The sequence below is a fragment of the Chiloscyllium punctatum genome, chromosome 10 (assembly GCF_047496795.1).
Source record: "Chiloscyllium punctatum isolate Juve2018m chromosome 10, sChiPun1.3, whole genome shotgun sequence".
Classification (NCBI taxonomy): Eukaryota; Metazoa; Chordata; class Chondrichthyes; order Orectolobiformes; family Hemiscylliidae; genus Chiloscyllium; species Chiloscyllium punctatum.
In genome coordinates this window covers 64,474,539-64,762,896 of record NC_092748.1, presented here as the reverse complement: position 1 = coordinate 64,762,896, position 288,358 = coordinate 64,474,539, and the positions used below count along the sequence as shown (strand labels likewise).

Here is a 288,358-nt window from a genome sequence, read left to right as displayed (position 1 = left end):
GAAATGAAGAGGTCAAGGGCAGGTAATAGGCCAGCGCGGGGTGTCCAGGTGAATACAGTGTATTGGAGATGGACGAAGGGGTCCTCGGAAGGTGGGCGGGAGTCCTGATTGTGAAAGTAAGCTCGGAGGCGGAGGCGATGGAAGAATTGTTCGACATCACGGCGTGTATTATATTCATTGATGCGTGAACGGAGGGGGATGAAGGTGAGTCCATTGCTGAGGACTGATCGTTCGTCCTCAGTGAGGGGGAGGTCTGGGGGGATGGTGAAAACTCGGCAGGCTGGGAGCTGGGATCTGGTGTGGGTGTAGAGCTGGGAGTGGGGGCGGAACCTGTAACTGTAGTGGGTGTGATGGTGGGGGGAATGGGGGTGGACTCCACCCCCATTCCCCCCAAAAAAATCATTTCTTCATGATAGACAAGGAGTCAAGGAATTGGAAGGAGACCAGCTCCAACTTAACTTTGGTCATCTGTCACAGCTACCCCTCTCTATCGCGTCCACATCATTCCACTCTCCTGTGGATGTCTCAGAGGCACTTCAGGCTCCACACATGGGCAGACTTTGTGTGGATGGGTCATGAAATCCTCTGCTGTGAGCATGCAGCAACACTATCTGCCAGATCTAGCAACTCTCAACACCATCATCAAATACAGAGGTACCTCGATTACCTGGCATTCGATTATCCGAATATTGGATTATCCAGCAAGATTGCAAGTCCCAGTGCTCAGCTAAACTATGTTATCTGGCGTTCAATTATCTGGAATTCGATTAGCCAAACAAAATACTGTCCGCCCATGTCCTTCGGATAATCAAGGTTCCTCTGTATACTGTAAAATATACTCAGACAGTTTGCAATAAAATAAATTGTTCTAATTGACTTTATCTGACATCTGAGTCCCTCTGTCCCTCACCCATCTCCCCACTTACCTGAGCAGAACAATGAGGTTTGAGGGAGTTAATAGCTCACCCTTGATTTCTGGTAAGCAAAAAGTGAATTCAATATTCAGTGTGGTCCAACCTGGAAAAACTTTCCACTGGTTGGAGTCATAGTGGGCACAAAAGGTGATGTTCATAGAATCTCTACCGGAGAGGCCATTTGATCAATCCAGCCTGCGTAAACTCTGTGAAGAGCATGAAATCCAGAATCACCCACCCTATCCGATCACCATGATCCCGCTTTTAACCTGGCTAATGCACCGAACCTGTGCATCCCTAGACATTACAGAGCAATTTAGGAAGGCCAATCCACCTGACCTAAACAGCTTTGGACTGTGGAAGGGAACCGGGGCACTCGGCAAATCTCACAGAGAAGGGGAGAATATGCAAACTCCACACAAACCGTCACCCAGTTTAACCCGGGTCCCTGGTGCTAACCACTGTCCAATACCACTGACCATCTCCAATAAGAGAGAACCTAACCATCTCCCCACAACAGTCAATGGCATTACAATCACGAATCCCTCCCCTTTAAAATTCTGAGGTGTGTTGTAAAACCATGCATTTACTCTTATGATATCTACTGTGGTTATGCTTAATGACATCAGATCTCATGAAACCAGAACTTCAGTGTGTAGAGTTCCAGAGATGTCCTCTCTAACACCATCCTTTATATAATGCAAATACTTACAAATCTTATTGATGTTCACTGATAAAGGCGTAGACTACCTTTTATCAACAACAAAAACACAAGCTCACTTCATGGTGGCAAGTGATGGAAATAGACATAGAGCACTGGCAGTGAGTGGCACGAGAGTAATTGAAGTGGCGCCCAGCATCAGAATGGTGCAAAAGGTAAAGGGTGTGGCCAGCTCAGCAATGTAACTGCAGATAATGGGGAAAAGCCAGAAGAGAAGCCCAGCAACAGTAGCGAGCAGTGGGCGAAGCATTGCAAGATCAACCCAGTGATTGGACCTGTCGAGCAATTAAAACTAAACAGCAAAATGGAGGACACCAACTTCAATTCAAATGAACAATAAATTCTATTCCATTTCCACCCAAGAACATTCTGAATTCTGGAGCAATGTACAAAGGCTTAGGAAAGGCAGAGCCAGAATATGCCCTTCTAAGCCATTCGTGTAGTGGTTGCAGAACTAAAAATGCACCATGACAGCATCAGGAAAGTTATGTGGAAAAGGCACCAATGACAATTTGTCAAAGTCCATGCAGTTACACAAAGAAGATGCACAGATGAGAAAAAGGCACTGCTTACGTAATTCTACAATGCTCACTTAACCAAGCATGTATTCAAAAAAACGCAAGGTAAAGTATTTTAAAGACAACACAACATAAAAAAAAAATTCTTTGGCAGTTCACAGATAATGTCAGACAATGGTGCAATCCTAGCATCAAAGTCTGTAGTCATTGCATTTCTGCCTTTCATCAGAAACAGTGGTGAAAATCTACTAAATGGCCTTAAATAGCGATGAAAGATTACTAGTAGCCTTAGGTTTCATACCTCATTGGCAATGAGAGGCCAGTCTCAAAGTCAATGGTAAGGCTATGGTAATGTTAAGATACAGAGACAAAGTTAAAATCACACAGCACCAGGTTATAGTCCAAGAGCGTTATTTGGAAGTACGAGCCTTCAGAGCACTGTTCGTTTCGGAGCAGCGCACTGAAAGCTAGTGCTTCCACATAAACCTGTTGGACTATAACCTGGTGTTGTGTGATTTTTAACTTTGTACACCTCAGTCCAACACTGGTACTTCCAAATCATAGAGAGACAAGGAATTCTTAGAAACCTTAGAAACACTTCTCTTACCTATAATGAGCCATTGTTCATTGCTAAGCAGGAGAACCTGTGTATCTCTCAACTTCAATCTTAAGGTAAAAGAATTAACAAGTAGAAAACAAGGAAATAATTTAAACAGTAATTAAACAAACTTCCTAATTTCTTTCTAGGACTGGGACAATTGATCTCTGCATTCTGTATCATACTGAATGCGGATGCCAAGCTTAACTGATTCTCACGATTATGAAGATCCCCAACTTATTTCTACAAAGAATACAAACTGAGATTGAAGAGTTTCCACAAATGCAATAATGATACCCTTTTAAAATATACAGGTTAAAAGTATTTACAGAAATTGACACAACCTGGAAAGTGTTGTTCCACAGGGGTTTGTGTTGAAGCCGATGTTCAGCACTTGCATAAATCATTTGGGCCTGGGAATTGGGAATACATTTAAAAATTTTGCAACCAGTACCAATTTAGGGTATGTAGAGGAGGGCTGTGACAAAATATGTCATTAATAAACTGAAGAATGGGCATGTAATAAGCAAGTGAACTTTGCACCAGTAAAAAATAAGCGCTATATTTTGTTGGGAAGATTAAGTAGACCACACACTCTTTGGAGAAACAAGTTGCATGTTTTCTGTTAAAGCAGCAGTTGTGGCTGAGGCTACTTATGCGCAAGTTATTTGGAATAACAACAGCATTGATAAGGTTGTTTGGAACAATGAATTTCTGGAGGGATACAATTAAAACAAGGGGAAGCGATGTTAAAGTTGCATAAAATCACACTTTTACACATTTCTAGTTTCCATATTAAAAATGGAATATTAAGGCAGTGGAGAAAATGCAAAAAAAATTTACCAGAATGGATTCGGATCTGAAAGGTAATACCTAAGAGGGAATATTGAATAACCTGTGTCTTTTTCCTCTTTAAGCAAAACCTGAGGGACTACCTAATTGAGATCTTTTGGATTTTGAAAGGATTTGATAGATTACACAAAGAAAGGATGTTTCTAACAGTGGGTTAGACAAGAATTAGCCTAAAGACCATAAATATATAATCGTTATGAATGAATTAAATTGAGGATTTGAGTGAAATAACTTTAACCATAGAATAGTTAGAATATGAAAGATGCCATAGCAAAAAAGGTAACCAGTATCTATCCATTCAAGTGGAAGCAAGATAAACAATGGGGGAAAAGATGTTGATAAAGAAGAATAGAAGGATCACTGCTATGCATCTGAGGAGCCGAATGATTCATTTCCATTCTGTAAATCTTTTCTCTTATTTAGTATCCAGTTACTATTCAGATAGATCCCTGGGTATATGACTGAAGGCTTAATTTTCAACAGAACTTATAAAAGTCCTGTGCAGCTAGTAAAAACTTAATTACATAGAACATAGAACATAGAACATAGAAGAATACAGCGCAGTACAGGCCCTTCGGCCCTCGATGTTGCACCGATCAAAGCCCACCTAACCTACACTAACCCACTATCCTCCATATACCTATCCAATGCCCGCTTAAAAACCCATAAAGAGGGAGAGTCCACTACTGCTACTGGCAGGGCATTCCATGAACTTACGACTCGCTGAGTGAAGAACGTACCCCTAACATCAGTCCTATATCTACCCCCCTTAATTTAAAGCTATGCCCCCTTGTAATAGCTGACTCCATACGTGGAAAAAGGTTCTCACTGTCAACCCTATCTAACCCCCTAATCATCTTGTACACCTCTATCAAGTCACCCCTAAACCTTCTTTTCTCCAATGAAAACAACCCCAAGTGCCTCAGCCTTTCCTCATAGGATCTTCCTACCATACCAGGCAACATCCTGGTAAACTTGCTCTGCACCCGTTCCAGTGCCTCCACATCCTTCCTATAGTATGGCGACCAAAACTGCACACAATATTCCAGATGCGGCCGCACCAGAGTCTTATACAACTGCAGCATGACCTCAGGACTCCGGAACTCAATTCCTCTACCAATAAAAGCCAGTACGCCATATGCCTTCTTCACTGCACTATTTACCTGGGTGGCAACTTTCAGAGATCTGTGTACGTGGACACCAAGATCCCTCTGCTCTTCCACACTACCAAGTATCCGACCATTAGCCCAGTACCCCATCTTTTTATTACTCTTACCAAAGTGAATCACCTCACACTTAGCTACATTGAACTCCATTTGCCACCTTTCTGCCCAGCTCTGCAGCTTCTCTATATCCCGCTGTAACCTGCCACATCCTTCCTCATTGTCTACAACTCCTCTGACTTTCGTATCGTCCGCAAACTTGCTCACCCAACCTTCTAACCCTTCCTCCAGGTCATTTATAAAAATGACAAACAGCAATGGTCCCAAAACAGATCCTTGCGGAACACCGCTAGTGACGGCACTCCAAGATGAACCTTTGCCATCAACTACTACCCTCTGTCTTCTTCCAGAGAGCCAATTCCTAATCCAAACCTCCAACTCACCCTCAATGCCATATCTCTGTATTTTCTGCAGTAGCCTACCATGGGGGACCTTATCAAACGCCTTACTAAAATCCATATACACCACATCTACCGCTTTCCCCTCATCTACCTCCTTAGTCACCTTCTCAAAGAATTCAATAAGGTTTGTGAGGCACGACCTGCCCTTCACAAAACCATGCTGACTATCCTTGATCACATTATTCTTATCCAGATGTGCATAAATCCTATCCCTTACAATTCTCTCTAAGACTTTGCCCACAACAGAAGTGAGACTCACTGGCCTATAGTTACTAGGATTATCCCTACTCCCCTTCTTGAACAAGGGAACCACGTTTGCTAGCCTCCAGTCCTCTGGCACTACTCCTGTAGACAAAGAGGACACAAAAATCAAGGCCAATGGCTCTGCAATCTCCTCCCTTGCTTCCCAGAGAATCCTAGGATAAATGCCATCAGGCCCAGGGGACTTATATATTTTCACCCTTGCCAGAATTTCCAACACCTCTTCTCTACATACCTCAAAGCCATCCATTCTACTTATTCGTGCCTCAGTATTCATATCGACAACAATGTCCTGTTCCTGAGTGAATACTGACGAAAAGTATTCATTCAGTGCCTCCCCAATCTCTTCAGCCTCCACACGCAACTTCCCATTACTATCCTTGATTGGACCTATTCCTACCCTAGTCATTCTTTTATTCCTAAAATTGTTATTCTGATTCTTCATCTGTTCGATTACTGCACACCAACCTCACTTGTCCAACATGACTTATGCTTCATCCCTTCCCCTAAACTGACCTTCAATCCACTGCTAGCAGAAGCAGCTTCTAAATGAGCAAATGCTGAATAAAAAGGTTCACTCGGTCATCAAGAAGCATTTCATATGGACAGTATGGACTATTCATTCCCTTGAGCCTGTTATGATATTTAATTAGATCATGATTGATTTCCATTTACCCACCGTAATTTCAATACTGTTAATACCCTTAAACAATAAAAATAGATCTGAAGTGAAGTTTTAAAATTGCTTAACCTCAGCTGCTTTTTGGGGAAGAGAAAGCCAAACTTTCTCACCCTTTACGTGAAAACATCCTTCCCAACTACACATTGACTGGTCTATCTCAAATGTTAAAGATTATCTGCTCTTAATCTGGAATCCTCTAGTAAACAATATCCTGTAAAATCTTTTCATTATCTTAATCATCTCATTAAGAACACCCCTTAATTTAGGTCCATTGTGCTGCAAGCCTAGACTAAACAACCTACCCTCATAATTTAACACTATTAGCCTGGTGTTATTCTGATTTATCTGCACTACACTGTCTCAGAGATAAGTATATAAATATTACAAATCATCCTGCAGTGCAATGCCCAAAACTGATGGAAGGCTTATGCCTGAAATGTCAATTCTCCTGCTCCTCACATGCTGCCTGACCTGCTGCTGTGTTTTCCAGTGTCACACTTTTTGACACAATACTTCAGATGTCATACAACTAGAATGTTATACAACTATAGGATAACTTCTACCCTTTAGCATGTCAGCACTGTCTCAGTAAAGGCTAACTGGACATTATCGTTACTTCGTGATCTGTCCTCTAGTTTTTACTAATTTCTATTGTGCTAATATTGACTTTTCTCTAGTTTTAATTCACTTTTAGAATGTGTTGCTGCAGGTGAAGTTCAGCCTTCCTTTAAGGGCTGAACTCATGCTTACCTGTAGTAATTTGCCCCTTGCTCTGGTGTGCAAAACTCACCTAGCGCTGCCTGCAATCATTTCAAAGACCAAGTAGCACAATGTTCACATGCAGTCTGCATCAAAAGCAATGTGCATGGATTAATCCCACTTTGTGACTTTCATGCCCAGTTTTGGGCCTTACCAATTGCTTTTATGAAGAAAAAATTATCCAAGATTAAAAAAGACTAGGCAAAAATCTCCATGTGTTACATTTATCACGCAGTTAAAAATGTTAATCCAATTGTAATTCTATCCATGTTATTCATAGAAAGCGTAGAACATTTCAGGCCAAATTACATCAGGTAACATTAATACTCCATCTACACAAGCAAGTAATTTCTATGTTACATATTGGAAAGCTCAGTGGGGTGTTTTGCTAACATTTAAGTTTTCAGGCTCTCAGAGTGAGGTGTGAAAATAGTCAAAGCCCAAGACGATGAAGTTAATTTCAGAGTCTACATGACAACCGATGAGCACTTTCCTCTCATGCAGCTTAAATGACAGTTAATTAAATTGTATAATTAAACAGTGATATTGTATTACATTTAAAGTCTAAACATGGAAGAAAATGTGATATTTGATTAAAAATATGTTTTATTTTGATATTAATATGGCTAGAAATAAGTATGTGGGAATTGTAAATCCAGTTTGGAATTTCTTTTCTTCTCTATATGCAAACTAGTTTTACTAATCAGGAATATTTCCTTTGGAAATAATTAAGATTTTTGAAACAACCAGCAAATGCATTACATAAGCATTATGGAAAATTTTCAGGAGGCACTTTTAGCTAGATGATAACATTTCACAGCGTTTAGCAGAAATCTCAGATAAACTGCATAAACTGGGCTTCCACTTCGGTTCTGATCATCAACAATGAGAATGGTGAGGAATTGCCTGGCAGTTGAATCAATGGGTTAAGGGCAAACACAGTTTTTTTTTGTATGCCTTTGTCAAATTAGTACTGAGCATTATAATTAATAAGCACTACTCCTAATACTGTGAAAGGTGCTCTGTTTGTATTTGCTGATATTATTCGGGAAAAAGCTCTCTTGCACACAACATCATCACACTTGTGATGTATCATTTATTGTAATTTTGTGTTTGATTCTTGAATTAGTAACCTATGGGTTTTCTATCTTACTTAGCATGTAAGTATTTCTATAGCCATTGTGATTCCATTTAAAACAGTTCTTGAGGCCAGGCCTTAGACTAAATGATTTTGTGTCCACCATTAATGGAACTTTTATTCATCTTAGATGGTTTTACAATACAGCAAGGTAAATAATGGGGTATTATGGTTTGTTAAAGTCTTCTGGAATTGTTTTTTTTTAAGATTAATGAAAGCACTCATAGCTAAGAGAATAATACTTTTAATTTCTGTTTTGTTTTGAGTTTAGTGCAAATTTATGAAGTCCTTGGAGTAGAATGGCATACAGCTCGGAAACAGACCCTTCAGTCCAACTCTGTCTGTGCTGACAAGATATCCCAAACTGACCTGGTTGCATCTGCTAGCATTTAGCCCATATTCCTTTAAACATTTCCGATTCATGTGCCCATCCAGATGCCTTTTAAATATTGAAACATGCCTGCCTCTACTACGTCCTCTGGCAGCCCATTCCATACACACACCCTCTGGGTGAAAAAAATGCCCCTCAGGTCCCATTGAAATCTTTCTCCTCTCACCTTAAACCTATAGCGTCTAGATTTGGACTCCCACACTCCAGGAAAAAAAATGTAGGGAAAAGAGAAGGACTCAACTGACTAACAGTTCAAGGTTGGGACAAAGCAGGCTGATCACCTGCTTGGATTTGCTCTTCGGACAGGTCCACATAATCCAGGTCATTTGCGATTGTAAACATTGTACAGGTAAGCTTACGATTCATCATGCTTGTAACAGCATTTTTATTGTGTTCCTTGTTTCAATGAAGAACAATTGGGTATATTCTGTTCGGACTGTCTTGGGTTATTGATATCCAGTGTAAACCTAACAGACCAAGGAAGGTTGGAATAAAAGTCTACAGTTGGGATTCTAAAAAGTGGAAGCTCTTGGTAGGATATTTGAATTATGTGGATTTAAGGGGAATGTGTGCTTTCCTTGTTAAAGTGGTTTTGGGGTATAAAGTAACCATTTTTGATGAGGCTTATTGCATTAAATTTAAAGGTGTTTTTGCATGTTGCTGGGAGTTTTCTGGAAATGGAATGTATAACACTGGATTATTTAACATCTTTGACAAAAGCTAAATTGAGGGATTTAGAAGACACATTGAAGATAAAACATTGGAATCAGAATTGCTAGTATTCCATGCTCCTTTCAAGGTGTGATATTGTCCACATATATGGAAATCTTCAAAAACACTTGAACTAATGTAAATTTCCACTTTTATAATAGTCCTTGAAATAATTACCCCAATGTTTAATGCATTGTTCCTGAATTTTAATTGCATGCAAATGTTATAATTAGCCCCGAATATTTGTAGCCCTGAGAAACTAACTTTACATATGTGAAGTATCAACTTTCCCATGTTGATAAAAAAAATCAGAAGTTTTAAGAGCTTTTTTATGCTATTTGATTTCATTCCATTTTTTTGTAGCTTTTCTTTTTTTACTTTGCTGTCTGTAGAATTGTTAATATATGTAATTTGACCTTTCCTGGTTTGGTGTCCATCTTTTTATGCTGTGAATTGCTCTACAGCCAACTTAATTACATTGTTTTTTTCTACATCATAAATCCATTTGAGCTGATGATGGAATCAAAGTAACTTTCAGAAAAAGTAAACATAGACTACAGATGTTACATTATGTTTGTAAGCAGCTAAGGTCTGCATTGTGTTAAAATAATTTTCACTGAATAAATCACTAAAATAAGTAGCTGAATATTTCAGTGTCCAATTAATTGTCTATCCTATTTTGTCCATAGCATAAGTCTTTTGCTTTCATCCTTCTAACTCAATGTAGATTACCCATCAGCTGTGTTAGCTCTTCCCATTCGAATTAGATGGCATGCTGTTACTGAAACATATCATTGCAATTTATTAGTCTCTTTCAGATAGTAGTTGATCATATCCTTGTAACATGGGACCATCGTATCTGCTTTGCAAATTAATACTACCTTCAATAGTACATATACATTTCTAAATAACTGAAGAAAGCAGACAAATTGTCTGTGAATGCTTAAGAGATTGATACAATATATTAATTCTATCTCATGCTGTTTCCTACTCTTTTGCGTCAGAAAAGTCAGTGGAGGATGTTAAAGAGGAGGTGGTGTCGCATTATTAAATAAAGAGTCAGTTACTGCCATAAAGTGAGATGGTATCTTGGAAGGGTCTTCAAATGAGATTTTGTGGATTGAGCTTAGGTATAAAAACGGGACAGTCACACTGCTGGAAGTGTATTATAAGTTCCCAAATAGTCGGCAAGCAATGAAGGAGTAGATGTGAAGATAATTCACTGATAATAATAGGGTAATTATATCAGAGGATTTCAACTTCCTGAACATTAATTGGGAAACTCATAATGTAAAGGGCTTAGGGGGCAGATTTCTTAAAATGTATTCAGGATAGCTTGTTATGTCAGAAAGCAGAACGGCTAACTAAGTTAATTTAGCAAGGTGGATTTGCAAAGGGATGGTGCAGTTTTGAAACTATTCCTGGAGAATGAAGCAAGATAAGTGGCTGAGGTGGCAGTGGAGGGAGTATTTTTGTGACAGTAACCACAATACAGCACAATTTACATTTCTTCTGGAAAAGGAAAAAGATGGCATGTAAAAATGGGTTTTGGACTGGGGGAAGACAGTTTTTTATTATAATAAGACAGTATCTGGCCAAATTAGAGGGCGTGTACAACATAGAAATGGCGATAGTATAGGCCCAACATGTTTCTTTTAGAGTAACATGTAGGAGCAACAAGCCAGAAAACCTCGGAGGTTTGGGGATATTCGGGATACAATAAGAAGGAAAAGAGATGCTTATAGTCGTAGTAGAGGAAAGAAATCAATGGAGACTTTAATTGACTATAGAAAGTGCAGAGTAGAATTTAAGAAAGCAAAGATGGCATGTGCGAAAGAGATGCTGGTTTTCAGTGGCTATCCCCCTGAACATGGATTATTCTGGGAATATTACATGAGTGAGATGGTAAAAGTAACAGTAATACAGTGCAGAAATCAGGGCCAGAGTGACTCAGTGGGGAATGGTGGGTAATTAATGAGGTTAGTTTGGTAATATATGGCAAGACAGCTTGTTCAGCATCGCAGCAACAATGAATGAAAAATCTAGCACAGCTTAGATTTAGCCAAAAAAAAACAGGATTCAGCCCAAGATCCATTGTAGCTATTTATGATAGTTCTCATTTCTTTAACCAGGGCACACTTTGTTAAAATATACAAATCTCTTGGCTTGTCATCACTTTGATTTCCTAATTTAAAATGCATCAATATATATTGTGAGGGGGCTTGTGACACACAGGCAATGTCCCTATTTCTAAGGCAGGAGGCCTGGTTTCAAGCCATACTTTGGGCAGCGCGGTGGCTCAGCACTTAACACTGTTGCCTCACAGTGTTAGAGACCCAGGTTCAATTCCAGCCTCAGGCACCTGTGAGCGTGGAGTCTGCACATTCTCCCTGTGTCTGTGAGGGTTTCTTCCCGGTGTTCCAGTTTTCCTCTGCTGTCCAAAGATGGTCTGAGCATCAAGTACAGGAGCTGGAAGGTCATGTTGTGGCTGTACAGGACATTGGTTCGGCTACTTCTGGAATATTGTATGCAATTCTGGTCTCCTTCCTAAAGGAAGGATGTTCTAGAACTTGAAAGGGTTCAGAAAAGATTTACAAGGATATTGCCAGGGTTAGAGGATTTGAGTTATAGAGAGAGGCTGAACAGGCTGGGGCTGTTTTCCCTGGAAAGTCAGAGGCTGAGGGGTGACCTTACAGAGGTTGAAAAATCATGAGGGGCATGAATAGGGTAAATAGACAATGTCTTTTCCCTGGGGTGGGGGATCCAGAACGAGAGAGAATAGGTTGAGGGTGATGGGGGAAATGTTTAAAAGGGACCTCAGGCATGACGTTTTCACACAGAGGATGGTGCGTGTATGGAATGAGCTGCCAGAGGAAGTGGTGGAGGCTGGAACAATTACAACATTTAAAAGGCATTTAGATGGATACATGAATAGGAAGGGTTTAGAGGGATTTGGGAGAACTGCTGGCAAATGGGACTAGATTAGTTTAGGATATTTGGTCGACATGGGCGAGTTGGATCAAAGGTTCTGTTTCCATGCTGTACATCTCTGTGAATCTAGTGCTGTATGTGCAGGGTAGGTGGATTAGCCATGGAAAATGCAGCATTTCAGAGATAGGGTGGGGTGGTTGGGTCTGGGTGGGATGCTCTTCGGAGGTCAATGTAGACTTGATGGTCCAAATGGCCTGCTTCCACACTGTAGGGATTCTATGATGATACTTTGCCCCAGAGATGTTTCTGAACAGCCTGATTACAATGTCCTTATATCATTATGGGCCATTTTGTTCTGTGTAAAATCTATTCTCTCTGCCATTAGTTTCAAAGGACGTGATTCCACACCATATACCATGTTCAATTGCAGTTTCAAGTGGCATTGATAAAATATAAAATGTTTCCAAATAATCCAAAATTTAATGTTGGTAAAAGTATTTCAAAGGCATGACTTGCCTCTGTCCCAGCTTGCAGATACCCTGTAGAACTCACAGACAATGTCCTTTCTAAGTGCCATTTGTAATTTCAGCAGATGTGGTAGCTAATAGGTACACAGTTGGGGCTATCCAAGGGCAGATAGTCTGTTTCAGTTGGTTTTTGAATGTAGGCCATGTTTTGTACTCGATACCAGTTATTCTTTCAGCAGGGTCATTAACTCCTCAAAACGTAGCTCAGACTTCACACAGTGCCTTAGTTTAATGTCTTCCTCAAGAGACAGCATCTAACTGTGCTGTACTCCCTCATCACTGCATAGAAACAACGAGCTCTACGGCATGGTAAAAGGCCCTTTTGCCCAATAAATCTGCACTCATCAAAAGCAACCACTTAAGTATTCTATTCCAATCCCTTTTTGAATCCCATCCCAGATGAGTGTATCAGTTTCTGAAATAAAACTTGAACACCTAACAGCATGGGTTATAGATGAGAATATCACCACTGAGCAAAACCGATAGCAACAGTTGTAAACGAGGAAAAAGTCAACTATCCAAATTGCTCTTTGCCAATTAGGGACTATCCTGACTTTTAGATAGTCTAAGCAAACTTCTGTGCAGACCTCAGTGCAAACTTGGCAGAATGATGTAACAGTGCTGTAAAAGTGTCTGCAGGATGACACGTCTATATTATATTTCTTGTGATTAAACACACTTCCTGTTGTTACACCTTCTCAGTGTCTATGTCATACTGAGTCACACCTTGTGATGCTTAGTAAAACTTAAAAATCAACACTTCCTCACATTACTTTTTAACAGGTAATATTTACTTTAGGAGCATATACTTCAATGCTTTTACACTTGGTGGCGCTGCCACCATGATGGTTTCTCCATTTCTGCTCACTGCAAATCAAACAGTTTAGAACAAGCAGATTGCGTTAATGTTTATTCTACTCACTTAAAAATGTCCTGATCATATCTGAATTTTATTTATTCTTTTACATGTTCAATAAAAACTGAAAATATGTACATTATTTAAGAAGATTTCTTTTTACTTCTCAGCCAGTTCCTCAGGATCAAAGATGACTTTCTTCTACTCTGGTATTCTGACTCCTGAGATGACTGAAGCAGGTGAACGGAATGCTCAGGTTTACAAAATATGAACAAGGAACAAGAGTTGGCCACTTCGTCCTTCAAGTCTGCACCACCATTCATTAGGATCGTGGCTGATCTGTTTTTAACTTCAATTCTACATTCCTGCATAACCAGTCATTCCACTGCTTGTGCATTACTTCTCACTTGAAACCATCGGAACGCACAAAAAGATTAGCACCTTTGTCGATGCTGTTTCTCTAGTTTCGAACATCTTGAGCTACAGACTCCCAGGAGTTAGTGGTGATGTTGCATTTTTATCAGGGAATCTTTGATGTTGTTCTTGAAGCATTTCCTCTGTCCCTTAGTAACAACTTGCCATGATGAAGCTTGTTTTGAAAGTCTTGAGTCAGGCAAGCATACAATGTAGCCAACGCAACGCAGCTGATTGATTCTAACTGGTGCCTTGAAACTGGAGAAATTAGTCAATCCTGCCACTGGACTTACAGAATTTTCTGGAAACATCAATGCTGACATTTTTCAAGGAGTTTGATGTGCCTTCCATTGCCCATGTCTCCCAAACATACAGGGAGGCTGATAACACTGCCGTCTTGTAGACGATGAGCTTGATGTTGGGGTTGAGGTCTTTGTCAAACATACTGTTCCATAAATGGTCAAACACTGTACTTGCATATCAACTGTATGTGGAATTTCATCAAAATCTGGTCTCCAAGGAATTGGAATTAATCCAACTTGCTCAGTAGTTTGCTATGGAACCTGATAGCTGGGAGTCTGTTGACTGATTGGAGTAGGCTAATAGAGGACCTTTACAGTTTAGGAGTTTGGTCTAAGGCCTATTTTCCCCTACATCTCTGTGAATGCATCAGCAATAGGTCTGAATTTGCTCTGAAGAAAAGTAATTGGACCCGAAATATTAACTCTGCTTTCTCTCCAAAGATGCTGCCAGATATTCTGAGGTTTTCCACCTGATTCTGTTTTTGTCTATGATTTCCAGCATCCACAGTTCTTTGGACTTTGTTTTGTTTAGGATTGAAAATTAGGGTCTGCCGCACAATGAAATGTGTTAGTGCTGCCAATCCCCAGCATTCCATCTGTCTACAGTCTTTCTTGCATGTGGGTCAATCTCAAAGCAGAAATTTGTAGGGTCAGCAAAGACTTATTGCTGCCACAACATCAGGGTGCATGCTTCATAACTGGACAATAAACTTTTCCCTGTGCTTCCATGCACTTTTAAAATTCATATCACTCTGATCTCTGGATGTCCCTTACCTTGCTAACTAGCTCTGCCCTCTCTCATTGCTGCTCTTGACTCTGAAGCTGCTCTCCCTTCCCCAACTGGTTGAATTGCCCTATCCTTGCTCTGTTTCTCTGGGATGTCACACCTCTGATGGAGTGGGTGCTGCACCTTTCTCCCCACTGTGTTCCCATTGCCCTAGCACTGCTTTTAACCTCATTGCTGGTCTTGCTTATTTCCATCATTTGTCCATTGTCTTCCACTGTCTCTGCATTGCTTTAATCTTTGCTGCTCATCTAGCACAGTCCCGCTGCTCTCTGGCTGTGGTTTTGGCTCATCTGCACTACTTTTATCCTCACCGCTCAAATCAGTTAATAATAGGTTTAAATGTTATGTTTATAAATTGAAAAATGATGTTCCTCCACTTTATTCTCCTAATGGCAATAAAAATACAATTCACAAATTGTATTGGCCACTGAACTTGCAACTGCTGACTCCTAATAAGAAAGACATGCAATAGATTAGAAATACTTTCCAAACTCTGCTGGGAATTGATATATTTGGACTTGCAACTACTCAATCAATTTTTGTTCTGTCTAGTTCCAATAAAACAAAAGCCCCACAACTGACTCCTTAATGTGTTAATAATAAACATTATTTTGCAACATCAAAGATAGAAATTATCCTTTTTTGCTTCAGTGCTGTGTTAATTGTTGATGCAAGTGTTGTTGAATACTGACGTTTTAGGTATTGCTGATATTTTAAACACAATCCTTTTCCTTTGGTAACAGAGTTAACATAATTGAACTTGATATGCAATGGTTCTTCACGATCAGTTTTTTTTGTATTGAAGTAGTATAACAAAATTACAGATTCTGAAATTATTATGGTTCTTATTTATTGATTCTTTTCACATGCATTTTCTATTAGTGCATCATCCATTTAACAATAGCTGCATTTACACACTGTCATTGACATAACAAAACATCCCAAAACAATTAATATTGTTATAAAACAAAATTTGACACAGAAACACATGTAAAGATGTTGGAAGACATGCAAACAAAAGATGAATAGAAGAGGTATTTTTCACATATGTCTTAAAGGAGAGGAGATAGGTAGAGAAGAAGAAGGGATAAGCAGAAAATATTCAAGAGGATAGGATCCAGACAGCTGGAGAAAAGGCTACGAATAGTATAATGATCAAAGTTAGGTTTGCAAAACAACATTCGAACTGAAGGAATACAGGGGAGTTGGAGGGTTGTTTGTAACCAAGGGTGGAATCTTTAAATTAAGATGTTCCTTGTGATGGAGCCAATGCAGATCAGCAAGCATGGGTCTAATAGGGAATGGAACTTGGTGCAAGTTAGGATATGGGCAGCAAAGTTTTGGACCAACCAAAATTTCCAGAAGGTAGAAGGTATGAACATATGAATACACAAATCGGAAACAAGAGGAACATTCAATCCTTTTAGCTTGCTCCGCCATTCAAAAATACCATAGCTTATCTGGTTATGAACACAAACCTATCATGCCTATCCCCAATAATCTATCAACCTCTAGCTTAACAAGAATCTAACTACTTCTACCCCAAAAATACCCAAGGGCGATGCTTCCACTGCCTTCTCAGGAAAAGAGTTTCAAAGACATTCAGTCTCAGAAAGACAAAAAGAACAATTGGTTTTAAAAGGTTTCTCCTGATTTCTAAACAGTAACTCCTAGTTCAAGATTCTCCCTTAAGATAGAGCATCGTCTCCACATCTATCTTGTCAAGATCTCTCGGGATTTTGTGTTTCAATCAAGGTGCTTTTCTTTTCTAAACAGCATATACAAATCTTGCCTATCCAGACTTTCCTCATAAAACAATCAGCCCGTTCTAGCTATTAGTCTGGTAAATCTGCTCTGAGCTGCTTCCAATGCATTTACATTCTTCCTTCAATAACATGACCAGTAGTGTCCTCCTGATGCAATTTCACCAGTGTCCTATATAAATGAAACATAACTTCCCTATTTGTGAGTTCAATTTCCCTTGTGATAATAATGACATTCTATTAGCTTTCCTAATTACTTGCTGTACTTGAGTAATGTTTACTGTCTTCCAATCTAATGGGACTGCCCCTGAACTAAGAGAGTTTAGGAAAATTAAAGCAATGTATTAACTATCTCACGAGTAAGTTCTTTGAAGACTCTGGGATGAAATTCATCAGGGACACTTATCACCGGTAGGTCTAATAATTCAATAACACTTCTCTGGTGTATGTGATTTTCCTGATTTCCTCCTTCCCTTCCACTTACTGATCTATTACTGCTTCTGGAATGTTACTTGTGTCCTCTATAGTGAAGTCAAATGTCCCTTAAGATAGAGTCTCTTAAGTCTATTGTCTATTGTCTAAAATACCTGTTCAACTCATCTGCCATTTTCTTATTTTGTATTATTAATTCCCCAGGTTGACTTTCCGTAGAGCCAATATTAATATTGTTAATTCTTTTCTTATTTAAATACTCATAAAAAACAGATAACTAGAGTTTCCATGTTTTTGGCTAGCTTTCTCGCATTACTTTTTGGTCTCGCTTTGCCGTTCTTTATGTCTAATCTCCTGACATTCCTTAATGCTTCCCAAACTGCTTCCATATCTTCTATACCAAAGCTGTTCCAAAAAAGTTATTGGACTCAAAGGTTAACTTTATTTCTCCCTTCACGAATGCTGCCAGTTTCCCCAGCATTTTGGATTTTTTTTAAAACATTCAGATGTCCCATGTTATTCAAGTGTTTCCACTTTGTAATTTCCTGAACCTAGGTCATTCCTCTTTATTGTGCTAACAACATCATTCAATGATATAGCCACCCCTGACCCTTTCTTACTTACCTGTCATCCCTTACTTTAAAATGCAGGGCCCAATACATATCATCCAAGACACCGTAATAATTGCTTGATTGTACTCATTTATTTCTCTTTACACTCTCCATTCATCTGTTTTGCTTCAAATGTTACATGCATTCAGATACAGAACATTTAGTTTTATCCTTTTACTCTCTTTATAAATTCTAGCCTTGCTAGATTTATACTCTCTATCTCTTCCTGTCACATTTTGCATATAATAACTCTGTTTTTGGCCTTGACTCTGCACTTTGAAGAGCCAAAGAGTATTGGAATAGTCAAACCAAGAGTTACTGAGGTCAGGGATAAGATTTCTGACTTTCCTCAGCTGAAGCACAGATCAGGAAGGATGGGGTTATGGAGATGAGAGTTGACATTGAAGTGGGAGATGGCATGGGTGACACTAGGCATACGGGCACACAAGATGGCCACCAAACCACAATATGGAGAGAGACAGCAGAGCAAACACAGACACTGCCTGGGGCTACCAGAATGTCAGCACAATGCACTCACAACCTGGTTGATTAGTTTAAGGCAGGTGGGGGAGAGAATACACATGAGTAGTGTATACTGCCCGCCAAAGTGTCTGGGTCCAGCCAACACCTTTGATGGAAATGCTAACGGTTTGATACAGACTCAATACATAGTGCTAATACCCAGGGCTGCAGTAATCATCCTTCTCAGAAAGACTGATTAATGCCCATTACTACAGCAATGGACTTCCACACAGATATTGGAACTGACAATGTCTGCGCTGAAACTTACAATGACCATGCTGCAATTAACAAAGTCTGCGCTGGAACTGACAACGACTGCACTGAAACTATTAATGATTCTGCAATATTTACAACAAACAAACAATGTTACAGAGACAATAACCTCATCACTGACCTATTATATCACAAAATGTATATAAGTATTTTAACATGTGTTCTGGGGTTGAGAGAAGAATTGCAGCTGACCACTGTACTTTCTCTCCCCGGAGCTCCAATATTTCCTTGTACAATAAATTCTGTCGCTGAACCCCAACTCTGACTCTGAGACTAATGATTTTCCCCACAACAGCATTCTGCCTGAAGCGTACATGTGGGCAAAGGTTACTTTCTGGTTCAACACTGGGGTCACATTATTGTTAATTTTCAGAAGGTGACCAAGGAGAGAATTGGGACTGGGTTTTGCCAGCACTGTGGGTACAGACTAAGAGATAGAGAGGCTAGAGAATGCATGGGAAGGTACTAACCGTAAGATCTTAAAATGTGGGAGCTGAAATAGGTCATTCAGCCCATCAAGTTTGCTCTACCATTCAATGACATCGTGGCCAATACAATAATCCTCAACTCAACTTTGCCTCCCTCTAATCAAAACCCTTCATCCCCTTCCTTACTCATTAAACTCTGTTTATCTCAGCCTCGAATACATTTAATGACCCAGCCTTGACCATTCCGTCTGATAAAGAAGTTCAAAGATTCACTAACCTCTAAGAGAAAAAAAATCCTCCTCAGCTCTCTCTTCGATGGATGACCTTTCATTCTGAGATTATGTACTCTGGTCTTAAGAGTCTCTTGCAAGGGGAAACATGCTTTCCACATCTACCCTGACCAGACCCCTAAGAAGCATGTATGCTTTTCATTCTTCTCAACTCTAATGAGTACAAGCCTAACCCACTCAAGCTCTCTTGATAAGAAAATCCATCCTTATCCAGAATCAGTCTGTGAACTTTCCCTGAACTGAAGCAAATATTTCCTTAGATAAGTAGACCAAAACAGCTGACAGCATTCCAGGTGTGGTCTACCTCATTTTAGCAAAACCTCCTTATTTTTATAATCCATTCCCTTTCAAATAAAGGCCCTGGGGAACTTGCTTTCTCTATTAGCTACTGAACTTAGACACTAGTTTTTTTGTGTGATTAATACATGAAAGCTCCAAACTTCCTCAGTGCTGCAATTTTCTGCCAACTTTCAACATTTAAATTATGTTTGTTTCTTCTCTTCTTCCCGCCAAGTGCATACACTCACATTTTCTCATATTATGTTTCATCTGCCAAGTTTTCAACTATTCACTTAATATGTGCATATTTTGCTGTGTTATCCTCATTATTTACCTATCCACCATTTTTGTGTCATCCAATTACATTCACTTCTGTCATCCAAGCCATTAATATATAATTGTAGCTGCAACACTGATCCCACGGCACTCCATTGGTTAGAGTTTGCCATCCTGAAAATTCACATTTTATCACAATTTTCTGTCCTTTATTAGCCAATCCTTGATCCATGCTAATACACTACCATCAATACTATGGTCTCTTATCTTATCAAGTGGCTTTGTGCATGGTATATGTTTGAGTGTCTTTTGAAAATCCAAATATATTACATCTTTATCTATGTTACTTGATACGTCCTCAAAGAACTACTTTTTTTTATATTAGATTACTTAAATTGTCAGACACAATATCTCCTTCAAGAAGCCATACTGACTCTGCTTGATTATATTATGCAAATCTATACGCTTTGCAATTACATCTTTTGTAATAGACTTACGTTGTCCTAATGACAGATATTAAGTTAACTATAGTTAAGTTAAATCCTACAGTTACCTAAGTTTTATCCTTACCCCTTTTTGAATAAGGGCGTTGGCATTTCTTCAGTGCTCTGGGACTTGTCATGACCTCTGGCTTTCAGCTGGCTGTAGTACCACTTTTTGATACTTTTTGATCATCTACTTATTTCATGTTTCTTCTTGCTGTGTGTCTGGCTGGTAATAGTTGCAGCTTTAATGCTTGTTAGATACAACCTCTTATGATGTTGTCAACTATGATTGAGCACCCTGACCTGAGTATAGAAATTCCTGGAAAATCTCAACAAACTGGCAGTATCTGTGGAAAAGGGTAACTCAACCCGAAACTCTGATTTGTCTCTACAGATGTTGCCAGACCTGCTAAGCTTTTCCAGTGATGTCTATTTTTGTCTCTGATTCACAGCATCTGCAGTTCTTATCGATATTTACCTAATCTGAACAATTGGTTACTTAATGGAGATAGTCATCTTTTCCTGTCATCTCCAATTGGCTCCCTACGGAGTCAGTTATCTACCTGATAACACTCCCTCATTATGATCTTCCCTGTTATTTTATTGAAGTTTAGGTCTTTCTACTTGTGTGTCTGTTTTGGTAAGAGTGTATAATGTCAAGTATTCATGATTAATTTTTGGATTCGTCAACCCATATGCCCCAACTGATAAATGCTCAATATGGCAATTGCTTATCAGGGTGTACTTTTGTTGAAGGAAAAATTTGCAAATGCATGTTTTTAACAGTGGCTATTGGTGCTTGGAATGGGGTTAAAAATAACAAAAGAGTAATAATATTGTATACAGCTTTAAACTAAAACTGAAAATACAATGTTACATCTACATAAAGTCTACAAAATGTCCATACATTAGTGTGTTAATGCTGAGGTAGTGTCTTGTCCTTATAAAATACAGTTGCAGTGACAATAACTATTATAGAACTGCCACAGAACTAAACTTGAAGCAAAAGTGTATAAATTTGTCATGTAATTTAAAAGAAACTGATTATCTCACTTTAAGACATTACGCGTTTGCCTTCCCCTGATGTAGCAAAGCAATTTAGCAAATATACTCTGTTAGCAAATGTATGACCAGTTATCAAAAGTAAGGAGGTTATGCTGCAATTATACAAAGTACTGGTGAAACCATATCTGGAGTATTATGCCTTGCACTGGTCACTCATCTTAATTCAGGAAGATTCAATAATAGCGATACTTTTATAATGATATAAAAGCGTGTGAAATGTTGAGAATGTGAGTTCTCACCTGGAGCAGATTTTGGAAGCCTCTTGTGACACTGTGGTGGTATTATGCAGTGGTCATAGTATTCACCTGACACATAGTATTCACCAGCACCTGACAAATAAGTTCTTATTTTGGTGCAAATATTTTCACAGCTTACTCACTAAATATGAATGAAAAGTTGGAAGTGTGTTGGAGGTAGCTCACAGGAGGTTACTATCTACTACCTGGAATATGGGGAATGGTGAATGGGGAAAGGTTGGACAGGCTTGGCTAATATCCACTGGCATTTAGAAGAGCAAGATGACACTTGATCGAAACATTTAACATCCTGAGGGAACTTGGCAAAGTAAATATGGAGAAGAATCTGGAATTACACGTTATTGTCTAAATGTCTCGTGTTGCCCATTTAAAGCAAAGATGAGGTGTTTTAGTTTCCCTCAAATTGTCATGTGTCTTTGGAACACTTTTCCTGAAAAGTGGTGGAAGCAGAGCCCTTGAATATTTTGAAGCCTAGGTGGAGAAATGTTTCTGGGAGTAGATGGGTATATGGATTTGAGATAACAATCAGAACAGCAATGTATTACTGCTAATACATTAAAAGCTAACGTCAACATAGAAGGTAGTGCCAACATATTTTCACTACATACCCTGAAAGATATGTACCTCAGCCAGTGGCAATCCATGGGAGCAGTGACAAAAGATTGTCACACAGCATATATTCTTGTACATCAGAGGTATTATATTGCAATGCCAATTTGCAAGATAAACTTGGCTTCCTAAAATCTTCTACCTAATTAATATCAACAGTCCAAGAACGACCAATATATACAGACCTTGATAGTCATGATTCATACCACAGCCACTGCAGCAGAATAATTATATTATGGGAGTTAACTAAAGCATGAGTGCATCAAGAAAAAAACACCCTCCTGGAGGCAAAATCACAGCACTGGAAGACTCAAATCTGTTTGCATACTCTATACTGACTCTAATCTGACTTGCTTTGTTTTAGAAACCGAAGAAAAACTGCAGAGGCTGTAAATCAGGAACAAAAACAGAAGTTTTTGAAGTGGTCAGTAGTACTGGCAACATCTGGGAAGAAAAGTCAGAGTTAACGTTTAGGGGCCCATGATCTTTCCTCAGGACTGGACCTGAAACGTTAACTCTCATTTTGCCTCACAGATGCTGCCAGGCTTGCTGACCTTTTCCAGCAATGTCTGTTTTTGTTCGTCAATTTATTTTAAAGTCCGATGCATCTTCTTGATGACATGGGAGGTTGGACGACTTGCTTGATCCTATGCGTTAACTTATTGAGGCAAACATAAAGTTAAACTTTTTTTCTTTGTTCGAAATAGTGAAGTTAACTCCTAATATACACGTTAGTGCTGTACTTGTATGTGTTAACTGAAAAGTAATGTATGGAATCGCTGTGGTAAGAGTGGGAGTTTGACTTATAAACCACTTATATCATAGAATCCCCATTATGGAAACAGGCCATTTGGCCCAACAGGTCCACACTGACCGCCTCCTTGAGTATCCCACTTAGACCCACTCCCCTATCATATTACTTTTACATTTCCCTTGACTAATGCACCTGATCTACATATCCCTGAACACTATGGTCAATTTAGCATGGCTAATTCACCTAACCTGCACATAGAGTGATAGAGATTTACAGCATGGAAACAGACCCTTCAGTCCAACCTGTCCATGCCGACCAGATATCCCAACCAAATCTAGTCCTACCTGTCAGCACCCGGCCCATATCCCTCCAAATCCTTCCTATTCATATACCCATCCAAACGCCTCTTAAATGTTGCAATTGTACCAGCCTCCACCACATCCTCTGGCAGCTTATTCCATACACGTACCACCCTCTGATGTTTGGATTGTGGGAGGAAACCCATGCAGATACAGGGAGAATGTGTAAACTCCACACAGTCACCTAAGGCTAGAATTAAACCTGGGTCCCTGGCGCTGAGAGGTAGCAATGCTAACCACTGAGCCACCGTGTCACCCTTTTTTGTCTTTTTAAGAAGAATCCGCACAGTGTGGAAACAGGTCATTCAGCCCAACAAGTCCACACCGACTCTCTGAAAAGCATCCCACCCTCACTCACCCTCCTACCCTAATCCTGTAGGACTGCATTTCCCATGGCTAATCCACCTAATCTACACAGTCCTGAACACTGTGGGCAATTTAGCATGGCAAATCCACCTCACCCGCACATCTTTGGACTGTGGGAGGAAACCCACACAAGCACAAGGTGAATGGACAAACTCCACACAGTCACCAGAGGTTAGAATCAAACTTGGGATCCTGCTGCTGTAAAGTAGCAGTTCTAACCACTGAGCCACCATGCTGCCCTGAACGTGTGTCTGAACATGCATTTTGATACTGAGAAAATGGATTCTTATTTGCTGGGTTAACTTTTATATCACAGTCTGCAGTAAGTTTGAACACTGATAGCTCAGTGGACAAACAGTCCCAACTTTGTGGCTCTGAGTAGTCACATTAGGCAAGTCCTGAGTATGAAATGTTGACTAAGTTGATGGATGAAAGATGAATAATTACTTAGATAGACTAATTACAATCAGATCAAATTCAACCGATCGTAATCTTACTTAAAATGACCCTTTCACCAATTGCCAATATTTCTGGCCAAGATTCTGAGTCTAGCCTGTACCAAATGTGTCTATCAGAGGAAACCGGGAAGAAATCCACTCACTACACGAGCATGTTCCAGGCTAAGGAATGCCTCAGGGTTTACAGTACAGGTAGTTGCATTCCAGGGAAACATCACTTAATAGAAAATTGCTTAATAGAAATAATGGGGCCTTTGGGAAAGGTGGGATTAGAGCAGACCAGCAAAACATTTCACTCACGATCGCTCAAAAATCACCCAAAAGCTTAACACAAAGTATAGCACATCCTCAATGAAGGTTTAAATCTTATTTATTAATGAAACAAAAGTAAATTTAACACATGGCATTGAAAAAATATTGTTAATTGGGGGTTGGTTTAGATTGTGTGATGTGCAGGTACAAGAACAAATTAGAAAGGCAAATAGTATGTAGCAGTCCTGCAGGAATTATACAGGAATTATTCAAGAATGTTCTTGTCTCAGAGGGAGAGCAATGAATATTCATTAGTTTAATTTTGAGATGAAGCTGCTCAATGTATAATACTGTCCCTCCAAAATGCTCTGATGGCAGCTGACATCGGCGCTCGCACAGAATGAAGCACACAAAGCGATGGCCAATGCTATTGCGAATGGAGGTAAGCATTCTCAAAAATACTGTTACCTAATTCTTCAGCAATGTTATCGCAAAATCATGCTGCTGAAACACACTTTATAAAAGAATTACCTGTACTCAGTCCAGTCAAGAAGATTCTTCTGTCAGTCAAGAGGTGCCGATATTATCGGTCTGCACATAGTCAGAGTAATAGAAATGTACAGCTTGGAAGCAGACTCCTCGGTCCAACTCATCCATGCCGACCAGATATCCCAACCCAATCCAGTCCCACCTGCCAGCAGCCGGCCCATATCTCCCCAAGCCCTTCCTATTCATATACTCATCCTGATGCCTTTTAAATGTTGCAATTGTACTTGCCTCCACCACTTCCTCTGGCAGCTCATTCCATACATTTACCACCCTCTGCGTGAAAACGTCGTCCCTTAGGTCCCTTTTAAATCTTTCCCCTCTCACCCTAAATCTAAGCCCTCTAGTTCTGGACACCCCCACCCAAGAGAAAAATACTTTGTTTATCCTATCCGTGCCCCTCATGATTTTGTAAACCTCTTTAAGGTCACCCCTCAGCCTCCGACACTCCAGGGAAAACAGCCCCGGCCTATTCAACCTCTTCCTATAGCTCAAATCCTCCAACCTTGGTAACATCCTTGTAAACCTTTTCTGAACCCTTTCAAGTTTCACAATATCTTTCCAATAGGAAGGAGACCAGAATTGTATGCAATATTCCAACAGTGGCCTAACCAATGTCCTGTACAGCCACAACATGACCTCCCAAATCCTTTACTTAGTACTGTGACCAATATAGGAAAGCATACCAAATGCCTTCTTCACTTCCTATTGACCTGCAACTCTACTTTCAAGGAATTATGAACCTGCACTCCAAGGTCTCTTTGTTCAGCAATACTCCCTAGGACCTTACCATTTAATGTATAAGTCCTGCTAAGATTTACTTTCCCAAAATGCAGCACCTCACATTAATCTAAATTAAACTCCATCTGCTACTTCTCAGCCCATTGGCCCATCTGATCAAGATCCCATTGTAATCTGAGGTAACCCTATTTGCTGTCCACTACACCTCCAATTTTGGTGTCATCTGCAAACTTACCATCTATACCTCTTATGCTCACACAAAATCATTTATATAAATGACAAAAAGTAGAGGGCCCAGCACCGATCCTTGTGGCACTCCACTGGTCACAGGCCTCCAGTCTGAAAAACAACCCTCCACCACCATCCTCTGTCTTCTGTCCTTGAGCCAGTTCTCCCTGTATTCCATGTGACCTAACCTTGCCAACCAGTCTCCCACGGGGAATCTTGTTGAATGCCTTACTGAAGCCCATAGAGATCACATCTACCGCTCTGCCCTCATCCATCCTCTTTGTTACTTCTTCAAAAACTCAATCAAGTTTATGAGACATGATTTCCCAATCACAAAGCCATGTTGACTATCCCTAATCAGTCCTTGCCTTTCCAAATACATGTACATCCTGTCCCTCAGGATTCCCTGCAACAACTCGCCTAACACTGACTTCAGGCTCACTGGTCTATAGTTCCCTAGCAGACCCATAGTCTCGATACCTGGAACACCAACTTACAGATTGGCCAAGGAGCTACACCAAAGACTAAAACACTTAGTAGAAGGCTCACACCACTCCATTCACTCCACCCAAGAATTCCTGAAGACCATCAAAGACACCAAGATAGAAGAGGATTAAATAATGGTCTCCTTTGACATAACAGCCCTGTGCACATCCATGAACATCAACCTGGCCACAGGAACACTGACTACATTATTAGAAGAACCAAAGACACATACACCAAACACCACCAACTTCATCAGCAAGGACTGTATCATCAAACTAGTAGACCTATGCCTTACCACCCACTTCACTTCCAATAACAAAACCTACAGACAAACCAATGGAACACCCATCGGATCTTTGATATCAGGGTTCTTAGCAGAGGCAGTAATGCAGACACTCAAACAAACAGCTCTGTCAACAATCCAACCCAAACTTTGGGTATGACACTTTCGCTATTACTAAATGAAACAAATTAGAGGAAACCTTCAAGACCATCAGAAATACCCTTACTGGCATAAAATTCACTAAAGAGGAGGAAAACAACAACAAACTATCATTCCTAGATGTCGCAGCAGAGCAAACAGCCAATGGGAAGCTTCAAACCAACATCTACAGTAAAACAACACATTCTGACCAAATACTGAACGACAGAAGCAATCATCCCAACACCTGCAATCAAAGCTGCATTAGAACATTATTTCAATGAACCACCACACACTACAGCACAGAGGATCTATGCAGAGCAAAGGAAAATCACCTATACAGTGTATTCAAAAAGAACGGGTACCCAATGAACACAGTCCATCGATTTCTCAGCAACAAACCCCAACAAGCAGACAAAATTTGTCCAGAAATCCTAGCCACTCTCCCCCACATCAAAGACATCTCAGAAATGACTGCCAGACTACTCAGACCTCTTGGCATCACGCTAGCCCACAAATCCAACAACATACTAAAACATGAACTTGAAAGGCCCTATACAGACAACAAACAAAACTAATGTCATTTACAAAATACCTCACAAGAACTGTAACAAACATTACATTGGACAAACAGGCAGAAAACTAGCCACCAGGATACATGAACATCACCTAGCCACAAAAAGACATGACCCACACTCTCTAGTACCTTTACACACAGATGTGGAAGGACACCACTTTGACTGGGACAACACATCCATGTTAGGAAAAGCCAAAGAGAGACACACATGAGAATTCCTAGAAGCATGGCATTCCAACTGGAAGTCAACCAACAGACACATTGACTTGGATCCCATTTACACCCCCTGAGAAAAAGAACAGGAAATGGCATCGCCACAGGAAATGACATCACAACCCAAGGAAAACTAAACACTTAAATAGAAAGCCGGCCATGTCATCAACACTTCATCCGGAAGTTCACTGATGATGTTAATAGTTTGGTGATGAAACATCTGAAAACGAATCTTCCAGCTCAGCAAGCAAACCCACATCCATAATTTATTTCTGTATCAAAATTTAGTAAGTCAGCAAAGTTGACTCCGCATGATGAAAATTAATAAACATTGTGGATCAGCAGAATTAAAAAGTGCATGGAAACAATTTTGCCACATGAAACAAAGTATAAATAGTGCAAAAGCAACATTTTTGATCAAGAAAGTGTTAAAAGATTAAGGTGCACTTTTGCTGCAAAAAAAAGCCATTTTCTATTATGACAGCAATCACAAAAATAATTCAAAGTTGTCAGCTGCATCAGTTACCAAAATCAATTTGATGTCTGAATTATCCAACTGTTTTTGAAACCTGTTTAATACTAAAATTACATTTCAAGTGATTGATTTTTTTGCAGAAGGAACAAATAATCATCTGTGAAATTGAGGTCTGGAAGAATAGAGAATATATTAATGACTTGAAAAGAGTAGGACCTAATAGGATTTCCAGTTTCACCTTTTAATGGAAAACAGTGTTAATATCAAATACATTCTGTGAAAACCAGTGAGCTACTCTAAGAGAATTGTGTGAAGGGGCTAGAAAGTCAGTTATATGAAGAAAGGTTTTAAAAAAAAATTGTTGGAAATGCTATTAATAGAAAACATATACACATGAGTTAGGAGCAGGAGTAGGCCATTTGGCAACTTATTCTGCTATTTAACATGACCATAGCTTAACTATATGTATTTTGAACTCTACATTCTCATTCACCCACAATAACATTTGATTCTGTTGCCTAATAAGAATCTATTTATGGCTTAATATGGCGTAAGACAGTTCAATGACCTTTAGCACATTCTGAGTTTCGAAATTATACAATCCTCAGAGTGAAAGAAAAGTTCTACTCATCTCTGACCTAAAAGGGCAACCTCTAATCCATAGAATAAAATAGAATACAATAGAATAGAATATCCTTTATTGTCACGTGTGGCACAGGAGTACAGTGGAAAGATTTTATGATGGCTGCCTCTAATGCCACCATCTTAAGTACTACCAAGGTAGAAATCTTGGATTCAAAAGTGGAATAAAAGGAAAAGTAGTAACATTACTTAGTGTCTAAAAAATAAGTTGGAAATAAGATAGTGATAATATAGTTAAAAGATTGACACTATAGTTTGGTAAAACTTTTCAATTAGACATTAAATTGTAGGAGCATTGCAGAAGCTCAGCGAACACATGGTCTGACCACTCGCGCCAGGCCCGAGTCCATCAACTGTCCCGCTCTACTCCAAGCCTCCAGTCCACTCCACACTGGCACTCATCTGCACCAAGGTAAGTTGTGCTGCTCTAGGACTTGGATTTCCCCTCACACTGCTCCAGGGCTGCTTTCCTGCATGCTGCTCCAGGACTGTGAAAAAGAGAGAAGAAAGAAAAGAAAGGAAAATAACTGAATTCACCCACTAGAGGTCAAAACCTTCCATTTCAATATTGTCAAGACCAATCAGAACTTTAATTGACTTTAATCAAGTCACCGGTAGCAGTTTCAGGGCAATCCTCAGTTTTAAAAGGAAAAACTGAAAGAAAATGCCCTTTTGTGAAAAACTGGTCAACCTGGTCGACGTTTCTAACCTAAAGTGTTGGGGAGTTCATAAGCAAAGTGGATGTAGTATAAGACATTACAGTTAGGGGAATATATACTGTTCTCTGTATCTGATAATAAAAAAGGGATGATACGGTGGCTCAGTGGCTAGCACTGCTGCCTCACAGTGCCAGGCACCCAGGTTTGATTCCAGCATCGGGCAACTGTCTATGTGGAGATTGCACTTTCTCCCGGTGTCTGTGTGGGTTTCCTCCGGGTACTCTGGTTTCCTCCCACAGTCCAAAGATGTGCAGGTCAGGTGAATTGGCCATGCTAAATTGCCCAAAGTGTTAGGTGTATTAGTCAGAGGAAAATGGGTCTGGATAGGTTATTTTTCGGACGGTCAGTTGTGGACTTGTTGGGCCAAAGGGCCTATTTCCACACTGTAAGGAATCTAATCTAATTGGGCATCTGTGCAGGCAAGATTTCCCAGCAGGCGTGCCAGAATAAGGATATACCTTCTTCTGGGGATAGAGATCTTCAGAGGTATGAGACAACTTGACCAATAAAACGGCATCGGCCAGGCATTGTATCAAGGGTTAAGCATAGAAATGGTGGGCAGCATGGTGGCACAGTGGTTAGCATTGCTGCCTCACAGTGCCAGAGACCCAGGTTCAATTCCCGCCTCAGGCAACTGTCTGTGTGGAGTTTGCACATTCTCCCCAAGTCTGCGTGGGTTTCCTCCCACAATCCAAAGATGTGCAGGTTAGGTGAATTGGCCGCGCTAAATTGCCCGTAGTGTTAGGTGAAGGGGTAAATGTAGAGGAATGGGTCTGGGTGGGTTGTTCTTCGGAGGGTCGGTGTGGACCTGTTGGGCCGAAGGGCCTGTTTCCACACTGTAAGTAATTTAATCTAATTGTTACCAAAAAACCCTGAAACCGTGAACAATGGAGCCTATTTAGTTAATGGGATAACGATTTACTCTAATCTGAAAACAGTTTGGGAGGCTCCATGAATCATCAAAATTTCAGTAAAGCAAATTTGGGAAGGTATTAACCCTTTTGTTTTCACTAATGATGAGATTAAACCAGCCCCAGCAATCACCGGAGATGCTTTGTGAAATGGCATTACCTGAGGGGCGGAGCCAGTCGGCCCTTTGGAATCACAAGGGTAAAGGTGGGGGGGTGCAGAGGGCCAGCTATTGGGGCTCCTTTCCTTTTCACTTGCTCTGACCTCACTGCGCCTCTGGACACCTACCCTTTGAGGCTGAAGACATCCACCCTGTCTGCGACCTCGGACTTTGAAAATCTGCACCAACACTCGAGGCAGAGAGGGAACTCCACTGGACGAGCAACAAACCCCTCTGAGACTGTTAGAACCCTTTTCAGGCCTGGGATACTTGTACTCTGGAGTAGTTGGTTAGGCATTAAAGCAGGGTGGCTGTGTAATTCTTAAAATCTAAGTACCCTGTCAATTGTGTAAGGCTAAAGATTTATGTTCTGTCCACTCCAATTCTCTTATTTTTTATCATAGTTTAGAGTATAAGTTACATCGAAGTACTGTATGGATTGTGCAAGTTGATTTTTTTTGTTGTGGTTGTGTTTGCCGAGCTGGGAATTTGTGTTGCAGACGTTTCGTCCTCTGTCTAGGTGACATCCTCAGTGCTTGGGAGCCTCCTGTGAAGCGCTTCTGTGATCTTTCCTCTGGCATTTGTAGTGGTTTGATGTATGGTAGTGTGGCTAGTCCTTTGGGTTGCGGTATGTCCTCGTTCCATTGTCTTTCCCTTAGGCATCTGTTGATGAAATTGCGGGGCTATCCGTTTTTGGCGAATACATTGTATAGGTGTTCTTCTTCCTCTTTTTGCAGTTCTGGTGTGCTGCAGTGTATTGTGGCTCTTTTGAATAGTGTCTTGATGCAACTTCTTTTGTATGTGTTGGGGTGGTTGCTTTCGTAGTTTCGGACTTGGTCTGTGTGTGTGGCTTTCCTATATACCTTTGTGGTGAATTCTCCGTTCGGTGTTCTCTGTACCATCACGTCTGGGAATGGGAGTTGGTTGTCCTTTTCTTCCTCTCTAGTGAATCAGATTCCTGTGAGTGTGGCGTTGACGATCCTTTGTGTGTTCTCTATTTCTGTGTTTTTAATGATTACAAAGGTGTCATCTACATATCTGACCCAGAGTTTGGATTGATTTGCAGTAAGACTGTTTGTTCTAATCTTTGCATTACCACTTCTGCTATGAGTCCAGAGATGGGTGAGCCCATGGGTGTGCCGTTGATTTGTTCATATATTTGGTTGTTGAATGTGAAGTGTGTTGTGAGGCACAGATCCAGTAGTTTGAGTATGCCACCTTTATTGATAGGTTCAACGTCCTGTTGTCTGTTCTGTATGTCCAGCAGGTTGGCTATTGTTTCTCTGGCTAGGGTTTTGTCGAGAGAGGTGAACAGTGCCGTTACATCGAATGAAACCATAGTTTCTTCCTTATCTATGTGCATATTTCTGATGATGTCCAAGAATTCCTGTGTTGATTGTATAGAGTGTCTGGATCTGCTGATCAGGTGTTTCAGTTTCTGCTGTAGTTCTTTAGCCAGTTTGTGTGATGGTGTCCCTGGTAGTGATACTATGGGTCTGAGTGGGATGTCTGGTTTGTGCATTTTAGGGAGTCCATAGAATCTGGGGGTGTTGTTGCACAGAACACCGAACGGAGAATTCACCACAAAGGAAAGCCACACACACAACCAAGTCCTAAACTATGAAAGCAACCACCCCAACACACACAAAAGAAGTTGCATCAAGACACTGTTCAAAAGAGCCACAACACACTGCAGCACACCAGAATTACAAAAAGAGGAAGAAGAACACCTATACAATGTATTCGCCAAAAACGGATAGCCCCGCAATTTCATCAACAGATGCCTAAGGGAAAGACAATGGAACGAGGACATACCGCAACCCAAAGGACCTGCCACACTACCATACATCAAGAGCATTTCCGAACTGACAGCCAGATTACTGCGACCACTAGGACTCATAACAGCACACAAACCAACAGCCACACTCAGACAACAACTCACCAGAACAAAGGACCCGACACCCAGCCTGAGCAAAACTAATGTAGTGTACAAAGTTCCATGCAAGGACTGTACAAAACACTACATAGGACAAACAGGAAGACAGCTAACGATCCGCATCCATGAACACCAACTAGCCACGAAACGACACGACCAGCTATCCCTAGTAGCCACACACGCAGATGACAAGCAACATGAATTCGACTGGGACAACACTACAATTATAGGGCAAGGTAAAAACAATGACTGCAGATGTTGGAAACCAGATTCTGGAGAGAGTCTGACGTGTGGAGAGATAAGCTAGAGGAGGGTGGGGGTAGGGAGAAAGTAGCATAGAGTACAATAGGTGAGTGGAGAAGGGGATGAAGGTGATAGGTCAGGGAGGAGAGGGTGGAGTGGAGAGGTGGAAAATGAGATAGGCAGGTAGGACAAGTCCGGACAAGTCATGGGGACAGTCATGGGGAAGTTTGGAACTAGGATGAGGTGGGGGAAGGGGAAATGAGGAAACTGTTGAAGTCCACATTGATGCCCTGGGGTTGAAGTGTTTCAAGGCGGAAGATGAGGCATTCTTCCTCCAGGCGTCTGGTGGTGAGGGAATGGCAGTGAAGGAGGCCCAGGACCTCCATGTCCTTGGCAGAATGGGAGGGGGAGTTAAAATGTTGGGCCACGAGGCGGTGTGGTTGATTGGTGCGGGTGTCCCGGAGATGTTCCCTAAAGCACTCTGCTAGGAGGTGCCCAGTCTCCCCAATGTAGAGGAGACTGCATCGGGAGCAACGGTTACAATAAATGATATTGCTGGATGTGCAGGTAAAACTTTGATGGATGTGGAAGTCTCCTTTAGGGTCTTGGATAGAGGTGAGGGAGGAGGTGTGGGCGCAGGTTTTACAGTTCCTGCGGTGGCAGGGGAAGGTGCCAGGATGGGAGGGTGGGTTGTAGGGGGGGGCGTGGACCTGACCAGGTAGTCATAGAGGGAACGGTCTTTGCGGAAGGCGGAAAGGGGTGGGAAGGGAAATATATCCCTGGTAGTGGGTTCTGTTTGGAGGTGGCAGAAATGTCGGCGGATGATTTGGTTTATGCGACGGTTGGTGGGGTGGAAGGTGAGCACCAGGGGCGTTCTGTCCTTGTTACGGTTGGAGGGGTAGGGTCTGAGGGCGGAGGTGCGAGATGTGGATGAAATGCATTGGAGGGCATCTTTAACCACGTGGGAAGGGAAATTGCGGTCTCTAAAGAAGGAGGCCATCTGGTGTGTTCTATGGTGGAACTGGTCCTCCTGGGAGCAGATACAGCGGAGGCGGAGGAATTGGGATACGGGGTGGCATTTTTGCAAGAGGTAGGGTGGGAAAAGGTGTAATTCAGGTAGCTGTGGGAGTCGGTGGGTTTGTAAAAAATGTTGGTGTCAAATCGGTCGTCATTAATGGAGATGGAGAGGTCCAGGAAGGGGAGGGAGGTGTCAGAGATGGTCCAGGTAAATTTAAGGTCAGGGTGGAATGTGTTGGTGAAGTTGATGAATTGCTCAACCTCCTCGCGGGAGCACGAGGTGTCGCCAATGTAGCGGAGGAAGAGGTGGGGAGTGGTGCCGGTGTAATTACGGAAGATCAACTGTTCTACGTAGCCAACAAAGAGACAGGCATAGCTGGAGCCTATATGTGTGCCCATGGCTACCCCTTTGGTCTGGATGAAGTGGGAGGATTCGAAGGAGAAATTGTTATGGGTAAGGACCAGTTCGGCCAAACGAATGAGAGTGTCAGTGGAAGGGTACTGTTGGGGACGTTTGGAGGGGAAAAAACCGAGGGCTTGGAGGCCCTGGTCATAGCAGATGGAGGTGTAGAGGGATTGGATATCCATGGTGAAGATGAGGTTTTGGGGGCCGGGGAAACGGAAGGCTTGGAGGAGGTGGAGGGCGTGGGTGGTGTCTTGAATGTATGTGGGGAGCTCCTGGACTCGGGGGGAATAGGACAGTGTCGAGGTAGGTAGAGATGAGTTCAGTGGGGCAGGAGCATGCTGAGATAATGGGTCGGCCAGGGTGGTCAGGCTTGTGGATCATGGGAAGGAGGTAGAACCGGGCAGTGCGGGATTCCCGGACTATGAGGTTGGAAGCTGTGGGTGGGAGATCTCCTGAGGTGATGAGGTTCTGCATGGTCTGGGAGATGATGGTTTGGTGATGGGAGGTGGGGTCATGGTCGAGGGGGCAGTAGGAAGAGGTGTCCTCAAGTTGGCGTTTGACTTCAGCGGTGTAGAGGTCAGTGTGCCAGACTACCACTGCGCCCCCTTTATCCTCTGGCTTGATGGTGAGGTTGGGATTGGAGCAGAGGGTTTGGAGGGCTCCTCGTTGTGAGGGTGAGAGTTTGGAGTGGGGGAAGGGGGTAGACAGGTTGAGGCGGTTAATGTCCCGGCGGCAGTTGGAAATAAAGAGGTCGAGGGCAGGTAATAGGCCAGCGCGGGGTGTCCAGGTGGATGCAGTGTATTGGAGGTGGGCGAAGGGGTCCTCGGAAGGTGGGCGGGAGTCCTGATTGTGAAAGTAAGCTCGGAGGTGGAGGCGACGGAAGAATTGTTCGACGTCACGGCGTGTATTAAATTCATTGATGCGTTGGACAGAGGGGGATGAAGGAGAGTCCTTTGCTGAGGACTGATCATTCATCCTCAGTGAGGGGGAGGTCTGGAGGGATGTTGAAAACTCGGCAGGGCTGGGAGCTGGGATCTGGTGTGGGTGTGGAGCTGGGAGTGGGTGCGGAACCTGTAACTGGAGTGGGTGTGGTGGTGGGGGAATGGGGGTGGAGTCATGAGCAGGGGTAGTGTTCCCCTCGGGGTTCTCAGGGGTGGGGATAGTGATAGTGGAGTCTGTGGGGGGCGTGTCAACAGAATGCATGTGAGTGGCGCTTGTGGGGGCAGAAGTGATGGTGACCACGGCAGTATGGGTGGCGGAAGTCACTGAGCGTGTGGCATCAGCAATGATGTGAGGGGTGGAAGTGATGTCATGTGTGATGCATGAGGAATTGTGAGGGGCGGAAGTGGTTGTGGGAGTGCAAACAGAGAACAGCCAGGAAATTCCTACAGGCATGGCACTCATCCACAGATTCAATCAATAAGCACATCGATCTGGACCCAATATACCGACCACTGCAATGGACAGCTGGAACTGACAACCGGAAGCAGCAGATTCAAACCACTACAAATGCCCGAGGAAAGATCACAGAAGTGCTTCACAGGAGGCTCCCAAGCACTGAGGATGTCACCTAGACAGAGGACGAAACGTCTGGCAACACAAATTCCCAGCTCGGCGAACAGAACCACAACAACGAGCACCCGAGATACAAATCTTCTCACAAACTTTGATTTTTTTTTTCCGGAATACTATTCACTGGTAATTTCGAACTCATAATTGAGTCAGTTTGTGCTCCATCTGGGTACACCAATTCTGGCTGAATACACAGCAGATCCCAGACTATAATTCCAGTGTCAAGGACTGAAGGGTGATCAGGACGATTTAAACCGCCCACTCAAGGGGGATTGCTGGCCTGGATCTCTCTTTTTCTCTCTCTTGGGATTAATGCCTGAGTAGATAGGTACCAGGTAGCTATTGTCCCATCAACAAGAGAGGGAATCACTCAGGCATTGGTGGTGGTCACGATTACTGTGTGGAGATAAGTTCTGACTCGCCTCTAATGCTACCATCTTAAGTACAAGGACCAAGGTAGAAATCTTGGATACAAAAGAGGAATAAAAGGAAAAGTAGTAACACTACTTACAGTGCCTAAAAAATAAGTTGGAAATAAGATGGGGATAACATAGTTAAAAGATGACATTATAGTCAGGTAAAGAATTACAAATAAACATTATATTGTAGCAGCATTGCGGCAGCTCAGACAGCACATGGTCTGACCACCCGAGCCAGGCCCCAGTCCAATAATTGTCCCGCTCCACTCCAAGCTTCTAGTCAGTTCCACACTGGCACTCAGCTGCACCAAGGTAAGTTGTGCGGCTCTGGGACTCTGATCTTCCCTCACACTGCTCCAGGACTCTTTCCTGCACGCTGCTCCAGGACTGATAAGAAGAGAGAAAAAATGAAAAGAAAGAAAAAGAACTGCATTCACCCACAAGAGGACAAAACCTTCCATTCCAATATTATCAAGACTAATCAGAACTTCAATAGACTTTAATCAAGTTACCTCTTATCTCTTTCTAATTTATCCAAAAGTGCTTTCATACACAATCGAATGCTTATTTCTTCCTCAACACCTGTGACATTTGCACTTTTATCCATGTTTCTGAATAATAACCAATTTACAGAAAGACCCTCTTAAGAGCAGTACCCTTTATTTTTCTAAACTCTGGTGGAAATGAACCATATCTGTTCAATGCACTTACAAACTTCCTCAAAAAAGGAGGCCAAAAATATACAAAGTACTTGAGATGTAGGGCCGAATTTTCCGACTTTTTGCCCAAGTGTTTCTCTCTGTGTGATTCATGGTGGATGGTCCATTCTGGTCATGTTCACTTTTGCAATGCAATTTCATACAGCCACAGAATTTTAGAGTATAGGAGTCCATTTGACCCATCGCGTCTGTCCCAGTGTCTGAGTAGTCCTCCCTCCAGGCCTATTTCCTTAGCCCTCTAGCTTCGTCACTTTCAAATATATATCCAGTTCCCTTCTGAAACCTGCTAAAGGAATTTGCTTCCACCACTCTCCCAAGCAGCGCATTCAAAATCCTAACAAAGTTTTTTCCCATCTTATTCCTAGTTCTCTTGTTAACAGTCTTGAAATTGTGACCCCCCCCAGTCCTTCTTTACCCTCTCAAAATTGTTCTTAATTTTCAACACCTCAGTAAGGTCACCTTTTGATCTTCTCTGGTCCATAGAGATTAAACCCAAGGATCCTCTAAGTCTTCTTAACAACTTGCCTAACCACCTTCAGAGAATCATGCACGGGGACCTAGAGGTCCCTCTGTTCCTGTACTCCTCTCGCAGTTATACCATTGAGACATCCGTCTGCACTTCAGCTCACCAAATATTGGAACCAAGCACTTTGGTGCTTGGCTTGTCGAATCACACAGCCACTGCTGAGACTTTGCAACATTCACATTACTGGTGCCATATTTAAACACTTCAAATGCTGCAAGCTACATGTGGCTGCACAACAATGGAGACCAGCAATGGGTACAGAAAAGGAAACTGGCACTCCATTTTGCCAAGTGTGAAGGAAAGGTCCTGTTAACAATGTGGTCAAAGGAAGGACAGTGCCGTTTTCTCCATTCTGCCATAGGACAGAGCCGGACAGAGTCGGACAGAGCGGAAGAGTCGGACATCGCACAGAGCCGTGGTAATAGGGGACTCCATCGTGAGAGGAACTGACCGGGGTTTTTGTGGCAGCAGATGGGATTTAAGGATGGTGTGTTGCCTTCCTGGTGCTAGAGTGAAAGACATCACGGACAAAGTGCAGGACATCCTCAAGGACGAGGGTGAAGAGCCCGAAGTGGTGGTACACGTCGGCACAAATGATGTCGGGAAGAAGAGGAGGAACATACTACAGCGAGACTTCGGAGAACTAGGAAGAAGGCTAAAAAGCAGGACGTCCAAGGTGGTTATCTCCAGTTTGCTTCCAGTTCCTCGGGCTAGTGTGGCCAGAAACCGGGAGATAATGGACTTGAACGTGTGGTTGGGGAACTGGTGCAGGAAGCGAGGTTTCAAGTTCTTGGATCACTGGGGTATATTTTATGGTAACCATAATTCTACAAGAGAGACGGCTTACACCTTAATAGATCAGGGATCAGCATTCTGGCAGGCAGGTTTTCTGCTGCAACACCGCTACATTTAAACTAAGTAGCGGGGGGGAGGGGACAAGCTGGATGTTTAAAAAGGAAATTGAAGGGGTAGTTAGAACAAGAGAAGTTAAGAAAGACAACTGTATCAAGGAGGCAGAAAACTGGAAAAGGCATCATGCTGTAAAGTTGAGTGAAATAAGGGTTGAGGGGAAGGGTGAGAGCAGTAACAAATTTAAAATTCTATATATGAATGCACGAAGCATTAGACACAAGGTGGATGAGCTTGAGGCTCTTTTGGAAATTGGCAGATACGATATTGTGGGGATAACTGAGACGTGGCTTCATGGGGACAGGGCCTGGGAAATGAATATTCAAGGCTACACGTGCTATCGTAAGGACAGACTGACGGGCAGAGGGGGTGGGGTGGCCTTGTTGGTAAGGGAGGATATTCAGTCCCTTGCGCGGGGGGACCTAGAGTCAGGGGATGTAGAGTCAGTGTGGATAGAGCTTCGAAACACTAAGGGTAAAAAGACCCTCATGGGAGTCATCTACAGGCCCCCAAACAGTAGTCTGGATGTCGGATATAAGTTGAATCAGGATCTGAAATTGACTTGTCGCAAAGATGTTACTACAGTTGTTATGGGGGATTTTAACATGCAGGTAGACTGGGAGAATCAGGATGGTATCAGGCCTCAAGAAAGAGACTTTGTGGAGTGCCTCAGAGATGGATTTTTAGAGCAGCTGGTGCTGGAGCCGACCAGGGATAAGGCGATTCTGGATCTGGTGTTGTGTAACGAACCAGAATTGGTCAGTGACCTCGAAGTGAAGGAGCCATTGGGAAGTAGTGACCATAATACAATAAGCTTCAATCTGCAATTTGAGAGGGAATGGGTACAATCGGAAGTGACAATATTTCAGTTGAATAAAGGGAAATATGGAGCTATGAGGGAACAACTGGCCAAAGTTCAATGGTGCAATACCTTAACAGGGAAGACCGTGGAGGAACACTGGCGGATATTTCTGTGTATAATGCAGAAGTTGCAGGATCAGTTCATTCCTAAAAGGAAGAAAGATCCCAGGAGGAGACATGGGCGGCCATGGCTGATGAGGGAAGTAAAGAAACATATAAAGTTAAAAGAGAAAAAGTATAACTTAGCGAAGATAAGTGGGAAAACTGAGGACTGGGAAGCTTTTAAAGAACAACAGAGGATTAGTAAGAAGGAAATACGCAGAGAAAAAATGAGGTACGAAGGTAAACTGGCCAAGAATATAAAGGAGGATAGTAAAAGCTTTTTTAGGTATGTCCAAGGCAAAAAAATGTTTAGGACAAAAATTGGGCCCTTGAAGACAGAAACAGGGGAATATATTACTGGGAACAAAGAAATGGCAGAGGAATTAAATGGGTACTTCAGATCTGTGTTCACTGGGGAAGACACAAGCAATCTCCCTAAGGTAACAGTGGCTGAAGGACCTGAACTTAAGGGAATTTCTATTTGCCAGGATTTGGTGTTGGAGAGACTGTTAGGTCTGAAGGTTGATAAGTCTCCGGGACCTGATGGCCTGCATCCCAGGGTACTGAAGGAGGTGGCTCGGGAAATCGTGGATGCGCTGGTGATTATTTTCCAGAGTTCAATAGAATCGGAGTTGGTTCCTGAGGATTGGAGGGCGGCTAATGTTGTGCCACTTTTTTAAGAAGGGTGGGCGGGAGAAAACAGGAAATTATAGACCAGTTAGTCTGACCTCAGTGGTGGGAAAGATGCTGGAGTCTATTATAAAGGATGAAATTACGGCACATCTGGATAATAGTAACAGGATAGGACAGAGTCAGCATGGATTTATGAAGGGGAAATCATGCTTGACTAATCTTCTTGAATTTTTTGAGGATGTAACTCGGAAGATGGACGAGGGAGATCCAGTGGATGTAGTGTACCTGGACTTTCAGAAAGCTTTTGATAAAGTCCCACACAAGAGGTTAGTGAGTAAAATTAGGGCGCACGGTATTGGGGGCAAAGTACTAGATTGGATAGAGAATTGGTTGGCTAATAGGAAACAAAGGGTAGTGATTAACGGCTCCATTTTGGAATGGCAGGCAGTGACCAGTGGGGTACCGCAGGGATCTGTGCTGGGACCGCAGCTTTTTACAATATATGTAAATGATATAGAAGATGGTGTCAGCAATAACATTAGCAAATTTGCTGATGATACAAAGCTGGGTGGTAGGGTGAAATGCGATGAGGATGTTAGGAGATTACAGGGTGACCTGGACAAGTTAGGTGAGTGGGCAGATGCATGGCAGATGCAGTTTAATGTGGATAAATGTCTGGTTATCCACTTTGGTAGCAAGAACAGGAAGGCAGATTACTACCTCAATGGTATCAAATTAGGTAAAGGGGCTGTTCAGAGAGATCTGGGTGTTCTTGTCCACCAGTCAATGAAGGCAAGCATGCAGGTACAGCAGGTCGTGAAGAAGGCTAATAGCATGCTGGCCTTCATAACAAGAGGAATTGAGTATAGAAGCAAAGAGGTGCTTCTGCAGCTGTACAGGGCCCTGGTGAGACCACACCTGGAGTACTGTGTACAGTTCTGGTCTCCAAATTTGAGGAAAGACATTCTGGCTATTGAGGGAGTGCAGCGCAGGTTCACGAGATCAATTCCTGGAATGGCAGGATTGCCTTACACTGAAAGACTGAAGCGACTGGGCTTGTATACCCTTGAGTTTAGAAGACTGAGAGGGGATCTGATTGAAACGTATAGGATTATGAAAGGATTGGACACTCTGGCAGGAGGAAACATATTTCCGCTGATGGGGGAGTGCCGAACCAGAGGACACAACTTAAAAATACGGGGTAGACCATTTAGGACAGAGATGAGGAGAAACTACTTCACCCAGAGAGTGGTGGCTGTGTGGAATGCTCTGCCCCAGAGGGCAGTGGAGGCCCAGTCTCTGGATTCATTTAAGAAAGAATTGGATAGAGCTCTTAAAGATAGTGGAGTCAAGGGTTATGGAGATAAGGCTGGAACAGGATACTGATTGGGAATGATCAGCCATGATCATATTGAATGGCGGTGCAGGCTCGAAGGGCTGAATGGCCTACTCCTGCATCTATTGTCTATTGTCTATTGACACCATGCCACCAGATATAGGCAGACTGGATGGAGATAGCTACCCCAGAGTCCTGTCACATGTATCTCAATACAGTGAAAGGTTTTGTTTTGAACTCAGTACAGACAGATCATACCATACAAAATGCATAGGGCAATAAAACAGAGCAAGGAAGACAAAGTTACAGCTGCAGATAAGGTGCACAAAGAGTGAGATCAACATTAGATTTGAAATTTGAGAGGTCTATTCGGAAGTCTAATAACAGTGGGGAGGAAGCTGTTCTTGAACCTGTTGGTATGTGTATTTAAGCTTTTGTATCTTCCACATGATGGAAGTGTTTGCCGGAGATTATAACTGGGGTGGGAAGGGTCCTTGATGTTGATTGCCTTTCCAAGGCAGTGAGAAGTGTAGATGGAGTCCATGGATAGAAGGTTGGCTTCTGTAATGGACTAGGCTATGCTCACAACTTTCTGTAGATTCTTACATTCCTGGGCAGAGCAGTTGCCGTACCAAGCTGTGATGCACCCAGATAGAATGCTTTCTATGGTGCATCTGTAAACGTTGGTGAGAGTCCTTATGGACGTGCCAAATTTCCTGAGCCTCCTGAGGAAGAAAAGGTTTGGCTGTGCTTTTATGACCATCACATTAATGTGGTTGGTCCAGGACAGGTTGCTGTTGATCATTAATCCTAGAAACTTTATGCTCTCGACAGTCTCCACCTCACCTCCATTGATGTAGATAGGGTTGTGCCCTCCTCCATACTTCCTTATGTCAATGACCAGTTCCTTAGTTTTGCTGATGTTGAGGGAGAGATTGTTATCTTTACACCATGCCACAAAGCACTGTATCTCTTTCCTGTATTCTGTCTTGTCATTGTTTGATATCCAGCAACAAGGGTGGTGTTGTCAACGAACTTATAGATGGAGTTAGGATGAAATTTGGTCCCACAGTCATGAGTGTGCAGGGAATGCAGTAAGGGGCTGAGCATGCATCCTTGTGGGGCACTGGTGTTGAGGATTGTCATGGAAGAGGTGCTGTTGCCTATCCTCACCAATTGTGGTCTACGAGCCAGGAAGGGTGGCACGATGGCTCAGTAGTTAGGATTGCTGCCTCATCGCACCAGAGACCCGGGTTCGTTTCCAGCCTCGGGAGACTATCTGTGTGGAGTTTATACATTCTCCACATGTCTGCATGGGTTTCCTCCCACAGACTAAAGATGTTCAGGTTGGGTGAATTGGCCAAGTTAAATTGCCTATAGTGTTCAGGGATGTATAGGTGCATTAGTTAGGGGTAAATGTAGAGTAATAGATTGGGGAATTTGTCTGGATAAGTTACTCTTTGAAGAGTCGGTGTGGCCTTGTTAGGCCAAATAACCTGTTTCCACACTATTGGGATTCTATGAAAGTTGAGGTTCCAGTTCCAGAGGGCAGAGTAGAAACCTAGATCATGGATTTTGAAGATTAGTTTGGTTGGGGAAAGGAATGATCAGACAAGCAGAAATGAAGCCCATAAACAGAGAGAAAATAGGGTAGACAAATGAAAGAATTGTTGATAGTAAGCCAGGAAAGAAGAGACGCTCGCGAAGTGATAATGGGAGCAATGAGTAATTCAAAATGGATGGCTGAAATGAAAGCAACCCCAGTCAGGACAGGACCTGGGAATGTTGGGCTACATAACAAACATAGAGGATGGTGTATCATACAAACCATGACCACAACTAAAATGCATCTGACAGCATCAACAGATTGAAGTCCTGTACGGTCTGAAGTCTTTATTGAGGCACAGGCTACAGCAAGCGGGAACAGCCACTTCAAAATTGTGCGTTTCCCCGGTGATGAGCTTAAACTCCCTAGAGCCCAAAATTTCCAACCTAGCGAGCAGGGAGTAGAAGGTGGGTAGTGACAGTGCAAGGAACCCCAATGATAGGAAGCCTGATTAAAGGTTCTGTTTAAAACTACTGTTTAGCTTCTAATTCTGGATTCATTTAAGAAAGAGTTGGATAAAGCTCTCAAGGATAGTGGAATCAAGGGTAATGGAGATAAGGCAGGAATAGGATACTGATTAATGATGATCAGCCATGATCATATTGAATGGTGGTGCAGGCTTGAAGGGCAGAATGGCCTACTCCTGCACCTATTGTCTATTGTATGTTGTCTATAATAGTTTTTAGCCTGTATTTAATTTAATAGTGTATTTAATTACTGTCATTGGTATAGCTGATTGTGTCAATTTTTTATATTATACTTACCTTTTGCATTTGATAAATGCAGTGATTCTTTTGCCCTGAACACCTGTCTACTGCCTTCTTCATTTCACATTCCTGAATAAGTCGAGTGTCAGAACCATGGATCTGGGCATACTTTGAACCACCTAAAAATCAGCAAATTACTGTTCACAAACCAGAACCCTACAGAGTAACCCCTTGTCTTATTAGTTCTGCTAAATTTCTCAAATTTCAGTGTTGAATTCCATCTGCCACTGGCTAACCTGTTTACACCTCCCTATAGGCTAAGACCTTCATCCTCAATATTAACCACCTGGCTAATTTTCATGTCATTCGCAAACTTACTTAACATCTTAAATAAAAACCAAAAGCATTGTGGATGCTGTAAGTCAGAAACAAAAACAGAAATTGCTGGAAAAGCTCAGCGGGTCTGGCACCATCTGTAAAGAACATCAAAGTTCAGGTCTGGTGACCCTTCCTCAGAACTCAACATCTTATCTTGCATAGTCTCTCAACGGTGGTAGAAGCTTGAACATCTTAAGAATACTGTCACAATGGTAGTAATGGAAGATCAGCTCATCACAGCACAGTGAATCTTACTTGATTGCCTCAATCAAGAAGTCCTGGCACCATGAGTGCCACAACATCCTTCTGCCATTTGAAGTATCATCTCCTTATCTGATGAGAAAACAAATGTCGGTTATGTCGTCACCTGTCTTGGTCCTCTCAGCCCTGTTGTGTGACTTTTTTTTCCCGCTGTGAGACATAAGAAGGGATTGAGTGAAATGAAAATAGTTGGAAGAGTTGTTAGTGGTAGTGCAGGAACAGGAAAGGTGATGAAGAATCCCCAGTGAGTAAGCAGGAGGTACAAAGGGCAGGAAGAGTCAGTAATTTGGGAGGATGAGAGCTGTTAAGTGATGATGCTGCATGTAATGTTGAGAGCTGTCAGCATGGTAGGATTTGACTGAGCATGAGGAAAAAACTTAGCACTATGGAGTGCAGAAGATATTAATCTTCTTATCGCATTACTGGACTTTTCTATTCACTTCCCTTTGTTTTTTTTATAGTAGGACTATACCTATTCTGAACTATCATCCTTAATGTTGTCCACCAATTCTCTGTTTGATCTATCGCCTAGCTTAGTATTTTAATTCACTTCAGCTTGAATAGTATTCATGCCTGTACAATTCACCTTTCTTAATTTTAAGATTTTAGTTTTATATCCACTCTTCTCCCTTTCAAACTGGATATAAAATTCAATTGTATTGTGATCACTATTTCCTTGGGGCTCCTTTACTCTGAGGCCATTAATTAATTACACAACACTAAGTTAATTTATAACTTGGTCTCTTCTCAGTTCAAGAAGCTGACTCCAGAGTGTTCTATGAACTCTTCATCCAGTCTGCGACTGCTAATCTGACCTTTTCAGTTTATATATAAATTGAACTCACTCATGATTATTACCGTCCCTTTATCACAAGCACACAATATTTCTTCTTCTATACTTTGTCCCATGTTATGGTTACTGTTAGAAGAGATTGCAAACCACTGAAATAAATAATTTAGTTCCTTCACTATTATTCCTTAATTCCAACCAAACCAATTCTACATTCCAATGTCTTGAACATCGGTTACCTCTAAGTATTGTACCATCATTGATTAGGAGTTGATTAGAACTATGAGCAGGAGTAAGCTAATCAATCCCTCTAGTCTGCTCCAATATGTAATACAATGATGGCTGCTCTCATCTTGGCTTTAATTCCACTTTCCTGCCTGCTCGCCATAACACTTTAACCCATTATTCATTAAAAACCATCTCCTTTTGAATTTATCCAGCATTCCAGTGTCCAATGCACTCTATGTTAATGAATTCCACAAATTCATAATGCTTTGAGAGAACTAATTCCTCCTCATCTCTGTTTAATCTCCCACTTCTTAGTTTAAAATAACTAGCTTCTTATTCTTCTTGAATGTCATATGCCCTTCACATCCCTGGCCACACAGAGCAGTGTCTATTCTTCGACTACAATGTCTCCAATCACCATTGCATTCCCCTTTGCTCCATTTGAGTGGATCGCTGTACCATACATATACAGTTCAATAGCTATAATGGAACCAACACAGACAATGCTGGAGAAACTTAGCTGGTCCTACAGAATCTGTGGAGAGAAATAGAGACAATGTTTCAATTGTGATATGATTGTTCTTCAGAGCATGTCTTTATACTGGATTTGAAACATTAACTCTATGCCTCACCACAGATAAAGCCAGGCCTGGTGAGTTTCTCCAGAATTTTCTGTGTTTGTTTCAGATTTTCAGCATCCACAGTAATTTAATTTTAACTGCACTTTCATAGAGATTAAATATTCAGTGAGTTTGGCACATCTTTTCAATGACCATATATATTTTAAAAAGAAATTTATCAATACTAGCAAATCTCCCATGGTGTTGCATAGAGATTTATATGAATTGTTTTTACTGCTCACAGCTGCTGTTCACTATGCAGTCTTTGAACTTGGCTGACTGGACCAGGATATTGGAATTTTTAATGCACAGGTTGCTGTTGTGTGACTTTATCTGATATTGTTGAGTGCATATATTGTTCAGACACAAAATGTAAACAGATTGTTTCTCTCCCAAACTATACGAGGTTAGGAAGAATTGAAGAAAGCTGAACATAAAAACTAATATGGCTGATGAGTAAGATAAAACATGAGTTGTGCATGAATGATAACTGGCATTGATGTTGAATATATTCTTGCAGGAGTATTCCTACAAGTGAAGAAAAATGCTATGTGTGCATGCATGCAGAAGCAGGAATAATGATTGCACAGCAAAGAATTCTGAAAAATCATGTCCAGTATGGTGACAGAGTTGGGTTTGATGTGGTGCTGTTATGATTTTGATTTTCTATCAACATTTTTTATTTGCTTTCCCATTATTCATTCCCAATTGCAAACAATTTGCAAAGGAAAATCAAAGATGGGAAATGTTTAGATTAAGTCTTATGCCCTAAGAAACGGTCAAAGGTTCTGAAAACACTTTCCCTAGTATTTCTGTGGAGTTAGCAAGAGAAGGTATTTTCATCCTACCATCACATAAGTAACATTGGCTGTTGCCAGCATGTCCTTATTCACTCCAGAATTGTCTCTCCACATGCTGCCATCACCAAAATCCAGCAACCACGTCAATTTTGCAGCCTGCAGCTTCTTCCCCATGCTTCGAGATACTTGATTGACCAATGGCTTTCAAGTGTGTCTGAAAAACAGACCTCTGAACTGCTGTTGAGTAGCTTTTAAAATATTTTGAGTGACCTACTTGTACAAACTGCATGTCTTTTTTTATTTTTCTGTCAGTGGACCAAAATAAGAAACTGACTACTTGAAAACAAAGACTGTAGAAAGTGTGGCTGAACTGTTACTGAAACTCATTGTGAGTTGTGTTCACATTGTTACTGTGTACAAGCAGTGTGGAAAGATATCTAAGATGCCACAGCATTGTCGGTATATATACAGAGCGATCTTCATTCAGATTGCTAATTGATTTGTTCAGTCAAGACCAGTTGTGGAAGCCAGGAGTCATTCACCTGATGACAACTCTCTGATTGTCTCTGGGGCAGGTGATCAGAGAATGTGCGAACAATACGGAGGAAGAAGCCTTCACAAGGTAACAGGGAATGGTCTCACTCTCTCCCTCTCTGCAGTGAAATAACCAAAACCCTGAAGAAAATAGTGAGCTATTTTCTCCAACCATTTGATATAACTTGCTGCCTCTGACCAGTGACTGAAAGATGAACAATTAGTGTGCCATTTCTGTAGTACAGAACTGAAAGAATTTGGAAAACAGCAGTAGGTTGGAGATTAGAAAGAAAAAGGAACACTTAACTAATCTTGTGGATTGATATACTGACCTGAGTTGGGCCAGGTTACTGGCTCAGGAGCTTCTTCCACCCATGTTAGTTCATTTGTCATATATATATATGTATGTGTGCACACATGTGTAGAGGTTTAAGAAGGTGCTTAGGGTTTCAGCTTGTAGAGTTTTATGCTGCCAATTCATAGTTTTCTTTGCTTGTGGTTAGAGTTGATCTCTATACAATAAATAGTAGTTTCTTGTTAAGTACAAAAAGCTGATCAGTATTTTCTGTTAACCTAAGTTCATCAGACAAGAAAATTGGGTAATTTGAGTAATCTAAGTCTTAAACTTTTGTGACAGCATTGGGAGTAGTGAGGCTCAAATGTCAGCACATTTTCCCAAGTGGGCCACAACATACTGCAAATATCACAACACACCATGGTCTTGTTTCTCAGTCGGGTTCAAATGTAGCAACCATTGGAACATCCTCTGTGTATGTTACAATTTTCACTTATGTAACTCCAAGTTGTCAGCTTCAAGACATGGAACATGAACTGATTTTATCACAAAGCCATGATGTCTTAAATCTTCAAATACAATAAATTAACAAAATTAGTATGACTAATGTCATTAACCAATATTTTAAAAAAATCAGGAAAGAGTCCTTATTAGTATTTAATTATGATTGATAAGCCTTGGCTGCATGTATGTTGAGAGTGTGGTGCTGGAATAGCACAGCAGATCAGGCAGCATCCAAGGAGCAGGAAAATAGATGTTTCGGGTAAAAGTCCTTCATCAGGAAGCAGAGCTGCATATAAGCCTTACAGTGTACCATCTGCACAATAGTCAAAAGTCATTCTCAGCTGTCAGTGAGTTCATTTTGTCATATTTTATGGAATTATAATGTCTAGAATACATTAAAAATATTTCCCTCAATCTTCTCGGAATTCCAGTACCCAATATCCCTCACTCACCATGTCCTACCCTAAACAGTCCATCACGTACCTGACCCTATTCCCACTTTGCACCATAAAAGCAGACGTATTTGGCAGCCTGCTTGCATGGCACCTATTCACCTGGACGAGTTATCTGGAAGCCTACCAACCTGGTACCCTACCTTCAAATCTGACACCTACCTTGCCAACTTACTATTTCACAGGGGCTGTCAGTTAGCTGCTAAATATTTAAATCATAGATTTCAGTTATGCACACTGCCTATTTAAATTTATCAACTTTTCTTCCTTTTCTCTATTTTGTTTGGTATTATCCATTTTGAGGCACAAAACTTTAAAACCAATATTTAATATGCTGTATGTTTAATTTACTCATGGCCATCATGTATTTTATAATGGAATTGAGCTTGAACATATCCTTGTTTGGTGACTAATTTCTACTTAGAATGTTGATTATTGGCCGGAAGTTCTAAAGTTTTAATTTTAATTGCTGAACTTCAGTCTAAGTTTCTCAAGTTTCTTCATGTGCTTACTGTGCTCACTTTGATTCTCACCCAGGGGGGAAACGCTAGCAAAAAAATTTAATATTTTTAAATGAAGGTACTGCTAGCAACGGAGACTCAATTTGAAGTGTATAAGATGGGTCAGACCAGTGTGTCATTTGCAAGTTTTATTGATTTTTCCTCTGGGTTGCCAGTGTTTGTCAAATTGCTATCTGAATTTGGGCATTAGAAAACATTCATAGTGCAAAGCCCCCTAAGGCACTGGACTGTCAGCTGTTATATGTGCTTAAGTCTTTGGAGTGGATCTGGAACTCACAATCTTTTAACTCTGAGCCAAATTTGACATGAAATTGTTAGGTTTGGAGTTTCTCACCATCTAGAACTTCATTTTTCCTCTGACTCCTCTTTTAATCACAGACATGCACAAGCTGTTTATTTTTACTCCTTTCTCGCAGCAAATCTTGCTTTCATCGTGATTGAATATTTCAATGCCAACACTCAATATTTAACATTGTAAATTCATTTTGGCAGGTCAACAGAGAAAGGAACAAGGTAACTCATGCAGTGATTGTGTGTTGTTGACAATTTTAGACTATAATAATTATCACTTTGCAACTTCATATACCGACAGGTTGCACTTAGAGAGGGAATAGGCATATTCAAGGATAAGGATTGGAGTTTATAGTGACTTTTTCAGAAGTATTTATTGCAAACTGATACCTGTCAGGAATTTAAATTTTAGGCTGAACCAACAGTGAATACAACCATTAAAGTAAATGAGAGGTAGAGTTCATTCTAAAGATAAATTTTAATTCTGGTAAGACTTTTTTCAGATCTGAAGCATAATGTTGGCACCAAATTGGTTCAGAAATGTTGAGGAGTTGTTTTCCTTCTGATTCCTTTCAATTCTTTGCTGATGACATGACATTTTGGACATACCAATTCTCCATGCTGACCTGGACTTTGTGTGTGGACTGTTCACTATATCAGTTGCTCACATGTGCCTTTAATGGTTTTCTTCCTTAAGAATTAAATAGATTCTGATAATTTTCTGTGCCAAAATATATTCCCCTCTTAGGAGTGATTTTGTTGCTTCTGAACATTTGCTTCATTCATTTTCTAAATTGACTTGTTAGAGCTAGGTCTTCTTTGGATTGTAATAAATGGGACAAAGTCATCAATTATGCCTCTTATGAAATGACCTTAAATCGTGATTACATTTCCCCCCTAATCTGTAGAGTTTAATAATAAAATCATCTATGGATTCTCTTGGGTGCTGAACTCTTCTACTGATTCTTGCTTTTCCAAGAACGTTATTAGTTTTGATTAAAGTACTTGCCAAATGTTTTCAATACTTTTTAAAAGTATCTGTTGCTTAACAATACACCCAATTGTGCATAGAAGTATAGTTACTTGTTCAGCTTTTGATTTAATGTCCATTTTGGAAGCTTTTTTTGTGTATTGACATTTATTTTTGACAATGTGTTCAAGCGTCTCATCTCCGAAATTGAAATCTTTCTGGCAATATTTTTGCTGATATCATATCTTCCTCATGTGGTCATATATTTTGTTTACTTGAGAGAATTTTGTTTCAGATTTATAGGAGTTCTGGTGATCTTTCCTGGTGAAGGGTTTCCTGTGTTTTGCAGCCAAAATAGTGGATTCACATTGTTCACAGATAAAGTGAAGGAATTATATATGTTTTGTGACTTCATTGTATGAATTTCACTGTTCACAGTTTCAATGAAAGATTCTCACTTTAATCACAATTTTACTGAATGACCCCTCTCCACATGTTTTAAACTGAGGGCACCCATGCAACAAACTTTGGTTCAACTTACTAGTGACTTATGATGGTATACATTTTTTAACAATTTTTCACTTAGTTCGGATGATTGTTCATCTTCCTTGATAGTAGCTTTGACTGTTTCATACATCCATTGTTATTTTACGATTTAGGTTAATATAGTATGTGATCTCTTCATTTTAGATCTTCATCTTCAGGTATAATGTGGAAAAATATTTTTGATTTTGATTTATTTATTTATTGTCATTTGTACTGAAGTACAGTGAAAAACTTGTTTTACTATGATCTGCCTGTGCTACTCATAAGCAAGGATGTCCAGATCAAAGGTTGTAAAAAAATGTAGACAGAGACATACAAGTTACATTGCATAGGGCATGCGCTAGGTGAGATCAACATTAGCAGATCAGCATTACTTGAGGTTAGAGAGTCCATTCATCAGACTAATAACAGCTGGGAAGAAGCTGTTCCTTCATCTGCTGGTGCATGTGTTCAGGCTTCTGGATCTCTTGCCTGATGGAAGAAGTCGTAGGAGATTACTCACCAGGGTTCAATGCGTCTTTGATGATGTTGGCAGCCTTTCCATAGAAATGAACTGTGTAAATGGAGTCCATGGATGGAAGACTGGGTTCCAAGGTGCTGTGCATACAACCTTCTGCAGTTTCTCACAGTCCTGGGCAGAGCAGTTGCCATACCACAACATTATGTACCCAGACAGTATGCTTTTAATGGTGGATCTGTAGAAGTTGGTGAGGGTCTTTATGGATATGCCACATTTCTGAGTTGCCTGAGGAAGAGGCTTTCTTGGCTGTCACATTGATGTGGGAAGTCCAGGATAGATTGTCAGTTATCATTCTGAGGAACTTGACGCTCTCCACCCTCTCAATCTCAGTTCTGTTGATATAGGTGGGTGTGTCCTCCTCCTTTCTTTCTGGAGTCAATTATCAGTTCTTTAGTTTTGCTGACATTGCTGCACCAAATCCTCTATCTCCCTTCTGAATTTTGACTCATCATTGTTAGATATCTGTGCTGTTATGGTGGGCATCATCAGCAAATTTCTACATAGCATTCATTTGGAATTTGGCAACACAGTTGTGAGTGTACAGGGAGTTCAGTAGGGAGTTGAGGATGCATCCTTGGGGGCGGTGGGGGGGGGGGGTGCTCCAGTGTTGAGTGTTGTTGTGGAGGAGGTTCAGTTATTTACCTTCACTGATTGTGGTGTGTGGGTGTCGGAAAGCTGAGGATCCAGTTGCAGAGGGTGGAGCTGAGACTAAGGTCAAAGAGCGATAAAGATAAACATGTGATAAAGACAAAGTTTTAGCTTCAAATTTGCATTAAAAAAATAAAAGTTAATATTTTGAATGAAAATTGAATTCAAGAAACAAAACTTTTAGAAGATAGTTCAGAAACCAAGGTGGCACAGTGGCTCAGTGGTTAGCACCACAGCACGAGGGTCCCAGGTTCGATTCCAGCCTTGGGTGACTGTCTGTGTGGAGGTTGCACATTCTCCCCATGTCTGCATGGGTTTCCTTTGGTGCTCCAGTTTCTTCCCGCAAGTCCAAAGATTTGCAGGTCAGGTGAATTGTCATGCTAAATTGCCCATAGCATTAGGTGCATTAGCCAGAGGGAAAGGGGACTGGGTGGGTTACTCTTCGGAGGGTTGGTGTGGACTTGTTGGGCCGAAGGGCCTGTTTCCACACTGTAGGGAATCAAAAAAAACTGATCACAGTAATTTTTTAATGCTTTCCAGAAATCTATATCTCTAACAATACCAGCCTTTGCGGGTATTGTCATTTTTAGCAATTCACATGGTTTAGTCAATTAATTACCATAAAACCAAAGCCTAACAATGAGTCAGCATGTGTCACTCCAGCACAAAGATTTCATTTTATTAATTTACTCCTGTTGCGAAATTCATTGTGCCTGCCATCCATTGTGAAAACACCATGGTTTAAAATAGTTCCTGAGTTCTTTCTGATCAATAGAAAATCATTGTTAATGTCCCAATTGTGCTGTGGGAAAGCAGCTCACATCAATTGCTGCTGAGAGATGATGTGCAATATCAAGCCACACTGTACATTTTTAGGCACAGTAGGAATGGTTTCGCACCTCACTTAGCATGTCTTTATGGTACTCCGAATAGGTTAATTTATACAGAGTTAGTCATCGATATGAGTCGTTTTTTTGGCTCTCATTTACTTTTTTGTCATATCTGACAAATTTGCATGAATAAGGCAAATGTCATTGTTTACTTTATAAAGCAAATCTTATCTAGTCTGCTGGTAATTAAAGGTAAATAGTGACAATTCCCAAGGATTTAACAAAGTAAGGAATAGAGAATTTGATCATTATTATTGCTGTAAAATGTTAAAACTGCTTAACAAAGTTAAATTCCAAAGTGTATTTGACTAATTTTATGATAAACTCGGTCATTTGACAAGACCAAGGCCCAATGCATGTTACATTTCTGACACCACATTGTTATTGGTTAATCAAACTGAAGGGGTTAAATTAGCTAGGCATCAAAATTAGATGCTGGGATCATGATGTATATTTTCCGTCTGGCCACTCACAGTGATGCCAGCAGAAGAGAACTTGCTAATTATAATGATTGTGGTGTGCAGCCTGGTGCTGCATGCACTGCTGAAGGACTGCACAAATCAGCAGGGTGCTAGAGTTCATGCCAAGATGGAAGCACTTAAATTAGCCTGCACAACTTAAAAAAAAAGACTGCATTTATTTTAATTCTGTCTGTAATTCAGGTTGAAACTGGTTGCAGAAAAATGGAAGGCACTGGAATAAGCTATGAATTTGAGCAAACGATTATATAGCAGGCTGAAAACCCACATTGGAGGTGTAGGTGCAGTATTGGAATGGGAAGAGAAATCTCCCCTTCCCTCAGGTGACCCAGGAGGACTACCAGACACACACTTAGCCAGGTGCTCCGATTTCTTCCCACAGTCCAAAGATTAGATGGATTGGCCATGCTGAATTGTCCATAGCGTTCAGGGATAAGCAGACCGGTGGGTTAGCAGGTTTACAGGGATAAGGTAGGGGGTTGGTTCTGGGTGGGATGATCTTTGGAGGGTTGGTGTTGATTTGATGGGCTCAGTGGCCTGCTGCCACATTGTAGGGATTCCATGAATCTACTAGCATTTCTCCAAAAATATCTACTCCGAGTTGTTGCCATGGTTTTGTTGGTTGTGAAGTCAATTGTAGGAAGTACTGGAATATTTGAAGAGATTTTCTATTGAGTGTGCAATCTATTCAGTTTCTAATGAATTCTTCTATCCAGTGAGCTTTGCCAGCTGTCAGACTGTTTCATGAGACCTTAACAAAAGCCTCCGCTTAACAACACCTGGATGTCCTTCATGGCAAAATGTAATAAACAGCACTGGAGTTCTGCCTCTAATACAGGTATCGTGAAACAATGCCAGCTTATTGTATACACTGTAGAATGGGAGAAGTTGTTTCTCTATTTCATGAGGATATTCAGTTTTTTCACATGAGTTTGCTTTCTGCAATATGTTCTGTCACTAGTCTACCTTAAATCTTTTTTTCATAGTACAACTCATGATGAAAATTGACATAATTGCAGTTTTCAGTTTTGCAAATTGCTCTGTTATCATTAACGCTATCAGCGATAGCACTATGGCTAAGGATGTCAGCTACTCAACTGCATTAAACTTGCAAGAACCCAACCTTTAACTTATGCTGATGGATCTGTTCATCTGAAGATGTGTAGGAGTCATTTAGCTTGGATGGCTGGTTTGCAATGCAGAGTGATGCCTACAGCATGGGTTCAATGAAGGACTCTCCTTTGCAACCTCTCCCCTTACCTGTGACGTGATGACCCTCAGAATAAACCACTGCTAGTTGTGTCTCTTGCAAATCTGGAATTAGCACTTTGTGATCAGTGTGGAAAGAAAAGGTTCTACTTTGGAAATATCTGCACCAACATTTAACAAGCATTGATGCAAGCTAGTGTTTCATAATCTCTTGCAGAGTTTGCATGTTCAGTTGTGTGCACAATGGTTGTGCCAATATTCAAGAAGTGTACAGCCCCAGGCACATTCACATTTCTTGACATCTCTGTTGTGACATATAATTCCACACATAGGTTACAAAGTGAAAAGTCTTGCTGAAATGTTGAGCTCATCTTTGACAGGTTAAATGCCTTTTACTGTTCAATTGTTAATTTCTATTGTGAATTTTTGCACCTTAACTTCTGACAGGTTCCAAGATCTTTGCGCATTTGGGAATAACTTTGTAAAAAATGATGGGGCAATGAACAATGATGGCAACTTTTTCACATTAGATATACTTGGGAGTGTTTACATGGTTTTGTTATTATCAAATTGTCAGGCAGGCAGAAAGCTGTCCAGCAATAGTGGCACAGCCACAGTGCCAGCCTTTGTTGTTGACAGCACGCTCCTTGGGCATCCCTTTTGTTCATTACCAGCTACACGTAGAAGACCTCTCCATATCACAGAGGTCCAGACTGCTTCTGGTCAGTCGATAGGAGAGCCACTTCTGTTCCCACCTTCCAGGAACTCCTTGTCACCCAATCTACCACCTGGGGCTGTCAAATACTCATTCGCATTTTAGGTTTCTGAGATGATGCTTTCTTTCTGCATTCCATTTTGATCTGTATGTATAGCTCAGTCTTACCCTTTATTTTTCCTACTTCCTCTATTTCTCTTTCTAACCTTTGTGAAGACCTGCTATGCTTCTGCCATTTGAGCAGCTGCCTTTTTACTACAACTGACTGCTCCAATTTCCCACCCTTATGGTGTTGAAGGTTCAGTGAACAGTAGGAATCTGGTTGAAATCTCCTCCTGCATATCAAATGAGGTCTCCCCTCCCCACTTCCAAGGAAAATGCTGTACAGAAATAGGTAGAAATTCATATCTCACTACATCAATGCTAACAAGGAAACCCAGAATGTTAATTCTGAAATCAGCAGCAAATAATTGTTTCAATTTCCCTAGAATACATATTCTTTATAGCAAGAAAATTATTCCTTTGTTCCATAAGTTATAAAGATATCAGTTGTTGACTATGAATAATATTTTCATTGTTGTGGATACATCAAAAAGCAGGTGAAAAGGATTCAAACAGAGGTTCGCAGGGAAAATTAGTATGGAGCTGCTAACTGATGTCATCTCTAAGGATTTTAAATAAAGAGAATTAAGAAAAGCTTAAAAGTTATATTAATTCAGATTTCCCTGTAAACATAATATTATTTACTTTGTTTTTTCCAAATAGAGAGAGTGACTTTTAATTAGAAGCAGTTACATAGCATTGCAAACAGAGGAGGCATGGTGATCGGTTCCTCTGTTTTATCATTTGGCCACAGCAAATATTTTCATTCCTTTTTTAGCGTGTGGCTATCATAATAAATTTAGTTAACTAGATCAAAAATAAAAGAGAGACAATTCCTGAGTGTTCTTGAGTGAAAGAGAGTGGAGCTTTGTTATCATCGAAACCTGAGAAAACACAAAGATATGACAACTAAAGCATCCAATATTGGTAATGAACTTAAAAGGAAAATAGGGTGAGGTAAGGAATCTATATAGAAAGTACAGGCAGTTGCAGTTTAAACTTCTATGAATCTTTGTGTCATGAAAATGAAATTTGAGTTCCAGCGATTGAGGTGTTATTTTGTTTTTCCAGGAGAGGCAAAGTTTGCACATAGTTTTGAATTTGTGTTGAACTATTGAAAGAGAGAGAAAAGAGATGAAAAAAGGAAATAAAAGGAAAAGCTTTCAGTACCCTTGCTGTTATTAATCCATGTTGTTTTCTCTCTCTTGTTGCTCCAGGCAAACTACTAAAATATTGCTTGATTGTATATTTCAAATCTCGCTCCATTGTACTTTTCAAATTGAATAGTCATGGTAACCTTTCAAAACCACTGTGCAAACATATAATGCAAGGTGCTGGTGTAATGGTAATGTCGCTGAACATTAATCCAGTTGTTCTTGGGAGATGGGTTCATAATCCATGAAATCCATGCATATCATGAAATTTGTAAATAAAGTTTGAAATCAATTGTCATAAAACTCATTTGATTCATTATTGTCATTTAGAAAAGTTTACTATAAACTCACAGACTCTCACAACTAACTGCACTACACCTCCTCCCATCCAGCATCCTGCAAGGACTCCAGCCCATTCTCCCAAATCCACCCCTTCTGCTGCATCTGCCTGGATGAGGAGACATTCCACTCGCAAGCACCCCAAATGTCCACCTATTCAAAAAAACATGCTTTTCCTCCTCTGTCATCCAGACAGTCTACCACTACACCATTTCCATTCCCCGCTCTACTGCCCTAACCCCCCCTACCTGAATGCAAAGAAGACAGAGTCTTCCTTGTCCTCACCTACCACCCCACCAGTCTCCGCATCCAACACAACAGCCTTAAACACTTCCATCAACTCCAACTAGTTTGCTGTTCTCCCCGCCGACCCCCAAACCCCAAGTCCCTTTCCCTGCAGCCAGAAAAAAATGCAAAACCTGCCGGCACACCACCCCCTTACCTCCCACCCAGCGTGCCAAATAGTTCTTCCAGCTGAGACAGAGGTTCACCCGCCTCCCCTCCAATTTAGTTTACTGTATTCGGTGCTCTCGAAGTGATCTTCTCTACATCGGGGAGACCGAATGTAAACTCAGGGCACATTTCGCTAAGCATCTCAGCCAGGCCCACAGGGGCCAACCAGACCTGCCTGTCACTGCCCATTTTAATTCTCGTTCCCACTCATTTTCCAACATGATCATCCTTGGCCTCCTCCATTGCCACAATGAATCAAACTGCAAATTGGAGGAACAAGACCTCATTTTCCACCTGGGCAGTCTACAGCCTGGAGGACTCAACACTGAGTTCTCAAATTTCAAATAACCTCCCCTCCCATCCCCTGACTCCCTTCCCACCCCTTCGCCCTCCCTTTCATTCCTCCCAGCCATGTATCGGATTCATCCCTCCCATTGACCAACCCGGTCTTGCCCTCTACCTGTCTCTACCCATCCCTACCCTCACACCCTGCCCCCCCAATCACTTTATCGGCAGCTCTCCCTACACCCACCCCCCAGTCCTGAAGAAGGGACCCCAAAACAATGACTTTTTCACCTGCTGATGCTGCTTGGCTTGCTGTGTTCTTCCAAACTCCAGCTTGCCTACTGTAGAAATGTTTGGCCATCTAAACCTCATGTGACTTACATGTAATTTCAGACTCTCAGCAATGTGGTTGATTCTTAATTGCCAATTAGGGGAATAAATGCTGGCTTAGCCAACAACATCTACATCTTATGAATGAATAAAAATAGTGCAACTTTCTGAATATCTTGAGTTTCAATCTCTTGTGATTAAAATGGTCATTCTGATGCAGCAAGTTACATACGTTCCATGCGGCTTATCTGGAGACCATGAGAGTCATTTTACCTTAATAATGTCCATTTTAACTTATGAAAATCACAGGAATTAAACACAAATGATGAAAGATTAAGCAAAATATGTTCTAAGAAAGGGTCACTTGACTTGAAATGTTAACTCTGATTTCTCTCCACAGATGCTCAGACCTGTTGAGCTTTATCAGCAACTTCTGTTTTTGTTTCTGATTTACAGCATCTGCAGTTCTTTCAGTTTTCACACCCAAAAGTTAAGGCTAATTTCAACCATTCTATTGGCGTGATAAATGTAATTACTGCCTATCAGATTCCCTAGTTCAGAAAAAAAATGAAATACATGAAGAATAAATATTAACAGGGTATTTGAGCATAGGAAGTAATGACAATTATTAAATGCTCTGTTTTCCATAAAATTAACATGCTTACAATAAAGTATATTACACGAGAGCCAGAGTAGAATAAAAATGGGAAAGACAACCTTCTGTTTGACAGAATACAAACTTTCAAATTGAGAACAAATAATGCTGTTACTTTACTTTCATTATTAATGGTCAAGAAGCACTGCGGTGCAGTTCATATTTCTGCCATTGAGTCTCAAGGTTGTAAACTTAAGTTCCACTGCAGACTTCCGCATGTAATCGAAAAGGCCGCATTGATGCAAACAAAGGAAATCCTGCAGCAAGCTGATTTTGGCCTTCCGAAGCAGAAGAACTCCTCTCCTGCCAGTGTTTAAAGATGAACAAATTTGTATCCTGTCTGACATTCCTTACTCAAATTGGATGAACAGCAAATAGATGATTCTGTTATTGTTCACTGAACATTATTTGATGGAAAATTCATTGCTTCTACTTTCTGACATGAAACCATGCCAATAATTTATTCATATTCCAATGGCTCAAGCGTCTCAAGTCTCTTCTACTAATTTATTATGGTTTGGTGACCTATTTCATAATTCTATTCACATTGGTTCTATTTCTTTGAATACAAAACGAAGCAAATATCCAACAATCGAAGTTTACATTTTCTTGTCTTTAATGACAGGTCAAGAAGTCAGTTCTAGATTTCCACAACCTTTCTGTAAAGGAATAGAGTCATAGAGATGTACAGCATGGAAACAGACCCTTCAGTCCAACCCGTCCACGCCGACCAGATATCCCAACCCAATCTAGTCCCACCTGCCAGCACCTGGCCCTAAATGGTTTATTTCTAAGTCAAGGAAAGAACCCTTTGTTGTGGACTTTCCCACCAGCACACACAGTCATAATGTCATAGGGTCATACAGCATGGAAACAATCTCTCCAGTCCAAATGGTTCATGCCAAACAGAAACCTAGTCCCATTTGCCAACATTTTGCTTATATCCCTCTAAATCATTCCAAGTTATACATCTATCCAAGTGTCTTTCAAATGTTATAATTGTACCAGTCTCCACCATTTCTTCTGGCAGCTTATTCCATACATGCACCAACCTCTGCATGCAAAAATTACACCTTAGGTCCGTTTTAAATCTTTCCCCTCTTACTTTAAACCTATGCCCTCTAGTTTTGGACTCCTGCCCTAGGAAAAAGACCTTGGTTACTTCCCCTATCCATGCCTCTCATGATTTTATAAGGTCACCCCGCAGCCTCCACACTCCAGGGAAAAAAAGCCCCAGCTCATTCAGCCTCTCCCTGTAGCCCAAACCCTCCAATCCTGGCAAAATCTTTGTAAGCCTATTTTGAACCCTCTCAAGTTTAACAACATCCTTCTTATAGAAGGGCAATCAGAATTGTACTTAGCATTCTAAAAGTAACCTCATCAATATCCAGTGCAGCCATCCAATGACATCCCAACTCCTATACTCAATGCTCTGACCAATGAAGACAAGCGTGTCAAACGCTTTCTTCACTACCCTGCCCATCTGCGACTCCTCTTTCAAGGATCTATGCACCTGCACTCCTAGGTCTCTTTGTTCAGCAATGCTCCCCAAAGCCCTACCATGAACTACCTAAGTCCTTGTCTGATTTGCTTTACCAAAATGTGACACCTCACATTTATCTAAATTACATTCCAACAGCCACTCCTTGGCCCATTGGCCCATCTGATCATTAGTGTGGGAAGAGACTGCTGTATAACAGGTAGCCTTTGACTTATAGTGAATATGTCACCTACAGTGTAGCAGGAATTGTAGGCAAACACCACAGTACATCAAGCATTACATTTGTGAACTGAGCCACTGCCCTCAAGTGCCTTTACATAAAATTTGTTCCAAATTTTAACAAAAAACATCAAAAACAACCATATTGCTACCCTGTAACTGACAGGTGTTTTCACATAGAGGCAGTAAAACAAAATGTAAGGTTGAATTGAAGGGGAGAGGCATAATTAATTAGAAAAACAAAAACAATATGAACACAGAGAATAATCTGAGATTTACCTAAATATAAACTCTCTTCACAATATGACTGTCAAGGATATCTCAGGACTGATGAACTTGCAGCTGAAGGAAGCTGTCTAGCTGTTATGGTCCATGACAGTACTATTATCACAAATGGAATTATGTAAGAATTTCAGCTAAGGAAATTTCAACTAAGGTCTAAATAATAAAGCGGAACAACAAGGTTAATAATTTTTTTGTTATGACCCAAACCATGAGAAATTGTCATTCAGTGACTGATGTGAGAGAAATAGGTTTTGAATTTTGGAGCACTGGCACCAGTACTGGAGAAAAAATCATGTTAGTTTGAGTGACCTAGCAGATGGAGTAAAAAGAATTATATCTTTAGGATAACTATTAAACACGTGTGAAGGGAGCTAGGCTATAACTTCAAATCACATCAAACTGGAGCCTGATCTGTGCGGGTCCAGAGAAAATTTCCTCTTCAGTCATTTTCTGTAAATAGTTGTTACATTCAATTAATCTGTTGCTGTTCATTCATAAGAATGTAGTTACAACCTTAATACAGACATGGCAACAATGTAGAGTAGCAATATGGGTACTGATAAATGAAGCGACAGATGGATGCAGCATTTGTAACATTATAGATAAATTGATTGCATGAATAAATGGATATGTAGTAATAGTAATTCGAGAGATAGTTGGAAATGGATCAAGGCTGGAAAGTAATTATTCTAAGATTTTTAAAAATTCACTCATGGGACTTGACTTTTGCTGGCTTGCCAGGATAAATTGCCCATCCTGGTTGCCCTTAAGAAGATGGTGATGAGCTGCCTTCTTGAACCGCTGTAGTCAATGTGCTGGAGGTGGACCCCAATGCCCTTAGGGAGGCAAATCCAGAATTTTGACCCAGCAACTGTGAGGAATGGTGATATATTTCGAATCAGGATGGTGAGTTGCTTGGAGGGGAACTTGCAGGTGGTGGTGTTCCCATGTATCTGCTGCCCTTACCCTTCTCGATAAAAATGGTCATGGATTTGGAAAGTGCTATCTAAGGATCTTTGGTGAATTTCTGCACTGCATCTTATGGATAGTACACACTGCTGCTACTGAGCATCTGTGGTTGGGGGGCGGTGGGGGTGCGAATGGATGCTTGTGGATGCGATGTTCATCACACAGGCTGTTTTGCCCTGGATGGTTCAAGCTTCTTGAGTGCTGTTCGAGTTGAACCTTCCAAGCAATAGAAAGTATTCTCTCACTCACCTGACTTGTGCCTTGTAAATGATGGACAGGCTCTGGGGAGACAGGAGGTTCATTACTCAACACAATATTCCTAGTCTCAGACCTGCTCTAGTGGCCATTGTCTTTATATGGTGAGTTTCTGGTCAGTGGTAATCCCCAGGATGTTGATAGTTGGGGATTCAGTGATGGTAACACCATTGACTATCAAGGGATGGTGGTTTGATTATCTCTTATTGATGATGGTCATAGCCTGGCATTTGTGTGGCGCAAATGTTACTTGCCACTAGTCAGCCCAAGCCTGGATATTGTCAAGATCGAGCTGCATGTGAACATGGACTGTTTCAGTTTTGGAGGAGTTGCAAATGGAACTGAACATTGATTGCAACCATTGGCCAACATCCCCAGTTCTGACCTTATGATGGAGGAGAGGTCACTGATGAAGCAGCTGAAGATGGTTGGGCCTAGGGCACTCCACTGAGGAGCTCCTGCAGAGGTATCCTGAAGCTGAGATGACTGACATCCAACAACCACAACCATCTTCCTATGTGCCAGGTAGGACTCTAGCCACTGAACAGTTTGATACCTGATTCCCATTGAGGGCTCCTTGATGCCACAAGCACTTGAATGTGATGTTTATGTCAAAGGCTGTCACTCCCACCTCATCTCTGGAATTTAGCTCTTTTATCCACGCTTGAACCAAGGCTGTAAAGAGGTCAGGAGCTGAGTGGCCCTGCTGGAATCTAAACTGTGCATCACTGAGCATGTTATTGCTGAGAAGGTACTGTTTGATAGCATTGCTGATGACACCATCCATCACTTTACTGATGATTGAGAAAAATCTGATTGGACAGTAATTGGTTGAATTGGTTTTATCCTGCTTTTTATGTTCCTGCACAATTTTCCATATTGTCGGATAGATGCCAGTGCTGTAACTATACTGGAACAGCTTGGCTCAGGGAGCAGCAAGATCTGGAGAACAAGTCTTCAGTACTATTGCTGGAATGATGTCAAGGCCCATAGTCTTTGCTGTATCCATTGAAACTGACCACTTCTTGTTTTCATGTCGAGTGAATCGAATTGGCTGAAGACTCACATTAGTGATGCTGGTGCTATTGGAGGAGGTCAAGGTGTATCAACCAATTGGCACATCTGCTGAAGATTGCTGAGAATGCTTCAACTTTTTCTTTTACACTGATATATTGGGTTCTTTCATCATTGAGGATGATGATATTTGTGGAGCCTTCTCCTCCATTGAGTTGCTTAATTGTCCATCCCTATTCATGGCTCAATGTGTCATGACTGCAGAGCTTAGATATGATCTGTTGGTTGTGGGATCACTTAGCACTGTCTATCACTTGCTACTAAAGCTTTATGGCATGTAAGTAGTCCTGTTTGGTAGTTGCACCAGGTTGACACCTCATTTTTAGATATGCCTGGTGCTGCTCCTGGCATGTTCTCCAGCACTTTTCATTGAACCAGGGTTGATCCCCAGGCTTAATGGTAATGCTTGAGTGGGGGATATGCTGGGCTATGAGGTTAAGGATTTTGCTTGAGTAAAATTCTGCTGTTGTTGATGGCCCACAGTGCCTCATGGCTGCGTCGTCTGATCCAAGATGGGGAAAACTGATCCAAGATGGCGGCGGAGTAGGACTCCTGAGCTGAAGCTCATCGGTTCTGTCCTTTTCTTTTCTTTTTCTCTCTCTTGTCGTATTTTCTTTTGTTCTTCGTTCTTCTTGCCTCCCATCCTCAGGCAGCATCATCGATGTCCGGATGAAGCCAGAACAGACTCCTGGCTTCAAGAGCCTCAAGGTAAGATGAGGCATGGATTGTAGGCAAGGCCGAGTGTGGACCCATCTGCTCCGTCTTCTCTGCTTGGAAAGACTGTAATTCTGAGCTTTTTATTTTTTTATTCTTGTAATTTGTTCCAAAGACTATGTACTAAATATCTTTTTTGCCTGAGACAAAGTGAGTGTCTTTAATGCTGGACTTTTTATTTCTTAATTTTTCTAATTTATTTCTAAGAAGCTGTACCTTTGTAGGTACTTTGTACCTAACTTAGTGCCATCAGTAATGACTGTGTAAAGCAGTAATTTCTTACTGTACTCATGTGAGAGCATATGTGACAATAAACCTAATTCTAATGAAGTCTTGATTTGCTTAATCTATTTGAAGTCTAACCCATTTAGCACAGTGATAATGCCATACAACAGAATGGAGATTATTCTCAATGTGAAATTGGTCCTTTGTCTCCTCACAAACTGTGCTGTGGTCACTCTTACTGATACTATTATGGACAGATGTATCTGCAGCCAGCAGATTGGTAAGGATGAGGTTAAGTATGTTTTTCCTTCTTATTGGTTCCCTCACCATCTGCTGCAGACCCAGTCTAGTAGCTATGGACTGGACCAGCTTGATCAGTAGTGCTGCTGCTGAGCTATTCTTTGTGGTGGACATTGAAATCCTCTACCAAGAGTACATTTTGCATTCATGCCACCTTCAGTGCTTTCTCGAACTGTTGTTTAACATGGAGAAGCACCGATTCATCAGCAGAGGGAGGATGATACATGGTAATCAGCAAGAGCTTTTCTTTGCTCATGTTTAAAGTGAAGCCATGACTCTTCATGAAGTCCAGAAACAATGGTGAAGACTCACAGGGCAAATCTCGCCTGACTATATATCACTGTGCTGCCACCTCTGCTGGGTCTGTCCTGCCAGTATGTTAGAATATATCCAGGAATGATGGTGGTGTCTGGGACATTGCCTGTAAAGTATGATTCTATGAGAATAACTATGTCAAGCAATAGTCTATGAGACCGCTGTCCCAATGTTGGTGCTGGCTCCCAGATGTTAGTGAGGACTTTGCTGCTGCCCAGGTTGATGCCAAGTGGTCCATCCAAATTCATTTCTTTGTTTAGACTTCATAGCAATTCATACAATTGAATGGCTTACTAGTCCATTTCAGAGGGTAGTTGAGGATTAACCACATTGCTATTGGTCAGGAATCACAGTAGGCCAGACCAAGTGAGAATGACAGATTTTCTTCCCTGAAGGATGTTAGAGAGCCAGATAGGTTTTTCCAACAATTGGCAATGGATTTGTGGTCATGATTATAAATTCCAGATTTTTTTGATTGAGCTCAAACCAGGGTCCACGGAACATTAGCTGAGTTTCTGGATAATAATCTAGCAATAATATCACTGGGTCATTGCCTCCTCTTGCGTGACATTTCAAAATGATAGTGAGAAAGGAAATAGAGGTGATGTAGCTCTGCCAATAAAGTGTGATCATAGTTAAAGAAAATTGGCTTGCAAGATCAAAACGTAGATTTAACTTGGAGATAAGAAATTGCAAGGAAAATAAGTCACTGGTGGGAATATTTTATAGTCTCATAACACTAACTAAATTCTGGAGTATGATATAATTCAAAAACTAACACCAGTCCAATTATCCCACAACTACATACCAATATCCAATTATTCCAGACATCTCATCATAACCCACACTGTTCAAACCCCATAAGATTCTGCCCTCATCGTTCATTGTTATTACATTGTATATCGAACTGCAATGTTTGGAATCCATACATGCACACTTCAATCTGGAAATCTAGAGTTTGCAGTTAGTTGATTAATTGCCTTGTCACTGGACTAGTTTTGGGACAAGCTCTGCACACATGCATTAGAATCCTGGTGTAGTAGAAGGTTGAACTTTAACTGATAAAATTCTGAAATGAGATATTCAGTCATGGCAACCAAAGCAGCTAGGATTGATTATCTTTTTGGTTAAAAAAAGTTGCATTGGTTTCATTATTGTCCTTCAGGGAAGGAATCTGTCATCCTCACTCAGTCTAATCTATACATATCTCTAACCCACAGCAATGTGGTAAAACTTGAACTGCACCCACTCAGTTGAAATGTTGGCTTTGACAACAACAGCAACATCCCATTCAAGTAAAATAGAAAGTCAGGGCAGTTTAGGCAGAAAATCCCTGTTTTCTGTATTTATTCCTGTACATATAGCTGGCCAGGCTATGTCTGATTGTATTATACTTTTAAAAATTGAGTAGCGAATAATAATAGTGAATACAGCCTCACTGTAATTGTTGTGTGTTAATTCAATCAATCATGCCACCATGTTCTTCTACCATTTAATTAATTTGTAGATCAACAGTGTAAAATTATTCCACCTCCCTCCAATATTTCCAAATATTTTATTTTAGTTTCTCCCTTTAGGCATTTAAAAGATCTGGACACCAATAACAACAAATTCTCATTTCCTAAAACATTTGCCTGAACTTGTTTTATTTCCCATGAGGTATCCACTTGTTTAATTTCCCATGACATGTGCATGAAAGCAAAATATATTATTTGTCCTTGAGTAATGTATGACTTCCTCAATACTCCCTTTAGGAAACACTAATATTGCATCACTAGCTTCTGTTGCCTTACTCATTGAAGCAGGTACTGAATGGAGACTGAATGGTTTTGTGACATTGTGGGCACTGATTTGTTACATCAACAAAGAATGTCTGAAAATTGAATCCTTTATTATTGCCAGTGAATTTGTGCATAGTAAAAAGTTCAGTGTGTCAGTTTATCCATAAAATTATAAAGGCATTTTTCACCTGAAAGTCTTTAGATGCCAAAGGGCATTAGAAATTATTCCTCAAGGAAGATAATATTTATTTTTATTGTTACAACACAGGCAGTGAACCCTTCTGCTAATTAACCCAAACACCCAGAAGAGCTCACCTCACCTCATCATCTGTTAAAGTATAAGTAACAGAGGACTCCCAAATTCCACTATTTAAAGAATAAATTGATATTTTGTCTTTAACGCTAAAAGTGAACATTAAACAACAACAATTTACAACTGAAGGCCTCATTTCTCTTAACTGCTTGCTATCTGCCTCCAACTCTATGAACAAGAAACTATTCCAATAACCACCCATATTAAAATTACATCAATTTAATTTCAAAACCATACAGCAGATGTCATCTCTGGTGTCCTCCTTCTTTCGGTTGAATGTCTCCCTAGGTTGTCTTCTATCTTTTCCTCCAAAGAAGTTTCATATGGAAAGGCACTTTTGATAGAGAATGTTTTGAATGACAGTCTCTCTCCAGATGGCAGTTACTCTCACTGGCTAACTTTCAAAATGTCTGCTTCTTTACACTCCCTAACATCAGATCATCTCATTGGTTTGAGGTTGACAAAGCAATAAATTCAAATTCGATTGGGTTGTGGTATCCTTGGGCATAATATAAACTGTTTGAATTTAACCAAACAGTTGCAAAAAAAACAGCAACCAAAACTCAGGTCTTTATTTCACAGCCAAATGTTACATATTTTCAACTTTCCAGTACATCTGAGACCCCTAGTCAGTCACATGACAGGTGCCTGCAAGCTCTCAGTGCAAAACAGCTTTCACTCTCTCTTAAACGTATAGGACACACCTTCAACTTCATAACACCGCCACTCTTAAGAAAAATAAAGAACCATCATAATGAAAAGATGGCACCTTTTTTTTCTAGTTCTTATCTCCCTTTACGAGGAAATACAGAGGACATTAATCTAAGTTCATATTAATTTCTGCACACATATATAACATTGGTATCTATTCAATCTCATCTGCACTTTATCTGTTAAATCTGCATGAGAACCAACACAAATGCTCCCGACCCCATAAAACGCCTGCCTGACATGAAATCTGTCAGAAAGCACCTGGAGAATAGCCCAAATACTTGTGCAAAAAACATGGCTGGACCTGGAACAGCAAATTGGCAGCAAATGAAACCAGGAATTTCTCCACTGGGTCCTAAGCAAACTTCCTCCAGTAAAAAAAACAGCAAATTACCTGCTATACTGGGTCCAAGGCAGACCCTCTGCAAAAATACACTAAACTGCAACCTACCTGCTCCACAGGGTCCTAGGAAGGATCACTTAACTGAAAGCAGTCACATTCCACTCCACCAGACCACCGGACCACTCAAATGTAAGAAATCTGTGAGGAAGCGTGCTGGTCTGCTAGTAAGACTGAGACTAGGTGGTTTCAAGATCCCCCTTCCTAGCTTACTCTAAGCAAATGTACAATCTCTGGAGAACAAGATGGATGAACTCAGATCATGGCTAAGCTTCCGGCATGAACTGTGGGACTATTGCACACTCTTCTTCACAGAATCTTGGCTCAATCAATCCATTCTCGACTGCACACTTCAGGCTGATAGTTTTTCTATCCATCGTATGGATCATACAGCATCCTCGGGTAAGACAAAGGGTGGAGGGGTTTGCTTTTTAATCAACAACTTCTGGTGCACGGACATTGCAACCCTGAGCAGCCATTGCTCCCCAAACCTTGAATTCCTCACCATCAAATGCTGCCCCTTCTATCTACCGCAGGAATTTACCGCTGCTATACTAACTATTGTGAACATACTGCCACAAGCAAAAGTTGAGGAAGCTCTGGATGTGCTGCACCACCACTAACACCCTGGAGATGGAACACCCCGATGCCCTGTTTATTGTAACTGGCAACTTCGATCAAGCCAGTCTAAGGAAGGTGTTGCCCAAGTACCACCAGAACTTTACCTGCCCCACCAGAGGCTTGAACATCTTAGATCATTGCTACACTACTGTGAAAGCTGCTTACTGCTCTATCCCCTGCTCTCATTTTGGGAATTCTGATCACAATACCGTGTTTCTTCGCCCGGCTTACAGGCAAAAGCTCAAGCAGGAGACCCCCTCGCGGATACCGGTCCAGTGCTGGTCGAAGGAGGCAGAGGATCAACTCTGGTGCTGTCTGGAATCGGCTGATCAGGGCCATGTTCAAACAATCCACAGGTATCTTGGACAAGTACACCACCACCATCACAGATTTTATCAGCAATTATGTGGAGGACTGCAGACTGAGGAAGTCAATCCGTGTGTTCCCCAACAGGAAACCCTGGATGAATCAGGACATACAGAACCTGCTAAAAACCAGACATGAGGCCTTCAGATAAGGATCCAAGTATGCCCTTCGCAGAGCCATTAAGACAGCCAAGGACAAATACTGATCCAAACTAGGGGCCCAGACAGACACCCAGCGACTATAGCAAGGACTGAATGACATCACAGGTTCTAAAAAGAGACAGTGCAAGATAGCAGATGATGGCATATCCCTCCCAGATTGTCTCAACGTCTTCTATGCTCACTTTGAGCAGAATTTCGGTGGAGAGGTAATAGCTATTTCGACAAATCAATATAAACCTAACCCAATAGTCACCACATCAGAGGTCAGATCAGTTTTCCTTCATGTGAATCCAAGGAAAGCGATGGGACCAGACGGAGTACCAGGCCGTGCACTCAGAGAATGCACAGATCGACTGGCAGAGGTCAGGCCCCTTTCCCAGCCTGTTTGAAGAGGGTCAACATCATCCCTGTGCCTAAGAAGACTCATGCAGCATGTCTCATAGACTACCGCTCAGTGGACCTAACTTTGGTGGTCACGAAGTGCTTTGAAAGACTGGTCATGGCATTAATCAACTCCAGCCTCCCCACTACCTTTGACCCATTCACCAACAGATCCGCATCAGATGCCATATCACTTGCCCTTCACTCCTCCCTAGAACATCTTGACACCAAGAACAGCGATGTAAGAATCCTACCATTGACAACAGTTCAGCCTTCAACACTATTATCCCCTTGAGACTGATTACTAAACCTAGTGATCTCGGACTAAGCCCCACTCAGTTTCCTGACCCACAGGCAACACTCAATTAAAATTGGGGACCATATTTCATCCTCACTAACACTCAACATTGGAGTCCCCCAGGGAGTGCGTAGTCAGCCTCCTACTGTACTCACTGTCTACCCATGACTGCGTCGTTAAATACCAGATGAATGGCATTTACAAGCTTGCTGATGACACCACCATAGTCAATCAAATCTTAGATGGCAATGAAACAGACTATAGATGGGAGGTGGAAGACCTGGAAAAATGGTGCATTGAGAACAACCTAGCTCTCAATGCCGGCATTATTGACTTTCAGCGGGATGTTACTCATGCTCCCCCAATACATTAACAGCACAGAGGAATGAGTGGAGAGTGTCAAACTCCTGGGAGTGGTCATCCACAACAAGCTTTCTTTGATTCTTCATGTGGATGCACTAATTACAAAGGCCCACCAACATCTCTTCTTCCTCTGGCAGCTGAGGAAATTTGGCATGACAGCAAATACCCTTGCCAATTTTTTAGGTAAGCCATCAAGAGCATTCTGTCTGGATGTATCACTATCTGATATGGCAACTGTACCATTCAAGATCAGAGACAGTTACAGAGAGTGGTGAACTTGGTCTGGACAATCACAAAGGCCAACCTCCCATCTAGAGAATCCATCTACCAGGCCCGCTGTCAAGGAAAGACTGCCAACATTCTCAAAGATCCATCCACCCTGGCAATGTTTTTCTGCAGCCTTTGCCATTGGGGAGAAGGTACAGAAGCCTGAACACATGCACCAGCCTGTTTCAAAACAGTTTCTACCCTACTATTGTTAGAATACTGAATGGACTCACAAACTCTTAACATTCGCCTGTATCTGTGTTTTTGTTTTTGCCACTGTTTACCTATTGTTTACTTATCTGTGATACTTAACTATATGATCTGTCTGTATTGCTTGCAAGACAAAGCTTTTCACTGTGCCTTGGTACACATGACAACAAATTCAATTCAATTCAATTCAATTCTGCTATCACATTCTTCTGACGCGTAACATGTACAATTTGTATATTAAAGTTCTGTAACATAAGATTGCAATGAAACAGTCTCATATTCTTGTCTTTAAGTCATTCCAAGAATGTAAGAGGATTGTGATCTGTGTATACAACTGTCTCCAAAACATTGTTCATCACAAACATTAAAATATTATCAGGCCAGTACCAAACTCAATAATTCCTTTTCAATTGTAGAGTATTTTCTCTGGTGGGTGTTGAACTTCTTTCAAAAGTAGTCAGTTGGCCATTCAATTCCATTGTCATCTGCCTGTAGCAGTATAACTCCAACTCCTGTGTCGCTAGCATCGATTGCAACTTTGAAGGATTTCAAAACATTTGGTGTAGGTAAAACTGGTGTGGTGGTTAATACTGCTTTTAAATTGTCAAATGCCTCCTGGCACTGTTCTGTCCACTGAAATTTTGTATTCTTCTTCAGCAATTCTGTTTGCGGTATCACGACGCTGCTAAAGATGTGAACAAACTTCCAGTAGAATCCACTTGGTCCCAAAAATCGAAACACCTCTTCTTTGAAATTGGTCATGGAAATTCCTCAATGGCCTTTGTCTTTACATTCCTTGGGGTCAATCTTCCATGACAGATATTATGTCCTAAGAACATCACCTCTGACTGTGTGAATTCTGTTTGCTTTGAGTATATTACCAGTTTTGCTTCTCTTAATCATTCAAAGAGCTCTACCAACTGTACCATGTGATCATTCCATGATTCACTAAAGATTACTACATTGTCCAGATAGATTGCGCAGTTTGTTAACCCAGCCACAATTCTGTTCATGAGTCTTTAGAATGTGGCTGGTGCGTTTTTCATTCCAAAAGGCATCACTTTGAATTGATATAGCCCATTTGGAATTACAAACACATAAACTTCTTTCACTTTCTTTAATAAAGGTATCTGCCAATAACCACGAAGTAAGACCCACTTTATGATGTAACTGGCTTGTCCAACTTTCTCTGTACAGTCCTCCAATGCTGGTATTGGGTATGAGTCTGATTTTATTATGATGTTGACCTTCCAGTAGTCCACAAAAAATAATTGAGTCCCGTCAGGTTTGGGAACTAACACGATCGGCAAGCTCCAGTTGTTCTGTCTCAGTTTGATGATGTCTCCATTGAGCATTGCATCCACTTCCTTCTGGACCTGTGTAGCTTTGAAAGGATTAAGTCTGTAGTGGTGTTGTTTTATCAAAACAGCATTCCCTACTTCTACCTAATGCACAATGGCATTAGTCCTCCCCATCTTAGTCCTGCATATGTCCTTATACTGCTGCAACAAATCTTTCAACCGTGTTCTTTGCTCCTGAGATAGTTCACTAACCTAACCGACTCCTCACTGACTTCCTCATTGTTTAACATATTTTGAGGCACATCAAACTCTACAACATCTGGATTTGATTCCTCACTCTGCAGGGCATTAACTAACAACTGTTTCTCGAGTGCTCTCTCTCTATTACGATAAGGTTTCAACATATTCAATGACATACCCGATACACTTTTTTTCTATCTGGCATCCTTACCAGATTGTTTACCTGACTCAACTTTTTCTCAATTTGATAGGGACAACTAAATCTGGCTTTGAAGGGATATCCTACCACTGGTAACAATAGTAATACAGTCAAAATTAAAGTGGTGCTGGAAAAGTTCAACAGGTCAGGCAGCATCCAAGGAGCAGGAAAATCAACCTTCAGGGCAAAAGCCCTTCATCAGGAATTTCCTGAAACATCAATTTTCCTGCTCCTCAGATGATGTCTGACCTGCTGTGTTTTTCCAGCACCACTCTAATCTTGACGCTAATCTCCAGCATCTGCGGTACCCACTTCTACCGAACAATACTAATACATCATCCCCATGGGAAAGCATCCAAAGTTTAGAGTCTTTATCTGCCACTTGCTCCATTCTATGCTGTGCCCTCTTCAGGTGCTGTTTAGCTCACTCACCTACCTGATTTAATCTGTCCTTCACCTCAGCTACATAATCCAAGTGTGAGATTTCAGACTTTGACTCTGGCAATTTCTCTTTAATTAATTTCAAAGGCCTTCTCACTTCATGTCCGAATATTAACTCAAAGGGAGTAAACTGGATGGATTCATTTGGGGCATCCCTAATGGCAAAGAATATGAATGGGATACCTTTATCCCAATAACTCTGGTAATCCTGACAGTACACTCTTAACAAGGTTTCCAGGGTGTGATGCCACCTTTCCAAAGCTCCATGGGATTCAGGATGATATGCACTTGATTTTTAAAGTGCTGTATACCTAAGCTATCCATGACTTCTTAAAAAGCCTAGCAGTAAAATTAGACCCTTGGTCTGTTTGAATCTGTGTATGTAGCCCATACTGTGTGAAGAAAGCAACTAAATCCTCTCCCGCCCTTTTTGCCTTAATATTCCATAATGGAATTGCCTCCAGAAATCTGGTAGACACATCCATTTCGGTTAGCAAGTACTGGTTCTAACTTTTAGTTCTCGGGAGGGGACCTACACAGTCAATCATAATGCATGTGAAAGGTTCTTCAAAATGTGGAATTGGTAACAAAGGTGCTAGTTTTATTACTACCTGTGGCCTACCCAATATTTGGCTTGCATGACATGTACGGCAAACGTTAACCACATCCTTGAGCATTCTAGGCCAATGAAAATGCTTTTGTACCTTAGGCCAAATCTTCCTAATCTCGGTGGCCTCCTACTGTTAATTCATGTGCTACCCATAGCATTCCCTGTCTGTATGCTACCGGCAACACAATCTGGTGCACTTCTGCCCATTTCTCCTCTGCATTAACCTGCCGTGGTCTCCATTTTTGTCTTAGGATGCTATGTTTAAGATAATAACCCACAGGAATATTCTCTGACTCCTTTTCTGAGTATGCATCAACACATATATCTTTTATTGTCTCATCTTTCTGTTGTAAGTCCATTAGCCTTTCAGGACTAAACACTTTGGCCTGACCCTCTGTTTATTCAGGATTTTCCTGCCCCATTACATCAAAAAGGGTATCCGCTAACTGAACCTCAACTCCTTCATCTTTCTCTTTAATTTTTGCTTCATGTTGTGACTTATGACAGTGCAATCTTGTTACACATAATCTGGAAAAATTCCAGAGTATTTTTGTTTTAACACCTCAGTTCCCTGGTCTTCCTTTGGCCTCCCTGCCTCGGCTGTGCACTTCCCTGCAGCTCCTCAACTTTTCTTGGAGTTTCCTTTACTACTTTCATGAATGCCATTGGCTTAGCTTCTTTTACCACATCTTTTCTTACAGTGCATTTCTTTAACAACCAGCACTGTGATTTGATACGTCCCACCTCCTGGCAGTGAAAATATCTTTCACCAGTGTTCTTCTTAAACCACCAGCACTGTAATTTTCTATGTCTCACTACATTACAGTGAGAATACCTGAGGCCTTTCACCTCCTTTTCATCCTCCTGGGCTTCTTTTTTAAGCTGTCATAAACTATTACCAGTATGCTCTTTGTTTTGTAATGTAGGATTTCCCCTTCTCCGAACTTCTATCCCTCACAGGACAAAATTCTTTCCAGAAGCTAAACTTTGCCTTATGCACCAATGCATACCCATCTGCCATCTCTGGTTGTCTTCTCACTTCTTGAACTTTCTGTTCATCTACATGCACTCTTATCATCTCTGGAAGTGAGTTTTTAAACTCCTCCAGCAGAATACTCTTCTTAGAGCCTCATAGGTCTTATCTATTTTTAAGGTCCGCACCCATCTATCAAAATTACTATGTTTAATTCTTTTGAACTCAACAGAAGTCTGACCCAGTTCCTTCTTTATGTTTCTGAACCGCTGTCTATCTGCTTCTGGCACCAATTCATAAGCACTCAAAATAGCCTGTTGACCTCTTCATAATCTCTGGACCTCACATCTGACAGCATGGCAAATACCTCACGAGCTCTGCCTACCAGCTTAGTCTGAAATAGTATTACCCCCAAGTACTCTAAACACTCCATCTGCTTCGTCAATTTTTCAAATGAAATAAAGAAGGCTTTGAATCTTTCTCATTAAAATGTGACTGTGTTTTAGCACATTTGTATCTATTACTACCTTCACTTTTCATCTCTATCCTATTAACTTGACTGTCTTGACGAAGTCACAACTTCTGAAGTTCAAATTCTCTCTCTTTTACTTTTTATTTACTCTCTTTCTCTCTACCTTTCTTTTATCCGTCTCTTTCTCTTTCTTTTCTCTTTCTTTGCTCAGCTAAGAACCTTCTCTCTCTTTCTCTCTCCCTTTCATTTTCCTCTGTCTCTCTTTCTTCTCTCTCTCTGTTTCTCGTTCTCTCTCCCATTCTTTATTTTCTAACTCCATTTGCCTCAATTGTAATTTAAGTTTTTCTAACTCTACTGCACTTGTCTGTTTCACTGCCACACCTCAGTGCTCGACTAACTCCCTTACAATTTCAGCTTTCCTTCATCCCTGGTTAGACCCGGTTCTAACTTATTTGCTAATTCTAAAAGTATGTCCTTCTTCTGTCTTTCTAAACTTTCTTGGCAAATTTGGGAATTATCTTCAACCCCCAGAACCTCTTTAGCAATCTTAAGAGCCATTTCTCTCACTTTTAATTTCACCAGCCACAAGTAGCCCAAATTAAAGAAATTGTCTCACCTACAGTTAATTAAAAACCTAGGACACTATTTGGCAAGTGTTTATATCTATTGGGATCTTTCGTACCCCAAAACAATTCAAATCTGTCCAAATCTCCGATTGGATCTGCTTAAACCTGTCCAAATCATGGACCTGAGCCCCCAAACTGTTCCAACATGGCAGCGAACCTTTCTGTTAATTAAACCAAACACTCAGAAAAGCTCACCTTGCCTCATAATCAGTTAAAGTATGAGCAACAGAGAACTCCCAAATTCCACTGCTTAAAGAAAAGTATCAATTTATTCTTTACTGCCAAAAGTGAACATTAAACAACAACTATTTACAACTCTAAGCCTCCTTCCCCTTAACTGTTTGGTATCTGCCTCCAACTCTATGAACAAGAAACTGGTCCAATAACCACCCATTTTAAATTACATGAATTTAATCACCAGGTCACAGCAAATGCCATTGCCATTTCTACTGAAATTTAATCCATATTTAGTAAGAGTGGTAACAAATAGTGATCTTTGGGTCTCCTCCAACTCCATCTTTGTAATGAAGTTAGAAATGTCTCCTCCAGTCTGTCCATGGTGGTCGCAAGTTTAAGGCCACCAGTGGGCATTCGTGAATATAGGTAAGCATCTTTGCTTTTGACTATGGCAATTTGTACAGGTACCCTAACTCTTTCTCTAGAGTGACAAAGCTAGCTCCCAGATTTGTACCAAGTGGAAGTTGTACTACATGTGACATGTGATAATCTAGCAAAGTCTGATACCAAACAGTTGACGGCAACTGGCACAAGCCTTCAAGGACAGTAATGGTATAGGTAGGCAGAAGAACAACCCACTTTACTGGTTTGATCTTCTGATGTGTGGTTTATAGCATATACGGTTCCAAGGGCTGTTGGTTATCTGCTAATCCATTCAATCTCAATGCCACAAGTTTTCTTAGTGCGAATCCCATCAAATTTAATGTCTAGTGTAAAGGTTGAACCGTTGCTCTGGATCAAGTTTCAAAGACAACAGTGATGTAGTTGTTGAGGACATTATTGTTTGAAATGTCCAGTCAATTCAGATTTACAGCAACTCTTTGGAGACTCCTCTGGCAGGATTGGCCATAAGATTTATCATGCAGCTAGGATAGCAAGGAGAAGATCTGCATCAATCAGTTAGTACGACACTTTGTGCAGACAGACACACTCTGATGGTAGCTTCTTCCTTGGTCTTAGGATTCCAATCTTCCCCCACAACATGGATGTTGTGAGCCCATCCATCAATGAAAGACAATTCGTTTGTCACTGTTAATAGCCTGATATTCCCATCTCTGACTGGATCACTAGGGCAGTCCTTCAGCAGCCTGTCCTTTGGCTGAAGTTGGGATCCAGGAAGTAGTTGCAATCAAATAATTGAAATAGCCCCAGGGGCATGAAAACCTTTCCCTTCATCCTCCTTTTTCTCAAATAAACTTCTGCTGCAGCTGTGACAGGCTACAGCTGTCCACAAAAAGAAACGTCAGTATCTCAAAGATCCACTCCAGACTTCTTCAAACAACAGTTTCCCAGCATTTCCGAACAGACTACCTGATCTCATGATGCAGTAGCTGCTTAGACCTATTACCAGCCTTGTTAATTATCATTTCATGTCCCCAGTTTTCTCAATTTTTGGGAGCAGTTCTGGCTTGTGGACAACTAGAAGCAGGCTAGACAGCCTGTATTGTATATGAGTCTGAAAGGATTCAACCTTGATTGAATGCAATAAGCACATCCATGGTGGTGACATCAAGGAGACTTGATCAGAGTAAAGGAGGAGATTGGAGCAGACAAGGCTAACTTTCTTGAACTGTAAGATCATAAGGTCTTTAAAAAAAAAGACTAAAACCAAGTCCTTGAACTGTAAATGATAAAGAACCAAACTTCAAGCCAGAGGTGACCATGACAGTGTAAAGGCGTTAATTGTAACTTCGCAGAAGGATGAGTCAGGCAAAACTCTGGTTCATTGAAATACTACTGAAACTAGGATTAAGACAAATTGTAGTCCAACGTAACTGTCATTCTCTAATGCAGTTAAGAAAAGGGAAGAGACATCATCATAAACAACAGTACAGGACAGCAGCCATTAAAACATTATAAATGTTATTATCATAAACAAATGGCCCTGGACAACAAAACAATTAGCTGAAGCCAGGAAGGGAAGGAGCATTCACATCCATGAATCATTGAGCTCGGTATTTTCCACCACAGATTAAGGATTGTATTTCTTTTCTGTTTTGGAAAGAACATTATGGCTGTCCAGTCCTGTTTATACCAGACTATGGAATAAATTAAACATATAAGTGGCATGACACACTGCACAATTCAGCAGGATGATAACAGCAAATGTATCTGTGATATTTGTTTTATGAACCATCAGACAACCCCAGAGCACGGTTCCTGCAGTTGGGAGAAGGAGGGCCAAGACTGCTCACATCTAGACCCAGCCTACAATCGACATCAAAAACAAACAGCTGGGTGACAGTAGGAGTTACTCAGTAATTTTCTGTTGATTTAGTCAGAAGAAATGATTCAGCTAGAGGAAAGATGGCAGTTTTTTTTTCACAATCTCAGAGATTCAGAGTGATGTTAAAGAGATGGAACTGTTACAAAAATAATTTCCAGGTATTTTTCTATGATCTGCTGAGATCAAAACAATTTTCAACATCAGAGTTCAAAGTGGTACCACAGGCAGCTGTTAGAGTAACTGAAACTTTCTTTTAAGATGAGGATACTTCAAACGAAGGATTTAGTAAGTATTCTTTAAGTGGTACTCAGAAGACAGATCCAGAGCTAAGCAAGTTAAATCAGTCAACCACACAGAAGCTGAAGATGAATGAGTTCCAGAATGTTAAAAATGGAATTTTGATGAGCAAGCGGACTCATCAATGCAGACTTGCAGTGGAAAGATTGTGTAATTATTCATCAGGTAGCGGTACAGATATCGTTGAGATATTAAGAGTAGCACATGAAACCCCTATGACAAAATATGTAGAAAACCCAACTTCTAGGCCAGGTTTTCATAATAATACAATGCAGTGACACAAAATGTGACACAAAATATGTATCAGGTGATATAAAAACTTTAACAAAAATATTAAACTAGCACCAATAATAATCATTCCAGGTTTTGAAGAATCATTTAGTATAATATTAATATACTTGCAGGGTCATCACTGGAAATGGAACAATTGTCAGGTTATCTTTACAATTGTGGATAAGACAACTCAATTTTTGTAGCTATTCCTTTGACAATCATCTCTGAAGTAGTTGTGGAAAACAAACTTTGGTCTTTTACTCATTATTGACTATCATTAGAAATACAGTTGGATCAAGGTTCCAAATTTACATCTCTTCAAAGCCAAAATAAATAATTTGTATATAAAGCAGTTGAAGTCTCCAACATTTCATCAAAAAATCTTTCTCTCTCTCAAAATGATTGTTTGCTCCCAACAGCTTACTCTCTGATTTAGAAGTTAAAAAAAGACTATCAAGAGACTTCTTACATGATTAAAAGTTGAAGAAACAGCAGTAAAATAATCCACTCCATTTATATGCAGAAACCTTTTGAACAAACATTTGAACGTACAACATTTAAAGGACTAAAAAACACACTTCTAAACTATTAAAGCTTACCTTTATGCAAAGGTTCTTTGATTCTGCCATTTTCTCTCCAATTTAGTAAAAAGGTACAGAAAAGCCAACATGATGTAATTACTCCTTAGTTAGTTTGACCACCATCTACAGGCTGAAATATACTACTAGAAGCCTTGATTTCTTAAAAGTTCATAGAAAATAAAGCCCAGTAAAGGAGCAGCATTAATGCAAAATTAAAGAAGAGAGAAAAGTAAAAACAAAGCACGGCATAACAACTAAAAGAAAGAAACAAACAAACTCTGTAATCTACATAGATTAAAAATGTCTACTACCTTTGACAAAAAAAATGCAAGGCAAGCAGTTAATGGTGAGTAGATATAGAGTCATAGAGTCATAGAGAGGTACAGCATGGAAACAGACCCTTCGATCCAACCCGTCCATGCCGATCAGATTTCCCAACCCAATCTAGTCCCACCTGCCAGCACCCGGTCCATATCCCTCCAAGCCCTTCCTATTCATATACCCATCCAAATGCCTCTTAAATGTTGTAACTGTACCAGCCTCCACCACATCTTCTGGCAGCTCATTCCATACATGTACCACCCTCTGTGTGAAAAAGTTGCCCCATAGCTCTCTTTCATATCTTTTCCCTCTCACCCTAAACCTATGCCCTCTAGTTCTGGACTCCCCAACCCCAGGGAAAAGACTTTGCCTATTTACCCTATCCATGCCCCTCATAATTTTGTAAATCTCTATAACGTCACCCCTCATCCTCCGACGCTCCAGAGAAAACAGCCCCAGCCTGTTCAGCCTCTCCCTATAGCTCAAATCTTCTAACCCTGGCAAAATCCTTGTAAATGTTTTCTGAACCCTTTCAAGTTTCACAACATCTTTCTGATAGGAAGGAGACCAGAATTGCACGCAATATTCCAACAGTGGCCTAACCAATGTCCTGTACAGCTGCAATATGATCTCCCAACTACTGTACTCAACACTCTGACCAATAAAGGAAAGCATACCAATTGCCTTCTTCACTATCCTATCTACTTGTGACTCCACTTTCAACCTGCACTCCAAGGTCTCTTTGTTCAGCAACACTCCCTAGGACCTTACCATTAAGTGTATACGTACTGCTAAGATTTGCTTTCCCAAAATGCAGCACCTCACATTTATCTCCATCTGCCACTTCTCAGCCCATTAGCCCATCTGGTCCAGATCCTGTTGTAATCTGAGGTAACGCTCTTCGCTGTCCACTACACCTCCAATTTTGGTGTCATCTGCAAACCTACTAACTTGTACCTCTTATGCTCGCATCCAAATCATTTATGTAAATGACAAAAAGTAGAGGGCCCTGCACCAATCCTTGTGACACTCCATTGGTCACAGTCCTCCAGTCTGAAAAACAACCCTACACCACCACCCTCTGTCTTCTACCTTTGAGCCAGTTCTGTATCCAAATGGTTAGTTCTCCTTGTATTCCATGAATTCTAACCTTGCTAGTCAGTCTCCCTTACTGAAGTCCATATAAATCACATCTACCACTCTGCCCTCATCAATCCACTTTGTTACTTCCTCAAAAAACTCAATCAAATTTGTGAGACATGATTTCCCACACACAAAACCATCCCTAATCAGTCCTTGCCTTTCCAAAACATGTCCATTATCTTGTCCATCAGGATTCCCTCTAACAACTTGCCGACCACTGACTTCAGGCTCACTGGTCTATAGTTCTATATTATTGAATTGTAACTATTCAAATAACGCATGCAGCTTTATTTTGCAGATCAAGTGATAAATAATCCTGGGAAGAGATCTCTGAAAATCTTACTTGTTATTTTGCTTTGCAGAAATAATACATCTGATCTTTCCATTGAAGATCAAAAAAGGCCAGAGAAGATCTGGTGGAGACCTAGAGAGCAGCTCAAAGTAGAGATTAACTTCAGGATTAACAGAGTCCAATTTATGTCATAAAAGTTTTTTGGGCACCTTCGTTGCAAGGTGTTCCCGCAATGCGCATCAGGGCAATTTCTCAAAGAAGAATTAATCACATTATCAATTGTATCTGCACCAGTTAAAGCATCTTCTGGGCAAGGAAAAGAACAATATTATTGATGCATTATTGAAGATAGATGCCATTGCGGCACTGCTGAGTTGTTGCTGCATTCAGCAAAGCTCACCAAAGAAACAATATCAGTTAGAGATACAGTTTGATACAACTATCAAACATTTCTCCAAAACATGTGGCATCAAAGTGCATTGTGTATGTATGTTCAGGAAATTTAGAAACAATACCAGTTAGAGATACAGTTCGACGTTCCTACCAAAGGCTTTTGTTCATATCTCCAAAGCATGTGGCATCAAAGTGCATTGGATATGTATGTTCAGGAAATTTAGTTCCAAAGGCCAAGCTAGGTTCTGGACAGAACACAGCTGACTGTCAAGATGTTATAGTACCACAACACTGGCTGCAAACCAATCTTAAAGTTCACAAATGCAAACAAACACATTGGTAAGTGGTACAGTAAAGCGGGTGAAAAACAATTTTTGTATTGTTAATCTAACCCACCATATGTCCTGAAAAAACAGAATTTCACACCCTGAATGCTAAAATTGACACAGAATTAACAACATTATGCCATTATGCATTCTGAGGCAATCTCTTATAGGTTGCTATATGGCACAACCTATGAGAGATTGCCTCACCAATTCCTCATGTGTCAGAATCACACCACTGTGACAATGCAGAAGTTCATCTTGACTTTCCAAAATCTTCTATCTGGCCAATGGTTCATGAGTGGCGGACATAACAGTATGCAAAAATCTTTATGTTGTCACAATTCAGATTATTCAAACTACATCTATTATGGTAAAACCGACAATGTATAATGTAATAGAGATGAACATGGTTTATCATGACATTTTATTTTCAAGAGCAAACAAATTCTAAAACTGAAAGGACCCATGCGAAGATAAGATGACAACATTATTTCCAGGGATAAATGAGTATTCAATATTTAAGAAGACCAGCAAGCAAATCTATGTACTGGTGAGTGACAAATCAGAATATTAAACAACTCATGATTCCTGATTAAGGGCTTATGCCAGAAACATCAATTCTCCTGCTCCTCGCATGCTGCCTGACCTGCCGTGCTTTTCCAGCACCACACTCTCGAACTCATGAATGTATGCGAGGCAAGCCAAACGTATCAAGAACATGCTGAGGGAGGATATTGCCGGAAATACAACCAGGGAAGTTATTTGGGTGGAACTGAGAAATAAGAAAGGGATGATCACCTTATTGGGATTGCATTATAGACCCCCCCAATAGTCAGAGGGAAATTGAGAAACAAACTTGTAAGGAGATCTCAACTATCTGTAAGAATAATAGGGTAGTTATGGTTGGGGATTTTAACTTTCCAAACATCGACTGGGACGACCATAGTGTTAAAGGTTTAGATGGAGAGGAATTTCTTAAATGTGTACAAGACAATTTTCTGATTCAGTATGTGGATGTACCTACTAGAGAAGGTGCAAAACTTGACCTACTCTTGGGAAATAAGGCAGGGCAGGTGACTGAGATGTCAGTGGGGGAGCACTTTGGGGCCAGCGACTATAATTCTAGTCATTTTAAAATAGTGATGGAAAAGGATAGACCAGATCTAAAAGTTGAAGTTCTAAATTGGAGAAAGGCCAATTTTGACAGTATTAGGCAAGAAATTTTGAAAGCTGATTGGAGGCAGATGTTCGCAGGTAAATTGACGGCTGGAAAATGGGAAGCCCTCAGAAATGAGATAACGAGATTCCAGAGAAACTGTATTCCTGTCAGGGTGAAATGGAAGGCTGGTAGGAATAGGGAATGCTGGATGACTAAAGAACTTGTGGGTTTGGTTAAGAAAAAGAAGGATGCATATGGTATAGACAGGATAGATCGAGTGATTCCTTAGAAGAGTATAAAGAAAGTAGGAGTATACTTAGGAGGGAAATCAGGAGAGCAAAACGGGAACATGAGATAGCTTTGGCAAATAGAATTCAGGAGAATCCAAAGGGTTTATACAAATATATTAATGACAAAAGTGTAACTCGGGAAAGAATAGGACCCCTCAAAGATCAGAAAGGCGGCCTTTGTGTGGAGCCACAGAAAATGGGGGAGATACTAAATTAACACTTTGCATCAGTTTTTTCTGTGGAAAAGGATATAGAAGATATAGACTGTAGGGAAATAGATGGTGACATCTTGCAAAATGTCCAGATTACAGAGGAGGAAGTGCTGAATGTCTTGAAACGGTTAAAAGTGGATAAATCCCCAGGTGTACCCGAGAACTCTGTGGGAAGCTAGAGAAATGATTGCTGTGCCTCTTGCTGAGGTATTTGTATCATCGATAGTCACAGGTGAGGTGGCAGAAGACTGGAGGTTGGCAAACGTGGTGCCACTGTTTAAGAAGGGCGGTAAAGACAAGCCAGGGAATGATAGACAGGTGAGTCTAACCTCGGTGGTGGGCAAGTTGTTGGAGGGAATCTTGAGGGACAGAATGTACATGTATTTGGAAAGGCAAGGGCTGATTTGGGATAGTCAACATGGTTTGGGCATGGGAAATCATGTCTCACAAACTTGATTGAGTTTTTTGAAGAAATAACAAAGAAGATTGATGAGGGCAGAGCAGTAGATGTGATCTATATGGACTTCAGTAAGGCGTTCGACAAGGTTCCCCATGGGAGACTGATTAGCAAGGTTAGATCTCATGGAATACAGGGAGAACTAGCCATTTGGATACAGAACTGGCTCAAAAGTAGAAGACAGAGGGTGGTGGTGGAGGGTTGTTTTTCAGACTGGAGGCCTGTGATCAGTGGAGTGCAACAAGGATCGGTGCTGGGTCCTCTACTTGTTGTCATTTACATAAATGATTTGGATGCTAACATAAGAGGTACAGTTAGTAAGTTTGCAGATGACACCAAAATTGGAGGTGTAGTGGATAGTGAAGAGGGTTACCTCTGATTACAACAGGATCTGGACCAGATGGGCTAATGGGCTGAGAAGTGGCAGATGGAGTTTAATTCAGATAAATGTGAGGTGCTGCATTTTGGGAAAGCAAATCTTAGCAGGATGTATACACTTAATGGTAAGGTCCTAGGGAGTGTTGCTGAACAAAGAGACCTTGGAGTGTAGGATCATAGCTCCTTGAAAGTGGAGTCGTAGGTAGATAGGATAGTGAAGAAGGTGTTTGGTATGCTTTCCTTTATTGGTCAGAGTATTGAGTACAGGAGTTGGGAGGTCATGTTGCGGCTGTACAGGACATTGGTTAGGCCACTGTTGGAATATTGCGTGCAATTCTGGTCTCCTTCCTATCGGAAAGATGTTGTGAAACTTGAACGGGTTCAGAAAAGATTTACAAGGTTGTTGCCAGGATTGGAGGATCTGAGCTACAGGGAGAGGCTAAACAGGCTGGGGCTGTTTTCCCTGGAGCGTCGGAGGCTGAGGGGTGACCTTATAGAAGTTTACAAAATTATGAGGGGCATGGATAGGATAAATAGACAAAGTCTTTTCCCTGAGGCCAGGGAGTCCAGAACTAGAGGGCATAGGTTTAGGGTGAGAGGAGAAAGATATAAAAGAGACCTAAGGGGCAACTTTTGTAGGCAGAGGGTGGTACGTGTATGGAATGAGCTGCCAGAGGATGTGGTGGAGGCTGGTACAACTGCAACAGTTAAGAGGTGTTTGGATGTGTCTATGAATAGGAAGGGTTTGGAGGGATGTGGGCTGGGTGCTGGCAGGTGGGACTAGATTGGGTTGGGATATCTGGTCGGCACGGACGGCTTGGACTAAAGAATCTGTTTCCATGCTTTGACTCTATGGTGAAGATTACATTATTATAATGGATTACTTCTCCAAATTTTCCATTGTTCGATGGCATAGCACAACAAGTACAAGCATCACTGAAATGGTAACTGCTTTTTTCAGTTGATTCCACATTCCAGAACTGATAATGTCTAACAATGGACAATACTTTCCTGGAAAACCATTTCAAGACATGTATATTAAGTGGGGAATGAACCATACAACATTATCACTCCACTATCCACAGTTAAATGGTCTAGCAGAATGTATGGTGCATATTATCAGATCAATTGTCATTAAATGTCAAGCAACAAATCAAGATTTTTGCATTATTCAATTGCTTTGTCTTTGTGCATTTTCATGCAATAGCAATGAAGAAAGGATTACAATTCCTTGCACAATCAATGCTCAGAAGACAAGTCACATAGTCATACCCAGTAACTCAACCATTCTAAGACACAGGGCCTTCTTCTTCAAGAACAGAGGAAAACAAAAGAGATACGCAACCAGTGAGGTCTCAGAGGAATACTACAACTATGCAGATAGTGTACATCAGAAATCCAAATGTTAATACAGAGGAACTTCGAATATCCAGCATTCAATAATCCAAATTTCGGATTATCTAGCAAGATTGCAAGGTCCCTATACTTGTCTAAACTATGTTATCTGGCATTCGCTTATCTTAAATTCAATTAATCAAAAGAAATACTTCCCGCCCATGTACTTCGGATAATTGAGGTTCCTCTGTATTTGGAGAAAAGCAAAGATTTCCAAAATATAGAACCAGCCCAGTCCAGTGCCCTTAAAAGACAAAATATCAATATCAAGGCATGTAACCTGAGGGTATAAATATTTCAGTCTCTGTCTCAACTGGAACCATTTGAAGCATGACATACTGCTGGAAGCATGTAACAGTTTGTAACTGAGTAGCTTCACATTAGCTCAGACATTGAAATGCTTTTGATGATTTTATATGCAGATTTCAATGCTTTCTCTAATTTGTGTGGCCATTCTGAGGTTCTGCCAAGGTTCCATACATGCCAATTGACAGGTCAACACACTGATTTCCTGTTTCAGAAGTCACTGCAATGTACCCACCTTAGAGGTCTGTGCACTGCACTGAAACAAAATTAGAGGAACTGTTGGTAGACATATGTGATATAAAGTGTAAATATGCCATAGTCTTACCAGACAATACAGCTGTTGTCTCATTGGAGAGAGAGATAACTGGTGGTGGTTTAATGTGAAAATCAATATATTGGGCAAGGAGAGGTTGAGAAGTAGAGTCGTCCATGTTAATCTTGGCTGGCTTGATATATAGGATCTATAATAAACATCTGTTAAACCTTTCAAAACTACGTTACACATGTCTGGTTGTAACGTTACAGGAGTTAACACAAGTATTATTTCATCCAGTACAAATATCCTGCCGGAGGCAAAAACCCACAACACAGTGAACGAACAGAACTCGTTCTACAACATGTGCAAGAAGCTAAACTTCTTCTTCCCTGGTCTAAAACATTTTTACGCTATTGCAAGAAATTTTGGTCTTTGGCTACTACTTCTTTTGATACTTTGGAGCAATTCGCTTTAAATGGAATTCAATAAAACCTATGTACAAAAGCACAAGGCTGTCTTTAGAAGCAGCAAATTGTTTGTGATTACATTATATTAACAATAGTTTCACCCACACTGTACTGATGCATGGCCTTAATTTTTCATTTCTTTGTTTACATTACTCACACAGCTGTTTAGTACTGATTTAGGAGTCGATATAAGATATTCTGCCTAAAAAGCCTTCTTTATGATCTGCAGCCATGTTTCTATTTGAATTTCCAAAATTTCTCATCAAGAATAACATCTTTTACATCACCACTGTAGTATTAGATAAAGCTGCCAGATACCAAGTCCAAACCAGCATGTTATGTTTGGTCTTTTCGTTTCCTGAAAGGATTCTCTGGAATTGGTAACTTTGTGATATTGTTATTTATGCACTAATCAGTGATGTCTCTGCTCAAGTAATTTTGAGTCAATGAAGCTACAAAAAATCCTTTGTTTTTTGAAATTAAATAGGACAAAGGTTAGGAAAAGATTATTTAGTGGCCGTTGTTTACTTTCAGCATTATTCATTCAGCCCACATTCTCTGCTGGGTACTGATGTCTGAAATATCAGTGAATTGTTAGTTATTCACTGGTAGTAGTGCTTGCTTCAACAGCGCATACACTAAAATTGGAACAAATCTGAGATGAGCATGGCCCCTGCACAAGGGTGATGCAAACTCATGAAGTGCTCCATATTTAAGGCCTCTTGTAGTGCAGTGGTAAAATCCCTTGTTTCATCCAGGAGGCAAGGGTTCAAGTCCCACCTATTCCAGATGTAATTCCCTGAACAGTTGATTTGAAAGTAGTTTTTCACTGGTAATACATGCATATACTGTGGATGTTTCCTGCAGTCACTAAAATGTTTCTTTTCCTTTTTTAGCTTATTTCTACTTCATAACTGCATTATTCTTTTTTCCATTTTAATAAAGAGTAATACAAATATAAAAAGGCAAGAAAGCAGCTTATATGCAAATATCATGCAATATGGAGAAAAATACCAACATCACAATTGTAGTACATAGTGGCACAAATAGTGGCATGGAAAGTGAAAGACATACATAAGGATGGAAAATGACAAGAAAAGGGCATAGGAACAAGGGCCATACCAGTATTATGTTTGCAAGAGCAGGTGAAAAGCTAAGAACCCTGCAGTGTGTAACTCACCTGATAACTCCCCAAAGCCACCAAGTTAGGAGTGCGATGGAATACGCACAAGTTAGGAGTGTGATGGAATACGCCTCATTTGCCTGCAACTCCAATAACACTCCATATACTTATTGTCATCCTGGACAAAGCAATACTGTAATTGGTACCAACAAACATACAGTCCCTCCATTAATGGCACTCAGCAGCAGCAACATGCACCATCTAAAAAAGTATCATAGAAATTCATGCAAGTTCTTTAGACAGAACCCTCAAAACCTACAACCGTTACCATCTAGAAAGATAAAGGCAGCAGATACAGTGGAACACAATCAACTGCAAGTTTTCTGCCAAACCATTCACCATCCTTACTTGGAAATATATTGCCATTTCTTCACTGTTGATTTGTCAAAATCCTGAAAATCCCATCCTCACGACATTGTGCGTCTACCTACAACAAATAGGCTTCAGCAATTCAAAATGGCAGTTCACCGAACCTACTCAAGGACGACTAGGGCTATGCAATTAATGTTGAACCAGCCAGCACTGCCCACATTCCATGAATTAATTAAAAAAGAAGAAACAAGGGAGAATTTCTGGATCTGCTTTTCTCATGCTTGGGGAGGAGACTCAGGAAACAATGGAACACCACTCTAATTAACATTTTCTTTAGCTGCAATTTCTGATGATCACAATTGGATAACAATAGAATCACGCTAATAATACAGCATTTTATGATAGCAATATTTCAATCTTCAACACTACCTACCACAAATCAATTGTATATTATGACTTTATGGCTCCTAGGAGCATAAGTGGGCAATTTGTCTGCTGTGTTGGAAGCTGAGGTGCTCTAACAGTGTTTTTGTATTCTTGTATCTGTCCCCTTGTGGCTGTTTAATTTTTGCTTTCAGAATATTAAGATCTGATGCATAAATTACTTTTCTAAAAGGAAAGGCAAATGAGTGGACTTATTCATATGATAATGTCATATTAAGTTTCTTGTCAGGGCCATTTCAAATTTAATTCTTTGGTTTTAGCAAATGCCATCAATTATATGTTTGTGAGTGAGTTACAATGCAAACTTGAAGAATCTTTGTTTACTTATCTAATTTCTTTGGAATGACTGTTTGATATCTCCCAGCGATTAATACCTGAAGATTTGATTTCTTCCAGCAACATAGATTTTCATCTGAGATATTTAAGCTTTGATCATCTGTGACTTAATTCTTTTGGTTTTCTATTCATTGTAAATTTGTGAAATTCATTGCAAGATTGACCAATATTTCCAGGTTTAAACAGCAAGTACCGAATTAAGAGATCACAGAATGTTTTCGCAGTGAATTTAGCAGACTATCTTCAACAGAAATAGCCCATTAATGCTGTGAACACAAGTACCTATGCACTCACAAGTGTCTATTTTCAAATCCCTGGTAAGGTCATTGCACTATGCTTTCTGGCAGCTTTTAGCAAATTGCAGTAATTTGTGGAGATGAAAAAATGATAACATGCTGAAAGGTATTGTGTTACTGACAAAATGGCTCTTCCAGTAGCTATTAAAAATTCTCTTAAGCTTACATTTACCTCTAGAAAGCCTATAATACTGGGTTGCTAGTTAATTATCCCCCTTTATGCATGTCATAAATGCCCAGCAGTGACATGAAAATGTTTTTCAACAACACACCAGTAGGGGAAAGGAAAGCAAGAGATATGCTCGTGGCCAATAGCAAAGGCCAGAGAGTCGAAGGTAAAAAAAAACAAAATTGCTCACAGACTAATTACTTTATGAAGAGGTACAGGTTTATGTAATAACCGTTTAGCAGGAACAAAAGTAGACCTGTGATATTTTTCAGAATGTCAAAACTAAGACACAAAGGCGCAAGCTCTATAACTCTCACTATTACTTACAACATCTTCCGTCATTCACTGTCGCCACCTCAACACTCCACAGCTTTAACATAACATGGTCTCTGTGTTTCTAATCAGTCACCCAAAATGACTCCCCACTTGCACCAAAAGTAACAGTTGTGCCACTTGCTTCCATTGCTCTTAGCACCCACCTCTTGCTTGGTCCAAGAGGAAAGTAGCCCCCTCGCATTGATAGAATATTTCAAGATGGGTGGTGGGCTGCCTGATATTCGGCTCCTCATGCCTTATGCAGAAAACGTCCTTGCTCAAGTTGCCCAGAGCTTCTAACTGGCTGTATCCCAGTCTCTGGATTGATGTTGAAAATTGCCCTTCATTTATTGTATTCCTGAGCAAGGCTATCTCCCTTGTCTTGATTGAGGCCTGAAGACAATTATGACACATTTCCCATCTTTATGGCTGTGTACTAAATTCACAGCAAGATTGGACTATATGAACCTCTACTTCGAGGGAAGTGGGCAGAGTGCAAAACTGCATGGCAAGGCAAAGATGCTGTGAGTATCCAGGTAGGCTCAGAATGAGTGAGCAATATGATAGCAAACAAAGAGCTCAGGGATGCAGCCTGGTCTAGTCCATGATGCTCCCACAAATAGAAGTGGGGATCATGATATATGATTAATCATAACCGTTGATAATTTTTTACAGTGTGCCAACTTCACAGTAAACTCTGGCAGAAGGGGACTCATTATGTTGTCTTCTTAGAATGTCTTTTTCCTTCCTCTTCACTTCTTCTGTTCCACTGCTGTTTCCTTCAGACTGACAAGATCTGTCCTATCACATTGTAAGGTTATCCACCATGCCACTGAGTATAAATTGTTAACTACAGTAGAGCTGACTGGGAGGGCCTGATGTCGTTTCTTGGTTGAGTTGCATTGCTGGTATGATATGACTGAGTACTCTCCTATATGTTAACTCATTGAACATGTGATACAAAGATCTTTTGAAGTAGATGTCTTAAAGTCTATGAATAATCCACGAATTACATTGCTATAATGTCACAGGCTCATTCATAATGCAGAACTCCAGCAGGATAATCCAGGTAATGAAAGTATTGTTTCAACATGTCAATTGCCTCTTCAGTTGCATTTTGTTTAACAGCATGGCTTTCTTTGCACGCACGACATGCAAATGTATGCATTGTACCCCAAGGTTATCAGCAAAGTCATGAACTACTATACCTTGTTGCGCAGTAACCACTCTTGGTTTTCCTTGGTAGTTCTACTATAACTCTCATGGTGAATTGCTGCACAATGATGACAACATGACCACTGCCAGGATATCAATTTGAATGATTTACTACCTACTGTCACTTACCAGTTAGGTATTTTGCAAGGGGATTATGAGCTTTATTCAAAAATTCCAGGTCAGGTGGCCAAATATACCCTCAAGACAGTTAAATGATATAATGACATGTGACATTCCCTTATGAATGTGCCCATCTCATCTTCAGTCACATGATCAGTGCAATGGAGTCAGTATTGTGTGTTCAGTCAGTCAGTTGTGTATACTTAATGTACAGGAACATCAGTGAGAAAAGAAAACAGATTATGAATGAGCCTGTGAAATTATAGCAATGCAAATAGTAGTATTATTCATAAACTTCAAGACATCTACTTCAAAAGATCTTTGTGTCACATGTTGTACAAGTTAACATATAAGACAACACTCAGGCATATCATGCCAGCAGTGCTGTTTAATCAAGAAACTACATCAACTTCTCCCGTCAGTTCTACCACAGTTGACACATGGCATCCATAAAGCAATGGGCTTCAAAATGCTTTCAATATCCCCCTAACCATGGCAAGATCTAAGCTCTTTGTGAAGGTGTATACTCACTCTCCTTGCTGATCTCGAGCAAGAAAGAATGAAATATAGTTAGTTTTCTGAACAGAAAAACTCAATGATCTCTTTTTTGATGGAACAGTGGATGTTAAACAGCGAGCTGTTATATTTAGCCAGCTCCAATCTGGATGAAGCAATATTGAGAAAAGTTCATAACTGTAAAGTACTGTCAATGCTGGAAGTCTGGAACATAAAGTGGAAAGTGATGTGGAAAATCAGTATGCAGCATATGTGGAGAGAGAAATAGGGCAAACATTTTGCAATCAAATAATGCTACTTTGGAACAAAAGTTCATTCTATCATTGCGAGTAGCTGTTGGGGAGGTGATGGTGCAATGGCATTATTGCTACACTGTTAATCCAAAGACCCAAGTAATGTACTGAGATCTCAGGTTCAAATCTTGTCATGACAGTTAGTGGAATTTAAATTCAATAAACAACAAAATCTGGAGTTAAGAATCTAATGATGACATGAAACCATTGCCAATTGTTGGAAAAGCCCAACTGTTTCAAACATGTTCTTCAGAGAAGGTAACTGCCATCCTTACCTGGTCTGGCTTACATGTGACTCCAGGCCCATAGCAATGAGATTAACTCTTTACTGTCCTCTGGGATGGGCAATAAATGCTGCATAGCCAATATTGCCCACATCCTGCAACTGAACTTTTAAAAAAGGCAATGTGATCCTTGCACCATCCTGAGGTTTCTGATGTGATTACAACAGGGGGATGACAGGTTTCAATTGGGATGTACTTTCTGATTTACAAAACTTTCATACGCTTGTTTCTTGCTGAGGTTCAGTGAAGAGAATTGCTCCCTCATGATATGACCTCTTGCTGGCAACTTGGCAACACTCCTTTGGCCTTTTCCAACAAATTAAATTGCTCAATGGCACCTGTTCCTTCTTCAGCTGGCCTTTATGTCATGGAACAATTGATTTGTGCAGAAACCTGAAGTCAGCAAATGCCACATACTCCCCACGGACTTCTGTAACTAAAGAGAGCAATTACCAAAGATAGAGATATATGACAACTAAAAAAACATGAAAGCAGTTGACAATACCTCACTCCCAGTGTTTGGCGTATTCTACGGCCTGTGTTAAACACATGTTCTGCTATGCAAAATTGAGATTGAGATTTGTTGGATTATTGAGTTTGAATGGCACCAGTGACATCAGATTAGTATCAAGTGTTGATTCGAAATCGCAATCTGCCTGTTCTGCTTAGTGTGGATTAATGTTCTTGTCATTGCATGTAGTTTGCCCATAACCACACTCACGCTATTGACACCATTTTGAACCTCTTGGGACATTCATAGCACACAAAAGCTAGGTGCTAATGAGCCCAGTTTCTCCTCCAATAAATGTTTGTCACCTTGATGTCTCTGCATTAAACTGAGGAAAGAACTGATTCAATGCAGAAGATTAAAAAATTGCAGTTGGCATAAATTTGGTTCTCACATACACAAAACTCAGATGAAGCTTGTTCAAAATAGCAACCAATATTTAAAATTATGAGAAATTTTGGCAATCCATACTTTACATAATCATCAATAATTTAATTTTGCAACCAGATGTCATAAATATTCAACTGAAATGACATTAGCTTGCTTGGAAACAAAACACATAATCCTAATTCAACTGTAGAGCAGAATATTTTAAAGAGTTTGTGTTTTTTCTTATTCGGCTCAAATACTGAAATTTAAATGAAGTTCAATCCTGTAGTAATCAGATGTCTCTACAAAAAAAATAGAAAGAGCAGATTGCTAATAAAATCAAAAGAAATACAGATGCTATAAATTAGAAACAAAAAGTTGTTGGCAAAACATGTTAATAATGTTTCACTACAAGTGTAAGTTGATTTACCAGAAACATATAAATCAATATAGATGATAAAACATGTTTTGAATTTTGAATTCATTCAGATACCTAAGCAGAGAAGTTTCAAAACTAAGCAACACCAAAGTTTATCTGCAGTCAATGTCATTTAATTATCCTAGGACTTCTCTGTATCTTAAGGTTTACATTATGATCCTATTTCTGTTGTAACATTGTATTACAAAATTCAATGTTGACAACAACTGAATAATTTAGAATTGCCACAATGCAATGGGACCCTTTTTGATATTTATTAATCTGGACATAATGTTCTTCACAACGGGTTTTCCATAAATATGGTATGAATGCTTGGTTGCAATTTGTAAAAGATTGTGCATGGCACTACAGTACATCTAAAATAACAAGCAAAAAGGTTACAAGATCTGCAAGAGATCATGGAAAGAGCAAAGACTGTTCAGAGTATCAAATCCACTTGTTCAAATAACCATGTACAATATATTTACCATGCAGTGTCAGATACATTCCAGTGGTTCCCTGGTAGAACTGCACATGTTATTTACTACTCTTGAATAACTTGCTGAGACTCCTGTATAAGCCCCATATGAATTATTACTTTCCAAAAACACAAAGGGCAACTAGCATAGCAAATTATCATTTTTTTAAAAAAATGTCAAACTAAAATTAACAGCTATTAAAAGTATTTTTAAAATTCTTTTCTCATAGACTCATAAAGTTATACAGCAGGAAAACAGACCCTTCTGTCCAACTCCTCCATGCTGACCTGATCTCCTAAACTGATCTAATCCCAAATGCCAGCATTTGGCCCATGTCTGTCTAAACCCTTCATTTCATGCACGCATCCAAATGCTTTTTAAATGCTGTAATCCTGCAATACTAAGCTTCTCAAGAATATTTTTCAAGTGTGACATTGTTATGATCAGTGGAGGAGGAAATGCTGCTTTCCTCTTTCATTAATTCCCTCTTGGTCAGTTATAACATTTTGATCTAACATTTATCTCTATATTAACATGCAACAAATGTGCTTCAATTAAGCAATTATGTAACTTATTTAACAAATGAAAGGGAATCAATTCCAATACATTTTTAGTGAAAGGGAATGGAATTTGATTACCTTAAAAAATAATAAAATGCAACAACACAAAACACAGCTTACAAATGAGGTGGGGATAGGAGTGGAATGTGAAGATGAATTCACTTGCAGCTACAATTTTTAGAGAGCCTCTTGAGTTATGAAAGTGAAAGATTAGTCCGAACAGCTTACCTGCCTTACTATTTCTTCAGGAATGGGAAGCTTGCACATTCCCTTGGTTTTACAATTTGTTGATGTTAAATTAAGAGAGATAAAGAAAGGTGAATTTCTATCATTGCTGTCTTTAGTACAAGCTTATGATTCATTTATATATTTCCAGTTTAATTTCATTGTCTTTGACCAATTAAACCTTCTGTGGGTAACCTTTTATCTTCAATATGTGAAGCTATCATTTAAATGTGAGTAAAACAAGAGATGCAAATTCCTTAACATCTCTGAGTTTCAGGTATTGATTAAAATAGTAATTCCAAGGATACTGGATTTGGATATACATCAGTTGGGCTTCCTGCGCTGGTCAGGTAATCACAGTAGTCATGTAGGTTGGTAGTGTTTTTAATTTTAAAACCATTTTTAGTCCATGGATGTTTAAGGTATTAAGGTTAAATGATGAAAGTTGAATATTGCTAGTCCATTTTGGCTATGATCATAGCAATGTCCAAGGGAGGTGGTTTGAGAGTTCCTTCCAACCCTGTCCTGTGTATTGTAGCCTCCACATTTTTGACTGGAAAATAATATGTGTGTAATTCTTCATCTCATACTTATGGTAATTGAAGTATTTGAAAACCAAACTCTAACAAGTCTGCAACTTGTCTGTCTGTTTCACATCTTCATGCATCCTTATTTCCTTTGGATATAATAGAAAAGTCTTGGAAAGGTTAACAGACTGATTGACCCTAATCCATCCCATTGAACCACATCATTGGCATCACTTCCACGACCAACCTGGAGTGGAATTTGAACCCAGAAAGTCTGGCTCAAAGCCAAAGCTATTACTAACTGAAAAGCAACCATTCTTCACGATTATGCTGGTGAGATGTAAGACAGTGCTATACCCTCTATCGTTTTCTTAGGTACTTACTACAGAAAGTTCTTTGAACTGTACATCTGGGAATTTTCCACTCTAACATCACCCACTTCTCTTCATCTTTGTAAGAGAAGATGCTAATACTATATGCTTCACGCTATTAATGAAGTCAGCAAAGACAGCCTAATTAATTTTTCTTAAAGTCATTTCATCTGTTACTGACAGACTCAAACATAGGTCAGAGAGTCAAAGTTCTCCCCAGGCAGATTTTTTTTCAATTTCGGTTCCTATCCAAATTTGCATAATATTTTAAAATACGTAATAAATGACACAATTTTCTCCTGGTAATGGACTGGTTTAGTATTCTATTTCATTTCAGCTGAATTATGTTTGACAAAGCCGAGATAAAGATCCCACCCTCCGATTGAATGTGTTTTTCAACGTTACTATTTTAGGATCTATCCTATGGGGTTTGGATCCCTCTCAGTATAGAGGCCACTGGAAGACATGCCTGTGAATAGACAATCCCCAAAGGACAACAGCAGGAAATATATTTCTCAGGTGTGTAGAATCACAGAATCCCTACAGTGTGGAAGCAGGCCATTTGGCCCATCGAGTCCACACCATCTCTCTGAAGAGCATCATATCCAGAACCAACCAACTATCCTATACCTGTAATATTGCATTTCCCATGGCTAATCCACCTAACTTGCACATCTTTGGACTATCTTTTTACCTGGAGTAAACCCACACAGACACAAGGGAGAATGTGCAAATTCCATACATACAGTTGCCCAAAGTCCCCCGTGCTAACCATTGAGACACAATGCTGCCCTTCTTGAATATTGTAGCAGTCTGTCAGAGACACACATGTGTTCTTATTTACTATCCATAATCAGAATTACATGAAATTAAAATCAGATGATGGAAGTTAAATGTTAATCATGCACATTTACAAAAATAATACCATTTCACCATATTACAGAATCACAGAATTTTTATGGTACAGAAAGAAGTCATTCAGCCCATTATAACTGCGCTGGTTCTATTACCTCGTGCCAATCTCCTGCCTTTTATCATGTCCGTGCACTCACCTGTATCCCAATAATCAGTCTCTCTCTACTTGAATTCCTCAATTGAGCCTGCTTCGACCATATTTCCAGCCGGTGCATTCCATAGCCTAACAACTCACTGAGTGAAAAGGTTTTTTTTTACTCACAGCACCCTTGTTTTTTGATGAGACATTTACACTCTCTGAGAGGTCTTGATTTTTTATAAAGCAGACAGTCAATTAAAGTGGGAAAAGAGGTAATGAAAAATGTTGGCATTTCTTTTGTTAGAAAGTTGTTTCTATTATACCTTTAACATTAAATGCAATGTTCCCTGGACAACATCTTTGATTTCCTGTCATCATTCAGCCAAGGATTGTTATCTGATAATATTCTCACACTTGCTCATTTACTTGAAATTTGTAAGATGTACTTGACATCAGTATCAAAATATTGGATAGTAATCACTGAATTCTCCTAGTAAAAAGATTATCTTCTACTGGAGATTGTTCTACCTCAGTTATCTATTCACATGGGTAGTATACTGGTATTCTTTTTGACTATGTCCTGTTTTGGCTCTTACAATAAAACCTTCTTCTAAGAAATATCTGGACATCATCGATGCCTGTGAGATTCTTCTTCCTTATTGGCAAGAACTTTAAATATCTAGTGTCTGTCCTATCTGTGTATTTCTTACTGTGTATCTTTCTTGTAATTCTTTGCCTTATGGATTGAATAAGTTCTGAAGATCTCCAGTGCCAAGTTTACTGCCCTCTCTTTAGAATTAATCAGTGTTTCCTTTGGACCTCTGCTTCATTCACCACCTGAAAAGCATTCACTCAAGTTTAGATTTTCTTTGAACTATAGTAGTTCTGACTTGAGAATCATCAGTGATTTCTAGGTAAATTCATTCCCTTATCAATTCTGACCTTAATGAATCATGGTTGCATCTATCCTCTACAAATAGAGATATTAAAGAATGCTTTCAGTATCTCTTCAAATTTGTCTAACATTTCTCACTCTTAGTGAGAAATAACATCATCTCCCATATTCCCCATCATGCAGAGAAGTAAATTTACTTGTTCAGCTTCTTATTTAATAATAAATTTAGAAGTTATTCTATACCTAAATAATTATTATCTCCTAAATGTTCAATTGAGTATTCTATTAGGCACATATCTGGAATTAAATCTTGCTGGCAAATCTGCTCTGATTCTACATCTAACTAATGTGTTTCAATGTTTGAGCTTAATCAAAAAGTTTTTTTGTCTTGCGTTGATGGCTATTCATTACTTACATGCTTTATTTCTGTCTTGTTGCTTGGAATGCTCTTAAAGTGGTAAATCCATTTATTTATTTATTTTATCATATGGATCTTCTGGAATTTATGGCCTTGTGCTGGATGTCAGATCTGCATTATTACAGCTATGGGACATTTTCTCAAATGACTGCTACTGGTACCTTATGATACCTGTCACCTCTAACATGATATGGTACAGGTTAAGGATTGTCTAAGGTGGTTCAATGCCATCAATCCTCCATTGTTCTTGCTGTGTCTTGTGTATAATTCCTTATCATGGGGCAGCACAGTGACTCAGTGTTTCGCACTGCTGCCTCACAGCGTCAGGGACCCTGATTTAATTCCACTCTCAGACGATTGTTTTTGTGAAGTTTGCATGTCTTCCCCGTGTCTGTGTGGGTTTCCTCTGGGTGAAAACAAGGACTGCAGATGCTGGAGATCAGTGTCTAGATTAGAGTGGTGCTGGAAAAGCACAGCAGGTCAGGCAGCATCCGAGGAGCAGTAAAATCGACGTTTGGGGCAAAAGCCCTTCATCAGGAATTTCCCAAAAAGTCAATTTTCCAGTTCCTCAGATGCTGTCTGACCTGCTATGCTTTTCCAGCACCACTCTAACCTTGAAAGTTTCCTCTGGGTGTTCCAGTTTCCTCCCACAGTCCAAAGATGTGCAAGTTGCATCGGTCATACTAACTTACCCATAGTGTTCAGGTATGTGTGGGTTAGGTGCATTAGCCATGGGAAAATTATGATTGGAATACTTAAGACAGAAGTAGAAAGGATCTTTCCACTGGTGGGTGAAACTAGAACAAGGGGACGTAGCCTCAAAATCAGAGGGAGCAGATTTAAGACTGAATTGAGAAGGAACTTCTTCACCCAGAAGGTTGTGAATCTATGGAACTACCTGCCTAATGAGGTGGTTCAGGCTTCCTCAGTAAATGTTTTTAAAGCTAAGATAGATTTTTTTTGAACATTAAAGGAATTAAGGTTTATGCTGAGAGGGCGAGTAAGTGGAGCTGAGGCCACAAAAAGATCAGCCATGATCTTATTGAATGGTGGAGCAGGCTTGAAGGGCCAGATGGCCTACTCCTGGCTCCTGCTCCTATTTCTTATGTTTTTATGTTCTTATGAAATGCAGGTTTATAGGGTAGAGGGATGGGTCTGGGTGGGATGCTGTTTGGAGGGTCAGTATGGACTTGTTGGGCCAAATGGTCTGTTTCCACACTTCAGGGATTGTATTAACAAAAAAATCACTCTGCACAGATTGTGTGTGACATCAATAGTATGGGTGCAACTAATGTTACATGAAAATTAACTCCCTTCAAAAAATCTTCCCTCATGCAGCAAAATCTACACCAGAACATTGGCTGATGATTCTACTCCTTTCATTAAACTTTTCAATGGTGATGATTATGCATGAGATTTTTTCCTTCACGTTAAAAATATGCAAGTTGCACAGAGATTTCCCTTGTTACTACATATTATATAGGGGTGACAATTCAATGCATATCTGTTTTAAAGCATTTGAAGTCCAGCTGAGCCCATTGAGGCTCACAATATAAATGTGACTGAATAGATTTTTAGAAGTATTCGTTTGAATGTTTTCATTACAGGATGGAAAGAGATTTACGTTATATTTGTCCAAGGGCAAAAGAGGCAACTTTGCAGTTGTGTTTGCTAATGGATACAAATTAGCACCACATGGTTGAATTACCCACAATTGTGAGGTCATTTAGCATGCACAACAGAATCTGAAGTGCTGGAGATTATTCTGGTTCCCTCTGTTTTTCTGCTTTACACTTCTTAAACCTTTCCTATCCAACTGTCGCAACTCTCATTAATAATATCATGATTACTTCCTCCTCTGTATCTATAGGATTACAAATTCAATTTCATTATCTTGGTAAAGATAATGCCATTTGTTTGAAGAAAACATATTCCAACAAAGAATTAGAATGTTGTGATATTTATAGCAAATACTAATGTGCATCATATGCAGTAATATTATTTCTGAAGCTAAAATAGACAGAGCTCCTTTAACAAAGAGTCAGCTGCTTATTACAAATTGATGGATAGCAAACTATTTAAAATTGAGAGGTTTGGATGGGATCATAAACTGCAAATTCAGTCATTTCTGAATGTATTTTACTAATTTGGTCTTGGTGCATGTTTCATTAAATATGTAAAGAGAAAAGTGTATAATGATCACAATGAAGTCATTTTTACACCATTTTTCTATCTAAAGTTTTTGATTTCTTCCTTTTCAGAGTAACTTTGGATATCAACAGACAGGCTGTTTAAAGATTCAACATTCAGACATGAGCACAGACAGCAATATAGCTGTTTCTCTAAATGTTAGGTAGGAAGGTTCAGGATGAGGCTTGTACTATTTGTAAATGTTAAAATATTGTGAGATAAGAAAAACAGACATTTAGGCATGGATACATCCATAACTTCTCAGTGGCTTGCATAATTGCAGAGAATTGTATTTCACAGAACATTCTATGAAATTCCATGAAATCAGGCAGACATAATCCCTGTTTTCATGAGCAATATGATTCTTGTTGAATGTTCATGTGTGGAAGATTGCTTGACAGGACTTATTTCGTATACCGTGCTTGATTTTCTCTCGCCAATTATTTTCTTAACTGACAGCCAGCCTAATAGAGAAGCTCTTAGAAGAGTTGGATCAAATCCTTTTGGCTAATTGTACAAGACTCTTCTTATCACTACCATGCACTGGTGAACATTATGACTGATGGTTGTTGTATCAAGCTGAGATGTAGTGAAGTGGCTGACTTCAGCTTCTAATGTTCCAAATACTATTAATTTATTTATGGAACACATAAATAATGATTGTGTTGAAGAACTCTTCCCCTAGAAGCAACATTTAGGCTGTGAGAGATTAAAAGAGCGTTCTTGCATTTGCAAGTTATGTAAATCTTTTTCATCCTCTCATATGGATCCTGCATTATAAGCTTTTTTAGGAGACACTGCATGCATATTTCAAATCTATGAACAGATAGGATTAAAAAGCCATATGGGAAGATCATCAAAAGCCTTTGATTGCCTTATTTCCACATAGTTTTCCCACTTAGACTGTGGTACTCTTGTCAGTCACATTGATTTAATCCTGAAGTATTGGCAGTTATAGCATTTTAATTAGATGGAAAAATATGATGTTAATGGGTTTAACCACAAGGCACTGAAACAGCATTTAATCCAATGCACCTGGGACACTGAGTTACCTCGCAGCTTGCAATCAATGTCTGTAACACAGACTCCTGCAGAAAATGGTTAAATTCAGAGTAAAATTAGAACAAATAATTATGGTTACCAAGCACCTTCTGACTATTGTATAAATATACTCCATGGCAGGAAAATCTTTTAGAACTTTATTACAAATTTCTAATTAGTATGTTGGATAATGAGTAGGATATTGTACTATCAAAGTCAAGAGTTCACAGAATTTCATATTCCGAATCTCATTATTATACACATCTCTTGAAACACTGAACCACATTATTGTCTTTCTCTATCTTCTGCCAAGTATAATTTGAATGTTACAAGACCAATCTGTATTTATAAATATAGTAATATTACTTTGATTTCCCAGTAATGATAGGTGTGTTAAATTTGCTCCTTGTAACCTTACAGTCGACCTGTCAAGGTCTGTTATGAAATAAACAATCATATGTTTATTTTGATGTAACTGTTATTTTACTTGTGGATGATTGATGATTTTTTGGCTGAACTGCTAGATTCTTTTATATGGTTTTATAATTACATATGTATCTACAATCAGAGAGTAACATCAACGTCCTAATGGTGTGGCAACTCTAGATGATAACGAGTGTAATTTATACTATTAATGTACTATAACATTTACGTTATGGATGCAAGCTCACTTTGCTGCCCTTAATATTGATCATTTATTGTTGGATAAAGATTGTTGAAGGTAAGGAGGGACATTTCCAATGAAATTTCCTGGAGGCCCACAAAAGTTATATTTAATTCTTCCACTCAGCCCCTGCTTCAACCCTTGATTTTACGGTTCAGCATGAATTCTAATCCTGGAGCCTCCTTATTTATCAGTGACAATGATGTGATTGTCATTACTGTTATATTGCTTTGCCTACATTTTTAAAATGGTCACCCTGGCTATTTGTCCCACAGCTACCTGGATTACATCTCCTCCCACCCTGCCTCCTGTAAAAACGCTGTTCCTTATTCTAAATTCCTCTGCCTCCACTACATCTACTCCCAAGAGGACCAATTCCACCATAGAACATCCCAGATGGCCTCCCTTCTACAAAGACCACAACTGCCCCTCCCACGTGGCACCATCCCCCACATTTTCCTCTGTTACATTGATGACTGTGTCAGTGCTACCTTGTGCTCCCATGAGGAGGTTGAACACTTCATCAACTTCACAAACACCTTCCACGCTGACCTTAAGTTCACCTGGACCATCTCGGACCACTGCTTCCCCTTCCTGGACCTTTTCATCTCCATTTCTGGTGACCGACTCAACATAGACATCTACTTCAAATCCAACTCCCATAGCAACCCAGACTACACCTCCTCCCACACTGCCTTCTGTTAAAACATTACCCTTATTCCCAATGCCTCCACCTCTGCTGCATCTGCTCCCAGGAGGACCAATTCCCAGATGGCATCCTTCTTCAAAGACCGCAATTTGCCCTCCCATGTGGTCGATGATGCCCTTCAGAGCATCTCCTCCACTTCTCACATGTCCGCCCTTGAACTGGACCAAGAATGCCTTATCTTCTGCCTTGGAACCCTCCAGCTGCACAGGATCAACTTCCCATTTCCCCATCTCCCACCTTATCCCAGATCTAACCTACCAACTTGGCACCATCCTCTTGAACTGTCCTACCTGTCCATGTTCCTTCCCACCTACCTGATCCACCCTCCTCTCTGACCTATCACCTTCACCCCCACCGCCGTTTACCTAAAGCATTCCCACTTACCTTACCCCCAGCCCTACCCCCTTCCCATTTATCTCTCAGCCCCTTGGGCCAGCCCCACTCCCCACCCCCCATTCCTGATGAAGGGCTTATGCTTGAAATATCAGCTGTCCTGCACCTCGGATGCTGCCTGACTGGCTGTGCTTTTCCAGCACCACACTCTTTGACTCTAATCTCCAGCATCTGTGGTCCTCACTTTCTCCTATTTGTCGAATCTGCTGCTATGACTAGTTTGATTGTTACCAGATCATGCACCCACTTTGCTGGTGCACTCACCTACCCTTCTTGCCTTGTTAGTTCAAACCTGCCAAATACCCCATGACCTGCATGCCTCACTAGCTTACCTACATGGCTGCTTATAAACTTATAAGTTTATGGCTTATAAGCAGTCATGTCTTTTGTACATAACTAAGCCTGTGCATTTGCACAGCAATTTTGATTTTCCCTTATCTCTGGTGTTCCACTAAAGTGGCCCTGTACATTCTGACAAGTTTCATTCTCCACTCCCCCATAGGCTTCTCGTGACCAGAGGAAAAGATGGTGCCCATCCAGCATCTACACAGCTCCACGACTCATCCCCCTAATCTTTATTTATTTAATTAATTTCCCTTAGTAAAGCCTTATTCTTTACTCAATGCTATGGAGTAAAATTCAGGCTTTACTATTTGATGTTTGTAAAGCATAAATCTATCAATCTTCTATAACCATAACTTGTAAACTGAGTAAACTTTTTTTCAAAATACTTTATTTTACATTGGTGATACCTTTAATTACTTATGCACGTTTACACCCAGGCCCCTCTGCTCTTTCAACACCTTTAGAATTGTACAGTTCTTCCTTCCAAAGTGTATCATCTCACACTTTCGTATCTGTACACTTTCCAACCTGGATGTGTAATTTTAAAGTTCCAGGCTATCATCAGTTTACACTGCTTCCGAGTTTATATTGTTCATAATATTAGCCAGGTTGCTGCACAGAGAGAGAGAGAGAGAGAGAGAGGGGGGGACCATTCAGAGACATACTTCAACGAATGAGATGTTAGCCAGGAGCCTGCAGAGAGACATAGAGGTACTAGTCACTGACAGGAGCTAGGAATGCTCAGTATAAAAACACCTACTGACACACAGGGGAAAACAGCTTGTGTACTGTGAATGACTGGAGTCCACGTACTGCTTGTTACCAACCATATTCTTCAGAAAAAAGTACGAAATATGACGAAATGTGGAAGCCTTATTTGGATGACGGGCAATGAGGTAATGCTCCTTGGTCTGGAGCCAATAAGGTAAAGAGATGTAATTAACAGATGAGCCTCAGCCAATGGGAAAAAGACACTATGGATTGAGAAAGATAAGAAAAGAGGATAAAGAAGACCCTCAAGACATACAGGCAGCGATAACTCCAGAGAGCAACACTTGCGAATCAGACCCTATGTCACGGCCGTGGAGAGGGAGAGAGAGAGAGAGAGAGAGAGAGAGAGAGAGAAAGAGAGAGATAGAGAAATAGCAGTGTGTGGCAACATTAGCTGTCCTCATCAGCAACAAAAAAAATTATCCAGACTGAGTATCATCTCTTATATTCTGTGACTACTCAGCGAGTGTCAAAGGTCTCAAGTGGGTGCATAAATATGTTGTTAGTTCAATTTGTGGGAAATATATAAGCTCTAGTTTGTAATAGGACATAATAAGAAATAAGTGCATGGTTTAATACATTAATAAAGTAACTTGTAAAGTTCTAAGAATTGACTCTCCTCCTGTCTGCATATACCAGCAGCTGCAGCTGGCAATTGCTGGGCACAGACAGTGGCTGGTGGTTGCCGGACTCAAACAGGCATCAACAGCAAATTTTGAAATTGCACCCTGTGCCTAAAGATTTAGATCATTAACTTATATAGGAAAGGCAAGGCTTCCAACATTGACCCCTGAGAAATTCCACCACAACTTTCCTCCAGAGTTATTTAAAAAAAAGTCAATTAACTGTTGCTCTCTGAAATTAACTTACAATTATCCATGTGACTATTAATCCAATCATGAATTATTGATTCTAGAAGCTTCCCAATAACTCTGTCATTGCAGAGCTTACCCTAACACCCTTTTTGAACAAGAATGCAATATTTTCAATTTTCCAATTTTCTGCGATGGCTCCTGGTCAAAGGAAGTCTAAAACATTATTGCCAGTGCTTCTGTGCTTTCAATTTTCAATTCCCTTTGTAGTTTTGGATGCATCTCATTCATTCCTGGTGCCTTGTTAACATTAAGTAGAAACAGCCTATCCAATATCTCCTCCAGTTCAATTTTAATTTCTTCTAAAGACTGAATTTCTTCCTCTTTTCCAATGGCCTGGGTAACTCTTCTCCCTTAGTTAAAAATATATTAATTAATTAATTAAATGCCTCCACCATGTCCTTTGCCTCCATGTGCAATTCATCTTTTTGGACCCTAATCGTCTTTAAACTCCACTTTTAGTTTTGATTTGTTTATGGATAAATTTAGAATTCCCTTTTAGTTAGCTGCCAGTCTCTGTACATGCACCCTCTTAGATAGTTTGTTTGCTTTTTCTCTATTTGTCTGAACTTTCTGTATTAAGCCTCGTTCTCAATTGTATTTTCTAATTGACTTCTGTCTTAAGTGCAGTTCTTCTTCTTTATCATAATTTCTATTTCTTATCTCATCTTGGGACCTCTGGATTTATTTGGCTCACCTTTCCCTTTTGAAGGACTATGCCTTGAGTGTACCCAATCCATTTCTTTGGTGAAGGCAGCCAATTGTTCAGCTAGACTTTTTCCTGACAACCTTTGACTGTAATTTATTCAACCTAGATTGATTCTCATCCCACTTAAATTTGCTTTCCTTCACTTATTTTTCCTTACTCTGTATTGTTCTGTATCCTTCTCTATAGTTATTCTAAACCTTGTAGTTCTAGATTATCCTCACAATGATCTCAGCTCCTCAGGATTCTCTCTGAGAATTTAAACTATTTGTCCCACCTCATTCCCGAGAACCAGATCTATTATACTTCCTTTCCCAATGGAGTGAACACAGTGTATCATGAAAAATTCTCCTGAACACACTCCAGCAGTTCTTTGTCCCTTATTAGAACTGCACTTACATTACACTTTGTGTAATACTCACTCATCAGAGCATGGGCGAATCATTCATTGCTCAGGAAGTCTTTGCTTTTATAGAATGATTGCTTATGATATTCTTTAATGGAAACCCAACAAGCAAAACATTTAAAATGTATGGAACAGATCAGTTAATAAAACATCTATTTGATTCAAGATATCCCAGGTAATTGATATCATAGCCTTGTGACTTGGATTGACAACTGCATCTGGGATAAAACTATAGTTCTGGCTTGTTGTCAAGGCAGGATCAATAATTCTTTGTACTCCCTTTAATGGACAACTCTACTGCCAGAAGGCCCCAGCTGTGAACTTATATTGGTTGACAGGTAGTCAGACTGAAGCCAGCAAAAAAAATTCTGTATAAATCAATATCTCAGCAGTAGTGCTACATAATTTTGAGCAATGGTGTTTCAACGATCAATTTTAGTCTGAGAGTTAATGTGGGTAATACGTTTTTGCTATGACATATTAAGAAGACAGTAGTTTATCGTTACTATAAATACTTGTTTGCACTATATGTTGTTCGATTATGTGACTGCTATTAAATTAATTTACCTGCTGATTATATAGTCTCAACTCTCATCTGAGCTCATCTAAGTGAGTGTCAATTCAGTTAGCCTTTCAAAATGTGAGTTCATATGATGATATGTTGAAAAAGGCAAAGCAAGGCAAAGGCTGTTTTATTTTTCAGGCCTTGTTTCATTTATGTAGAAGCTGAACAGGTAAAGACACTTTCCAACTCACAGCAGATGCCAGATCCATTAATGAAAGTTGGGACTAATACTGAATCCAAAGGAATTACACAATACAGAGTTTAATTAAAAATATAATACCAACAGGGTTGGACAAGTATCACAATGTAGTTGTGAACTGACTGCAATCCTGTATGGTTAATGCAATAATTATTCTTCTTCCTGAAGACATTGGATAAACTTTGTGATGGAAAAACATACTTGTATTTAAATATTTATACGTTCAGCAAGATCCATTATTTGATATCTGGACAGCATATAAAGATCTGAACATCATTTAAAATCCTCTATTAAAGACACTGGTTTCAGACCTCCTATTCATTTGCTAATGTCTAATATTGTGAGCATCATAACACTTTCACTTACAAACATTAGTCTGATACTTCTATCCCACTCATAGATATCATTTGGAGTGTATTCAAAGTGTCCTCCATCTGACATAGTCTGAACCTGGCTGGAATTCTACATGATATTCTGTCAGAAGCTTCAATAGCTATCAAAGCTTATTACCATGTGATGTTAGTTACTGTTTCATAGCCTAATGCATTTTCTATAATGGTCATTAAGACGTGTATTGCATTGATACTATAGTGTGACAATCCAAAAATATAAAATGTACCATCAGATAGATAACAATATATTTATTCAGTGACATTAAATGTCAGAACTCGAAAAGTAATAATATCCACACGTCTTTTGCTCTAATCAGAGGGTGTTTGCCATGTGAGCAGAATATTAAACAATTAAACAAAATCCAAACCCAGCTCTTTTAACCTGGAAATAGGTTTCATCTCTGGCCTCTTGGGCTCTGTCAAGTTTGTAGTGATTGTAATGAGGTCAGCCAACTGGACATCATAGAATATGAATTCTGAGGAAGGGTTACTGGACCCAAAAAGTTAACACTGATTTCTCATCACAGATTCTGCCACACCTGCTGAGCTTTCCCAGAAATTTCTGTTTTTGTTTCTGATTTACAGCATCCTCAGTTCTTTCAGTTTTTATAAATAATATGAGTTCCTGATTGGGGAAATTAATCTGGTCCAGTCAGGAAACTCTGGCTGACAGATAAAAGAGCAATGTTCATAAACAGGTCCAGGCAGCGGGCCGTGGAGGGGGTCATTAGGGCCGACTGCCTGCCCCTCTTCCGCGGTTACGTTAGAGCCCGGGTGTCTCTGGAAAAGGAGCACGCGGTGTCCACTGACACCCTGGAGTTGTTCAGGGAGAGGTGGGCACCGCAGGGAGTGGAGTGCATTATTTCCCCCTCCAACTCTATTTTGATTTAATCCCTGCCCTCTCCTTCACTGTTTGATCACACAGCATTGCCCTTTGTGAAGGGCACTGCTTGTCACTGGCTACTCGGGTGTTTCCTTTCTTCCTGGTGGTGGAAATTTGAATAAAGATTCATGTGCCTTGTGTCTCTCACTGTGTCTCACACCTGCCCACACACAACATGGGTGCTGGGGAAAAAGTAAGCACTACCGAGAGAAAAAAAATAAACAGGAATGGCAAACATCCTGTTCACTCTGAGAGCTGGCTCTGAGGGAGCTGGATCCTTATCAAGGACTCTCAACATGTAAATAAAGGGTGACTTGGTGATAGGAAAAAAAAACACAGGAAAAAAAAGAGCAGTGTTAGAGCTTCTGGCACTCTGATAGCTGATTCTAAAGAGGCAATACTAGAGTTAAGGACTCTCCATGTGCATATAAAGGGTGGCTTGGTGATGGTAAACGAGCCTCTGTAGAGTTATTTCCATGGTGATGAGAGTATTGCACTTTCCTAAAGAAACTCACTCACAACAGTCATCTTTGAGTTGGGGTAAGCATTTGTTACATCATGCTTTTGTTTGGGAAGCTTGACTCGTTCAACCGTGCCATCGCAGACTGGACACAGTATGTGAAAAGAATGTGTTACTTTTTCCGGGCAAACAGCATTGTGGAAGATGAAAAGAAACAAGTTATTCTCCTGACAGACTTTGGAGCCATAGATTTTTTTCTGTTATTAGGAGCCTGACTTTCCCTCAGGCACCACATACTAAAACTTTTCAAGAATTGACAGACACATTACAACTCCAGCCTCGTTTAATTCTGAGATGCTATCGTTTTGTCATGGTGACTTGAGAACCGGGAAATCTATATCAGGATTTTTGACCAGATTAAGATGACTGGCAGAGACATATACCTTTAGTTTAATCCTTAATGAGGTGTTTAGAGACCATTTGATATTCATGTGGGATTAATGATGTAACTATGCAAAAACATTGAATCGTTAAAGCCCACTGGACTTCAAACAGGTATGCAACTGGCTTTATCATTGGAAAATGTAGCAAATGAAGCATATGCATTGCAGAGTATTCTGATGGAAGTGGACACCCTTGCCAATCCATCTGAGTTTGGGGGCCAACACTTGTGTGCAGGTCCTATGAGACCTAAATTAAGATAACTCTTAGACTGGTACCCAGGAGAGGTCATACTCTGGAAATTCCACTTATATCTGGTTGGAGCACTGATATTGCTTAGCAATGTACAAATCAGTATGAATCAAAATAAACATCTGGTTGAATAGTCATCTGTTCTCATGGAGGTCAATACGGGTGTGGCTGTATCAGTGATCACAGAACCAATTTTTAACAAACTTTGCTCTACACTCCAGCCCTTAAGTTTGTTCAAGACCTCAGCTGGTCTGAGGACCTACACTGGGGAGCCATTTACAGATTAAGGGAATACCTTTGGTTCCAGTCTCTTGTGAAAGCAGCTGATTCAGTTATATTGATTGGAGTAAAAAACGTACGCCCAAGATTGATGGAACTAAATTGGTTGCGAGAGATTCATCTAAACCGATTCAACATTTTTCAATTAGAAAATGGCTGCCTGAGTGAAGTCCTAATTAAATACTCAGAAGTCTTCCAGGAAGGACTAGGAACTATCAAGGGAGCAAAGGCCACCTTGCATGTTTACCGGAAAGCAATTCCAAGTTTCTGCAAGGCCAGGTCAGTGTCATTTACCTTACAGGCAAAAGTAGAAGTAGAAATTAGAAGCTGGAATTTGAAGGAATCATTAGCCAGTCTAGTTTGCGGATTGGGTAGTACTGGTTGAACCAATTGTGAAACCCGATGGGCTAGTTCGCCTTTGTGAGGATTTTAAACAAATAGCAAACTGCTTCTCGTAGCTGGATAAATACCTTGCTGAGAGGATTTTTTTTATTCGCAGGATGATGGTATCATTGGCCAAACCAGCATTTATTCCCCAACTCTAATTGCCCAGAGGGCAGTTAAGAATCAACCACATTGCTATGGGTCTGGAGTCACACATAGGCCAGACCAGGTAAGGGTGGCAGATTCCTTCCCTAAAGGACATTAGTGAACTAGATGGATTCTTCCAACAATCGACAATGGATTCACAGTCATCATTAGACTCTTACTGCCAGATTTTACCTGGGTCTCTGAATTAACAGTCTAGTGATAATACCACTAGGCCATCAACTTCCCATTTATACACAAAGCTGGTGAAGGTGCTGTCCTTCATGAAGCTGGACAAGAGCTATGTGTACTTGCAATTGCATTCAGACAAGGATTCTCAGAATAATGCTGCCATTAATACCATAAATGCTTGTACCAATCTATGAGACTGCCATTTGGTATATCATCAATATAGTGATCGCAATGAGGTCAGCCAGGTAGATCTCATAGAACATGAGTTCCCAACTGGGGTTGTTAACCTGGTCCAATCAGGGAGGCCTGGCTGACAGATATAAACAGGAGTTTATTCACTCTGAGAGCTGACCATGAGGAAGCTGGAGCAGCGTGAAGAGTCACGCATGTAACTAAAGGGTCACTTTGTGATGAGATATTTTATTGGGGACAAGAGTAGGGTTATGATGTAAACATGCAAAAGCACCTACTACCGAAGCCCAACTGGACTTTAAACAGGCACAATAATTGGTTTTATTAATGGAAAATGCAGCAAGTGGAGCATATGAGTTAGAGGGTATGCCAATGGAAGTGGTCATCTCACCAGGCCAACTGAGTTTGGGTAGGGATAAAATCAATGAGGAGAAATGGAGGACTGCAGATGCTGGAGATCAGAGTTCAGAGTGTGATGCTGGAAAAGCACAGCAGGTCAGGCAGCATTCATGAAGTAGGAGAATCAACGTTTCGGGCATAATCCCTTCATCAGGAATGAGGTTTGTGAGCCGAGGGGGTGGAGAGATAAATGGGAGGGGGGTGGGGTTAGGGGGAAGGTAGCTGAGAGTGAGATAGATAGATGGAGGTGGGGGTAATGGTGGTAGGCTGGACTGGAGTGTGGAGCGGATAGATGGGGAGGAAGATGGACAAGTAGGACAGGTCATGAGGATGGTGCCAAGTTGGAAGGTTGGATCTGAGATATGGTAGGGGAAGGGGAAATGAGGAAATTGGTGAAGTCTACATTGATGCCATGTGTTGGAGGGTCCCAAGACAGAAGATGAGGTGTTCTTCCTCCAGGCGTTGGGTGGTTAGGGTGTGGCGATGGAGGAGGCGCAGGACCTGTATGTCCATGACGGAGTGAGATGGGGAGTTTAAGTGTTCGGCCATGGGGCGGTGGAGTTGGTTGGTGTCTCAGAGATGTTCTCTGAAGTGCTCTGCAAGTAAGCATCCTGTCTCCCCGGTGTAGAGGAGACCACTACAGAGTCGGGCTAGACCCATTGCAAGATACAGCAAGGGTGATCAAAGGTGCTCCTGCTCCCATGTCTGTACTGGAGCTTTTGCCTTTCCTTGGTTTGGTGAGTTATTATTGAAAGATCATATATAACCTGGGTTCCATCCTGGCAACTTTACATCTGCTATCGAGAAAAGGTCAGCCTTGGAAATGGTCTTGTAGTCGAGACTTAGCCTTTAGTGAAATAAAGCAATACCTATCATCCTCTTAGGTGTTGGCACACTATAATTCCAATTGAGATCTGGTACTGATGTGCAATACCTCCCCACAAAGTATTGGGGTAGTTTTAGCTCACAGATGACCCAATGGAGATGAAAGCCCAACAGCTAACGCTTCCCGGACTTTGGCTGATGCCAAATGCAAATATACTCGATAGAGAAGGAATGTTTAGTGATCATCTTCAGTGTGAAAAAGTTCCACCAATACCTTATGGATGTAAATTTGTAATAGTAATATATCATAAACCCCTGCTAGGTCTACTGAAAGAGGACAAGGCCATGCTGCCCATAGCTTCAGGTCAAGTTCAGCTGTGGGCTCCAATTCTATGTGCATACAATTCCAAGTTGGAACACCGTCTGGGAGGCCAGGTTGCCCAAATATAGATATCTTGAGCCCCCTCTTGCTGGCAGATACACCACCGGTGACGCCACTACTGCAAGAGTTCATTCTATTTTAAACTCTCTGGACACTCTTTCAATCACGGCTGATAATATCGGACTGTGGACACAAAAAGATTCAGTCCTGGCAAAACTAAAACAACTGATGGTGATGGGGAAAGCAAAAGGGCCATCACAACCAGAATTGAACCCAGTGAGACCAGATCACTGCAAAGGAGAGCATTTTATTATAGGGAACAAGAGTGATTGTCCCGAGCAAAAGTCATCACCAGATACTGGCTAAACTTCATCAGGGTTATCCAGGGCTTTCCAAAATGCAGACGTTGACGAGATCTTATGTCTGGTGGCCAGGATTAGATGCAGACATAGCTGCATTGGTGGGGCCATGCCCAGAATGCCAACAGGACAAAGATTACTGCCAGCATTACTTCCACATTTGTGGAAATGGCCAGATAAACTAAGGACTCAGTTACACATTGAATGCGCCTGCCCCTTCATGTGCTCAACATTCTTAGTCATTGTGGAAGCATATTCAAAGTACTTGGATATACATAGAGTTAATTCATCAAACATGGGGATGACAATGGCATCTTTTGCAATACAAGTCTCCACCAAGCAAGACAGACAGTTTGATACAGGGGATGAAGTTTGGTGTAAGAATCACAGATATAGCCCCGAATGGTAAGAGGCATATTCGACACAAGGTCAGGACCAGTAACATATGCAGTTTGGGTCAGTGTCATGGTCATTACCAAACATGTGGACCATACAAAAGCTGCAAATTCGCAAACGGTGTGACAGCAAACTGGCCTGCCCCTCAGAACAGTCAGAAAGGTTGCTGGTTCATGCCCGCCGTCAAGTATTAACAGTTCCTCTGAATCAGAGACGTACATGATAAATGTAGCTGCCTCAATGCCTTTGCTGCTGGAGGAAGAGAGTGAAGTTCTACTGGAGTGCTCCTGTCACAAGAGGCGAGCTCCTGTGCATTTTATGGCGCTCATATTGAACAGCAAGTCGACAGAACCTGACTCAGTGCTGAAACACCCCAAGACGCTGTCTCAGGAAAAGGACCAGCCTATGTCCTCACACTCAGAGGAATGTCAGAGCTTCTGGCATTGAGAACTGACTCTGAAGAGGCAGTCAAGGACTCTTCATGAGTAGACAAATGTGACTTGGTAGTGGGATACTGGCCTCTGTGGAGTTATTTCAATGTTTATTTCAGATAGCCCACTTGATAAATGTCTAGGTTTTCATTCTTTGAAGATTGCTGTCTTGTCTGCAGGGCCAGAATAGCTTTATATCTTTGTTCTGGGTAAATCTGAGAGTTTTATATAAGTGTTATCAGTCCTTCGTGGAGAAGGTAGTCCTTGCAGCCATTCCTGTGTGCACAAAGTCAGAAGACAGGCGACATTAGCTTTTAGTCCAACAGGTTTGTTTGAAATCACAAGCTTTCATAGTGCTGCTCTTTCATCAGGCAAAGTGGACTCTATCTTGATTTCAAGGTTGCGGTGTCTGCTGTAGGACTGGTGTACGAGATGATTGAGGAGTTTGTGAGAGGTGTAACAGTAGAGTCTCTCAGTGTAGTCTGTTATAGGTTGACTTGAGTGGGTTCATAATCTGTAGTCCTTTTGGAATTTTCTCTACTTTTGCATCTCTGCACAAATGTGATGTCTGTGTCGGTATGTGCGATCTTCTTGGAGATCCTCTCCACTTTGAGCTGACAGTTTGCGGTGTCGATGATAGCCATGGTGTGGACATGTCGGAGTTGGACTGCGGTGGACAAAGTCAGAAGTCACCCAGCATCAAGCTATAGTCCAACAGGTTTATTTGAAATTACAAGCTTTTGGAGCGCTGCTCCTTTGTCAGGTGAAATGGTTTCAAATTAACCTGTTGGAATATAACCTGGTGTCACATAAATTCTGATTTTGTAAAAACAAGGACTGCAGATGCTGGAAACCAGAGTTTAGATTAGAGTGGTGCTGGAAAAGCACAGCAGATCAGGCAGCTTCCCAGGAGCAGGAAAATCGACGGTTCAGGCAAAAGCCCTTCATCAGGAATGTTTGTACTGTTTGTCCTTTTCGGTTCCGAACTCTGCTGGCTTAAAGGTGGTCCGGAGTCCGTGTGGCATGAGTTGGTTATGGAGGTAGGCGCTGAGAAAGCAAATGTGGCTGTGGTAGCGAGTCTGTTTTCAGTACATGGTTGAAGAGCTTCAGGGCAGAGGAGATGACCTGGGGGTTGCAGTGAGAGAGAGACTCACTGAGATTCTTGTAGAGAGAGGAGGAAAATTTCTTCAAGGCAAGCATCCTTGCAAGACGATTTGCAGTAGGATTAAAATCAACAAGGTAAAAACAAGGACTGCAGGTGCTGGAAACCAGAGTTTAGATTAGAGTGGTGCTGGAAAAGCACAGCAGGTCAGGCAGCATCCAAGGAGCAGGAAAATCGACGTTTCGGGCAAAGGCCCTTCATCAGGCTTCTGACTTTGTCCATCCCAGCCGAACACCAGCAACTCCACATCATTCCTACGTGGTTCAAGAATCTTGGGAGATTGTAGGAATGTGTGTGCACTTGCGACTTAGTTAAGCTCATTTGTCTGGATGGCTGGTTTGTGATATAGAGTTGATACCAGCAATGGGGGGTTCAGTTCCTGCATTGACTAAGGTTATAATGAAGGACTTGTTCGCAACCTCTTCCCTTCACCTGAGCTGTGGTCATCCTCAGGTTAAAGCAGCACTGATCATTTCCCTGTAGTGAGGGAGCAGCCCTGTGGTCTGGTAAGTCTATGGCAAACCTATCTTTACCTTTTACTCCACTGAGAGAATAGACTTTGGAAGTAAGCCACCAAGGTAATATCTGAGACTCCTGAGAAAAGGCTACTCTACACATTTCTTGTACAGTTCAGTGTGTGAATAATTTGATGTCGCATTATGGGTGTTTATTACTTTTTGAAGGGTTTTGTTCTTTTGCAGACTGTGAGGTCAAAGAATCCTCACAGAGCTGTGACCTTATTTAGAATGCATCAAAGAACAGATGACTCTGTGACTTTAATGGAAGGATTTTATAATGCTGGATTTGTAATCTCTAGTGGAAATGAAAGCATAGTGATATTATCACTGGACTAATGACTTAGAGCCCCAGTCAGGTGTCCTTGGAATATGGGTTTGAATTCCAGCACATTAGATGATGAAAGTTGAATTCAAAAGAAATCTGCACAGATAAAAGCTAAACTAATGGCAACCATTATCATAGAAATACCGTAAGACCATAAGATATAGAAGCAGAAATTAGGCCATTCAGCCCATTGAGTCTGCTCTGCCACTCAATTATGGCAGATAAGTTTCTCGACCTCATTCTCCCACTTTCTCCCTGTAACCCTTGTTCCCTTTGCTAGTCACGAAACTATCTATACTGGATTAGTGGTGCTGGAAGAGCACAGCAGTTCAGGCAGCATCCAACGAGCAGCGAAATCGACGTTTCGGGCAAAAGCCCTTCATCAGGAAACTATCTATCTCAGCCTTAAATATACTGAATGACTTGACCTCCACAGCCTTCTGTGACAATGAATTTTATCGATTCTCCACACTCTGGTTGAAGAAATTTCTCCTTATCTCCATTCTAAAAGGTATTTCTTTTCGTCCAAGGCTATGGTCTCAGCTCCGAGTCTATCGTCCCAAAGGAAACACCTTCCCAACATCTACTCTGTCCAGGCCTATTAAGTATTCTGTATGTTACAATTAGATCACCTCTCATCCTTCTGAACTCCATCGTGTAAAAACCCAGAGTCCTGAAATGTTTCTCATATGTTAAGCTTTTTATCCCTGGGACCATTCTCGTGAGCCTCCTCTGAACATGCTCCAGGGTCAAGTACATCCTTCCTGAGATATGGGGACCAAATCAGTGTACAATACTCCAAACGTGGTCTGACCAGAAAATACATCAAGAGCCTATTGGGAAGGCAATCCGCCATCCTTACCTAGTCTGACTTACATATAAAGCCAGATCTTCAGCTTCGAGTAAGGATTGACTATAATTACTGGCTGAGCCAGTGGTGCCCATGAATGGATTACAAAAAAAAAACAGAGGGTGTATGAAGCTCATAATGCCATTACCTTTGTTTTCAGTTCAGAAGAACAGATGAGCATTCTTAAAAGTTCAGAAGTAGGTTTTTCAGTTCCGTTCACAAGCCATGATGATTTTAGAAGCCATCCTCTCTGAAAAGAAGGATTCAGGATAGTTCAGAGAATGAGTTACCGCAGCAAAAGGGTTTAGTTAGTGAAACTTCCAAAGCAGGAGAGTTTGATTAGTAATCTGCAGGTTATTAAACCTGAGAATTTGTGAAAATGTTTGTGTCAGCAGTTTTAGAAAAGATTAATTGAATTGTCTTCACAGTCCATGGCAAAGAATCTGCCAGGAGAGAATTATTTAGAACCATAAAATGTTGAGATATGGATTTTAATTTCTCCAGACTTGAATCTCTGTACCAAATAATGTCAGGAAACAAGTTGAAACTTTATGTCTTATAACTTGCCATCTGTCTTCCATATTTAGATAGTTTGGTTTGTTTTATTATCTCTTCTTTTGAGTCCCCTGTTCTGGCATAAAAGAAAATTTATAGCCTAATATGGATATGTTTCATGATGAACCACTATGATGTCTAACTAAACAAAAAAAAACGAAGAGCTAGATTTCATTCTGAGATCTAACTTGTCCAGTTGTACTATCGACTGGGATCATAACAATATGGTAGCTGTGAAGCATTGTCTTCCAGTGTTAGCTGTGAAATGCGTTTCGGAAATTCCAAATTCTAGTCATGTATGAAGTTAACGTCTGAATACGTTTGTCATGGCAAAGTGGAAATTAGTCTAAACAATGTAATGGTCATGATTTCTCAAGGCCATAATTTAAAATATTTATTCATGGACAATGCCAACAAAATACATTTTGATGCGGGATGGATGGCAGAACTGATTCATGCAATTGTCCCTCGCGAGATATTAAATTCAAACAATTTTACACCAGCCACAAGTAAAAAATAATGAACAACCACTCCAAGCACTCTGCATGTGATGGTAATAGTTTTGTATTATTACAACAGAGTTAACTCTGGATTGAATATGACTAAGTTTCAGCTTTGTGTCCTTTAGGAATGATTTGGATGCTCCATCCGAGATGTTGGTTAATTTCCCATCCTTCTTGTTCCCTTTCGTGTTCCTTCACTGTGTTGCTGATGATCTTTCAGCCTCTCAAGTTTTCCATTCAGACCCTTTATATAACCATTAATACCTCCAATGTAGCTCCTGAGACCATAGCTTTGTGGATTACAGTGCCTTGCTGACCACAGAGTGATAGTGACTTGTAAAAAAACATCCCTCACAGAGGTCCCCTTCCCCTCAATGTTCCAGGACATCCCACCCTCATGTCTTGAATTGTCCCCTTTTACGGTGATCATTCTCTCAGCAACAGAATTCAAGGAACTCCAATCTCAATAGTTGAAATTCCCACTTACCGCAGGAGTCCATGGATTGCCCTCTGAGAAACCCACTGACCACAGACTGACTTGCAGGGCATCCCCTACTACACAGGACCCAGCCTCTCCCAAAATGGATTGATGTATCCACAGCATCCCAACTGACCAACTGTAATCCCTAACTGACTGCTCTTAATTTGCAGGACTGATAGGGTCCAATCCTACAAGACTACAAGGATATGGTTCTCCAAAATTGGATAGGACCACACTCCGGAATGACTACAGCCAGCCCCCTTATACACTAATTGGATAAACCTCTTGTGGTGTTATCCCCATAAGTGACAGTAGTTCTTGACCCCACTGTCAGACATGGCCATTTAGTTGAAACAAAAGCAGTGTTTATTTTGTAAGAGGCTGGCACATTACTGGAGATCTGATATTGATGTGATACATTCCAATGCCTCTTTGCCTGTTCAGTGCTTCATACTATGACAGAATGCCTGCCTTTCCTTCTGCACTAAAACACCTAAGTCACAGAGGTGCATGCAGGTCACAGAGACTGGTACTTGCAGTTGAGCACTGAAGACCCTGTGTACTAAGGAAACAATGGAAACTGCAGAGGCTGCTGTCTTTAGGTGAGTGCTATGAAGTGAGGCATAGGATATACTTGGTCATATGATATATTCGTAATCAATGCACAAGATATGTGAATGTCCTTGTGGTGTAAAGTAGATGCACGCGAGCCATATTTGGGCTCTAAAGGTAGGTTCTGAAGCCTTAGTGTGGTGTGAGAGTTGGACTGACAACAAGCATAATAATGTGCTAAGGTTGGTGGTTTGCCAATACAGACTTGCATGGGCAAAGAGTGGAGAGGGTTGGTGTTCGAGGAGCATGCAGGGATGTTGTGCTGAAGACAGAATTGGAGAAAAACTGGGCAAAGCAATTTGTGAGTTGCAGCGTGCAGCTACCTCCTTGAGTTTTCACGATGGAATTTGTCCTACCTAGCTTTTTCAGGAAGGAAAGAAGAATTGGAAGTGACATATAAATGAGGGCGAGTTGGGATAATAATGAATTACAAATGGATGGAAATAAAGTTGTTTCTATTTAGTACCAAGATTCTGAAGTCATTGCTCACAGCTCAAGAGAAAGTCAGGAATATTTTTCTCAATGTCAAGGTGACAATTTTTCCATTCTCACCACATTTTTGCAAATTTCTAGCCATTGCCTATGCTGGTCCAGGGAGAGGAAATTTGATCCAATGTTACTGACAATGGAAGTATATCAGAAGTGAAGCATTTCACAAGTGGTGAAAACTGACGTGTTCTTCATTATTTTGCTCTCAGCTCAGCTCCCTCTAAGTGGAAGTATGTACTTATATTAATTGGCTTTGAATATAACTGTAACTGTGTTATTGGCACCTTGGATAAATAGCACCTGGGAATTAAATTCATCATAGTTAAAGCTGGCTTTACAGTTCTTAATCGTACAATCCAAATTGCTCTCCACTTATTTGTGATATGTTTGATTAGTTCCAGCATTAATGAGATGAAGCATCATATTTGTGTTAAGCATTCCACAGGAGAAGATAAAAATGGCATTGTTTGACACACTGTTTATAATTAGGGAGTGACTCTGATAACTGTTATGGACAGACTGAAAGGCTAAATATTGATAATAGCAACTCAGAATGAAATAAGTGCAGACACCAGAGCAAAAAAATTTAAATTGTATGAATTGATGCAATGTGATTGATTTATTCCCATTCCAAATAGTTATTACTTACAGCTTTCTTCCCATTGCTTTACAAATGGTAACAAATTTAAAAATGCTCCTAAACTAAATCAAAAGATTTTCTGAGGTGAGTTGTGTGTGTATGCATGTTTGGGGATGGCTAGCGAAGCATTTTTGTATCCCATAATTGGTGTCTGGTTTGAAATTTCAAAACACTTAAGTTTGAACTAGCCCTGAGCACCTTGCTTTAACAAAAACAACCACCTAAAGATAGGTGGGGTCTGATAATCATAGGCAGATTTGAAGTCATTTACTCATTGCTAATATATTGTTTCAGAACACCCCATAACCTTGAGAAGCTATATGGGAAGAAGCGTTTCATAGCAGGGAGAAGAACTGATTAGTTTTTTATGACTTTGCTCTCATCTCATGACCACATCAGTGGAAAAAAAATTCATATTAATTGGCTTTAAACATGATTACAATGCTACAGTTGGCACTTTGGTAATTGGAAATATCTTTGGAAGCAGGACAGGGTGGGTGCCTTTGACTGGACAGGAGGCTGTCTCCTGGGGATCCCTCTACCTTTCAAACTCCTGTTTATCAAGTTCAGGGTGAAGAGAATGAGGGACATCCTTCAAACCTGGAAACCAACTGAGGCCCTGAACATGAAGCACTTTATAGACACCTAAAGATCTCATCTTGTTGCCATTCGTATTTAACCAGTGGTAACCAGGTTATCATCAAAGAGGGGACTACCCAAAACAGCCCTCTGGGGTTTGCCTGTGGCAGGGAAGAAGAGAAGGTTCTTGTTCTTAAGCACATTTTTTCCCCAATCAAGGGACCAGCATCCAGACAAGGGGGTCTCACCGAACGTCAGCCTCATACACTTGTTTTCGACTTCCTTGCCCCTTGCCAGCAATCATCCAACCCACATTCATTTCAACTGGGGTTTCAACAGTGATCCTCAAAGTAATTTTATATTCTCTTCAACGTTAACATAATAGTAACACAACAAGGAGTGTTGAAAGAGTGGTGCCTGTTCTCGAGTTGAAGGTGAGACTGGACATAGTCAGAGTTATCTTGGAGGCTAAGAATAGCAAATCTGATCCCTACTGCTGCTGGTGCAGACTGACACCCAGCCATTTGGGCAATACAACATATGAGGTGGAGGTGATAGTAATTAACAACAGTTTCAGATACGCTTCCTTCAAAGACCATGTACTTCCTATGGACCAGTCGAGCCAGGAACATTCCTCACTAGACACCTGAAGGTGCTGAAGGACACCCTCATAAGAATGGAATATGATGCTCAACTCATCAATTGCCAGTTCCGATGTGTCACAGAGAGAAACTGTAATGACCTCTTCAGGAAACAGATATGGGATATGACTGATAGGGTATCCTTTGTTGTCCAGTACTTCCTGGGAGTGAAGAAACTACACCATGTTCTTTGCAGCCTGCAACACATTATCGAAGAGGATGAGCGCTTTGCCAAGATCTTCCCTACACCTCTATTTATCTCCTTTAAACAACCAACAAACATCAAACAGACTATTGTTCGCAGCAAACTGCCCAGCCTTCAGGACAACATTGAAAACAATACTGTACAACCCTGTCCTGGCAACTTCTGCAAAATATGTCAGAGTATTGACATGCATATTACCATTACAAGTGGAAACACCACCCACCATCTACATGGCAGGTACTCATGTGACTTGGCCAACATTGTTTATCTCATACACTGCAGGCATGAATGCCCTGAGGCATGCTATGTTGGCGAGACCAAGCTGGCTCTACAACAATGGATGAATTGTCACTGTGCAACAATCACTAGACAGGGTGTTCCCTCCTAGTCGGGAACACTTTAGTGATCAGGGATATTCGGCCTTGAATCTTCAAGTGACTATCATCCAAGGTGAACTATGGGATACGCAATAATGCAGAATGGCTGAGCAGAGGCTGTACCCATGAGGATGGCCTCAACCGGGACCTTGGGTTCATGTCACACTACAGGTGACCCCACTACACTATACATTCTTTCACACACACTCACACACAAGCACACTTACACATATACAAACACTCTTACACACAATCACACTCACACACGCACACAGACCCTCTCTCATACACAGGCTCTCTCTTACATGTGTACACACACACACACACTTTCACAAGCATTTACTTTGTCACCCTTACACACACATTCTATCAAACACACTGTGACACACTCTCTCACATGCACACATCCATACACAGACTCTCCTACATGCACACACACACATAAGTTTATAGGGTGAATTTGCATTTGCAGATTTGTATTTGCAGATACATTCTATTTTGTTCAAAAAACACACAATCTGTAGGCAGTCAGTCAATGTGACATTTTAAAAATTTCCTACTTTCAAAATAAAACCAGTCTGACTGGTTAGCACTCTGCCTCATGGTGCCAGGGACACGGGTTTGATTCCAGCCTTGGGTGACTGCCTTTATGGAGTTTGCACATTCTCTGTGTGGGTTTCCTCCTGGTGCTCCGGTTTCCTCCCACAATCCGAAGATATGCAGGTTAGGTGAACTGGCTGTGCTAAATTGCCCATAGTGTTCAGGGATGTGTAGGTTAGGTACATTAGGCAGGGATAAATATAGGGGGAGCGGGTCTGGGTGGGTTAGTCTTTGGAGGGTCAGTGTGGACTTGTTGGGCTGAAGGGCCTGTTTCCACACTGGAGAGATTCTAAGTTCTAGCAATTCCAGGTTAGGATACAGACAGATTCTAACCTTGCCCATTTAATGCATTGGCTGAGCTGAGATGTCACTTTTTGTATATACTGATAAATCCTGAAGTTATTTCAGGGCAGCGACTTGAAAGAAATTCTGGAATTTACAAAATAATCAGTCTGCATGCCCCTTCTAATTGATTAAAGACTTAACAGCAATCTAGGCTTGTCTAACATGTCACATCATTTGTATGATGCTTTGATCTTTTACTATAAGCTCTGTGTCTATGTATATTGCCCCACTAGCTATCTGATGAAGGAGCAGCACTCCAAAAGCTTGCACTTTTTAATAAACCTGTTGGACTATCACCTGGTGTCATGTCATTCTTTTTATTTCATCCAGGAAAAAAGCAATGCAAGGTTCTGCAATCAACCAGTGAGATTCCTTCCATATGATGAATTCTGCCTATTGTAATGAAAGTGCTATGTAAATATAAGGACTCCTACACAAGTTCCATGGGGTTTAGGAAAGTTGCAATTAAAACGTAGATGATCTTGCACAAGTTAAGACGCTGAGAGTTGAAAATAATTTAGTTGAAATGAGCTCACAGTTAGGTTTGGAAAACCTTTTGGCAAGACTAGATTCCCTACAGTGTGGAAACAGGCCCTTCAGCCCAACAAGTCCACACCAACCCCCTGGAGAGCAACTCACCCAGACCCATTCCCTTACATTTACCCATGCACCTAACACTACGGGTAATTTAGCATGGCCAATTCACCTAACCTGCACATCTTTGGATTATGGGAGGAAACACACACAGACATGGGGAGAATGTGCAAACTCCACACAGACAGCTACCCGAGGCGGGAATTGAACCTAGGTCCCTGGTGCTGTGAGGCAGCAGGGCTAACCACTGAGCCACCGTGCCGCCCCTACTTAAGCAAAATTTTGTTTCAGTAATTTGAAAAAAATTTCCATGCGGGACATTAAAGTTTAGACTGAGTTTCATTTGAAAAAGTCATTCAGCAATCGAAAACAACCAAGTCCTGTTTTGGAGGAAATTGCAGCTGGAAGGGTGAGCAACAAGGAGATTGATGTCCCACGTGCCACTATCCACACAACATAATGTACAGACATAAGGTCAGTTTCTTCCAGCGGTGCACAGACTCATCAAAAAGATGTTTTACAGCATAGAGTAAGAGTTAACAAGCACAATTATGCCTTCCAGTTTTTGGTCTTTCACCTTGTGGGCTATGGTACCCACATCTTGTCTTTCTTAAATGTGATGGAGCTTCTGTTTCTGCCACTTTTTCAAAGTGAATTTAAAATGACCATCATCCTCCACATGAAAGAATCATTCCTCAACTCCCTCATCTACCAAATATATACTGGCTGGTTACTTAACTGTTGTAACAGAAATATTTCCTTTCTATCATTCCTTTCTAAATCCCTCATAATTTAATATTCCCCAAGTAATTCTCCAGAGAACAAAAACCCAAGCTTATCCAATCTTCCCTCTAAGATAAATTACTTCAGCCCTGGCAACATCCACTTTTTTCCATACCCTTTCTAATGTGATCCCATTATTCCTTTATTGCAGTTTGCAAAGCTCTTTGCAGTACTCAAATTGTCATTCCAATACCACTCTCAGTTTTCACTTGTACACTAAAGACCTCAGTCAACAAAGGAAAGCATCTTCATGTCTCCTTGACCATCTTTACTCTGTGTTCTAATATTTTTAATTATCATTTCCATCTACTGCAAAGCTCCTGATCTGCTACATTTTAAGAACCCAATCATTTATTGTGTAGTGCCTTACAATAGCTAATAACTTTGGGGCACTTGGCCGAGAATTGGATGAATTGAATGATGGGATTTATGTGAAGTTGGCTAAGAAGCTGTCAGATATACTCTCTGCACAACCCATACAGGATGCCGGTTTGATTAAGTCACACTGCAAGATGATAATGACTGTCTCCTTAATCAAGCAAGTGCTAATGGACACAAATGGCGCATGGTATCAATAGAGACAAAGGGTGTGTTTGTGTTTGACTGCATCCCCAGGACAAAACGACACCCAGCCTTAGTCATGTACACCATGAACAGAGGAAGGAATACAAATGATCCAAGACCCCAGAATGAAACATGAAACTATCTCCAAATATTAAGGGCTACATCCTTACTGGGTGGGGGTGTCTAGAATCATAGAATCCCTACAGTGTGAAAACAGGCCCTTTGGCCCAACAGGTCCACACCGATCCTCCGAAGAGTAACCCACCCATGCCCATTTCCATATCCTATTTACCCCTGACTAATGCACCACACCTACACATTCCTAAACACTCGGGGACAAGTTATCTTAGCTAATTTACTTGCACATCCTTGGACTGTGGGAGGAAACTGGAGCTCCCAGAGGAAATCCACGCAAATACTCTGGGAGAAAGTGCAAACTCCACGCAGTCACCCGAGGGTGGAATCGAACCTGGGTCCCTGGTGCTGTGAGGCAGTGTGTCTAACCACTGAGTCACCGTACTGCCCATGAGCCAACGTGGGGTTGGGGGTTTAGGGGAGGGTGGGGTGCAGCCCAGCAGAAAACAAAAACAAGTCCACTGACTCTCCCACTGAAACTACTGTTAGAACGGGTAGGAGGTTCAGTCCTGGGGGTGACCCACAGCAGCGTCACCGATGGGATCCGAGTGTTGGGAGCGCTGGTGCACTCACTTTCTGGGAATGTATATTAAAAAAGGTTTTATTACCCTGGATATAGAGTCATAGAGATGTATAGCATGGAAACAGACCCTTCGGTCCAACTTGTCCCTACCGACCAGATATCCCAACCGAATCTAGTCCCACCTGCCAGCACCCAGCCCATATCCCTCCAAACCCTTCCTATTCATATACCCAACCAAATGACTTTTAAATGTTGCAATTGTACCAGCCTCCACCACTTCCTCTGGCAGCTCATTCCATATACGTACCACCCTCTGCATGAAAAGGTTGCCCCTTAGGTCTTTTCCCCTCTCACTCTAAACCTATGCCCTCTAGTTCTGGACTTCCCTACCCCAAGGAAAAGCCTTTGTCTATTTATCCTATCCATGCTCCTCATAATTTTGTAAACCTCTATAAGGTCACCCTCAGCCTTCGACACTCCAGGGAAAACAGCCCCAGCCTGTTCAGCCTCTCCTAATAGCTCAAATCCTCCAACTCTGACAACATCCTTGTAAATCTTTTCTGAACCCTTTCAAGTTTCACAACATCTTTCCGATAAGAAGGAGACCAGAATTGCACACAATATTCTAACAGTGGCCTAACCAATGACCTGTACAACCACAACATGACCATCCAACTCCTGTACTCAATACTCTGACCAATAAAGGAAAGCATACCAAATGCCTTCGTCACTATCCTATCTACCTGCGACTCCACTTTCAAGGAACTATGAACCTGCACTCCAAGGTCCATGGCCTTGGGAAAACAACTGTAATTCCATGAACTAACTGCACCAAGCATGGTATCCTGTCACCAAGCCACCGTTTATTTACTTGTGCACAGTACCCTGGGCAGTCAGCTCAGACTCAGTCACCTGAACTGAGGAGATCTGATCTCCTGGTTATACTTGGCAGCCAGAGCTCCTCTGATTAGCCCGAGTTAACAACCCCAAAAAAATGACTTCATAGTCAATGAGATCAACCTGGTTCCAAATTACTACACCCCAACAACAGAAACGCTACACCCAAAATGAAAGCACACTCTACCTACAGAGTTCGGCTGTGTTGCAAGATTCACTTCTGCAGAGAGAAAAAGAGAAACTGAAAGATACAGAGAGACTATTGAACCTTGAAAACTTCACCAGCCCATCACGAGTTCATATATGCATGGGAAATAAATCTGGGGAGAGATTTCCTGTAAATCTCTTGTTACTAAATGTTGGGTAGTTTGCTTAGTTTAACTATTTATTTAATAAAAGTTGTGACTGTTTTCCTGATTATTCAAGTTATGTCTGTTTGTTGGCCTTGAGACTACAAGGAGCCCTGGTTAAATAGGTTTAGTGTGGCATATTGGTCAACGTGTTTAGATTTATGCATTGTGCCACAGACAACATTATCAAGTTTGTCCTTGCAAAGAACATTACTTGCATCTCTCTGGATGGAATTCATTTGCCATATTTCTGCCCATCTGACAAGCCTACTGATATTGTCCTGAAGTCTAAAGATTTCTTCCTTCGAATCAAATATACATAGCCTGTTTTTGTACTGTCTGCAAACTTATTAAACATACCTTATACAAATCAATCCAAATTATTGATATAAACACAAACAGCAAAGAGAATTGTACAGAAGTGAGGGATAATGAACAAACAGAATGATTATCCAAGTCAAAAATATGCCAGGAATAGAAACTATTGTGTAAAAAAAATCTATTTTCAGTTAAAGTGTTTGTTGAGGATTGTCAAGGTGCTGGTCCACCAGTGCTTGGAGTAACTTTGCTCATGCAATATTCTGTTCTTCTCCTCATTACTTTTACAACGTGGCTCTTGCATGCCTTTCCCAGGTAATCACATGGTCAGAGAGGAAAAAATCCTCAGCTTTTCTGCAAGCCACTAGCATCACATTTAAAACCCAGCTGCATAAGACTTCATCACTTTTAAAAGTCAGGGACTGTATGCAACAATGTGGTATGTGAGCCTCTATATTCAGGAATATACAATACTATTCTTTGCTCTAAAAGTTCTGGCTTTTTAAATACACCACTATCCTGTTCAAAGCTATCACCATGAGTTTTCTTTGGATGCCTTCTTCCAGGCCGTATTTGAATAAACACAGCCAGTCATCTAAAGTATTAGCTCCAATATGAATTTAAATGGTGGGATATGGGAGCCTGTTTTATACTTACAGAAACAATATCCTAAAGCACAGCTCAAGCACAGTTTCAGACTTTTAGGAAAATCTGTAGCTCTTCCCATCATGTTTTTCTGTTCTCATATCCAAATTCATGAGAATACCAATTTTATCTTCAATGCCTATCCCACCAATATGAGACAAAAATCAGCAAACAGAACTTCACCACAACCAGTTTAGTTAGCCAATACAAAGAAACAAAACACTGTTATATAAATCAAAGTGGTTAATACAATGCATAAGTAAATAATGCATTGGCTTACAGAGATTTTGAGTTAATGTGTCTATATGCATGTACACAAGTGTATGAATGTTGGATCATACAAGAACAATTGGCTCAACTGACAAATGCAGGGTGGTGGTGATGTTGCAGACACCAGTTCACTCACTTCCTACAAGAAGTAAATTTTGGATTTTGCCAGAGAAAATCGCTGCTGCTCATGCGAAAGTGAGGAAACCTCAATGGACAGCAAATGCAGTCAGCTTCATTGTGCTGTGCTGCACCACTCTCCCGTTAACACTGGCACTAATTCATTCTTAATCTATACAAGCTTTTATCCATCTCAGGCAGCTATTTTTGTTTCTCTTTTGCAAGCATGAGCATACTGTCAATTTGACCATTAAAACATACTAGGTCAGTAATGCCTGAGAACAGAGGATTATCTGCTGCCTGACGCTGTGCAATACCTTTGTCTCTGGTTTTCCTCTGACTTTCTGTGACTGGATATGTTTCTTCCTTGACCAACTGCAAGGATGAGTCAGTGATGTGCTCACCAGATAATGTATCCAAGTCTTATCTCAGTTAAATACCCACTAAGGTGAAAGTCTCTGAGATGTTGGAGGGTGAAAATTAGAAGCCTACATGCAACCTGAAAGATTGAAGAGATGTCAGTGATGAAAGAATCAAAAGGAAATTCATCAGGATTCCAGTCACCCTTCTGTCTATCCCGAGAGACATCATGCACAATTCTCAATTGTAATCTCTTCACAGAAACCCGAAGGGCCACCTCACCTTAATACTATATGGTGTTCATGTACTGTCTCACTAACTGATGCTTATTCCCTAATTGTCAGTAGGATGTGGTACATGTAGAAACTTTAAACTTTAATGTCAAGGACTTCAAAAGTAACAAGGTCTATATGTCTTTTCTATGAATCAGAGTCTGCTAGCCAAGTTGCTAGCAGACAATTTAACAATGAAATGAAGTCCAAAACCAGCTTATTCAGCAGGAAAATGGGTTTCAATGAGATTCTCTCTGGCCCCTGGGTTTCAATGATGCATTGTTCTGTCATACTTTCTTGGATGTTTTTCCAGGTCAATGTCCAGCTCCCCATCTTCATCCTCAGAAGGCTGTTGTCACTTACCAATTCAACTTGTTTCCAGGACATCCCTCGTTTGTCAGCTCCAGTTGTGAAAAGATCAGCATTGCACAATGATGTGGCACACCCTTTCTGGGTCATATTGTAAGGCTCTGCCAGAATACAGGCAGCAAAACTTCAACTTAAGAAGGCCTGTGGCCTGTTCCACGATGGTCCTGGTAGAGTTGTGAGCAGTATTGTTACTTTGTCTGTGTCAGTTTGTGAGTTTTGTAAAGGTGTCATCAGCCATGTTTGTCTTTGGTAGTTATTGTCTCCCAGCAGCCATTCTTTTATGGCTCAAAGACCTGGGAAAGAGTCAGAAACCTATGAGCTCTTTAATATGTAAGAGTCATGGCAGCTCTTCAGTAACCTGCATGCAGACTACAGACATTTGGCATCAATGATGGCATATAATGCCTTCTGTTGAAAACTCTGCAGGTTGGTGATGGGAAAGCAAAGTGGGTGCAGTCTACAGCCCCTGTACCTGGTGAATGGCAATGATGGTAGGGAATCACACCTCCCAAGCTGTTTGACCCTTTTCATTATGGGAGAAGGATATGAATTTTCTCAAAAGAAAATGTCATCAGCTACACCTTGGGTGCGGGTATGAATCGAAGATTGGAAGATTTCACACCAGTGTCTAATTATTTTTTGAAATAAGTTACTGTCAGTAAAATTTAAGCCATCTGTGACCTTGATAATCACTGGGATAAGATTGATAACCAGTCCGAAGCAGAGGTCCTGCTCAAGCAGATGACACAGCTTGGTGATGATGGTTTGAGACATTCTTAATTGGTGCTTGCACTATCTTTGAGACAATTGAAGAAAATGATAATAACACCTTTAGAAGCATAGCTTCAACATACACTTCCAACTCTTTGGTGGATCTTCACCTACTACTTCTTGTGCTGAAGAGTACAGCATCTCCTCCATGAAACACTCAACACTGGAGCCCCCTTAAGATGCATTCGTAGCCTCCTATTGTACTCCCTGTACACTGTGTAGCCAAATTACAAATGAACATCTACAATATTGCTGACAATACCACAATAGTAGGACAGATATCAAAAAATGATGTCAGAATACAGAAAGGAGATAGAGGTTCTGGGGATGTGGTGTAATAATAACAACCTTTCGCTCAATGTCGGCAAAACTAAAGAACTGATCATTGACTTCAGACAAAAAGAAGGAGAACATGCCTCCATCTACATCAATGAAGCAGACATTGAGAGGTTGAGAGGGTTGAGAGCGTCAAGTACCAAAGAGTGAGGATAACCAACAACTGGACTTCCCACGCAGATGTGATGGTCAAGAAGGCACAACCACGCCTCTTCTTCCTCAGGCGGCTCAGGAAATTCAGCATGTCCATTAGGACCCTCACCAACTTCGACAGATACACCAAAGAAAGCATTCTGTCAGGGTCCATAATGGCCTTGTATGGTAATTGCTCTGCCAAGGACCGTAAGAAACTACAGAAGGTTGTGTGCACAGCCCAGACCATCACAGGACTCTTCTGGTGGCCGTGGAAAAGCTGTCAACAGCATCAAAGACTCCTCCCACGCTGGTAATATTGTTCTACACCTCTTCCATCAGGCAGAAGATACAGAAGCTTGAACATGCACCGGCAGGTTCAAGAACACCTTCTTCCCTCCTGTTATTAGACTAAAGAGTAGACTCTCTAACTTCAAATAATATTGAACTTGTTAATGTTGTTCTTGTCTCATGCAGTGCAATCTGTATGCCTCACTCTGTCCAAGTTTTTTCACCCTATGATCTGTATATCCTCACCTATACTCTGGAGAAATTATTATGATCTGCCTGTACCGCTCACAAACAATGATTTCCACTGTACTTAGGTACATATGATGATAAATCAAATCAAATCAAATCAATCAATCAATAAAACATAGAAAATCAGAGTAGGATTAGGCCTTTCAGACCATCAAACCCACTCTGCTATTTAATATGATCATGGATGAATTTTTATTTCAACAATGTACTCCAGTTTTCTCCCAGTAACCCTTGACACTTTTAGCCGAAAGAAATCTATTCCCTTTATCCTTAAATATATTCAGTGACTTGACTTCCAAAGACTTCCATGATGAAGAATTCCGCAGGTTAACCAGTTTCTGATGAAGAAATTTCCCCTCTCCTATTGTGTATTCTGAGTCTGTAATCCCTTGGCTGAAGAGCCCAGCCAGGGAAGTCTAGATCAGAGTGGTGCTGGAAAAGCACACCAGGTCAGACAGCATCCATGGAGCAGGAAAATCGACATTTGGGGGCAAAAGCCCTTCATTAGGCAGTACCCACTTCTAGCCAGGGGAGTCATCATCCCTGCATCCCATCTGTTGAGCCCTGTTAGAATTTCATATTTCAATGAGATCCCCTCCCTTTCTTTTAAAGTCCAATGAATACAGGCCCAGACAACCCAGTCTCTTCTCATCCAACAGACTATCCCAGGGATCAGTCTGGTAAAGCTTCGCTGAACTCTCTCTATGGCAAATATATATTTTCTTAAATAAGAAGACATAAAATACACAAAATATTACATGTTTGGTCTCACCAAGGCCGTGCACAGCTATAGTAAAACCTCCTTGTTCTTGTATTCAAATTATCCTGCAATGAAGGCCAATATACTGTTTATCCTGGTAACTACTCGCTGCACTGCATGCTATCAATTGCTGGTGTCCAATGACACCATGTCCTTTTCTACATGAACATTTCCCAAGCTATCACTGCTACAAAAACAGAAATTGTTGGAAAAGATCAGCAGGTTTGGCAGCATCTGTGGAGAGAAATCAGAGTTAACGTTTTTGGTCGAGTGACCTGCTGTCCTTTTCCAGCACCACTCTGATCTAGACTTTGATTTCCAGCATTTGCAGTACCCACTTCTGCCTTCATCTGCCATGAATTTGCCTGTTTATTTAACTTGTCCAAACTGTTTGAAGCTTCTTTATGTCTTCATCACTACCCACAATCTCACTCTTTTAACTTGGAAACATTTGATTCCATCAACAAAAGCTGAAGTTTGTTGTTCATGTTGAACTTACTGAAAAAAAAATCCATGTCCCTTTCTACATTGTCTTTGTGGTTATACAAAGGCCCCAAGAGCTCCAGTCACAGCAATGTTAGTGTGAGATTGATGAGATGTTAATCTGTGGAAAATGTCAAAAAGATAACACACCTTTTCAGAGTTACCAATCACTATAAGGTATCAGCCTATTATCTCCAATTGCCCTGATCATTGCCCTCAACAGACCAGTACAGTGAAGCATATTGCCTGAATTGAATTACCTACTCTCCCAGGATTAGATTAGATTAGATTACTTACAGTGTGGATGCCATGGATAGTCCCTGGAAAATCCCACTGAGAAAGCCCCCAGGATGGGCCATAGCCCAACCCATCTGACTGATGTCTCTGCAGCAAACTAACAGACTGCCTGTAATCACTGAACGATTGCACTTACTTTCAAGACTAACCATGGCCCAATTCCCAGACTGCAGGAACATGGGTCTGTAAACTAATTGCCATCTTCAAAGTTAGGGAAATCAGCACATCAGTGCAAAAGGATAAAGCTTTAGCATTTACAAAAATCTTTATGCAGAAGTGCCAAGTTAATTATCTATCCTCCTCCAAAGGTCATCAGTATCACAGATGCCAGCATTTAGCCAAACTGATTGACTCCACATGATATCAAGAAACATGTGAAGGCACAGATACTGCAAAGGCTAAGGGCCTCGGCAAAGATGCTGTAGATGTGTGTTTCAGAGCTTGCCATATACCTAGCTAAGCCATTCCAGTCCAGCTACAACCTGATAAGGTCAAAAGGTGGCCAGGCATGTCCATTACCCAAAACATCAAACACATTCAAACTGGCCGATTACTTGCCCATCAGTCTATTCCCTATCTTTGGTAAAGTGATGGAAGATGTCATCAACAATAACCTGCTTATTCATATCCGGTATGGGTTCGGTCAAGGCCACTCAGTTCCTAACCTCATTACAAATTTAGTTCAAACATGGGCAAAAGCTGAATTCTAGATGTGGAATGAAAGTGTCTTTGACATCAATGCTACATGTGATCAATGCGATATCAAGAGCACTAGCTAACCTGGAGCCCAAAGGAATTAGGACAAAGCTCTGCACTGGATGGAGTCACACCAGGCATATAGGAGGATAGGTTGGTTCTTGGAGGTCAGTCATCTCAGTTAAATGACGTCTCTGCAAGAGTTCCTCAGGCTAGTGCCCTCGGCCCAAGCATCATTAGCTGCTTCATTAAAGACCTACCCTCCAACATATAATCAGAAGTGGGGACATTTGTTCATGATTTGACAAACTTCAGCTTCATTCACAACTCCCCAGATATTGAAGCAGTCCGTGCCCAAATGCAGCACGATCTGAATTATATCGAGGTTTGAGCTGACAAGTGGCAAGTAACAGTTGCAGCACAGATGTATCAGGCAATGATCATTTCCAAGAAGACAGAATCTAACCATCAACCTCTGACATACAATTGTATTACCATTGCTACATTTCCTAATATCAACATGCTTTAACTAGAAACTAAACTGGATTTGCTAAATAAATACTGAGCTGCATTCTTGAACCATTTCAGTCCGTATGCTCTAGATAGACACACAATACTCATAGAGAGGGAGTAACAGGATTGACCCAATGTGTCTGAATAAATGGTAATATATTTCCAAGTCACGATAGTGAGTGGCTTAGTGGGGGCTGGGGATTTTGCAGGTGTTGTTGTTCTCATATATCGACTGTCTTTGTCCTTCCACCTGGGAATGGTCATGGGTTTGGAAGGTGTTATCTGAGGAGCTTTCGATGAATGGCTACAGTGTATCTTGTCAATAGTACACATTGCTATTACTAAGCATTGGTAAAGGGATTGAAAGTTTGTGGGTCTGGTGCCAGGATTCCTAGCCTCTGACTTGTTCTTATAGCCATTATATTTATATAGCTAGTTCAGTTTCTGATCAATAGCAAACCTCAGAATGCTAGTCATGAGAGAATCAGTGATGGCAACGCTGTTGAATAAGAAGGTGTAATAGTTGGATTGTCTCTGATTAGAGATGGTTTATGCCCAGTATTTGTATGGTGGGACTGTTGCTTTCAAAGTTGATGTCAAGACCTTTCAATCAAATAAATCAGCCACCAAGTCAGCAGTTAGAGATTGAAGGAGGTCAGCTGCTCAAGCCAACAACCCACTGCAATCCTTACCAAATGACAAAAAATGTGTTCAATCTGGAGGAGCCTGCAAAGCTAAAGCCAGTTTCCTATGTCATCTATGAATCAACAAACAAAACTGACATCTGACTTCCAGCCAGCAATCTACAAGAAAGAATCGTACTGAGCATGAGGAATTGCCAATTATCTCCAGATCACTTAAATTAAAAGTTCCATAGCATTTGCTTTCCTTATGGTTTGCTAATTCTGTACCTTCTATAATTTGTGCTCAAGGGCACATTGGTCCCCTGATTTCCGCCATTTGCCAGACACTCACTATTTTTAAAAAATCCTGCTTTTCTATTTTCCCATTGTTTGGCAAAGTTGACAACTTCATAGTTCACCGACTTAAATCAGTGTATTCGCATTTGACAATGTTTGAAACACGGCACAGTAGCTGTTCCATGTATAAGCATCAATAATTTAGTTTTACTAATTTTATTTTATTTCTCTAATCATCTATTCTTTGCAACACTACTAATCCTACTCATGTAGTCAGCCAACCTTCACATGCACAAACTTCCAGCAGGAGTGACTGAATATTAACGAGCCAATGTCAGTATTTTTCAATGTTTTAAGGACTTAGGCAGCACAGCAGAACACTTCTAAATTTTAGTTTTAGAAGTGGTTGTCAATTTAATCAACTTGCTTCTAACTTTAACATTCAAATGACAGGTAGAGACAACTAAGTGAATACTCATATATGTGTTCAGATATAGATGCATGAAGCTAACTTAAGTACATAGCAATCCTACTGTCAGTGCCACTGTCTATAATACATCACTTGGTGCATTCTAACAGATATCATGAATCTCTCAAAAGCCCCAATCGTGCATTTCATAAAGCTGGAGATATTGCATAACTATTCTGCAATTGTTCGCTTCACGTGGCAACTCCACTTAGAACGGAGTAAGCATCTTTAGCTTGAAATTATATGAGAAATCTATTTGCATTTCTATTCATCATTGAAACTTATTACGAAGAGTAATTGATGGAACATTTCTTCCTTGTACAATGCATCCTTAAGCACCATAATGAAGCAAAGGTTAATTGGTGTAGAGGAAATAAAGAAGAAAAAAAACTCTTTAATTTATCCTAAGCCTTTCATGACTTCCAGATACTTCAAATCACTTTACAGTCAATGACGCACTATGGAATTATAGCTATTGTTGTAATGTAGGAAACTTGGTTGCCAGTTTGTGCACAGGAGTTCCCATAAACAGTAATTTTCAGCATTATTCTTTCCTCTATATCTGTACTGAACGCAGTACACATGTAATCAAATAAACATAGGACAGCATGAGCTCACTTCCTTGTGCAGGTAATGCACTATTGTTGTTCATAGCACGGTGTCAGCTGTGGCTCAGTAGGTTATATTCTCGCCTCTGATTCATACAGTTCTGAATTCAAGTTGCATTCCAGGACTTTAGCATAAAATAAAGGCTGACATTCCACTACAAGTGTGATAGACTGTGGGACTGTTATGAAATGCTAAACTGAAGCTCTGCTTGCCAATTCAGATATATAGGAAACATCTCACAGAAACATCTTGAAGATGAGGAGGAAAGTTATCCTCAGTGTCCTGGCTAATATGATCCATCTGTTCACAAATCATGTTTCCTAGATTACAAGTGCAACAACACCTTGACAATTCTTAGATGGCTGAGAAGTCTTTTGGTGTTATATAAATGCAATTGTTCCTATTATTTTCTTTTAACAGTATGGGGTTAAAGGTAATTACTAGCGGGTCATCTTATTCAAATATCTTTCAATGATGCATGCTGGGAGCCAAAACCTTGGCCTAGATTTTCTATGTTTTATTAAAATTATATTGGGTTTACAAATACCATAGACAGAAATATAGATGAGCGCTCAAAATGTCATAACGTGCAAGGCTATGGGCCAAGTGCTGGAAAGTGAGATTAGATGTAGATTGTGATGGGTATTATTTGTCAGTGCAGACTCAATGGGCTGATCGGGCTATCCTGTACTGTGTGAGTCTATGCACCAAAAATGCTAAACTTACTCTCTCGGTTTGTACAAAAAACTTTCACGGATACATCATACATTTCCTAATTCAATAACATAGAGACTAACTATCTCACTTCCACCAAAATTGTCATGGGCCAATCAACTAACCAGCTCAAATATTCAACATTTTGCAACTGTTCACATAGCCACCGTGGACATGTTCATGCAGAAAGGTTGGCATTTCTAATGTACTCCTATCAAAAGACACTATCAAGCGAATATTTCTAAACAACTGTCTGTACATTGTGTCGTTGAGGAAACTAACACAGTTCCTGAGGGAAATCATGCAACATTTATAATCGCATGTTTTGAGGGAAATATTGGATCTCAATGAATTTATTCTGCCTGAAAGATGAGCATTGCTGTGTCTCTTGGATCACAAGGTGAATCCAAGTGGTTCTTCGGGGTCGGTTAAATGTAGTTAAGCAAAGACTCCACACATAGATTTACTTAGATATGATCATTTATTACATAATAATAAAAAAAGTAAAAGAAAGGGGAAAAAGCCTGAAATATGAACATGTATTAAGTAATACAAAAGACAAAAAAGCAAAGAAAAGAAAGCAATGAGCCTCACACCCACCTGCCCATCGGGAACCCCTCAATCAAGGGCTGGTCTGGAGACTTAGGATTGTTCCAGGCACCGTTCGCAATTCCGGTCCAAGGTGATATCTAAAGGCTTGAAACGAAACTCTGTGTCTTACACATTGTAACAAGCAGCCAGCACAGAAAAAACAGATGAAGAAAACAAGCCTCTTGCAGGTTTTGATTATGCTGTCTTGGCATGTACAAAGGACTTTAACCCCTCCAAATTCACAGGACTCATTCAAGGTCATGGGGATGTCGAATACCATCAAGAAGGTTAGCCCTTCAGCCCATCCTATACAATCCACGCCTGATGATAATTGACAGCGCATGCTACAGTGACAAATTGCAAATTGCAGTTGCAAATCAGCAACAGCCGCATGAGAATATAAGAGTACGTAACTTACACTAGAAGATTAAACCTACAATGAAAGTAATGATCACCAGTACGAGTAGCATATCAATAGAGTATGTCAACAAGTTAATGATCGTGGTGGCCTTTGGGGACCAACCTTTAAATATACATCCCATCCCTGATGTATGGTCAAAGCCGTGATGGAACTAGCAAGTTGTACCACCTGCCTGTCTGCCTCCAATGGGATCAAAATTGAAAGGAGAGAATTAGCATTTTCAAGCTTCCGCTAATAGCAGTAATATCTTTAATTACAGTCTCGGCACAACTGGGTCACATATATACATGCAAATCAATCTATTCCAGCTTCCGTCTTGGGTTCCAGGATCCTGTTCCTGCTGAGGACCCTCAGAACCTGCAAGAGGGAGACAGCAAAAAAAAGAGTGCCAGACTAACTGGCTGTTAGTCCATTCCTTTCTATTCTTCAATTTTAATTATTGCTGCCACTGGGTACATGATTAGGGTCTCATGTTGAATTGTAACACCTTTAGAGGTAAGATAAGCATGGCTTGTCCATGTAACCAAAGCCATTAAATCTTTGTCCCATTCCTAGCTGGAGGGCAGCAGTAAGTGCTTTTAGCCCCATGCTTTTAATTCAACTACCTGGGTCGATACCATCTTTCTCTTCTCTCTCCTGCCAAATGTTCTCATTTTAAATTAATCATGCTCTCCCCCCCATCCAAGCCTCACCATCATACTACTACTGCACTCCATCTACAAACATGCATTTCACATCTGGCCCCTCTAAAGGCTCTTCCTTAACTTGACCCTGTCTCCCTTCTTGCTGCTCCATGAGGAGAATACAATCATATGTCTCTCCTTTTTGATTCCTGTGGCACACTGGGTTCTCTCTATTGTCTTTAACCCTTCCACGTGCTTGTCTTCTGACAACAGAGTGGTTTCCAATTTGGTTTGCCAACTGTCTGTAACATCTCCAAGTTTGCCACCTTCCAATAGCAAGACTATACTATGTGGGGAATGGGCATCCTCTCCCGGTTGTGTCAAGATGGGGAGGATGTCATTTGTGCCCAGGTAGCACATTAGATGGCTCAACCACACAAGTTTGTCCCATCATGACCAGAATCAGTTTGCCTGAGTAGTACCCCACAGACTGGAACTTGTCCATGTGTCTCTGAAACATAACTGCAGACTGGTTGCCCTTTGTTTTCACTGCAAAATAGGTGAAAGGGCTTTTTTTTAGATCAGGGAGCCTTAGTGCTGGTGCGGATGTCAATGTCTGTTTTATTTTGACAAAGGTCGTCTCTTGCTCAGGTCCCCAATCAATTGCCTCTGAGCTAGCCCGCACCCATTTAGTAAGGTCTTATAAGGGTCCGACTGGTTCACTGTAGTTTTCCAGAAAGTTCCTGCAACAGTTAAATAGTCCTGAGACTTGCCTTATCCCTTTAACAGTAGCTGTTTTTCTCACTCCGATAATGCCATGTGACTGAGGCAACCAGAATATCGTCTATATATTTTTTTCAGTTCATCTATTTACATAACTTGCTCTAAACTTCAGTATAGTCTAGATTCAGGTTCTTTAATTTATGTTTTTTTATTCTCCAGTTTGCTATCCACAGATCACTCCCACCCAATGATAGTAAAGTAACACCATACATGGACTCAAAATTTCTCCAGCTCTCTTCATCTGTATCTGTCTTGAGGATACTTCTTCAATATGTTTCCTTCCTTACCAATTTTATGAATAATTGTACCATTGAGTGGTAACTACCTCCATATACAAGTATCCACTTTGAGCTACAATAAACATGATATGAAACAATACAGTTCCAATGTTCAATGCTTATACTTCCCACCATTTATTTTCCCGAGAGTTCCCTTACCACAGATTCCTACACCATCTGAGTCTGAGCTCAGCTTTCTTTCGTACACACTAACTGTAACTGTACAATTTTGCCTATTGGTTTAGTCTACAAACGCTCAAGGTGGGGGATCTGTATGCTATCCGATGGGCCCTTTCAGTGAGTTCAACATTACTCCTCCCAGAATCCATATTCTTTCATTTCTGTAACATTTTGTCAGAATCATCAATCACACTTTGTATTTTGATTGCAATTTTTCTTGCATCCCTTTCATTAACACTACATTTAAAGTCAGTTCCTCTGTGGGCTTTTGTTGGTGTCTTATAGTTTAAGCTATGTTTTTGCGCTCTTCCAAGCCATACTTTTGTCAAGTAGGTATACATGTACATATCCAGTCTTCAGTGCATGTTTTTGCGCCACGTCATGTTTGCTACCTCTGAGGTAGCGTTCACTTTTGCACAGTTATATCAGTGCCCCAAGACCATATCACATATTCTTGACTCCCACATAATCTTATCAAATGATCTATGAGTTTTACTTATCACTCCATGTCTGATACCGATACCTTGGGTAGTGGCTTGATCACCAATTCAATCTGTCTTAAAAAGAAGGTAAAAGACACAAACATCACCAAGAGAAAACTATCAGTTTGGTGCTCTCATCTGAACTCCCTTTTCACAAAAATGCATTTTAAACTCAATTGTGATTTCAACCCATTATTCTATTTTTTTTTGTTTTCTGCCACCAGTCTCCACTCTTAATTACTTCTTCTCATCCAATTTTGCAACTTAATTATTATCACCATACCTAATTCCAGAGATCTTTAGAGATTTGTAGTCAGTGGAACATAATCTTACAATATTTTAAAACAGAAGTCAAATATTTCTGTTTGATTCAGGCACAACATACTTTGTTTGTTCTTTATCTAATATGACCTACATTTGTTTTAAAATTACTCAATAACTCATTCTACATAGTTGATACAGGTAGTTTTTCTATAACGCAATGGTTGTGTTCCTGTGTAATGTCCCATTATAGAAAAATCTCGCTTTTGAAGCAGTGCTTAAAGTGTTGGCAATGTGATCGCATTACAGTCAATGCAGGTTTTAAAAGTACACGCTTTACAAACAGTGTCCCTAATTTGCCAATCATGTTACAATAAATCGGTGTTAACAAAATGTGCGTTATTAGATTAGTTTACCTAAGGATAGAAACAGGCCCTTCGGCCCAACAAGTTCATACCGACCCTCCGAAGAGTAACCCACCCAGATCCATTCCCCTATAGTTACCCCTGACTAATACACCTAACACTATGGGCAATTTAGCATGGCCAATTCACCTGACTTGCACAGCTTTGGGAGGAAATTGTGGGAGGAAAACCACTGAGCTATAGTAGAATGACCTATATATCTCTATATAAATTGTCCAAGTTCAATATTCTGTTTACTCCCATAAAGTCACTAACCATTTTCACACATGGAAACCAGTGAGACTATGTACATGCACTTTATCATTTCCCAGACATACAGTGGCACGGTGGTTAGCACTGCTGCCTCACAGCACCAGAGACCTGGGTTCGATTCAAACCTCAAGTGACTGCTTGTGTGGAGTTTGCACATTCTCACCATGTCTGTATGGGTTTCCTCCCACAATCCAATATATGTGCATGTCAGGTGAATTGCTCATGCTAAATTGCCCATAGTGTTAGGTGCGTTAGTCAGGGGTAAGTGTAGGGGAATGGGTCTGGGTAGGTTACCCTTTGAAGGGTCGGTGTGGACTTGTTGGGCCGAAGGGCTAGTTTCCACACTGTAGGTAATCTAAATCTCAGAATCCCTTTAAATTTTCAGGTAACTATTCCCATTAAAATGTTTTAGAAGACAAGGGCATTATACGCTTAAGTGTACCCAGGCTCAGCGGTTTCGAGATTCCTGGCATTCACTGCATTTAATGTTTCCACAGTACTTCCCCATCATTGAAATGGCTTGATGGGTTGAGGGTGCCTTATCCATTACAATGTTGCAACTTTGAAATTCCACAAATGAGCTCATCCTTCAGTGTCTCCAATTACTAAAAAATAACAAACTGGCTTAATCTATTTCATGTGAAGCAGAATGGGCAAATTAGTATTAATCTACTCCAAAAGAAAGGGGCAGTGCATAAACTCCTGCACGTAATTATATCTTCCATCTCCCCTCCTCCATGAAGGAAGGAAAAGCCCACCCCTTTGTTAAATTTGCCTTTCCTAAACTCCTTGTACACAGGGAGTTGCATTTTCAACATTCCAATGTCCCTATCACTTGGATATTAATAATAAGTCAATCTTGTCATCTGGAATTGAAGATTCACTCATGTGTTAAAACAATATTTGGAAATTCACTCTGGCCAGAAAATAAAATTCCAAACATGGTAATTTCTGGAATTAAAATTTACCCAAATCCAAACACAACACAAGCTTTACCAAGCTTTACAAACCAAATTTTTGGATCAACATTTCACAGAGTTTTGCTTTACACAATCATTGATGGTTTCTTAAAAAGTCGTGATATTAACCATACATGCTCCACACAGGTACAAGTACACAACATACTTTCAAATCACTGCATGTTCCCAAAATGTAAACTAACTTCAAGCATCCCCAGATTTCGAGCTCCAGGGAAATAAAATACAGAAATGATACAAGACAACATTTAACAATGAACAAACAAAGGTGCATTCAAACTAGACCACAAAGACTGGATTAGTGGTGCTGGAAGAGCACAGCAGTTCGGGCAGCATCAAACGAGCAGCTGCTCATTGGATGCTGCCTGAACTGCTGTGCTCTTCCAGTACCACGAATCCAGTATTTGGTTTTCAGCATCTGCAGTCATTGTTTTTACCTTGTTGGTTTTAGACCACAAAGAGTTAACTGATCTGTAAAGTTCATTGTGCTTGCACAGTGCAGAAACCTAGACTCCAGTTCTCCCTTTTTCCGGTTATAACCATTCCCCATCTTTTCGGGGGCCCTAACGTGTGAACATATTAGCTATGGTCCTGAATCCAGAGCTTGCCGCAGTCCAACCTGGAATACAGAATGTCTCCAGAGCATCAAGTTGCTTTTCCCTCCTCTTACACATTTTCCCGAATCCCATCCTTGTCACTAAACACGTTTTGGATTACAGAGTTAAAAATCACATAACACCAGTTCTTGTCCAACAGGTTTATTTGGAACCACTAGCTTTCAAATCACTGCTCCTTCATCAGTGGTTGTGGAGTGTAGGATCATAAGACACAGAATTTATAGCAAAAGGGTTATAGTGTTATGGAGTTGTAATGATATATTAAACAAATTTAGATTAAGTCTTTCATCTTTTAGAATGGAATATGCTAGTTTCAGTTCTTTAATATGTAAATCCCAGAATTCTTATTAAGTTACCCTTTCAAGATAGCTTTAGCTTTTCTAACAATAAGTGCCATCTCAGCTCAGACAATGCCTTAAAGGTGTGAGGTTAAAGTCTTTCTGTGTCCCAATGTTGAGTCAGACTGATTCTATTTCTAAAGTGGGACTTGCAGAATCTTACATTGATTTATGCAGTTTTTGAGCAAAATAAAATGTAATTCTGCAAATACAAATTCACCCCATAAACTTATATTAGTGTGCATGCAGGAGAGACAAAGTGAGTGTGTGCATGTGAGTGCATGCATGTGGGTGTGTGTGAAAGTGTGTTTGTTTGTGTGTATGCAAGTTGATCAATTATGTGTGTGAGTCTGAAGGGGTATAAGCCTGTGTGAGGGTGCGTGCGTGGTGTGAGTGCAGGGGGGTACTTGTGTGTGCATATGAGAGAGGGTCTATGTTAGTGTGTGAGTATGTAGGAGTGTGTGTGTGTGTCCGTGCCTGTGTGTGTGTGAGAGAGAGTGTATAGTGCAGTGGAGTCAATCATGGTGTGATGTGAACCCACATGAACCCAACTTCCTGGTTGAGGCCTTCCCCATGGATACTGAACTTGGCTATCAGCCTCTGCTTGGTTACTTTGCATTGTTGCCCATCCCGAAGTGTACCTTGGAGGATGGTCACCCGGAGGTATGAGGCTGAATGTCCTGGACTGCTGAAATGTTCCCTGACTAGGAGGGAGCACTCCTGCTTGGTGATTGTCATGCGGTGTCCATTCATCTGTTATCATAGCTTGGCCTCACCAATGTACCATGCCTCAGGGCATCCTTGCCTGCAGCGCATGGGATAGACAAAGTTGGCTGAGTCACATGAATACCTGTCGCATACATGGTGGGAAGTGTCCCCATGTATAATGTTGGTATCCATGTCGACACTCTTATTGGATCACAGAGTATTTCCAAGCAATTCTTTGGATTTGGTTAAATGAAGTTAAGCGAAGACTCAATAACATAAATTTACTGAGATATGAACACTTGTTTAGTAATAATAAAAGGGAAAGAAAGGGGAAAAGGTACTGAAATATGAACATCTATTTTATAATAAAGATGAAATAGGAAGAAGAAAGCAACGAGCCTCATGCTCTCCTGCTCATTGGGGAATCCCTCAATCGATGGCTGGCTGGAGGCCTGAGGATTGTTCCTGGCACCGTTCATGAGCCCGGTCTGATGTGAAGTCCAAAAACTCGAAACGAAACTCTCTCTCTTCTACAGTGTAACAAACAGCCAGCACAGAAAAGTAGATAAAGAAAACAAATTATTTTAAACTACAGAAAACAAGTTTTGTTAATGCCGTCTTCAGCACAGACAGGACTGGTCACAGAACTCATTCAAGGTCATGCAGCTGTCAAATATCATCAACAAGTTTAGCCCATCGTAAACAGTGTGATAAAAGGTAAGATGCTACTGGAAGCCCAATGGTTGCTCTTACATATAGGATTCAACAAATAAAGGCTGATCTATTCACATATTAGTTTTTTGCATATATCCATCTTAACTCATTAATGTCATTTATGAACACATAATATTGCTTTCATCATTAAAATTAAAAATATTTTTGTTTCTTTTCAATAATAACAAATAACACATGCTTTGAGTAGGACTTTTTGTTGTTACATGCTTAAAAAGTTATGATTTCTGTGTAAAATAGATTCATTATTTGCTGAAATATATGTCAACCACATGTAAAGTTTACAGTTTTGCTCCCATTAAATGCTGCAAACCATATTGTAAACTATTAACACACTCCTAACTCTTAACGTGACAAAATAAAAATGAATAAGGCACATGATACTTGGACAGCATTCCAGAAACTTGATAGAAAGTGAAATTATCTTAATAAACTTAAAATAATGAATTTACAACACGCTTGGTAGCTCATGCTGATCAGGTTTTAGTTCAGTTAACATTGTAAAGACCTTTTTTTTCTGCATTTACAATTGTAGACTGAAGTGGAGAAAGAGCAATATTAAAAAGCCAGGGCTGTTAAAAGTTTGCTGCAATTTTTAAAAACAAATAACCTGACACACATTGTTAATACTGCTACTTGCTACAAAGCTGATGGTTCAAATAGTACTGGAAGCTTAGTTTTTTTTTGCTTATTTTTTCCCCAGCACCCATGGTGTGTGTGTGCAGGTGTGAGACACAGTGAAAGACACAAGGTGCACAAATCTTTATTCAAATTTCCGCCACCAGGAAGAAAGGAAAATCCCGAGTGGCTAGTGACAAGCAGTGCCCTTCACATCAAAGGGCAATGCTGAGTGATCAAACAGTGAAGGGGAGGGCAGGGATTAAATCAAAATAGAGTTAGAGGGGGAAATAATGCACTCCACTCCCTGCGGCACCCACCTCTCCCTGAACAACTCCAGGGTGTCGGTCGACACTGCGTGCTCCTTTTCCAGAGACACCCGGGCTCTAACATAACTACAGAAGAGGGGCAGGCAGTCAGCTCTAACGACCCCCTCCACGGCACGCTGTCTGTACCTATTAATGGCCAGTTTGGCCAGGCCCAGGAGCAGATCCAGGAAGAGGTCTTCAGACTGGAAGCTTAGTTTGTGTGTGTACAAATTGAGCTTTGGCTGGCAACAAGTAGTTGATTGGTTCACAAAGTTATCAATGACAAAGGCACACTGCCTATCATTAACTATGTGAATTGCTTCCAAATAATTGAACAGCTTGGGGTGTGAATGTTTTGAGAGAAACCATCAGACAGAAGGAAAGAAATAGCTGTCTCTTTTCTTTATAGTAAAAAGCATCTCAAGCCTGAAGATTTCCTATTTTTTTCACCAATCTAGTTGCTGTAAGCTGTGAATTTTAACTGATATGTCAAAATAATTTATAAATAGGAATCAGTCACCCAGTGCCTTTTGCAAACAACTTAAAGTATCTGAGGAAAGAAGGTCAAGGAGTAGCATTCTGATCAGCACGTCTCATACCAACAAACCCCTGAACGTGGACCATGCACCTGCCTTCCTTTCTGTTGTATCGGCTCATAAGACAGATGAGATCATTGCTGCTGCTCCTCATAAGGCTGCACCTATTACTGCTGATGTTGCTGCTCCTCTTGATGCTGCACCTATAACTGCTGATGTTGATTATCCTCTTGATTCTGCACCTATTACTTCTGATGTTGCTGGTCCTCCTGATGCTGCTCTTGTCACTACTGATATTCATGCTCCTCTTGATGCTGCACACTAATTGCTGATGTTGCTGCTCATCTTGATGCTGCACCTATTACTGCTCATATTACTGCTCCAACTGATGCTGCACCTATTACTGCTGATATTACTGCTCCTCCTGATACTTCAACTGCTACTGCTGATGTTGATGTGCCTCTTCATGCTGCACCTATTACTGCTGACATTGCTGCTGCTCTTGATGCTGCACCTGTTACTCCTGATGTTGATAGTCCTCTTGATGCTGCACCTATTACTGTTGATGTTGGTGTTCGTCCTGATGCTGCTCCTATTACTGCTGATGTTGATAGTCCTCTTGATGCTGCACCTATTACTGTTGATGTTGGTGTTCCTCTTCATGCTGCATCTATTACTGCTGATAGTGATATTCCTCTTGATGCTGCACCTATTATGCTAATATCTGCTCCTCCTGATGGTGCACCTATTACTGCTGATGTTGCTGCAACTCTTGATGCTGCACCTATTATTTCTGACGTTGCTGCTCCTACTGATGCTGCACTTGTTACTACTGACATTGCTGCTACTCCTGATGCTGCACCTGGTGCTCCTGATATTCATGCTCCGCTTGATGCTGCACCTTTTACTGTTGATAGTGATATTCCTCTTGATGCTGCACCCATTTCTGCTGATGTTGCTCCATCTCTTGATGCTGCACTTACTATTGCTGCTGATGTTGCTGCTCCTCTTGATGCGGCACCTATACTGCTGATGTTGCTGCTTCTCTTGATGCTGCACCTATTTCTTCTGATATTGATGCTCCTCTTCATGCTACACCTAGTATCGCTGATGACGATTATCTGCTTGGTGCTGCACCTATTACTGCTGATATTACTGCTCCTCCTGATGCTGAACCTATTACTGCTGATGTTGGTTTTCCTCTTCATGCTACACCCATTTCTGCTGATGTTGCTCCATCTCTTGATGCTGCACCCATTTCTGTTGATGTTGGTGCTCCTGTTGATGCTGCACCTATTACTGCTGATGTTGGTGCTCCTCCTGATGCTGCACCTATTCCTGCTGATGTTGGTGCTCCTCTTCATACTGCACCTCTTATTGCTGGTGTTGGTGCTCCTCTTCATACTGCACCTATTATTGCTGATGTTGGTGCTCCTCTTCATGCTGCACCTATTACTGCTGATGTTGGTGCTCCTCTTCATACTTCACCTATTACCACTGATGTTGGTGCTCCTCTTGATGCTACACCCATTTCTGCTGATATTCGTGCTAGCACCCGGGAGGCAACAAACCATCCGAGAGTCTCGCCCATGTCCACAGAACCGCCTGTCCGTCCCTCTAACTAGAGAGTCCCCAATAACTAGCGCTCTTCTCCTCTCCCCCTTTCCCTTCTGAGTCTCAGAGCCAGACCTCACACCACAGACCCCTTCACTGCAGCTTACACCTGCAAGGCTGTCCCCCCCAACAGTTTCCAAAGCTGTATACTTATTTTTTAGGGGAACGACCACAGGGGAACCCTGCACTGCCTGCTTCTTCCCCTTCCCACCTCTAACTGTTACCCAGCTACCTCTGTTCTCCGGCGTAACTATGTCCCTGTAGCTTCTATCAATCACCCTCTCAGCCTCTCGAATAATCCTCAGTTCATCCAACTCCAGTTCCAGTTCCCTAACTCGTTCGGTGAGGATCAGGATCTGACTGCATTTCCTGCAGACGAAGTCGGCAGGAGTATCGGTGGTCACCCCTACCTCAAACATCCTGCAGGAGGAACATTCCACCGCCTGTGCTGCCATGACTATACACTTTGTCTCCAAAAACAAGAACACTGAGTCAATAACACTGAGTCACTTACCTGTGGACTTTAAAGTTAGGTTAGAGGAGGAGGGTGGGAGGGAGGCCCTACGAAAGTAGGACCTGGGGTCTCGAACACACCCACTCAAATACTAATCACTACCTTCCCGCCCAGCTATGCGCTCCAACCTCACTTCCGCTGCCCGCTACAGGTAAGTAATTTTGAAACAAACTGTCTTACCTTAGCTGTAGTCTCCCGGGTTCGCTTTTACTCGGCCGCTGCTCCCACTCAAATGACCGTTGGTGATTAAAGGGTGAGTATTTATACTCACTGTTCTCCTTCCCGGCTGCCCCTCTGTTTGCCGTCACTTCCTCTGCTGCTCCCGCTCTTTTTGTGAAGAGAGAGAAAAAAAACACCGCTGCCCGCTACAGGTAAGTAATTTTGAAACAAACTGTCTTACCTTAGCTGTAGTCTCCCGGGTTCGCTTTTACTCGGCCGCTGCTCCCACTCAAATGACCGTTGGTGATTAAAGGGTGAGTATTTATACTCACTGTTCTCCTTCCCGGCTGCCCCTCTGTTTGCCGTCACTTCCTCTGCTGCTCCCGCTCTTTTTGTGAAGAGAGAGAAAAAAAACACCGCTGCCCGCTACAGGTAAGTAATTTTGAAACAAACTGTCTTACCTTAGCTGTAGTCTCCCGGGTTCGCTTTTACTCGGCCGCTGCTCCCACTCAAATGTTGCTGCTCCTACTGATGCTGCACCTAGTACTGTTGATAGATATTCCTCTTGATGCTGCACCTATCACTGCTGATGTTGGTGCTCCTCTTGATGCTGCTGCTATTGCTGCTGACGTTGATGCTCCTCTTCATCCTGCACCTATTGCTGCTCATGTTGATGTTCCCCCTGGTGCTGCACCTATTACTGCTGATTTTACTGATCCTACTGATGCTGCAACTATTACTGCTGAAGTTGCTGCTCCTCTTCATGCTGCACCTATTACTGCTGACATTACTGCTCCTCCGGATGCTGCAACTATTATTGCTAATATTACTGCTCCTATTGATTCTGCACCTATTACTGCTGACTTTGATGCTCCTCTTGATGCTGCTCCTATTACTGCTGATATTGATATTCCTCTTGATGCTGCACCTATTTCTGCTGATGTTGACTCTCCTCTTGATGCTGTTCCTATTACTGCTAATGTTGTTGCTCCTATTGATACTGCACCTATTGCTGCTGATGTTAATTCTCCTCTTGATGCTACTCCTATTACTGCTGATGTTGATGTGCCTCTATATGCAGCACCTATTACTGCTTTTATTACTGCTCCTCCTGATGCTGCACCTATAATTGCTGATGTTGATGCTCCTCTTCATGCTGCACCTATTACTGCAGATAATATTGCTTCTCCTGATGCTGCACCTATTACTGCTGATATTACTGCTCCTGCTGATGCTGCACCTATTACTGCTGATGTTGATGTTCCTCCTGATGCAACATGTATTACTGCTGTTATTACTGCTCCTACTGATGCTGCACCTATTATTGCTGATGTTGCTACTCCTCCTGATGCAGCACCTATTACTGCTGATATTGATGCTCCTCTTCATACTGCATCTATTACTGCTGATGTTGGTGCTCCTCCTGATGCTGCACCTATTCCTGCTGATGTTGGTGCTCCTCTTCATACTGCACCTCTTATTGCTGGTGTTGGTGCTCCTCTTCATACTGCACCTATTATTGCTGGTGTTGGTGCTCCTCTTCATACTGCACCTATTATTGCTGATGTTGGTGCTCCTCTTCATGCTGCACCTATTACTGCTGATGTTGGTGCTCCTCTTCATGCTGCACCTATTACTGCTGATATTCATGCTACTCTTGATGCTGCACATTTATTGCTGATGTTGCTACTCATCTTGAAGCTGCACCTATTACTGCTGATGTTGCTGCTCCTCCTGATGCAGCACCTATTACTGCTGATATTTCTGCTCCTCTTGATACTGTATCTATTACTGCTGGAGTTGGTGATCCTCCTGATGCTGCACCTATTACTGCTGATGATGCTGCTCCTCTTGATGCTGCACCTATAACTGCTGATGTTGATGTGCCTCTTGATGCTGCACCTATTACTGCTGATATTACTGCTCCTCGTGATGCTGCACCTAGGACTGCTGATATTCATGCTCCTCTTGATGCTGCACCTATTACTGCTGATATTCATGCTACTCTTGATGCTGCACATTTATTGCTGATGTTGCTACTCATCTTGAAGCTGCACATATTACTGCTGATGTTGCTGCTCCTCTTGTTGCTGCACTTATTACTGCTGATATTACTGTTCCTCTCGATTCTGCACCCAGTACTGCTGATGTTGCTGCCGCTGCTTCTCTCATTTCTCAGTTGAGGTGCAAGGTAAAACTGCACTGCCAGAACACATTTTGATCTGAAAGTTGACATCCAGGAAGTGCAGATCTAAATTATGAAACCAACTTCATGGTTTTATGGAAATGACCTCCAAAGTATTGGAAATGACATCTATAGAATTGAAAACACTCTCAGATTGTGCATTATGTGCAAAGTTCTTTCATTTCCGCAATGAAGCAACTATCATTTGCTATGTTGAAAGGGAACCTTGCTTTTCAGTGTTTGGTCTTGTTAATTCCAACTGTCTTCTCACCTTGGTTCACCTGGAAAGATGAAATAAGCTAGGAAACCTATATGTTTGAAATTAGAGGCAGTTTTGTGAGTTAATGTTGTGAAGATCAGAAATTTTTACTTTCGTTTCATTTTGGATTGGGGACCAGAATCGGAAATGGAAACAAATGGAAACAGCGGAAGAAGAGTTTATGGTTTTAAAAAGAATTGCTAGAGAATTATAAGTTGATTATTTATATTTTGTTTGCCTGTAATTGGAAACATAACTTGTAATAAATGCTGGTTTCTTGTTAAGTAAAGAATCCTAGTCAGTATTTTCTATTAATCTGAGTTCATCAGACTGGAAAATGACAGACCTGCACAATTTGATTAAATCTTTAACTTTTGTGACGGTCCCTAGGCCAGTGGGGCTTAAGTATCAGGACTCTTTTTCCAAGTAGATTGTGATATGGTCCATTTAACATGTTTGACTGAAAGATGCAGATACCCCCAAATGACTTTGCTATGTGCTATAGTGTGTGCACGTCATAACAATGGAAGTTGTTGGATTCCTGCCAGCTTTCTGACACACTAGAAGTTTTGCATTGAAGCCCACCCACCTTTGCAGTTTAAAAGTCCCTGATACTTTTATTCATCGGACTAGTTGCTCCTACATTGTTGTACCATTTTCTAAAATCCTGCAGATCGGTATTTCAGGTACTGAATGGGAAGGAGGAGTGTTGCTACAGCTCTCTTTGTTTGCTCCAAATTTAGAATTACAAAATTTCTGACATTCTTGCCCTTTTAACCTTTTGGTGACACCACTACAATTTACAACATGCTGCCTTATAATTTTGCATGAGAAAGAATACAATGTTCATTTCTGAAACAGTTTAACCATCCACCATCTGGAATGTTCGTAAGTTACAACCATTTATAGAAATAAAACAGTTCATTTCAGTTATAATGATTAAAACAAGGTTAATGTTCTGAAGGTGCATGAAGAGACCTGGGTTCAAGTCCCACCTTTTTCATGGTGTGTTATAATATCACTGAACAGGTTGATTCGGAAATACTTTTGTGTGATGGTAATTAACAAATAGGGTGGCACTAGAAAACAAAATTAGGTGTCATTTAGGATTGGCTGCTCATGCACAATCAATCATCTTGCTCCATTGATTTCACCCCATAATATTACACCCCATAATGTTGTATTATTGCATGTTCTCCTAGGGTCGGACAATGAACATGGCCCAGCCAACAATGCCCACATTCCAATGAATGAATAAAAAAACATCAATTTTATTTTGCATAGAATTAGAGTGTTCATTGAATAAAGTCAGGTTAGAAATAGGAATTCTGTTGTTGTAAATTAACGTAATACAAAAGAGTAAGCAGCATTCACAGAATAAATAAAACTCGCACCATAAAACCAAACTGAAGAAAATTGACAAGTCAGTAGAGTTAAGTTATGTTATATTCATATATTTTACTTAATATTTCTCAAACTCTAGTTTTACATGAAACAGAAAAGATTGTATTGAGAGTTGGGCAAGCAAAGAGGGAAAAGCAAATGAAAATCATTTGGAGGGACCACATTAAATCACTGGGTGAAAATCCTGGAATTCCCTCCCTAATAGCATTGTTGGTCTATCTTTAGAAAGTGGACTGCAGCAAGAAGGTGGCTAACCATGCACCATCTGGAATGTTCATATATTACAACCTTCTCAAGGCAACTAGGGATGGGCAATAAATATTGGCCCAGCCAATGATGCCCAGATCTCATGAATGAATTTTAAAAATATATCAAAGCCACAGACTTTCAGTTGATCAATGATAAGCGGTTGTCATTTAGCATCAGATGAATTGGTTGAGAGCAGGTTGGAGAGGTGAAAATTTTAAACTCTTGATTCCCAATGCATCAACTATAGGGGTTACTGAAGTGTGTGTGTGTGTGTGTTTTGCAGCCCACTCCAAGGAGATAATTTCAATCAAAACATTCATTGAGTTTTATTTGAACAGTGTAAAGAGGTTAAGACAACAAGATCAGAAATGGAGTTGGGTGTAGAATTAAAATGACAGGCACAGTAGGCTTGAGTTCACACTTCCGGACTTAACAAGTCTCAATCTGCATTTAGTCTCCTCATTGAACAGAAGACCACACAGTGAGGAGTGAATACAGAATGCTAAAATAAAAGAAGCACAAATCAAACACTGCCATTTTCAGGCAGTGTTTGTGATCTGGGCAGTAAGAAGGGAGGATGTTTAAAAATATGTATTAGAATGCCAGTGCCATTGGAGGGAAGGAGTTTTTGGGGTTGATTGCAAAACATAAGAAAAGGAGAAATAGGAGCAGAATAGACCATAATACCCTTCAAGTTTACTCCACCATTCAATATGATCATAGTTGGTTTTCTGCTCTAATTCCACTTTCCTAACTGTTTCTTTTATCCTTTGATTCTCTGAAGGATGAAAAATCTAACTATCATAGCCTTAAGTATATTCAACAATGAGGTTGCATAACTCTCTGGGGTACAGAAATCCAAAGGGTCAAAATATTTCATCTCATTTTACTTCCAATGAGGTGTTATCACTTTATCATAAACCTGTGAGCCATGGTCTAGATTCACTAGCCAAGGCACAAGAACCTCTCTGTGTGTATTTTGTTAAACCCTTCAGAATCTGCGTGATTAAATGAATTAATCTCTCATTCATCTAAATTCTAGAGAATATAAACTGAATTTACTTAGCCTCTCATCATGACAACCTTTTAATTCCAGTTTGTAATCTTGTGAAACTTTACTAAAGCAACTCCATGCCAAGTATATTGTTCCTTAAACATGGAGATGAAAATTACACATAATATTCCATGTGTTGTCTCAGCAAAACTTAATAGAATGATAGCAAGATTTGTTTGCTCTTGTACTCTAGTATCCTTGTGATAAGAACTATCCTGTTCTTACCACAAAATGAATAACCTTGCATTTCCTCATATTGTGTTCTCTTTGCCATCTTGTTTAACACTTAAGTAACATGGTATTTCTCTTTGCACTGTCCTTCTCAGAGTATCCATTCTGTAACTTCCTAAAATAATACATTTTGTTAGCTAATATCTGCCTTTCCAGTTCAGAGCCTTTCTCTGGTTGAAACTAACCCAAGACTCCCAAGTTATTAATCGCACACAACTGATTTATTCTTGGAAAGATTAAGACTATGGAAGTGATCAGTTATCTCCTCTGATGTACAAGTGTCCTACCTGCCTATCTTCTTTTCCACCTATCCACTCCACCCTCTCCTCCCTGACCTATCACCTTCATCCCCTCCCCCACTCACCCATTGTACTCTATGCTACTTTCTCCCCACCCCCACCCTCCTCTAGCTTATCTCTCCACGCTTCAGGCTCACTGCCTTTATTCCTGATGAAGGGCTTTTGCCCGAAACGTCGATTTCGAAGCTACTTGGATGCTGCCTGAACTGCTGTGCTCTTCCAGCACCACTTATCCAGAAAGTGGTTGATCAGCCTGCTTCATCCTGAGTTACCTAGTGTAATCTGCTGTCGATATGTGTAAAGTTGTCTGTGCTCGACAGGGGTCAGAAAGAAGCGAATCATCTGTTCTCCCCTTCTGGTTTGCAAGAAGTTGATCATTTTATTTTGTCCTGAGCTAGCTAGTTATCACCTGGGGTACAATTCCTTATACCCAGTTCAGTACTTGTTACTGCATGATTGGCTCAAGATTGGCCAAACATGTCTTCACAGGGCTCAGAAATTAGCTGCTTTTCTCTTGGCATCCTCATTGTGCTTTTCATCAAGTTTTATAGCTAGGTCTCTGTTCTTCAAACCTTACATGATAAGACAATGACCTCATCTCCATCAACTGCTTTGGTTTCTCAGTAACCAGCCCATATGATACATTTATAGAGACCATGCCGACCATGTTTCCAGACTAAACTTGTTCCACTCGCCAGCAATTGTCCCATATTCCTCCAAACTTTTCCTATTCCTGTACTTATCCAAATGTCTGTTAAGTGTTGTAACCTTACCTACATCCATCATTTCCTCTGGCAGTTCATTCCATGCACAAAACACTCTGTGAAAAGAAGTTGCACCTCCTGTCCTTTTTAAAACTTTCTCTTCTCATCTTAAAAATATGTTTTGAACTTGCCCCTGCCAAGGAAAAAAACTCTTGCTATTGCCGCTATCTGTGCCCTTCATTATTTTATAAATCTCTATAAGGTTGCCTATCACACTCCTACACTCCAGCGAAGAAAGACCCAGCCTATCCAACAGATACTTTAATAACTCAAACCCTCCATTCCCAGCAACATCCCAGTAAGCTTTTTCTGAAACCTCTCCAATTTAATAACATCCTTTCTATAGCAAGGCTACCAGAACTGCACACAGTACACCAGAAGAGGCCTCATCAAGGTTCTGTACAAAATTAACATGATGCCCTAACTCCTATACTCAAAGGCCTGAACAATGAAGGTTAAATGTCTTCTTAACCACCCTGTCTACCTGTGACACAAATTTCAAAGAATTATGTACCTGTACCCTTAGGTCTCTCTGTTCTACAACATTATTCAGGGTCCTACCATTAATTGCCCTTATTTGTCTTGCCTAAATGCAATACTTTGCATTTATCTAAACTAAAATCCGTCAGCCACTCCTCAGTCCATTTACTTAATTGATCAAAATCTCTTTGTAATCTTAGTAACCTTCTTCACTGTCCACTATACCACAATATCGGTGTCATCCACAAACTTACTAACCATGCCTCCTATATTCTCATCGCAATCATTTATATAAATGACAAACAAACGTGGACCCAGAACCAATCCCTGTGGAATACTGCTGGTCACAGGCCTCCAGTCTGAAAAACAACCCTCCACCACCACCCTCTGTCTCCTACATAAAGCCAATTTTATATCCAATTGGCAAGCTCACCCTGAATTCCATGTGACCTAACTTTACTAATTAGTCTTTCATGTAGAACTTTGTCGAAGACTTTAACTAAAGTTCTTGTGAACAACATCAACCATTTTGCACTCATCAATCTTTTTGGTTACTACCTCAAAAAGCTCAATCACGTTTGTGAGACATGATTTCCCTTACACAAAACTATGCTGGCTATTCCTAATCAGTTTTTGCTTCCCTAAATGCATATAAATCCTATCTTTCAGAGTTATCTCCGACAACTCACTCACTACCGTTGACAGCACTGTTCTGAAGTCATTCAACTTGAAATATTCACTATAGTTTCTCTACACAGATGCTGCCAAACCTGCTTAGTTTTCCAGCAACTTAGGAATTAAAGATTACCTAAACTTTGATTATTGCAACTTCACAGGAGTCCTTAAATGTTTGCAAGTTTAGTTGAACTCCACGTAATAGATTTGGCATTTTACACCACTCCATATCCTCTCATCTTCAGCTCTTTGCTTTATGTCTCAGTTATTTCTTACTTAATCTCATCACTTCTGCCTTCAACAGCTTTCCTACTGTTCCCTGGGGCACTGGGAAAAAGCTGGTGGGGTGTTCGTTTACAATTCCCATTTAATTTCCACAGAACCATAAAATTGTTATGGGGTATAAATGGTGAGCGTTTAAATCATTAACAAATTTGGATAGAATTCTCAGTCTCTTTATCTAAGGAATGAATATAGAGCTTAAATATAGAGCTGATGCCCTAGCTCCAAATCCTTGAAGCACTCTATTAGTCATAACCCACTCAACATAAAAATGGCTTAGTTATTCCTATTCAATGCTTCTTATGTATGAACAAATTCTTTATTCATGTTAATATGATACCCTGATATTATTAGTCCTTATTTTGCATATTAAGATTTTGTGTGACACCTCATCAAATGACTGTCGAAAATCTAAGTATACTGGTTCCCCTGTATCTACTCAAATAATCAAGGTCTCGGTGGAAATCAGTGAGCTTATAATTGGTGTCAGCCAATACTTGATTACTGAGAAAGGAAACTGAGAAAGGAAACAAAGAATTGTAGGTAGATCACCTGAAAGATCATTTGGGATATTGTGAATAGTTTTGGGCCCCGTACCTAAGGAAGGATCTGCTGGGCTTGGAAGGGGCCAAGAGGAGTTTCAGAAGAATGATACTGGGAATGAAGACCTTTCATATAACGAATGGTTGAGGATGTTGGATTCATACTTCGGTGGAGTTTAGAAGGATGAGGGGGGATCTCATTGAAACTATCCAGAGGCCTGGATCGAGTAGAATCGGAGAAGATGTTTCCACTAGTAGGAGAGACTAGGACTCGAGGGTACAGCCTCAGAGTGAAAGTACGACCCTTTACAACTGAGGTGAGAAGGACAGTGGTGAATCTGTGGAACTCATTGGCACAGGGGACTGTGGAGGCCAGGTTATTGAGTGGTGTTAAGGCAGAGATAGATAGGTTCTTGATTAGGAAGGGAATCGAGGATTATGGGATGAAAGCCAAGAGAAGAGGTTTCAGAAACTTATTGACCATGACTGACTAGAGGAGCAGGCGTGATGGGTAATTAGCTATTTCAGCTCCTATATCTTATGGTCTAAGTGAAACTTTAATACAAATTTGAAAATAGAAATCAGTTTGGTGAAAGAACAAACAGAGGCATTAATACAGGAATTAGCGATTCAGAGTGAGTTGAGGAAGGGAAACTCAGTAGGGACTGGAACAATCCATTTTTACATATCCTGCAAAAAGGTAGGAAAATTAAGACCGAAATAGATTCATAGAAACATAATTAAAAAGGAGCAAGAATAGGCCATTCAGCCCTTCAAGCCTGCTCCACAATTCATTATGATCACTAGCAATTTTTAAGAATGATCATGTCTGACCATTGAACTCAATAGCACGTTCCTCAATATCCGTTGATCACTTTAATGCAGGTGCAATATCAAACACCTTCTTGAAATCATATAATATTTAGTTGTCAACTGCACTCTGTGATAGTGAATTCCACAGAGTCACCACTCTCTCGGTGAAGAAACTTGTCAGCATCTCAGTCCTAAATCGTTTCCCTATATCCTCAGTCTGTGCTCTCTGGGTCTGCTCTCCACTGTCAACAGGACCATCTTTACTCTATCTACATTTTTCTAGTTCTGATGGAATTTTATTGGTTGCTATGAGATCCTCCTCATTAGTTTGAACTCCAGTGAATGTAATCCTTACCAATTCAACCTATTCTATACATAAGTCATGCTATCTCAGGAATCAGTATGATAAGTCTTCACTGAACATCCTTTATAGCAAGAACAACCTTGCTCAGGTGAGGAAAACAACACCGTACGCAATAGTCCAGATGCGGTCTCATCAAGCTCTAGGACAACGGTAGCAAGACATCCTACTCCTGTATTCAGCACCCCTCACGATAAAAGCTAACATACTATTTGCCTTCTTTACCCCCTGCCGCTGCTACATACTTACCTTCAGTGACTGGTGTGCGACGACTCATTGCAAATTCCCCTCTTTCAATTTATAGCAATTCAGGTAATAATCAGCCTTCCTGTTTTTGCTATCAAAATAAATAACCTCACATTTATCTGCATTACATTGCATCTGCCATGCATTTACTCACCCACTTAACTTGTCCAAATCACACTGTTCCTGTTAAGGCATCTTTGTTTTTGCAGGAAGTGAATGAGGTTGAAGGAAAGGTTGTTCATTGTGAGCCTGGTAGAGGAGGAGAGTATGGATGGTGCCTGGTAAGGGATTGTAGCAGCATCGATCTGAAGTTGGCAAAGTGACAAAAAACAGAGAGGTGGGCTGAATGATTTGGAACTGCAAGATATGTACAGTGGTGTGACCAAGAGATTGCTCTGAGGACCACTACTTGATCAATATTCAGAGTTCTGAAGCAGAATCATAGTGGACTCAAAACGGTAACTCTGTTTCTTTCTCCACAGATGTTGTCAGACCTACAGAGTTTCTCCAGCATTCTGTATCTGTTTCAGATTTCCTGCAGGATTTTTCTTTCATTATCTCTGTGCTGTTGGCTATTTTACAGCCAGTATCTGTAAAAGATCATGTGATAAAAAATCTTCATAAACTTCCTGTTTATCCACTGCCTGATTAGGTTATACTTCTGAATGTTGAAAGAACCATAGTAGGATTGTGATGTGGGGAAATGGGGACATAAGATGCAAATGCTATCTGTACTTTATAAATCCAAATGGATTGTGGTATGAAGGATAATTGTTTTATTTCAAAAATGTACATTATTCATTAAAGATTATCTTTAAGTACCTAAATCAGTTCTGTAAAGTCTCTGCAGAGAGAAAACATACAAAAACATGAGAATTTTGACATCTGAGTGTCTTTGCAGTTGCAAAAACAAACACATTTTCTTCGTATGCAGGACCATATTTACATACATTGAGGAACAATAGGGTCCAATAACTGAACAGACTCTCATTATACCTTGGTTGTGGGATCTTAGATGATGGTCTTTCCCCACTCCACCTTGGTAGCTGCTCCCTGAGCTTCAGTGCATCCTTCAGTAGTCCTGGACCTTGGAATGCACCAATCTTCAACAGTCGATCGAAGTTGACTCTTTGCATTGGACGACCAACTGAATGCTGAAAGGTTTGAGTAAACCAAAGAGCGCCTTTCACCAAGTTAATGGTTCTCCAGGCCTAGTTGATGTTTGTCTCGGGAACAGACCATACAGAACAGAATCCTGTGTCACAGAGCGGCTCGGGAAGAAACTCGACAAAAACCACTGCATTTCTCTCTGGACCTTCTTTGCAAAGGCACATTGTCGAAGGAAATGTGTGACGGTCTCTGCACCAGCACGTCGATTCAAGGGTGGCATGTTGTGACACAGAGAGTCTGGGTATATATAAAGGATCTCACAGATAGTGCCCTTCTCAATACCAGCCAAGCGATGTCTTGTTAGAAAGGTGAGGTATTCTGCCAAATGACTTTGGCAGTCTGCTCAGGGAACACCTGACAGGATATCTTTTTTTTCCCCTAAGGTCCCGGGAATGCTGTATGCTCGAATGGTCCAACTAGTTGGAATGTTCCATGGTGCTGAGGCCAGACCCATTCTTCACAACACCAGGGAACAGGTCAAACCTCGGTACATAGTGACACGTACCTAGGGTCAATGCACATCTTGATACAGCCATACAGAAAGGTAGCCATCAAAATGAAGGCAATATTGGGTTTCTCTTTACCTCATTTTCCAGAGCTTTGTATATGCTGTCCCTGTGGACACAGTCCATCTTTGACCTTCAGATGAAGTGGAAGATGGCTAGGATGACTGCATTGACACAGGTGTGGGAAATGGGCTAGACCTGCATCACATACAATACATAAGAGTGCTTCACACCTGATGACCAGGATATTACCTGCAATAGAGAGGGAGCAGTGTTTCTAAAAGCCCAATCTCGACCTTACCTTGGTAATACACTTCTCCCAAGTTTTTGCACACTGACCCCTTTGAACTACGTCCCCAGCACCTTCAGAAAATCTTACTTGACAGAGAAGGGGATAAAGAACCAGTTGGCCTGGTTCCCAAAGAACATGGCATTGTTCTTGTCTCAATTTACCTTGGCTCCTGAGGCCAATTCAAACTGGTCACAGATACTCATGAGTCTATACAATGACAGCAGATCCCAGTAGAAAATATTGACATCATCCATGTACATGGAGGTTTTAACCTGATATCTTCTTCCTGGAATAGTCACCTATCTCAGGCTCAGATCTTTCCTGACAGGCTTGCTGATGGCCCTATATAACACACAAACAAGGCAACAGAGGGAGACAGAGCAGTCTTGTCTGACTCCAGATCTGATCGGGAATTTTTGGATTCCTTCCCATTGATTGAGACTGCACTAACAATTTTGGTGTAATGGAATTAGATCTAATCGCAGATTCCCTTCACAGAGCACATTTTGGAGAGCATATCCCAGATGTATGTGTGTGATATCCTGTCAAAGGCCTCCTCTTGGTCAGGCTGGTGAGATAGACATCCATCCCCCTATCCTACACATCAGTGAACAAATCCCCAAAGAGTGCAAGGCTCTCAGAGATCTTCCTGCCGATACAGTGCAGGTTCTGTTGCAGTGAATCACTGATCCCACAGCAGACCTGACCTGGATGGCGATGACCTTTTGCAATCAGTGTTGGACTGGTGTGGACAAGGTCAGAAGTCATTCAACACTGAGATTGATCACCAATTTCTAATTTCCTCTTTCTCGCTTTCTGCTTGTAGATGAGGGTGATGATATGTTTCTTCATGGATTCACACATGCTACCTGCCATGCTACCTTCAGTGGATCATGGCCAATCAGGTGCCACAGAGCTTAATGCAACTCAGCCAGTAAGCTATCACTTCCGGAGATTTATTATTTTCAAAGGACTTGAGGGTCTTGATCAGCGATTCCAACAATAATGGCTGGCTGGTCCAGCCTCTCCCACCTTTTGTCGTCGTAGACACCCGTGACTGGAAACAATTGGGAGGCCATGCTGTCTGTGGGCTTCATGCCATATAATCTGGCATCAAAGGATTGGCTGATTCTCAGGATGTCACACTGAGATGACGTTTACCAAGTCATCTTCTTCTTTCAGGCTGTTGATTGCAGAGTTCTTCCAGTGCACCTTTTGGAAGAAGAAATGTCTTATCCTGTTCCATGGAGCAGACCCTGGACCATAAGATTATCTTGGAGGCCTCCAAGGCAAACAGTGAGGCTTGCTGGCTCTTCACCTCCTGGAGATCCTCCATGGTATCAACCCCCTATCATCTGCAGCAGGAGCAAGTTTTACAAGTTTTTCTGCTGTTTTGCTCATTTTCCTCTTCTATTTCTTGCCTTTTGAACAGCTGTGAAGATGAAGAATCGCTTGATGTTTCCATTGACTATTTCCTACCAGTCAGTTGGAGACTCATTGATGGGCTTCATGGTTCTCCAACCTGTGTAATCCTTTTCGATCTTTTAATGTATTCTGGGATCAACAGTTTCATGTTAAGCTTCCACTCTCCCTTGCCAGCACACTGTCATCCTGTAGGTGACAGTTAGCGAGGAGGAGGAAGTGGTCAGAGATGAATACCAGTTTGACTTCGGTAGATCAGACTGAGAACGCTTGGGACAGAAGCTCTAACTTTGAGTGGATCGATCCATCTGACTGCAACCTGGTGTACCTTAATTGAATGTGAGAAGGAGAATTAGCTGTGATAACCCCATGGTCTCAATGATAACTACTTACTGATGGTGACTGTCATCTCCTTTGTGGGTAGAAGGGGTTTGGAGGGAAATGGTGGTATCACGTTAGTTGGAAATGTGAAACAATGTGATCAGCCATGATCCTGTATGGCAGAGCAGGTTTGAGGAGTGAAGTGGTCTACTCCTGCTTCGAATTTGCATGTCCATATGTTTGTAAGTCCATCACAGAAAGGACATCAGTGTTCCCTATTGGTTATCTCCTGTCACCTCTGGTTGTTTGCCACCAGGGTTAAAGGAAACATAGTATCAAGTGTCTTTCAATCTGTTTATGTGATGTAATTGCCTTGACTGTGAGCAAAGTGTCTAAGCTGTACAATGTGAGTGTGTGGTTTGCACTAATACTATCTGTGTGGGGGTCCACTGCATCATTTTAATGTCAGGCATACATCGTAATTGATAGAGAATTTTGGTAATGAGAAATGGATGTATGGTGAATTTAGCAGTTTCTAAGGCTACTGGTGTAACTGGTGGAACATGGCATTTGAAGATACTTTCTCTATCCCTCTTCATTTTTGTGAAGTGACCGAACTTCTTTCCACACTGCATTTGGATCCTCTGTGTTAGATGCCTAGCATTACCTTCCACAGTTGTTTACTGTCACTGTCTTCTGAGAGCATGTCTAGAGAACCTCTGGGCACTTGCAAATATAGGACATCAGTCTACATTTTCATCTTTTAGGCCTGCAATTCAGGTTCTGGAAAGCTTGAAATCCACAATCTCTGATATTATGTGATTATTTAATGTTTCCTAGGTCAGATTCACTGTCACAACTGCCTAAACCTGTCCAATCTCAACACATTCACTTCAAGGATTTTAGGCCAGCTTTAAAAAGTGAAGACTAGTTTTGACTGGCACTAGTCACTCATGACATTGGACCCCAGCTCAGGCATCTAACAAATTAGCAACACAGTTAACAACTGGCTGGATGCTGAAATAATTGCAAACAGCAGGTAGCACCAACTTGGCAAGTTGCCTGCATTGCAGTCAACAGGCTGCAGGAGGACTTGGCAGTTGCGTAGGAAGTGAATCTGACCTGGAAAATAAATAATCATATAACATGGGAGAGTTCCAGCACAATGGCTTTTGGACTCCAGACTAGAGACCTTGTTGGAAGCTGGGAGAGAGGAAAGTGGACAGATGGCAAACAGACAAGTTAATTATACACTGCAATTCCTTCACTTGCTTTCAGGGCTGTTCAATGTATTCCCCATCATTCCCTTAGGTATATATGCGACTTCGATCTCATACTATGGAGCTTGCCCTTACTGACAACAAAGATTTTTTTAACCTTTCAGTTGTAAATCATTGCTCTGCAGTTCAGAATTCAACTAGAAATCAGTGCAAATGTTTATTGTCTCCCAGCATAACTAGTTGAGTCCATTACTGTTCCAATTAACGTAGAACATACCACTATATGTGGTGGCAAAATCATGACTTATAAGTGGTAGAGGAGATCACTTCTCAGAAAAAGGGGAAGTAATGTGAGAGAGTGCCGAAAAACTTTAGGTGATAGTGCAGTGGAAGTGTCACTGAACTAGAATCCTCAAACTCCCACCTGAGATTGTGGGGCCATGGGGTTGAATCCCACTGTAGCAAACAGTGAAATTTGAACTCACTACAAATCTTTATGGTGATTGCTGTAAAAACCTCATCTGGTTCACTAATGTTCTAAATGCTTGCAATAGGAACAAGATGGCTTAGATTTAAGATGATGTCAAAAGATGCAAGTATGAAGTGAGGAAAACCCTTTTCACTCATTGAGAAATTAAGATAAGGAAGGAATTGCCTGGAAATGTGGTGGAGGCAGATTCCATTGAGGCATTCAAGCGGACTTTGGATGATTATTTGGATCAGAATATTGTGCAACGGTCTGGAAACTCAAATTAGGAGATTGGCACTAGGCAATGATGCTCACTTAACAAGCTGGTGCAGGCATAATGAGCCAAATAAACCCCTTATGTGCCATAACACTTCTGCGATTCATGAGAATTGATCCAAAGATGAGGAACTTCAGTTTCATATATTGCAGAAATTGGGACTGTTTTCCTTGGACAGGGGAGACTGAGAGGAAATTTGATATTGGTATTCAGAATCATGAAGGTTGTGGACAGAGTAGATAAGTACAAAGTGTCAGAATCAAAGGGCACGGGTTTAAGATAATTGGCTGAAACCATTCTGCGGTTCTGTGAAATGACTATTACCTTTCCATCATGTGAAACAGCACTTCAAGTCAGTAATGTCACTGATTATTCTACTACACTGCTAATTGTTAATTCACATTCATAAATACCAATCCAATGGGAAATGAAATTACATTTTACTCCACAAAATATATATGCCTTACAAGAAAGAAAAGAGCTCTGCAACATTCAATATAACATTGTTAGCATAAAAATTACAAAAGCAATAAAATTACCCAGTTTATCTGATTTCTTCTAATGATCAATTTTGCTAATGTATGAATTGATACTATAATAAACAAATGATTCAGAAACAACTCTGACTAAAGATCTAACAGTAATATGTCTCCTCTACCAAATTACTCAAAAATCATGAGATTTGTACATTTTGTATTTACAAATTTTGAGATTTGTGACCAATTTCTTGTTGAGTAGTTTCCTCTGGAAAAGATTTGGGATGTTTCCAAGTGAAGAGGAGGATGCAGAGAATAGAGATGACAGCAGAGACTGAAGGCACATGAAAGCTAAGCAAGGAGTGTGGGCGTAGCTGGCTGTATGTATAGATTCAAGGATTACGGGTTGGATTTTATTTTAATATACAACAAAAGATTCAAAATTTACCTTGAGAGGACCTGAATAATTGCTGTAATTAAGAATTTTAAAAGCCTCTTAAGATCATAAGATGAATATACTTCTGCTGTCAAACATTCAAGAAGGTGCATAACGAGGAGAAAAAAACAGATCATTGAAAATTGGGGTCAAAAGGTCAATGCTGCAATAAGACCACAGAATATGTTTTGCATTTTAGCTGTGAAACATACTAATAAACATGAAATTACTAACAGTTAATTTAATATTGCTGGCAGTTTAGATAAATGAACATATTACCATTTTATTGGTAATATTGACTGAAGAGTTTTCAATATTTTTGCATCCTGCTTGTTTGGTACAAAAGGTAGTCTTCTGCCATTGTTTCAATGAAAAAAGTAGTTTTGTATTGTGTACAGGAAACTCTTTCTTAAAAATTGCATCTGCTGATATTTTCTTGAGAAACATCCCTATAAAGATTTGCAGTTGCTAATTGTTAACCACATTGGTAGTGCCTTTCATGAAGATGACTTAACCTGTTTTAGGTAGCTCACCCCTGATGTAAACTGAGTAATGAAACATCTACACACTTGCAGTATTTGCAGTCATTTAATCCTGTGCTATCTGGAATGTGCATAATCAAGCAGGTGGCTGGATAATTTAGGCATAAGGAAATTAATTGATATGTATAAGCTTTAGGGGTCTTAATTCTAACATTGAAATGTGCTGACATTTATACAGGTCAAGACAAAAAGTGCATATGCTGGAACATTCTCAAAGCAATATGCAGGAAGCTTGAAATGTTCTGAAAAAGATCCTTTGAAATTTTAAAACACCTCAGAACTTAGCCAACATTCAGCTTTGTCAGGTTGTATCTCAACTTTTTAATTAGCATGTTACAATTATACTCTTGTATCTTAACATTTCAGCAACTACCCAATAGAGCTTTTTGCCTTTTGGAAAAAATTTCTTCAAGTTTCTTTGGGCAAAGGATTGGACTTTAGACAGATAACTAATTTTGTTATTCTTAAATTAGATTCTCTGTAGACATTGAAAGACATTACGAGAGCAATGAGGAATGAATAAACACTGTCATTTAGCCCCTGATCAAATATAAATTTAAAAAGAACAAATGAAGAAATGTGTTCTAGAATTTCCAGATAAGCCATAACCTAATCGATTGGTGGAGCAGACTCAATGGGTGGAATGGTCTACTTATGCTCTTATGTCTTACATCTTATGGACTGGCATCAAAGTGTGGGATATAGGTAAAGCAGTGTTACTTCTGCAACCATAATTGCTTATGCAAGGTAAGTGAACTCACACCAGTGTATAATTGTTTCAGCCAAGAGCTGAGTTAACAAGAATGAAAACTATGTGAAGGAAATATATAATTGCTTTTGCATTAGCTAAAATGTGCATACAAGAATGAAATGTGCCTGCAAACAATGGTAGATGTTACAGACAAATAGATAAAGTGCTGTGAGGGGAGAGGGTGTAGGTTAAGCTAGATATGCTTGTACAAACAGTTATAAGCATCTGTTTCCCGCTTCTGCAAAAACAAAAAAAGCCACAATCAAGATGTCATAAGGCTCAGTGTGGATGACGAATGGGAGGAAATGTTGCTTTAGCAAGCAAGGAAGCAGATGGCAGTGAAGGAGAATATACGCTAATAATGGGCCACAGAGGGATGTGGTGAAACGGCCAGGCAAGTGCCTGTACTTTGTTACGCACAAGGCCGGATAAGGCAAGAGATAAACAAGAGTAATGGGCGCGCCGGGCTTAGAGAAGTGGGAGATGTAAAGGGGGAGGAGCAATGGAATAAGTGGGGGAGGAGTAAAGGAGAAATAAATTATATAAAAGTTGTGTGCTCGTTGGACTTGGTGTGCCTACCTTGCAGACACCACTCTAAACGATACTGCTGTTTCAGATCTTGTCTCGGACTGAAATTATTGAAATGAGTTGGTTCTATTTCCCATAAAAGTATCGGCAATAATAATCCGTACAAACTGGCATCAATGACTTTTTCAAATCCATCTTCCATCCTTCCATGCTCGTGAAGTTCACCACCAGTATAACACATTTGGCTACATTGGAAAAACTGAGTGAATAAAGTGATTTCAACATCATCCTTAGATTTGTAGATGTGAAACACATCCTGCTACTATATCATGCTGGTTAACAGCCGTAGAATAATTTAGACATTGTTATGCTATACAGAACATGACTAAATGGAATTAGTATTTATAAATGATTTCTGCCATAAAAGATCTGTAATTTAAAATCTATAAATTTAGGCAGACACAGAACAGAATACAAACATGTAAGAGAGTAACACAAGGCTATGCGAAATGGCAGCTAGTTGGGGGAATATAACCATGGTGGGAGGCTTCTTGCGGTGCCTTCCCTTTGAGCCAGGAATCCTTGGTTTAAGTTCCACTTGCTCCAGAGGTGAGTAAAACCATCTCTGAATAGATTGATTAGAAAGAATCTATAAATATAATTTCATTAGGATTTAAGAAGAGTACATAACAGAAAATCCACAGACGGATGTCTGACAGAAGCTCAAAATGATTTTATAACTACCTTAAAGCCTATAAAATATGAATATCAAAACTCAGGAAGTTGGTATGTATCAAGTGGAACATAAACAAGCCCAGATATATTGATTCACTGTTAATGGCGAATTGTAAACCATGCACTTGAAATGTGGCAGTGATTAGTTACACGCTACTCTGCCAGAGTTATAGTTTATCAATGTTTAGGAAACTATGTATTCAATAGTAATCAATCATAGAAACATATGATTGACTTAACACAGTCTAGACCTCTGTAAATCAGGTCTCGTCTGGAAACCAGAAAGAAATTTTGGACTGCAGATTCTGCTGCTTCTTGCTGATTCACAAAACCCTCCACAATCGTGTAATGATTTGCCTGAGGAGTCTCAGCTTGTCAGAATTTGCTGATCTGCTTTTGGACGTCTGTTTCTGGATGGTGTGCTCACCTGCTGCACATCAACATATCAAGTGTCTCACAGCAACTGCTAGGTGCATGGCCATTTCACTGTCTTTCTACCGAGAAGCGAAAATTCTCCTTTGTGTTTCTGTAACATATACATTTCGCAAAGACCTTACAGTATGTAAGCAACACGTCTATTTAAGGCAATCCAACTGAAGGAAGACAATAGACATTTGCAATTAAATTACTTCTGTGACTAAAGTTATGTTACTCTTAGAAAAAAGCAAATGACTAAGTAACTGCAAAATTCAAAAGTACACATTCTTCGTAGCTTTTGCTGAGTTTTTCCAGCAATTTCTGATAGTTTCTGATTTTCAGAATCTGCAATTCTTTGTTGTCTTTTACATGTTATTTGCATTTAGTTCTTAGTTTCTCATTAACTGTCTCAAAATAATTCTGAAATTTGTTTCAATGTCTTAGACGAGTCATAGCCATTGCTTCACCAAAGGCATATTGAAACTATAATTTGTCAAAATGTTTTATTTGGAAATATGTTGGAAACATATCATTGTCTGAGGCTGATCACCTCTTCAATTCAAAAAGCAATCATAATTTACAGAAAAGCTGTTTACCACAGTCAAAAGACACAGCTATCTACAAATTCCTTGAGCACTGATTTTTTTTTAAGATCTACTATCGACGTAAGTTGGCTCTCAAATGAACAGCTGAATAAAGTTCCAACTGGGTAGGGGGTAGGGTACAAAAGGATTGGATGCCAGGTGGATATGATGCCAGGGCACAAGGTGGCAAGTGAACCAGGTGAGTGATGGATTTTAGAGGATAGATCAGAGTGAGAGGGAGATATTGGATCCACTAGGATGTACAGGATGGTGAGTTAAGTTGTAAGTTTCACAATTTATATAATGCATTTCAAACTCTTGTCATCTTGACAAGGTCCAATAGCTATTCACTTCACACCATGGATTATGACATGTCCCAACTACTTTCTGATATATAATGACACCTTTCTTGTGCAATGTGAGGAGGCTTATTGGGGAAAGGGAGAAAAGTTCTCATTCTTCTGACTATATTTAAACTATCCCATTATATGTGTGCTAAATAGCTTGCACAGCAAACACCTGAAACATGCCTATGTTGTGTAAGATTTATGTGTGGAGGCCTCCCATTACTGTTCTTGTCAAAGGCCTCCATTTTGGAAGGCAATAAATGTGATTTATAGTTTTGTTAATGCTGAATGATAATTTTACTTAAGAACTCTTTTGCCCATATCCACAATTTCCAGATGAGAAATACATACATCTGGAAACCCAGAATAAGGAAAAACCACCAGTGGATGTGGAGCAGCCTCCCAATGTCAAGCTAACGGTGATCTGGTAAGAGAGCAGAAGACCACAGCCATTCATCTTCCATGGAATGTCATGCAAATGAGAGAGGGACAAATGGTGCTATACTCAGTGCAGAGATGTCCATTGTGGCCAATAAGGGCAAAATTATGTCTCCACAACATGATATTCCCTTGCTTCTTCAGGCATTGGGGCTTTGCTGCAGTACAGAACAGCTTTGTGCCAGACTACTGAAAGATATCAGGATTTGCAATGGATGGTAAGGATTTGTGTGAACTGAAGTATTGTACTAAGTGAGAAAACAGGGGCGGTTATCAGAAACAGCATCGCATTCACCATCCTAAAGCACAGCACCAATGACCACACCAACTTAGCAGTATTTCTTTATCAACCACTTTCAATGGAACTGAGTTACGTTAAGTCATCATTCACTGACTGTAACTGCATTGATACCACAGTGGCCAGCATTTCCTGTTCATTTCTGACTGCAAATGCGGATACTATTTTGTTTTTTATTCACTTTTCCTGTTGTTTAATAAAATTTAGTGTGCAAACTAATGGAGGCCATCATAATATATGATGCTCCCTCATTCAATCTTGACAAAGTTGCATGTTTGTGTTGCCTGTGAAATATTCTATAAAGGTATTTCAACCAGCTTATTACTCATAAAACGTGTCTAGCCAGGTCCTCCTACTGCATGATGCAAACAAAGCACTATGGTTCAATCTTATTTTTACTAAAACACTTGCAAGTTAAAGAAAGCAACTTATATTTAAACAAATAGTTACCGAAATTAAGTTAAGATTAGATTAGATTAGATTACTTACAGTGTGGAAACAGGCCCTTCGGCCCAACAAGTCCACACCGCCCCGCCGAAGCGTAACCCACCCATACCCCTACATCTACATCTACCCCTTACCTAACACTACGGGCAATTTAGCATGGCCAATTCACCTGACCTGCACATCTTTGGAGTGTGGGAGGAAACCGGAGCACCCGGAGGAAACCCACGCAGACACGGGGAGAACGTGCAAACTCCACACAGTCAGTCGCCTGAGGCGGGAATTGAACCCGGGTCTCTGGCGCTGTGAGGCAGCAGTGCTAACCACTGTGCCACCGTGCCGCCCACTTTTCTCAAACTGTGCTGACTGCCCAAAAAGCTCAGATAATATGAGCACTTGTGCACTTGATTGGGCTACTGATCCAATTTGCTGAGCTCTGTCGACAGGGCACTCAGAGTCTTCATAGTTTGAGGGCAAGTCTTGCATGGGATCTTCGCTGCCTGGGTCTTTGCTGAGGGAATGGCCATCAGGTGTCACTTCTTATCCACATCCTGCTTCTCTCAGTCCTCTGGAATGTTCTCTGACCTCAGCCAATGGGGTCACAAGACAGGAGTCACAGCACCCAATGAGGTTAGACCAGGTCATCCTGGGTGTAGCCATCTACTTTTCAAGATACGATTACTCCATGGTGCCAAGGGGTCTAGCCAGAACTGGGGAATGCACATACATAATGTTTTTCCCCACCCTCCATATTGTTCAGGCTGAGTAAGTCTTAACAAGTTTCACTTTGTAATAATTCTCCTATTGTTCAATATGCAATACAGGTCTGGGTCAATTCTTGCTTGCATTTGAAGATTACCTGTGGTAACCTTGGTCTCTCTGCATTCCATCATTCCTCGCTTGCAGAAATTGTTTAGCCTATTTAATTTTGGGCCTAGTTGCTTAGATTGCCTTGACCACACTTGTATAGGTGTTATTGAAAGACTATTGTTCAGACAGGATTAGAACATGCAACTACACCTACAATGACAGACAGTCACATTAGCTGTTAAAAAAAACATATTTACTAACATAATAATATATTTCTAATGAGATTTTATTTGCACTACAAATTTGCACATCATGTTTTCTTTTTCCTACCTTGCCACTCCATCAATCTTCATTCCTGGGGTCCACAGCTCACGTGGATGCAGCCTGCCCTAACATGGAATCTGCAGCCACAGTGGTTTTGGCAGGTGACCCTGTGGGCATTTGTGACCAGAGGTTCCTGACATATGGAGAGAATCCCGGCCTGATGCAGATTCACTCTCTTCAGGTTTGACAAGGTTGATGATTGTAGACAGAGTGGAACTGCAGAGTCATTTACTGAAATCACCACAATAGCTCTTTGTGAGGAAGGGGGTACTTAGAATGGGATCAAGGGTCCTCACCCCACTGTTGCCTTGCCATTGGGGCTGAACACAGATGGCAACAGCAATGGAGTGTAGGTCTGTGTGCATTTCTAGCAGACTCCAGTGGACTGGACTTGCTTCTGTATGACAGCTTCCAACCTATCTGTGTAGACACATGGAGGCAGGCAGATGCACACTTTCCGGAGCCAGCATGGTACAGATGGTATTGATGGACTCCTCAAATCTTCAATCTAGTTTGCCAAGTTTCCCCTGCTGAGTGAGAAATCTGCCTGCTGCTCCTGAGTCAGTCTGCATGTTTTGACAAATGCATTAATGGCTGACAGCACAGGGCCCTTGCCTGCCTGGAACTGAGCAGGTGCCTGGTCTTTGGCAGTCCTCCAAAGGCCAGTGATACGTTTCTTCCTAGGCCAGCTGCAGAGACATGGTCGCGATGTGCTGACCAGAATTTATTGCCTGTCCCTTGATGCCCTTGAAAAGATGGTGTTGAGCTACCTTCTTGAGCCTTTGCAGTCCATGTGCTGCCAGTGCCATAAGGGAGAGAATTCCAGAGTTTTGACCCAGTGACAGCGAAGGAACGGTGATATGTTTTCAAGTCAGGATGGTGAGTGGTTTGGAGGTGGTGGTGTTCCCACGTAAATTATGCCTTTGTTGTTCTAGATTGAAGTGGTCATGGAAGGTTCTGTCCAAGGATCTGAGGTGAAGTCCTACAGTGCATCTTATAGATACTGGATTAGTGGTGCTGGAAGAGCACAGCAGTTCAGGCAGCATCCAAGTAGCTTCGAAATTGATGTTTCGGGCAAAAGCCCTTCATAGATAGTACACAATGCTGCAATGAGCATCAATGATGAGGGAATGGATGATTGTGGATGTGGAGACAATCGAGCAGGTTGTTTTGTCCTGGATGGTGTCGAGCTTCTTAAGTGTTGTTGGATCTGTACTCGTCCAGAGAAATGGGAAGTATTTCATCACACTCCTGACCTATGCCTTGTAGATGGTGGAGAGCCTTTGAGGAGTCTGGAGGTGAGTTACTCGCTGTAGTATTACTAGCCACTTTGACAGATTTATGATTATTGAAATATAAATTGATTGCAATTAAATGAAATGTATCAGATCTGAGATTAGTATCCAAACACCATATCCAACATCACTAAGGAAGTTGGAGTCCTTTAAACTCAGTTAACAATGCCTACTATTTTTGGAGCTTGGCTTGAACGGTCTGTCAGGCTGGGAAGGGCTAACGCTTGGGTGCGCTATGTACGTGTGGTAGCTTCCTCCTTGGAAATTTTATAATGTCAAGCGGCTGTACTAGCTGCAGGGAGACACTAGGGTAGCGGTGCTATCATGGTGCTAGTAACCCAGAGCCTCAGCTCACTGCTCTTGGGACGAAAACTGAAGTTGATGTCAAATTGATTTACATAGCTTGTGTTGTGTAAGTTGGAGACATTGAGAGTTAAATGTGTCGGAATGTGTAAGGGTTAGGTGGAGCATTTGGATGTTTAGGTCTGAGTCCTGAGGTGAAGCGAATCGCCAGGCTTAAAATATTAACTCTGTTGTCTTCCCACAGATGCTGGCAGACCTGCTGAGTTACTCTAGCAATTTCTGTTTTTGTTTTAGATCTTCAGCATCTGCAGTTCTTTGTTTTACCTTAATGCTTTTGAGAAATTCAAATCCCATCATGGGAGCTGAAATAAATCTTGAATATTAAGCTAGTCTTGGTAATATTGATCATGATAACTATTATTGATTGCTGTTTTTTAAAAATACATTTATTAATGCTTTAACAGCCTAGTAGAAATTCTAAACAGCCCAATAGAATTAGGTTTATTGTCATGTGTACTAAAATTTCAATAGAACAGGAATACAGTGAGAAGTGTACAATGTCACCAATACATGGCACCATCATAGATACAAAATACCTAGGTACAATCTTAGATACAAAAAGAAGAGATAAAAAAGAAAAAAAAAAGTTACACTGCATTACTGATATATAGAGTAAAGGTGTAAGTTAGGAAAATGAAAAATAAGCTAAAAGATAGGCATTACAGTCTTTCTATAGGGCTTCCATTTGGTCTGATTGGGCCCATTCCTGATGAAGGGCTCCTGCCCGAAACATCAATTTTCCTGCTCCTCAGATGCTGCCTGACCTGCTGTGATTTTCCAGCACCACTCTAATCTCCACTGGTTCACAAACAATCGCCATCTTCACTCTGGGAGGTTGGCTGCTGTCCCCACTCCAGCCCAGTGTGCTCTGCACCTCCACTCTGCCCCGGCCACTCTCCACACCCCACCTTGCCCGGGGCTGCTCTCCACCCCCTCTCTGCCCCGGCCACTCTCCACACCCCACCCTGCCTGGGGCTGCTCTCCACCCCCAGCTCTGCCCCTGGCCACTCTCCACACCCCGCCCTGCCCCAGTCTGCACCAGGCACCTGGCCGTCCCCAGTCTGCTCCAGGCACCTGGCCGTCCCCAGTCTGCTCCAGGCACCTGGCCGTCCCCAGTCTGCTCCAGGCACCTGGCCGTCCCCAGTCTGCTCCAGGCCCCTGGCTGTCCCCAGTCTGCTCCAGGCCCCTGGCTGTCCACAGTCTGCTCCAGGCCCCTGGCCGTCCCCAGTCTGCTCCAGGCCCCTGGCCGTTCCCAGTCTGCTCCAGGCCGCAGGCCGTCCCCAGTCTGCTCCAGGCCGCTGGCCGTCCCCAGTCTGCTCCAGGCCCCTGGCCATCCCCAGTCTGCTCCAGGCACCTGGCCGTTCCCAGTCTGCTCCAGGCCGCTGGCCGTCCCCAGTCTGCTCCAGGTCGCTGGCCGTCCCAGTCTGCTCCAGGCACCTGGCCGTCCCCAGTCTGCTCCAGGTCGCTGGCCGTCCCCAGTCTGCTCCAGGTCGCTGGCTGTCCCCAGTCTGCTCTAGGCCGCTGGCTGTCCCCAGTCTGCTCCAGGCACCTGGCTGTCCCCAGTCTGCTCCAGGTCGCTGGCTGTCCCCAGTCTGCTCTAGGCCGCTGGCTGTCCCTAGTCTGCTCCAGGCCCCTGGCCGTCCCAGTCTGCTCCAGGCCTCTGGCCATCCCCAGTCTGCTCCAGCCTGCTCGCTGTGCCCAGTCTGCTCCAGGCCCCTGGCTGTCCCCAGTCTGCTCCAGGCCCCTGGCTGTCCCCAGTCTGCTTTGAGCCTCTGGTAGAAGAGGAAAAGGCAGAAGAGAAAAAAAAACCGAGAGAAAAGAAACCCAAAGAAAATGTATAAAAACAGGTGGAGAGGACATGCTCCAACTGGAGTGTCCTACTCCACTGCCATCTTGATCAAGAACTCCAGTATTGTAGTTGATTCCAATTGGCCTTGAAGAGACTATGTTGGCCAATCACTTCAAGGAGACTAGTAATACGCAAGAAATATTGGTATGGTCAGTGTTAATGACATTTCATGAGAAGGGAAAAAAAAGTCATGATGCATGTTTTATATATTTGATCCATTTAATGTTTTTGTATGCCACTCACTAAAGAACATTTCTGAAGCTGTAATAGGGACTCCCTACGAACACTATTTAAAACAGCAGATATCCAAATTGATGGTAAGTTGATTTACATAACTTCTGTTGTTAAAATTTGGAGACAGTGAGAGTTAGACATGTGGCTGACATTATTGGAATGTGTGAGGATGAGGTGGAGCATCTGGATGTTAGGCCTGAGTTCTGAATATTAAGGACAGGTGATAGAGAAATGCTATGAGGTCTGGTGTATTCAGTAGTATGAGAACCTGGTATTGTGATGGTAGGAAGTAATGCTCACTAACAACTCATGGTCATTTAAGGTCTCTTCCCATGCTATGTGGTATTTTACGGCTGTTGGAGGTCAGATTATGACCTGGAGAGGCCATCAGCTGTATCCTGGTGGCTTTGTTTTGAGCTTGGGTGGAAGAAAAACATCCTGATCAAATACCCTATGGTACATAGAAGGCACTCCTGGTGGCAAAGTTTGCCCCTGCTGAAAGATCTCCCTCTGGCTTCATGGACAACTCTCAGTTAGCTAAGGTCAGTAAGGGAAGCTGGCTTCAGCAAGCACTATAAATCTACCTGCATTCCGGGGTGTCCTCCATAGTGCCTGGTCCAGATGTGCTGCAGTCCCAGTTGTGGTTACTATGCTCAGTGGGGCCACTAGAACTGAAGAGCAGCTGATTATCTGAGGACTTTGCAGTGGAGATGGAGGTAGATCATACATGGGGTTTGTAAGGTTCAACCAGAGCTTGCATGATTGGCTAAACTGGGATTACACTTTACTCTCCGGCCAATGGATGGGTCCATCACTAGCCTGTAAAATGTTGTCCAATCACTGAACTTCTCAATTGCTCAACAGCATAAGTAAGTCATGGTATGGGAAAACAATTTGTCTGAAAGCTGTATGCTGATTGCCCAACTCCCAGAGGAAACATCCAGAAAGATCTGTACAATATAATTAATTAATGTTGTTGGAACTGAGCCAAGATTAGTTAATCTACAAATGAAACTGACAGGGTGCAATTCAGGTCACTTTGTGTCTGTCACTTAATTTAATTTCTTTTAACTTAATATGGCACCTTATTTCTGTTTAATCAAGTATGCAGGTTGTGCAGGTTATATCTAAATAAAACATGAATTTATCAGTTTAGCAAAACATTAAGGAAAGCTTTTAGACCTGAAGCACTGTATTTTCTAATCGTACTAAGGAGGTTATTATCCATTGCTCTTAGCAAATACATGATGGGAATTTCATCATCTCTTCTCTCTTAATGTAATTGTACCTTTGGCACCTTTAGCATTAATAATGGCTATGCATACAAATAGGGTGATGTGGAGGTGCTGATGTTGGACTAGGGTGGACAAAGTTAAAATCACACAACACCAGGTTATAGTCAATAGGTTTATTTGGAAACACTAGCTTTAGGACCGCTGCTCCTTCGCTCCAAAGGTTAGTACTTCCAAATAAACCTATTGGATTATAACCTGGTGTTATATGATTTTTAACTTACTGGTGCAGAATAAGGTAAAGCCCTGAAGAAGTACCACCTACGGTTTTCTGTACAACTTTTGTTATTCAAGATCCACATTGTGCAACAATGGTAATAACAACTTTCATTTACGTAGCACCTTTAACATTATAAAACATCCCAAAATGCTTCACAGGAACACTGGAGAAACAAAATATGAAACTGAGCCACATGGGAAGATATAATGTCAGATGACCAAAACCTTGGTGAAAGAGGTGTTTTCTTAAGGAGTGTTTTGTTTTTAAAAAATGTAAGTGAAGGAGAGAGTTGGAGAGGACTAAGATCAGTGTTCCTGATCTTACAGCCTAGACAACTGAAGGTCTGATCACCAATCTGGTAGTGGTTAAAATTGGAATGTTCAAGAAGCCAGAATTAGAGGAATGAAGATATTCAGAAGATTGTGGAGGTGACAGAGTTTAAAAAGGTAATTGGTTGTTTGGGGGGATAGGGGGGTTATACTACAGAGGAACTTGAAAACAAAGCGACAATTTTGAAGCCAAGGTGTTGCTTAACTGGAAACCAACACTGGTCAGCATGCACAGGGGAGGTACGTTTATGCAAGTGTAGACAGAGTTTTAGATGATATTGAATGTATGGAGGATAGAAAGTGGGAGATTAGCTGGGACAATATTGGAACAGATACATGCAATCGTATAGGGGCCTGAATGATGTGGACTATGGTGAGATTTGGCAGAATCGTGAAAGAAACCAAAAAGACATATCTCAACTTTGGGATCAACTCGTTGGAAATTTTCGGTATTTGCTGAGAGGCAAGGCAAGTTTCTCATGAGGCAGTGACAAGTGGCCAATTAAGGGTGATTGTAGTTTATTCAATACCTGATTAATGGTACAACTCACCTCACTAATATTGAGCATCTTAGCTTACCAAACACACCAAATAAGTTAGACTCAGAGAATTATCAACATGGTAGTCAGAGCGGGTACTTGGCTATTTCAACTCACCACTTGTCCCAAAAGACTTCCATGTTGGATACTGGGCACCAACATCTCAGGGCACACTCCACGAGCACAGGCCACACATACCCAATTTTCACAGACTCTGGCAACTGCCAGCTTCAGTGAACTATTCCTGCACATCTTCGATCCATTTACAGGATGCTTCTGCACGTCAATGCTGCACCTCAGACTGAACTGGTAACTATCATTGTAATACTTCAGCAAGGACCCTGAACTCAGGGATATGCACCCAGCCCATGGACTGGACCAAGTTGCATTTCAAGCTTGTTTGTTTGCTCTCAATCCATTTATTGACTTTGAGCTTTCCCACAGCATCCTTGTCTTGCTTTACCTTGCTTTAGCTTTTTTGCACTTTATCCCCTCAGCTTGTTTTCTTACTGTATAATGTTCCATTTAGTGTAGACAAAACAACAGGAAGCTTGTCATGGTTGTCAGCAGTGCTACTTCAAGTCAAGGGAAATATTCTTTTGACAGAAAGTCCTAACACAGTAAGTCAAGGCAACCTCCAATCTTAGCCCAGGTACTCGCACACAGTCAATCATCGACTCGGAACAGTCAGAGTCAGGATGATCTCCACATAAGAGGTGATGAGGTGAATGGTGGGCTCACCATTTGCCTTAATCTTTGCTACGTGTTGTCTGTTAATCTCCTTCAAGAAAAAGGATGCAGGTATTAAGGGAGATGAAATTGGGTGACAAAGTGGGAAAAGTATCCCAATTGAGTGTGTAGGCAGTGCAGAGGAAATGCAGGGTTATAGCGGTGTCAGGTGCATGATAGTGAATGAGGGAAAGGTATTGCAAGCAATTGTGAGAATGATAGAGCATGAGCTTTGGACAGTGATGGGTACAGCAGCAGAGGAAAAGTAAGTACCAGGTATTAGAGAGAAGGTGGTGGCACTTAAACTGGCGAGGTGGAATAAGTCATTGATGTTCTTCCTACAGTAATGGACCTTTCTTCACATGGCTAAGACTGTATTGACCTAGGTGGCAACCTTGAACCAAGCTGCTATGGTATGGTGTCATGGTCTCTACTGCTAGTCCTCAGGGAAGAGGATATCCTAACTCTGCAGCATCCCACCTACCATGATTTGCAGGTCTCTACTTACAAAGCAGGGTATTAAATTTCCCTTGCATGTTATGTCTGGACTGCTGTCAGGAATTATGCAAGGCAGCTCCAGACTCATATGCTTGCCTGGTAAACAACTGTTTTTTTTTAAATTGCATTGGAGTCAGGGAAGCCGATAGTTTTGAGGTGGTGAGTTGTTCCAAAAATGGCATAAGGTAAGATGGGATTAGAATCAACTGACAGGGATACCATGGGGCAGGGTAGGTAATTAATGCCGTCAGATATAGCGAGAAATATCACTGGGCCTCTTGGCTAAAAACCCTTCAAAAACCTGAATGCAACTAGCACTTAGCCAAAAAGACATAAGATTCAGCATTTTGCTTTAACAAAGACACAAATGCAGTTACAATAGTAAATGAGCTGAGATGGGGTAGAGTTTGGACAACATTACTGAAATGGAGATATATACATTCTTTGTGATGGCACAAATATGTCATCAGAAGCTCACTTTGGAGTCAAATTGCACATCAAGGCTCAAAAGGACAGGTTTAATCCCAGTCATTTATTGGCTCTAGTCTTTTCAATTTTCAATTGAAAGAAATTTTACTTGGTGGTGGACTTGGTGGACTGAGAGTATTGTAGATCCTGCAGCTGCTCCTGAGACTGCAGATTTACTTTTACATTTACTTCTAGATTTCTGACAGTTATTACATTTCAGTCATGTAAGATTTTTACTTTTGTTCATTTTTTGTTCTTCTATAAGCCAAAACACAAAAAAAAACCCAAAAATCAAAAGAAATAAAAAAACCCAGAAAAAAAATAAGACTTTTTCAATCTGAGTTCTGTTAATGGACCTTTTGGGGATGCATACAAGTGGATGGCTTGGTTTCATTTTCTCTAAAATTATGCATGTAGAAAAATATTATTTTTTAACATAGCTAAATAGGGTTTTATTTTATTAATGCAGGACAGGTGTTTTTCAATGGAGTTGTGTTTACGGAGTTTTTGGAGAGGCCAATATGTGGATGCTTTGGAATGAGTTGTTTTTTGTGTCTGAAGATTGAAATCTGTCTGCTGGACCAACTGAGGAGGATTCATTTTTTAATTCAATTGTTGATGCTGCAGTCGTCAATTTTATTTAAGATTTATATGTTTGTTTTTTTTTATTTCTTATTTTTTTCATGCATAATATTAATTCTTTGGGCAAGGAAAGATAGTTTATCATATATATAAGGTGCTATTGTAAGCTGCTTCTTTTTAGGCTGATTGTCACTGGAGGCATACAAAAGATGTAGTGTTAGATAGGAGAAAGTGAGGACTGCAGATGCTGGAGATCAGAGTGGAGGGTGTGGTGCTGGAAAAGCACAGCAGGTCAGGCAGCATCCGAGAAGCAGAAGAATCGACGTTTCGGGCAAAAGCCCTTCATCAAAACATCGATTCTCCTGCTCGTCAGATGCTGCCTGACTTGTGTTTTTCCAGCACCACACTCTTGACATAGAGTTAGATGCCTAGTAGATTTAGAAAAGTGATTAAACAGCAGGATCAGTCAGATAGGTGTGTGATTGTCAGGAAAGGTAAGAAGGTAGTTCAGAAGTCTCCTGTGGCTATTTCTTTCTCAAACATATTCTCAATTTTGGGTCCTGTTAAAATAGATAGTGTCTCAGAGGAAAATAGAAGAGGCAGTCAGATCTTGGGTACTAAGAATGAATTTTATGTTAGACAGGGTTTGACAAAATTTAAAAGAATAATTCTTATAGGAGACTATCCTGTCAAGGGCACAGACGATTTTGTGGCAGCAATTGTGAACCTAGGATAGTGTGTTGCTTTCCTGATACCAGAACTAAGGACATCTTAAAACATTTGAAGCATATTATTTGCCATTTTTACAAAGGATACAGATGAGGAAATAGAAGGTATGGTTAGTAAGTTTATGTTGACACCAAAATTGATAGTATAGTGGACAGTGAAAAAGGTTTTGATCTTGATCAATTGGATCAATGGGCTGAGGCGCGGCAGGTGGAGTTTAATTTGGATAAATGCAAGATATTGCAATATGGTAAAATAAGAAAAGGCAGGACTGACACAATTAAAAGTAGGGCCTTGAGTAGTATTGTAGAACAGAGATAGGGGTTCAAGTACCTAATTCTTTGAAGTTTGTATCGCATATAGAAAGGGAGGTTAAGAAAGCTATCAACCTGCTTGCATTCATTGCTCAAACCTTTGAGTATAAGAGTCGGGATCTTATGTTGAGGTTGTCTAAGATATTGGTGAGGCCTCTTCTGGTCTCTTGCTAAGGGAAGGATATTATTAAGCAGGAGAGGGTTCAGAAGAGATTTACCAGGATGTTGCCAGGAATGGAGGGTTTCAGTTACAAGGAGAGGCTCGATAGGCTGGGACCTTTTTCACTATAGTGTAGGAGAATGAGAGGTAGAGCTGAAAATGTGTTGCTGGAAAAGCACAGCAGGTCAGGCAGCATCCAAGGAGCAGGAGAATCGACGTTTCGGGCATGAGCACTTCGGGCATGCACGAAACGTCGATTCTCTTGCTCCTTGGATGCTGCCTGACCTGCTGCGCTTTTCCAGCAACACATTTTCAGCTCTGATCTCCAGCATATGCAGTCCTCACTTTCTCCGAGAATGAGAGGTAACCTTATAGAGGTTTATAAAACCTTGGAGGGGAGAGTGTCTAAATAAGCTGAATATCAGGTGCCTTTCCCACAGGGTGGAGGATTTCAAAACTAGAAGGAATATTTTTAAGGTGAGAGGTAAAAGATTTTAAAAAAAGACATGAAGGGCATTTTTTATACACAGAAAGTGATTAATGTGTGGAATTAACTTCCAGAAAAAGTGGTGGATGCGTTTACAGTTACAATGTTTAAAAGACATTTAGATGTGTGCATGAATCAGAAATATTGTCAGGATAGATGCCAAGCACAGAAAGGTGGAAATAGTTTAGTTTGGGATTATGGTCAGCATAGAAGTTAGACCGAAGGTTCTGTTTCCATACTGTAAAACTCTCTAACTCTATAACAGTGGAGGTGTCAAGAGATAGGATTGTGGGAAATAACTGGGCATTATCAGCATACATGTAAAAACTAATGCTCTGCATTTGGATAATGGAGCAAAGGGACATCCTGTCGAAAAGAAATAAAAAGGGAATCAAGAATAGACCCTTGAGAACTTAAGAACTTAAGAAGTAGGAGCAGAAGTAGGCCATCTCATCCCTCCAGCCTGCTGTGCGATTCAGTAAGATCCTGGCTGATCTTTTCATGGACTCAGTTCACTTACCTGCCTGCTCATCATAGCCATCAATTCATTTACTGTTCAAAACTTTATCTTTGCCATAAAAACATTCAAAGAGATAGCCTTAACTGCTTCACTGGGCCAGGAACTCCATAGATTCACAAGCCTTTGGGTGACGAAGTTCCTCCTCAACTTAGTCCTAAATCTGCTTCCCCTTATTTTAAGGCTATTTCCCCTAGTTCTAGTTTCACTAACCAGTCCAAACAGGTGGTGGGGGAGTGGAATGACTGATAGGTGAACATGGAGCTCAAAGAGAGAGAAACATGGCTCAGCAGACAAAATAATGGATAAAGGTCAGTCTGGGGGAACGAATAGCTGGTAATGGGGACCATAAATATCTGGCAATGAGTTGTTTGTGATAGCAGCCCAGAGGTTTGGGGGCAGGTGGGGGTGGCGGGTTAGAATTATTGAACGCAACAATATGTTCAGAGGCTGTAGGGTGCCCAAGCAGAAAATCAGATGCTGTTCTTCGAGCGTATGCTGAGCTTTGCTGGAGCATTGCAGCAAGCCAGAGACAGAGATGTTGGCCAAGGAACAGGGTGGTGTGTTTAAGTGGCAGGCAACAGGAAGCTCAGGGTCGTGTTTGCAGACAGAACATAGCTGTTCTGCAAATCAGTCACATAGTCTACATTTCATCTTCCCCAGTGTAGTGGAGACAATGACATCATCAGTGCTGCTTCCATCCCTCATTGGGAATTGGAAAAGGTTTATCAATTTTGCTTCCAATTTCCTATCCACTCTTACCTTAACCCTCTTGCTTTCTTCAAGTCAAAGGTGTGACCATGGGTACCAAAATGAGCCCCACTTATACCTGTCTATTTTTGGGGAATGTGAAACATTCCTTGTTCCAATCCTACTTGAGTTCCTCCCCACAACTTTTTCTCCAGTAATCACTGTCATCATCAGTGCTGTTTCCTTCTTTCATCCAGAATTGGAAAAGTTTATCAATTTTCCTACCAATTTGCTCTCACCTTCACTTGGTCCATCTCAATCTCCTCCCTTCCATTCCTTGGCATCTCTGTTTCCATTTCTGGGGAAAAGCTGGGCACCAATATCCACTACCAACCCACTGATTCCCAGGATTACCTGGACGATGCATTCTTACACCTTGATTCATGTACAGACTCCTTTCCGTTCTCTCAGTTTCTCCATCCCTGTCACATCTATTTCAATGATTCCAACTTCTTTTTTGTCTCTAACTTCTTCAAGGTGGTCTGTGAAATGTCCATCTTCTTCCTCAATTGAAGGTTTCCTACTTTTTACACCAAGGATGGTTCATGTGTCGAATGAACTTCCTGAGGAAGTGATGGATATAGGTACAATTAAACGTTTAAATGACATTTGGATAAGCACACGAAGAGGAAAAATCTGGAGGGATATGGGCCAGGAGCAGGTAGGTGGGACTAGTTTAGTTTCAGATTATGTTTCGCATGTTTCCGTGCTGTAAGACTCTGTGACTATGACTCTATGACAGGAACCTCAGCCATGTCTGATCCACCTCCTGCAATTCAGTGTTAATCATTTCCTTTCCCTCCTAGATTAGAATGGTGCTGGAAAAGCACAGCAGTTCAGGCAATATCCGGGGAGCAGTAAAATCAACATTTCGGGCAAAAGCCCTTCATCAGGAATACAGGCAGAGAGCCTGAAGGGTGGAGAGATAAATGAGAGGAGGGTGGGGGCCTAATAAGACTCTGGTTTCCAGCATTGTTTTTACCTATTTCCTTTCCCTCCCACAACAGTAATAGGAACCCCCGTCCTCCCTTACCACCTCACCAGCATCCAAATCCAGAGGATAATTACTGCCAATTCTGCCACCTCTAGTGGGATGCCACCACCAGACACATATTCCCCTCCCCTTCCTTGTCAGTCTTCCACAGGAACCGTTCCTTACCAAACATCCTGGTCCACTCCTTCTTCACTCCCAGCAACTCAGTACACCCTCACAGCACCTTCTCATGCCATCGGAGAAGGTGTAACACCTGCCAGTCTACTTCCTCCCTCATAGAGTCATAGAGCTGAACACATGGAAATATACCCCTTCAGTCCAACCCATCCATGCCAACCAGATACCCTCAATTAATCTAGTCCCATTTGCCAGCATCACTATCCAAGGCCCCAGATACATCTCCCAGATGAAGCAGCAATTTACCTGAACTGTTCTGAAGAAGGTCACTGGACCCAAAATGTTAATTCTGCTTTCTCTCCACAGCTGCTATCAGGGCTGCTTAGTTTTTCCAGCAATTTCCATTTTTGTTTCTGATTTCCAAAATCCACAGTTCTTTTTTTTTATAATTGGTATGTTTACGTCACTGTCTCACAGTTTTAAGCGCTGTGCAACTATAGAACATTGCTATAATTTCAAGGATTTTAGTACCATTCTCTCTCATAAAGATCTTACAGTGTCTCATACAATCTGGAAATATTTCTTTGGTCTCGCTTTCTCTCTTTCTCGCTCTCTCTCTTTCTCTCTCTCTCTCTCCCCCCACAAGAATGAGTACGGTGTAGGTGTCAGCTAGATTTCAAATGTCACAATGGCTTACACTGGACAATGAAATTAACTACTGCAAGGCAGAAGTTCACTTTTGTGAATGTTCAGTTCATCTGCAATGCAAACTAAGGTCATGTATTCACTCTTCATTTTAAGAAATATCAAACAGCAGACTTGAACTGCAACTCCTCAGACAGTGCAACTGTGGTCTGCACATGCTGAGGAAGTTCTACAAGACTGGTTATTCCGTTGTGCTTAACCTCTCTGCCTGGTTCTCCTGACATGTGCACATTAATGCTGCCATTCTCTGAGGCTATCCTGAAATTGAAAACAGGATTTATGATTGGATAAGAATCATTCCCAACAGTTTCCTTTTCATAGAAAAAAAGGAAACCACGATTGTAAAGTGGTGTACAAGGATTTGATAAGGTATTTGGCAAAGGTCTTCTGTAGATATGTTTAATAAAGCAAAGATTCTATGGGAATAATTTGTAATTGCTATGTTACAGCAAACCATAAATACATTATTAGAACCAAAAGAAAAAAATGTGTTTCTTTGTAAAACTCATCCAGCATATTTTGTTCTTTTCAGAATAAAAGCCAAATTTTAGCCACATTGAAATTTATTAATATCAATTTTAATACTTCTATCAACCACTGAAGACCAACATTCAAACCTTATTTAGTATTATGAACATTATTAAGTATTAGGCAAAAACTTTCAAAAGTTGATTGTGGGAGAGCTTTCACAGGTAAAGGGATGGCTTGGAAGTGGGAAACCTTCAAAAATGAGATAACAAGAGTCCAGAGACAGTATGTTCCTGTTAGGGTGAAGGGCAAAGCTGGTAGGTGTAGGGAATGCTGGATGACTAGAGAAATTGAGGTTTCAGTTAAGAAAAAGAAGGAAGCATATGTCAATTATAGACAACAGAGATCAAGTGAATCTCTAGAAGATATAAAGACAGTAGAAGTATACTTAAGAAGGAAATCAGGAGGGCGAAAAGAGGACATCAGATTGCTTTAGCAAATAGGGTTAAGGGGAATCAAAAGAGATTCTACAAATACATTAAAGACAAAAGAGTAACGAGAGAGAGAATGGGGCACCTGAAAGATCAGCAAGACTGCCTGTGTGTGGAACTACATAAGATGGAGGAGATATTAAATGAGTATTCTGTATTGTTGTTTACTATAGACAAAGATATGGATGCCAGAGAACTTGAGTAAATGAAAAACAACATCTTGAAAAATGTCCATATTACAGAGGAGGACGTGCTGGACATCTTATAATGCATAAAGTTGGATAAATTCTGAGGACATGCTCAGGTGTACCCTAGAATTCTGTGGGAAATTAGGGAAGTGAGTCCTGGGCCCCTTGCTGACCTATTTGTATCATCAATAGCCACAGGTGAGGAACTGGAAGAATGGAGGTTGGCTAATGTGGTGGGACTATTTAAGAAAGTTGGTAAGGGAAAGCCAAGGTACTATAGACTGGTGAGACTGACATCAGTGGTGGGCAAGTTGTTGGAAGGGATCCTTCCGAGAAGGATTTATATGTATTTGGAAAGGCAAAAGCTGATTAGGGATAGTCAACATGGCTTTGTGTGTACGAAATTGTGTCTCATTAACTTAATTGAGTTTTTTGAAGGAGTAACAAAGAGATTTGAAGAAGGAAGAGCAGTAGATGTGATCTATATGGACTTCAGTAAGGCGTTCGACAAGTTTCCTCATGGTAGACTCATTAACAAGGTTAGATCACATGGAATACAGAGAGAACTAGACAGTTGGATACAGAACTGGCTCAAAGGTGGGAGACTGAGGGTGGTGGTGGATGATTGCTTTTCAGACTGGAGGCCTGTGACCAGAGGTGTGCCACAAGGATCGGTGCTGGGTCCACTGTTTTTTGTTATTTATATAAATTATTTAGATGTGAACATAGGAGATTTGGTTAGTAAATTTGCAGACGACACCAAGATTGGAGGTGTAGTGGATAGTTAAGAAGGTTAACTCAGAGTACAATGGGATCTTGATCAGATGGGCCAATGACCGAGGAGTGTCAGATGGAGTTTAATTTAGATTAATGTGAGGTGCTGCATTTTGGAATTGCAAATCAAGGCAGGCTTTATAAACTTTATGGTAAGGTCCTGGAGAGTGTTGCTGAAGAAAGAGACCTTGGAGTGTAGGTTCATAGTTTTTGAAAAGTAGAGTCCCAGGTAGATAGGATAGTAAAGAAGATATTTAATATTCTTTCCTTTGTTGGACAGAGCATTGAATATAAGAGTTGGGAAGTCATGCTGTAGCTGCACAGGACATTGGTAAGGCCACTTTCGGAATTCTTCATTGAGTTCTGGTCTCCATGCTATAGGAAGGATTTTGTAAAACTTGAAAGAGTTCAGAAAACATTTACAAGGATGTTGCCAGGTTTGGAGGGTTTGAGCTATAGGGAGAGATTGAATAGGGTGAGGCTATTTTTCCTGGAGCATCAGAAGCTGAGGGATGACCTTATTGAGGTTTATAAAATCATATGGGTCATGGATAGGGTAAATAGACAAGGTCTTTTCCCTGGGTTGGGGGGAGTCCAGAACAAGAGGGCATAGGTTTAGGCTGAGAGGAAGAAGATTTAAAAGGGACCGAAGAGGCAACTTTTTCACACAGAGGGTGGTGCATGTATGGAATAAGATTTCGGAGGAAGTGGTAGAGTTTGGTACAATTACAACGTTTAAAAGAATAGGAAGGGTTTAGAGGGATGTAGTCCAAATGCTGGCAAATGGGACTAGATTAATATCGGATATCTGGTCAGCATGGATGCGTTGGACCAAGGGTCTGTTTCTGTGCTGTACAACTCTATGACTCTGTTAATAAAATTCCCTCCCTCTCCATGAACTGTGCTCAGATCCAGCCATCATTTGTCACTCTCTAAATGATCTATCATAAGATCAAAGGTGGGGACACTTATTGAGGTTTGAACAATGATCAACACCATTAGCAACTCCACAGATACTGAAGAGGCCTGGGTCTATACGCAGCAAACTGAGAAAACTAACGTGGAGCTGAGAAGAGGCAAGTAACACTTGTGCCAGTAAAGTGCAACTGTCCAACAATTTCTTGACCAACAAGGAAAACATTTAACAGTTATCCCCTGACAATCTTTGTTCAAGGATAATTAAAAATAGGAAATACAAATTGGTCTAGCCAGCCCACATGCCAGCCAGTCTCCCGTGAATAAAAGAAAATAAGTCCATCATTTCTCAAACATTCATTAAAATAACAATCTCCAGATTCTCAGTAAGGTATTGGATGCATTCAACTTTTGGAATCTAAAGGGAATGAAATCATTCATTGTTCATTACAGTAGAGTGTACAGATAACCAGGATCAAAAATGATATGCTTAGTCTTTAAAAAATTGTGGCATTATTTTATACATCTTAATATTTTTCAGTGTTTAGTGACAGCAAGAAATTTGTGAAGCACGTTTCATTTAGATCCTCTCATTTTAAGGCAAGAAATTCTTTCTCTGTCAATTTGCCAACTACATTCCCTGAGGAGAATATTTGACAATAAATTAACACAAATTATGTCAGTAAGTTGTTTCAATATATTGAGCTAACAACTTTACTTGACTTCTCTTCATTGTGGTTAGGCTTGGCTGTATTTACACTGTAGATTTTAAATTGAATAGACTCACTCTCAGGATATCCTTAAAGCATTAAAATGATGACCACTAGAATTTTCCATTAAGTTAACTATTAACGAGAAAATAATGACAATCTAGGACATTGAAGATGCTGTTTATAGTAAATGCAATTCCAGATATCAAAAAAGCCTGGGAGAAGATAATGGTTGTTCCACATGTATTCTGGAGTTGGACTGTTTATGAAAAAAAGCTTTATTTTCCTACTCAAGTTAAATACATTCTGTTCAAGTGAGATCTTTCAACCCTTAGCAGGTTTCCATGGCCTCAAGACATTGATATTTATTAACTGATAGCATAGGCACATACTTCTAACATGAATGGTGGACCAAAATTGATATAACTACATCAGTCATGTACAGAGATGAAAGACAGCATTTTCGATGGAAGCTGCATTTGTTTTGTATCTCCTCATCAAGGGTACTTATGCATGCATATACAAGAGTGCATACACCAAACATGAATAATTTTAAAGTGTAATTATCTTCCATAGCTTAAATTTATGGGTTCTTCCTATTAAGACTAAATCATTGCAAAGCTGAAATGATTTATCATCACACAGCATGTATGTAATTTCTTTTACAGCTCTATAATAAGGATAAATAAAAGATACTTCTTCAACAGCTGACTCATTACAAGTTTTTTTTAGGCTTGATATAATGATTCCTATTTCAGACTTAAAAATACACACAAAAGCTTTAAAAGTGTTGAGCACAATGTGTCATCCAACAAAGGTCTGTTGTTAATTTGCTGTTTTGAATACTAATCTGGACTACCAATGTAAAACTTTGGCACTAGCTTAAATAATTTATCTTTAATAATTATTTTGCTCCCTAATTCCCTGTGTATTTTCTCATTTGTGGAGCTATTTATTATGTAACTGCCTTCTTCTGGGCTTTTTAATGCTATCCAGTAACTGTTTGGCAATCAGTTGACAGGAAAGGTTTTTGAAGCGAACATCAGATTTTTCTTTCCCTGGTGATGTTTCTTGCCATGTGCTCAAACTCCACATTTAGTGGTTCAGCTGTAGAAAACAAAGTGATTCTTCAAGTTGAGTGATGAGCATCCCAGAGAATCAAACCTAACCCAATTATCATAACTTAAAAGAATTTCCTCGGCTGGATACCCAATTAGGCTTCAATCAAATTGAACTTTTTAACTCCATTTATCTTCATACATACTGACATAGAAGACTAGCAAAACATTGAACAAGCTGACAAGATAGGTCCAAATATAAGCCTGTAGGACATATGTTATTATTTCAGACTGGCTGCGTAAGATAGTTTCCTCATTTTAACTGTGATTTTTTTTTGCCAATCATCATAAATCTGTGATCTTTTGTTATTGACACTTTTACCACTGGAAACAGTTTTTCCTTATTTACTCTGACAAAACTGTTTATGATTTTGACTACCTCTATCAAATCTCCTATTAATCTTCTCTGTGGTAAGGGGAACTATCCCAGCGTCTCCATCCCCTTCGCATAACTGATCTCACATCGCTGACACAACCTTTGAGGCCTTGAAAACCTTCCTCAGGTGTGGTGCTCAAATACAACAATAATTTACCTAAGGCCTAACCCATGTTTTGTACACTGATCAAACAATAATTAGCACACATTCATTCAAAGTTACTAATCACTATATGATATATGCCCATACAACTTGAGGAGTATCAGCTATGTTTAGATGCCTCTATTTAAATAACCAAAAGTGATACATTGGGTAATTTCCATCTTACCCATTCAGACAGAATTAGAAAATCCATCCATTTTAGATATCATCCCATTTCAATGACTCCAATTTAAAGTAAAAATAGGATGGAGTGTAAAATGAGAGGCTGCTGAGATTCTTATAGTTCAGACTGTTTGGATGTGTTTAAAATTTGCTCCATTACATCAGCATTGTGTAGATAATAATAAACCCAAATAATGTAATAGTATAAGTAATGGTGTTGACAAATTAGAAAATTCTTCGAAATTATAGATACATAATGACATTGGTGACTCTTTAAACTGAAAAATTGCGAATTTATTTTAATTTTGAGGTCAATAGTTTAATTTCAATCATTAAAACAGTTTAGTTGAATATAAAACTTGTTATATGAGCATAGTTTCCTTTTACCTTCATGAGCACTTCTAAATATTTCTCCTATTTTCACGTTAAGAGTACATGTGGATTCCTTCAATATATTCTGAATTTATTTCTTTCATTTTACAATGGCCTTCTCTATAAATATCTAATATGTTCATCTAATTTGCATCTTGAACATTTACATATGATCTCTATTAAGTAACCAAAATATCTCACAGCATGTTTATCTTGCCAGAAGCAATAATCTTAACCCATATTCTGGATGCTAGAACATTGAATTACAATTATAGTCTGCTGCTAATTTTAAGCATCAGTCTAAATAGAGGGAAGAGAAATTAAAGAAAACCCATGGCCTGATCTGAGGTACGCATGTCCACATGTTCTGGCACTGACCCAATCCAAATGTGCAACATTGAGAGGAGATTCCTTAATTTAAATACCATTACTTGTCATTGGATTTTGAAACGAAAATCATCACTACGTGATCAAACTCTTACAAACCTCAGTTCAGATACTGACATTGAACAAAACTTAGAAGTGAATCACTGAGCCTGAGTGGGCTGCAGCAGTGACAGGTACATAGGAGAATTTACCTGCTGGCTCATCGGAGGGTGAGGCTGGAAATGGATTATGCTGCAGGGCACTCAGAGGACCTTGATGGGGAGGGATACAAGAGAAGACTGATGCACATGCAAACTAAGTATATGGATGGCAGACAGTCTCCTGTGTACTAGCATGAAACACTTCAGTTCCATTACAATTCTCACAGGGAAAAACCAGGTAAAACAACAGTAATAATCAGAAACCTATGTGCTGTTCAGACTAGTTCTCCATTTTGAAATATACAAGTCAGACCAATATGTCACATTTGCCAGCTTTACTTCTGTTATTTTTCTCTTCTGGAAAACATTGCATGGAGTTTAAAGCCCATCCATCCTTTTTCAGCATGGATCTAAGTGGCAACACTAGCAGACCAACCTGTGACACAGTGCCATGTGGTTACAATCTCAGTTCTCACTGCAGCAAAGGCACACACCAATTGGCAGCCCAACTTTCCAGTGGAGGATGAAGCAGAGTTCATGAATTGTATGCTTGCTGTAAGCTCAGATTGCTGTCATCATGGGGGCAAGTGCCAGTGTTTTAAGGCTCATGCACCGTCTTGCAATAGTTCAACAATCTGTCTCCTTACAAATTATTAGGATTGATGAAGTGCTGTTCAGAACAATGGCAGTGCCTCCATGGTCCATACGTTTGTGTTTCACTAAGATAACAACATTCATGCATTTGTCAATGTAAATCCACCATTGCTGCTGCTGTTGCCTCACAGCCAGACTGTTCCTCTTGATGAAGTGATGGATACATGTTAGTAATTAATTCCATGGAAACAGGAGCTTGAAAAGGTGTTCTCAGACATCCTGTCCAAAGTGAAGGGGTGCAGGCTACATCTTCCCTAACTGCTCCTCCCTCTTATCCTGTGCTCTCTTCCTCCCTCCCGAGGTGGCTTCTTGATTCCTTGTTGCAATAACTTCCCAGTCGTGATGGAGGGTTCAGGACATACAGTACGGGTCTGAAGAAAGGTCACTGAACCTGAAACGCAAACTCTACTTTCTCTGCACAGATGCTGCAGGATCTGCTGTGTTTTTCCAGCAATTTCTGTTTTTGTTCCAGCATATACCATAGGGTTCTTCATAATTGGTCTTGACAATGGAATGTTTGATGATATGATGTGCTCTGGGATGTTTCTGACACTTCATAGCTCTCATTGTATGCTCATTATCTACATGTATTCCCTTGGCATGTTGTAAAGGGGTATCCCTGTGAGTAGTTAGCCTAGGCAGTCAGTAGACATGCACAATAGAAATTAGTTAAACAATCACAAAAATCAGAAGGACTGTATACTTTTCTTCACTTAATTTCTCTGTCTTTTATTCTATCACAGAGTTGAATTTTAACAGAAATCAGCAAAGTGTCAATTTTGGTGAGTTTCATGAAAGCTTCATGAGCCCCAGTGAGTTTTCTGAGGCTATTTTTTGAAACTCATTCCATTACCAATGCCCCACACCTCTTTGATGCCGTTCCTGACCTTTCTTTCATTTTTCCAGAGACAGGACTGCTTTCCCAAACTATCATTGCCAAGGATTACTGGCATTGTTCCAAATTTTAAAACCCAGATATGTGCCAGCTCGGAGTTGCCTTTCATTGTGCACATAATGGGAGGTGAATCAAAAAGAAATTCTTCTCAGGTATGTAGGCGGCATTGCTGTTTCTTCATTCAAGAGCTCAACCGTAAATTAGTAATCAAGCAATACAGGTTACCTCTCCTTGCCTCATCCCATTTTAGAACCCTGTTTAAGGGAGTGCTATTCTTCACCCAGTGATCCATGTAGGCTATTGTGCTGCACTGGCTCTCTGTCAAAGCAAAGGTGATTGCAATTGTCAATGATCCCCCCACCCGTCCCATAGTAGCCCATTTCCTCCACTTCCCTACAATAGGTCAGGCGACATCCGAGGAGCAGGAGAATCGACGTATCAGGCAAGAGCACTTCACCGGGATTCCTGATGAAGGGCTCTTGCCGGATAAGTCGATTCTTCTGCTCCTCAGATGTTGCCTGACCTGCTGTGCTTTTCCAGCACTACACTCTCGACATTGATCTCTAGCATCTGCAGTCCTCATTTTTTCCCTGCAATAGCACTTTTCCCTGGTGACCTCCCTTGAGTTTCATTGAACTGACCTCTAAGACTGACCATGACCCAACCCTCTGCCTGACTTAGATGGTTACCCCTGAATGATGAGTGGCCAATCCCTGACTAATCTATGTACAGCTCTCTGACTGACATAACACAAATCCTTGGACAGGTTGTACTAGACCTGAAGGACTGACAGAAATCCACTCCCAGACTGTCGAGGTACAGACCCCTGATCCTGACTGCCCCAAGCAACTGATGGACCATGTCCAAGTCCCTGTTCTGAAAGTGGGCAATGCCCTTGACTTACAATTCTGGGAGCCCTTGACTGATGGCTGTTACTTGGCCTGACTGAGGGCTATTCCCGTAAGAATTTGAATCAGGGCCATTTGGTTGAAGTACTTGCCATGTGTTTGCCATATAGACTGCTGGCACATGGTGCAAGTGTGAGATTAGTGTAGCCTGATGCCATACAGCAATGTGTCCACCCCTTTGATTTATCACGCTGAAAAACAGGACCAATAGCCTTACCTTGCCAAACAACAAGCCAAGACAAAAATACTGTGAGCCTTTAAATTCTTGCTGAGGTGGGAAAGGTGTAAAAAGTGAATGTAAAATAATAATGCTGTGAGCATCTAAGTAGATGTAAACTGAGTGAGCACTGAGAGCAAGCAAAGTGTCCTGAGATGCACCCTAATCCAATCAATGAGTTGGGTTACTGTCTCTGTGTATAAACTGTCCTGGCAGCAGCATTAAATAGAAAGGTGCTGGGTGCACCCTAAAGCTCACAATTAAAATGCACAATGTGTTGTCTGTAGGTCACAATTGTGCTGAGCTGGAGCAGCTTGGCAAGGAGCATGTCATGTTTTGGAGAAAGCATCTTCAGATTATTGCTTGAATTTCATCATTGACCCACAGACTTTGCAATATCCAATATTTTCAGTGGTGAATCGAACTGGCTGAAGACTATGTTTGAGATGCTGGAGATCTCTGGAAGAGGCTGAGACGGTTGTTGCAGCTGCTTCAATCATAGCTTTTACACTGATGAGCAGGGCTCTCCCATCATTGACAATAGATACAGCTATGGAGCCACTTCCTTCAGTGAGTTGTTTATTTGTAGACAACCATTCACAACTGGATGTGGCAGAACTGCAGGATTTGATCTTACCTATCAGTTATGAACTTACCCTGGTCATCACTTGCTGCTGCTGTCGTTGAGCACAGAAATAATCCTGTGTTGATGCTTCACCAGACTGACAGATCATTTACAGGTATGTCTGGTGCTGCTCCTGGCATAGAAGAACATTCCTGATGAAAGACTTATGCCCAAAACATCGACTCTCCTGCTTCTCGGATGCTGCCTGACCTGTTGTGCTTATCCAGTGCCATACCTTTCGTCGTCCTGCACTCTTCATTGAACCAGGATTGATTCCCTGACTTAATGGTAATAAGAGATATGCTGAGCCATGGGATTTACACACAGAAAACAGAGTGTAAGAATAAACAGGTTATTTTCAGCTAACAATAGCAGTGGAGTTCTGCAAAAGATTAGTGCTGGCGCCACAACTATTTGCATATTGATACACAGTTACAACAATCTGCAGCCAGAAGTCAATCTTAGCCCCTTGTAAAGGTTCCCAGCATCACATGTGTCAGCCTTCAGACAAATCGATTCACTAAATATGATATTTAAAAAAGGCTGAAGACACTTGAATAGTGCAAAGGCAATGAGCTCTGACAACGTTCCGGCAATAGAATTGAAAATGTGTTCTAAAGTTTGTTTATCCTCCAGTCAAGCTTCCAGTACAGTTACAAAACGGACATCTACCTGAATGTGGAAAATTGCTGAGGTATATGTTACACAAGACAAAAATACAGGACAAATCCACACAGGCCAATTACTAACCATCATTCCACTCTCAATCATCATAAAGTGATGCAAGGGTGCCATCAAGAATGCTGTCAAGCAACACTTCTTTTGTTCAGTATGGGCTCTGCCAGGGCCACTCAACTTACTGAAGCCTTGGCTCAAACATTTACAAAAGAGCTAAATTCCAGAGAAGATTTCACAAAAGATGTCAAGGCCACATTTGAACAAGTGTGGCATCAAGGAGCAATAGGAAGCTTAGAGTCAATAGGAGGCAGAGGATAAAGTTGGAGTCGTAACTGACACAAAAGGGAAGATGGATATAGTTGTTGAACATCAGTCATCTCAGGTCCAAGACATCTCTGCAGGAGTTTCTCAGGGTAGTGTCCTAAACTTGACCATATTCAGCTGTTTCATCAATGACCTTCCGTCCACAATAAGGCCAGAAGTGCGAATATTTGCTGATGATTGCATAATGTTCAATATAATTTGCGAATCCTCCAGGATTGGACTAACAAGTGGCAAGTAACATTATGTTGCATGCCAGGCAATGACATCTCCAATCTGAGAGAATCTAACCATTATCCTTTGACATTCAATGGTAATACCATCACTAAATCCCTACTATCAACAATGTGGAGGTTGCCATTGACCAGAAATTGAACTAAAATAGCCATATAAGTTGTATAGCTGCATAAACGTGTCAGCGACTCAGAATGCTTCAACAAATAACTCATTTCCTGAGTCCCAAAGCATGTGCCCAAGTCAACAGTGTAATGGAATATTTCCCGCTTGCCTGCATGAATACAACTCCAAAACCTCTTAGGGAATTCAACACTATCCAACAGCAAGTCGTCCGCTTGGTTGGCATCACATCCACAAACATCCGTTACCAAGCTCAATTGCAACAATGTGAAGCATCTTCGAAAAGCACTGCAGAAATTCATTAAACTTCTTTCAACATCATCTTCTGAATCCAGTTACATTGGGTTAGCATTGGGAAATAAAGATATAACTAATCAATTCATGTGATGACACAACTCTGGAGCAAGTGAGTCTTGAACCCAGACTTTCTGGGAGAAAGTGAGGATTGCAGATGCTGGAGATCAGAGTCGAGAGTGTGGTGCTGGAAAAGCACAGCAGGTCAAGCAGCATCCCAGGAGCAGGAGAAATGACATCTTGTGCAGAAGCCATTCAAAGAGCTTATGTCCAAAATATTAATTCTCCTGCTCCTCGGATGCTACCTGACCTGCTGTGCTTTTCCAGCACCACACTCTTGACCCAGGACTTCTGGCTCAAGGTATGGCAATTATCATTTCAACTTAAGAGCCCTTTACTGTAAAATACATAATTCTTCAAATTGTTGATGTTGCTGATTTAACATCCTATTTTAAATCTATCATTTTAATCTGCCTTCAGCATCACACTCTCCACACTTAGAACAGTGTCCTTACTTAAGTCAGCAGTTTGAGTTTGGAATGACAACATGTCATTCTTGATTTGACTTAAGACCCCGTCAAAACTGTTTCGGAATCAAAAGTTTATTAAAATAGCAAGAAACTGGAAGGTTGGGATCATTCCTACTGACAGAGCAGAGGTCAATTTGGCCCTATTCAATTAAAAGTAACATACTGTAGATGCTGGAAATCTGAAGCATGCACAGAAAATGATGAAGAAACTCAGCATGTCTGGCAGCCCCTTGGGAAGGGAAAAACAGTTAACATTTGAGTCTGATAGATGTCTCTACACACAACAATTGCAGTAGTTCAAGGAGGTAACTCACCAACACATTCTCTGGGACAATTAAGGATAGGTAATAATTTTTGGCCTTACCAATGATGCCAATAACCTATGACAATGAAAAATACTACTGATCAATTTTCCTGTATGCTTATTAAACTGACTGAGATTGCTACATAATGAGGTTGAGTGTTAATGACTGGACTTAAAAATATCAAAATGCATATATTTTACAAAAGACAAATAAAGCTACACAGTTCAGTAGAAAATATTAAAGTAGCAAGTTTACAGACTTGCTGAAATGACTTTGGAGTGATAGCAGAACAAGCAGGTTGTAATCAGAATGTATTATACACATTCTGCATTCATTTCAAAGTGCTTATGAATTACTCACAGTACTGTTAATTTTAATTGCACTGCTAAAAGACACTTTTCAGATCTCGGTTGTAAGGATGGATGTGCTTTTGATTATTTCTTAGTATCAATTAATCTCCAGAAAAATTACAAGTATGTAAATAATTGTAAATTACAACAATAACAATTTACATTTATATAGCACTTTATAAACAACACAATATGAGTTCTGCTCCAATTTCATATGTTCATATGAAGACAGCGCGTAACACCACGGAACAAACAAAGAATGGTGAAGGGATACCACTTCTACTCAAGTTGAATCCAATTTGTTCTAATAGTTTTCTCAGTAACCTTTCCATTTGCAATTTTCCAAAATTTCACAGATAAAATATTCATCCCATCAAGTTGGAAAGTAGCTAATTTAACTGCTTTATTAAGACAGAAATCAGGAAACCGGATGTCAATTAACTTAACATCTATCAAAGGGAAAATGGTAGAATCTACCAGTAAGTACATTTCATAAGGCAAAGATATGGACTTTGGAGTTTTCTTCCCAAGAGAACAGCAGAGACTAGGTAAGTGAATATATTCAAGGCTGAAGTGAACAGATTTTTGTTGAACAACAGGGTTAAGAGTTATGAGGAGCAGGCAGCAAGGTGAATTTGAGGCCACAGTCAGATCAATAGAGTGATGAAACGTGAATAAAGAATGATACGGCAAACTCTGAAGGGCCCAAAAAGTGAACTAATTGCTCAAGAGGTTGCTCTAGTGGACTGCAGGTATTTCAGAGGGTATAAGGCTGGAAGAGATTACTGTGATGGGGAAAGTGAGTCATGGAGGATTTGAAAACAAGATGGAGAACTTTTAAAATTATGACATTGCTTGACTGGAAGCCAACTGAAATCAGCATGCATGGAATTGATAAATCAACAGCATTCGCAGTGAGTTAAGTGAGGTTTTTGATCATCTCAAGTTTACATTGGGTAGAATATTGGAGTTTACCCAGGTGTGTGTTGGCTTCATCAGTTCCGGAGGTAGGAAAAGTGGATGAGGATTTCAGTAGCAGATGAGCTAAGACACAGGTGAAGTCGGGTGATGATACAGAGGTGGAAATTGGTTGTCTTCTTGAGGAGTCATAAATGAAATCAGAAGCTCGTCTCAGAATCAAATGTAGCATGAATATTGTGAGCAGACTGGCTTAAACCCAGCCGTTACCAGGGAGAGCAATAGAATCACTGGCTAAGGAGTAGAGTTTGAGATAGCAATCTAAAATGACAGCTTCAGGTTTTTGAATATTAAATTGAATGAAACTTCTGCTCATCTAATACTGGATTTCAGCCACGAAGTTTGATAATTTACCACAGTGGATGAGTTGAGACTGGTAATGGTAAGGTATAACTGGATGTCACCAGGAAATATGTAAAGACCTAGTAATGTGCTGTGTTTTCAGATGACATAGTGAGTTTTTTGGGGGGACCGAGAAATCCCACCTTGGGAGCTGAAAGCTGGAGAAAACACTACTTTATCAGATGGTTGTTCCCTTGTGTCGCATATCATCAGTAACACTCATTACAAGCCTGCTGCCAGGGGCTAATCAGAGAGCTGGCAATTCAACAGCCACAGCAACACTTGTATTGGCATGGCCATTGTTGAGCCTAAAGCTCCAGGAAGAGGTCACATCAATGGCTGAACTCTTGCTCGGTAGGTTTCAGAGATCAGTTCAGCAGGAGGAGTTGGGTTTGGGGGTTAGGGTAGGGATAAGGTTTATTGAATAGAACATGAGGCACAGTGGCATTGTTCAGGGCAGCCATTACCACCAGTGTGCTCTTTTGTGGGCCTTGGACAATTTAATAAAGAGTTCCCCGAACTAACCTGCAACCCCAGAACTGTCTTGAAGATGCCAGAAATTACCTGGCAAGCTCTTCCTTCAACTTCCTTTGCAAAGCTTTTCCTTGTCAGCAGTCCCTACTCTGATGGGCAGAGAATTTTCAACCCAATCTCACAAAAGGTCAGTCTGTGAATCTGAAATTGAAGCAGACTGAGGATAGGGTGCAGCAGAGCTAATAGTTCAGGAGTGAGAAGAGAAACCATTATATAAGATTTGCTGATTATAATTAGATAAATGAGGATGGAATCAAGGGAGACCAATCCTGCCCACCGGATGACATGGAAAGGCATTAGAGGACAATGGTGTAGTCAACCATGTTAAATTATGCTGACAGACCAAGGAGAATAAGGAGGGAACATTCACCTTTGGCACAAACGTATCATACATCATTTGTGGTTTTAATTAAAGCTGTTTCAGAGTGGCAAGTTTGCAACCTGGAGCAATTTAGGAAACACATCTGAGTTGCACTGTAGTGGAGCATGACTTAAGACTAGGACATCATCAAAAGTCAACATTTTATTCGCTGCTTTGATTAACAATTTGCATTGTGGAAATTAGGAGAATCTAGTGGAATCACTGAATGTTCTTGAGGCATTACAACATATAGATAAAAGGAAATGGTGGGGAAAATTCAATGCATAATTTGTGTAATGAACTAACCCATGCATTTTGTATGAAAATCTGTGTGAAGAATGATCTATACCTTGAAGCAAAATTTAAGTGCAATAGATGTATTCATCTCATACACAGTAAATTTAATAAGTAAATCTAAAATTAATTTTGTATGCTTTGAAATACTGTTCCAAAAATTATATGACTACATATGCTTTGTGAATGAGACATTTTGCTGAACAACATAACAGATAATTAGCAGAACTACAATAGCTGTTGTCAGTATGATCTTTTTTGCAATCTTGAAGAGTGTTTCATTGCAACAACTAGAATGCAATATTCTGCTCCATTGCTTACCCGGTGGTAAGGTTTCATAGCAACAATCTCTCATCGTTCTGTACCATTATGCCTCCTGAGAATCTTAAACAGTCTTTCCTGCAACCATTAGATACGGTTGTATTAAAGATTTATAATGTAGCTAAAAATAAGCAACTAAAGTGGAAATCTTCAGCACTTCATAAATCAATTAATATATCATCAAATGGACATGTAAAGTTAGTTCTTGGTTTGCAATATGTAATGTATGATAGTTAATAAAACATGACTTGTGCTTCTTAAAGGAGTGAGATCAGTACTACACAATTGCCATAGAAGAAGAAACACTTTGTAGTCTGATCATAAAATAAAAATATTTTCAATTAAAATAAGAATGTGAGAGTTATATCTAGATAATTTGAATCATTGAGATATAACTTTGAATATTGCTGAAAAAAGAATTATATTGCTGAGTCTTTTCATTTTGTGCTCATCATGCTAATGCAAGAATGGCAAATTTCAAATGAACATGAAAATATAGACAGTGGCAGGATTGACTTTTACACTAGAAAGTATGGATTTATATTTCGAAAGTGTTTTCTAGATATTGGGAAGAAAATAACAGAGACAAAATTAAACTGAATGGTGTACATTTTTAATCAAGATTTGATAAACTCAGGCTCGTGTTCAAGATATGCAGATACTCCATTGTCAGGAAGTATCTGATGGCTGATCTGAAGAAGGGTCACTGGATCTGAAATGTTAACCCTACTTTCTCTCTACATATGCTGCCAGACCTGCTGAGTTTTTCCAGTAATTTACATTTTTGTGCCAATTTTATATTGCCAGTTTACATACTCAAACCTAGCAACCTCTGAAAACATGCAGAACAGGCAGATTACAATGTGAATAAGAGGGAAACACTGATTTAATGCCAAGACTGTCATTTCTGAACTCAATGCTCAAACTTACGTGTTATCTTCACACATATTAAGTGAAATGAAGGACTCCTCACCAATGCTCTTTGAAAGTATCATGAAGTATTCACTGGTTAGTTACTGAATTATTGCCTCTGGCTGCTAAAGCAACATGATGCATTTCCTATATGTGCATAAAGCTTAAATGCAGGGAGCAATTTGACTGGTGCTAATGTACTATTTGATTGATTTGAAGGCTTTTGCTAATACAAATTGATTTCAGCATAGATTGCTTAGTTTTAAGAAGAGAACGGTGTATGGCTGGGAGAATGAAGGGAGATTGTACAAAGCAGAACAAGCTACTAAGAAAGAGAGCAGGTGAGAACAGGCAGAAAGATTCTCAGCTGGTGACCATATACAGGCATGATCTTTCGCAAATAATTCTCTTATTCCAACTTCAACAAGGGCTAATGTTTGAGGCTATTTTATTGCACAAAAGATGTTGCAATTCATGTATGCCAATTGTTGCAGGCCTTAGGACAATTCAGTCCATAAAACAAATCATTCTAGACAAGATACTTACCGACAAGTCATGAACTGAAGTTTATAAGCTACATCTTGAAACTGTACCGGCTAATTATGGAAGCTTTTGAAAAAATAATAAATTAAATAGCCAGCTCCACAGTTACCTAAGTGAATATCATAGAATCATAGAGTAGAATTGTAGAGTGGTTACAGTAGAGAAGAATGCCATTCTACTTCTGACAGCTGTGCCAGCTCTCTGCACAGCAGGTCACCCAATGCCACAACCCCTCTACCCTTTCTCTGTAGCCCTGACTTTTCTTACCTTTTCAAATAATGATGCATTTCTCTTTTGAAAGTCACAATTGAAATTTCCTCTACATTACTTGACGCAGTATTAGCAACTGTATGCAGTTTTAGTCACCACACTATTGGAATGACTTCATTGCACTAGAGAGGGTGCTCTACATCACTTGTCAGAGGTGTTATAATAAACAAGATAACCTGCTAGATTTGTAATCCCAAGGCACAGGTGAATGTTCTGACAACATGAGTTCAAATTGCATCACAGCAGCTGGTGGAATTTAAATTCAGTTGATAAATTTGGAAAATAAAGATGGCCCAAATATTGTTGGCCAAGACAACTAGCATAAAAAAACATCTGGTTGACTAAACCCCTTTAGGGAAGGAAGTCTGCTTTTTTAAACCTGGTCTAGCCTGTATGTGACTCCAGACCTACAGCTATTTTGTTAACTGCCCTCTGAATTGGTCTAGGAAACCAAAGAGTTCAAAGTCAGTTAGAGTTTGTAGGAAAAGACGTTCTTGCCAGTGACGCCCACATCCTGTGAAAGAATAAATAACTCCTTGGCAATGCATTCCAAATCCTAATCACTTGCTAAATAAAAATGATTTTACATATGCCATCATTGGTTTCTTTGAAAGTTATCTTAAACTGGTGTTCTTTTGTCCTCCATCCATCTAATAATGTGAACTATTTCGTCTTATCACCTCTGCAGATTCCTCATGATTTTGAATGGCTGTATGAAACCTCCTGTCAAGAAGAACAGCCCCAGTTTGTTGAATCTATCTATGTGATTGAAGTTCCTCATCCCAGCAACCTTCTTTTCTCTCTTTTAAAGTCATAAAGTCATACAGTAGAGAAATAGATTCTTCAGCCCACCATGTCTACGCCAAACAACAAATACCAAAAACACTAATCCCATTTATCTGCACTTGATCCATAGCCTAATATGCCCTGGTATTTTAAGTAATCATTCAGATGCTTCTTAACTGTTGTGAGAGTTCCTGCCCTTAACACCTTCTCAGGCAGAATGTCCCAGGTATCTATCACTCTTTGAAGTGATTTGTTTTTCAGATCTCCTTTAAACCACTTGCTCATCATCCTAAACTTATGCTCTCTGATCTTAGACATGTCTGCCATGGGGAATGGATTTTTACAATCTACTCTGTTTCATAATTTTGTACACCTAAACCAGATTCCTTCCCAATCCCCATCCCCAGCCTCCTCTGCTCCAGGGAAATCAAACCCAACCTATCCAGGCTCTCCTCATAGCTGAGACTTTCATCCCAAGCAACATCCTGGTGAATCCTCTGTGCACTTTCTTCAATGAATCACACCCTTCCAACAGTGTAGTGACCAGAATTCCATTTGTGGCCTAAGCAACATTTTATAAAATTATAACAAAACACCCTTCCTCCTATATTCTATGTACCTACTAATAAAGACAAGGATTCTGTCAACCAGTGCTGACATCTTCTGGATAATGGACTTATACACCATGATTGCTCAGTACTCCCTAGGGGCTTACTATTCATTGTTTATGTCCTTCCCTTGTTTGACCTCCCAAAATGCATCACCTTGAACTTATCAGGATTAAATTCCATCTGCCATTGCTCTGCTCAATTTATCAGCTGGTCAATATCAGACTGTAACTGAGACCATCCTCCTCACTATCAACAATATCATCAATTTTTGTGTCATTTGAAAACTTATTAATTATATATTCTGCATTCACATCTAAGTGAAACAGCAAAGGTTCCAACTACAAAACCAATCCCCCACTATCACTCTTTGCCTCGTATTTATAAGCCAACTTTGAATCCAGTTTGCCAACTTGCCTTTGATTCCTTGTACTCTTACCTTATTCACCAGCTTTCCATGTGGACCTTGTTGTAGGCCTTACTGAAGTCTGTGTAAATCACATCAACTGCATTCACCTCATCAATATATTTAGTTACCTTTTAAAGAAACACAACTTAATTAGTTAGACATGAATTTTCTCTAACAAATCCATGTTTACTATTTCTGATCAATCCTTGCCTTTTTAAGCATTAATTAATCTTGTCCCTTAGAACTTTTTCCAATAATTGTCCTGCCATTGCCAACAAGTTAATTGATCTGTAATTTTACCACATGGCAGTGCACTCTTCTGTTAATTAAACAAAACACTCAGGAAAGTTCACCTTGTCCCATAATCTGTTAAAATATGAGTGACAGAGAACTCCCAAATTCCACTATTTAAAGAAAGTAAACAACTATTCACAACTCTAAGCCTCCCTTTCTCTTAACTGTTTATTATCTGCCTCCAACTCTATAACAATATACTGTTCCAATAAAACAATTATTAAAATTACATCAACTTAATTTCAAAGCCATACAGCGGCTGCCATTTTCTGTGTCTTTCTTCTTGCAGCTGAAGATCTCCCTGGGTCATCTTCTTTATTTTTACTGTGAAGATGTTTCATTTGAAAAGATACCTTTGATAGGGATTGTTCCTAATTTCTTGGTTCTCAATGGCAGTTGCTCTGTCTGATTTTCAAAATGCTTGCCTTTTTTATATCCCCAACATCAGATCGTCTCATTGGTTCAAGTTGGCAAAACAATAAATTCAAACGTGATTGGGCTTTAGATTAGATTACTTACAGTGTGGAAACAGGCCCTTCAGCCCACACCAACCCTCCGAAGAGCAACCCACCCATATCCATTCCTCTACATTTACCCCTTCACCTAACACTACAGGCAATTTAGCATGGCCAATTCACCTAACCTGCACATTTTTAGACTATGGGAGGAAAGTGGAGCACCTGGAGGAAACCCACGCAGACACGGGAAGAATGTGCAAACTCCACACAGACAGTTGCCTGAGGCAGGAATTGAACCCAGGTCTCTGGCACTATGAAGCAGCAGTGCTAACCACTTCACCACCGTGTCACCCTGGGGCCTAGTTTAAACTGATTGGTTAAATTTGAATTGTTGTCAAAACAGCAAGCAACTTAGGTATCTATTTCACAGCCACATGTTACATATTTTCAATTTTCCAGTACACTATGAGACTGCTCTTGTAAGCTTTTAGTGCAGACCAGCATTCATAGAGTCATAGAGATGTACAGCATGGAAACAGACCCTTCAGTCCAACCCGTCCATGCCGACCAGATATCCCAACCCAATCTAGTCCCACCTGTCAGCATCCGGCCCATATCCCTCCAAACCCTTCCTATTTATACACTCTCTCTTAAAGATACAATACACACATTCAACTTCATAACAATAATTACCTTGCCTATCCCTGCTACCCTTGTTGAACAAAGGAACCATATTATCTATCCTACAGTCACCTATGCCCAATCAGGTATAAAATATCTAGGTAAAAACAATGATTGTAGTTGCTGCAAAACAGAGTCTAGATTAGAGTGGTGCTGGAAAAGCACAGCAGTTCAGGCAGCATCCGAGGAGCAGTAAAATCGACATTTTGGGCAAAAGCCCTTCATCAGGAATACAGGTATAAAATATCTGCCAGGGCTCCAGCAATCTCCTCCCTGACCTGTCAAAGCAAACCTTCATATCAAGCTTTCATATCCTTCTCCAAACCAGCTCTTTTGTACAGATTTAATATCGGTTCCTGCATGTCCTATTGACCATGTTCTTAACCACACAGGGAGAACGGATTACACTTGGACAGCCCATTCTCTTGGCTTTTGCGCTATATGTTTCTGGTGACTTAATAAGTCAAAATTGATAAATATTTGTATTTTTTAAGCTAGTTGCTGACGTATGTTGTGGTTATGTCTACTGGAATCATCTGAGGTAATGTGAATAAGATTACTGCTTCTTGGTATTAGCCTTAGTTATTAATACCAATTGGCAGAATATACCCGCACATTTCTTTGGCAAAACTGAGGCTCTATCTTGTTGCAGGTAATAAATTTATTGCACAGTAATGAACAATTAGTTGCATTACATGTGAGTTGCATAATAGATCACTGTGAAACCTTAAGCTAGACTTAAAACTAAGTACACATTACTGTTTAGCTCCGTGGAACGTAGCATTAGAATAATAACAACCAAATTGATTAACTTCTCCCAGGAACAGTTCTTTATAGTCTAACAGGTGGGTTTATCTTGTTATTCCGTGAACCTTTTTAGGTACTATCTAAGAGATCCAGTCTTTATCTTTTCAAGGAACACAAATATTTTATTTCATCAATTTTTTTTTCAAATGATAGATGCTTCACCAAATTTAATTTTATTAAGAATACAATGTTTCACATGTTTTTAAGTATATTTAATGATGCAGTGCTTTTTTTTTACAGTGACAGATGAAAGGCTACATTGGTAATAAAATTATAATCTCCTACAGCAATGCCTTTAAATTTTCAACTACATTGTACCTTAAACTTGTCGCTTAGAATTCAACAGTCATTACCATCTCTGAAACGGTGTGAAAATTCAATAATCCAATTAAATTCTCAATTACAATGTCTATGATCAAAATTAAAGCCAAACCAACTGATTAGAGCATTTAGAAACAAAGAATCTAGATTAATAAAGTGTTTGATAAAATAATCTTAAGCAAAAAATACAAATTTAAACTGTTTTTATACAGTAGAATTCTGATCGTAATGAATCACAGAAGGCTAATCATTGTGCCAAATAACCCTGTGGGTCTTTGTGTTACTTTTCTAATTCATTGCACTATTAATTGGCAGGATGCAGATTCCCCCATGCTTCCAAATATGGTGAGTTTTCAATCTCATTTTCACCATCTGGTTGAAGACACTAAGCAACGACAAGGTACCTTCAAACCAAAACAAAGAATAATCAAAGAATTCGTTATCCAAATCATTTCTGGCTAACTCCTTGGTTTTGCAGTTTTTACATGGGAATTATGATGACTTTGGAGGCTCCAGAAGAATAATTAATTTATTGTCATTTTGAGTTGAACTGACTTTGAATAAATTCTGTTTGACTGGTAAGGAAGGAACTAAAGCTGAAGTACACAACGACGGTCATGTTAGAGATTTTATGAACCATCAAACAGTCCAGAAAACTATCATGGTGGTTATGCGCTGGGATTGAAGCTGTTGTCTTTTATAAAGTACAGTTCATAAGTTCCCACAATTTAAGTATATTCTCATTTTTCTTCTTTTTTATGGTGTGTGGGTGAGTGTTAAAGGAATGGATTTTAAGACATAATATGATCTGTGTAAAGGAGTTAGGTATGACAGGCAAACAAAAAATAACTGCACATCTGTTAGTACAGTGAGATGGATTGTGTTTAGATAACTTTCAGCACTGCACATCTGTTCATATCGGCCCTGCAAGTGAAGTGGAATAGAGATGTGGTTAACTGATCTCCAACACCATGTTTTCCAGTGCTGATAAGCTTTACATCTATTCATATAGCTGCACTGCGGTGCTTTCAGTACCAGTAAAGCATTGCATTAGTCAAGGCAGTTATTTTTGTGCACTTGATAAAAGGTGGTGAGAGATGAGCATTCTCCAACTCACACATGGACATCAGCCAACATGCTACGTTCATAGTTTGAAGGAATTCAGGAAGTAAGGAAGAAGTCAGCTTTGATGATTGCCTACCTTTGACTTTCAGAATCATATACTCAGGATGCTTTCTGAAACATCAATTTCACGGGGCAAGAGCAGAAGCTTGTTTTAATTCTGTAAACAGTGTTTCCAGCACTCTTAGAATCAGGAAGCAAGTTCCACCCGAAGGAAATTGTGGGCCACAGTTGCAGTACAGTTATCAATGTTTTCAATCTATTTCAATGTTTTCAACACCTAAATGAAGGTGATCATTTTGATGTTTCAATACCTTGCAATATACAGTTGATTGTAAAGTATTTATTATGGAACTTGCTTCAACAATAACTTATGATAGACAATTCCTTTCTCTACGAATAAACATCATCCTTCAGTTCTGCCCACCATTTAAATGATTTATATATGACTCCCACCCATTTTAATTGTTTGGTGATTAATTTAAATTTGTACCCAGTTAGTTCTGTATTGTTGACTATTAAAAAGACTATTAAATCTATTATCATTCATGCTGTCATAAGAGTTTATAATCTTCAGGAGTATAACATAAGCTTTTTGGGTCTAATGAAAGAAGATTGAGATTCTATGGTATCTCTTAGTAACTGTAACCCTGGTGACACCCAACAAAAATCTGTGCTGCACATTTTCCAATTTTATTTTGTTGGGATGTCCAAAATTGTACAGGTATATTTCATCTAATTAAATTCTTGGACATTTTCAATATAGCATTTTAACTATTTCATGCCGCCAGATATAGGGTTTTATTTTAATTTTTATAACATTATTTGCACTATTACCTTTAATAACCCAACTATCTGCATATCTAGGCCCTTTTGTTTAGTTATTTCAATTTAAATCTTTCACTACAAAACAAATTTATTTCTCTAAACATTACCTCTCTCCACATCTCCCTCCTGAATGTAAGTTCATGTGCACAAGATCCTTGTCATGCTGGATGATTGCTTTGACGCTGTGTTTGCTTCGCTAATAGGTCATGACAAATTCCCCTGTAATGAAACCTAGTCCAGACTGTTGCATAGCTGGTGGTAGTATAGTTGTAATTACAAAATCACACCAACTCGGCGTGTGACCTCTATTTAAAATATCATTGTGTCCCATCCCTCTTTTATAATCCTTATTCTCTATTACACTTGCCGTACCACATCAAGTTTTCGCTCATGTATTTTCACTTCTTTTGATGTTTTCTTCTCTATCTTTGTAATCTCCTCTAGATCTATAACCACCTAAGATGTCTTTCCTCTTCTATTGTGACTTATTGCACATTCCTTAGTCCATCACTTCACCACTGGCTATAATGCCTTCGGTTGTTGGGGCCCTAAATTCTGGAATTCATTTCACAACACTTTATGCCCATCTATTTCTCTCTCCTCCATTTCAACATCCTTTAAACGCTTACATCTTGACTGTGTTTTTGGTCACCTGTCATAATATTTAGTTGTGTGGCTTTGTATTAAACTTTATAAACTTGACTATGAAGCCTCCATGTTGTTTGTCACCTGAAACAGTTACTTTTCCTCATTCTTACTTCCAAAAAAATTACTTCACTTTGTTTAACATCATGCTGCATCTAACACCAAGGACACCTGGTATTTTGTTATTTATCAATTTCCGCAAAAACATTAACATCAGCAGATGATACTGTTTACAGTTGGGTAATCTGAGTCATTATGCTTTCTGCATTTTTAACATGCATTGTAAGTGCTTTGTTAAAGCAACTCACTTTTTTCATCTCATGAACAACATAATTATCTCCAAAACAATCTCTATTCTTAATAATGTTGGCTTCAGATGCATTTTAGATGTTCTGTATTTCTGCAAAAAATTTTGTTTCTCTTCAATCTTGACTTTTAGGCATATGAGTTCACAAAAAGTCCATGTAGCAAATTGCCAAAATGCATCGCCAAAAAGCTTTTGAATTATCCCAACAGACTAGAAATTGGTGCATAACATCGAGAGCAAATGCACCAACATTCCTAAAACTAATATCATCCCCACACAGCAGGAAGAGAGATCCTAATTTGTGGTTTCTTTTTGAAAAACAATATTCTCCATTTTAATATTCAAAATGGAGTCTTGATTAATTTTAAATTGCTGCTGTCAAACAAAGAATAGGCAAGTTGACTGTTTCTAGAAATTTCCAGCAGTTACCAGTACAAAGCTAACTCTTCATCTCTCTTGAATGCCATAGCTTTCAATTGTAGGAAGGTTCTGGTGGAATCTTACAGACATTTGAACAACATGGGCTGTGCTGAGAAATCTGGGAGAATTGCACAAGAGGCCCAGTGGGGATGAGATCAATGTTAAGAATAATTAGCTATGTTTTCTAACTAAATTCCATTGAGCTGAGATTGTCGCTAGGCAAGATAACTTAACAAGATAACTTCATATTTCTTGTCAACAGTCTCATTAACACCAAATCTTGCCTCATTAACATGCAGCTTCTTCCCCTTACCACACACCACAAGGAAACTAGATGATGAATTCTCTGAAGAAAGTCATTCCATGATGAATAAAGAATTACCAGTCAATCATCAAAATTAGTAGATCCTCAATGATAGAGAATTTCTGTCTTTGTTCAAAGTAAGTCTTCATAGCACATTCTCTGGATCGAGATTCAGGCCATGCTTGGGTGCAGTACTTTGACACAATGATGCACTCAGGATGCTTCTTTTCTTTCTCCCTGATGAGATAAAACTTGTTTTAGGAAAATGGTAATATAGTAACAGGTATAGACCAGAGTCAAAAGGTGTGGCACTGGAAAAGCACAGCAGGTCAGGCAGCATCCAAGGAGCAGGAGAGTTGATTTTTGGGCATAAGCCCTTCATCAGGAATGTGGAAGGGGAAGGGAGCTGAGAGATAAATATGGGAGTGGGGGTGGGGCTGTGGAAAAGCACAGCAGGTCAGGCATCATCCGAGGAGCAGAAGGGACCATTCACCCCCTCAAGCATGTTCTGCCATTCAGTGAGATCATAGTTGATCTGCAGCCTAATTGCACATATTTGCAATTGACCCATATGTCTTTACTTACCAAAAAAATCTATTTCAGAATTCAAATTAGCGATTAATGTACCATCAACTATAATTTGTGGAAGCATTCCAAAACACTACCATGTTTTGTGTGTAAAAAGGCTTTTGCAAAGTTGACCATGGTAACGTTGATGCCTGGGTACAATAATGTACTCAAAATGTTCATGCCAGACATGAGTATGTCAACTGTGGACCTGATAAAAGCAAAAGCAAATGTCTGATATTTGCTTTGGCCATAGTTAAGTGTCTATTGAGAATCTCATACATCTGAAAAAAAAAACATTTGCACACAGAGGCATTTCTATTACCTCTGTTTTTGACTCAGCTTACCAAGGGTCTTTATATATGATGCGTTGCCGATTCATAATCGTCCTTTTAAAGTGGTGGTGAGGTAACTGCTGCAATCATTATGGTTTTTGATTAAACTCAAACATGATTTTGAGGCCAAAAACGTATGCAGAACATGTTTTGCATGTCCATGTAACCGAAAACCTCTATCTCAATGATGGTATATTGGGTTTTGATGTCTGATAATACCGCTGAAGCTTAATATATGAATTTTTGACATCCATCCAGCTGTTCTTGGAAAAGAACTGTTGCAATACCTGTGGCTGAGCCATTTTCACCATAAATTATGCAATATGATGGACTGTAACAGGCTAAGATATCAGTGGAGGTCAACACATCTGAAAAGCTTGCTGTATATCCTAATACTATGCTTAAAACTTAAGACATTTTTCAGCTGAGTAACAGAGGAAAGTAATAATTAAACTCAATGAACTGATTTACTGTACCCAGAACACATTGGCAGATCATGCACCAACTTTGGACTTGGAACATTTTTGACCACTTTTATTTATCAGCAAGGATATCCCATCCTTGCTGATGATATGACTTAGAAAATGAATAGAATACCTAGAACATTCACATTTGACATTCAGTGTAAGGCCAGCTGTTGTAAACATTTAAGAACATTGCATCATGGGTATTTTCAGCATGTCTCATCAGAGTGACATATGACATAATTTAGTCCCTGTAAAGTGTTGGACATGGGCAGATCCGGAAAATCTCGGGTGTAGAATTGATACCAAAGGATAGTCTATTGAAATGTTAGCAACTGAACTGAGTGATGATGGTTGTGAGACATAGAACATAGAACAGTACAGCACAGAACAGGCCCTTCAGCCCACAATGTTGTCTCACCCATGGAAACCCAACAAAGCTGACTTTGGCTTTGAGCTTTGTAAATTGTCTACTGCTGGAAAGCTTAGCCAAACTTTCTTTGAACACAGATATAGAATGATTTCTCTGACATGACCTTTATTGAGATTGGATTGAGTTATTTGATGTGGGAAGAGTAATCATATCTGAGCATCATTCTGTCTCTATCTTTCAGTTTTCTATTAATCTTCTAATCTTAAGCCAATCTTCTAACCATGTTAAGATATGGCCCCCACCAATATTTTATTAAGTAACCTTATGTGTGGTACCTTAACGAATGCTTTTGGAAATCCAAATATATTAATTAGATCTACTTGTTCACCATTATCTATCCTGTGTATTACATCTCAAAGATTTCTAATAGATTTGTCAGGAATAATTATCTCTTCATGAAGCCATGCTGACTTCCTTGATTATTCAAGTATTTCTAAATGTTCTTTTGATATGTCCTTATACTATTACATACTATGTAATGAAGATTTAACAAATTTCACTGTTAGCACTCCCAAAATCTGAATTCCATTTAATGACTTTTATATTTAATATTTTCAATCATTTAAGCTTGTTTGTGTGTTTTCTTAACTTAGTTGTTTTTAACTTTGTAATGTATAAATAGTTTAGAAATTGTTAAATTGCTATAGATGCCTTGATTGTTTCCCAACCTAGTTTCTCACGTGGAACTGAAACTTATGTTTTTTTTTTCCCTTTTAGGGATCAAATCTGCATTGGGTGTTTCGTACCTCTATCCTTTTTATTGGTGATCAATCAGTTTATTTCCTTGGTGCTCGTGGGTTTTTACTGTTCTCATTGCTTTTGTTTAAAACAAAACTGTGTTTCTCATATTGCTGACTGTAAAAGGTTTTAATGCTGTTTTTGGTGGTTTCTCTGCAGGAGTGTTCTGTTCAGAGATTTTCTCTCCGCAGCAACTGTTCCGTTTGTGGCTTTATTGACTGCTCGCTGCTCTTAAAAGTGGTGTGTGTGTGTGTGTGTGTGTGTGTGTGTGTGTGTGTGTGTGTCCGTCCATCCGTCCTCCACATGATCTCAAGTCTGTTTCTTGATCTTCACTGTTGCCGTCATATCCTCGTCAATTTCTGCCAGCACCTTTTCTTGTGTGGTATTTTGCCCACATGACAAAGTTTGCATTGAAGACAGATTGATTGAGGAGAAGGCAAGGCCGAGTGTCACCTTTAGGCTTGAACCCCTTTATAACAATGTTTATTGCATATTAAAATTGCATACTATGATACACTACTGGTCATAGGGGAATCCTGCACTGTTTGTCTACACCTGCTAGCCTTCCTGGTGCTCACTGATGTTTCTTTGCCCGTGTAGCCCTTACTTTAGGCATGACCAGCTCGCTAAATGTACTATCCACAACATCCTCAACATCATGAATGCTCCATAGTGAGTCCATCTTCAACTCCAGCTACTCCTTGTGGTCAATCAAGAGCTGAAGATGAACATACTTACAGGGATGTGCAGGCTAAGTCGATTAGCCATGGTAAATGTGAGATTATGGGGTTAGGTTAGGGGGCTAGGTTTGGCTGGGATGCTCTTTGGAGGGTTGGTGAGGACTTGATGGGCTGAATGGCCTTTTTTCTGTGCTATAGGGATTCTATCATCTTGCAGAAGGAACATTCCAAGGGGCCAAGGTCTCCTGCCACTCTGAACCTTGCCAAAAACAATCAGTAAACTAGGAAACAATTACTTAACCTCACTCATTGCTCACCAACTCAGAATTCTCTCTCTAAACAACAAAAAAAATCAAAATTGCAGGAAAAAGACTGAGGTCTCCTACCACTCTGAACCTGGGATCTCTGGATTAACTGTTCATGATAACACCACTAGACCAATGTCTCCCCCTACGAATGTCAAGTGTCTAAATTGGAGGAAGGCTAATTTCAATATTATTTGACAGGATATGGCAAATATAGAGTGGATGCAACTACTTACAGTTAAGTTTACATTTGGAAAGTAAGTGTCTTTTAAAAGTAGTGGAGTAAGAGTTCAGGGCCAATGCATTTCCCTAAGAGTGAAGGGTAAGGGCAGCAATTCCAGCAAACCCAGGATGTCAAAGGATACTGAGAGCTCGGTGAGGCATGTATCAAGCACAGCACATTAAAAACAGGACAGGCCCTTCAGAAGTATAGAGAGTGTAGAAAGTTGATAAAAAAGGAAATTAGGAAGGCAAAGAGGGGCCAATAAATACTTTTGCAGATGAAATCAAGGAAAAGGGTCACTAAACCTGAAACATTAACTCTGCTTTCTCTCCAAAGATGCTGCATATCTGCTGTGTTTCATTACAGACCAATTAGTCTTACGTCAGTGGTAGGGAAATTATTGGAAAAAATTCTGAAGGACATAATTAATCAATACTTGGTAAGGCAGGGATTGGTCAGGGATAGTCAGCATAGATTTGTTAGAAGGAGATCCTGTCTGACTAATTTAAATGAGTTTTTTGAAAAGGTAATCAAATATAACGGTAATGCAGTTGATGTGGTTTACATAGACTTCAGTAAGGCCTTTGACAAGGTCCCATATGGAAGGCTGGTCCAAAAAGTAACAGCCCATTGGACACAAAGAAAGTTGGCAAACCGGATCCAAAATTGGCTTACAAATATGAGGTGAAGAGAGGGGAGAAGGGTTGTTTTTGTGATCAAAAGCCTGTGACCAGTGATGTACCACAGGGATCAGTATTATTTGTTATGTATATGTGTGAATGTAGAATGTACAATTAGTCAGTTTGCAAATGACACAAAAATTGGATTGTAGACAAAAAAAAAGCAAATACTGGAATCCAAGGTAGACATGCAGGAGCCAGGCAGCATCAAGAGGTAGAGAAGTCAATGTTTTGGGTGTAACCCTCCTTTGGCATTTGGAGAGGTTATTGATAGGAGGATACAGTCTGATATTGATTCGCTGGTTTGGACAGAGCAATGGCATCTGGAATTTAATCCCAACAAGTGTGAGGTGATGCACTTTAGAAGATCCAATAAGAGAAGGGTGTGTACTATGGATAGTAGGTCCTGAGAGAGCATAGACAAACAAAAGGACCTTGGTGTTCAACTCCACAGATCTCTGAAGGTATCAGCACAGGTAGACAGAGTGGTGAAGAAGGCATATGGGAGGCTTGTCTTCATTAGCTGGGACGTAGGATATAGGAGCAACAAAGTCTTGTTACAACTTTTTAAGACTTTGGATAGGCCACAGATTGAATACTGTGTGCAGTTCTGGTCACTACACTGTTGGAAGCATGTGATAGTACCTGGGAGAGTGCAAAGGGGATTCACCAAGATGTTGCCTGGGATGAAATAGTTGTGAGGAGAGACAGAATTGATTGGGTTTGTTTTTCATGGAGCAGAAGAGACTGAGGAAGTATTTGATTGAGGTATACAAAATTAGGGGAGGCATAGACAGAGTAGCTTGTGAAAATCTCTTCCCATGGCAGACTTGTCTAAGATTAGAGGATAGAAGTTTAAGGTGAAGAGAAAGTGGTTTACAGGAAATCTGAAAAAAGCATCCCCTGGAAGGTGTAGATATATGGAATGTACTGGTTAGGACAATGATGGAGGCAGGCATTCTCACAACATTTAAGAAGGTTCTGGATGAGCACTTAAAATACCAGGACATAGTAAGCTATGGACCAAGTGCAGGTAAATGGGATTAGTGTATTTGGTGTTTGTTGGTCAGCATAGGCATTGTAAGCTGAAGGGTCTGTTTCTACGCTGCATGACTTTTTAACTGCACACACCAAATGTGAACATTCTGAACAAGAAATGTTTATCAGATGCTGATTTTCTGGACTCAGACAAAAATCACATTAATTATTGCTTATATGTTTCAGTTCTAAATTATTGTTAATTGCCAACTCTTTCATTCTTCTTACCTTTATTCCTTGTGTATTTGTTGTGACAATCATCCATGGGTTTGAATGCATGAATATAGCATTTGTATTAATACTAACTCCAATAGTTGTTGCAGATTTTGTTGTCAGTTGAAATTCACAAACACAGGGACTGAAGGGAGCAAACAATAGTCTGTTTTGAAAGGGGAAATAAATTAGAAAAATAAAACAAAAAGAGAAAATTACCCTCTGCCTGTGTAGAGAAAAAAAAGAAAAAATTAAAAATCAATTCACTTCTCCATCTTGTCTGTAACAAGGTCAAAAATAAGTTATTTTGGTTGTAAGTATAGCACTGAAAACCAAGATGAGTTTGTCTTTTATGTAAATTGCTCTCTGTATTCAAGACATGATAGTATATGGGATTTTGTTGTGTTGTCTGGAGAAAGGAGAATCCTCAAAGCTTTACAAGATATTATTTCAGTGGATTCTTTGTCGTTTACTTTGTAAAATGATCATATTCCTGAGATTTCATTGTGCTGCAAGAAATAGCCTCAGACTGTTGAAGATAATCTGAACAGATTTAAAGGGATTTTTTTTCAGCAAAAATGCTCCAAACGATCATTGGCATCACATTCAATTTCCAAGGAGAGAAAGTGGTCTATGCTTTGAAAGCTGAACATGCCTCAGTTGAAAATGCTGATGACACCAAAATTGGAGGTGTAAAGGACACCGAAGAAGGCTACCTCAGAGTACAACGGGATCTTGATCAGATGGGCCAATGGGCTGAGACGTGGCCGATGGAGTTTAATTTAGATAAACATGAGGTGCTGCATTTTGGGGAAGCAAATCTTAGCAGGGCTTATACACTTAATGGTGAGATCCTAGGGAGTGTTGCTAAACAAGGAGACCTCGGAGTGCAGGTTCATAGCTCCTTGAAAGTGGAGTCGCAGGTAGATAGGATAGTGAAGAAGGCGTTTGCTATGCTTTTCTTTATTAGTCAGAGTATTGAGTACAGGAGTTGGGAGGTTATGTTGTGGCTGTACAGGCCATTGGTTAGGCCACTGTTGGAATATTGCATGCAATTCTGGTCTCCTTCCTGTTGGAAAGATGTTGTGAAACTTGAAAGGGTTCAGAAAAGATTTACAAGGATGTTGCCAGTGTTGGAGGATTTGAGCTATAGGGAGAGACTGGAGCTGTTTTCCCTGGACCATCGGAGGCAGAGGGGTAACCTTATAGAGGTTTACAAAACCATGAGGGGCATGGATAGGATAAAAAGACAAAGTCTTTTCCCTAGGGTGCGGGAATCCAGAACTAGAGGGCATAGATTTAGGGTGACGGGGAAAGATATAAAAGAGATCCAAGGGGCAATGTTTTCACTCAGAGGGTGGTGTATGTATGGAATGAGCTGCCAGAGGAAGTAATGAAGGCTATACAATTGCAACAGTTAAAAAGCATCTGGATGGGCATGTGAATAGGAAGGGTTTGGAGGGATATGGGCCCGATGCTGGAAGGTGGGACTAGATTGGGTTGGGATATCTGGACGAGTTGGACCGAAGGGTCTGTTTCCGTGCTGTACATCTCTATAGCTCTATGACTCTAATTTTCTACATGATCTTCCAAAGCCCATTTAACTCATTATGGTCGGGTCTCTCAATTGTTTACCCGTCAGGATGTAATGTTGGGACAAAATGTCATGAAAGATGAATGTCACCATCCAAAGTACTCAGAGGAAGTGAGAAAATGTAGGAATGGGATAGGAATGATGACGTGCTGGAAGAAACTGGCAGGAATACTTGCATTAAATTCCTGAGTTCAGGAAACAAAAAAGTAGAGAAAAGAAGTGCCCTTTGAGGGAATCCTGCCCCTTGATGCAGAAAGGCAATTACGTTAATTGATGACCCACTTCAAGCCAATTATCCTTAGGCTCACAAAAATGTTACTGTGGCTTAAAGATTTAAAGGAATTTACACAGCTTTCCCAAGACAGCCGAAAGCTTTCCAACAATCTCTTCAAGACCCCCATGAATAAGGAAGTAGGAGAGAGGACATGACAGGAAGGCAGCAAAAAGGCACTACCCAGACCTCTCTTCTAGGAACATGGGAACAGGAGTTCCTCAGCCCCTTGAATCTGTTCCACCATTCAAATGAGATCATGCTGCTCTGTGGCCTCATGTCTTTGGGCCATATCTCCTAATGCCTTTTGCTTAATAAACTGCTCTCTATCTCACATTTAAAATTAACAACTGATCCAGCATCCACTGCCATTTATGGAAAGGAGTTTCAAACCTTTACCCCTCCCCACCTCCTTTTGTGTGTGTAAGTGCTTCCCAACATCCCTCCTGAATGGTCTGGCCCTAAATTTTTAGGCAATGTGTTTATTATAAGATACCTAGTAGAGAAATAGTTTATCTTTATCTACTCTGTCTTTTCCCGTTAATGTCTTGAAGAATTCAATCAGATGACCTCTTAAATTCTAGAGAAGACAAGCCTAATTTGCATAATCTCTTCTCATAACTTAACATCTGAAGTCCAGATATCATTGTTCTCTGGTAACAACCTCACTACGACACCCAGCTTGCTTTTCCTCACCTCTGTCCTGGGATCCAGCATCAATCTTTGGACTATGCTGTGCTTTCTTTGGAGTTACCTGGAATGGAGTACTGCTGACCCCTTCCATTACTTCTCAGGGTTGAGATTTTCACCCCACTGGGGTTTGATCATGCAAGGGGACCAATGCTGGGCAGTGACGTATCTACTGGACATTTAATTACACTGCATTATCTTTATGGAAGTGATGCTGAATTCCAGTCAGTTCTCCAATTTGTAGTTGGAGAGGATGGTGATGATTAGCTATATTTGTGAAACAATGTCAATCCTATGGTTACAGCTTTTCTAAGCATACTTTGCTACATTGCAACATTGAATAATGAAATAAAAGTAATACTCAGGAGGTCTGGCAGCATCTGTAGAAAGGAAAACAATTTAGAGGGGAGAAGTAAATTGAGCCATAAGAATGGATGTAAAAAGGTTCTGGGAGATTGGAATGGGTAATCACATCAGATTTCTAGTATGGAAGAGACTTCCCCAAATTAAGGTCGTGAAATCATAGAATCCCTGCAGTGTGGAAGTAAGCCATTCAGCCCATCACGTTCACACTGATCCTCTGACGAGCATCCTACCCAGACCAATCCTCCTACCCTATCCCTGCAACTCTGCATTTCCCATGGCTAAACCATCCAACCTGCACATTTGTGGAAATAAAGGGTCAGACATGGAATCCCAGTTGCTGGAAATATATTTATGTTGGAGTCAAAAATGGACATTGCTGGAAAAGCTCAGCAGGCCTGGCAGCATCTGTGGAGACAAATCAGAGTTAATGTTTAAGATCAAGCAGGTCACTCTACCCAAAACATTAATTCTGATTTCTCTCCACAGATGCTGCCAGATCTGCTGAGCTTTTCCAATAATGTCTATTTTTGCCTCTGAATTACAGCATCCACATTTCTTTTGGTTTTTATATATTTATGTCAGTTAGGGTCTTCAATGAGGCAACCGTTACTAACTACCAACTGAAGCCACTGCAATTTAATGGTCACTCAGGAATTAATTAGGAGACAAATTACTTTTCTGTGTTTCCAAGAGACTGCCCAACAAACCCTGTTGTGTTTGCTTGTGACCTCCTAAGAGGCTTCCAATTGTCCTTAACTGAGGGACTTAGCAGATTTCCTGAAAATTAATGGCCAGCATCAGTAATGGAACTGACAGCAGTACCCCACTAGTTCTCCAACTGATGGAAAGGACCTCCTCTGGGCTCATTAAACCCTGCCCACCATTTCAAGTTGATGACCTTTTGCAGATGTAAGGAAGCCATCTTGTAAACCAAATCTTTCTTATTAGAATAACTCTATATGTAGCATCATAGTACATACTTTAACATGTATGTAAAGAGATACTCTGTCAGTTAAAAATTCAGAAGGAGGCCACTTGTCAATAATGAATTAGTTTTGCTATAGCAGTCCATTCTTCACTGTAAGTGATTATTATGACTCTAGTACTATCTATGAGTGTTTCATAATGTGTAGACACCATTCCTCCTCTTACTATATATTCACCATTGTTCTCGAACATTAACAACATATTTACTCATTTCAAAATACATGAATGTGATTTTGGTTCAAGCAATCCAAAAATTCAAGTGTTTTCAGTGCTGAAGCCTAACCTTGATAAAAATGATTTAAATCATGGTGGGATATGAATACGTTGTTTTAAATCATAAAAACACACCAATCCACATACTAACTAGTTTACAACAATTGTGATATCATCTTCTATTTCCAAAACACAATAACTGCTGGACAACATGGACAAAAACATTTTACTTGGTTCAAATGCAATTTTGCTGTGCTTTTTAAAACAGTTTTTCAAATTTATAGCATCTTCCACTTACCAACAAACATGAATGGTGATCCTCATGTGAGAGGAGATATCTCCATGTACTTTATGGTACATTTTAGCTTTCTGACCCCTGCATGATTTTATGTGTTTGTCTATCACTCATTAGCCTTCCACTTGCAATGATTATACCAACTTTATACGTAGTTCCCAATCCTCACTGTGTATCCAATGTTCTTGCAGAAGAGCATCACATATAATTTCTATATTAGTGAGGCCACTGGTTGGGTCAGGGATATGGTTTTAGCCTCAGAAAATGTCTGAGGAGGAAATGGTAGAATCCTGAGGAATTTGCGCAGCTGTGGCAGTTGAGGATAAAGAAGGGTCAGTTCCAATTGTAGGTTCATGTTGACAATGTTATTTTATCTTGTCATGCTTTGGCACTTCATACAAACGTTTTGCAAACGTATTTACAACTAGTGTTAAACTAACTTGATTTTTGCTAACTTGTGTAACTTTAACCCCCTTTTTGACAGAAGTGTTACTCAGTCTTCATTTTTGTGGTGCAATTTGCAGAATTGTCAATGTATGATCAGAATTCTGCTTTTACTATTCTTTCCTGTTTCCTTTACACTATCTGCTAGCCACGTTCACAACCTTTTGAGTCTCCCTTGTCTTCTTTTCTACTGTCCATAATTGAACATCAGAGACCCAGTACATTATCAGCTAATGTTGAAATGCAAGATTTAATAAGATGTACAAATGTTTTTGTTTATTTTCAGATTTTATAAACAGAACCATGTTTATCTAACAATCATATAAGAACAATTTTAAAAAATAAATTTGCAGAGTGCAGCTTCAACAGAACAAAATGGTATTTCTCATCAGAAATAGTTGTTCAATCTCTGGTTCTCAGGATACTCAAGAAAAAAATATTGGAATGCCAGATTGTCTACAGAACTTCTCTCACTTTTGAGTACCAGCTTGTAGTGTTGTATATGCCGTTGAAGTATCAGAATATATTTTATGTTGGTTCATACATTTAGAAATTTACGCAAATTATGGAAAATAAGGAATACACTACCATTATTGATCACTAATGTCATTTATAAATGATTGAAATTTTGAGGATTTTAATAGAATTGCCTTTGTGTTTTCAACTTCTGGCATTGTACCCATCATTACTCCTTTCATAAGTTGTTCAAATCCACTCTCTGAGGTTTTCTCTGATTTTCAGCAAGGACTGCCTGTTGTTATATAATCTATTTCAACATAAGGCAAACTTTTTTTTTCCCAAGAGATAGCTGCTGTCAGCAGTATTCTGATGTCCACTTTAGAGAATCAGGAAATAATTTCAAAGTAAGAAAGGATCAATAGAGCTGAAGGAGATGTTACCATAGCAATAAAACCATTTAGGTGACATGAAAAATGACATGGTGAGTGCAAGTTATTTTGATATAATTATTTTAGGGAGATATTGAAAACATATGTCTTGATATTACAAGCTAATAAAAAAAATGCGTATAAAGCTTTCAAAACCCTCTTGATTTTGGAAGAAGAAAACACAACATATATATAACACTTTGCACTCTCATCTTTGGAATTCCATATAGATACTGTATGTTTACACATGGTAAATTTTGTGCTGACTCCTGAAATTCACAAATCTCAGAGATTTGTCAATTGATTTGTGATTATCTTACCTTAAGCCTGATAGACCTACCTAATTTAACTGGCTTAGTTTTAGGAGACTTGAAGCATTTGGGAGATGGATGTTGTAGTAATTGTAATGAGGTAAGCCAGGTTGACATCATAGAATATGAGTTCCCTGATGGGGTACCAGCCTCTGTGGAGTTATTTCAGATGTGGTGCTACCAGAGTAATTGGAAAGACTTGGATTGAAATGGAGTTTGAGTGAAATAAACTGGCTTCTTATAATTTGAACTTCCAAATTCTGTGCTTTGGAATGGAAGCTTGCATTTGGATAGTTCACTAGATAATTTTAACAACTTTTAACATAATTTAATATTATATTCAGAACTCTGAATCTGGAGATGTGTTAATATTTGACATTTGTTTCTTATGGTACCATCCAAAGCCCTGAGCAGAAATATTGTTGATTTTATGGCACTCCTTCAGATAACAAGGATATCTGTATGGATTAGGTTAGTTGAAGAAAGGCTACTTTGGAAAGTTCAGTAATCACTCCCAACCTGCTATTGAATGGCAAATATTCAACTTGAGTATTCAACTTGATCTATGCCTTGTTGATGATGGGCAGCATTTAGGAGACCGGGTGATTTACTTCCCACAGAATTCCTAGCTTCTGATTGTTCTTACAAGTGCAGTTTTTATATTGTCTGGTTGGCCCGGTTCAACTTCTGTCCAATGGTAATTCCCAGGATGTAGATAGTGGGGAATTCAGTGATGTTTTACCTGTGCTACCTTTGTGCATATTGGAGCATATTGCTTTCTTTTTTGTATCCATAAGACTATAAGATACAGGAGCAGAATGATACCAGTCAGCCCATCAAGTCCTCTGTCCTCTACTGAAGTGCTCCAAAGTTCAATGGAATCATTGCTGTTCTGATAATCCTCAAGTCTACTTTTCTGATTTTTTTTTTCTATGTCCCTCGAGCCCTTCACTGATTAAAATTACCCCAGACTTGAATATTCTTAACATTCCAGCCACTACAAGCCTTTGCAGTAAGGAATCCTACAGACTCACTACCCTCTGAGAGAAGAAGTTCTCCTCATCTCTGTCATAACTGGGTGATTACTTGCTCTGTGATTATGCCCTCTGGTTTGAGACTCCCCAACAAGGGGAGACAACCTCTTTGCATTGACCCTGTCAAGTCCCGAAGAACCTTGTATAGTTTAATAAGGTTGTTTCTCATTTTCTAAACTCCAATGAATATAACCCAACCTACTCATTCTCTCCTCATAACACAATCCCTCCATACCAACATCAATCTAGTGATCCTTCCCAGGACTGCCTCCAATGCCTAGACATCTTTCTTTTGATGTGGACCAAAAATGTTTCCAATATTTTACGTGTGTTCAGCTAGTGTCTTTTCTAATTTTAGCAAGACTTTCCTCTTTGCTCATTCTATTTCCTTTGAAATAAAGGTCACAGTCCATTTACCTTCCTTATTATCTGCTTGTATGCTTGTTTTATGTGATTAATGCACAAGTGTTCTAAATCCCTCATGCTCAGCTTTCATTGTGAGAGAATTTAAATTTGGTTGCAGTTGTACAGGCCTTAGGGAGGTCACTTCTGGAGTGATGTGCAGTTTTGGTTTGCCTATCAGAGGAAGTATTTTCTACCTATGGAAGGAGTGCGACCAATGTTTACCAGGCTGAGTCCTGGGATGGAAGGACTGACAAATGGAGAGAGACTGTATCAGTCAGTACTGGCTTTTAGAAGAATGACAAGTGATCTCAAAGAAACCTAAAAGTCCTAACAGGACTCAATGGAGTAAATGCAAATAGGATGTCCCTGATGACTGGGTAGGTCCAGAGACAGGGGTCACTGTTTAAGGATATGCGGTAAAACATTTAGATTAATATAATTTAGAACATAGAACATAGATCATAGAACATTACAGTGCAGTACAGGCCCTTCAGCCCTCGATGTTGCACTGCCCTGCGAAACCAGTCTGAAACCCATCTAACCTTCACTATTCCATTCTCATCCATATGCTTATCTAATGACCACTTAAATGCCCGTAAAGTTGGCGAGTCTACAACTGTTGCAGGCAGTGCATTCCAAACACTTACTACTCTCACAATAAAGAAACTACCTCTGACATCTGTCCTGTATCTATCACCTCTCAGTTTGAAGCTATGCCCCCTCATGCTAGCCATCACCATCCTAGGTAATAGGCTCTCACAGTCCACCTGATCGAACACTCTGATTATCTTATATGTCTCAATTAAGTCATGTCTCAACCTTCTTCTCTCTAATGAAAACTGCCTCAAATCCCTCAACTTTTCCTCATAAGACCTTCTCTGCATACCAGGCAACATCCTAGAAAATCTCCTCTGAACTCTTTCCAAAGCTTCCACATCCTTCCTATAATGCAGTGAACAAAACTGCAAGCAATATTCCAAGTGTGGCTGCACTAGTGTTTTGTACAGCTGCAGTATGACCTCATGGTTCCAAAACTCGATCCCTCTACTAATAAAAGCTAACACACTGTATGCCTTCTTAACAGCCCTATCAACCTGGCCTGATGATGAGAAGAAACATTTCCACCCATAGAGTATTGAGCCTATGGAATTCTCTGCCACAAAAGTGGTTAAGACTAACCGTTAAATGTTCTCAAGAAGTTACATATAGTCCTTAAGGCCAAAGGGAGAAAGTGGGGACAGGGTATTGAGTTGGATGATCAGCCATTATCAGACTGAAAGACGAAGCAGGCCCGAAGAGCTGAATGGTTGATGTGTGCCCCTGTTAGTTTGTTTCCATTTTCTATGCAGCTTCCTGCAGTCTTTCACCATTTAGGTATTATTCCATGTGTCGATTCTTTCTGCCAAAGAGCATAACCTCATATTTTTCCACTTTATATTCCATCTAGCAAGTTTTTGCATGCTTGCTTAACCTGTCTATGTCTCTCTGAGGACACTTCATGTCGTTCTAACCATTTGCCTTCCATTTGTTGTGACATCCACAAACATGGCTACAGTACATTTACTTTCCTCACCTAAATCATTAATACAAATTATAAATAATTGCAGCCCAGCACTGATCTCTTGGTACTTTGATTTAATTTGATTTATTGTTGTCACATGTACCTTAGTACAATGAAAAGTTTTATTTTGTGAGCAGTACTGGCAGATCATGACATACAAGGATGTAGAGGTCACGTGGTATTTAGACAGAACAATGCATGCAAGATTACTGCTGCACAGGTAGTGCACAAAATCATGATCAACATTAGGTTTGAAATTAGAGAGGTCTGTTCAGCAGATTAATAACAGCAAGGAAGAACTTATTCTCAAAAATATTGGTACATGTGTTTAAACTTCTGTGTCTTCTGCCTGACAGAAGAGGGTAGAAGAGAGTATTACTAGGGAAGGAGGGGTCTTTGAAGATGTTGACAGAAGCAGTGAGAAGTGCAAAAGGAGTTCATGGATTGGAGATTGGCTTTCACGATGGTCTGGGCTGTCCACAGGTCTGGGCAGACCAGATGACATACAAAGCCATTATGCATCTGGATAGTATGCTTTCTATAGTACATTTGTAAATGTTGGTGAGGCTCTTTATGGACATATCAAACTTCCTAAGCCTCCTGAGGAACAAGAGGCATTGTTGTGCCTTCATTCATCACTGGTTGCCATCCGGATGATCCTTACTTTATCCCAACTCTGTTTCTTCTATTAGTGAGTCAATCTTCCATCAATGCTAATATACCAGTTCTAATACCACGGATTTCTATCTTATTAAGTAGCCTATTGAGTGGATTCTATTAAAAGCTTTGTAAAGATCCAAATTCTATCACATTCAGTGCTTTCCCTTTATCCTGTTTGTCACGTCTTCAAAGAATTCTAATAACCCCATCAGATATGATTCCCCCTTTATGAAGTCCTGCTGACTCATCTTGATTATGTTTTGTATCTCTAATGCTATGCTGTCAAATCCTGCATAATACACTCGAACATTTTCCCAATTACAGATGTTAAGTTAATTGGCTTATAGTTACATGTGTTTGGCTCCTGTTCCTTTTGAATAAAAGGATTTGAGTGATAATTTTCCAATCCTCGAGGCAGTTTTCCAAAATTTACAGGACTTCAGAAGATTATTACTATGCATCTTTTAGTGTAATGTGTAAAATACAAGTTTCTGCTAACAATGTTTTCTGAGTGAATCATATATGTGTTTATGCTCTTCCACCTTATGTAAGTGATGTCTTGAGAGTTCCCTTAGCATTGGTGTCTTGTCAGAAAAGTTTGGTATAGATGGTGGTAGAAAATTGAAAAATCCAAGTCATTTTTGCACGTCTTCTTTGTCTTGGGGACCCACCATGAGTTGTCCATCTTTGACTTTGATTGGACCCACATAATGTGAGTAGGTTGATCCAGTCTCTTTCTTCTCCTGGTAGAGCCAGTATTGTTTCCTTAAAGTGGTTTGGGAGAGAGGTATCATCTGTCCTATGTCTTTTTGATGGTGGCTAATGAGTGTAAGTAAGGGAAGGTATTTCATGGAATGCAAGGTGCAAGTTTCAGAACATAAGAATTGCTGGGAGATGGATGTGGTAGCACAGTTCAGCATAGGTAGCAGAGACCAAAACATTGCTGTTAGCCTTGCATGATGTCAGCCTACCTTTCTCTGCTAGGATTCCTCACTCCTGCCACAGCCATGCAGCACAGCTTCCAGTTGGCAGCATTCTGGAAAATACACAACATGCTTTGGAGAATGACATGCCCACAAGCGATACTGGTGTCTTAGGGAGAACCTCCACTGAGCAGTGAGTTGCTCCAGGAATAGTGCATGGTGAAATTCTCACCGCAAGGGCTCAAACACGAATTAACACTGTGACTTTGATAAGATAACTGAGAAAACTTGCTCAGCCGTGAGGTGAAAATGACTCCACAAAACTCAACATGACTTATGCTTTGCCAAAAAATGATTAAGATTCTCCCCCACCTGGGACTGCAGTGGTTCAAGAAGGCAAATTACCACCAACTTCACCAGGTCAATTCTGGCGTAGCAAGTGACACACCCTTTCTGTAAACAAATAAAAAGAATAAAAATAATTTACTCACAGTCGTGGTATTTGACACATGATTTGTTTTCAAATTTGGAATGTTAAGAATTTGAAATTTAAATATTTGTCTTGTGTGAAATTGTCGGTATGCAGCTTTATGTTAGAATTAACAAAGCTGTTATTATTTATCAGAACACATTCAGTAAGTATTATTCTGGGAGAAATGTTGTCGAGGAGCATACTGAGATACAGTCTACTAAACTAGATGGGATTGAGGTTCATAAGGAGGAGGTGTTCACAATTCTGGGTAGTGTGAAAATAGATAAGTCCCCTGGGCAAGATGGAATTTATCCTAAGATTATCTGGGAAGCTAGGGAGGAAATTTCAGAGCCTTTGGGTTTGTTCTTTATTTTGTCATGGTCTACAGGAATAGTGCCAGATGACTGGAGGATAGCAAATATTGTCCTCTTGTAATATTCTACGTTCTATATTAAAAGCATAAACAGAGTCATTTTATGTGATTTTCCAAGAGTCTCTGGGGTCTTTTGAATGTAACAAGAACATCTAATTACATTGTTGGAGAGAAAGCTCAGTATAGGTGTAAAAGCTGCAATTTTGTTTTACCCACTTAATCATAGTTTAAGTGAAATTCGTAATTGAAATATTGTGGAGGTATTCAACACAAGACAAGCTTTAATGGTTTAAATGAAATTTGTGAAAATTAAAAAGGCTTGTAGATGACTTTCTTGATTCACCAATGACAAGAATGTCTTGCTGCAATATACAATGCATTAATAAGGGAACACCTGCAAGTTGCAATTCCATAAAACTAGTAAATTGGTACAACAAGTAATAAGGAAATCAAATGGAATGTTGACATTTATTGCTGAAGGAATACAGTGCAAAAGCAGGGACTTGTTCCTGCAACTGGAGAAGGCATTAGTGAGACTACATCTGAAGTATTGTTCACAATTTTGGCTTACTTATTTGAGGAGGGATGTAATTACATTGCAGTTAGCTCAGAGGAGGTTCACTGGATTGATTCCTGAGATATGGAGTTTGCTTATGAAGAGAAATTGAACAGTTAATGCCTATACTCTGTGGAATTTAGAATAATGAGTGAAGATCTAACTGAGGTGTATGAGATGCTAGAGGGGATTGGCAAAGTAGATGTAGAGAGAATGTTTCCTCATATGGGGCAATCTAGGACAAGAGATCATGGTCTTAGGACAAGGGGTAGCAGATTTAAAACAGAGATAAGGAGGAATTACTTATTTCAAATGGTTGTGAATCTTTAGAATTTCAGTACCCAAATTGCAGTGGATACCATGACATGGAGTAAATTTAAGGAAGAGATAAACAGATTTTTCATTAGTGATGGGTTAACAGGCTATGGGGAATGGGCAGGAGAATGGAGCTGAGGCCAAACTAAGATCAGTCATGAACAAGGCACCACAATCACAGCTATTTAGCTGAGGAGGAATTTCTTCAATTGTTGATAATATAGAGAATAGTACAGATCTGATATTTGCTCAGTTTCTCCATTATTCCCGAAGTAGTTCAGAATCTAGTAAACATTCTATGTCAGTTCTTCCACTTCTATACTTGTTTGAGGCTTTCCACATGTTCAAGGCACTCTGGTAAAGGTAAACCTTCTTCCATGGTGAATCTTCAATCGAGTCATTTTCCCACATTGTCCTTTGCTCATGGATATTTTAGCTAACATTTACCCAGTTTCTAGGCTTCTTTTCCTCCTGGGTGTTTTGCACTGTCTGCTGGCTTGCCGGGATTTTATTGTGGTTAATTATTCATTGCCTTTGTCAGTGCTGGATTGGTCACTCATTGCCACCATCTGTTATCACAGGAGTTAGTCATAGATAAGGTTGGCATCTGGTCAAGATCAGTAAAGACTGCTTGCTGAAGCTGGGCTGGTGTAAACATTAACTTTTATTGATAATCTTTCTATCTATTTATAGGGTAGGTTCGAGGATGAAGGTGATATGAGGATAATTGTTCTTTATGAAGCAAGTGGTTAAGATTTCCAACACACTGCCTCAGAACATGGTGGATAGAATTTCAATCAATATTTTCAAAAGACAATTTGATCATTACATGAGGGAAAACAATTACAAAGCCACAGTGAAATAATATGGAAGTATGGTTAGCTAAATTGATCTTTGAAAAAGCTAGCATTGGCATAATAGAATGAATGGAATTTTCAGTGTTGTAACTATTTTATGATTATCATTCTCACAAAGAACCCAGTTACTCTGTAATTTCCACCATTCACAAACCCTTTCTAAGCAATACTGATTGTGTCCACTCCAACTAATCGTTACCAAAATTTGAATAATCATGCTATAAAAATTGGCAGTTGCATAAATCTAGAGTTGAAGCAGGACACAACTTCATATTTTGTCAAATGTTGGCAAATTCCAATTCCATGTAATATTTTGACAGATTCTGACAGGATGACTTACGTAATAGGTTTAGTAAATGGGAATAGAGGAAACAATGGGAATTGATGTTTTTCACAGAGGTAGACACAACAAGCTCAATTATAATTTTAGAAATGCTTTGGTTGTAATTAGTTTAATTTCAAATGAACACTTTTTGAATCATTACAATCATAAGAGACTAAAAGAGACAAAATGCAAGGGCTGATCCAGTATGTTACTTTATTGACATGTTGATTGTGCAGTTTTATATTAAATGAATGCCTCCTTAATTGAATCTTGAATTTCTTCCCGCAACTCATTCCTGATTACATTTGTAAATGTTTTTAAATAACCTGCTCAGAAGTGTTATGACACATCACTGGAGCAGGTGGAACTTGAACCCAGGGAGATTTTAAACTTTCCATAGACACTGCCACAGTGCCACAAGAGCCTCAGATTGTATTTGTCTGCTTTCAATAGTTCAGACATTTTTTCAAAATTGCTTTTATAGCCTTTTGGCATCTTTCCACTTACGCTCAGAATTGTCAAAGCTCATTTGAGCTTTTAAAATGCATTAGCAGTACAAGTGATCAGAAAGCAAAATCACCTGTCAGTATTTATAATGTAGACTTTATGTGTGACTAAGGTTGCAATAAATGATTTCCAAGCAGGGAACTGGACACTTTGCAGATACAAATTGTGGTGCAACATGTGAAAAGGAGGTTGATGACTGAAATTTATGAATCATTAAACATGATTAAAATGAGGGACCACATTCATGTAAATTAGCATTGGCTTTCAAACACCCTTGGATCCACATGCCCAATTTATTGTTCTACATGTTCTGTGTAAACATGTCTTAAAATATTCACACCATGAAATATATAGCTTACTTTTGAGATAATGTTCATCATGGAAAATGTGTAGAACATGATATGCTGCTCAAACAGAGGCAGCCTAACCCTTTTAAATCTGTGAGCAGCTGTTTCATTCATTCATGTAATATATGCGCTTTTTTTTAAGTTCCACATAGACCACTTAAATTAACCAATTATCCTTCCTGCCGCAGCTATAACAAATGGAGCTTAAAAAAATTGTGTCCCATTTCCCATTTAACATTATTATGCATTGTCGCACTGTGGCCAGCATGGTGGCACAGTGGTTAGTACTGCTGCCTCACAGCACCAAAGACCCGGGTTCAATTCCCACCTCAGGCAACTGACTGTGTGGACTTTGCACATTATCTGCATGGGTTTCCTCTGGGTGCTCTGATTTCCTCCCACAGTCCAAAAATGTGCAGATTAAGTGAATTGGCCATCCTAAATTGCCTGTAGTGTTACCTGAAGGGTAAATATAGGGGAACGGGTTTGGGTGGGTTGCAGGTCGGTGTGGACTTGTTGGGCCAAAGGGCCTGTTTCCACACTAATCTAGTAAAAAGTCACCAGTCTTCACTTTTGTCTCAGGTAAAATTTACAGTTAACTTAGATTTGCTAAAATCCAAGATATAAAGCAAAGACTTGCTCGTGATCTGATAGGATATTTACTCCAATTGGATTAATTTAGAAGATTTTAGCATTCAGTGATGTATCAAATATGTTTATGTTTGTCTCCATAGCTACATTTGCCTGGAGTCATTCACTAGTCTATCACCAGAAGCAGTAACCTGAGGAGCAGCACTCTGCATTGAGCATTGCTGAGTAGGAGGCTCTTACTGTTGACTATAGACACATTGGATGGATTTAAGGGTTAGTAACAGAGCTATTTGGCTCTATTACAAATATGCCTTCCAAGACCATTGAGTTTTGGATGGGATTAAAGCCTGGAGCATCTGACTCAGAGGCAGGGATACTTCCAACTGCACTGCAACTTTGTCCCTGAGAAGGGAATGACTCACTTGAGCATAACATAGGCCTTTGCCAGCATGGGAAGCTCACTATAGGCCATATTTCCCTAGCCAACTGGGAAGCATTAGAAAATGTAAATTTATGTGGCCAAATATGGCTTTATTTTAGACTAGCCAGATGGTATGAATAGTCCTCTGAGGTTCAATATGATTCTATGTTGCTACTTGTGAATTCCACAGAAGTCCATATCCCACCATTCAATCACATATTTGTTGTGACACCATCCTGCACTCTGGATCTCTATCTCTATTTGTTGAACCAACACCATAGGATTGAATATCCTTGTCACTGAAGTACATTTATATAGGTGAAGAATGTGTCAGTACACAGAATAGGAAAAAAAGAGTGTCCAGTGTAATGAATGTAACAAGGCCAGGCAGCTGAACCTCACAGAATATGAGCTCCTTGATTGGGGCTCTTTATCTGGAAGCCAGGACTGACAGATAAAAAACGGAGTGTTAGTAATACTGGGACTCTTTTAGCTGACTCTGAAGAGGCAGTACTGAAGTCAAGGACAGTTCATGTATAAATAAAGGGTGACTTGGTGATGGGATATCAACTTCTGTGTGTTTGTTTTCATGCAGGATGTTGCCTGTTCTGGTGAGAATGTTTAACCTTTTGTAATACTGTTCAGAAAACCTGTTTTCATTGTCACCTGTTTTATTGGCTGAAGAAGGCGCTTGGTGCTATATCTCTAAATAAGACATCAGCTTTGACTTGGCTATACCCACACTGAAGGGTCTGTGTCTCCTGCCTACTCAAGTACCTTGAGGAGAGATTGAAGGTCGAGATCGGAAACGCTTGTGTTCTTCTCTGACTACTGCCATGTCTCCTGGTCCGCAATTTCCAGATGGTGATGGTATTTATGCTTTAATTATTATGTATAACTCTAACAAAAAATAATTCTAAGACATGCATTAAAATTATGAGCAAGTGAAGTGGAAGTACTTTTGCTTTTGTGCCTCAGTCTGCTATTGTACAGTAAACTGAAAGTGTCATTTTAAAGATGGTGCTTACCAGCTAACTTAGCCACTGGCCCTGTTTTGAATTGATTTTACATGATTAGTTACATCAATGAGAAAGTAAATGAGCAGACACAAGAATGCAATGATGTGTAGTATTTCAATCTGCATCCAGCAATATAAACAGTACAATAATAACTGTCCATGTTCTGTGCATTGCTAGTAACATTGTTGAAATTCTTTGAAAGATCCAAAACAACATTTTCAATATAGTACACTAAGTTAGAGAATTTAGCATCAATTTACCAAAAAATAATCATGAATGACAATGAAACCAAGAAAATAGCATTAAAGTAATACCGCACTCATGAATAGAATTATTTGATTTCTTTCAGCATACATCTTCTAAGAATATCATCAACTTATTCAAAGTAAAGAGTCAGAGTCTACTGTTTCAAATTTCAACAGAATAGACACTGGACACTAGGAACAAAAAATGAAAGTATTTTAGAGCTGTTTCCTTCCTTTTTTGTACTTAAGAGGCATTATCATTTATGAAAACACAAAACACATGCTAAATGTTTGAAAAAGGAAAAGACACAGATGCAGGTAATGCCCATAATTTCCATTACGTTTTGAGTGGCAAAGAAACTTCAACATTTAGAGGTGAAATATGTTGAGTTGTGACAAAACATGAGCCTGCCTTTGCTCTATTCAGACACTGACAGACTTTTGGAATAAGCACAAATGCACTTTTTTTTATATGTAGTACCATTGACTTGGTCATTACTAACTTTGGGCAATGGTGTAAAATAGGAAAAATAAAACTGAAAAAAATGTTACTATCATCTTATTTCAATCAATCTGATTGGTCTGAGTCCATTGCCAAAGCAGCTCCACCCAGTTGCTGAAAAGACAGAGTTTTTGAGGCAAAAAAAATGTACAGAAGCCTAATGGAACAAATCATCATCCCCATTTCTTTTAAATAGCACCTGGGATATGTTTGTTCCCAAGGTGCCATACATAATTTATTGAATTGAATTGAATTTACTGTCACATGTATTGAGACACAAGCTTTGTCTTGCGAGCAATACAGGCAGATCACATAGTTAAGTGGCATAGATAAGTAAATAACAGGTATACAGCAGCAAAAACCAAAGCTCGGGTACAAGCAAACGCTAAGAGTTTGTGAGTCCATTCAGTTTCTAACAACAGTAGGGCAGAAGCTACTTCAAAACTGGCTGATGCATGTGTTTAGACTTCTGTACCTTCTCCCTGATGGTAGAGGTTGTGGAAAAACATTGCGAGGTGAGATTGATCTTTGAGAACGGTGGCGTCCTTTCCTTGACAGCGGGCCTGGTAGATGGATTCTACAGATGGGAGGTTGTCCTTTGTGATTGTCCAGGCCAAGTTCACCACTCTGTGTAACCATCTCCGACACTGAGTGGTACAGTTGGCGTGCCAGGTAGTGATACATCCAGACAGAAAGCTCCGCACCTATAAAAGTTGGCAAGGTATCCACTGTCATGCCAAATTTTCTCAGCTCCTGAGGAAGAAGAGACATTGTTGGGCCTTTGTAACCAGTGCAACCACATGAAGAGCCCAAGAAAGCTTGTTGTGGATGACCACTCCCAAGAGATTGACACTCTCCGCTTGTTCCACCTCCGTGCTGTTAATGTGTAGGGGGGGCATGAGTAACATCCTGCCGAAAGTCGATAATGAGTTCCTTGGTTTTGCCGGCATTAAGAGCGAGGTTGTCTCAGTGCACCATTTTTCCAGGTCTTCCACTTCCCCTCTGTAGTCTGTTTCGTCGCCATCTGAGATTCACCCAACTACGGTGGTGTTATCAGCGAACATGTAAATGGCATTTTTCTGGTATTTAGCGATGCAGTCATGGGTGTACAGTGAGTACATTAGGGGGCTGAGTATGCACCTTGGGGGGGGCTCCAATCTTTACTGATTGCGACCTGTGGGTCAGGAAACTGAGAATCCAGTTGCAGAGAGTGGGCTTAGTCTTAGATCACTAAGGTTAGTAATCAGTCTTAAAGGGATAATAGCATTGAAGGCTGAACTGTAGTCAATGAGTAGGAATCTTACATAGTTATTCTTGGTGTCAAGATGTTCTAGGGAGGAGTGAAGGGCAAGTGATATGGCATCTGATGTGGATCTGTTGGTCTAATAGGCAAATTGGAGTGGGTTACGAGTAGTGGGGAGGCCGGAGTTGATTAATACCATGTCCAGCCTTTCAAAGCACTTCATGACCACTGAGGTTAGGGCTACTGGGCGGTAGCCATTGAGATGTGTTGCATGAGCCTTCTTAGGCACAGGGCTAATGTTGGCCCAATTGAAACAGGCAGGGACAGTGGCCTGCTCTAGGGAGGGGTTGAAGATGTCCGAGAAGACCTCTGCCAGTTGATCTGCACATGCTCTGAGTGCACGGCCTGGTACTCCATCTGGTCCCATTGCTTTCCTTGGGTTCACACGAAGGAAAACTGATCTGACCTCTGATTCAGTGACTGTTGGGATATGTTTGTCAGGACTTGTTGGAATAGGTGTTACCTCTCCACCGGAATTATGTACAAAGCGTGCATAGAAAACATTGAGACGATTTGGGAGGGATGTGTCATCGTCTGCTATCCCAGGAAGTATTGCCAAGAATGATACATTGCACCTGTGACCAATCAGAAACTCATAAACATAAAAAATATATTCTTCTGATTCAGTGCTGCAGGAATTTGATCAATGAAAATAAGTCAGCCTACTTTATCATGTCATTCTAACATTTGTTTTGATTTTTAAATTTGATTTCTTAACATTTTCTTTACTTTTTTATCTGTCTTGCATGTTAGCTCACTGTTCTTTCTCCTTTTCAAATTTTGAAATAATCATTTTGGGTTTTCACTGAACATTTTATTGCCTTTTTCTGCATGTCATTCAAAAATTTTGTTTACTTGATTTCTTTATATATACACATATACATTTTCTACTAGAATTTCCTGATCCATCTAGCCAGATGGACAGACAATCTGGTCTTAGGCCTTTGCCAATAAGCTTTTGGCATTGAAACCAGTCAGTAGAAAACATCTATGTCAGGATGGTGTCAAGATTTTCTTTGCAGTAGAATTGCTCATTTTCCAATTTGAACATATGGAACTGTCGTACATTGCTTAAAGGTGACACTCATGTTATTTCAGATTCAATATTCAAAACATCAGATGTCCCTGACATATTCAAGAAAGCAACATGAGTTTTAGCAACATAGAACCAAACCATTATAGTAACAGAAGTATTTCAGTCTCTTGACTATGTTTTGGAATTCCACTCCAATTAGCCAGCAATCATAGAGTCATAAAGTCATAGAGATGTACAGCATGGAAACAGACCCTTTGGTCCAACTAGTCTTTGCTGACCAGATATCTCAACCTAATTAGTCCCATTTGCCAGCACTTGGCCCATATCCCTCTCAACCCTTCCTATTCATATACCCATCCAGATGCCTTTCAAATGTTGCAACTGGACCAGCCTTCACCACTTCCTCTAGCAGCTCATTCCATACACGCACCACCCTCTGCGTGAAAAAGTTGCTCCTTAGGTCGCTTTTATTTCTTTCCCCTCTCACCCTTAAACCTATGCCCTCTAGTTCTGGACTCCCCCACCCCAGGGAAAAAAAGCTTTGTCTATTTATCCCATCCATGCCCCTCATGATGTTATAAACCTGTAAAAGGTCACCCCTCAGCCTTTGATACTCCAGGGAAAACAGCCCCAGCCTATTCAGCCTCTCCCTATAGCTCACATCCTCCAACCCTGGCAACATCCTTGTAAATCTTTTTTGAACCCTTTCATGTTTCACAATATCTTTCCGATAGGAAGGAGACAAGAATTGCACGCGATATTCCAAAAGTGGCCTAACCAATATCCTGTACAGTCGGACCATGGCCTTCCAACTCCTATACTCAATGCTCTGACCAAAAAAGGAAAGCATACCAAACACCACCTTCATTATCCTATCTACCTGTGACTCTACTTTCAAGGAGCTATGAACCTGCACTCCAAGGTCTCTTTGTTCAGCAACACTCCTTAGGACCTTTCCATTAAATGTATAGGTGCTGCTCAGATTTGCTTTCCCAAAATATAGCACCTCACAATTATCTGAATTAAACTCCATCTGCCACTCCTCAGCCCATTTACCCATCTGATCAAGATCCCATTGTAATCTGAGCTAACCTTCTTCACTGTCCACCACACCTCCAATTTTGGTGTCATCTGCAACCTTACTAAATATACCTCCTATGTTCATATCCAAACCATTTACATAGTTGTAGTGGACCCAGTACCGATCCTTGTGACCGATCAGTGGTCACAGGTCTGTAGTCTGAAAAACAATCTTCCACCACCACCCTCTGTCTTCTGCCTTGGAGCCAGTTCTATATCCAAGTGGCAAATTCTCCCTATACTCCATGAGATCTAATCTTGCTAAACAATCTCCCATGGGGAACTCTGTCGAACGTCTTACTGAAGTCCATTTAGATCACGTCTACCGCTCTGCCCTCATTAATCCTCTTTGTTACTTTTTCAAAAAACTCAATCAAGTTTGCGAGATGATTCCCCAATCATTTACTTTGTCAGCCCAAAAGATAGTCTTAGTATTTTAATAGTGCTGACTGATATTTTATTACAGCTATAGTCAACTAATTTGATTTATAAACCAGAATTAAAGAATAGTTTTTAATCATTTAAGATATTTAAATCTTGTCAATGCTAGAAACAGTGAATAGTAGGATCATATAGACTAAGACCAGCCTTGCTTCAGTTCCCAATGCATGCACAGATGAGATAAATTAATCCCAACCAATGTGCAGGTATGTGTATTACAATTTGATTCAGCACCCTTGCATTAAAGATAAGAAAGTCAGCAAGTATATTGATTATCAGTTACTTTTTGATCATGAATCAATATGAGTTATAAAGCTATAAGTATTTTATGACATGTCTATAGATTCTGTTTCATACATAATCAATGGACTTTTAGATAAGATAAGGCAGAAGGTCCTCAACAATACAACAAAAGAAACAAGTCACACCAGAAAAGAAGAAAGTAAACTGTTGGAAGAAGCTCGATGGACCACATAGCAAATCTATAAATACATAAAGAAATAAAATTGCACATCTTCAAATAACTTTAGCCCAACTGGTTGCATTGTTATCTAGTGGATTAAATATAAATGTCAGAGTATATAAATAAGAACTGAAATTCCAGTAAACTATCCATCTAAAACACATAGTCACAGAACAATTACAAAAAAAGACCAATAAGCCCATTGTACCCATGCTGGTGCTCTGTCGAGAAATCCTGTTTGTCTCAATCACCTGCTCTGTTGGTCTAGTCCCACAAGTTTATTGCTGTCAGATGCTTATCCAATTTAGTTTGGAAATTATTGAAAACGATAGCTTTCACCATCCCTGTGGGTAGTGATTTTTAGTTTATTACTACTCACAGCATAAGAAAAGTTCTCTGTCTCATACTCCCATATCTCTTGTCTAAATCTAAATGTGTGTCTCCTGATCATTTTATAATCAGCTCAAGAGAACACCATTTTTATTCTACCTCATCTAAATGTGTCATAATCAGCAATCAGTCTAATTTTCTTTCTGGCTGTGCTGTCTCCAAGGTCTATGGGTGACAGGGATATCCAGAACTGAAAGTCAAAGCCACAGTCAGCATGCTGACGCCCATTGCTAAACATAGAACCTTGAAAGCAGTTGAGTTTAGAGGGAACATTTGTCATTGTCTCATATGCATCTATTAAATCTCCCTCAATGTCCTTCGCTTTAAGGAAAACAACCCAGCTTTCCAACCTAACCTTGTATTTAGAACCACTCTGATAAATTTCACTTGTTCCCTCACAAGGACCCTCATGTCCTTTCTAACGTGTGGTGACCAGAGCAGGAGGTAATACTTTTGTTGTTGCCAAACTAGTAATTTATAAATAAAAGTAAAATATGTAGTTCCTTCCTGTCAACAACAAACTGACATGTTCTATAATTGAGATTCTATAATTAATGCTTTTCATCAACCTTCTTGAATATAACATCCATTACTTCAAATGTAGAACAAAACATACCATTTAGCTATATTAAATATATTAAATTATATTAGTTGGGAGTGCAGTTACTAATATGTACTGATTTTGAACCTTGACCTTTGAGGCACTCAACATCCCATTTTGTGTGCTATTGCTGAAATGAAGCACATTATTACACTGTTTTCACCCCTTATCAAAGATAAAATGCAGACATCAAGGCTATTAAGCTGGATCCCATTCATAAGCATTATCCCAGTAAAAATAAAAAACTTAGAAAACATAAATTAAACCTTTGCATTCTGTTATCATCATTAGAAATATTTAGTTTAATACAAATGCACAACCTTATGCCAATCGTTTGAATTATATATAATGGTGAAGAGAAAGCTGTAATTTACAGAATAGTAGCAGTACCAGTTACAGTAAACCAAATGATCAGAAGCACTGCAACCCATCTGACTAAACTCTAAAAAACAACTCACTATCATCCATTCCACAAATATCTGTTCAATTTTCCTTCAATTTATTTTTGTTTCTATTTAGTTCCATTATTTCTCTACTGATTTTTCTAAACACAATCAATTGCTGGGGACACTGCTTTATGTCATTTATATAAATGATTTGGATGTGAATATATGGTTAGTAAGTTTGCAGATGACACCAAAACTGGAGGTGTAATGGATAATGAAGAAGGTTACCTCAGATTACAATGGGACCTTGATCAGATGGGCCAATTGTCCAAGGAGTGGCAGATGGAGTTTAATTTGGATAAATGTGAGGTGCTACATTTTGGAAAAACAAATCAGAGTAGGACTTATACACTTAATGGTCAGGTCCCAGGGAGTGTTGCTGAACAAAGAAACCTTGGAGTGCCGGATTGATAGTTCCCTGAAGTCACAGGTAGATGAAGGTGTTGGTATACTTGTCTTTATTGGTCAATGCAATGAGTATAGGAGTTGAGAGGTCATGTTACGGCTGTACAGGACATTGGTTTGGCCACTTTTGGAATACTGCCTTCAATCCTGATCACCCAGCTATACAAAAGATGTTGTTAAACTTGAAAGGGTTCAGATAAGATTTACAATGCTGTTGCCAGGGTTGGAGGGTTTGAGCTATGGGGAGAGGTCGAATAGGCTTGGGCTGTTTTCCCTGGAGCGTCGGAGGCTGAAGGGTGATCTTATAGCAATTTATAAAATCCAGATGGGCATGGAGAGGGTAAATAGCCAAGGTCTTTTCCCCAATGTGGGGGAATTCAAAACCAGAGGACATAGGTTTCAGGTTAGATCGGAAACATTTAAAAGGGACCTAAGGAGCAACTTTTTCACACAGAGGGTGGTACGTGTATGGAATGAGCTGCCAGAGGAAGTGGTGGATGCTGCTACAGTAACAACATTTAAAGACATCTGGATATATGATGGGTTTAGATGGATAATGGTCAATTGATGGCAAAGTCTAGATTAATTTAGAACATCTGGTGGGATTGGACGTGTTGGACCAAAGGGTCTGTTTCTGTGCTGTACAACTCATGATTCTATGTTCTTTAACCTTTATGTTTGTTGCAAACTGCTAGTGCATGTGCTTTCTTCATAAACAAAACAAAGGAAAAGGAAAGTGCCAAATAGTTTTTCAAGCCCACACATTGTGAATACAGCTTTTGTTTTAGAATCTTAAATACATGTATAATATTTCATCTGAACTTCCTCTTTTCCTCAATAAACACTCTCAAACTGTTCAACCGCTCCTCATAACTCAGAAGACTTAAGTTAGAAAGCAGTTAAGGTATCTTATGCTGCATGATTTCAGTCCTTTTGGACTGTACTTGCTGTGGTCTTTGCTATAATTACGTGCAGTACTCTAGGTTTGGCTGACACAATAATTGTATGGATATGTTATCATACCTTTTGAAGTGATCTTAACTCTGGCCAAATGTTCCAATACAATGACAAACTACTGATGTTTTCGATGAATTAGTGGCAAATATCCCCAGATCAATCTCTGGATTGTGTTTTCTAGTGTAGAACTATTTAGTTTATAGGATAAATTCAGCATCGTCAAGAACAGCTTGAAATTATAGACAGTGTATACCCATAAAATGTTCTAAGGTGAGTCAAAGGAGACAAATTAAACAAATTTTGTCAGTGACACATGAGGAAATATTCAGATAACATGACTAAAACATGTTTCAAGCGATAGTTAAGGGAATAGTTTAATGGAGGAAATACAGGAAATAAAGTGAAGAAAGTTGAGAAGCACTAAAAATTAGCAAAATATTTTCACTGCTTTACTCCCTCAAACTCAGCACCAGCAACTTCTCTTCCTCGGTGACTTTAACCTCAATCACAATTCATCAGAGTCTTTCTCCATTGTGTTTCCTGACCTTCTATCCTCACTTATCTCTCCTTCTATGTGACATCCCAAACTCAGTTTCATGATCACCCCTTGCCATCTGACTTGGTCTTGCGAAGCTGGCTATGCCAATCATAGGTAGGCCATCTCTGGATTCCTTTTAACATTCAGCATTGTCATCTCCAATTTCCCTGCTAAAGTTGCTGAAGATGGCATCACCAAATCAGATACAACAGCAAAAGAAAAACTGGGAGAATTGACCTCAGAAACGTCAACTTTTTTCTTTAATCAAGGATTGCCTGCTATCATGGTTGATAGGACCCTTAGCCATGTTTGACCCATCTCCTACACTTGTCCCCTCATCCCTTCCTTTCCCTCCCGCAACAATCATACGGCCCCTCACTTACCACCACACTAGTCTCCACAACAAAAGGATTGTAAGACACCATTTCTATCAGCTCCAATGGAGCTTCACAACCAGAAACATATTGCCCTTTCCTTCCTTGTTAGCCTTACACAGGAACCACTCTCTCCACGACACTAAGAACTATCCTCCTCCTTCCCCAATATCACCTCACACTCCCACAGCAGCCCCCATGCCATTGCAGAAGATGTAATACCTGCCTGTTTACTTCCTCCCTCTTCACCGTCCAAGGCCTCAGACATACCTTCCAGGTGAGGCAGCAATTTACCTGTACAGTAAACCTTGTTTTATCTGGCACCTATGGGATCAGGAGTGTGCTAATTGATCAAGTGTTCTGTGTAATCAAGAAGCCCACATAATCAACGTGAAAACGCACACTAAATAACAGAGATGAAATGCAGCGGGTATACACATCATTGTTATACTTTATTTACAGCATAAATCATTTAAATAATGATGCAACTTTGCCTTAAATAAAATTTACTGGCAGAAAGCCTTTTCACTCACACTTTCAACTGACTACTCGGACATCGCAGTAGATTGTGGTATTGGAGAAGAAATTGACTCAAAATTGAATCAACGATTGATATTTCATGTACTCATTCAACTGAACAATAAGTATTTTTATACTGAGGTAAATAAACTTTTACAAGCTACAATAATTGGACAGATTTATACAGTAAACTTCACAGTATTTGAAGTATAAAATTATTGATGCTTTATCAAGAGTGCCACCTCATAAGGTACTGGTTGAAAACAAAGCTTTCTGTACTTCATTCAATCTGGTCTACTGTATTCACTGCTCACAATGTGGTCTTCTCTATGTTGGAGAGGTAAAATGCAGTCTGGGTGACCACTTTGCAGAGCACTTATGCTCTATCTGCAAACATGACGCCAATCTTCCAGATGCTCAACACTTCAATACACCTCAGAATCATAGAGTCATAGAGATGTACAGCATGGAAACAGACCCTTTGGTCCAACCTGTCCATGCCGACCAGATATCCCAATCCAATCTAGTCCCACCTGCCAGCATCGGGCCCATATCACTCCAAACCCATCCTATTCATATACTCATCCAAATGCTTCTTAAATGTTGCAATTGTACCAGCTTCCACCACTTCCTCTGGCAGCTCATTCCATACACGTACCACTCTCTGTGTGAAAAAGGTGCCCTGTAGGTCTCTTTTATATTTTCCCCTCTCATCCTAAACCTATGTCCTCTAGTTCTGGATTCCCCGACCCCAGGGAAAAGACTTTGTCTATTTATCCTATCCATGACCCTCAATTTTGTAAACCTCTTTTAGGTCACCCCTCAGCCCCCAATGCTCTGGGGAAAACAACCCAGGTCTGTTCAGCCTCTCCCTATAGCCCAAATCCTCCAACCCTGGAACATTCTTGCAAATCTTTTCTGAACCCTTTCAAGTTTCACAACATCTTTCCGATAGGAAGGAGACCAGAATTGCATGCAATATTCCAACAGTGGCCTAACCAATGTCCTGTACAGCCACAATATGACCTCCCAACTCCTATACTCTATACTCTGACCAATAGAGGATAGCATACCAAACGCTTTCTTCACTATCCTGTCTACGTGTGACTCCACTTTAATGAACCTGCACTCAAAGGTCACTTTGTTTAGCAACAGTCCCTAGGACCTTACCATTAAGTGAATAAGTCCTGCTAAGATTTGCTTTCCCAAAATGCAGCACCTCACATTTATCTGAATTAAATGCCCTCTGTCACATCTCAGCCCGTTGGCCCATCTGATCAAGATCTTGTTATAATCTGAGGTAACCCTCTTCGCTGTCCACTACACCTCCAATTTTGGTGTCATTGGCAAACTTATTAACTGTACCTCTTATGCTCTCATCCAAATTATTTATGTAAATGACAAAAAGTAGAGGACCCAGCACTGATCCTTGTGGCACTCCACTGGTCACAGGCCTCCAGTCTGAAAAACAACCCTCCACCAACACCCTCTGTCTTCTACCTTTGAGCCAGTTCTGTATCCAAATGGCTAGTTCTCCCAGTATTCCATGAGATCGAACCTTGCTAATCAGTCTTCCATGTGGAACTTTGTCGAACGCCTTACTGAAGTCCATATAGATCACATTTACCACTCTGCCCTCATCAATCCTCTTCGTTACTTCCTGAAACAACTCAATCAAGTTTGTGAGACATGATTTCCCACACACAAAGCCATGTTGACTATCCCTAATCAGTTGTTGCCTCTACATCCTGTCCCTCAGGATTTCTTCCAACAACTTGCCCATCACCGACGTTAGGCTCACTGGTATACAGTTCCCTGGCTTGTCCTTACCACCCTTCCTAAACAGTGGCACCACTGTGATGCTTGGCCAATATTTCTGTCGCAGACCCGCTGCAGTGTTCCAGCGAGCCTCAGTGTAAGCTCAGAGAACGCCATCTCATTTTCTGCTTGGAGACCCTGCAGATTCAGAATCGAGTTCAGTAACCTTAGAATCTGATTTCATCCTTGCATGATTTTTACCTACTCCCACACACAGTTCCATTATGACATGGATTACGTTTAGAGCAGTCACCCATTCCCACATACTACTATCACATTATATAGGTTGCATTCACCACATGTTACACATTTTCTCACTTAGCTCTTATTATCACTTATTCAGCTTTTCTTCTGTCTTGGCCTACTATCCATTTCTTTCTGTTTACTACTCATTTCATAGCTCTCTCTTTCTCTGGGCTCCATCTCTACTTGTCTGTTCACCTCTTTCTTATCCCGCCCCCATCATCCCCAACCCTCTTTCCCACTTTGGCTTCAGCATAAATACCATCTTTTTCCCAGCTATGCAAGGAGTGTCAGAAATAAGAGTGACAAACTTAGACCATGGATCAGTACTCGGAGCTACAATGTTGTAGCCATTACGGAGACATGGGCTTCACATGGGCAGGAATGGTTGCTTGACGTTCCCGGGTTTAGAATTTTTAAATAGAACAGGGAGGGTGGAAAAAGAGGAGGGTGTAGCATTGCTAATCAGAGTGTGCATCACAGATACAGAAATGAAGGTTGTTGAAGAAGTTTTGTTGACTGAATCAGTATGGATGAACTTTAGGAACAGCAAGGGGACAGCCACATTGGGGGCTTTCTACAGACCACCTAAAAGCAGTAGAGAAATTGAAGAATTCATAGGTGGGCAGATTCTGGAAAAATGCAGATGTAGCAGGGTTGTTGTTATGGGTGATTTCAACTTTCCAATATCGACTGGAACCTCCTTAGCACAAATGGTTTGGATGGTACCATTTTTGTCAGATGTGTTCAGGAAGGTTTCCATACTCAGTATTTAGACAGGCCAATCAGGGGAGAGGCCATTTTGGATTTGGTACTCGGCAATGAGCCAGGACAGGTGTCAGATCTCACGGTGGGAAAACACTTTGGTGACAGTGAACACAACTGCCTCACATTTACCATAACCATGGAGAGGGAAAGAAGCAGTCACCAAGGGAAGATATTTAATTGGGGAAAAGGAAATTATGATGCTGTGAGACAGGAGCTGGGAAGTACAGACTGGGAGCAATTGTTCTACAGGAAGGGCACAGCAGACATGTGGAGACTATTTAAGGAGCAGTTGTTGCGAGTGATGCATGAATTTGTTCCTCTGAGACAGGTAAGAAGGGGTAAGATTAAGGAACTTTAGATGATGAGAACAGAGGAGCTTCTTGTCAAAAGGAAGAAGGCAGCTTAATTAAGTGGAGGAAGCAAAGGTCTAGCACAGCTGGACATGCACATGGATAGCAGTGATTGAGGGGTGTGCAGGTTAAGTTATTATATTTTACATTAGGATTAAGCCTTGGCACAACGTCGTTCTATGCTGTACTTTTCTATGTTCTATGTACTAGCAATTTTAATGAAATCATTCAGGCTCAACCCGTTAACTCTGCTTTCTTCCCATTGGTGCTGTAGACCTAGTGAGTTTCTCTAGCAATTTCTGTTTTTGTTTCAATCATTGTAAGCAATTTTACAAGCAATGGGATGGCTATGATTGTTTGAGGCTATGATTTGAAATGAGCATTGTTGGTTAATGCTGAGTTTTGAGGAAGGGTCACTCAACCTGAAACGTTAACTCTGACTTCTCTCCACTGATACTGCCAGCCCTGCGGAGTGTTTCGAGTAATTTCTGTTTTTCTTGGTGAATGCATGTGCTGCACTTAAATTACAACTTAATAGCAGATGTGAGACATCATTGAATTTATGTAGGCCTGGTTAATTGATTTGTCTCAAAAAGATATCACATTGTATATATATTCACCCAGCTCCCACAAACCACAACAATTTTGACTTCATGCGCTGTTGACAGCTGGCTCTCTTCCTCATTGCGTAAGTAAGGTTTGTTAAAAATGGCACAATATCAAGTTTGTGCTCCGGTGAGTGAATTGTAGGTTCCATCTTTGAGTTTGGATGACATCTTCCTCCACCACTCCTACATCACCACCGCACCATTTATATTCAAGTTTGTATTGTCTTATTAAATCCATCTGCTTTCATGTTCCATAAATACCCATTCCAACATGTTACTTGACTGTAAATGTCCCCAATTTTATATGTCAGCCTCAGTCTACCATAATCAGAAACACAAAATCAATCCACTGTCCTCTGATTGAAGCTGGAGTGACTTATGAAAAAACTCTCTTGAAGTACCCATGCACTCATAACCTACATCAGCTGGTATTCTTATATTTGGAGTAACCCCTTCACTTTCTGCCCCCCCCCCCCCCGCCCGTCATTGCTGAACACTCCATTGACTGACTACAATAAGATTGATCATTATTATACAAACCCTCCAGGACTTACTTGTGCCCAATCCCTGGGCAGACTTTGAAGCAATGCTGTGATGAAGCATGACTTTTTAGTCTTGACATTGAGAAGGATCTCGTTGAACTTCTTACTAGATTTTCCCGAATATCTCACCACAGCCTGGGTAAGTCAGGGCAAATGAAAGTACCACCTTATATTTCCTTGCAGTTCTTGTTCAGAACTAGTGAATCTCACCTCATTCCCACGCACCCCACCTCCCCCCTCTCATGCAATTCTCCACCTCTTCCCTGAGAAACTTAATAGCATTAATTCCCAACAAGTATGTCAAAGTAAGCTTGAGTAGAGGAGGTCCTCCTACCACATTTATCAGGTTGTTGCCACCTTGATCTTAAATATATGAAACATTGTCATATGGAGAAGAATTAGTTCACTGCAGCCCTGATCAAACAAAACACTATTTAAATGAACCTATCTCTGCAGAGAATTAAGGCAGGCAATGAAGGCATCCAATGAATGACCAAATTGTCATGAAACAGAAAAAAGCCATTCAATCCATCGTGACTGCATTGGTTCTTCAATAAGAATTGTGATTTAGTGCATTCACCTGCCTTTTCCTCACACCCTTGCACATTGTTGCATGATTATTTGAACAGAAACATCCTACTGAACATCTCAATAAACTCTGTCTCCAACATACTTTCTGGTCGCACCTAATCAAAATCACTTGCTATGTGCAAAGGATATTTTTTGCTTAATCACAGCTGCCACATTTGCAAATCAATTTGAATCTGTGCCTTTTTGTTCTCTATCTTTGTACAAGTGGGAACCCTTTATCCCTACCTAGTTTATTTAGCTCTCTCATAATTTTGAAAATGTCTCTATCAGATCTCCTCTTAGCCTTCTTCTCTCCAAGGAAAACAAACCCAACCTCTCCAATCTATCTTATAACTGAAGATTCTCATCCCCAGACCCATTTTGTAAATATCTTCTGTATGCTCTTCCATATCCACATCCTTTCTTGAATGTAGCACCCAGAACTGTACTCAATACTCCAACTCAAATTTAAATCATCTTGCATAAGTTCAGCATAACTTCCTTGCAAAGGTTTATTGTGATATGCACTGCACAGTCTCAGATAAGGCAATAAATTAAATTATGCTTCCTACAAACAGTGAACTAACTAGAATAATACTGTATATACAAATTTTTTGTATGAAACCTGAATGCCAGTACAGAGTAAATCAATTTTTCTAAACCATGTGCTGAACCATAAAAGCTAGCAGCTGCATTTGCAATTTGTAAGCTATTCCCACTGGGGTTGAAATTAACTGAATACATACAAAAAAAATAAAGCAGTTACAACCTCCAGCTGTACTGAAAGTCTATGACTCATGAAGGATTAACCTCAAGATCAGCTCATTGAAAGGTCCAGCATAGTCCATTTGTTTGTCATTATATGCTCTCTAATTTAATTTGTTACTGAGATGTAATTCACAGTAGTTTGATTTCTTTTCTGTGTAGTGCATAAATATTAATTTACCAAGATGAACCTTTGAATAAATCTGAGGAGTATTCATCTGTTAAAAATCAAAAATTTTTATCCATTCTGTTTTTTTAAAGATTGTTATTAAAAAAAGCAACTAATTCAGATTTATGAAATCGTTGATTGCCTTTAAGCCACTGTATTGGAAGTAACTCCTGACTAATTGTCATCCAGTCAAGATTTCCAGGGGAATGTAAAGGAACACACATGCAGAATCACCAGAGTTTAATCACATATCTGAAAAACTTCGAATTAAACAGTCACAACAGGCACTTGGCTCTAGTACTCCAGGATAGTTTGGATTATCCCCAGACAAACCTGATCAACAACCATATTGAGTAGATCAACAACAGGTAGGTAAAGCAAAATGAAAGAGTGTCTTTGGTGCTGGCTGTTGGAGAGTCCTCTTCAGTGAACTGCAGGCTCTTACCAACCACGGCCCCAGCATCACCCCCACACCTCTTCACTTGAATTTACATCCACCATCAGATTCTGACAGCCATAATAGTTGCATAACCTAATTGCTGTGAAGCGGTTCATGCTCATATTGTTTTGAGATCCGCTCAATCTGATGATGTCACACAGTCTTTAGGTGGAGACGTTGAGTTCTGAATAGGTATCCAAAGTGAGATGAATCTTGTACAGTTCCTGTCTTTGTTATTTATGTATGACTGGTAATGTAAACGGTATCTATTTCTTTCATGCAATAAATTATCTTTTCATGTAAGATAAGTACCTTTTCTGTTTAGACTCATCAGTGGTCTCTCCTCTATTACTATAATTAGAGTGGCTTCGACTCAGCATTAAAAAAAGGGATTGGTTGCAGCAGCCTGCCAAAACCAGAATAATATATACTGGTATCTGAAAAAAAATGATAATAACTCAAAGCAGATGAGTTGGGAAGCAATAAATATTCCATGTTTCCTCATCACCATGTTTGCAAATAACAAGCAAGCTTAGCACACCCAGCACTCTCCATCTGACACACAGCAGCCCTGAAAATCCCTTTACATTCAGTAAATGAAAACTTACCTTTGAGAAAGACGAGGATAATATGGCCTTTTCAGTCTTTGTGAATGGAAAAGACAACTCAAGAATTTTGCATTTTGATCATTACAGTAAAAGAAAGTCTTTTCACATTCATGACTGGTAATTTATTCTATCTTTAATCAACATTTAATTAAGTACGAAGTGGGTCATGAAATGAATGTTAAGCGATGACTTGCTACCATGCTTTATGTAAGACTGTTGTGATTTATAAATGTTAGAGAGATAATTTAACAATTTTTGACGTTGAAGGGGGAAATCATGATCACGTTACAAAGTGAATTACATATGTCAATGGGGAAATGTGGCCTTGGTTGCCAAACCATTACCCTGTCGTCTAACATTCTTACCACAGCTCTCACCAACTGCCAGATTAATTTTAAATCTGTTATTGGAAAGGGAGCAATTTAGCATCTTCCTCTCCTTTTGCCAAATTTCTGGAGCCCTAATTCCCAATGGAAGCCTTCAATGAAACTTTTTCTGCAATATTTTCATTCATCCATCCCTTAAACAAGGCCTTTGGTCCTTTTGATGCTGAAGCAGTATCCTATAGGAAGATTACCCGAATTGTCTTCAAGATTACAGGTGAGCCTTGTTTGATGGTAGGAATTCTGCCATTACCTCACCATAAATACATAGGTCAGTAAGAGAGGAAAACCCGGTACATAGATTGGGTACAGTATCTGTCATCTTCTTTATTTATTTGTCCTAATTGATTGTCTGACACAAAGCATGCATTTTTTAAATTAAATCTTCAGTGATTATCATCTCAGAAAGTACATGAACCATAATATTAAATTTCCTGAAGACTGCCAATGAATATAGTTTTCCACAGTTGCATTTTAGTTCACAAGATTATTGGATTGTAATTTGACAAATTTGATTATTTGATTGTAATTAGAACATGATACCTTTAAATATTTTGTAAGTGTAAATTTGTTCAGTGTCCTTACACATTCAGTTGGAATATATTCAAACTATCAGCGACTCTCACTTTTGTGTGAACTTGATATTTCAGCAATCAGACTGTGGTTTTCTTGCAACTATTTTTGGAGCACATTCATTTTCTTGATCCCAGGAAGCTTAAGTTGAAGAAAATGTGATCAATCATTCATTCTCTGAAGAGGGAAGCTTAATCTGTTTCGCTCTTCTGAAAGTTGGACTTTTAGCTGCGGTAATACTGGTAAATAAATAGGAATACTCTACGAGAAAGGAATGTTGATTAAAATTGAAAGAAGACTTTAATAAATCAAGAGTACTGTGCAAAGGATCTGGAGTAATTAGACTACCAAAACACTCATTTTTCAAAATAAATGAAACTGTACTCATTGAGGAAATCACTTTCTGCAATAAGAATGAATTTCCAGCTTTGTTTTGTTTTATATCGTGTTGTAATAATTAAGAGGGCAATCTGGAATTACTTTTTAGTTAGGTACTGAGCATCTCTTAACTTCATCAAATCTATCCATTCCTGGAAATATCAGTGATCCAGCAAAAAGTAGAACCACAGTTTGAAAACAAACCCTCCATAGACATTCACCTGAAGGCTTTTCATAGAGAAGGCAAGACTTTTCTTTCTAAGTACTGCAACAAGAGTCCACATCAATTGACAAAAGAACCCCTGACCGAGGTGGCTGCAAAAGTCAACTCATGTTAATGGCTCATTAGAATTTGGCAATAGTGCCATAAAAAGATGAATTACCTGTTGCTTTCTGCTAGGTATGCACCACTCTCTATTTAAGGCTTCATGCCCCTATCCGTGTGAATTAGTACTGTAAGCTTATCAGTACACAGAACTATGACACAAAAAACTCGGTAATAAGCATCTTCATCAGATGCCTCATGTAGAATCAATACCTGTCATTTAATTGCAGCTACCAAAGTAGTAGTACTTGCACCACAGTGCTACTAGCTATCACATAACTACATGGGTTTACATCTAAAGTATAAAAAAATGCAATAACACACAGCAAAGGGGATGGACCAGTGGCTCAGTGGTTAGCATAGAACATAGAACATAGAACATAGAAGAATACAGTGCAGTACAGGCCCTTCGGCCCTCGATGTTGCGCCGATCAAAGCCCACCTAACCTACACTAACCCACTATCCTCCATATACCTATCCAATGCCCGCTTAAATACCCATAAAGAGGGAGAGTCCACCCCTGCTACTGGCAGGGCATTCCATGAACTTACGACTCGCTGAGTGAAGAATCTACCCCTAACATCAGTCCTATATCTACCCCCCCTTAATTTAAAGCTATGCCCCCTTGTAATAGCTGACTCCATACGTGGAAAAAGGTTCTCACTGTCAACCCTATCTAACCCCCTAATCATCTTGTACACCTCTATCAAGTCACCCCTAAACCTTCTTTTCTCCAATGAAAACAACCCCAAGTGCCTCAGCCTTTCCTCATAGGATCTTCCTACCATACCAGGCAACATCCTGGTAAACTTGCTCTGCACCCGTTCCAGTGCCTCCACATCCTTCCTATAGTATGGCGACCAAAACTGCACACAATATTCCAGATGCGGCCGCACCAGAGTCTTATACAACTGCAGCATGACCTCAGGACTCCGGAACTCAATTCCTCTACCAATAAAAGCCAGTACGCCATATGCCTTCTTCACTGCACTATTTACCTGGGTGGCAACTTTCAGAGATCTGTGTACATGGACACCAAGATCCCTCTGCTCTTCCACACTACCAAGTATCCAACCATTAGCCCAGTACCCCATCTTTTTATTACTCTTACCAAAGTGAATCACCTCTCACTTAGCTACATTGAACTCCATTTGCCACCTTTCTGCCCAGCTCTGCAGCTTCTCTATATCCCGTTGTAACCTGCCATATCCTTCCTCACTGTCTACAACTCCTCCGACTTTCGTATCATCTGCAAACTTGCTCACCCAACCTTCTAACCCTTCCTCCAGGTCATTTATAAAATGACAAACAGCAATGGTCCCAAAACAGATCCTTGCGGAACACCGCTAGTGACGGCACTCCAAGATGAACCTTTGCCATCAACTACTACCCTCTGTCTTCTTCCAGCCAGCCAATTCCTAATCCAAACCTCCAACTCACCCTCAATGCCATATCTCTGTATTTTCTGCAGTAGCCTACCATGGGGGACCTTATCAAACGCCTTACTAAAATCCATATATACCACATCTACCGCTTTCCCCTCATCTACCTCCTTAGTCACCTTCTCAAAGAATTCAATAAGGTTTGTGAGGCACGACCGGCCCTTCACAAAACCATGCTGACTGTCCTTGATCACATTATTCTTATCCAGATGTGCATAAATCCTATCCCTTACAATTCTCTCTAAGACTTTGCCCACAACAGAAGTGAGACTCACTGGCCTATAGTTACTAGGATTATCCCTACTCCCCTTCTTGAACAAGGGAACCACGTTTACTAGCCTCCATCCTCTGGCACTACTCCTGTAGACAAAGAGGACACAAAAATCAAGGCCAATGGCTCTGCAATCACCTCCCTTGCTTCCCAGAGAATCCTAGGATAAATGCCATCAGGCCCAGGGGACTTATCTATTTTCACCCTTTCCAGAATTTCCAACACCTCTTCTCTACATATCTCAAAGCCATCCATTCTACTTATTCACGCCTCAGTATTCATATCGACAACAATGTCCTGTTCCTGAGTGAATACTGACGAAAAGTATTCATTCAGTGCCTCCCCAATCTCTTCAGCCTCCACACGCAACTTCCCATTACTATCTTTGATTGGACCTATTCCTTCCCTAGTCATTCTTTTATTCCTAACATACCTATAGAAAGCCTTAGGGTTTTCCCTAATCCTACCAATTAAGGACCTTTCATGTCCCCTCCTTGCTGCTCTTAGCTCTCTCTTCAGGTCCTTCCGGGCTACCTTATAACTCTCAATCGCCCCTATTGAACCTTCACGCCTCATCTTTACAAAGGCCGCCCTCTTCCATTTAACAAGGGATTCCAACTCCCTATTAAACCACGGCTCCCTCACACGACCCTTTCCTCCCTGCCTGATAGGTACGTACTTATCAAGGACACTCAATAGTTGCTCCTTGAACAAGTTCCACATATCAATTACGCTCTTGCCTTGGAATCTACTTTTCCAATCCACACATCCTTCGTCATGCCTCAACGCATCATAATTTCCCTGCCCCCAGCTATAACTCTTGCCCTGTAGTACACACTTATCCCTCTCCATCTGCTGCCTCACAGCACCAGCGTCCTAGGTTCGATTCCAGCCTCAGGAGGATCCTTTGTGGAGTTTGCACATTCTCCCCATGTCTGTGTGGTTTCCTCCAGGTGTTCCGGTTTTCTCCCACAGTCCAAAGATGTGCAGGTCAGGTGAATTGGCCATGCTAAAGTGTTAAGTGCATTAGTCAGAGGGAAATGGGTGTGGGTGGGTTACTCTTTGGAGGGTCTGTGAGGACTGGTTGGACTGAAGGGCCTGTTTCCACACTGTAGGGAATCTAATCAATGTATGATAGCAACTATGAAACGATTATTTGTGGTATACATGGATTTCAGTAAAATCTTTAATAAGGTTCCATACGGTAGCCTGTTGGAGAAAATGCAGAGGCATAGAGGGTGATTTAGCAGTTTGGGTTAGAAACTGGCTTTCAGAAAGAAGGCAGTGGTGGTTGATGGAAAATATTCAGCCTGGAGTCCAGTTATGAGTGGTGTGCCACAAGGATCTGTTCTGGGACCATTGCTGTTTGTCATTTTTATAAATGACTTAGACATAGGCATAGGTGGATGGATTAGTAAATTTAAAGATGACACTGAAGTTGGTGGAGTAGTGGACAGTTTAGAAGAATGTGACAGGTTGCAGGAGGACTTGGATGAATTGCAGAATTGGGCTGAGAGGTGGCAAATGGAGTTCAATGCAGCTAAATGTGAGGTGATGCACTTTGGGAAGAATAACAAGAAGGCAGAGTACTGGGTCAATGGAAAGATTCTTGATAGTGTGGATCCCTGAAAGTTGCCACCCAGGTGGATAGTGCTGTTTAGAAGGCATACGGTGTGCTAGGTTTCATTCATAGAGGGATTGCGTTCCGGAGCCGCAATATCATGTTGCAACTATACAAAACGCTGGTGCAGCCATACTTGGAATATTGTGTACAGTTCTGGTCCCCATATTTCAGGAAGGATGTGGAAGCATTGGAAAAGGTGCAGAGGAGATTTACCAGGTTATTGCCTGGTCTGGAGGGAAGGTCTTATGAGGAAAGGCTGAGAGACTTGGATCTGTTCTCATTGGAAAGAAGAAGACTAACAGGGGATTTGATAGAGACATACAAGATAATCAGAAGATTAGATAGGTAGACAGGGAAATTCTTTTTCCTCGGATGATAATGTCAGCTTGTACGAGGGGGCATAACTACAAATTGAGGGGTGATAGATTTAAGACAGATGTCAGAGGCAGGTTCTTTACGCAGAGAGTGGTAAGGGCGTGGCATGCCCTACCTGCTAATGTAGTCAACTCAGCCACATTAGGGAGATTTAAACAATCCTTGGATAAGCACATGGATGATGGTGGGTTAGTGTAGGGGATGGGCTTAGATTAGTTCACAGGTCGGCGCAACATCGAGGGCCAAAGGGCCTTTTCTGCACTGTATTGTTCTATGTTCTATGTTCTAGTTTCTACATCACCAAGTTTTCATCACATTATGTGCACATCTGATAACTTTTCATCAAAGCCTTGCATAGTATCAGAACATCATGGACAAACAGTTCATAGGCATCTCAGGCATATATATATATATTATGATGCTTTTTGATTTACATCAACATAATAGTGACAAAAGTAGCCCAGCATTTTGCGCCATCCATCATCTGATTTTAATACCTGTAGTCACTCATAGACTAGAATGTTTAAAAAAATTGACTGCAGATGGATTCAATGGTCACCTGACCAGAGTGGACTGTTCTCATGAAATGATAAAGAAATAAAAATTTTCCTGAACTACAACTAACACAGTTATGAAAAGGCATTAGAACTCTATCTTTATCACCTAATTGATCCATTTCTTTCTGGAAGCTTCACACATTGGAGTGATTTGAAGTGTTATCTACTAAAATTGATCTATACGTATTTATATGTTGCTGATGCTGGCGCAGGATATCCAGCTTGAAACGAAATGAAGGATACTCCTTGCACTCACTGCCTGTGTTACTTCCTTCCAGGCCGAGGAGATTACACTTCCAGGTGGTTTCACTTTTCCACCTGCCAGGATACAACGGCGCTGTGCTTCCATCTCACTTAAAGTTAAACATCACACAACACCAGGTTATAGTCCAAAAGGTTTATTTGGTAGCACTAGCAAGACACAGAATTTATAGCAAAAGTTTATAGAGTGATGTAACTTAAATCATATATTGAAAAAGACCTGGAATGTTTGTAAAGGCTCTCATCCTTTAGAATGAGCACGTTGGTTTCAGTTCTTTCATACGTAAGTTGCAGAACACACACAAGTTTTTGGGGTGAATTTGTACTTGCTGAATTACATTTTATTTTGCTCAAAAACTGCATGAATCCATGTAAGATTCTGTTAATCAATTTTTTAGATTAAAATCAGTCTGAACATTGTGACACAGACAGTCTCACACAGGGTACCTCACACCTTAAATATATTATCTGGGCCGACATGACACCAATTGTTAACACTCACTTGAGAATATAACTTTTAAAAAGTCCTGCGATTTACATATGAAAAAACAGAAACCAACATGTTCAATCTAAAAGATGAGGGACTTAACAAACAATCCAGGTCTTTTTGAATATATAATTTTAGTTCCATCACACTGTAAACATTTACTATAAATTCTGTGACTTACAATCTTATACTGCACAACCACCTGATGTAGGAGCAGCGCTCCAAAAGCTAGTGCTTCCAATTAAACCTCTTGGACTATAACCTGGTGTTGTGTGATTTTAAACTTTGTACACCCCAGTCCAACACCGGCATCTCCAAATCATCTCACTTAAAGTAATATTCACTAGTTGCTTTGGAAATCCTGATTCCTTTTCTTCTGCATTGAGAGACTCTGTGCCAGCATCAGCAACATATAAATACGTATAGATCAATTTTAGTAGATAACACTTCAAATCATTATGAAATAATATATATAAAAGAAATTTCACTAAAAACAAACAAAAAAAATCAAAAATAATGCTGGAACATTTTAAATCACCAACCTCACTATTTGAACTCCAAAGGAAGCCACTGCTTGAGGGTGAGGGTGGAGATAGGGGACCTGGCTTTGCTTCCTCTAGGGGTATTATTGCACAACTATTGATCCAGAAACTCAGCTAATGTTCTGGGGAGAAAAAACAGAAAAGCTGGAAAAGCTCAGCAGCTCTGACAACAACATGGCGAGAAATCAGAGTTAACGTTTCAGGTTGTGTGACCCTCTCTCAAAACATTCTGGGCACCCAGATTCAGATTTTAAATGAATTTAAAACCTAAAATTAAAAATCTACTGTGGACCATGAAACCATTGTCGATTGTTGGAAAAATAATTCACAAATGTCCTTCAGGGAAGGAAATCTGCCATCCTTATCTGGTCTGGCCTGCATATGACTCCAGATCACAGCAATGTGGTTGACTCTCAACTGCCGTTTGAAATGACCGAGAAAGTCACTCAGTTATATCAATCGCTATGAAGCCTCAACAAAGAAATGGAACCAGATGGACCACCTGGCATTGATCTAGGCACCGGAAAAGGCAAGGGCAGAAACAGCCATTCTGACCCGGCAAAGTCCTCCTCACTAACATCTCAGCTTAGTGTCAAAATTGGAAGAACTGTCTCAGAGACGAGTCAAGCAATAGCCTGACATTGTCATACTCACAGAATCCTAGCTTATAGACAATTTCCCAGACACCACCATCTCGAGTCCTGGATATATCCTGTCCCACCAGTAGGACAGACCCAGTAGAGGTGATGACACAGTGATGTACAGTTGGAAGGGAGTTGTACTGGAGTCCTCAACATTGACTCTGGACACCCTGATGTTTCACGGCATCAGGTTAAACTTGGGCAAGGAAACCTCTGGCTAATTATCACATAGCAGCCTCCCTCCACTGATGAATCAGTGCTCCTCCATGTTGAACAATACTTGGAGGAAACACTGAGAATAGTAAAGGCACAAAATTTACTCTGTGGGGAATTTGAATGTCCATCATCAAGACTGGCTCAGTAGTAGCACTCACTAATTGAGCTGGTCAGGTTCTAAAAGACATAGCAACTGGACTGGGTCTATGGTAAAGGAACCTACAAGATGGAAACATATACTTGACCTCAACCTTACCAACTTGCCAGCTGCAAATGCATCTGTCCATGTCAGTATTGGTAAGAGTGACCACTGCACAGCCCTTGTAGAGATGAAGTCCTGCCTTCACATTGAGAATATACCTCATCGTGTTGCATGGCATCATCAGCATGCTAAATGGAACAGACTTTGAACAGATAATAACAACTCAAGATTGGGCATCCATGAGGTGCTGTAACCATCAACAGCAGCAGAATTGTCCTCCAACATAATCTTCAAAAATTCTTGCCCCAGCATACTCCCCCACTTAAACATTACTATCAAGCCAGGGGATCAATCCTAGTTCAATGCAGAGTGCAGGAGGGCATGCTAGGGGTAGCATCATGCATACCTGAAAATGAGGTGTCAACCTGGTGTAAGACCATAAGACATAGGAGTGAAAGTAAGGCCATTTGGCCCATCGAGTCCACTCCGTTACTCAATCATGGCTGCTGGGCATTTCAATGCCACTTACCCACACTCTCTGCGTATCCCTTAATTCTTTGCAAGAATAAGAATTTATCAATCTCTGCCTTGAAGACATTTAATGTCCCGGCCTCCACTGCACTCAATGGCAATAAATTCCACAGGCCCACCACTCTCTGGCTGAAGAAATGTCTCCTCATTTCCATTTTAAATTGACCCTCTCTAATTCTAAGGCTGTGCCCACAGGTCCTTGTATCCCCACCTGATGGAAACAAATTCCCAGCATCCACCCTTTCTAAGCAATGTGTTTTCTTGTAATTTTCTATTAGAGCTCCCCTTAACCTTCTAAACTTTAATGAATACAATCCCAGGATCCTCAGCCGTTCTTCGTAAGTTAGGCCTACCATTCCAGGGATCATTAGTGTGAATCTCCACTGGACATGCTCTAGTATCAGTATGCCCTTCCTGAGCTGTGGGGCCCAAAACTGGACACAGTATTCTAAATGGGGCATAACCAGAGCTTTATAATGTCTCAGTAGCACATCACTGCTTTCACATTCCAACCCTCTTGAGATAAATGACAACATTACATTTGCTTTCTCAACCTGCAAGTCAACCTTTAGAGAATCATGTACTAGCACTCCCAGATCCCTTTGTAGTTTGGTTTTATGAAGTTTCTCACCATTTAGAAAATAGTACATCTCTGTAATTTTTTTTCCCCGAAGTACAAGACCTCACATTTGCTCACATTGAATTTCAGCCGCCATTTCTTGGACCACTCTCCTAAACTGTCTAAATCTTTCTGTAGCCTCCCCATCTCCTCAGAACTACCTGCTTGTCTGCCTAACTTCGTATCATCGACGAACTTCGCCAGAATGCCCCCAGTCCCTTCATTCAGATCATTGATATATGAAGTGAACAGCTGCAGCCCCAACACTGAACCCTTTAGGACACCACTTGTCACTAGCTGGCATTCCAAAAAAGAACCTTTTATCCCAACTCTCTGCCTTCTGTCAGACAGCCAATCCTCAATCCATGCCAGTAGCTCACCTCGAAAACCATGGGCCCTCACCTTACTCAGTAGCCTCCCGTGAGGCACCTTATCAAAGGCCTTTTGGAAGTCTAGGTAGATAGCATCCACTGGGTTTCCCTGGTCTAACCTACTTGTTACCTCGTCAAGGAATTCTAACAGGTTTGTCAGGCATGACCTCCCCTTACTAAATCCATGCTGACTTGTTCTAATCCAACCCTGCACTTCTAAGAATTCTTGAACAAGGGGGTTACAACAGCGATTTTCCAATCCTTGGAGACTTTCCCTGACTCCGGTGATTTTAGAAAGATTACAACCAATGCCTCCACTATTTCTTCAACCACCTCCCTCAGAAGTCTAGGATGATTTCAAGCAGTGCATGCTCAGAAATAATCTGCTCAGTGACATCTAATTTGGATACTGTCAAGGCCACTTAGCTCCTGACCTCATTTTAGCCTTGGTTCAGACATGAACAAAAAACCTGAATTCCAAAGGTGACGTGAGAGTGACAGTCCTTGACATTAAGACCACATTAATGGAGTGTAACATCTTAAAGCCTGAGAAAACTGGAATAAATGGGTATCAGGGGCAAAGTCATACCTGATGCATAGGAAAATGGTCAGTCATCTCAGTTTCAGGACATTTCTGCAGGAGTTCCTCAGGGTAGTGTCCAAGACACTACCCTGTCCTCAGCTGCTTTATCAATAACCTTCCCTCCAACAAAAGATCAGAAATAGGGATGCTCACTGATGATTTCACAATATTCAGTAACATCTCAGATACTAACAAAGTGCATGCTCAAATGCATCCAGCATTTACAGTATCCAGGCTTGGGCTGACAAGTGGCAAGCAACATTCACACCACACAAACATAAGGCAATGACTATCTCCAATAAAAGACAATCTAACCATTGCCCTTTCACATTCAATGGTGTTATCATCAGGGAATTCCCCCAATATCAACATCTGGGGGTTACCATTAAGCACAAACTCAACTGGACTCACCATATAAATACAGGGCTACATCAGCTGTTCAGAGGCTAGGTATACTGTGGTAACTCTGAAAGCCTGTCCATCACCTGCAAGGCACAAGTCAGAAGTGTGATGGAATACTCCCCACTCGCCTGGATGAGTGCAGCTTCAACAACACACAAGAAGCTGACACCATCCAGGACAAGGTGGCCTGTTTGATTTGCATTACATCCACAAACATCCACCGACTCAGCTACTGACACTAAATGGCAGTAGCGTGTACTGTCCACAAGATATATGGCAGAAATTTACCAAAGATCCTTAGGCAACACTTTCCAAACCCATGACATCTTCCATCTAGAAGGACAAGGGCACCAGCAGCTTTCAGTTCCCCTCCAAGCTATTCACCAACCTGACTTGGAAATATATTGCCTTTCTATCACTGTCACTGGCTCAAAATCCTGGAATTCCCTCCCTAAGGGCAGTGTGTGTCAACTTATTGTGCATATATGGCAACAATTCAGGAACGGAGCTCAACACCACCTTCTAAAGGGCACCAAGGGATGAGCAATAAATGCTGTCCCATCCAGTGACATTCACATCCCATGAGCAAATAAAAGCAAATGCTACACTTGAGGCCCCAAGGGAGGCAAGAATAAGAATGTAGGCCTGAACCAATATGAGCAGGTAATCGTCTATTCCTAGTCAGCATCAGCTACAAGTGTACCAAAGCTGACTAGAAAATCATGGCCACCATTTTCTCACTTTAGGGACTTCATATTATAGAAATCCAGCTTCATGGCTAAAATCAATAATACAGATGGAGTTTTAAAACTACTTTCTTTCATTGAATATCCTTTCCTATTTTAAAGGTATCACTTTTCAGCAAAGATGTTGTGAAGGTGAAATAGAACCCAACAGCACTTATATTATCATCCCAAAATGGTCTCATTCTGATGGGATGCATGCTAGGCTTTACTTGGTAAAGGGTCAAGCATGCAGAGTAGGCAGATTGAAGGTGACAGAGGAGAAAGGAAAACATAATTACTATCAGCTATCAGCCCAGCATGTTTTAGGAAAAGTTCGATCTGGATCTTATCAGTGACAAATATTGAACTCTTTGTCATTCATCATTGAGGTCATTATTGAAATCTAGCAACTGCTGGAGTCACAACTGCACCTCAGAATGAGACAGTGTTTGATTTGCCAGTGACTACAAAGGTGATCCTATTAAATACTTTTTATAGGTCTGGTTACTTCCAAGTCACTGCTGGAGATATATGCAACATCTCACAGTTTACCATCCACTGCTGCATAAAAGAGGTCACTCAGGCTTTCTATTTAAAGAGAATGAACTTAATTTCATTTCTTCTTGTCAGAGAGAAGCAGATTGAGCACAGCATGATGGTTTGCAAGGATGACAGGTTTCTTCACAGTGCAAGATGTCACTGACCACATGCATGTTGTTTTGTGGGCAGCACTTGTAAATTTTCCAATGTACTGAAACACTAACAGGCTCCAATTCCTCAAATAGTGCATGACCAAAGGTAGCACAACATTACAAGTCAATACCTGGTACCTTGGCAGACGTCATGATGTCTTCATCATAAGTTGATCCACTGGATCAGCTCTATTTCAGCCACCTTGCCAAACTAATGGCTGGCCAATAGATGACAAGGGATTTCCACTGATGTCTTGGTTCAAGATTTCAGGCTCACAAACTGATACATGATTTTACTGTGAGAATAAATTAGACCAATGCAGTTTTAAGCAATGTATTAAAGCACACCATTGGCAAGCTGAAAAATAATTCCACTTCCTGGACATCTCCAGAAAAGCTTTGTTGTACCCACCAAGGAGTTAGTCTCAAACTTAGTGTTGGCATGCATGCATTCTTTAGCAATCAGGCAAGAAGAGAAGCAGGAGCAGAAAGATGAGAAAGAGAATGGGGTTTGTGGGATGGTGGGAAAGAAAGAGGGCTGATTCAAGAACAAAAACTTTTATTGCAACTGTATTTCTCCAGTTAACAATACTCCCACATTCCTTAAGGTTCCCTTTGTCAGTGCCTTCAAATCACTTACATCATCAAATTGTGAAAATAGGCATCAATATAAGATACAAATTTGAAATCAAATGTATATGCCATATTACATACCCAAAGTAAGTAATTACACTTCTGCATTTCTTTAGTTCCTATCTGTCCTACTGTCCTAAAAATTGCTACCATGGTGTCTGTGGCATAGCTTCTGACTTTCTGTGGAAGAGACTGCATTGGAGGAGATTGGGACTTCAACTACACCTTCAATGTCCATTCTCAAGAGTAGATCAACAGCATCACTAGTTCAGGATTCTCTTAATGTTAACATGCAGGTTTTGTTGATGTTAGGAAGGCAAATGCAATGTTGGCATTTATTTCAAAAAGCTTAGAATGCAAGAGTAGAAACAAACTACTGAGGCTGTACAAGGTTTAGTCAGGTTGCATTTGGAATATTTGCAGTTTTGGGCCCTGTATCTAAGGAAGGATATGCTGGCATTGGAGGGAATCCAGAATGATCCTGGGTGAAGGGCTTATTATATGGTAAGCAGTTGAGAACTCTGGATCTGTACTAGAAGGATGAGTGGGGTTCTAATGAAAACATACAGAATACTGAGAGGTCTGGATAGAATGGAGGTGGAGAAGATACTTCCACTAGTAGGAGAGACTAGGATCTGAGGGCACAGCCTCAGAGTGAAGGGACAACCCTTTAGAACTGAAAGTAATGTTTTCAGTCAGAGCATAGTTAATCTTTGGAACTCATTGTAGCAGAGGGCTGTGGAAACTAAGTCATTGAGTATATTTAAGAATGAGGTAGGTAGGTTCTTGATCAGTAAACGGATCAAAGCTTATGAGAACAGGGCAGGAAAAAAGAAGTTGTAAAACATGTCAGCCCTGGTCAAATGGTAGCGAGTTTTGAGAAGATTTGTAGCTCAGGTTGAGGTTCTGGATGAGGTTCAGGTTTCTTGCTGAGCTAGAAGGTTCATTTTCAGATGTTTCATCACCATACCAGGTAACATCTTCAGCAAGCCTCCAAATGAAGCATTGGTGGTGTAGCCTGCTTTCTATTTATACGTTTGAGTTTCATAGGGTTGGTGACGTCATTTCTGTGGTGACATAATTTCCAATGGTGATGTCATTTCCTGTTCTTTTTCTCAGGGGGGTGGTAAATGGGATTCAAGTCATTGTGTGTGTTGATGGAGTTCCGGTTGGGATGCCATGCTTTTAGGTATTCTCATGCATGTCTCTATTTGGCTTGTCCTAGGATGGATGTGTTGTCCCAGTCGAAATGGTATCCTTCCTCATCCATATGTAAGGATACTAGTGAGAGTGGGTCATGTCTTTTTGTAGCTAGTTGATATTCATGCACCCTGGTGGCTAGTTTTCTGCCTGCTTGTCCAATGTAGTGTTTGTTATAGTTCTTGCAAGGTATTTAGTAAATTACAGTAGTTTTGCTTGTCTGTCTGTACAGAGTCTTTCAAATTCATTAGCTGTTTTAGTGTGTTGGTGGGTTTGTGAGCTATCATGATGCCAAGGGGTCTGAGTAGTCTGGCAGTCATTTCTGCGATGTATTTGATGTAGGGGAGAGTTGCTAGGGTTTCTGGACATGTTTTGTCTGCTTGTTTGGGTTTGTTGCTGAGCAATCGATGGACTGTGTTCATTGGGTACCCATTCTTTTTGAATACACTGTATTGGTGATTTTCCTCTTCTCTGCGTAGTTCCTCTGTGCTGCAGTGTGTGGGCAGTATCGTTAAGCTAGTGGATTTATGCCTTACCACCTACTTAACCTTCAGCAACAAAACCTACAGACAAACCAATGGAACACCCATGGGATCGCCGATATCAAGGTTCTTAGCAGAGGCAGTAATGCAGAGACTCAAACAAACCACTCTGCCAACTATCCAACCCGAACTTTGTGTCCGCTACGTGGTTGACACCTTTGGCATCACTAAACGGAACAAATTAGAGGAAATCTTCAAGACAATCAATAATACCCTTACTGGCATAAAATTCACTAAAGTGGAGGAAAGCAACAACAAACTGCCATTCCTAGATGTCGCAGTAGAGCGAACAGCCAATGGGGAACTTCAAAGCAGCATCTACAGGAAAACAACACATACGGACTAAGTATTGAACTACAGAAGCAATCAACCCAACATCCACAAACGAAGCTACATTAGAACATTATTTCAATAAGCCACCACACTCCAGAACAGAGGAACTATGAAGAGCAGAGGAAAATCACCTGTACAATGTATTCAAAAAGAACAGGCACCCAATGAACGCAGTTGCCGATTTCTCAGCAAGAAACCCAAACGAGCAGACAAAACACATCCAGAAACCTTAGCCACTCTCCCCTACATCAAAGACATCTCAGAAATGAGTACCAGACTACTCAGACCCCTTGGCATTATTGTAGCCCACAAACCCACCAACACACTAAAACAGCAGCTAATGAACTTGACAGACCCTATACAGACCACAAGCAAAACTAATGTCATTTACAAAATACCGTGCAAGAACTGTAACAAACACTACATTGGACAAATAGGCATAAACCTAGCCACCAGGATACATGAACATCAACTAGCCACAAAACGACATGACCCTCTCTCAGTAGTATCCTTATATACAGATGAGGAAGGACGCTACTTTGACTGAGACAAAACATCCATCCTAGGACAAGTCAAACAGAGACATGCAAGAGAATTCCTAGAAACATGGCATTCCAACCAAAACTCTATCAACAAATACATTGACTTGGATCCCATTTACCACACCCTGAGAAAAAGAACAGGAAATTATGTCACCACAAGAAATGGCATCCCCAACCCTAGGAAAACCAAACATATGAATAGAAAGTGGGTCACACCACCAATGCTTCATTCGGAAGCTCAGTGAAGATGTTACGTATTATGGTGTTGAAATGTCTGAAAATGAACCTTCCAGCTCAGCGAACAAACATATATCCAGATGATCAAATGGTGGAACAGACTTGATGGTTGAATGGTCTAATTCTGCTCCTATGTCTTATGGCCTCATGGCTTTAATGATCATGGGACATTAACTTAAGCCAAGAGGCAGGAGGGTTAGAGGATGTTTTAGGAAGAATTCTCTGACCCAAAGAGTGGTGAGAATCTGGAACCCATTGCTTGAAAGGCTGGTCAAGGCAGAAACCATCACAACATTTAAGAAGTATTTAGATGAACACTTGAAACACCACAGCATACAAGGCACGAAAGTGGTACGATAGGTGTTTGATGACTGGCACATTGTAAAGCTATGACTGTAAGACATTCTTGAAGCATCTCCTTTTCCCTACTTATAACTGCAGCCATGACAAAGAGCAGATTAGAGAACGTGTTTGGGAGTATTGTGGCAGGCACACAGAGGATGTGACCTGCCCAATGCAGTTGATTGATTGTACACAATGCCTAACTTTAGGAGCAAGATATAAGCAGTGCAGGCTTAAGTCATAATATTTGGGTCCCCAAATATGTGTTTTTAATAAAGAATGCAGTTAACTATGGCATTGAGCAAATAACACTAAGGTAAGAGACAGAATAGAGAGCAATCGTAGCCCATTCACAATCACAGCCCAGTAATGGTCTCCCTGGAGAGGTGCAACATTCAACTGCTGCCCTGATATTGGTCTGAGATTGAGTCTTTTGTTTTATTCATTCACATGATGAGGGTGGCATTGGCTGAGCGAGCATTTATTGCCCATCCCTAATTGCCAAGAGGGCAGTAAAGAGTCAACCACGTTGCTGTGGGTCTGCAGTCACATGTAGGTCAGACCAGGTAAAGATGGCAATTTCCTTCCATAAAGGACATTACTGAACCAAATGAGTTTTTCCCTACAATCAACAATGGATTCATGGCTATCTTTAGACTCTTAATTCCAGATATTTATTGAATTCAAATTCCATCACCTGCTGTGGTATGATTTGAGCTCAGGTTCCCAGAATATTACCTGGGTCTGTGAATTAACTGTCCAGCAATCATACCACTCAGTGATTGCCTCGTTAATGAGTATTGGAAATTGGGGTCCTTATTAAAACTGAATTTTTTTTAGTATTCCACGTTTGTTATTTCTTGTATAAAATGCGATCTCATTTAAGTGTGTTTCAGTAGTAACTAGCATTGTAGAAAAGTAAGCAAAAGATTTATTAGGTACCACGTTGCATTAATAATAATGTTTGGGAAAATGGGTGGCTTTTGGTCTCAGAGAGAAAACTATGTAACCTTCAAATGGATCTCGACAAGGGAACAACAGACATTCTGAAATCATGTGGAGATGCCCACAGTCATTGGCAAAAAGGGCTCAGATATGTGATTGAAGCAGTATAGATTTCCAGCCCACAAAATAATGTATATGTTGTCAGGGGTAGGTGGGAGGTAAGTGAGAATCCAGGGGAACAAACCACTATCTTCTTAGGCAGAGATCAGCAATTCCCTTGCATTAGTTTGAGGGGCGAACAAATGCTGTTAGCTCCAAAAGCTCCTCCCAAAGACTTGAAAAACTGAGGTCATTTCAAGAGGTCTGCTTCTCTACAGAACCATGTTAGAATTGGTAAAGGATTATAATCTGTGACAGGTTGTATATTTCCTTACTTTAACCAAATAAATAATGCATTGTACTTAAAATACTGCTTCTTAACAAACTCAATAGAGTATCTAAAAATTGCTTATATATGGTCAGCCGTATTAGGTAAATGTGATCATAAATCCCTATATTCTAACAATAGACTCTCTCTGTGGATTTGTGTTGTCAATAGAAAAGTACTGGTTGTATGTCTCTGCAGCAAATCTACTGCAACAGACCCTTGCAAATGCATGGAGAAAGTGAGGACTGCAGATGCTGGAGATCAGAGTCGAAAAGTACGACACTGGAAAAGCACAGCAGGGCAGGCAGCATCCGAGAAGCAGGAGAATCGATGTTTCGGGCATAAGCCCTTCCAAACCTATACCCACTACTTCCTAGAAAGATAATGACAGCAAATGCAATGGATTAATGCTACCTTGTAAAATCCCATAAACCATACGTTATCCTGACTTAGAGCTTTACTGTCATTCCTTCATTGTCACAGGATCAAAATGCTGGAAATTTTCTGACTGAAAGTGTCCCCACATGGTATGGATGGCAGCAGTACATGAAAGCAGGTCAACACCACATTTTCAAAGACAATTAGAGATGGGCAATAACTACCACCCTTGAAAGTATTACTCACATCCCAAGAAAGAATAAATGAGAAAAAATGCATCTGTGCCCAATCAACTCCCTCTTCCCTGCCAACATATGGTACTGCATGCAATTCTGCTGACTGCAATCAGCAATGGCTTTTCGCTGTGCCTCTACTCGATTATAATTAGCAAGGAACTGAAGCACCATTGCTCCCATGCACCCATGGAAAAAACTCGAGAAAAATTGCTCTTGATTTCTTGTTTAGCTGGCTTAATCATACTCTTGTTTCTTTTCAGTGGTTCTTCTTCAAAATCTACAATGATTTGTTGTGACCTTGACCATGGGTTTCTGTCCTGATGCTTTGAGCCTTAATTTTACCGTTCCTCATCGAGTCAGCCTTGCAACATTGAGCAGACAAAATTCAACACTTTGTTTTTAAACACAAACGTAAGCATGACTCTTATTAAATGTATTCTTGTGAAGATCAAAAATCCTTGAATGACAAAATTGTGTTTGATTTATTTCCATCTTATTTCCATTTTCTTGCAGAATGCTGTATGTCCTTTCATGTTTCCCATTTCTATGTATGATGGCATTATTTTTCCCATTGTCTTTCTCTCCTCATTGAAAATGTTGAGAGTCTCACACGGCTGTGAGGATGATGGAAAACTTCAAAAGGCCATACACAGGTTGGACAAATGGACAGATAAGCAACAGATTACACTTGATGCAATGAATTTTGAAATGCATCATTTTGATAGAGAGAACAATGAGGGACAAAGAGAAAAAGAACAGTTCGAAAGGGGGAAGCAACATCAAAGGGACGTGGGTGTATATATGCATCAGCCATTGAAGGTGGCAGGGCAGGTTTAGAAAATGGTAACTAAAGTATACAATAGCCTAGGTTTATTAATTAGGACACAGACTAGACATACATGGAGACAATGTTATATTTGCATAAAGCATTAATTAGCTTCAACTGAGCTATTGAGCCAGTTTTGGGTACAATATTTTACCTTGCTAGAAAATGCAGAAATGATTTACAAGATTGATTCCAGGAATGAGGAACTGTATTTATGTTGGTTGATTGGAGATTTTGAACATTTTTTCTTGGCGAAGAGAAGTTTGAGAGGACTTTTGCTCCATGTATTCAAAATCATGAGGGAACTGGACAGAGCAGATCAGGAGAAATTATTTCTATTTGTTCCCAGAGGGCACAGAGTAAAGGCAATTGGCAAATAAAAGCAACATGAGGGAAAACAGAACTGTTTCCAGCAAATGTTTAGGCCCAGGAATACTCTGTCAAAGATTGTGGTCAATTTAGCAGGTTCAAAGAATATGTGGGGAAGAGGTGAAAGAGAGGCACTAGATGAATTGTTCCTTCAGAAAGCCAGAACACCCATAATAGACTGAAAGGCCTCATTTTTATTGGAACCATTCTATGCTTTGATTATTCTACATTTCAAAATGATTAGCAAAGCTACCCATGTGGAGGATTGAGAAAGAAAAGCAATGGTTGGAGACAGTGGGAGGAGAGAAACCAAGACTAAATGGAAATAGTGACAGTTGAAGAGAAAAAGAGAGAGAAAAAAAAGAAACAGATCCATGAGGAGGAGGATCATTAACAGAATTTAGTTTTCAGTATGAGGATTGAATGTGATACCCTACAATTAATCTGACAATGCGAATCATTTGCCACCACCACAGTTTAGAAGAATATTTCTAAAGATTTGTTTCCACCTACAAGCTGACTTACTTAATAAGACACAGCTTCAGTTTTGTTTCAAATATTGTTCAGTCTAAAAATAAGAACACCAAAGAAAAAAACAATACATAGGCCCTTCAAGCAACGTGGCTGCAGAATAGATTCAACTCCTTTCTGTCTTCAAAAAACAATGCCACAATTTTAAGTAACCAGCAATTTAAAGAGTTCTAGCCCATGATCATTTTTCATTGATATATTCCACTGCATCATGACAATTCTATTCAATCACCAACCCTTCAGCAACAATCACAAAGTTATGGAACTAAGTTCAGTATCTTAAATTCCTGTGAAATTTTCTCAAGTCTGAAAAGCAAAATTAGAAGAGATCACAATGAGAACTGTCATCACAACATATCAGTATGTCCAACATTCCAACTGCCCAATACATTTGTTCAATCTCAGTTGATATTGTCACTTGATAGGCAATTTGGACTTGTATGACTTCTTGGAACATGGTTACTCAATGCCTAGAGTTCATTTCTAGTTGTCTTTAGGGTGAGGGTAATAAAAGAAGAGAGGAATTTCCCAGAATCCTTTCCCACACTCGAATTGCTAATGGTTATTTTCTCAAGCTGCGTTTGTTTAGATTTTGTGAGTATTTAGAGTGCAGATTGTTGAATGTCATGTTGCTTCATTGGGGCAAATTCACATCATTAGTTAGTCTGTTACTGTCTGACATATTTTTCTTTTGGTTTTGATTAATGGCCTCCATTTAATAGGCTCCCTACATAATCTATGAGGGTAAATCTCAACTGTACTAGCTTGACAATAGTGAGGCTTGATAGTACAGCATATATCCAAACTGGTAGCTACCCACACTTTATGAAAGTAAAATTTAAAAGATTTGGTTTGGAGTAACTGAAATAACATTTAAAGGGACACTCAGCTGAAATTGACAGTAAAGTTTGCATTTTACAGATTCTTTTTTTCCCAGATTTAGGTTTTGCCTTACCTAGCCTCAATAAGCTTTATTATGGGTACTACTACCACCAAATCTCCAAGAAACATAAGTCCAGATGTCCCAAAAGAGGCCGTGTATGTTGACCCAGCTGCACCACTCCATGGGCCTAAGGTTATCACTGTCATGATCTGAAGAACAGACTGCAGAAAGTTAATGGAGCTGTGAAAGACCATCTACATTTGCTCAACCAAACTGTATAATATAGGTCGACATGAACATTTTCAAGACACAGGACATATTTGAATCTAGTGCTTCCATGCATATTATTTGAAGTTGATGACACTCGGTCTCTTTGTAGTATATCAGCTGCAACGTATGTAGAGGTGGCTGCAATCTCCAGGTTAGATGCCCCTGTATTCTGATTGGTGTCCTTTCCACTGCTGTGCTCCTGAAGTAGTTGACCAGGACAAAGGACTAATTTTATGGGCCATTGCCTTACAGCAATATAATGACATACTCCTACTACAAGTTTAAAGTGCATAAAATAAAATAAGGTAATGGTTTCATCATTCCTCTGCTCTAACATGATCCTTTGAACTATTGTTAATTTTTCCCACCCATTTTTCGAAATAAAGCAACCAACCATAGCTAATCTTTCAGAGACATAAAACCATACGAAGTTTCTCCTTGACCTCAATTGTAATTAGACAAATGTCCATTGAATTTAACCAATACCCATGGGTGTTTGAAAAGACTGGCAGATGGATATATTGATGGTCAGACTATTATCACAGTATTTTGCTGAACTTTTCTGGGAGAAATATGGATCAATGATGAAAACAGGAAGAATATGATACAAACATTCAGAACAAAAATAAAACAGATCATCTGGAAAATATAGTATGTCATGTTTTTGTGGAAATACCTAACAGATCATGACACACATGGGAAGTTAGCATAATTTAAAGTTACAGTTGCAAACAATTTTTCTAGTCTAACTGGTGAATTGTTTTTGAAGCTATTCAAATACTTGGCCACTAAGAAACTCTTTTAAGCAAATTTGTTACATTCTGCCTTTTCTATTCTCAATTCCCTCAGTAATTTTATTTACAAGAATAAATCGTCTGTACTAAATCTATAAAAAATAAGGACAGTCTTTCTAAAACTGACCTATTACTTCATAACCACTTAGTTGCTCAGTTGCTCATTTTCTGCTCTCATTCAATGATGTTTCCAAGATTAGATTATTTTTCACCTCCCAGATAGTTGCATTTATTTAACATAACAATGTTGAGTTAATTACATATCCTTGCATATGTTATGCACAGTTAAATGGTGCTCACAATGTAAACAAGAAAAGGAGTTTGACAACTAGGCACTGAATTTTCCATTACGTTTGCAGTCCCTGTGAACAGATGTTAACAAATCTGTTTTCCACAATTTCTTGTTAAGCCTGGCCAGATTGCTTCACACCCGTTGGCTCTTCCAAATACCCAATTTTGATTGACAAATCTGATGTATTGTTTCTTTTTTTAATGAACTCAAAGCAAGCATGAATCCATTACAGCACCACACACAGCCCTGTTGTCCAAATACTGGCAAATAATTTGCACATTGTGTTCAAGCTAGGACATGATTAATTACCTTCACAAAGACAAACATGAGTAGCCTTAGTAATTATACTGTGTTTTAGTGAGATACAACTAAATTACATGTATTAACTCAAACATCTCAGATAAAGCAGCATTCTCCTTATTAGTAATTTGCAAAATTCACTGAACAGAGCATGTATTGACCTAGGGGACTAAACCCATGTGAGTAGTTATACATATGCTTGATAAACATTTAGTTTACTGGTAGCCATTGTCTGGGATGTGCTGCTGAGGAAGAATGACCTGAAGTCAATGAACAGAATTTAATGATGGCTCTGGGATCAGGAAGCATGGTGGATGGTAAGTCAATCAAGCAGAAACAGAATGTCAAGATCACATTACGAGGCCTGGAATAAAATATTAGGTTAGAAATGTGTCCATGGCCAGGTCGAGCCTTGCACAGTCCTGTGATGGGTTCTTATCTGTATGCTGATTATATTAGAACTTTTCAAACTTACATCCTACCTTCAAGATGAAGTCAGCAGCACATGGAAACCTCAAGCCATTGGCCTACATTCGATTAAAGGTGGCATGCATCAATCTATTTTGTTCAAATGAGTCTGTGATAATCAAGTGAGCTTGTTGAACTCCCCAGCACAAGGGAGAGGAACAAGGGAATGATCTGCCTGTATTGCTTGCATGACAAAGCTTTTCACTATGTCTCGGTACATGTGACAATAAATTCAGTTCAATTCAATTCAAGAATGTTGGGGACCTGCAAGGGTGAGTCAGGCTTGTGAGTTGGGCATATTCAGGCAGAGCTATGAGCTATTGGAAAAGGGCTCCAAGGAAGGACACAGGGTGGCAATAGTGCATGGCGAAGTGGTAGAAGGTTCCTCTATATTGTGGAATCGAATTAAGTTTGCACAGAGAGAGGGAATATTTGGTCTTCATATCGGGAAGCAGAAATCTTTTATTAACTCTCCGTATTATACAGAGTTAAATATGAAAGAAAATTCCTGTAATTGAAGCCTCAAAGCCAGCAGCAGGCAGCACCAGAGTGAAGGCTTGTCAAGTGGCATCCATTCAGAGAGAAAGCAGAAATAAAGAAGGTCATAAGCACAGTCATGTACTTCTTCCAGGTGTGAACAAATTAACTCCAAATGTCCAACAGACAATTCTGTCAGGATGTCCCAAAAATGGTCACCAAAATTTTCCTGATCATGTAGCAAGACTAGTGTGAATTTACGAGCAATCCCATGTCAATGATCTCAAAAGTGACTGTAGTACTCAACCTTTTTTTACTACTGACTGATTATAGGGCTTCAAGATCAACAAATGTACTATTAGGCCACTGCTACGCAGTGGTGCACTAAAGAGGTGACCAAAGCTCTCTTCTATTATGCCAATGAGTCCATCAAGTTCACCACAGCTGATGACAGCTAACTGAACAGGACAATTGTTTTCGTGGCCATCACTTAATCCTCTGGAGTGAGCAAATTGATTGCACACATATTAGTGAGGAACAGTGAGCAGCATATATGCCATTAGACACTCCACTTGCTAAATATTAAACAGGTTTGTGGTCACAGGCAAAGAATCATACAGGTAATGGGGACACAGACAGGGAGCAGCAACAATCCTCCCTGGATGAAAATGAATGAGATGAGCCTTAGAATAGTGGAATGCCTTGTGGCATGTATGGCAGATGCGTACTCTCTACAGAAGACTATTACCCAAGAACAACTATACGTATTGGAAAAGGTCAAGTGATCTAACATGTCAATGATCATCATAAAAAAACTCAATAAATATAAACTTTTCATGGTTGGTGAGAGTGTTTAGTCATAACTTGGAACCACAAATTTGTAACATTTCATTGAATACGTGATCGTTTTTCAACGTGTCAGTTCAACAATTTTAATTGACGGTATTCAATGAGTACTCCAAAAACACACATTTTGGAAAAGCAATTGTATACATTACGTCTCTATCACAGCCATTGATTATAGAGTCCGTACAGTGTGGAAACAGGCCATTTGACTCAACAAGTCTACACCAACCCTCCGAAGTGTACTCACCCAGACCCATTCCCCTACCCTAGTAGAACATAGAACATAGAACAATTCAGCACAGAACAGGCCCTTCGGCCCACGATGTTGTGCCGAACATTTGTCCTAGCTTAAGCACCCATCCATGTACCTATCCAATTGCTGCTTAAAGGTCACCAATGATTCTGACTCTGCCACTCCCACGGGCAGTGCATTCCATGCCCCCACCACTCTCTGGGTAAAGAACCTACCCCGACATTCCCCCTATACCTTCCACCCTTCACCTTAAATTTATGTCTCCTTGTAACACTCTGTTGTACCCGGGGAAAAGTTTCTGACTGTCTACTCTATCTATTCCTCTGATCATCTTATAAACCTCTATCACGTCACCCCATATCCTTCGCCATTCCAATGAGAAAAGGCCTATCACTCTCAACCTATCCTCGTACGACCTATTCTCCATTCCAGGCAACATCCTGGTAAGTCTTCTCTGCACCCTCTCCAAAGCTTCCACATCTTTCCTAAAGTGAGGCAACCAGAACTGCACACAGTACTCCAAATGTGGCCTAACCAAGGTCCTGTACAGCTGCAACATCACTTCATGACTTCAATCCCTCTGCTAATGGACGCTAAATTGCTTTTACATTTCCCTGACTAATGCATCTAATCTACACATCCCTGAACACTACAGGCAATTTAGCATGGCCAACCTACACATCTTTGGACTGTGGGAGGAAACCCACGCAGACACGGGGAGATGTGCAAACTCTACACAGACAGTTGCCTGAGGCTGGAATTGAACCAGGGTGCCTGGCACTGTGAGACAGCAGTGCTAACCACCCAAATGGAGCTTGTTGGAGATGCCAGGGATTGAACCCGGGCCCTTACACATTCAAAGTGTGCACTCTACCACTGAGCTACATCCCCAACCCCAAAAGTCTGATACTTTACCGACTGAGCTATCCTGGTTCACTGCTTAATGTGTTGTACTCTTGGTATGACTCACACCAACAATCTCCTAATCCGAAATCAGAATAGTTTGGATTATCTTTCTCAAAACTTCATTGCTTGAATAACATACTTACCTGTTGTATTACAAAATTCAGATATTGCAATTATTCAAGATATGAGTAATACCTTTATACAGGGCATGAATTCAGAGGGATATAATCAGTTCACTCTCTCAAAGGTACATGCTTGTCTAATCATAGTTGTATGCAATAATACAACAATAGATGAGGAGTTGATGCATTTAGTGGCCTGCAAACAGGAATCTGTTAAATTCTGCTAATAATGAGTTTTGTCATTTTAGAGCATTAAAGAAAAAGGATTCAATAAACGGTTAACACAGTGAAAGGGTTTGGCAGAGATGTACAAGAAAATGAAAACATGCAATATATATTGGAGAATATTGCAAAAGAAAAGCAGAATTTTTAAAAAAGGCTGGAGATTCCAGAGGTCTGAAGTGAAAACAGAAAGAACTGGCAAAAAATAAAGAGAATGACATTGGTGGACAAAGCACACATCAGCAGTATTATTTTCCATTCAAATCATTTGAAATCATTCTTGAATTTGCCTTAAATTGGATACACATTTGGTACCAAATGTTTTGAGCTACAGTCAAAGATCAATTCACCTCCAACAGGCAAAAGAGGCAAAACAGCTTAACACAATAAATTCAACATCTTTCCATTGAACTCTCAAGAATTACACCATGAATAAATTGTAAGTGAACAGCTAGAATATTCAATCATATACTATCCATTAAAGAAGATGGCTATGGAAAGCAGAAAAAAATTCTAAAATGTTGTATCTGGTCAACATTACTATAGGAATGTCATATTTGAAATTTAAGAAAGACAATTAAAAATAAAATACACGCAACTGATGTGATTTCTGAGATGTATGAGAACAAACAGATGGACAACGTATGGCTACTGAGGATGTTTGCGGAAGGTAAGCATTCAAGAAGAACATCCTCAAGAGTCAACTGCAGTTCTTTGGTTGTATACTTCGGAGAGAGAAACTAGAACATCTAGTAGTGATTGGAAGTCGAACTGACATAAAATATGAGAACAATACCAAGATGTTGGCTGATATTAAATACAAAAGTGGTTGGAGAGCCATGATTACAGGTGCTAAAACCATGGAACTGAAGAAGACTATACAATTTCCTTAATGTTTATACTGTGCTGCAAGTTACATTAACATTAGAATATGTAAAGACCTGAATCTGTACCTGCCCTTGAGTCTGCTCTCCCATTCAAAATATTCATAGTTAGCTTTTCATGAAACTTCTTTTCTATAATACTCGCTGATCAACAAGAAGTTATGTTGAAGACTTTAAGTGCTGTGATAATTAATTTAGGTTGAAGTCTGGTGAATGCAATGGATTGCTTTGAATCAGAAACTTTGGGATGAAGGCCCACTGCCCACTTCAGAATTTGACATTTGATTCATAATGCATCCAAACAGGTCAGTATCAAATTGTCAATCCTTCCAACATGGCAGGCAATAAGAGTGGGAGAGATTCCTGGTAAATCATGTGATGGACCAGAGCTGTCTGCAGGTCGAGGCTACAACATGCACGCAAAAGTGTATGTTGCCACAGCAACTCCAATACCTTTGAGGGGATGGTTGGGAGGATCAGGTGTGATTGTTGTCTCAATTGACTGGAGAGTCTATGTAAATCAGATTGATGCCAACAATACCTGTCCTGCTTGAGTGGATTTGGAACCTGCCTCCTTGCCCTACCCATGGTAGATATCACAACACTGTGGTCATCCCTGAAAAGGGAACAGAATATATTTTAGCAATCCTAAGCTCATACATAAGGCTACAAACAATAGATTATGTTAAAAATGCTACAGCTGGCAACAGACATTTTTAATTCCAAGTGTCATACATTCGATCCTACAACATAAATGTAGTGTCTGATAAGAATACTTATTTCTGAATTCCATTAAAAAATAATTAATTTAAATTAAATCTTCTTCGATTTGGGTTTATTTTAGTTATCCTAGTTTAATTTTGTTCATATCTTTTTAAGAAGTACAATAAAGAAAGTTTGGCCAAATTCTCCTTAATTGCAAAAATTCTCCTTTCTACAGAGAACTTCTGCAGAGGACTAATAATTTGGTTCAACATGTGATTTTAGTGGCAATCGGCAGAACCCAGACTTTTTTTCTCAATTTACTTCATTTGATAAACATTTTTAAATATATAATGCTACACTGAAACAAAATCACTATAATATCTCTTTTAAGTAGAATTTTTACCCAGTTAGCTTCTGCTACAAAAGTATTTGGAGTATTATCTATAAAACTACTTTATACAATTTTCCTGAACTATTAGTGGTGGATATTCTGAAACACCACATTGTGACTTACAATCAGTGTCAGTTTGTGGTCTTCAAGAATCAATAATAATCATAGCTGGGTACCTGAACAATCTAGATATAAAGCTTTTACTATTTAAAAGCCACTGACACCACCAACTGAGGTAATTGTATAGTGACAACCAGAAAGGAACAAAGTACCAAGGGAATAATGATTGCTGAGCAAGTTGCGGGCTCCTTGCACATTTAGAGCCAGGAGCTTTTGAAATTGACATTTATCAGCCAAACCTGAGAGCCATGGGGAGTTGTAAGAGAAGATGGTCTGGTGTTGATTGTAATGACCAAAAATTATATAATGAAGAAAGAAATTAGAAAAAACAATGATGGCAAGAAAATCATAAAGGACTTATTATGTTTGGCTACCACAGAGGATATGGAAGGCTGAAATTGCTCTAAGTTATGAAAGGGGGAATGTTTGGAAGGAATAACAAAAACAATCGAATACCATTACAATTGATAAGAGAAGCTCCAAAGTATACCTCAGAATTATAACACATTGTATGCTATAATTTTGGGATCTATTTATAAAATGTCAAGGATAGTTTAAATACAGATAGTAATTATCTATTTGAAACAGTTCTGCCTGAGAGTATTAATTATAGCTATTAGCTGTAAAGAAATAAAGACTTTCATTCACATGCCATTTTTCATGGCCACCATATATTTCAAAGTGCACTTTAGCCATTGAAATACTTTCTGTAGTGTGAGTACTATTGTGATGTCGGAGTAGCAGCAGTTTATTTATTCTTAGCAAACTCCTACATTAATCAACTTGTAAACTGCCAGATATTCAGATGAGGAGACAGTTAGGACTTGATTTAACATCTCATTAGCAAGGCAGAAGTTCTGACAGTACAATACTCCTTCAGTATTGCTGAGAGTGAGCCTTGATTTTTATGATCAAGCCTTGCAGTAGTACATGAACCCAAAATCTTGTGATTCAGATGAAAGTGTTATGATACTGTCAATGTTATAAATTATAAATGTTGTTCATCCCAGTATCATGTTTATAATGATAGTCTAATGATCAATCACTCGCCAGGGATTAATGTACTCCAGGGATTTATCAAAAACAGTAAAACACATTATAGGTTATGAAGCAGATATTACAGATAACCAACTGCTTTTTGCATGTGTTTGCTGTTTGCAAAAGCAAAACAGACAGACAGACAAAATGTACACATGAAATCCTTAAGTGTGAACTTGCTTATAGGTAAAGTATATATGGAACCTTCCCCTCCTTTCCAAAAGGAAGATTAACTATTTACAATAAAAAGTCAGTCTGTGAGTCTCTCATGTAATGCAAATATAATTTGCTGATATATCCAAATTTCATGATGGTGACTTTGTCTTGATTTAATTTATTACTGTCATGTGTATTGATGGACAGTGAAAAGTGTTGTCTTACGTGCTTTACAGGCAGATCATCTGGAGGTTTCGATGTTTTCAATTGCCATCAGTGATACAGGTTGTGTATATATTGGCCCACATAATACATACCCTTGACCCTTGAAGTTTATCTACAATGATGTATAAAGCTATAATATCACAGAGTTGTGCACATAGTCTGAGCTCTATTCTTATTGATCTCTCTGTACATTACATGCACATAGCTGACTGACTACGCTGTCTCCATTATACAAAGAGTATGACTGTAAAGAAGGTATGTGCCCGTCTCAAACAACATTTCATGCCGTGAGGTCATGTAATGGTCCCAAAGGTATGGGCCTGTATTAAATGGAATCTTTACTCTAATCCAATATCCCTTCTCTTCCCCTTAAGAAATTGGAGCACTTTTCCAATAATATAAACACAAATGCATGTAGACATATCATCTAAATAACTTTCAAATAATGCTTTGGGAGTCATACAGCAAGATAATACCTGTTTGGTGTACAGTTACCATAACTTGGTGGTGTAAATTTATTCTGTGGTGTATTGTCTGTCATCATGGATGAATGTAAATCATTTATTGTTGACATATACTTGTTTTTTGGCAAAATATCTTAACTATCTGAGTTTATGGCATGCAGTTCAAGGTTGTCATTTATTGCAGAGAGCTTGTAGAATTACACCTTGATTGACTTTGAAGATTACAGACTTAGAGCTAGTTTTAATCCTTAGAAATAATATACCAGTTTGTGGATTTGGTGGAAGGGTTCAGGCCATGTGCTGATGTTGATTATTTTGAGCTGCTACAGCTGATCATCATCTGACATAGTTTGCTGAATCTACTGTTTGGCTGTGACCAAACTGTGTGAGGTCAACATCGCTGTCTGAAATAGTTGGTGTTGCAATTGGTGTCTGGGTCACATTCATGCATCATGGTAATCTGTGCATTCTAGTAGACCAATAATAGCTGGGCCAGCTCTTTCAAAAGTGTAAGAAGTTGCAGTTATCCATCAACATAATCCGTATTGATATTTAAGAAGGATTATGACAATGCATGAGATGCTAGGCCCATTGTAAGCCATTAGCTTATCTTGTATATATTGCACCACATTGTATCAATTTTCTGAGGACATCTTGTTTAAAATATGTAAAGGGGTGATGTTGTCACCAGCATCAATGTTGATCTTGGCATAAAGTGAATCTTGTTCACTCCTTTTGAGGATATATCACTTGGATAGAGGCAATGGTTTCAGCTTTTCTAATGGCATGCATATGGTGTCTCAAGTTATGACATTTACTGTCAAACTGGGGTCTGTAAGCTGTAACATTATAGTTACCACTGCATTTTGTTGACATACTTGCATATCACTAAGGGAACTTTGGAATCTTCTTTAATATTATTGCTTGTTTGGCCTTTCTTCACAAGCCATTGTGGAGCATGGTAGAACAATTGTGAGTTTCATTGAGAAATTGGATTTCCTTCATAATTTAGCCAAATTTGCTATTGTGGAACACAGCTTGCACATGGTACGAAATGCTGAAAAAAAGCTGTCTTGGTGGATATTGAAAGGCAGAATCTCCAACCAACATTGTATTCTTCTCAAAACTCTGAAGGAAACTGAAAAGGAACTAAAGGAAAAGACCTCATTGACACCTCTAAACTAGACTGATGCCAGAACTGTGATTCACTGACTATGTTGTTGTTTTCCAGCCATAACTCTTGTCTTAACTCTTTGTGTGTCAATTTGTATGTGCGTGCAATACTATTTTATTAACGGGGTAGAATTTAAGTTGGAGAGTTATAATTTAGTACTTTGTGTTTATTTTCCACCATCTGTTTACAATAAGTAGCTGTTTTCTTGTTTAGTACAGAAATATAATGAGTATTTTATTCTATCTGGTCATGATATGTGTAAAGATTTGTACCTTGGGTTCTGGTTGCAGTTGTGGATATGTTTGCCAAGCTGAAAAGTTGCTTTGCAGACATTTTGTCCCCTTTCTAGGTGACATCCTCAGTGCTGTGGAGTCTCCTGTGAAGTGCTGCTGTACTGTGTCAGTTGGGATGTATCTGGTTTCATTTCCACTGCTGCTGGTTGCTGGTTCCGGTTGCTTGCTGCGGTGGCCAGTATATTGGGCCGAGGTCAACGTGTTTATTGATGGAGTCCAGGGATGAGTACCATGATTCTAGAAATTCTCTGGCTGACCTCTGTTTAACTTGTCCTATAACTGTTGTGTTGTTCCAGTTGGATTTGTGGTCCTTTTCGTCTGAGTGATTAGCTGCTAGGGACAGCTGGTTGTGGTGTTAAATGGCTAGCTGATGTTCATGAATGTGGATCACTGGTTGTCTGCCTGTTTGTCCTATGTTGTGTTTTTTTTTTAACCTAGGTTCAAGAGTTAGATAAACTGGGGACTTTGAATGTTCAATTAAAACTTTTTGTACTTGCGATGATATGATTTCCAGCACACTAACATAATGAGTTGTGACGTAGAAATTAATGAGAACTTAAGTTGATCTTGTTAAATCTGAAAGAAAGGTCATGATCTTTGCAGTCATTATCAGAATTCCATAATCCAAATATCGGATTATCCGGCAAGATCGCAAGGTCCCAATGCTCAGCTAAACTATGCATTCGATTATCTGGAATTCGATTAATTGAAAGAAATATTCCCTGCCCATGTCCTTTGGATAATCGAGGTTCCTCTAAACTGGAGGATTTTATTCTTCTTCATCTTTCAGTGTCCAAGTAAGAAAAGGTTTGACTGCCTGAAATTCTTTGTCAACTATCTCCTGATCCAAAAGTAAGGATTTTTTTTTCTTTAAATAACTGAAGTTCTGGCAGAATGTCACTGGTGTGCCAATCCACATTCAGATGCTTGTTTTCCATCTTTCTTGTTCTGCTTTATGTTTTAAAAATAAAAAACCTATATTGCAAAATACTGTGTTTTCTGTTTTGTTTTTGCTGCCTTCCTCTGCTCTATTATTAAATATTGCTGGTCCTTTAAAAGTTACAGGCTTGTGCCTGAATGTGTCATTCATTTCCAAAAAGATTGAATTTTGACTAGACATGTGCCTTTTCTCATTCTTTTTCTGACTTTTCCAAAGTTGCAGAGTCAACTGACAACTTGAACAATTAAATCTTTTTAATATAAAAAAAATCACGTTTCACAATTTAAAAAAAAATATTTTTGTGCCAGGAATGTTTTAATTAGGTAGGTGTTTTCCTTTCAGTAAATTTCAAACAAACTTTTATTTCATATTGGAGCTGTCTTGAATATCATGTAAATTTTCATTTTCTTTTTTGAAAGACAGAGGAAGTGTAAAATACAACTTTTCAGAACAAGTATGTTACATTTTCATTTTAGTTAATTTTTTAACTTCAGTTTTGAACTCATAAAATTTGATGCATGACTGATAAGAAAATTATTTTTACAACAGTCACACTGCAGTCACCTTTTGAGTCTTGAATACTTGTGTATTGCCTAGCTGCCACTAATAACTTGTCCCTGTTGTCACAATAATGTAGCTCGTGTTTTCTTTAATGTTAGACATGTAATATATACCATAGATAATCATTTCTTGTGAAATTAGATATCTTGAAGTTTATTTACAATACTAGCTATTTACAAGATAGAAATATCGCAGAATTTCACATGTAGTCTGATTTCTGCGCTTAAATATGTTACTATATGTTACACAGTTGATTGAGTCTACTGACTCTGTGACACACAGGGAGTGTTTGAAGGTGAGGCAGCTACCTTTATATTGGAACATCACAAGTCAAGAAGTCATATCGTTGTTTTAAAATGTTCAGGCCTGTCTATCAGATGTCACAGGACAGCTGTCAGTGATGCTAGCTGTCTTTCTTTTTGTGTTGTTAAACTTTTCTTTCATGGAATTCAATTATTGTTCAAGAATTTACTTATCCTAACACACCACATCCAAACTTTACAATAGATTGGCTTCTCACAAATCTTATTCTTTTGTCTCTTTTTATGTGATTCAAATCTTCTTGGGGATTATTGTTTTATTCATAGAGTCATAGAGATGTACAGCACGGAAACAGATCCTTCAGTCCAACTCATCCATGCCGACCAGATATCCCAACCCAATCTAATCCCGGCCTATATCCCTCCAAATCTTCCTATTCATATACCCATCCTGATACCTTTTAAATGTTACAATTGTATAAGCCTCCACCACTTCTTCTGCCAGCTCATTCCATGCACATACCACCCTCTATGTCAGCAAGTTGCTTCTCAAGATCTGTTTTATATCTTGCCCCTCTCACCCAAAACCTATGCCCTCTAGTTCTGGACTATCCCACCCCAGCGAAAATACTTTGTCTATTTATGTTATCATGCCCCTCATGACCTTATAAACCTCTATAAGGTCACCCCTCAGCCTCCAACACTCCAGGAAAAGCAGCCCCAGCCTGTTTCAGCCTCTCCCTATAGCTCAAATCCTCCAACCCTGGCAACATCCTTGTAAATCTTTTCTGACCCCTTTCAAGTTTCACAACATCCTTCCGATAGGAAGGAGACCAGATTTGCATGCAACATTCCATAAGTGGCCTAACCAATGTCTTGTACAGCAGCAATATGACCTCCCAACTCCTGTACTCAATACTCTGACCTATAAAGAAAAGCATACCAAATGCCTCCTTCACTATCCTATCTACCTGTGACTCCACTTTCAAGGAGCTATGAATCTGCACTCCAAGGTCTGTTTGTTCAGCAACATTCCCTAGGACATAGAACATAGAACAATACAGCACAGAACAGGACCTTACCATTAAGTGTATAAGTCCTGCAAAGATTTGTTTACCCATAATGCAGTACCTCACATTTATCTAAGTTAAACTCCATCTGCCACTTCTCAGCCCATTGGCCCATCTGATCAAGATCCAGTTGTAATCTGATCTTCTTCACTGTCCACTACACCTCCAATTTTGGTGTCATCTGCAAACTTACTAACTATATCTCTTATGCTCACATCCAAAATTAAGACAAATTAATTAAGTTTTATAGAGCTCCAAGTGTCTCTGCTATGTCTTTATCTATATACATATTGTTGTTTCACAGAGACAGGCAACATTGTCTCAAAATGTTTGCCTCTTCTTAGTCCAGTATATCTTTCTCCTTTATATCCTGCTTTAATAATTGAATAGCCTCTACAATTATTTTCTCTCTGTTTTTATTGATGACTCTACCTCTTCCATTTGCTGCTTTGGTAGTTGTTTCATTTCCTCAATGACTTGCTGAAGTTATTTCAGTAGAGAATCAATACTGGTATTCATTTCTGAAAGACTGTCTCATCTGTGATTTACAATTTCTTTTAATATGCACCTCCAGCTACTTTTGCAGGCCTCTGAACTTTTTTCCAGCATTGCTTTGAGTTCAAGCCATTGTTTCTATATCTGTTTCTGCTATATCTAATTTGTTTCACAGACATGTTTATTTTGGTCTTCCTGTAAAGCAGTACAATTTTCATTGGATTGATGGTACACATCTTGACATTCATCCTGCCTCCTTTTTTCTCATTCTATTCTTCAGTCACCTAAAGATCTCATCATAACAGAGATTTTACTTTCATAGTTCTGAAGGAGAACTATACTGGATCTGAAACATTAATTCTGTTTCTCTCTTCACAGATGCTGCCAGACCTGCTGAGTTTCTCCAGTATTTTCTGATTTTGTTTAAATTCTAATGGTTTGTTTTCCTACATCAGATAGATCTAAATTGAGAAATCCATTGCTCTGAATGCTGCTTAACATTTTAAATTATGTTAGGAGGTCTGCCGTGTCCCAAAACTTTAAACCAGGGGATATTGTCTACATTTTGTCAATGTTTCTTTGACTTTTGATCTGGCACATAACCTGGTCACTTGTCTTTCTCAAGAGAGTTAGACTGTCCTCTTGTTAGTGATTTGTCTGATTAATAACACGCTGTGTTTTAGACAAGACTGCCAACTATATGTTTCACCTATAGATTAACTTACTTGCTGAATCTTCATGTGTATTAGGCAGGCGTGCTTCCCACATTGTTTCACCATGTCATTTTAATTTTCATATAATCAAGTACTCATCAGGGATTAATTAACTCTTTGGGTTAGATTTTTATTTTATAAATGGCAAAACATACTATAAGTTATAAAGCAGATACTGCTGATGCAAGCCATCTAGCTTCTTTGTGTGCAGCTTGCAAATGCACAGTTCACTACCTGGCTGACAGCATTGCAACATTGTATATGCACAACATATGGAGTTAGTAAAAATGAACTGTCTTAGAACATTCAGGTCCAAGTATAATGTACCACCGCATCGCAAACACAAAGTACAAATAGCTTTTTACAGAAGCAACAGCACAAATATGTTCAACTCTACTGTTATTTCAAGAGTATGCACAGAGAATGCATTACTACTGTGCATGAAAGCAAGTAGTGTTATAGAAGATTTGATTTATCTGTAATAGCACAGAAATCAGTGCACACCCATTTAACAGTATTGATCCAACTGCAAACTATGCTAATAGCTGTTGATTTGCTGGCAAGACCTGAATACTGAAAATTCATCCCGAATAGCAATTGATTGCACTCCATTTACTGTGGAAGAAATGCAATTCATATAGTCATCTTATGGAATCATTAGACTGATAAATTCAAACACAAAACCAGGTTTATTAGCAGTCTGTGTTTGATCTAAGGTAAACTCTAAGTAAGAATTTTAGGAAATGCTTGCAGATTTAATACAGTTATCTATCAAGAAATGGCCAAAGAAAGTTAGAGATTGGTTGGATCGGTATTCATTTTTAGCAGCTGCTGAATATGGGACAAGAGTTGAATGAGTTGAGTAAGAATGCATTTAATTAAGAATTTTACAGTTTAATGGATCTCAGCGCAACTGCTTTATGACAGATTATATGGAATCCTACTCTGGAAACAAGTCATAGCTTTGTCTAAAGCATTAGAAGGCGATACATAAGGAAATACATTCAAAGCAACCCATACTATACAAACAAAGATGGACTGATCTAGTATATACTCATACAACACCAGGTTATAGTCCAACAGGTTTATTTGGAAGCACTGGCTTTCAGAGAGTTGTTCCTTCATCAGGTAGCTTTGGAACAGGATCCTCTTCCAATGATGAAGGAGCAGTGATCCGAAAGCTAGTTCTTCTCAATAAATCTGTTGGACTAGAACCTGGTGTTGTGCGATTTTTAACTTTGTCCACCCCAGTCCAACACTAGCACCTCCATATCATAGTATGCACTCGGCAGAAGATTAATGTGCAATAAAAGGTATATTTTTCTTAATTGAATTAAAAGCAAAAGAGTCTAGATGCTTGATGTAGCAAGTTTAAAATTGAAACTGAACATGATGGCAGATTAGGTACAATTTGTGGACTGAGAAACAAAGTTAAAGTTTCGAGTTGATGACCTTATAGCAATCTGAAAGGGAAAAAAAATGAGATGTGAGCTGTTTAAACAAGTACAAAGGCAGGGAAAGGAGAGAAAAAGGGAAAGTAGAAAAGGAGGTAAGCTGAAGACACCAGCAATTAAATGATTGTGGGGTGATGAAGCCATTAGACAAAAGGAGCTGGTGGTAGGACAATAATAATGTATCTAGATGACTATAAATGGCAGTAGCAGAATCACTACCAATGGCTCTGGAAAATAGAAATTCTAGCTCTTATTTGAAATTGTTACTCAATATTCTGTCCGTTTGTATTGTAAGATTGTAAGATATCTAATTGAAATACATGCTCAGTCCCTTGAGCTTCTGTTTCCTTTTATAATGTAGGAGGTAAAGGACAGAGAAGTCAGAGTGGGAATGTGGTTGAGAATTAAAATGATAGGCATCTAGGCGTCAGGGTCAGAATAAAAGAGTCAAAACTGTCAACTAGTTTTGATTTGATCTTTCCTGTGCATAGAAGATCACATACATTGTGCAGAATTGAAAGGAGTAGATTTGCGTTTTACCTGTGAAGAATGCTTCAGACCTTGGGCGTAGGAAGAGGGGAGATAAAATAAAAGATGTTGCATCTCCTGAACTTACTTCGAAAATGCTTTGGTAAGTAGGTGTGGGTGCTTGGGGATGTTCACTTAATATTTAGATCTTAAAATTATGAAAAATGAAAATATTTTGATTTTTTTTGGTTGCCTCTTTCCCCTAACATGTCAGCAAACATTACCACGTAAAAAAGGTACTTCTTATTACTTCAAATTTAATTAAGTCAAATGTTGGTTTCTGATGTGAATAAATGGCCTGAATATACAGATACATTTTGATCAAATTCAAAAAGGTATAAAACTTGAAATGTAATATATTCATGCATTATGCCAATGTATGAATGTACAGTGTCACAATAATAGTGTAATCTTGTGTGAACTGATTATATCTTATCTTCTTTATTTGCAATATACCACAGGAGGAAGCAAATTGGCAAAAGGAGAGAGGTGACAATATTAGCAAGCAGCCAGAATTATTGTAGAGAAACTGACTAAAATCTGAAGTAATAGTACTAGGTTCAGCTGGGACATATTTTCTGTCAGTTAATGTGCTTCCCATGCATCATGACTGATGTAAGCGTTGCAAAGCCAGTTTAAAATCTAGACCAAAATGCTTCAATTTGTCACAAACTTTGCATACGGAAAAGTTACAACCATCCAGTGAAGAAGCTAAGAGAGCTTTCAAAGAGATAATATACATGTATAGGCAACTACAATCAAGACTGCCAGGGCAGGGAGAGATTGGAGAATGGTTCTCATTCACAGTCAGTTATACTTCCACAAAAGGTCATTGTAATCATAGTGCTTTTCTTTCAGTGAGGACTTTGTATCATGGTATCGATATGGCTCCTATTATCAAGGGAGGTTAGAAACTTTGATAAAATCAAAAATAAAAAGCAAAGATAATTAAATGCACAACCAACACCCAGAATTTTTAAAATCCTATTAATCTGAATAAAGCAGCTTGACCAAGTGTTAAGTCAGGTGTAGTTTTTCCTATTAAAATATCACTTGAACAATACCATGAAAACTAAATCCACTGCCACTCAGACATGGAATATAAACATTTATTTGATTAAAATGTCTTATGTGCTTATTTAGAAGTTATGTGCTATAACCCAATTCATGAGTTTGGTCCTAAGAGTTAGAATTCTATGAGGTTTGAAAAGTAAACTATAGGTCAGGTACCTACTCATTTGGAAAATCGACACAAATTATACTATGAAGGCTATTCATGGTTGGCAGCAAATGATCTGGTGCACAGCTGGGCTTTACTATGGCACCAATGGTGAAAATCCCAGAAGCTCTCCGCAGTGGGTAGTATTTCCACTGCTAGTAAACACACAATAGCATGATAGCAGCACCATAGAGGTGTGTTGCATGCACAATTAGGGGAACCGCATAACATTCTGTAAAATAACCTTTTAGAGTTCACAGTCAGAAGCCTTTCGTGACATTCACTAAAATTGAAACTAAGATGATTTTTGGTAAAATTCAGTCTATTGACTTCCTTTAGAGCTTTTTTCGATCACCGATCCAATCCACTCCACTCCAATGTAACATACCACTATCTGAATTATCAAGAGGGAGAATTCTGAAAACTCAGCTCCTTATCGTTCCAAAAGGGTTGTGTTCATAGATAAGTCCCAATGACAATAAAATATTCCAATGTATGGAATAATATTATCAACAACCAACAATAAAGCAAATGTCACTGCATCAATCATTTTGGCAAGCTTGGACCATGGACAATGAATGTGGATAAGAAATCTCAATAGGAAATGTAACATGTGACAACAATTGTAAACGTTCATAACTTGTACCAGTTGGAGTGAAAAGTACACAGAAATTGCATTGAATGTGAATACCTTGCCTTTAAGAGAGTCCACGTTTAAGGGCTCAATGTGTAACGTGTTTTCAATGTTGTGACACTGCCTCACTATTTGTAAACCGCTCTCACAGGTGGTTCATTGCAATATCCTCTTCATAACTTGGAGTGTGTGTCACTGGTTTGAAAGGGATATTGTGAAAAAATGCTATTGTCACTGGGCTAGCATTCCAGAGACCCAAGGTGGAAACATGGATTCAAATCTCATCATGGCAGATGGTGCAATTTAAATCAATGAAAATCTGGTATTCAAATTAAAAAAAACTAATCTAATGATGACCATGTAACTATTGATAATTTTCATAAAAACCTAAGTGTTCAGGAAAAGAAATCTGCTGCCCTTACCTAGTTTAGCCTATGTATGACCCCTGACACACAACAACATGGTTGACTCCTAAGTGCCCTCTCAAATGGCCTCAGCAAGTCAATCAGTTGAAACAGCAATTAGGGATATCCAGTGAATGTTGGTCAGCCGGAGATGCCAACGTCCCATGAGTTAGTATCAATAATAAAACAAAACTAGCCCACAGAGTTGATCAATTCATGGTGAGCAATTATGGCTATAATATTATTATTAACATAACATGATTGGCAGTGGAAAATGCTGTTCTAAAGAGGCATCTTCATTAAGTTACAAGTGAAACAACATTGTCAGTTGTCTCAAAGTACATGAAACACCCTTGATATCTTTGTCTTTTTCCAGTGTTTGAGAGTGTTGAAAATTCAGTTTCCCAGTAGGCAAAGGACCTTATGAAACGTAGCATATGGGAGTACTCAATTGTGGAAAAAGGAAGACAAATAAAAACTATAGCCACATTTCCTTACATTAAAGACATATCAGAAATGACTTCCAGAATACTCAGACCCCTTGGCATCATGGTAGCCCACAAACCTACCAATGCACTTAAACAGCGACTAATAAACAGAAAGGATCCAACAAATACCACCAGCAAAACTAACATCATTCACAAGATACCATGCAAGAACTGTAAAAAAAACACTACATTGTACAAACAAACAGGAAACATGCCACCAGGATACGTGAACACCAACTGGCCACCAAAAGAAATGACCTACTATCACTATTTTTGATATATACAGACAAAGAAGGACACTTTGGGACAATACACACATCCTAGGACAGGAGAAACAAAAACACACATGAGAATTCTTGGAGGCATGGCATTCTAACCAGAACTCCATCAATAAACACATCAATTTAGATCCTATCTACCTTCCCTTGAAAAAAAAACAAAGAACTGGAAATGGCATCACCCACGTTAAGAAACCAAGACCTATAAATAGTGAGGCAGGACATATCACCAGTGCTTCATCAGATATTCTCACTGATGATGTTACCTAGTATGGTGATGAAACATCTGGAAACAAACCTTCAAGCTCAGCCAGCTAACTTACAAATAAACACTGCTACAGAAAGTGGTATTCTGTGAATAGATGTGACTTAGATAATGAAACTATGAGAATGGAATTGACTTTTAAAGGGATATGGATGTGAAGAAGTGCTACCAGGAGTTGGTGGGCTTACTGTGGATCTTGTTTGACAGTCTATCCAAAGAAATGGAGACAAATGAAACAGAAACCAATAGTGAAAAGTCAGAGATGGACTAAGGCAAGGTAAGAAACAAGCTTGATGAAATGTTCCAGTTCAGGGTGAGACAATGCATCAGCATCAATGCAATCATCAATGCGTTGGAAATATGGGTGAGGCATGGCACTTCAGTTAAACTGGTAAAACACTGAAAAACAGACATTGGAATTGTGCTTTTTTGTGACACTTCAGAGCTTCCAATTTTTTTTATTTGCAAAAGCTCAACATGTCTGACAGCATCTGCGGAGAGAAATCAGAGTTAGCATTTCAGGTCCAGTGACCCTTCCTGAGAACAAACAAGATTTATTCCTACTCAATATCTATCATCCTGGTTGAGTTTTGTACTGTTATATTTCATCCTCACTTCAATCAAAGGATTGCATCTATCCAACAAAAGCCTATTAGATAATTTAATGCATTTGACAGGACTTTGACTTTCATGAAATAAGAAATGTCGGAAGGTATGAACAGAGGCATCTTTAATTGTGCTTTAAGAAAATGAAACAGATTTTCTTTTGACATACTCCAAAACAAAATTCTTTTCTTTTAATTACATAGTATCTGTATTCTCTGTGCAGTAAGAATAATATATCATTTATAAGCACCGCTTCAAATGAGTCACATTGAGTGGGCTTTTTCTGATGGGGAAAAAATCGAGTTAAATAATTTCGATTTCAAAATTAATTATATAATTTTCCAAACAACAGACATGTAGACTTTTAATCAGAGTAACAATGGAACAGGCATTGAACTTAATAGAATAACTCTAAAATTAAAATATAAATATGGGGCCCTGAAAAATATTGTTTAAATCACACTCCTAACCATTTCCATCAGATAATTCTGTACATGCTTTTTCTGAAGTATTTTACTCAAATCCTTTGAATTAGTGGTCAGGTAATACATATGAACAGTTGCAATGAGTGAGCAAACAATAAATGTAGTTTATACAAGCAACATTATCATCCTGTTAAGTTATGCTTGTCATAAAATATGAAAAGTGCATTTACAAATATATTTAGTAAAATAACAGGTTGGGATTTTCTGTCTCCCATGTGATCTTACTGCTATTTTTATCATTGCCTTGAGGAATTTTACTTTCAGTATGCAGAACAGTGTTTCTGTGGTTGGAAGAAAGGGAAATTGGTGCAGGCTGCAGCAACTAAAATTTCTTTAAATTGTCTCATAATACAGTATTCAAATGATTTAAAAAAGCTAACCTACTGGAAAATTAAGACAATAATGGCAAAAAATAGTGCCAACTGGAGAGGTGGAAACAAGATGGATAGCTGGAGGCATCCATATTGACTTAGACATCCATGATCCTCAGAAGCTAAAAGTGAAGATAGTACTGAAGACGACCAGAAGAATAAGGAGGATACATTAGATAGACCTGAAAATAGATATAGAGCTTGCAATGAAAAATTATCCAGGCTCATTCAACGTGATTCAAGCAGTACAGTAATTTTGAATTATCTCTCATTGCTATGATTTTAATATGCAATCCTCATGTACCATGCTCTGAGTGGCTGCTTCCCTCAAAATGGATACCAACATTTTGGGAGGCTAATATGCACTAAGCAAAACCAACCTGTAACTCTGAGAGCAAATGCATTGTGGCTAAAGCATAAGTTTTTCAAATGTTTACATACAACAATTGTTATCACCCAACCACATCACATACACCCCCTGGTACAGTTCTTTCTTTTTTCCAGGACAAAGTGGTACACTACTACAGGCAGCAGATGGTAACCAGTACAGATCTGGTCCATTGTGTGCCAATGACCATGTCCATGCCCATGAAGGAGAGGGTACTTGATGTTACTAGAGCCTTTTGAGGTGGTGGCCAATTGTGGAACTGGCTCAATTGAAGATAATTGCATACTCATATCTGATCTTCCTTCTTGCATCTTGCTTATACTAACCTTAGAATTATATATGTCTCTTGTTTTCTCTACCTACCCTCACCACAGCCCTCATGTCTTTCCCTTTTAAGGTACCTCAGAACTGCAAACTTGCCAGACAGTAGTGGAAGAAACACAGGTGGGAGAGCTGACAGACAATAATGATGAATAAGACTGTTTTTCAATATCACATTCATAGCCATCAGCCGTGATATTGACATTGTAATTTAGAGGATAACAGAAAGATAAAATCAGTGTTTATCAAACACAGGAACAAGCAGTTTTTAGCTAGGAAAGAGAGCAAAATTGTGGATCTGTCAGCATGACAGAGGATAAGGTAGCGAGCATATGGTTTCTGCTTCAGGACACTCAGATGAGCACCTTGATGGCATAATCTACAGAAGATGTCCAAAGCATATTAAGCATTT

At 40.1% G+C, this 288,358-nt stretch overlaps 2 non-coding genes across 2 annotated transcripts; one reads left to right on the top strand and one right to left on the bottom strand.

Annotated features, from left to right (window-relative positions):
- Positions 1–86,758: 86,758 nt before the first annotated feature.
- Positions 86,759–86,860, top strand: LOC140482532 (U6 spliceosomal RNA). Its single transcript, XR_011961737.1, has one exon. It is a non-coding gene; the product is annotated as a U6 spliceosomal RNA (small nuclear RNA).
- A 183,725-nt stretch (positions 86,861–270,585) lies between these two features.
- Positions 270,586–270,657, bottom strand: trnas-uga (transfer RNA serine (anticodon UGA)). Its single transcript has one exon. It is a non-coding gene; the product is annotated as a tRNA-Ser (tRNA).
- Positions 270,658–288,358: the final 17,701 nt, after the last annotated feature.